Below are 286,963 nucleotides of genomic sequence, written 5' to 3' on the forward strand. Positions count from 1 at the left end.
AAACAATCAGCAGAATGATTTCAGAGAGGCCTAAAGAGACTTACATGAATTGATGCTGAGTGAAATGAGCAGAACCAAGAGCTCATCGTACACGACAAGATTATACAATGATCAATTCTGATGAACGTTGCTCTTTTCATTAGTGAGATGATTGAAGCCAGTTCCAATAGTCTTGTTGTGAAGAGAGCCATTCATCTACACCCAGAGAGGACTGTGGGAACTGAATGTGGACTACAAGATAGTATTGCCACTCTTTTTGTTGTTGTTTGCTTACATTTTGTTTTCTTATTTTTTTTTTCCTTTTTGATCTGATTTTTCTTGTGCAACATATTTGTAGAAATATATATTGAAGAATTGCACATGTTTAACATATATTGGATCACTTGCTGACTGTGGGTGAGGTGGGGGAAAGAATGGGAAAAAATTAGAACACAAAGTTTTGTAAGAGTGAATGTTGAAAATTATCTATGTATATATTTTGAAAATAAAAAGCTTTAATCAAAAAAAAAAAAGCAGAGCAGTAAAAGGGAGGAGAAATGGGATAAGATCTGGTTGCTATAGATGGGTCAAAAAATTTTTTTTCTTTGAAACCTCATTCAAAATCTATCTCCTCAAAAAAAATAAAAGTTTTTCTTGATTAATTCCATATGACAATTCTTTGCTGTACTTAGCATACTTTGTACTTATTTCTTTCTTCCTTTCTAATGCTTTACACTTCTATTTGATACTTCAAAGGATCTGTGATCTCACCCAATTGGCTCCTTCCTTCAAGGGACAGTTTCAAGTCTGCTCATCCTCTGACACTTGCCCTGACTTTCTATAAAGCCCTCCAAAGTGCTGAGGACTGCCTCTAGGTTTTTTGAGGTTACAAAGGTACTGAGGGAGTAAATATTGTCTCTTATCCCTTGCTCTTGCAACATGAACAGCTTTCTTTCCCATTCATGCTCTTTTCAATCACATTTCATACCATCTCTAATACACAATGGATGGTTCAACAATTATACTCGGCTCAGCACAATGTCACTCCCAAAGAGAACAGCTGAAAAATATCCCGATGTACAAGGAATGTTTCTTATTGCACTGGATATCTATCTTCACAATGGATGATCGTATCTTTATTTCATGTTTCTTTTGTTATTAAAAATCAGAATTAGCTTTCCTGGTGTCTTTTAAGCAATCTTATACAATTTTAAACAAACACTTATGACTCTGGAAGGATTGTCTTTATAGTAGCATGGTGTTTTAGTGAATCCAATGCTTTTGTGGTCACTAAACAATAAGCATGGTGGAATCTCAGTACCTCTCAGTTGGATGTGATACATCCATCATACAAATGACACAAAATGTGACTTTATAAAAGCCTGTCTGCTTTTGTCAGTTTTGTAATGTTTTCTAAACTTCTTATCCAGAAGAACTTCTTTCAGTCTAAGTGACCTGCATAATATCTTGAAGACAATATATTCTTTTTTTGTTCCTGCTTATTTTCACCCAGATGCCACAATTTCCTCTCTGGTTCCTGTCCTTCCAGTGAATTCCAATTACTCAGCAAAAATATATTAAACATCTACTAAGTAGACACTGTGATAGGTACTGGGGACATGAAGATAAGAGCCAAATAGCTGATGCCCTCAAGCCGCTTACATTCTCTTGAGAGAGGGAAAGCTACATAATACTGTGCAGGGGAAATGGAACTTTCTCTGACGTCAGAGGAGCTGGCTTTCAATCCTACTTCTGACCTTTATTACCTATGCCATTTTGGGCAAATCAAATAAGTTTCTGGGACTACAGTTTCATCTGTAAAATTAGAGAGTTGGGCTAGATGATAGCCTCTGTGCTCCCTTATTATACATAAATGTATAATCATATGGTCCTATGACCCTAATAAGCAAATATAAAATACATGTAAAGTCAATACAAGTTTGGAAGGGAGTGCTAAAAACTAGAGGCATCAGGAGGGTCTTCTGTAGGAAGTAGCCTTTGAGGAGATTCTTAAGAGAAACAGGAAATACAAAATGCCACTCCAAATGGCATCTTATCCCCTTCCTTCTGAGATTATCTCCAATTTATCCTGTTTTATGTTATTTTCACAGTTATTTGAATGTTGTCTCCACCATTAAGTTATAAGTTCTTTGCTGGCAGGGACTAATTTTGTCTTTTTTTGAATCCCTATCACTTCACATAGCTCCAGGTACACAGCAGGTACTTAATAAGTACATGTTTACTTAACTTGCTGCCTTTAAAACAGTCACTTTATTTAAGACTAATGAAGGACATATAATACTAATATCTCTCCCCAAAAGGGAACATGTTGTAGCATACAAAACCTTAACTAAAACTCAAGAAACTTTTAGTCCTACTTTGCTGTCATTTACTACTATGTGATTCTGGCCAAGTCATTTGTAGTGGGAAGGCTTGAACAGTTCCTTTCTATAAAAAGAAGCTGGACCATATAATTTCTTAGGTTCATTTCTAGCTCCAAATTCTGTGATTCTAAGAAATAAGTTTCTTTTAAAACTCAAAATTTTTATAATAGCTTTATATTTTTCAAAAATATGCAAAGATAGTTTAACATGCACCCTTGCAAAACCATGTGTTCCAATTTTTTCTCCTTCCCTCCTCCCTATGCTAGGCAGTAACCCAATATAGGTTAAACATGTGCAATTTTTCTAAACATATTTTCACATATATCATCCTACACAAGAAAAATCAGATCAAAAGGGAAAAAAAAAATAAGGAAAAAACAAGCAAGCAAGCAACAACAAAGGTGGAAAATACTGAGTTGTAATCCACATTCAGTCCCTATAGTTCTTTCTCTGGATGCTAAAACTGAAATTTTAAAAAACAAAACCACAGGTTTCTCCCTTCTGGTTTAAGATAGGTATCTTTGGATAATACTAAAATATCAAAAAGTGAGTGAAGTTCTCCCTCCAGTGGCAACAATCTGTAAGAGCAGCTAAATTAATTGCCAAAACCTACATTTAATTTACACATGGAGAAGTGATAGTTTAAAGAATACTTGTCTTTTTGGTCAGTAAGAGGCATTAAAACAGCATGTGAGAATTAGAACGGTACCTAGAGTTATTCAGATTTAGGGGGTTTTAATCTAGGGTCTTTGAATTTGTTTTTTCTTCAATAGTATTTTATTTTACTTTTTCAATTACATGTAGATAATTTTCAACATTCATTTTAGTAAGATTTTGTGTCCCAAATTTTCTACTTCTTCCTTCCTTACCTCTCCCTTCTCTAAAACAGCAAAAAAACTGATACAGGGTATACATATGCAGTCCTTTTAAATATATTTCTATATTTGTCATATTGTAAAAGAAAAATCAGACTTAAAAGGGAAAAAAACAGGAGCAAGAAAAAGCAAACAAACAAAAGGGTGAAAATACTACACTTCAATCGACATTCAATCTCCATAGCTCTCTCTCTGGATGTGGATGTCATTTTCTATTTCAAGTCTATTGAAATATTCTTGGATCACTGCATTGCTGAGAAGAGCTAAGTCTATCAGAGTTGATCTTATGGATTTTTTAAAAAATATTTTATTAAGTTACTTCAACATAATTAGTTTCCTTCACAATCTCATATATTTTGTGTTATCCATTTACAAACTTATTCTCCAGATTGCCAAAGGATATGGGCCTCAAAAAAGGTTAAGAATCTCTACTTTAGTTGAACCCCCTCATTTTACAAATGAAGAAGCAGAAGTCCTGAGGTGGTTTGCTCAAGGGAAAAAGAAAGCCATAGGGATTCCTTTCAATGCAACAAAGAAAAAATTTCAGACTTACATACAAATTTTAAAATGACTTGGCCTTTTTGTATTATTCAAAGTATTCAAAGAAAAATTAAATGCACCAATTTGAAAACACACAAAATTTCATGTCAGGAACTTTTATTTTTAACACCCCAAATCTCTCACATAATAGAAGACAAAAGCATTTATTTAATACACATTGATTTAAAGTGCTATGTGTTCTGAATGTCCCAAAAAGACAAAATGTGTTGTCAACAGTACTCAACTATTTATGCATATGGTAGAAAAAATATAAGAAAACAAACGCAGCAAAAATGTGTCAGAGACAACTTATTGTTGATGTGATAAACCTAAAAACATAAGTACCCATTGAGCCTTCAGTTGTCTTTTGGAGCATCCTCTGAATGCTGTTGATTAAAATACCATTGGCTTAGATTCTGTGTCCCTTGAGTCTCTTCCCAGACTTCTTGGTTAGTTAAGGCAGCTTCTTTACTGACTTCTGAGGATAAGTTAAGCACGTGGGCAAAGCTCCTGCAAACAAATCAGAAAAAAAATTGGCATTTTCTTTGTCCAATGACATGTGTTGGATGACCACAGCAAAGTCTATATTAGTAAAGAAATGGTATAAAAATAAAGGCCTGTTTGGTTAAAGAAACCAGGAACATTTAGCCAAGAGAAGATTTAAAGGGAATGTGTTCACTGACCAAAATGGAAGAGCCATCATGTGGCTTCAGAGAAAATGACAAGGACCAACTGTTTAATCATTTCTTACTTTCTGTGACCCCATTTGGGATTTTCTTGGCAAAGATACTGCAGTGGTTTGCCATTCTCTTTTCTAGCTCATTTTACAGATGAGGAAATTGAAGCAAACAGGGTGAAGTGACTTGTCCAATATCACATAACTAGTGTCTGAGGCCAGATCTGAACTCTTTCTGATTCCAGGTATCAAGTTCTATCCACTGAGTCACTTAGCTGCCCTGAGGACCAATTAAAGAAATTAAAAGATGGAAGACTTCAAATCAATATAAGGAAGAACTACCTAATACTCTGAACTATCCAACAGCAAAACAGGGTGTCTCACGAGACAGTGAGCTTTCTATTACTAGACATATTCAAAGACTGCATGACCAATTGTTGGGGATACTGAATGGAAAAATTCATGCATTTGATATAGAGTTGGCTTATTTATATACCATGAGGATCTTTCCAATTCTGAGATTTTATGTTTTGAAGGCTACAATTGCATCCTTAGGATGCATAGTTTATCTCCCCCCAATTAAGAGAGCTCATAACACATATCATAAGGAGGCCTTGAACAAGTGATTCCAAAATACACAATCCGTCTTTGCTGAATGTGTATTTTTTCTTTCATTCATTTTCATCTTTTTGTTCTTTCTCACCTAATGACTGCAACCTCACTATTTGTTTTATAATTTTATCAGTAGTACAAGAACTGACAGGTGACTGACTTAATAAACTCTTAATAAGCTACACAAAATGATACAGCCACCATCACACATCCAGAGAAGAATCTCAACTCAAGTCTTCTTGGCTCCAAGACCAGTACATACTCTATACCTACTAGAGATCATTTTTCACTTCATGACTAAATGGGTATTTCAGAGAGGAGACAAGAGGCAGAAACAGGGACAGAGAGAGAGGCAGACAAGCAAAGAAAGCCAGACAAAAGATACAAAGACAGACTGAGACTGGGCTGGAACTAACTTTTATGGCCAGTTCCTGGATTCCCTGGCCTCCTGCAAGTCTCAGTTAAAGTCCCATCTTCTGCAAGAAGCCATTGTCAGCCCTCCTTAATGTCAGTGCCTTCCCTCTGATATTAACTCCAGTTGATCTTGGAGACATCCTGTCTGTACAAGGTTATTTTTGCATGTAGTCTTCCTTTTCAGACATAAACTTCTAGAGAGCAAGATTTTTTGCTTTTCTTTATGTTCTCAGAGCTTAGTGTACTGCTTACCATAAAGGTTTACTGGCTGACTTTTTTAGGGGCACCTAGGTAATGCAATGGACAGGAAGCTGGACTGGGAGTCAAGAAGATTTCTCTTCCTGAGTTGAAACCTGGCCTGAGCCTTACTGTGTGACCGTGAGCAAGTCACTTTACCTTTTTTGCCTCAGTGTCCTCAGTTGTAAAATGAGCTAGAGAAAGAAATGGCAAATTGCTCCAGAATTTTATTAGTCAAGAAAACCCCAAAAAGGATCACGGAGAATCAGACACAATTGAAGTAACTGCACAAGAACACTGATTAATTTTCTTTCTAACTAAATTATCATTTGATTCTAATTAGCCTTTACCTTACTTTATTTTCATCACAAAAACAGAACCCAAAGGCAAAAGCCACTTTGAAGAGCTCTTTTTGCCACAATGCTAGCAAAACAATTTCAGTGGCTTCTTAAAAGAAATTTTCCAGAAGAATTAATTATTTCCTTTAATATCCAAACTACATTTGATGCATTTTACATAGAAATTCTTATTAAGAATACACAAAACAAAATTTCAACTTTTCCCAATGATTAAGGAACATCATTAGAAACTCTTATAACTTTTTAATAAACACAACTTCAAGTGGTGATTCAATGGTCTAAGGCTTTTTGCTACACGACCAAATGGCTTCAAACTACTTTTGCAATTCTGTTTTTTTTAAATAATTCTAATTCAGACAACTTGCACTTATTAAGACCCTACTATGTGGCAGGCATTTCTATGTTCTGGGGTCGGCAATCAGAGTGATGATGATGATGATAGCTAACATTTATATTCACTTCATTTGATCTCTGTACCTGGCTCCAGAAGACATCTTGAAAATACATTCTGCTATGGATTAAGAAACCAGATTATCAAGTCTTTTATGATTGCAAACAAAGCAATACAGGTCAATAGATTCAAAATATCTTAACATAAATTCAATGTACTTTTCAACACAGTTCAGCAAAAGGCTTTTCCCCCACTTACTTTGCTAGCAGAGTTGTGGTTCATATTTTTCTGGACAAATAAAATGTTACAACATTTTTTAAGCAAGTTTATGTAGTATTATACCTTTTGAGTTCTAGATCCTTTTTTTTCACTACTTCTTTAAATTCATCCAACACGTCAAATACTTTAGCATGCTGCCCTACTTGGTCAGTTGTAACTTCTGCCAACAAGTTTTGTGTGATAGATAGTTGGTGCTGTAAATCATCTATAAAGAAAAAATAAACATTTAGAAACGTGTTTTTAGCTATCAGATTCCCAGAATATCTTTAAGTCTTTAAAAAAAAAAAGTTTATTAATGAGATAAAGATTCAGTTTTAAAATAAAAATAACAACAACTCATATCTGTATAATATTTTATAGTATGCAAAGTGCTATCCTAGTATTATATTATATTGACAGTTCAAACAGGGTAGGGAAGGGACTAAGCATTTATTAAGTACCGACTACAGATACCATGCCACCTGTTTTACAAATATTATCTCATTTGATTTTCACAACATCCCTGTGATATAGGTGTCATTATTATCCTCATTTTACAGTTGAGGAAACTGAGGCAAACAGAGGCTATAAGACTTACCTAGAGTCATACATTATAGTGCCTGAGGCTGGATGTGAACTCAGAACACTGGCCTAAAATCAAGCATATCTATCTACTGCACTATCTAGCTCTTTGCTAAATAGTATTATCTCCATTTCAGATATGAGGAAAATGAAGTTCGAAGATGTGAACTGGCTTTCCCAGAGTCAAACGGATAGTCTCCACTAAGGGAAGTTATTTGCATAGTGAGTCTATAATATATTATGTAGAATGGCTATGACATCCATACCTAAAAATTTGTCCCTATCTCCTTCCATGTGAATGGATTTCACAGGTAATTCATGTCTAGTAGAGTCCAGTGCAGTTGCAAAAGTTTTATAATCCTTCTTAAAACTCTCAGACATTGCCACAAAGGGAGCAAGCAATTCACTCTGCAAGCAAAAAAGAAAAAGCATTACTATAAACTAAAAACTGTAACTGACAATCCAGTATCTCTTAGTCTGCCACTCTAAAATACCAATCATAACATTATATTTCTGTACTTGGAGTAACTTGCTATTACTGATATAGATCAATGGTTAGAAAATTCACTCTAAATAAGTTTTTTGGCACCAAAACAAGGGAGAAGTAGTGGGGTTTCATACTACTTCTTACATGTGTACTTTAACTAAACAGAGTTAGAAAGCAGAAGTATGCAAACAGATTTTTCTTTTATTATAAATGTCACCACTTGGTGAGAAACCTCACAGTTTCCTGTTAGTTATTTTCACCTACAAATGCACAATCTCTAATAAACGTTAATACAAATTAATTAGACTAACCTGAGTAGCAAGTGTGTCCACCATTTCCTGTTCTTTCTGATGGAACAGAAGTTTGCGTTTTAATTCCTGCACTTTTTTTTGCACTCTGTCCTTTTCTTCACATAGCATGATGAGATTTTTTTCTGCTTTTTCTTTTGTTACAGCAACACGTTTATTCATCTGTAAAATCCAAAAGTGTTCCAGCAACTTTATCATAACTCTTTACCAAAGCATTCTTTTACAAGGATTCTCTCTATTAAGGCAGAGGCAGCACAGCACTGTGGATAACACATCTCTGAACATGGAGGCAGAAGGTCTAAGTTCAAAATCTATTTTTAAAAATGTTAATCCATGTCACTTCAGGCAAGGCTGTCAGTCAAAAAAAATTTATTAACCTCCTACTATGTACTTGGTATGGTACTAATAGACTAGAGATATAAATACAAATAAAAACAAAGATAGTTCTTGCCCTTCCAGGAGCTCACAATCAAATGAGCAACTCATTTATACTCCACAGAATGAATAGTCTGGCCTAAGTCTAAATCTATGAGCCAATGAGATCTGAAAAATGTCTGAATTTAAACTTAAAATGTTGGCTGGGGCAAGATTCCGTACTTTGCTTGTAGTCACACAGCCAATATGTGTCAGAGGCAGGGCTGGTGGGCCACCTGGCACACCATACTCTCTCAAACTCTACTATAACAGGCAACATAATCAAGGGGAGTCCAGTTATCTCCATCACTTCAACACTCCCTTCCTTTAAACTCATGAAGAGACACCAAGAATCTGAGGAACATATTGTGATCCCCTCTAGACTACCAGCTCTGCTTCCAGCCTGACCTCTATAAGCTCAATCAAAGGGTGGAGAATAGACTTCAATTCTCACCATCACTACCACCATCAATGAACTGCCATAGTTAAGTAGGTATATACAAAAGCCTTGGGAATGCAAGTCTTCTGCACCCAGACTTGGTTTTCAAGTAGTCCCTAGAGCATTAAGCATCCATGAAGAAGAAGCCAGCTACCCCTAGCCCCATTGCTACCACAGAGCATGCAAGGTACCCTAAGAAAGATAGGAATTCTTCATGTGCCAGGTGAATTAAATCACCACCACCTTTTTTCCTCTGATAAACCATTTCTTCTTTCACAACATGACTAATATGGAAATATGTTTTACATGATCATAAACATATAACCTATATGAAATTATTTACCATCTTAGAAAGAGGAGAGAGAAGAAAGGGAAAAAAATTTGGGACTCATAAATTTATAAAAAATAAATGTTAAAAATTGTATTTATTTGTAATTGGAAAAAAAAAAAAACGTTATTTAGAAAAACCCCACCTCCACCTTGCCTATTTCCCTCAAACAAAGAAACAGATCTATACCGTTAGTCCAGGAGCCTCACAAATAGCATCACCACCCACCTAGAGACGTGCTTCTAATCCAGACCAGACAACCATCAATGAAGGAATCAACTCTGGAGATGACTTGGCTACTACTTCTGTAGGAAATGCAGCCTCTGCTCCCCCAATAACCACAATGAAGACCCTGAAAAGATATCTTTCACCTCAAACATCCCTAATACTGTCAAATGGTTTTAAAGAAGATGTGGGTATGGCTTTCCCAGTGGAAATAATATTCAAGAAAATGCATTATCTTCTGCTTTGTCATTGTACCTTTAGGACCAGGGAACTTTTCCATCTGACTAGCAAATGAAATATATTGTCTTTTCTATTATAATATAAGATCTTAGAGAACAGACATTGTTCTGCTTTTTTATTTTTAGTCCTAGTGAGCAGCAGTGTTTTGCACAGAGAAAGCAATTCATGTTTTTCATTCATTCATTGTTCTATAAATATATTTGACTGCCTTTAATTTTACCTTCACTGTCAGAAGGGTTAGAAGTAATGTCTGTGACTCCATCTTTCTGATATCTTCTGGGGAAACCTAAAAAGCAAGTATTAAAAAAAAACATTGGGAATGAGTTCAATAGGCAACACCCCCATATATACCATGAAGAATATAGCACCCTCCAAAATCTATAAAGAAATAAGGATGGAAAGATAGGTGGTTGGGGAAGCAAAGGGTGAGGGAAGAAGACAAGGGAGAGATCCCTGGGTGGAGGGAGGTTAAGTAATAGTAAGCCAAATTACAGAGTAGAATTTAATGAAAGAATAGCAGAGATAGGAAAGACAAGTGTGTATGTAAGAATATGTGTATGTGTGAGTCTGTTTATGTATATATCTACATAGCTATACATAAACATATCTTTTCTTAACTCTGGATTATTTGAGGATGGGTGAGCTGAAAAGGGGGAAAAAAGAATAAAATAAATAAGATATGCAGCAGAGAATAAAAGAACAATTTGGATACTCGTGAATATAACTTCTTCTACCAATATATATATTTTCTTAAATTGATATTTGTTGTTATATATTTTGAAATATATTCCCTGATGTTCTAATGAGCATATGATAATATTCTCTTTTGTTTTGTTTCATTTTGTTTTGTATTGCTTTTCAGTTTTTTTCTTTTTGCTTATTCTGTTTCTTCAAATAAATCTGGGGAAAAAAATTCATAATATATTTATGTTCCAAATTAGTTCACACATATCAGTATCCTCCCAGGACTAGAAATTCCTACTCAACATTCAAAAATATATTTGTAGGATTGCAAACTATCCTCATCTCCTTTAAAGTTCTGGGCCTCATCTGCAAAATAAAAAAGGTGGCCCAGATGATTTCTCAAGTCCCTTCTGGTTCTAAATCCGATAGTCCTCCGTCCTTGCCCTTTATGTTTGCTCTGGATCTTTGTTGCAGTTCCTGTTGAGAAAAACATTTAGACTTGATACATGCTGGGTACTCTTTGGGTCTAACTATTTCTAGTTTGCTCAAAGTCCCTGGAATAAAGAAGCAATAAATTCATCTTAGGGTACTGTCACTGTAGCAATTGGAAAAGTAGGAAAATAAATTTAAAAGGACTGTGAAAAATGAACTCAGCAAAGGCTGGAGTTATGGGGGCAATGTTTTCTTTGCACTATCTTTGTCCCTGTATGAAAGGTCTATATGCTGTAAACAGTGATGAGCAAATCTGACCCTCAGCCTGTTTACAGGCCTTATGTACAAAAAGCTATCAATGGTCTTTATGATTTTAAACACAACAAAATGGAATTCTGAAATGTAAAAGCCAGGTGGCAGTCAGATTTGGTCCATAGGCTATATTTTGATGATCCCTGCTATCAAGTAGGTAATTGATCATTTATCTACGGTAACTAAATTCTATTAAACATTAAAAACCTGGATGGAAGACAGTCCCCAAGAGATAAGTGGTCAAAGGAGAAGGACATAAAGAATTCCCAAGAGGATTGTAAATTATTAATCATATGAAAGTTGTTTCAAATAATTTTTAAGAGAATTGTAAATCAAAACAACCTTCACCTTTAGCAAACTGGCAATGATGACAAAAAATAGGAACAATCAATGTTGGAAAGGTTATGGAAAGGCAGGCACATTAATGCACTGTTGGTGGAAAAGTAAACTGATATAACCAATCTGGAAAGCAATTTGGAATTATGCAGAGAAAGTATATAATTTGGCCCAGATACTCTATGGGTAGGCATATTCCTTAAGGAAGTTAATGACAAAAACAAAGGTCCTATATACATCAAAATATTTATAAGCAACATTTTTTGTAGTAGTAAAAATTGTAAAGAAAGCAGATACTCACTAACTGGAAAATGGTTAAATAAACTGTGATACTTGAATGTAATGAAAAATCCTATGCTATTAGAAATGAGAAACATCGATACAAGTGAAAACACAGGAAAAGAATATCATGACTCAACATAAAAAGAATGAACTGAGGCACAAAGGTTTCAGCACAATCAATTTGTTAATAAAGCACAAATTTACCTGTAAATTGGATCTCAGTTTTCTTAGTAAAACAAAGACTCCAAATCAGGGGAATGATTTTGGAGAATATTATATAGAACAGAGCAGAGTAGCTGATACCATGTCTAAGGACAATATGATTGGTTATATAAATGAGGCAAGAAGAACAATGGTTCCTTCTCTTCCTTCCCTCCTATGACTAAGAAGTGTTCATTGTTTGAGTCCACCTGCAAAATAGTGGCAGAGGCTTCCCTGGGTAGCAAAGCAGACATCCTTGAAGAGTAGCTTAGTAATATAGATATTAGGTCCAACTCTGTTAAAGCAATCCACATCCTCCAAGGTTAGCAGAATTCTTTAAGCCAAGAATAGAATAGTGATTAGCAAAGAGAATAGAATTTCTTAACTCATTACAAGCCAGGTGAATTTCTACACTAAGTTCAGAAACTATGATTTAGGCAGATACAGGATAAAACCAGTTAACTGTAAAAAGGATCAATAAAAATGATATAGAACCAATCTCAATTATTTCAGTGCAAATGAAATGGAATGTTGTAAAATTATGAAGTTTTAAAGAGATATAATATATGCTCCTTTGCAGAGATAGGAGAAATTCACAAGGGTGGAACATTGCATATAACAGACTCTTTTAAGGGAATAAGTGGTTTTCCTGGAGTTGTTTTTCCTTTTCAAAAACTTATTTGTTATAAGGGAAGGCTCTCTGGGAGGAAGTATAAGGTCCCAGGGGAGAAACATAAGTGATGTAAAAACATCGTGTCAATAAGTCTATTTAAGAAAAAAAAAAGCTTATTGCAAAGAATTGCACTAGGGGTTTGGGAAACAAAATAAAAAGGAAAAAAATGTCTACCCTCAAGGAACTTTTACTAGTACAGTTCTTAATCAATATTAGAAAGGGAATTTTTAATTCCACACGGAATAACAATGTTCTCTACCAAAATAAAAATGCCACATGACGAACAATGAAGTACACAGTGGGTGAGGAGCCTGAAACACATCAACAACAAGGAATTCAGAAGTCATCAAAGAACTATAGGATAGAAGATGGGTTGGTAAGGATGCAAGAAAAAAGAAATTAATGGGGAGCCAGAGAGCTCTTTTGAGACCCTTTACTATTTCTAGAAAAAGGCTTCTAACACACTGGATAACCTTCCTTGAAGAACTTATAGGACAAGAACAACAGGTAAACAGAATAGGCAGGCACAGAGGCACTGCAGTCTATATTGTTGCAGATCAAGGAGATGATAGATTTGTCTTATAAATGACAGTTTAAGCAGGGTATTTGAGTGCTATACAAGTACTGGTGACTTTATGAAAAATTCTAGAAAATGATACTTCGGAGAACAAGAATTGAACACCCACAAAGAATAAGTTAATATAGCACTAGACTTAGTAGTATGACCCTTTTGTTCCATCACTGAGTAAGGAACAAAGTTTCCCTCTAGACACTGAGAAGTAAAGGGTTGGACAAGTCACCATATCATCTTGAATTGGTATCTGTCAATAGGTAGAGAACAGCGTTTCTCTGGTGAAAGAAAATAGGCCAGGGAAAGGATACAGCAATGAGGGCAGCAATGCTACAAGCCTCAGGCAGAAGGTTAGAATACCTGTATTAATACATTATGACATTTAAAAATGAAGAAGCTGGGATTTTAGAATTGAGCGGTTAGTAGGAGTGGCTCTGATGGCAAGTATTTATTACATTGAAGAGAAGACAAGTGCAAAAATGGAGAGAGAACTAGACTTGGAATCAAAAAGACTTGTCCTCTATAGGATTTAAATTCTATCTATGAGGTAGGGGGAAGGAAGGAATAAAAGTTTGGAACACAAGATTTTGTGGGGATGAAAGTTGAGGGCAGTCTCTGCATGTGTTTTGAAAATGGAAAGCTATTATTTAATTTTTTTTTTTTAATGTAATTCTATCTATGAAACAAGTGACTTTTGGCAAGTCAACTTACTTCTCAGAGCTAGCTTTAGTCTTTTATCTGTAAAGAGGGATTATAGTAGTATCTACTTCATAAGTTTGTAATAATTAAATGAGAAAAGGTATGTAAAGTGTTTTGTAAACCTTAATATAATATGTAACTATAAGTTATTAATACATCTTCTCATTTGATTTTCACACCACTTCTGTGTGAAGCTCAAAGTATAGGTATTATTATCCTCATTTTTAAAGATAGGGAAACAGAATCTCAAAAAAAAAAAAAAAGTTAAATAAAGGACATCTAGTAAGTGGTATAGGTGGAATTTGAACCCAGGTCTTTCCTGATTATAAGTCCAGAATTCTTTCCACTCCACCATGTTGCCTCTATATACTAATTAACTCTGGGATTCTCGAAAAAAATATCTGTCAGAATAATAGTTCCATGTCAAAAGCATTCTACTAACCCTGAAAGACCCAAGATTCCATTGCAGCCCACTAGTAACTAACACACTTTGAAAAATTGTGAAAATCTCCAAGCTATCCTGTAACAACAATTCAGTACAAAATGGTGATACATGTTGAATGAATTCCTTAGATATACATAGTCCGATTCCTGGAAGCCTGATTCATTGAGAAGGAATGACAACTATTACCCCACAGATTAAGAAAAAGCACCATAAGTCTGGAGCCCCAAGAGACTGAGATGTTATTTTAGTGGCTCAGCTACGTAAAACAGAAAATAAGAACTAGGTTCTACTTCTTCCTCCCTACCCCAACCCCTGGGTTATCCCTCCCCCTAATAACAACATTAATGTTGCCTTAAATAAAATTTGTCTTTAAGAGATAATTTGGAGTAAGAAATTCTGTCTAGAGGAAACAAGTTTCCTTATGTTTTACAAGATTTGAGGATTAAATTTACAAGTTTTGGGGGACAAGTATAAACATGGAAAACATTGGCTAAATGCATTACTCTAGAGTACCAAATATAATTGTATTTGTCTAAGAAACTAGTATTCAAATAAATAATTTGAAAATAATTTCTTAAAAAACCTCAGCAAAATGTATTTGCTTTAAGGAAGCTACTTCTATCTGTTTGACAGAATGAAAATTTATGCTTATGTACATTTAAATCCCAGGCATGAAGTAATTATAGATATGTAGATTTTACTTCTTAAATGTGTTACATACTTCCTTCATATAATTCCTAAATAATCCCTGATACAACACTTGTTGGTCCAGAAAAAGTAGATGTTTTCTTTTAACATTCAGCTGACAAAATTGGTAGATATCCTTCCATTTCATTTAGATTATCAAATTTATTGGCACATATTTAGGCAAAATAACACCTAATTATTGCTCTAATTTCCTTTTCATTGGTGCAAAGTTCTCTCTTTTCATTTTTGAGACTAAAAATTTGATTTTCTTCTTTCCTTTTGCTAATCAAATTAACTAAAGGTTTATCTATTTTGTTGGTTTTTTCATAAAATCAACTCTTAGTTTTATTTATTAATTCAATAGTTTTCTTATTTTCAATTTTATTAATTTCCCCTTCTATTTTCAAAATTTCAAATTTGGTATTTAATTGGGGGTTTTTAATTTGTTCTTTTTCTAGATTTTTTAGTTGTAAGACCAATTCATTGACCTTTTCTTCTCTATTTTATGCAAGTAAGCATCCAGAGAAATATAATTTCCCCTTATAACCACTTTGGCAGCATCCCACAAATTTTGGTTATGTTGTCTCATTATTGTCATTCTCTTAGATGAAATTATTGATTGTATCTATGATTTGCTGTTTCACCCATTCATTCTTTAGGATTAGATTATTTAATTTTTAGTTAACTTTTGGTTTATTTTGTCTTGCCTTATATTGCATGTGATTTTTATTGCATCATGATCTGAAAAAAATGCGTTTACTACTTCTGCGTTTTTGCATTTGATTTTGAGATTTTTATGCCCTAATACATGGTCAATGTTTGTATAATTTCCATGAACCGCTGAGGAAAAAACTCCTTTGTCTCCATTCAATTTTCTCCAAAGATCTATCATTCCTAACTTTTCTAACATTTTATTTACCTCCTTAACTTATTTAATTTGTGTTCGATTTATCTAGTTCTGAGAGTGCAAGGTTGAGATCCCCAACTAGTATAGTTTTGTTGTCTATTTCTTCTTGCATCTCTCTTAACTTCTTCTCTAGGAATTTGGATGCTATACCACCTGGTGCATATAAGTTTAATAGTGATATTACTTCATTATCTATGTTAGTACCCTTTCATAAAATATAGTTTCCTTCCTTATCTCTTTTAATTAGATCTATATTTGCTTTTACTTGATCTAAGATCAGGATTGCTACGCCTGTTTTTTTTTTTTTTTTTTTACTTTACCTGAAGCATAATAGATTCTGCTCCAGCACTTTACCTTCACTCTGTATGTATCACTATGCTTTAAATGTGTTTCTTGTAAACAACCTATGGTAGGATTCTGGCTTTTAATCCAGTCTGCTATCTGCTTCAGTTTTATGGGAGAGTTGATCTCATTCACATTCACAGTTAAAATAACTAATTCTGTATTTCCTGCCATCTTATTTACCCCTAAGTTAAGCTTTTCTCTTTCCTTTTCCCCTTCCTTCCTCTCTAGTATTTTGCTTTTGATAACCCAGCTGACAAAATTGGAGTCAGCTAAGTTTGTTTCAAGGCCATTTATGCCCCCTTACCCCTTGTCAACAAACTTTTGTTGCTGACACTCAGAAATAGAGAAAAAGAAAAAAATTAGGCAGACACTGACTATTAAAGTTTCCCTAGATTTTGTAATTAAAGCATTGGCTCATAAAAGGTCAAATCATTATTTTTATTTCTGACCAAAATAAAAACTGCTGGACTTGGCTTTGGCCTTCAGATTTTTTAGATACAATGAATATCTTCCACTTTGACAAAGGTAGCAATGATGCTGGCATATCCAAAGACATATTAGTAAAGGGCAAATTCTGCAAGGTCCAGCAAAGCTAGCAAAGCTCAAGTAGAGCCCTGATGGGGAACAGTTCATCTATCATAGGCAGGCTTAGAGACAACTTTTTCCAGAAGGCTAGTCACTAGATTATAAAATTCTTTTGGATACAGCAACACACAAAACAAACTAAAGTATGAAGGGTTTATGGCCTGCATTTGTAGGTATCCCATGGATGAAATCATGAATCCTTGAAGGAGTATATAAGGACATAAGAATTCAATAAATTTGTATATTACATAGGTCTAGGGACAAGTTTCTTAAAAGTTATCCCTATAAGAATATGGACATTTAAAGGGCAATTTGTTAATTTCTTTTGTTTTTCTGCTTAAGCATGATTGATCCGAATTTTTCTTACACAAATATTTGAATGCTTGGAAATAAATGGGACGGTATTAATTCTAATTGGAACTACCCTCTTTTTAAATTCCCAGTTCTTTCATTTTAGTGTTGCTTCCACTAGACCAGGCAGCAGTTTTCAATGGAAAAAACCCTAGAGGACTTATGAGCTATGACCTAAGGCACTGAATCTCTCAGCCTCAGCTTCTTCAATTATAAAACAGATGTCACTGAAGCTGCCACCGCTCAGGATTACTAAAAGGACCAAACATGTAAAGTCTTTGTAAGTCTTAGGTACAACATATATAATATGTATCATTATTACTTAAAGGTAAAATGAAAAACCTATCTTTGATCCCTATAAAAACCCCACTGATCCTTCTGTCCTTGCATCCTGTTTCTCCTTTCTCATCATTAGGTTATCTCTCCTTTCTGATCCATATACCACATGTCAATCAGCTGAAGAGAGTGAGTGTATATAATGACTGTTTCTGGTCTGGCTAGAAACTCTGACAATCTTCCCTTGTAGAATGATTCTGTTTTGAAGGTAAACTACGCCATCTTTTGCCTTCCTTCTTATCTAGTCTTTAATTATTGAATGTGTGTTATCTCAAATTGGGACCTAGGAAAGATTTTGGCTTGAAAAGGCCAAGTCTCCCACTGTATGAGAGGCCATTGTCAATTATCCTGGTTTATGTCTTGTCACCAGCCTCCAAAGCCTCTGGAGGAGAGAGTGAGACTGATGATTCTGCACAGCTCTGCCTCACTTAAATCCAATTCACTTGGAAGCCAAGCCATCCTTCTCCTGATATCACTGGTCTTCTTCAAGACTGAAGTTCAAACAACATTCATCTAATACTTAAACAGATCTGTTGCCTCACTGGTAAGGATCTGAAAAAGCCCTACTCCAGTGCCAAAGAATGAACCTTCTTTAGAGGCCTCAGCACCTATTGAGTCCTTCCCTTACCAGAACCCAGCTGACAGGTAGTATAATAGATCTCTTTGCCATGAACCAAATACAAGTTTATAGCTTCGGCCTTAACACAGTGCTCAACAAAAGGATTCCCATTGCAATAGTGGGTCCACTTAATTGGCTGAAGGGATTAACCAGGTTCTCTGAATATCTGAGGGGCAACAAAGTCAGATGCTTGTCCATTGTCCTTCTGGTCTAATATCTTTGCTCCAAAGCACAAGTTCTGGTTCCTTCTTTGCTATGATAAAGCTGCACCAGCCATTGTGCTCTCTTCAGAGTATTTCATGTTTTGTAGTCACACAGCTCATTGGGATAATACTGTATCTTGAATTAATTCTGTCCTATGTCTTCCCAATTCTTTGAGAATATGAATAATTTTCTTATGTTATTCAGTACCCGGCATAGTCCTAATCACTCATTGATCCTTAAATGTTTACTGAATCAGTGACAAAGACACTTTCTCTTCTCATAGGATGATAACAGGGGTTTGAAACCTTTTTTGTGTCTTGTATAATTTTTAGCAATCTGGTGAAATCTATACATCTTTCTCATAATAAAGTTTTTTAAATAATTGAAGAAAATATTATCTTTAAGGAAATACTAAAGTTCAATGAAAGAATATTGAAAATAAAGATTTTTTCCCCATTCAAATTCATGAACCCAAGGTTAAGACCCCCTCCTTTAGAGTATTTTTTTCCCCTTCAAAACACTTACTATGTTGCGATTTTTTGATGGTTGTGGTTTTTTGGTGTTGGAAATTTGTCCTGTATTAGCTTTACTGGCTAATTGTGGAGTCCTTCTCTTGATACTTTTATCTAAATCAAACAAAGAATAAATAGTATTTCAACATGATTCTACAAAATGTAGAGCATTCCAAATGAAGACACTAAAGTAACTCTGAAGCAAATTATGTACCATTAATAGCAGAAAGATCCAGATCAGGAGGTGCAGTTCTGTGTCCATCTAACAGAGTTGATTGCAAATCATTCTTTTCAATCTGATTATTATCTAATAATCAAGCAGAAATACCTGAAAGTTAGCTCATGAAATGTCAATGAGGAAAAATTTAATTTAGGAATGGATGTCTCATTAATGTAACTTTATTCAAAACAAACATGCAAAATTCCTCACAAACACAAAACCTGTTTTTCCTACATTTTTCAATTTTTTTAACCCTCATTCTATTTTCATCCTTTACTGTATTTAGTGCCTGCCTTCTTCCCATTTAGGCAAAATATTCTCTGAAAGTTGCCACTTATCAATCTGATTTTCATTTTCCTTTTCCCTACTGTCATTTTGACCGTATTAATTTTTACTCAATATTAAGATTAAAACAATCTGCACACAAGAAAGATATGTGGAAAGAGCCTGACTGTGTACTACTGAGTCAGATGAGTAATTCTTATGCAGTAAACTCAAGAGCAGTTTTCCTGTCTTACCTATACATCTACAAAAATATTCTCATCTCTGCACCTTTTCTCATAAGAACAATGATTTATAGTTTTAAATGACCTCCATGATTTGGTTTAATGCCTCCCCTCCCCCCACAACCCTTTTACATATGAAGAAATTGAATTACAAAGAAAAGTAACTTTCCCAATTATATAGCTATAACCTTTTAACCTAGTCTTCCTACCTCCAAGTCTTGCATTTCATCTACTACACTGAACTGTCTCAAACTTCTCATTTCACTTCCACTACTTGAAATGAGACTATCCACTAATGAGATAGTAGATTATCTCAGAAATTCACAGCTTAAAAGCTGAATGGACCTTAGAGATCATCTAATCCAATTTTACTCAACTTCAGATAAGACCAGGTCTAAAGAGGTAACATGCCCAAGATCACAAAGGACACCCAGCTCTTTTCATTATCTCACCTTCTCCCTGACACTGTTCATTGCCAAGCACTAGCATATCCAATACAATGGAAGTACTATACTGAATAAAATAATTCAAAGTACTTTAAGTACTTTGAAGGAGTACAAAAGAAATGAAAAATCATCAATTCTGCCCTTGATGAATTTATACACACGTGCGCTCACGCACACATACTTTCCCCAATAAGATTATATTGAATCAGCTCTGTACTTAAAAGTTAAGGAGAATAATTATAATAGGATGATCAGAAAAAGCTTCCTAGAGGACCATTCCCTTCAATTTTATCAGAGATTAGAATAAAATATTCATAAAAGTACAAATAAATACAACCTGTCTATACTATAAATTTGAACTAGACAACCATAATAATCATTAACCTTTTAAGAATTTTACTTGTTCTGAGAGAATGTAGAAGAGCTTTGGGAATTATGTTTCGTAAGAAAACTATATAAGATTAAATGAATTATAACTTCTGCTCTTGACATATTTCAATAAAACAAAAATTATTAACTATCCCTTTAGTGAGCAAATGCATTAAAAATCATCCCAGTGATTTTAGAACTAAAATTTAATTTAGGGATTTAAATTTGGGATCATACTTTTTAAAATCTGCCAAAATATATGAAGGTGCAACTAAAGTTCTTTGGTTTAGAAACCAGAAGTCACTTAAATATAGTTTTATCATTTTAATTCCTCTTCATACTTCACTGGGGTATCAGATACCTTGAAGGACAGGTGAAAGATATATACCTGGCAGGAGAGAACTAAGCCTTATGAACCCAAGCCTTGTTTTAATTGTTCTACATGCTGAGGGGCAACATGAACAAAAAAGATGTCACTATCTTTAAAGAAATTGGTAATGGCTTAAGAGTAGAGATATCAACCTAAAAAGAAAACAGTTGGGTGACTTCCCTGAATTAATCCTGACTGAGTATTACCCTGCTATACAAACTTTCAATGAAGAGGCAAAGGACCTGAGAGGTAACATGTAGCAGTAAACTGCAAAATCTGAAAAACTGAGAAAAGACACGCATAATCCCTACTTTTTAAGAGTTTACAATAATAATTGTAAAGAAAACTAGAATTCATAAAGAACAGAATGTGGTACTAAGTGCTTAAGAATTTAAAGAGACGGGGCAATTAGGTGGTGCAATGAATAGAGCACCAGTCCTGAAGTCAGGAGGACCTGAGTCGGGAGGACACTTCCTAGCTGTGTGATCCTGGGCAAGTCACTTAACCCCAACTGCCTCAGCCAAAAAAAAAAAAAAAAAAAAAAAAAAGAATTTAAAGAGACATGTTTATGGTGTGAGCTAAGGTAGTTGCAAAAGAAAAAAGAAAAAAAGTTTGATATATGAATTGAGTAATGTTACTTGGAACTACTGGATGACTTAAAATTTCCCACAAAGTTGTAAACTACCTTTGCTACCTTTTTGAGACACATTAGATTTTTTTCCACTTTCAATCTGTTTTCCACTGGAACTGTTGACTGAAGTATCTGCTGCAAGTACCTGCAGTAAGAAAAAAAATTTAAAAAGATTTAAAAGCCACTAAAATACATCATCCATAAAGTACAAAAATATATTACAAATAATCCAGTTATCTTTTTCTCTTCTTGCTGAATCAAAATTTCCTTTTTCATTTATTCAAACATCTACTGATTACCTAGTATAGGCAAAGCATTCTAAAATTTAATTTTGACACACTGAATCCTCTAAAACCAGTAACCAAACACATATGGACCTTTCTAGAGCTTCATGTGAAGCCCTAAAAGAAAGATGATGTAAAACATTGCTATTACAAAATAAATTAATCTAACCAAAAGTAATATCATGTTCTTTGAACAGTCTAACATAACGTAAATATTTTTATAGCAGCAAAGTCTTTTTAAAAATTTTAACTGTTACACTCGACTGATATCCCTGATAATCTAACTTATTCCCTTGGCCATTCCCATGTCAATACTTCAGTTAATTTCAATGTTCTGTTTTCAAAAATAAAAGGATAACTAAGAATATCTTCACACAAAGGTTTAATTCCAAAATTTCCTAAGTAGAATCCTATTCTATCAATAGAGGGTGGATCTACCTATAGCAATATGACATCAGTTAGGAAGTAACTAAGAGATTAAAAATAAAATATCTCTTTTAAGAAGACACAAAAGAGTCAACCACAACAATGGTCATTAAAAACATTTGAATATAAATAATGAAATTTGGCAAAAAAATGTAAGATTCTCTTATTTAGAATAACAGAACCTCAAAGTTAAATGGCATAGTCCAAATTCCTACTCAATAAATAACTGTCTTGTCTGAGTCTGTTTAAATACTTCAAATGATGGGGAGCATACTACCTCAGAAAGCAATTTAGTTCATTCTCAAATAGCTCTGTTATGAAGTTTTCTTTCATCAAAGACTGCCTTTCTTTAAATTCCCCTTTAGAGAATTTTGAAATTCACATTAATTAAAATGAATTCCATAGAATTTGCTACAAGGATATTTATAGTAACTTTTTAAACAATAATTAGAAAAATAAATAATATTATACCTTAACAACTTTTTTCTTTTCACATTGCAAATACCGAGACTCTACTATTCTTCCAGCTGTGGAAACAAAAGAATACTGTGTTGCTCAAAATACTTCCACTTATAGTACTTCATACTTTATAATTTTTTTTAGTTCTAGGAAAAAACATATCATACCAAAGCAGCAAAATTTCAATTTGCCCTACCCTCCCTCCTCCAACTCCAAGATACTCGACAACCTTTTGGAACACTCGGCTATTCTGCTAGTTGTCTCATTCTCCAAAATAATAGTTTCTTTCTGTCCATATCAGAAACTTACTTTATCATCATCAAAAATTTACAAAAAGGGAATGTGTGTGGCAGCATGGATACAATGCTGGATCTGGAACCTAGAGAACTCAGTTTCAAAACCCACCTCTATCACTTACTAGTTGCATGATGTAGATGTCATTTAAATCTGAATGTCATTTAAATTTCTCATAACCTCAGTGTCCTTGCCTGTAAAACAGGAAGAAAATTACTTACTTGCATTAAGTTGTTGTGAGGAAAAATCTTTTGCAAGCCTTAAAATACTATACAAATGTGATTTGCTCATCATTTTTTGAGTAAATGAAACTGAAGAAGCCACCCACATGTTTTTATCCCTGCAGCCAATAAAAAACAAGGGCTTCAAAAGAGAAAGGCATATTTGGGAAGTCAACTGCTTTCTTAAGAAGACAGTATCTGAAATGTCCATCAATTGAGGAATGGCTGAACAAGCTATTGTATACAACTGTGATGGAATACTATTGTGCTACAAGAAATGATAAGCAGGATGTAAATCCGAAAAGAGTTACATGAACTGATATCCAGAGAAATGATCAGTAGCAGGAGAACAATGTATATAGAAACAATAATATTGTATGATGATCAACTGTGAAAAAACTTAGCTATCCTTAGTAATACAACAATTCAAGACAATTCTAAAGGACTTATGATGAAAAATGCTATCCATCTCCAGAGAAAGAACTGATGCAGTCTGAATGAAAACTGAAGCATACTTTTCCTTTATTTAATTTTTTTTTATTATTTTGGTCAGTATTTTCTTTGACAATATGGTTCACATGGAAGTGTATTTTTCATGACTGATCATATATAACCTATGTCATATTGCTTGTCTTCTCAATGAGGGGAGAGAACAGAAGGAAGAGAATTCAGAACTCAAAATTTAGAAAAAGAATTGTAATGTTCTCTTCTCTAAAATATAATCATTCTCTGGGAGCAGATTTCTTTGGGGCTTCTGGAGGCAGCCTTCATTTCAGTTCAGAGTAATAATCACCTCAAATGCAGCCAGGAGCTAAAATCCAAATCTTTTATTTTTTCCTTCAAAATAGCCCAGTTAGCTTTCTTAGAGACCTATCTCTCTCCTTGGTTCCGAGAGTTCTTGCAATTAGGCCTTTGTCTCTTCCAGCTTCAGCCTCTAGCTCTCTCTGAATCCAAAGGCTCCAGATAGCACAAAGGTGGAAAATAGAATGAATCTGGTCTTGCCTCCGAGAGTGAACTCCTCCTCTAGTGGGCTCCTCTTCTAGTGGGCTTGTCCTTATGACTTGTCAATCTCGTGGAGCTTCCAGTGGACTTGTCCTTTTATATGCTCTTTTAAAGGTGTGAACTCAAAGGTGTGAAAGGTGTGAAGCAGAGTAAGCACTTTAGTGAACCAGAGAACTGCTAAACACCATGCTAAAATTAGACAACCGACTTAGCACCTTGTAATAATCCTAACAAGAATGTCAACATTGTTTTTCACATGTAATTGGGCAAAAAAAAAAAAAAAAATTAAAAGTGCTTCCCTTTAAAAAAAAAAAAAGATATCCGAGAGTTTTCAACTTCTGGAGCACAGAATAAAAAATAGAAATGATAGGTTTCTGGGCAAGGATGGATTGCAACTAACAAAGACTGGTAACAATGCATTTTCCTGGGCTTTACAAATCTAACATAAAGGGAATAAAACTAAAAAAGATGAAAGATAAAAGAAAAAAGTGTCTACTTTCCAAGCTGGACTCTACAGAGTTTCTAAAACATAGGAACAGCAAACAAACCAACTATATAATGAAATTCAGAGATGGAAAAAAAAATCCAAGAAAAGAACAAATAATAAAACCCATGGCTTCAGATGGCTATTTACAAATGCATAAAACATGGGTAAGAAACAGCATCAACTAAAGATGCTAATGCAAGGAGATAAATTTGATCCCTAAAGTATTAGTAGGATGAAATTCATGACTGTAGTATTGATCTGAGTCTTATTCAAATAGGCAAAGGGTTGATTAAAAAGGGAAAGGTAATAAAGTAACAACTATCTACTCTTGATGACTTCAAGTTATTAAGACTCCATGAATTAGTAATTCAAAGTACTGGCAAAAAATGATTACTAAGTTTATAACGGACCTATGAAAGATTGTGAATGTCTGTAACCTCTAAGTCAGTGAGCTTGACTTCAAAACCTGACAAAATTCTAGGATGTACTATTAAAGGGATGAGTAATGATCTACTAGAAAAAGTAGTTTTCACAATGCCCCCACATTCTATTAGGGACATGTTATGCTCAGCCAGCCACATTTCCTTTATTGACAGTTATCAGATACTAAATCAAGGGAATGCTACAGAAAAGCATTTGATAAAATCTCATATGCTACTAAATGATGCTAGTTAGATAGATTCAAAACTGGTTAACAATCAGACTCAAAGAGTAGTCATTATCAACATCAAGTTAGAAAGAGGTCTCTAGAGTGTCCTAGCTGTGCTTAGCTTTGAACTATTTTAATATTTTCTACAACAATCTGGATACAACAATAAGATATATGATTATCAAAAATGCATGACAAATGTGAAAGGCATAGCTAATATACTAAATGACAGGACTGACAATTCTTATAGACTAACATATTGAATCCAATTTAATAGAAATAAGTGTACACTTTTACACAAGTTTAATAAGTCAACTTAATAAATACAGGCCAGGTGAAGTGAAGCTAGACAATAGTTCAACTCAAGATGAATAATTCATCAAGGGATTTTAAATCAGCAGCCCAAATAAGAGTCAATAATGTGACATGTCAGTCAAGAAAACTAACACAATCTTAGGCCACATTAAGAGATATGTAGTGATAAGTAAGATTTCGGAAAAACCTCAGAAGACTTACATGAAATGATACAAAGTAAAGTGAGCAGAACCGTAAAAATGTTGTACACAGTAACAACAATAATGTACAATGAAGAACTATGAATGACTCAGCTATTCGCAGCAACAAAATGATCCAAGACAATCCTGAAGGACACTGAAACAAGCTTCCTCCAGGAAAAAAATTGATATTGTCTGAATACAAACTACAACATGCCTTTTTTCACTTTGTTTATTTCTTATTTTAGTCTTCTTGCACAAAATGACTAATATGGAAATGCTTTGCATGACTGTACATGCATAACCTATATTGGATTGCTTATTACCTTAGAGATGGGAGAGGGAAGGGAGAGGGATAGAATTTGGAATTCAAAACTCTTTTTTAAAATTTTTTAAATTGTTTTAACATGTAATTGTGGGAAAAATATTAAAAATATGTTTAGTGTTTAGGACTACAGAAATTATAGTACCCAGCATATTCTGTAGTCAAAATATTTGGAGTATTCTGTTAGGTTCTGGTTGCCATATTTTATGAAGAACACTAATAAGATAGTGTTCAAAGAATGGTCAATCGTTAACAATCATTTATGAAGCACTATGTAACAGGCACTGTGATAAGTGCTGAGGGCAAAAAGAAAAGTCAAAGCCTCTTTTCCTCCTCTCACCCTCTGTCAAAGAAGTCACATTCTAATTGAGAAGACATGTAAAAAAATAAATACATAGACAAACAGACACACATACATATATACAGAATAGTATCTGTACAGGAACATAATCTGAGGAAAGATGCTAGCAACTCAGGACTGACAGGAGAAGGAAGAGAGAGAAAATGGGAAAAGTCTCCTGCATAAAGTGAGATTTGAATTGTTTGAAAAAAATAAAAAAAATTAAGAACAGAGAGGGTTAGGGGAAGAACATTCCAGGTATGGAAGAATGGCTAATGCAAAAGCAAAGAGACAAAAAATGGGGCATCTTGTATATGCAACAGTGCACAAATGAGTGTAGCTGGATTAAACACAAAAAATAGTCAAGTTTAAGAAGACTGGAAAATTAGGAAGGGTGCCCCAAATGCCAGAGGATTTCATATATGATCCATAGAATAATGGGGAGCTACTCAAGCTTGGAAAGGTTGACATGATCAGACCTACATTTAAAAAAAAAAATCATCTTGGTAGCAAAGTGGAGGATGAATTGGGAGAGGTCTAAAGACAAGTTAGAATGCTAATGCAATAGATTAGTGAAGAGTTAAATGCCTTAGCTAGTGTTGTGACTGTGTCAAAGGAAAGAAAAGGATACACACAAGTGATGTTGTAAAAGCAGAAATTATAAGATTTCTTAAAAGTCTAGATATGGGGAAAAAAACTAAGAAATAAAAGATAACACTGAACTTGTGGGTTCAGCAAGAGCAATAGTTTGGGGAAAGAAAAGGTTTAGGGGAAAAAGCGATTGAATTCTGTTTTGGACATGTTGAGTTTGAGATGCCTTTAGAATATACATTTCAAAGGAGTCTGAGAGGCAGTTCATAATACATCACTGAAACTGAGGAGAAAGACCAGGGGAATCATCTGGGAATCATCTGCATAGAGATAAATGAACTAACAGTTAATGAGAATACCAGATAAGACAATGTAGAGCTAAGGTACTAAACCGAGGGTCTATGAGCATATTTTTAAACTATTTTGATAACTGCATTTTAATTGTAATTAATTTAATCATTTGTAATCCTATATATTTTATTTTATGCATTAAAAACCATTATACATAAAGGGACCTGTAGGCTTACTGTAAAAAGGTCCATGACACAAGAAAAGTTATTAACTCCTACTATAAGGAAAAGAGAAAACAGTACAAGACAGAATCTTGGAGGACACTGGTTAATGGGTGTGACATGAAGAAACAGCAAAACAGCCTGTGGGGAAAAAAAAGTCTGATAAAATCAACTAGATTTCAGCATCACAATTATGTCATATAAGGAACAGCTCAAAAAAAAAAAAAAAGTGAGATGTTTAGCCTATAGAAAAGAATTAGGAAATGGGACAATTATAACAAGTATTTGAAGACTTGCCTTGTGGAAGGGAAATTAGTTGTCCTGTTGGGCCCCAGAAAGCAGAACAGGTGAAAAGGGTGAAGCTGCAAAGTCCAATTTATGACTGACCTACAATAAAACTTACCCAAAGTGGAACAGAGTACCTTGACAAGTAATAAACTATTCCTTACTGGAAGTCTCCAAGCAAAGTGCTGAATAGCCTTCTTACTGTCATTGTAGAAGTGATTCTTCATGAGTTAAGAATTTGGCTAAAGATTCTGGGATTCTTTAAGACCTTAAGATTCTTTAAAGATTATGTGACTCTTAAGATTGTTTAAGATTTAGAATTGTCCACATAAATGAGGTTATCATTTGGAAGGGGTCTTAGAACACAGACTCCAATAATAGTTCACAATTATACAGAGTTTTGAAGTCATGAGATCAGGAGGCTTAAAGATGCAAAGGCTTTTATAAATCATCTAATTCCATTAAATACAGATTAGGAAACTGAGGCTCAGAGTGATTAAATGACTTGCTCAAAATGTCACTTTTTCAGCCTAAATGCTCTAGGCTTTTAATCCTGACTTTTCGGAGCTACAAGATTCCAATGGAACAGTAGGGACTTGCTCGAGTAGGATGAATTCCAAGGCCACAGTTCCACCCTCTCTGGCTTACCTGGCACTCTTCTCCCTTTACCCTTGGAGTTCACAGGGGCACCGGATCCGGCTTCGCTGAAGGACCTCCTGAAACAGCACAAAAAGAACCCTAGCTCGAGAGAAGGCCTTCAAAAGTGACCTTAGAGATTTAGCAGCTGTGCGACCCTGGGTGCCTCTCTGACCCTCTGTTTCCTCCTCTGTAAAATAAGGATAATAAGAGCACTCACTCCCAGAAATGTTGTGAAGTTAAAATAATATTTGGAAAGCTCTTCGTAAACTTTAAAGTGCTACATTAATAAAAACTATCACAATTCTTGGCGTATGTCGGCTGGGATCCGAACCCAGATCTTCTTCCGTTCTTTCAACCCCGCATTACACCAATTAAATTAGACGTGTCTCTCTCCCTTTACAGAAGTGTAAACTGAGGCCCGGAGAAAAGGAGGGCGTTGACTAGAGGAGCGAGCAGGATGCAAACCCAGCTTTCTTCTCTGCGACCCATGGCCTGCCCCAACCAACAAGGTGGGGGAAACGGGTTCCGAGGGGGTCAAGGGACACACAGTTGGGGTCCGAAGGACGTGGGAATCGGGGGTTTCCGAGAAAACTTGTAGGAGGCCTTCTCTAACCGTAACCTTACACGCTTTCACCCTCAGCCCTCGGAAAGTTGCCCCACAGCGCGAGCGCCATGTCTTCCTTTTCCTAAGTCAGTCAGTCAATCACTTAGTCAATCAGTCAATCATCGACTCACCCCGGAGGCCTAAAACGGGACTCCGCCATTTTCCCGCGTCTCCGTTGAATTGACGAGGAGTTAAGTGGAGCCGGGAAGCGCCTCAGCCCCGCCCCGAAGTGTGGGCGAGATCATTCCCAGAAGGGTAGGACCAGGAATTCCCCCAGAGTACGAGGCTGACTCTTTTGCGGAGATATCAGAACTATAGAGATGGATATATATATATATCTATTCAAAGGTTCTGAATGGGTCCAGAACAGAGACTCGGTTGGCCCTGGAAAGGCTCATTTTCCCCTTTGAGGTTGTTGTCCCCCTACTTTCACACTTGGTCTCGTCCTTAGGTGGGGCGCGGCGTCCTAGACCGCCAGGCCCCGCCCGCAGGGGCACTTCCTTCCCTTTCCTCGCCTCCGGCGCCCTCCCTCCTCTCCCCCCCCTCACTCCCAGCACGCCCCGCCTCTCCTCCTCCCCTCCTTTGCACTCACCCTTCTTCTTCTCTCCCGCCCCCCCACCCCCTCCGCCCCCAGGAACCCGGAAGCGAGTCGCTGAGTGGGGGCTACGAGCTTAGCGGCCGGGAGGAGCCCGAGCCTCTGGGGGGCGGGCGGGCGGACCAGGGGATGGCGGGGGGACAGGCTCCCGCTTCTGCTGCTGCCGCCGCCACTGCTGCTATCGTTCACATCCCGCTCCTGTTTGGCCGCCGCTGAGGTGAGTCTGCCCCTGACAACGCGCTTCTCCGAGACTGTGGAGAGGGGTCGGAGCCGCGGGGGCGGGGGCGGAGGCGACTGCGCGCGGGGTTGAGCTGGGGCTGAGAGCCCGGGGGGGAGCCGCGGGGGAAGCCTGAGGCCCGGGCCCAATGTGGAGGAGGGGAGGGGGGCGGCGGGGATGAGAAAGAAGGGAGACTGAGGAGGAACGGGCGGGACTCGGAGAGTGCTGGGGAGAGGGAGGCTGAAGAGGAGGGGTGGGCTGAGAAGGGGGGTGGCAGGGATGTGGAGCGCAAGGGGGAGAATGAAAAGGAATGAGGAGGAACGGGGGTGAGGGGAGTGCTGAGCAGGTGGGGGAGGGGAAAGGGAGTCCGAAAGGAAAGAATCTGGAGGGAGGGGGCCCTCAGAGAGGTAATGAGGTGGAGGGCGGTATGAGAAAGAGGGGGCTTTTCTTAGGAATTGGGTAAGGGGGTCCCCGAGAGGGAGCCGAGGAGGTGATGAAAAAGACCTAAAAAGAAAATGATCTGGGGGTGCCTATGAAGGAGGCTTCTTGAAAAGCAAGGGAGTCTTTTGAAAGGCTTGGGATGGGACATAAGGAGGGGATCAAATAGTTTTACCGCGAAATGTGGAAGGGAACTGAGGGAATCCTGAAAGAAAGATTACTTCTTACACTCCAAGGCACAGTTGGGGTGCTGTTATATGAGAGTCGAGGTTGAGAGTGAGGGAATAGTTAAGAAAATGACATTCAGAGTTTAGGGAGAACTGCCAGGGACTGTGGTTTTTGTCTTTGTATCCCCAAAGCAGCACCATTCCTGGCACACACGGTTGGAGATTAATAGCTGCTGAATCTATTGCCCCAGGACACAAATCAGAGTCTCTCTGATTTTTCTAGGGTTCCAGGGCTGGGGGGTGAGGACCTCAGTTTTGGCGGGATGTGTTCACCTAGCCTGGGAGGGCGGGGGTCAAAATACTGTCCAGTGTGTATAGGATCTTCTTGCTGGAAACTTGTTTTACTGGTGAAAGGGGATGGGAGGCTGTGAGAATGTTGTGGCTGTCTGAAAGCTTTGTCTTTAAATCAGTATAATTGAGCCAGTGGCCTGGAGTCACAGGAAATCTGTCATTCGGGCTACCTCCCAACCCTGGATGAGGTCAGTCATCTTCAACCTATACTGAAACACAATTGGCAGGCCCTTTCCATTCACTCTTTTTTCCTTAGCCTCTTATTAATCCAGACTGCTCTCAGTAAATATATCCTACTAAGTAAAGGACTGGTATTTTCTATCTCAGCTTTGTTTCTAAGTAGTGACCTAAATGTTGTGAGTACAGGTGCCTTAGAAATAGTACCCGAGTACCTTCAACATACTGTCATAGAGTTTGAGTAAAAAAGGAATTGACTCCGTGTAACTGCTAGATGTGCTTTCCGGTTATAGCTAGTCTGGTTTTTTTGCTCATGATAGTCATTCAATGAATTGCTTCTCTCCATGACTAAGATGATGTGTGCCCATAGCAATTTTAAAATAGATTCTTTGTATAGATTGTTCAAAATCTCTTTAAAAAAAAAAATCCAAAATCCTGGAACAATGCATCAAATTCAATAAAGGTAAATAAAATCCTACACTTTAAAAACTCAACTTCACAAGTCTAATATAAGGAAGTCATGCTTAGATGAAAGCTGTGAAAAAATATTTGGGAGTTTTAGTAGACTGCATACTAAGTTTGAGTCAACAGTGTGACATGGCAGCCAAAAAAGAATAATTTGGATTGCATAGTGTCATAGTTATAGTTCCAGGCCTGGGAATGTAGTAGGCCACATCTGGAGTATTTTATTAAATTCTTTGTGCCACATTGATACTGATAAAAAGGACAGCCAGGATGATGAGAGGACCAGAGACATAGGAAGATTTTTAACCTAGAGAAAAGATTTTCTGAGGATACAGGAGAGCATTCTTAAAAGTTTTTGATTTAGGTTTCATTTGGGGGGTAGGGGAGAGAATCTCTTTCAGTTAGAGCTATCCAAAAATGGAAGAGCATACCTTGGAAGGTGATGGATTGCCCCCTCACCAGAACACTTGATGGGTTAGGTGTAGGAGAGCTTCCTCTGCTGATGCAAGTTAGATTACATATCCTCTGAGGTTCTTTTTAACTCTTAAATTCATTGATTGAGTATTAATAATTCATTTCTTCTGTTTTCTCTTATGTTAATTTGACATGGTCATTTTGGGAGGTAGGGGTTCTTTTTAAACTTTTTCTAGTAGATTTTATTTAGTGAACTTTGTCCACTTGCTTCTACAGATTTTTTACCTTTGATTTTGGGAGAAAAGTTAAGGGATTCTAATTTTATAAATAAAACTGAGAGGAAAAAGTGAAAACTTTTATTTGGCTTTTATGATTATGCAGCAGTTCATATTGGCATCAGAAAATTTGGGTTTTGTTTTCTGTTCTTTTGATTTTGCTTTGGAATCTTGTTTCTATACTTATATTTATATAGTGCTTTAAAGTTTGCAAAGAATTGTCCTCACAACAAATGTATGAGATAGGTTTTTGTAAATATTATTATCCCCATTTTACACCTTAAAAAATGAGTCTAGGAGAGTTTTGGTATCTTTCTCATAGTTACACATTTAATAAGTTTTTAAGGTAAGAATCAAACCTAGATCTAGTACACTTCCCATCACTTCTGCTCTTACCTCTAAGTAGTCAACAAGCATTTATTTTGTGCCAGACATGGGGGTTCTGGATATAATGGATGTGCAAAGACAAAAAATCCTGGAATTCCTTACTTCCTCCTCAACCAAAATCCCACTTTCTGCAAGAAGCCTTTTCCAGTCCCCCTTAATGCTGTTGCCTTTCCTCTGAAAAATTTGTCTATCATATATTTGAGTTTTATCAAGCTTTTTGCCTTTTTTCTCCATCCATAAGGGAGATTTCAAGCTCCTTCAAGGCAATAGGGACTATTTTATACACATGTGTACTTTATACAAAATGAATAGGAGGCTGTTTTTAGAGAGAAATGGAATCTTGAAATAAAACAGATTCTGGGTAAAGATAATGAGGGAATACAGATCTGAGGATCACTTAATGCAAATGCATATAGAGTGGAAATAGAGGAGTAAAATAGTAGGTAGACTAGAATATGTGGATGAAAGAGTTGTGGCAGGGAGCAAAAAGATTGAAAGGGTAGGAAGGGATCATGATGTGAAATTGTATATGCCAAGAAGGAATTTATACTTGATTGTTCTTAGGGAGCTATCTTAAGTAATACTCATTTTTAAATGCAAATAACTCAGTGAGCAAATAGCTCAAACAATGGAGAAAAATTAATATAGCTAATTTGCAAAACAAGCACAACCTGCATTTTTTACTTTGATGAAATTTTAAGCAACAACATTTTAATTTTTTGTTTTAAAACCGATATAGCTATTTGATAAAACTACTTTGAAAGTATATTGAGTTCAGTTGTTTCCTTCCTTCTAAAATTAGGATTTCTCCAGGTTTTTTTTTTCTCTAAAAGACTTATTAAAATCATTATCACATTATATTGCAGTGTTTTGTTTTGTTTTTTGAAGGCAAAGATTAATTGTTACATTTTTTCTTTGGCTCCAGATATTCAAGAGTACTCCAGTTCTTGTGTTTAATTTTATTCTTATAACTTCTTGGCCCTGCTTCTCATTTCTTAACTCTGCTTTCAATAAGGAGCAATATTGTACTTGACCTTGATATTGAAAAACAGTACATTCAAGGTTTTCCTATTACAAAAGAGATCATTTTTGAGGTCCTTTTTACTTTTCTAGGTCTATCATCCTGTAATTAAAACATGTTTGGTCTGCCTTCCCTTTTATTTCTTTCCATCTTTATAAAGGCAGTAATAATCAATGTGCAAACAATTTTCAAATCTGTCTGTACCAGGCAGCCCTTTCTCACAGTGATGAACATTGATTGAGCTTCTACAGTCACCTTCTTAGCCATACCAAGAAAGGCCCTACTCTTCTGTCTGAGAATGCTGAATAGATTTAACAAAGAGCTTTGTCTGAGGCCTTACTTGGTTGTAATGTGTGTCACTCAAATTAGGCAGCCCACAGCTTTCCAGAAACAGCTTTGAACCATAATTGAAGGCATCTTATTTCCTTTCTTATTTTTATTTTGGCATGTAAATGACCTCAGTAATTTAGACAATTTTTTTTAAGTAACTGATGAATTTTGTTTTACTCATATCCTATTTGAGACTATTCAGACAGAATTTTATGATATACGGTGATTCAAGAACTAGACCTGTTGGTTTAGATGACGTGTTAAAAAAAATTAGTTTGTTATGACTCAGTTATATCCCAACTTTCTGCCCAGCTTTTTTTTGGGGGGGTGGGGGGAAGGGTTCATGGGATGATAGAATTTAAACTAGACAGTAATTGTTTTTATATTTTAAAGGAAGTTTGCAAGAATGGTTTGTTTACTTATAATTAGTCATTTAATTTATAACTTTTACATGGTATTATACAACAGTTTTATATTTTTGAGACTAATTTTGAATATTGATATATGATCTCTTTTTGTACTTAAAAATCTGCAGTAGACTTTTCATATTATAGCAAGAGCGATACACCTGGTTTATGAGTGTGGCAAATTAACATATATTTCATTAAATTTTTTTTTAACATAAAAATTATTTTACATGTGAAATCTTTTAGGTTACAAAATAATTTGGGGAGAAGAAATAACTAATATTAATCAAATTAAGCAAAAAGTTTCTGAAGATGCAAATCTCTGGTTCTTAGCACTTTTTATCATTACTTAAGTTTTTTAGTTTCCTCATCAGCAGTTTTAAAATGAAAATAAATCTAAGCCTCATTCTAAAAGAGGACATGGAAGGACTAACATATAAAAAGATTGGAAAAGTAGAAAAGGGCAGAATTTTAAAAGGTTTTAAAAGCCAAACAGAAGATTTTATACTTGATCCTGGAGGTGGTAGAGAACCACTGAAATTTATTCAATTGTTTAGGGGTAGGAAACTTTGACAGGTGAATGCATGAAGGCCTGAGATGCAGAGAGACTTGTTACAGGAAGATCAACTAGCAGACTGTTGAAGTAGTCCAAGTGTGATGACCATTTCCAAGGTGGTGGCAGTGTCAGAAAAGGGCAGATGCCCTCCTTCGAAGGTAAAATAGACAGGACTTAACCACTGGTTGAATAGGGGAAGACTGGGAAGTTGAGAGTAAGGAGTCAAGAATGCTAACTAGATTTCAAGCCTGTGCGTCAGGGAAGATGATGGGACCCAAAATTGAAAATGGAAGGGTTTGGTGGCCAAAGATAATGAGGTCAGTTTTGGACATGTTGATATCTTCAGAATATGCAGTTTGAGATGTCCAAAAAGCATTTGAAAATTTGAAGATGAAAAAGGTAGGGCTCATAGATGGATAGTTATCTGTATAGAAATAACTTAATCAATTGGAGGTGATGAAATGACCAAGAAAAATAATATAAAGAGTGAAAAGGGCACACACAGAACAGAGATTTTGAGGGCCATCCATATTTAAATGGCAGGACAAAATAAATACAAGCAAACATGGATGAGAGAGTTGTAATTACAGGTGTATCAACAAAGCCTTCAAATAAGTCATATCACTTGACCCCTGTTTTGAAAGGTGCTAGATATTCAGAGATGTGGAAGTGAAAAGGGATTGCATTTCTGAGCAGGGGACAGCCAGTAAAGGAATGTATGAGGAAGAAATTATTGCATGTGGATAGTAAGTAAACCAAGCTGACTGGGCCATAAAGTATATGAAGAAGAGTCAATTGTATTAAGTCTGGAAAGATAGGCTAAAGAGTAAAGGTATATTTTGAACAAATTTAATTATACAAAAGAGTTTATATTTGATTCTCAAGGCAATTGGGATCCATTTGAACTGATTAATTAGGATAATAACATAGTAAGAGCTGTGTTTAAGAACATTCCTTTGGCAATTATGGTGAGTGTAAATCGCAGAGAGGCAGAAAGACCAATTATAATACTGTAAGGAGAAGTGAGGGTGTGAATTCAGTAATGCTTGTGATTCGAGAAAAGGGAACCATTAGGAAAGGTAATTTATAGATTAGGGAATATAGATAGGGAATTTAGGAAGATCATAAAAACTGATACAGAAGGGAGTAAGCAGAACCAAGAGAAAACGTATACAATGACTAAAATAATGTAAAGATAAACAATGAAAGACTTCAGACTTCTGATCAGTGCGGTGACCCACAGTGAGTTATGATGATTCACAGTGAAACATGCCTCTTGCCTCACTGAGAAAGGTGGTGGACTGTAGGTATGGAATGAGGCATACATTTTCAGATATTACCAGTGTTACTATTTTGCTTTACTACATATTGTTAAAAGAGAGAGTTATAATGGGGGAAGGAGATGTGCAAAGACACAGGTCTTAAGGAATAGTAACATTTAGTGAGGGTGTTTGTTTTTGTTTGGGTTTTTTTTTTTTTTTTTAACAGTTTGGGTAGTAAAAAGGTATTTGGGATGGCATCAGTAGCTAGGGAAAATTAAAGCCAATCTAAGATTTTGATGTGGAGCAGTTTGGAGCCCCTGTAGGATATTTACCTTGCAGTGAGGATCATATGAGATAAATAATTGTACTAGATGCTATATCAATAGTAGTTATTTTTAAGATACTTGCAATAGTAGGCTTTTGAACTTATTAGAAAATCCCCTATTGTCCTTTATCTAAATCCTCTTTATCTAAAGTCCTCTTCTAAAGACTTATGTGTACCTACCAGTGTGCTCATTGTTTTTTGTGTTTTTTTTAAATAACTTTTTATTGACAGTACATATTCATGGGTAATTTTTAACATTATCCCTTGCACTTACTTCGGTTCCGACTTTTCCCTTCCCTCTCTCCACCCTCTCCCCTAGATGGCAGGCAGTCTTATACATGTTAAATATGTTATAGTATATCCTAGATACAATATATGTGTGCAGAACCGAATAGTTTTCTTGTTGCACAGGAAGAATTGGATTCAGAAGGTAAAAATAACCTGAGGGAAAAAAAAACAAAAATGCAGACAGTTCACACTCATTTCCCAGTGTTCCTTCTCTGGGTGTAGCTGATTCTGTCCATCATTGATCAATTGGAACTGAATTAGATCTTCTCTTTGTTGAAGATATCCACTTCCATTAGAATACATCCTCTTACAGTATTGTTGTTGAAGTGAATAATGATCTCCTGGTTCTGCTCATTTCACTCAACATCAGTTTATGTAAATCTCTCCAAGCCTCTCTGTATTCATCCTGCTGCTCATTTCTTACAGAACAATAATATTCCATAATATTCATATACCACAATTTACCCAACCATTCTCCAATTGATGGGCATCCATTCATTTTCCAGTTTCTAGCCACTACAAAAAGGGCTGCCACAAACATTTTGCAAGTGTGCTCATTGTTACAAATAAAAATTTAACAAATTAAAAAACAAATTTTGATTGTGTTTTCTCCCATTATTATTTTAAGATTAATTTTATCCCTTTACTAATAATCTAGCAAGTTTTGAAGCAACTGATTATTGCTATTATAAGAACAATTTATGTTCAACAATGCACTTCCATTGCTTTTTTATAGTAGCAACTTTCTTTGTAAACAGATTTGTAGAACAATAATAGTGCATGGTGCCAGAATATCAGAAATAATTATCAATGTAATAGTCAATTTTTGATGAAGTTTCCTGAAAACATCATCATGGTGGGCAACAAGTTTCCCTCCCCCACCCCAACTCCCACCTGCCCTCTTTGGACCGATTTACCATGATCATGCTCCCAGGAAACCTCTTCATAAAGAGATTTATCCTGTGAATTGGGCACCAGCTTTGGTACTCACACCTCGTCAGTATCCCTACTATTTTCTGTTCCCTCTGATTGGAGGACTTCAGGATAGAGTGAAGAACTCCTCTTAGAACCTCCCAGGCCATTTATTTCTTCATTTCCCAATGAATTAATTTCAACTTATACTTAAAAGTAGAGTAAAAAGCCAGTAAAATCCTTGCTACTGAATGTGATAGATAATAAGGTTCAAATCTTTATTTCCCTACTAACAATTATACAGGATAGCTTTCTTGTTTTTTCCTCAGTTCTTAAAGTAAGGAATATTTTATCAGCAAAATATTTTGAAGAAAAGGGGAATGGAATAAGTATTTTTAAAGTACCTGCTATGTGCCAGAAAAATTAAATATGTGATCCACAGGGATTCTTATGTATGGTTTAATGGCCCCGTTTTCTGTTTGAGTTTGCTAGAGATAGTTGTTACAGAAGGAATTGAGAGTACTTGCAGTTGGGGTGGTTGGGGTATTGTGAGCATGAGAAGGAGAAGGAGGAGGGAGTTGAACTGGGTCTTGAATGATGGGAGAAGATATAGTTAAGGCATTCTAGATGAGCATGACTTAGTCCATCAACATTTATTAAATGATTATGTGCAAGCACAGAGACTAGAAAATCTAAGCAGAGTTTAGTTGGCTGTGTTATAGTGAAGATTCCTTTCATGTGTCAGTTGTCTACTAAAGTCCCTTCCAAATATCAGAGTTTTATTTTGTGTAGTAAAATCTATGGACGTAGGAAAGTAAGATTTTTTTTCCCCCCGTGGAAAGTATGGATTAAGATTTGTATAAGGAACAAGTACAAACCAGGTTATATAGGTAAAATCTTCAATTTATACATAAAGAACCAGCCAGAAGTGAAGTGGGCTGCCTTAAAATTTGGATTATTCCCCATCTCTGAAGGTCTTCAGGCAGACTGACCACTTATTGGTTATGCTATTGTGGAAATTTGTTTTGCATATGGATTGGACTAGTTGGCCACAGAGGCTTATAAAAATCTTTTTCAGATGGTATGTAAATTATTAGATTAGCTAGAGACACCACTTTTGCCAGTCTCACTTATATTATGAAGAAGTCTTAAAAGTTTTAGTAGACTTCTCTTCCCACCATTTCTATTAGTGGGCAATATTTTCAAGTATATGAGGGGAAAACTTTTTTGTGGCAGACCACATATTTTCTGTTCCAATTGTGACTTTCTGATAATGGTATCGTTAATCATATAATTTTGAAACTGAAGATGTGTTAGAGATTATATAGTCCTAGCTTATTATTTTACAAAAGAAATAGGTAAATATTTAAGATGTCCTTTGTATTACCAAGTTTTTAAATTTTTGACCATGTAAATTAGAGGAAATTTGCATGAAAATAGGAATAAGCTTAAATATAAATTGTTCTTCCTGAAAGATTTTTGGTAAAGCTCTAGACTTCTCTTTTTAGATTTAGTATGATTTCATTGGACAAATATGTGGCTTCCAATTATGGTCTTATATAAACCAAATAGTTACTTTCCACTGATTGGAGCACTATTTGACTTATTTTCCAGTAAAACCCAATAGTACTCCCAACTAGCATACGTAGTGTTGATTCTCAGTTTTATAAGCTTTACTGTGCTTTGGGAACATATTAATTGAAGTTTTTATTCACAAAATTTTATCTCCTAAACTATTTTATCCTGCTTCCAATGTTTATGTTTATATGATCAACTGTTTATAAAATTCAGGTCAGTCATCCCCCCAAAATTTTTCCCTTTCTGTAGGAAGAGGGACTGATACTTTTACTCTGAATTATGAAATAAGTAGACTTTTCTCCAAGGATATTGTAATACAGGATAATTTTGCTTTTCCATAGACTCTTCTTTCTCAGTGGTCTGTAATTGATTAGTGAATTATATAATATTCGAAGTACTTATAACTTGCCTTCCACTTAGTGAAGCATGAACAACAGATTGTCTTTTGATAGTTCTCACTTGGCAGACTGATTCTATCGGTTTGGGTGACTTGCTTTGCTTCCTGTTGATTTGTTCAAATACATATTGTTAAGGAAAGGGAGAGAAGAATGAAAATGAGAAAAGGTTGGGATTTTGATATTGTTTTAGTAGTTTAGTGAAAAAAAAAATTTTAAGTTAATTATTTTATCAAAGTGCAATGTCTATTTTATTCCCAAATTTAGATTAACTTCCTGTCTGGCACTTAACTGCTATTGTTTTTTGGCATTTATATATCATATTATACAGTACTTTGTGTCTTAATTGTATTACTAATTAGATTTAATTAAATGGTACAGAAGCTAACTTGTCTTCCTTCTCCTCCACTCTACCTACCCCCTCCAAACTTGTCACTTGTTTTACCTTTTGATTACTATACCTTTATAGAATGCTTTCTTAAGAAATCAGATATAAATGTTGGGGTGTTGTTGCCTTAATTCTGAGCAGGTTTGGGGTTCTCATAGTACTTCTGTATTATAGTTTTATGTCCACATGTGACAGAGATTTGGGATCAGGCAAATGATCACATTTTGGTTGACTTCCAAGTCTCTGTCTTGGTAAGAAAGAGACCTAATGAAAAAGGCCTGTGGTTCCAAAGAATAAAAGAGAGGCCCCTACGAACTAAAATGATAAGAAATGGATTTTATTTTGTTATATCCAAGTCCCTATGGATTATCTTCAGCTCTAGTTTTAAATAAATATATTTCTTTAGAAAAATAAAAGCAATGATCTTTGTCTTTGAATTGAAAGAAAAAATTCAGAAAAACAATGTATAGTTGCCATGGTTGTAGTACATTTTATGGGTGTCACTCTTATGAGTACAAAGAATCATTGATGTAGAGCTAAACAGGACCAACATAGCCATCTAGTCCAGACTTTTCGTTTTACAGATGAGAAAACTGAGTCCTAGACAATAAATAAGTTGCCCACATTCACAGAGGAGTTAGGAGATCTAGGGAAAATGAGCTGGTCTTGGAGTCAGCAGAGACTTGGGATCAAGTCTTGTCTTTTGAGGCATTAGTTATGACAATAATTGAGCAATCCACTTAAATTCTCTTAATTTTACTTTTCTTATCAATAAATTGGGCATAATAATACCTGTAGTACTGACTGTACAATCTTTGTAAAGCTCAAATAAAATAACATAGACTGCCCAGAAATTTTAGTGCAAATTTAACCTTTAATGAATTCACCAGTTTTTTATGAAAAATGTTTTGTCAAGTCTTCAAGTGCTACATAAATATCAGCTGTATTTTATTCCTTAAACATAGAAGTTACTTAATTTATATTCATTGAATTTAATTTTGATCAAGAAAGCTGTACAAATTATTACTAAGATCAAATGATTTTTCACTGAACTTTCTTTGGATAATGTTGGGTTTTTATATTTCTTTCATATTTTATTTAATTGCTTTAAAGATCAAGTATAGATTGGAGTTAAAGTTTGTTTTGTGGACAAAAGCAAACTAGTTATTGAAGATTAATATAAATAAATTGAATTGGATTTGGCCATTCTATTAAATGGAATTACTCTTTTCTCTAAAAACAGATTTCTGTAAAAATAAAAACCTTTTTATTTGTTGAAAATGAGAAATTCATTGTTGGTGCTTTTTCCTCAGCAAACCAGAATCTTAGAATTATAGAGCTATAAAAAACCCTACAGGTCATCTAAATTTGTCATTTTGCAGGTGAAGAAACTGATGCCTAAAGAAATTGTCAGATTTAAAGAAGACTAAGTTAAGACTAGAACCCAAACCCAAATACAGAAGTAATTCTCAGATTAACAAAGAATTGTGCCATAACAAGTTTGTTCTAAAGAAGTCTTTACTTCCTGTTCTGTCATCTTTGTAGAACGTTAGATCAGAAACTGGAATCATCTTGGTCAGAGTTAGGCAGCTCTATTCTATATAGATATAACTAGGGAACCCTCCTAGGAAGGGTTCAAAAATCCTGGATTTTTCTAAATCCAGCTAGACAGTAAATAAATAAATCTGTTATCTATGCATGAATGAAACTAAGACTTGTCAGGCAATACTTTGTTTCCCCATCTCAGATGTGTAAAGACTCTGACTTTCAGGCAGTAAGTAATTCACTTTATTAGATTATCAAGTAATTTTAAGTAGTGTTTGGGTTTTTTTTAGAGCAATTTTGATTTCTTTTTTTCCCCTTTAATTTTAAACTTGACAGGTCTTAATAAACAGTGTCTAGAGAACAGAAAAAGTAGTTCATATTGACTACTCTATTAGTGAGTAAATCTCTATTAATATTGTTTAAGTATATAATAAATTCAAAACTTTAGTTTCAGAGCTTTTTTATTTGTTATCCTGCTAAACTTCCTTCTGTCCTCTTCTGTGTTTAAAAAACATATTTCAATGACTCTCCTTCTCTATCTTTTGGGGGTGAAGGGCATCATCACTAGGCACCTCCACTCCTCCTCTCCTTGCTCCAAACAATAAGCATGGGCAGTTAAGCTAATCCACTATTAGCCTGTTGAAAAGTTACCAATGGTTTCTTAATTGCAAGATCTAATGGCCTTTTGTCAGTCCTATCCTTCTTGACAGTCATCCTCTTTTCTTTCTAAGTCTCTTCTCTGTAGGCCTTTTTACACTGATCTCTCTTCTAGTTCTCTTTCTACCTTTCAGAGTACTTTAATTGTCTTTGCTGGGTCTTCATCCAGATCACATTAACTAATTATAGGTGTCCCCCATGTTCCTGTCCTGGGCCTTTTCTCTCATTGTTTTATACTATTTAATTTGGTGATCTCATCAGTTTCCATGGATTCTGTTACATGAATGCACTTGATTCTTAGATCTGTCTATCCAACCCTAACCACTTTCCTCATCTCTAGATTCTTATTTTTAATTGCTTTTTGGTCATTTTAAATTGTCTGTTCTATAGATATCAAACTCAGTATATCCAGTTTTCCTGCTACTGTCCAGGATACCACTATCCTCTCAATCATACAGGCTGGTTTACCCTCATAATATTTCTGGTATACACACTCTTTTCTTCTCTAAAAATGCTGCCATACTGATGAAGGACCTCATTACCTCATTCCCAAATTGTTTCAATAGACTTCTGATTGGTCTCTTAAGTTTCTATCCATGCTATTATGTCTTCCATTCATTTGTCAGCTTGATCTTCCTAAAGCTCAAGTTTGACAGTGTCATCCTCCTACCCCATTCCGTAAACTTTAGTGACTCCTTGTTACCTCTAAGATTAAATATAAATTTCTCTGTTTGGCATTCACTACCCTTCATAATCTGACAGTGGTCTTTGTTCCTCATACATGACAATGCTGTTTCTGAACTGAAGATTTTCATTATACTCCATGTCTACTTCCTCCTTCATCTCAACTTCCTTTCTTCTTTGACTTCCTTCAAGGACAATCTAACAACCTACAAGAAGTCTTTCTGAATTCCTCCAAATGGTAGTCTTCTGTCTGAAATTGAAATTATCTCCAATTTATTTTGTATATATTTTGTTTGTACATTTTTGTTTTTCCCATTATTAGACTGTAAAATTCTTGAGTGAAGAGATTTTTTTTTTTTTTTTTTTTTTTGTATCTCCCATTCTCATCACAATGTGTGGCACATGGTGGGTGCTTAATAAATGTTTCTTGACATTAACTTGTCGCATTCTGCTCCTCTCTGTCACAAAATGAATTATATTTGTTTTTCCTTTTCACAGTAATAATTCTATAAATTATTTGGTTTTGCTCATTCTATTCTGTATCTGTTGAATCTCTGAATCATTTTTGAATTGCTTTTTTTTTGTAAGTAGCAATAATATTCCATTACACTCCTGTATTCTGTTTGAGTCCCCAATTGATGGGCAACTTCTTAATCTTCCTTGACTCTTCATTCTCACTCACTCCATATATCCAATCTGCTGCCAAATCTTATCATTTTTAGTTTCATCATGTCTCTCATATGTGACCTTTTCCCTCCTCCTACAGCTACCACCCTAATTTAACCCTTTTTTCCCCTCTCATTGGGACTATTGAAATAATCTGCCTGTGGATCTCCTTGTTTCAAATATCTTCCTATTTCAGTTCATTCCCCATTCAGCTGTCAGAGTGATTTTCCTAATTGTAGATCTATGTCATTCTTCCTCTTCCCCATTCAGTTAATTCTAGTGGCTCCCTATTACTTCAGAATCAAATATAAGACTCCTGTTTGGCATTTAGAACTCTTCATAATCTGACTTATTCTTACCTTGCCAAGAATAAAGCCCATATGCTTTATTCCTCTCCATATTCTATAGGTGAGCTATCCTTGCCTACTTGATGTTCTTTGCAGGGAAAGGGAAAGAAACTTATTAAGCACCTAATATGTGCTAAATGCTTAACAAATATTATTATCTTGTTTGATCCTTACAAGAATCCTTGGAGATGGATGCTGTTATTATCCTTATTATACAGCTGAGGAAACTGAGGCAGAGAGAAGTTAAGTGATTTGCCATAAGTCACACAGTTTGAGACTGGATTTGAACCTTAGATCTCCCTGTCTCCAAACCCAGAATTTTCTATTTTGCCACCCAGCCACTTCTTGCCTTAGGCTTTGCTCCATGCTTATGATACTCCCTCCCTCTTCCTTAGTTTTCCTGGTTTCAGTCAAGTCTGGTCTCAAATAGGGTCTTCTATGAAAGGCCTTTCCCCTCCAGCTACTCTTGCTTTCCTCTGTGAAATTAATGTTATCTATCTCTTCTCCATATATATTGTAGTACCTAATTATTTTTATGTTGTTTTCCCCCATTAGGATGTTTGCTCTTTTAAGGGAGGGATTTTTTGTGTGTTTTTATCCTGAGCTCTTAGAACAATATAAGCACTTAATAAATACTTGTTGACTGATTTACTGGTGCAATTTTTCCTCTTAAGATTGCTTTGGGAATTAATGAAAAAAAAATCAAATGAAGGTGGCCTAGCTGTACCTGATCTAAAATTATATTATAAAGCAGCCGTCACCAAAACCATTTGGTATTAATTCTCCCTGTGCAGCGGGAGAACTGTTCGGTTCTGCAAATATGTATTGTATCTAGGATATACTACAACATATTTAACATATATAGGACTGCTTGCCATCTTGGGGGGGGGGGAGAAGAGGGAAAAAAACGAAACATAAGTGATTGCAAGGGATAATGTCGTGTAAAAATTATCCTGGCATGGATTCTGTCAATACAAAGTTATTATTAAATAAAATAAAATTTAAAAAAAAAAAACCATTTGGTATTGGCTTAGAAATAGATTAGTTGATCAGTGGAAAAGGTTAGGTTCACAAGACAGAATAGTCAACTATAGCAATCTAGTGTTTGACAAACCCAAAGATTCTAAATTTTGGGATAAGATTTCATTATTTGATAAAAACTGCTGGGATAACTGGAAATTAGGATGGCAGAAATTAGGCAAGGACCCACACTTAACACCACATACCAAGATAAGATCAAAATGGGTCCATGACCTAGGCATAAAGAACAAGATTATAAATAAATTAGAGGAACATAGGATAGTTTATCTCTCAGACTTGTGGAGGAGAAAGAAATTTGTGACCAAAGATGAACTAGAGACCATTACCGATCACAAAATAGAAAATTTTGATTATATCAAATTAAAAAGCCTTTGTACAAACAGAACGAATGCAAACAAGATTAGTAGGGAAGCAACAAACTGGGAAAACATCTTTACAATTAAAGGTTCTGATAAAGGCCTCATTTCCAAAATATATAGAGAACTGACTCAAATTTATAAAAAATCAAGCCATTCTCCAATTGATAAATGGTCAAAGGATATGAACAGACAATTTTCAGATGAAGAAATTGAAACTATTACCACTCACATGAAAGAGTGTTCCAAATCACTATTGATCAGAGAAATGCAAATTAAGACAACTCTGAGATATCACTACACACCTGTCAGATTGGCTAAGATGACAGGAAAAAATAATGATGAATGTTGGAGGGGATGCGGGAAAACGGGGACACTGATGCATTGTTGGTGGAGTTGTGAACGAATCCAGCCATTCTGGAGAGCAATCTGGAATTATGCCCAAAAAGTTATCAAACTGTGCATACCCTTTGATCCAGCAGTGTTTCTATTGGGCTTATACCCCAAAGAGATACTAAAAAAGGGAAAGGGACCTGTATGTGCCAAAATGTTTGTAGCAGCCCTGTTTGTAGTGGCTAGAAACTGGAAAATGAATGGATGCCCATCAATTGGAGAATGGCTGGGTAAATTGTGGTATATGAATGTTATGGAATATTATTGCTCTGTAAGGAATGACCAGCAGGATGAATACAGAGAGGCTTGGAGAGACCTACATGGACTGATGCTAAGTGAGATGAGCAGAACCAGGAGATCATTATACATTTCGACAACGATATTGTATGAGGATGTATTCTGATGGAAGTGGATTTCTCTGACAAAGAGACTTAACTGAATTTCATTGGATAAATGATGGACAGAAACAGCTACACCCAAAGAAGGAACACTGGGAAATGAATGTGAACTATTTGATTTTTGATTTTCTTCCTGAGTTATTTTTACCTTCTGAATCCAATTCTCCCTGTGCAGCGGGAGAACTGTTCGGTTCTGCAAATATGTATTGTATCTAGGATATACTGCAACATATTTAACATATATAGGACTGCTTGCCATCTTGGGGGGGGGGGGAGGGGAAAAAACGAAACATAAGTGATTGCAAGGGATAATGCTGTGTAAAAATTATCCTGGCATGGATTCTGTCAATATAAAGTTATTATTAAATAAAATTAAATTAAAAAAAAAAAAGATTGCTTTGGCTACAATATCATTGTTATTTTCTTTGGTGGATATATTCTTTGATTTGTTTTATTGACTCACCAGTTTTTTAACTATTAAATTGTTTATTCTCCATTTCTACCAATTTCTGCATTCTTGAGTTGGGGTAACTGGACTGATCACTGATTTTTTTTCTTACTCTGGTATGTCTGAACCCAATATTGGTTGGTTTTGGGAAGATTGGATTGTCCTGTGTTGGACATCTTTTATAGCTCTATACAATATCTAAGATCAGAGTGCTCCCAATTTTGGAATTTGAAAACTATTGACTGTCAGCCCTCCCATCATCTCTTCTTTTATTCACAGTTAGGGCTCTAGCAGACTCTCATAGAAGCACTCTCTTTTTCTTCCCCCTAGCATCAGTAGCCCTGGATAGTCTCTTGTGGGTCTTGGCAGGCCTTCAGTTTATTTGCCTAGGTTCACACTAGCTTTTGTGGTGAGATTTCTTTTCCCAGAACTTACAGGTATTTATCCTTTTTTAGTATTGTGCTGATTGAAGACACTGTTGATACTTCTCTTTGAATTTGAGAGGCAGTATGGTATTTGAAAAGGTACTAAACTTGGTGTCATTAACCTCTTGATTCACATCCTACCTCAGATATTTGTGTGACCCTAGCTAGCCATGCCATTTTGTACTTCAGTTTCTTCATCTAAATGAGGGAATTGCACGCGATGGCCTTTCTAGCTTGAAATCTATGATGTTAGGGTTTCTTAATCATTATTCAATCTATAGCTTTCTTTAAATCTTTTTTCTAGAGTTACATGTATCAGAAAAGGTCTTCTCTGCCATTTTCTCATCCTTGAAATCTTTTAAAATAGTATTTAAACAAACTTTTCAAAGCCTTTTCTATTTTGAAATCTTATCTCTTTTTTCCTTAATCCCAAAATTTAAATTAGTGAAAAAACAGATGGGAGTTGAAGTTACTGGGCTAAATAAAATGTGAGGCAAATGTGATATCATGGCAAGATCCCTAGAGAGAAGACAAAAGATGATAGTCCTGAGTCAGCCACTAAAAAAACTGAATACCCTTGAAGAAATCACCCATGAGTTTATTCATGCGCTTCAATAACTGGCCCATCTTAATTCACAGGGCAGTTTTGTGAGAACCCATCGACATTCTTATACAAAAAGCACTTTGTAACTATAAAGTATGATTGCTCAAGTATTCATTAAGTATTTGCTATATGCTAAGCACTGTTCAAGGTCCTGAGGGTTATGAACAGATAGAATCAATCCTTAACTTTCATAGGAGTAAAAATCCTAAAAAAAAAAAAAAAAAAAAAAAATCAAAATAAAACAAACAAACCTCAAATATTGACATAGTGATTTTATGGAAAATAGGTTATCTTCTGCAATCTCTAACAATTGTAATCTTTTGCTAGAGAATGCAGAAAACACAATTCTTTATAATTCTGATTATTAATTCTGATAATATGCACTTTTCCTAATCCAGTAACCATGAAATAACCCATAAATTTCAATACAGAAAATAAAATTGGTAACATGCAAAAATGCATTTTACCAATACTAGCAATTGTCTTGCTAGTAATTCACTAGAATTCTGTGATCTTTTGTGCTCATGTCTGAGTTTTGAAAAATTGATTTCAGACAGCAGTCATTTTTTATAATATAAAATCTGTAGTACTACAAATCTTCCCTTCTTTTTTGGAAGTAAAATGGTTCATAGATTTGTTAACAGCAAACTCTTAGCTGATGTGACTATAGATATTGTCATGCAAAGTTTCCCTAACATCTTATTTTCTCACTAAGCTGTTGATTTAGAACTGAAAGGACTTGCACTATACTTTGGGAGGAACAAAATTGCAACACAAAACTTGAGATTTAAAGGCAAGCAATGAAAATATGCAACAAACACAAAAGGAACTCTTTACATTGGTAGAGTGAATAAGACCAATGAGCTGCCCAATAGAATATCAACTCCTCCAAAACTTGCATATATCATACCTCTCTTTTTTTTTCTCTACTCTACATAGTTCATTTACCAGTGCAAAAGATTGCTAATAAGATTCCTAATAAGGTCACATGAATCCTTGAAGTGAAGAGTTAAATGCATGAATGTTAAGGATTGACTGTAAGGATAGCTAGAAGGTGCAATGGATAGAACACTAAGTCTGAAGTCAGAAAGACCTGAGTTCAAATGCAATCTCAGACACATAACACTTGCTGGCTGTGTGACTCTGGGCAAATCATTTAACCACAATTGCTTCAACAACAACAAAAAAAGAAGAAGAAGAAGAAGAAAGAGTGAGAAAGGACTGACTATAAATGAATTGATTTTGTGTTTAAAGATCTTAACGTTTCATAGAAGAAAGGCAGTATGTATCTGTGATTCCCTACTGCAGGGAAACTAAGACTGGTGGATAGCTTGAGTTCAGAAGTTCTGAGTTCCATTAAGGTTAAAATTCCTTTGAATGCCTGCATTAAGTCCAGCACCATTTTGGCATGCCCTGGGAAGCAAGATAACACTAAGCTGCCACAGGAAGGGCAAACTAAAGTGACCCAGGCTGGAAATGATCAAAGCTTCACTGCTGATCAGAAGTAGGATTGGGCCTATTAGTGTCTACTGTACTTCTAGCCAGGAAGAGATAGGGAAACCAAATTCTTCTGAATGGGAGGACATGGGAAAAGAGGGAAGGGAGTATGCATAAATGCAATGTTCTCTTCTCTCAAAATATAATCATTCTCTGGGAGCAGTTTCTTTGGGGGCTTCTGGAGGCAGCCTTAGTTTCAGTTCAGTGTAATAATCACCTCAAATGCCGCCAGCTGTTAAAGTCCAGTCCTTTATTGTCTCTTCCAAAATAGCCGGTTAATTTTCTTAGAGGCCTATCTCTCTCCTTGGTTCCAAGAGCTCTTGCAGCTTGTCCTTTGCCTCTCCAGCTTTAGCCTCTAGCTGTCTCTGAATCCAAAGCCTCCAGCAAGCACCAAGGTGATATATGGAATGAATCTGACTCTTCCTCCGAGAGTAGGATTGTGGGTTCTCTCTGGGCTTGTGGGAGCTTCTCTTAGACTTGTGAATCTTCTCCACTGAATCTTGACTTGTGAATCTCCCAAAGTCTCTAGTTGGCTTGTGGGCTTCTGACTTGTGAATCTCCTCCATTTGTGAATCTCCCGGAGTGCCTATCAATTCCAGTGACTAAGCACCTTGTAAGAATCATAACATCCCCCACTTTCTTTTGATTTTGAACATAGGTGGTCGACCTCCCTGACTTCTCAAGGAGGTGAGAACCCCAAAAAAGAAAGTGATCACGCCTTTCCTGACTGCTCAAAAAAAGGAGTGAAAACACCATAAAAAGGAGGTGATTGCACCCTCTCTGACGTCTCAGGAAGGGAGCTGAAAACACCAAAGGAAATGGGGAATCAAATCAGATTAGTGGGTTTCTGAAGGGGCTCGCTTGAAACAGTTATACATAAATCCATCAATATGGGAGGTATTACACATAATTACATAAATTACATAAGCACATAGTAACACAGGCTAGTAGTGATGTGACAAATAACATGTATCAACATGAGGAAATTATACATGTCCATAAGTCCTAGAAATAATCCAAAAGGAATCCATTATCCATTACTTCATGTGCCAGGAATCCAATAATTCCTGCAAGTTTTGAAGTCCTGCAATAGTCTCATCAATAATTTTTCATCTCAGGGAATCCAGTGATTCTTGCTGGTTTTAAAGTTCTGGAACAGTCTTATTTTGTGTTAGGGAATCAATGATTCCTGCAGATTTTGTTCTTAGGTCTTCTCCTTTGTTTCCAGATTTTTCTCTTTTTCTCTTTTTCTCTGATGGACAAGGCAGATACGGCTCGTTGACTCGCATCTGATTCCTTCTCCATCTGTAGAAATACAAGCAAACCCTCTTCCCCAAGCAGTTAACCTATCTGGTCCCTTCCATTCACCACTTTCTGGGTCTCTCCACATCACCTGACGATTATCTAAAGATAGTGGAGCTGCTTGCACTGGACACTGCCCTTCTGATGGGTTATAAAACCTGTCTGCGGGAGCCAGTGCATTTTTGTCAAAAATTTTAAAAATTAATGGTATAGAGAACTAGATTTAGAAGTTCTCTAGAGTTACCTGTGGCTCCCCCTTTCTTTTGTTTTTGGAGGAGCGTCTTAATGCCTGTTTCTTCTCTCTAAGATTGCCTGACCTTGAGGATTAAAGGGTATGTCAGTGGTGTGTAAAATCTTATACTGTGCACAAAAGTGTTCAAAATGTTTAGAGATATATGCAGGGGCAATATCTGTTTTTACGTCTTATGGCATAATTGCAAATGCTTGGATGAAGAATTCCGTGACCACTCGGGCTGTCTCTTTTGCTGTTGGTATTGCAAAAGTGAATCCTGAAATGGTGTCTACTACAACATGGATAAAAAACAGGCGACCAAAAAGATTTATAATGGATCACATTCATTTGCCAGATTTCATTGGGTCTCAAACCACGAGGGTTCTTTCCTGGAGGGAGCATAAGAGCGTGGAAAGGAAGGCAAGCTGTACAGCTTTTTACTATCCTCCTAGCTTCTTCTTTTGTTATCCCAAATTATAAACATAAAGCTTGAGCAGCCTGATGGTATTTAGAATGAGATTCCTGGGCTTCCTGAAATAAAGGAGTACTGGCTAACATAGTTAAAAGGCTATGTACCTTTGAGTTTCCATCAAAAATAGGACCTGGAAGTCCACTATGTGAGTGGATATGCAAGATATAAATCTTAGCTGGATGTTTTCTCACTTGCTCTTGAAGTTCCTTAAAGAGCTGATAAATATTAGAAGCTGCAAATTTTCTTTGAATCTCCCGGAGTGCCTATCAATTCCAGTGACTTAGCACCTTGTAAGAATCATAACACATACATACATATATATGTTTGTGTGTGTGTGTGTGTGTGTGTGTGTGTGTGTAAGTAAGTGTGTATGAACATGTAAGCTTATACATATACACATACAACGAATACCAGATAATTGAATTATTAATACCCAGGAGGGTCTAGAAAGGTCCTTACAATAGGACATAATGTTTACATTGAATTTCGAAAAAAACTTGGGCTTTTTCACAATTTATAAGTGCACATTATTGTTTCTAGAACTATCAATGGGTTTTAAATATCTGTGATACCAGTCCTCATTAACAGAGAATCTTAACATTTGTCTAATATGGCATAATTATTGAAATTAATATCACTTCCTTCATTTATTTAATTAGGTACTCTGCTACTATGTTTAAGAAACTTAGTGATTTGACTACAGGGATAGTAAATCAGTTATGCTTTCATAAAGCTTCAAGGAGGTAGAGAGCAGTATATGAAAGATAAGATGATTAAGTGAATAAATTATACTATAAGGCAATATGTTATATAATTATGATGTAAAATTTATGTGACAACTATCACTAGTAATCCATGTGATTAGAAAAGGTTTTCTGATTGATAGGACATGATGATAGTAAATTTTAATAGGTAGAAATCGTGAAAAGTATGTAGATTTATCCTCTATCTGTGTGGAAGCTCCACAGATCAGGGTAATTCTAGTAGTCAGTAATTAAATAGATAATCTTGAAGAGTTGATGAGACCCTCAAAAGTTAAGAGACTATCAAGGTCAGGATTTAAATCCAGAGCCTAATTCACAAATCTTGAATACTAATCCCTGTATCAAATTGCTTCTTAAATTGTGATGTAACTTGCTTAAGAAAGAAAAAGGTTTAGCAAGTTACATTTATTTAACTCTAATCTCCACCTCTTGCTTGACAGTGAAAAATAATGACACAACTCCAGGGCAGTTGGTTCTAGACTAAAACAAGAATGGTTTTGGATTTGCTTATTAGTTTTCCTCAAAACTCCTCCAAGATAATTTAGACAGATGATTTTAGAATAGAGCCAGTGCTTTGTTATTAAAGTCATTGATCAGTTTATATGGGGACTTAATCTATTACCTCAAAACTGGCTCACTTCCTTTTCAGTCACAGATGTCCTTGATAACATTTTTTTAAGCCACATATAACACATGGTCATTATTGGCAGTGTGCTTTCACTCACCAGGTAAATAGTTTTAAATATTTATTTATTTGAGCCATCTCTCTTTTTTCGCCCCACATTTCTGTGGCCACATTTGATTGTGGTACAGTGGAGAATGCACTGGATTTGGAGTTAGAGAGCCTGAATTCATACTCTTGCCTTCCAGTCAGTTAGTCAACATTAAGAAACTACTATATGCCAAGCACTGAGGATACAAAGAAAAAAAAAAAAAGTAAGACCTTGCCCCCTGGGAGTCTACAATCCAATGAGAGAAGAGAGCACATCCAAAAAGAAAGCTGAGAAGGGACAAGGAGCATGGTGGAGAGACCCAGAGGAGTGCAGCTGAGTGGCACCTTCTGGGAACCTCTGAGGTTCTGGGAAGAGCTCCTGGCCCTTTCCCCTCCAGTGGAGGATCCTGAGAAGGTGAGAGTGGTACCTAGGTGACCCATTGGATAGAGTGCCACACCTGGAGTCAGGAAAACCTGAGTTCAAATGTGATTTCAGATATTCACTAGCCATGTGACTTTGGGCAACATACATAATATGTATTTCCCAATCTTGTTGTAAAGATCAAATGGGAGAATAATTGTAAAATGCCTAGAACATAGTAAGCACCATATGAATGTTTGCTGTTATTATTGCTAAACTGAGGGCATTGGTCTAGGTAGCCTATAAAAGACTCTCAAACCCTACTTCTATAGTCCTATGATACTATTTATATATACATATAATTCTATTAGTCTATGCTATTTTTATATCCTCCTAGCTCTTTTTGCACACTGATACTAGAAGAATGTTCTTAAAGCATGAGTCTAATCATGTCATTGTTCAAATACCATTAGTGGTTCTCTCTTACCTGCAGAGTAAAGGCTAAATTTCTTAGCAGCTCAGAGAAAGTCTCTTATTACCATACGGCATTACTCTGTTGCTTCAATCTTCTTGTTATTTTCCCCAGCTGTCAAATAATTATTTTTTTAATAGCTTTCACAAAACCATTTCTATACTCTTGCTATATTGTTCTCTCCACCTTTAATTCCTTTTCTCTACTCAGTAAGATCTTCCAAGTTCCCCTAACCAAAAATCATCTCTTCCTTTCCTTATATCTTTTCCTACCTCTCCTCAGATACTTCCATTTGTGTCCATATCTTACTTTCCCTGTTAAAATGTAAAATCCCTAAGGTCAGGCAGGGCCTCATCTTTGTGTTTCCCTTTATTCTGTCCCCACACAAACAGCCTCACTTGGTGCCTTATTCATAGTAATCTAGCAAATTTTTGTTGACTGAATGACTTTTATTACTTACGTGGAGAGTTCTGACAGGAATTAAATTTTACTAAAGCAAGTACTTAGAACAGGAGAACAGACACAAGGATAAATAACCTCTGTAATTTCTTTTAATTTGTGTCACTAGATTTAGGTGATTTTTCTGGGAAATGACACTTAGTATTGGTAAACAATGTGCCGGTCTTTGGAATTAGAATATGGATAGTCTTCTAAAATTAAGTATAAGAAATAGAAGGAATTAGATTTCATCAAGCTTAGTTTGACCAAAGGCTACACGGAATCCCTGGACAGGTTCTGTATCCAACCTAATATTCACAGGAAATCTCTGTTAAATGAGGCTTTTAAGTTGTGCCAATGCAATGATAATTGAAGTTCTTCATGGTGACCCTGAGGCACTGCAGCATCCTAAAGTGCCTTCTGAGTCATCAGATTTAGATAGATTTAGTGTTGTTTTAAAGCATTTTATCATGTTCTTTGTAAAAGTTTTATCATCTGTCTTACATATTGTAATTGTATGAGCCAGTATATTTTATTACCAATTGTGTTTTTCCCACCGATGGCATTTTAATAGTGGATGTACTGAAGTGTGACTGTTAAAAGTGTTCTTAGGACATGAATTAGGAGGATGGTAAAAAGATACAAGGCTTGGAGACCTAAAGTTTAAATCTCATGTCATAATTTTGTTAGTTTTGGACTGTGAGCAAATCATATAACTTTTCCAACTCTCAATTTTGTCATCTGTAGAATGCAAATAATAATATTTGCCATACCTGTCTCATAAAATTCTTGTAAAATGCCTAGAACATAGTAAACACTATATGTAAGCACTTAATGTCTTGATGCTATAAGCAGTGTGAAGATTGGGGTGGTTTTTTTTTTTTTTTTTTTTTTTTTTTAATATCACAGTCTGAGTTTGTTTCATGAATGTACAGTGCAAGGAGCTCCAAACATATTAGTCCTAGAGAATTATCTGGAGCACTGAAAGATTGAGAGAGAAAGAAGGGAGGAAGAGAGAGAGAGAGAGAGAGAGAGAGAGAGAGAGAGAGAGAGAGAGAGAGAGAGAGAGTGTGTGTGTGTGTGTGTGTGTGTGTGTGTGTGTGTATGTGTGTGTGTATGTGTGTGTTTGTAAGCTTAGGCTGGTCCTCTATCCACTATTCCAAACCACCTCTCATTTATTAAGCTTTAGGGGGAAAGTTTTTGTGGGTTTTTAAGAAAACATTTTTAATTTTATCAATGTTACCTCTTTTTTGTGTGTATGTTATTATGGCTATTTTGATACTTTTCTGGATCAGTAGTCTCTTTGGGGTACACCTTCCTCTACCGTGACTCAACCCTTCCATTTCTTCACATCCTGAGTGATTCTCACCTGTGTCCTCATATTTATCCTTCATAGGATATCTCCTACCAGGCAGGCCAGAGGCCTTCATCAGAGACTTTTAAGACCTCTAGATTGCCAGTGTAACCCTTGGGCTATGTATATGTTGTGTTTCATTCTTATTGTATACTTGACCCAGCATCTTTTCCTACATGTTCTTAATTATATCTTTTCCCCTTCTTGAATGTACATCACTGTTGTCAGTACACACCCACATACATCTCCCATGCATCTTTACATTGTCCTTTGAATCATTCTGATTCCTTTGAGATCATATTGTTTAATGACATAACCATTACTGGAAGAATTACCCTGTAATATAAAAATAATAGCTTACATTTTTACAGTTCATTAGCACTATTTAGAAAGTAATTTTCTGCTTCTCAAGTTTGTCAACAAGCATTTAATTAATGATAACTACCATTTATATAGTTCTTAAAGGTTTGCAAAATGCCTTACAAATATTATTTTATTGTCATAACATTCTGGGAGATAGGTGCTGTTGTTATCCTCATTTTGTACATGAGAAAACTGAGGCTGAAAGGTTAAGTTTTTTGCCTGGGTCACAGTTCCTAAATGTCTGAAGCTGATTTGAACTTAGGTCTTTCTGACTCCAGGAACAATGCCCTTCCAAGCTCTCTCTGAGTTTAGGCACTGTGCTAAATGCTAAAGCTACAATTAAAAGCAAAAAAAAAAAAAAAAAAAAAAAAAGTCATTCCCCTCAGGGAACTTATAGTCCAGTTGGAGGAGATTATACCAATATCTATCTGTAAATAAGACATAGATAGATGGATATGGATAGGATAAATTAGAGATAATCTCAGAGGAAAAACCCCAAGACTAAGGAGGACCAGAAAATGTTTTTTGCAGAAGGTGGGATTTAGTTGAGAGCTGAAGAAGATAAGGAGATGGATATAGGGAGGAGAGTTCCACACATGGATGACAGTGCTCAAAGATAGAGTATCTTGTGAAGGAGAAGCAAGGAGGCCTATATCAATGGACTCTAGAGTACATAGAATAAGTAAAAGACTATAAAAACAAGGAGCCATTTTATGCAGGTTTAAAAGCCAAATAGAGAATTTTATATTTGATTCTAGAGGCTATAGGAATCCACCAGAGTTTATTGAATAGTAGGGAAAGTTGCATAGTCAGACTTGCATTTTGGAAATACTTTAGTAGCCAGAGACAAGAATGTAAGAAGAAATAGTAATGAGTGTGTGATATGAGAGAAGGAGGAGGGAGAGAAGAAGGATTCGTTGGTGAATGGCTTCAGATTTTTTCAGTGAAATGTCAGGCAAGATTCTCACTCAAAAGAATAAGGATAATCAAAAGGTTTAGAAAGGTTACTGTGGTTAGTAGGATAGTGAAGTTAGGAAGATGTAAAAAGATTGCCTTGCCACAGTGAGGACCCAGCTGAGATTATATAACAAATTTGTGGTGGATTTAGCATGTTTTCTTAATCACTTTAGCTGCATTCAATGAGAACCAAAAGTAAAAGGCAGCAAATAGGAGTTATCCAAGGATGAAGTTTTACAGGGCAAAATCAGCAATATGATAAGAGGAAAAGAAACAAGAGTAGAGTTGAACTGGTTTTTGAAGGAGTCAAGATGGAGAAGGGAGAAGAATATAGCCAGTGAATGGGGTGAATACCTGGGAAAACTGAGAGATGGAGGGATTGCAGGTTATGCTGAAGTCAAAAAAAAAAAAAAAACGGTTAGAGTCTTAAGGCAGAGGGAATTGTGGAATAATTAAACAAAAGTATTTCAAGATAATGATAAATGTTGGAAAGGATGTGGGAAAACTGGGATACTAATACATTGTTGGTGGATTTGTGAACTGATCCAGTCATTTTGGAGAGCAATTTGGAACTATGTCCAAAGAGCAATCAAACTGCATCCCCCTTGATCTAGCAGTATCTCTACTGGGCCTGTATCCCAAAGAAATTATAAAAAAGGGGAAAGGACCCATATGTGCAAACAATGTTTGTAACAGCCCTTTTTGTAGTGGCAAGGAAATGGAAACAGAGTAGATACCCGTTAGTTGGTGAATGGTTGAAAAAGTTGTGGTACAGGAATGCAATGGAATATTATTGTTCTATAAGAAACAATTAGCAGAATAGTTTCAGAACCGCCTAGAGAGGTTTACCTGAACTGATGCTAAGTGAAGTGAGTAGAACCAAGAGAACATTGTACATAGAAATAACAAGATTCTGTGATCATCAACTGTGATGGACTTGGCTCTTTTCAACAGTGAGGTGATTCAGGCCAATTCCATTAGATTTGTGGTGGAGAGAGCTATGTGCATTCAGATAGAGGACTGTGGGAACTGAATATGGATCACAACATAGTATTTTCACCTTTGTTGTTTGCTTGTTTTTTATTCTCATTTTTTTCCCCTTTTTGATCCGATTTTTTTTTGTGCGATATGATAAATGTGGAAATATGTATAGAAGAATTGCACATGTTGAACTTATATTGGTTTACTTGCTGTCTGGTAAAAGGGAGGAGGGGTGGGAGAAAAATTTGGAACACAAGGTTTTGCAAGGGTGAATGCTGAAAACTATCTTTGCATGTATTTTGAAAATAAAAAGCTATTAAAAAAAAAAAGATTTCAAGTTCCTGAACATGGAAGTAGTTGAGAATAATAGTAAAATGAAGAATTTGATCATATCTGAAGTAAAGTAGATGAATGTATCTTGGGAAATAACTAAATTGAGGAACTAGGAAGTGAGAGTATTTAAAAGAATTTGTCACAGTTCTCTGATATCATGGAGGGAGAGACAGACAAAGAAAGAGAGACAGACATCAGGCACTAAATTCTTAGAGTAAGGAAGGGGATGTCCTGGAAGGGATTGATATATATTGTCTGCCAGAATTTGGATGGGTTGATAAATATGGACTGAATAAATCTTAAAGAATTTGTTGCTGAATGATGATATAAGAGGGGAGTCTGGAAGTGGCAGTGGAGGGCAAGAAGTATGCCAGCACAGTGGGCTTGATGGGGTGGGAGGCTGACGATGTACGAGTCAAAGTGTAGCTGGTCCAGGAGAGAGTGGCTGGGGAAGCTGTGTCATGAAGAAGGCGGCAGGTTTCGCTGAGTGACAGAAGGTGAAGTGGGATTGAAAAACTTTTCAAATGAAAGCATTTGATTTGTGTAAGAACATTCCCTCCATTTCACAGATGAGGAAACCAAAGCACAGAGGCAGGACCAAGATTTGCATCCTAGACTTATGACTTAAGGCATAGTTTGCTTCCTCCATTTATGAACGAATGTTCTAAGTCTATGTGGTGAATCTGCTGTGTCATTAATTGAGGATGCTGTGGTGAATTTAGCCTTATAGAAACTGGACTGTTCTGTGAGAGATTTCTTGTCTTTGGTCTTATGCCCAGTGCCTTGGTTTTTAAAATAGACTTTGTAGTGAACTCAGGTTAATTTTAGTGATTTGGGAGTTTGAATAAGTTAAAACTTGCTGTATTCTACATGCATCCTGCTCTTTTTAAGTTATAACTTTTGAAATCTTTTTAGAAACACAATACTGCACACGGAGCCAGGGAGGCATGCCGGAGTCCGGCTTTGGGCAGAATGAGTTTAAAAGACGCTGGCGGTGCTGTTTGCCAGGAGAAAGCAGCCTACCATCTCCATATTTACCCTCAGCTGACTACAGAAAGTGCGGCTTTCTGCAGAGTAACAGCCACTAAAGATACCACCACTTCAGATGTCATCAAGGATGTGATAACAAACTTAAACTTAGATGTCACCAAGTGTTATGTTCTTGTGGAAGTAAAAGAAACAGGAGGTGAAGAATGGGTACTTGATGCAAATGATTCACCTGTGCACCGAGTATTGCTCTGGCCTCGGAGGGCCCAAGATGAGCATCCTCAAAAGGATGGATATTATTTTCTTTTGCAAGAGAGAAACACAGATGGGACCATAAAATATGTAAACATTCAGCTGATCTCTAAAGCAAAGGAAGAACGAAGTTTGGTTGAAAGGGGCTTTCTTCCCTGGCAACAGGAAGACTTTGATGATCTTTGTAATCTTCCTAATTTAACAGAAACAAATCTGTTGAAGAATTTGAAGAATCGTTTTTTACAACAGAAAATATATACTTATGCAGGGAGTATCCTTGTTGCAATTAACCCCTTTAAATTCCTACCCATTTACAACCCTAAATATGTCAAGATGTATGAGAATCAGCAACTTGGAAAATTGGAACCCCATATCTTTGCCATTGCGGATGTGGCTTATTATACCATGCTCAAGAAACATATCAACCAATGCATAGTTATTTCAGGTGAAAGTGGGTCTGGGAAAACACAAAGTACAAACTTTTTAATTCACTGTCTGACTGCATTGAGTCAGAAAGGGTACGCGAGTGGAGTAGAAAGGACGATTCTGGGTGCTGGCCCTGTATTAGAGGTACATTTTTTTTTCCTTTTAATCCTGTGATATTTCTGTACATCTTATATTATTTTGGATTTCAAACTTTCAGACCTTTGGGGTTACAATGTTATGAAACATTTGTAATTCTTGTTTTAAAAAAATAGCAGTTTCTGGAAATAACAGAAACAAGTATTTGAAGCACCTTTTGAAGCAGTAGGTTAATCCTTAGAGAGGGCAGTTAGGTGGCCTAGAATGAGGAAGACTTGAATTCAACTCCAGCCTCAGACACTTACTAACTGAGTGACCCTAGGCAAGTCACTTAATCATGTTCGCCTCAGTTTCTTATCTGTAAGAGGAACTGAAGAAGGAAATGGCAAACCACTTCAGTATCTTTGCCAGGAAAACCCCAAACAGGGTCACAAAGTCAGATACAGCTGAGTAACAACAATTCTTAGTGTTTTTCTTTCTATACAGTCAGTATAAGTGTTGATCTATGCCATTTTCTAATGAGATTTTCCTCTATACCACATATTTGAAAAACATAATTTAAATGAACTCTTTATGATAAGTTAATCATCTTTCTCAGATAAAGCAACCAATCTTCATTAAAAAATCTTTGGAGTATGGTATGCAGAGAAAATGAGATAGAATGTTGGGTCATTAGCTGTTGAATTTAAGTAGCATAGAGAGTTTATGATTATTTCAAGGACAGATTTTCACAGCCCACATAGGTAGAAGGGCCTAGCTGTCTGTGTATTGACTAATTTTTAGAAACTCTTCTGTAACATTACATCTGTGATATGAAATATAAAAGTTGCCACATTTTATGATTCTTTTTTAAAAATATGCTTATATGTCTAAATGATTATGTAACCATCAAAGTAGTCATCTTGAAAACTACAGGCTGTAGACAGTTTTGTTGCCATTGCTCAAAATCTTTTTTTTTTCCTCTTTTGGAATTGCTTATATTAACTGCAGTATGGTCTTTTCAGTGCCCTTGGAGGTAAAAAAACAAAATTTATCTTTGGGGACAGGTTTGATTTTTTTGGAAGCAGCTTTCCAAACAACTGATAAATAAATCAGATTATTTGAATTGTGCCACTTTAAGTCTCATATTAGGCATAATGATGACGTGGATTTTCTTATTTGCTTTGTAAACAGGCTTAGAAAGCAATTCCAAACATGTTTTGAGTTAGGACATCATTGTTAAATAAGTGAATAGCCTCACAAGATGATTGCTTTGAGGGACAGTGCTCCTCTGCATGTATTAGTTCTAGGCAGCTTGCTTAAAAAAAAAAAAAAAAAGTTTCATTATTTTTCAAACTCTGCGGTGCAATCCCACCAAAGTCAATAAGTATTTATTGCCTTTCAGTTGTAGACCAAGTTAATTTTTAACTTGGCAACAAAATAGTCATAAATTTGGAGCATTTGATGGTTTGTTTAAAGGATTCCCTTGAGGCCTGAAAAGATATGTAAGATAAGGAAAGTTTTTGGTTTGGTTTTGTTTTTAAATTTGTTTTCTATTCCTTGAAAGGAGAAGTTGACTTGTTTTGAGGTTTGCTTGAAGCTTGTTGCACTTTAACTGTGCAATTTTCAACAAAAAACAGGAAGGGGTCACTGTGGAAAGCTTGGTTCAATCAGCTGATCATGCCCAGGTTTGAATAAGTTAACTGTTTACTGTCTCTGGGTGCATGGCAGGGACACAAAAGGATGAAATTATTGACTCCATTTTGTACCATATGGGAAATATGAAACTAAAACAATTTATATTTCAACAATCTGCTCTTTAGACAGAATACAAACAAAAACAGTTTATTCAGAACATTGCTGTAATTAATATTTAAACTAGTTTCATGGTGAATATTTAGATAGCAGATATTAATTTATGATTTTATCTGTTGTATGTAATTTTAGGAATATTAACCTTCATAAACACAATTTAATAGATATTAGGTTGGAGGAGGAGGTCAACCATGAAATATTGCTATTAATCATAGTAAGTTGGTATGAAATTGTTTACAGTCTCTATAATAGGGCTTGTTGACCTTTTCTTGTGGATCCCTGTGACAGACAGTATGGTGAAGCCCCTGGATCCTTTCCCAGAGTCATATGTTTAAATGAATAAAATAAAATAAAGAATATAGGCTTACAAAGAACACCAATCATATTTAAAAAACAACTATCAAAATATTTTTTAAAAACCAAATTTATGGATCCTAGGTTAAAAACACTGTTCTACATTTAGTTTGCTTCTCTCCTACTTCTATCTCCCTCTTTAAAGTTAAAAATGTTAGCTGTGTTCAATTCAGCAAATATAGATCAAGCTTCTTTTATGCACAATGCCCTATACTTGGTGCTGGAGAAAAAGAGATAAACATTTCCCAGATGGGGTACAGAAATAAGTCAAAGGTAAATTGTAATAGGGATAAAGAATTCCACTGAGAGATACTCTTTAAGAAGATCTGATTGAGAAAATGCCACCTCCACTCCTTGATATTGCATATAAATTTGGGCTTTTTTCAAGGTGTTTTTTTTGTTTTGTTGTGTTTTGTTTTTGCTTACTTTCCTCCCCCCCCATCTTTTTCTTTAAAAAATACTATTTTTTTAGGTGGAACAGCTCTCTAAAGGGGCAGAAAATGAATATTGGGAGAAATTTAGGTAGTGTAAAAATTAAAAGATAATTTAAGAAAAGAAAAAATAATAATAAAATGTAGTGTGGTATTTTTTTTAAACAACACAGAAAATGAAAATTTGTGTGGAAAAATCTTATTTCAAATAGAGAAAACATAAGGACAGGTTATGGCCCTTATAAAGATGGTGACAACTGAGTTAAGTTTTTGAGGAAAAAAATTTCAACAAGTAAGAGATGTGAAGGGAATATGTGCAGCACGGGGTGGGGAGGGGATGGGGGGAGTTGTCTGTGTATATGTGTTTTGTGATGAAGGAACAACCAGTGGTCCAGTTTAGCCAGAATATGAAAGGAGAAGTACAGTGAAGAAGTAAGATTTGAAAAATTAAGTCAGGACTATCTTGGGGCTTTAAGTGCCAGGATAAGTCATTTGAAGGAACTATTGAAGATTTTTTTTGAGTAAGAAAGTGACATGGCCAGAATGATACATATTTTGGCATGTGTGTGTAGGATGGATTAGGGAGGGAAGAGATTGCTCTTAGGGAGTTAGAATAAAAGAGGTGATAGGAAATTGAAATAAATTAGTAGCAAAGGGACTAGAAATGGGGGAAGAGGGTGAAAATGAAAGATATTATGTAGGTAGCATTGATAGGACTTGCCAAGTGACTGGATATCAAGATTGAATAAGGGGAGAGAAGAGTTAAAGATGACCATGAGATTTTAAGATAAAGTGACTAGAAGGATAGTGATGGCATCAACAGAAACTAAGAAGTTTGGATGCAGGCCAGGTTAAGTTCAGCTTTAGCTATGTTGAGTTGGGCTGTTCATCAGATATCTTGGTGATATCTAGGCACCTGAAGATACAAATATGAACTCATGGTGGGCTGAGAGATATTGAGGAATTACCAAGGAGAAATATCCAAATCAAAGAAAAGGTGACAAGGAAAGAGAGGTGCTAAAAGTTAATGGTATTATCCAAACTCATTATCTTTTTCCCTGGGCAGTGCCAGTTCCCTATTAAATTGCTTGCTTCATCCTTGACTCCTCAATGTATTTCCCCCTCTGCATCTAATCTATTACTAGATCTTTTTTACTTTACCTTTTACTTCTATAACATCTCTCCATTCCACTGTCTTCTCTAATATTTCCACACCCCAGTGCACGTCTTTATCATTTCACCTTTGCACTTTTGCAGGAGCTTTCTATTGGGTCTGCCCATCTCCAATCTCTCCTCACTGTCATCCGTCCTCCATTTAGCTGCCAAAGTGATTTTCTTAAAATACAGGCCCAACCTACTCACCCCTTATTCAGTTAACTCCAATGTCTCCCTCTTGCCTCTACGATCAAATACAGAATCTTCTCTTTGACTCTTAGAATCTTTCATAATTTTTTTTTTCCTTTTTCAGTCTTTTTCAGTCTTCTTTTTGTTTGTCCTTGATTTTCAGAAAGGACCATGACATCAGGAAGGTGATGCTATGATATGACAACAACAAACTCCAGCCGTTCTAATCTTATAATTCCCCTCCACCCCACATTACCTTCAGTCCAGTGACACTGAATTTCCAGTTTTTCTTTAGACTCCTTTCTGTTCTCTGGCTTTCTTCAAGTTCTAACTAAAATTTCATCTTCTTTCCTATGCCCTCTTAATTAAGCCTCTTGATTTTTTCCTGTTTATCTTGAATATAGCTTGTTTTTACATATTTGTTTGCTTCTTCTCATCCTCCTCATTAGATTGTATGCTTCTTGAAAGCAAAGATTGTCTTTATTTTTAAGTTTCATTTTAGTTTCAGTTCCAAATTCTCTCCCTTCCTCTGTCCATTGAGAAAGCAAGAAATACAAAACCCATTACAAATATGAAATAATGCAAAACAAATTTCCTCATTAGTCATGTTCGGGGGGGAGGAGGGGAGTAGAAAAAAATTTTTTTGCATTTATCTTCAATTACTTTCCTTTGGTTTTATCTTCTGTATAAGTGTTTTTGTTTTTGTTTTTTAAAGTAAGTTGATCGATTTAATCTCTATGTATCAACATTGGTGTTTTGTGCCATTTTTTATTTTTTCTTTTTTTTCCTCCCTTCATTGGAATAATTTCTTTTCCTTTCCATAATTTAATTCACAAGGGTTCTTCCATACCTCTTGGGTTGACTTCTCTTAAAGAATCTTGTACCATAGAATCATGTCTGTTCTTTCTTTAAAATCTTGAACATCTGTTTTCTCTACACATATCAGCTGTATGTGTGTGTCCATCATTCCTTTTCTTAACTTTCATAAATTCTTGAGGTGGTATGGTCATTTTTTTCCTAAATTTTCTATCTTTTCCATTTAGGCTACCTATTCCTTTTTATTGATTAGAACAAGATGAAACTATCACTTTCCCTCATGTTTCCTCTGCTCTCTTCTAAAGAATGAAATTAATATTAATTAAATTAACATTAAATCAACACTAAATTCAACCAAGAGACATTCTCTGATCTCTTCTATAGTCTGTCAACTCTATCATTCACTTATGAACTCTGTTCTGTTCTTTCTTATGGCCATTCTTTCCATAATTTATTTCCACTATACTATTGCTTCGGTTTCTTTTCCCTTTAATTTCATTCAAATATCCTCTACTTTATTTCTGACTATTTCAGTGGTTTTTTACAAATAGGTATATCTTCTTGATATTCAGTGACATTCTAACATTTTTTTAAAAATCTATTCCTTTTAAATAAACATACTCATCCATTGTTTTACTTACGTCATGACATAAAATCTCACTAATGGCTTTAAGGTTGCATTTGCTCCCTTGCAATAAGAGCTTTAATTACAATACAGAAAATGTGTTAAATGCTTTCTATTTGGGGTACACTGCTAGGTGTGCTGAAGGAGATAAAAAGTTTACTTAAGACACATCTTTTCATAATGATATTAAAATTCTAACACATCAACAAAGTTAGCTATATTGCATAAGTATTTTAGAGAGTTATGAAATGTAGTGATATATGAGGGAAAATATATATATATGGGTCAGAGCAGCATTTGAGTGAGTTGAGCTTTCAGAAATGGTAAGAATAGATAAGAATTTCAGTAGGCAGAAGGAAAGCATTTAGTCATATGGAATAACTTGTATGAATGTAACTATATATAGAACGAATGAAAAAGAAGGGTAGGAAAATAAAATAGCATGGAAAAGAGGTTATTTGAACTTTACTAGCCAAACAATAATAGGAAGCCATTGAAAAAAATTTAATAGATGAGTCCCATGACCAAGTGTATGTGTAAGAACTTTTTTCTGGAGATGATCTAAAAGTGATAGCCATAAGGATAGAAGATGGAACAGATTTAGATGATGTTTGAGAATTAAATTGATGGGATTTTGTAATTATTTGGATGTGAAGTTATTAACATAAGAGATCATATGAAGCATAGTGTCAGAGTTAGAAATAGTGAAGTCAGAAGGAGGAACTGGTTTAGGAGGGAAAAAAAAGAACTTGATTTTGAATATATTGATATGCTGGATATGAATATTGATAGTGGGATTGATAATAGAAATGTGGGTCTAGAGCTCTAGAAAAAAAATTAGGATTGTAGATTTGGATTCCATATTTATTTATTATACTAATTAGCTTAGTAGTAGTAGATATGTTTTTCTCTCATCATTTTCGCTTCTTGATTTTAAAAGTCTTCCTGAAAAATACATTGTTTTCTATCCTTTATTTACACACATTCCATTCATGATCCAGAGTTCATTATTTTTATCTCTTAAATATTTGTCTAGAAATCAAGAGCATGGCCAGGTCCACTGTGTGTAGAATTATGAATCAAGGACAAAAAATGAAAGACTTTAGGGACAAACCTGTTTAGGAATTTGGAATCTGAAAATGGAATTTGGATTTCTGGACTGCACTTATAAAATATAAAAATGATTACACTAGATATCCCATGAACATCTTACACTTAACATATCCAAAATAGAATTTATAATCTTTCCTCAGAAATCCTCTTCTTTTGTTACTGTTAAGAGTAAATTATCCTCCTAATCACAGACTTAGTGCTGTCATCTTTAATTATTCATTCTTACTTCAAGTAGTCCAAACCAGTGGCCAGATTTTCTTTTCTACTTTCTCAATACTGTATGTCCACATAGCTTCATTCACAGAATCCAGTCATAATAAGACCCTCATCACCTCTCACCTGAATTATTGCAATAACCTTTTGATTGCTCTCTTTGCCTGTTGTCTCCTTCCACTATAATCTTGCCCCTCTGCTCAACTTGCCAAAATGATTTTCCTCAAGCACAAATGTTAACTGTCTCCCCTCTATTCAATAAACTCTTCTTTCTTCCCATTACCTCCAAAAGCAAACATGAAGTCCTCTTGACATTTAAAACTCTTCTGGTCCCTTCCTTCTTTTCTAGCCTTCTCATGATTTACTCCTTCTCATACACTGTAGTTCAGTGATATAGGTCTGCTTGCTGTTCCTTAGATAAGACAGTCTGAGCTTTTGTACTGGCTGTCTTCCATGATAGAACTGTTTTTCCTCCTCACCTGTACTACTTAACTTCCCTGACTTCCTTCATCACTCAGTTCAAATCTCACCTTTTCTGCAGGAAACCTTTCTTGGTTTATTCCTTATTCTCTTTTCCCTCAACCTCCCAGTTGTTTTCAGATGACCTTCCATCTTCTCTGTGTAAATACATGTATACACACATCCACACCCACACTCACACTTCTTATAAATATGTAATTACTTACATATTATCTTCTCCATCAGAAAGTTCTTTAAGGGCCCAGTGTTTTTTGGGGGGGTGCTTTTTGTATTTTCTGTCATTGTACCCTCAATCCTTAGCAAAGTAGTTGGCACGAAGATCTTATTAAATTAAAGTAAATAAAAATAAAGTAAATTGAATTTACTATGAAGATATATAGATAAACTGAAGGACGGGGTCATTGCTTTTGATGAACTTAAAATGATCGTCTTATTAGTTTGGTGGAAAATAAATATCTACCTCCCCTCCCCCCCCAAAAAAAAAACAGCTACAATACAGTTTTTAATCAGTGCCCTAAAATATATGTATTGTGAAGAAAATGGATGGTTGGATACTGAGAATGTTAGTTCTGTTGTCAGAAATAAGGTTAAGAAACTGTTGAAGAAAAGTTCATGCCAGCCTAGTCATTTGAAATATTTTTTCTCTTCAAAGAATTACAGTATCCTAAAATAGAGTAGTAAGTAACTCTCATGCTCAATATTGACAGTGCTTGGTGTGGAAAATTGTTTGAACAATTTCCCCGTCTTCTTCCTTTCAGCTAGCAGATAAATTAGAACTGAAATTTTAGGATGATCTTAGTCTCTCAAATAAGGAAGTATTTTTGGTCAGAAAACTCCTTGTTAGGTGGCAAGGATGAAAGTTAGCTGCTGTTTCTGGCTTATTTCAAATAAACATAGTCTTGTAGTTTGTGACAAATGATTTAGGACTTTTTTTAGTCAATGAAAAATAATCATATTTTGAGGAAATCACTTCCAAGAAAAGGATGGAATTGTAGTATTTTTTAAGGATTAAAAATATCTGTGCAGTTTTGAAGTAATTGGTTAAAAACTACAGACTTACAATGGTGGACTTTTACCGCTAGAAGATATTTCTGAAATAATTTAGTCCAGCCATACTACTTATTTTTCAGATGAATAGTAATATCCAGAAGTGAGAAGTCCTACACATAGTTCTCCATATAGAATACTGGTCTCCTAGCTCCCAATCTAATGTTTTTTCCCATTATATTCAAGCTATCAAACTCCTCATGAAGTTTTATATTAGAAAACTAAATGAATAACTACTGGCCTTTTTAGAACATGCTAAATTTCTGCATTGCAAAAAAGTCACTTTTCATGTCCATTTTTGCGGATAGAAGTAGCCTTAAAGAGAAAGGACACTAATGACATTAGAATCATAGAAACAGTTGTATAATTAAGACTTAAAGGACTTTTAAGAACATATAGGCTATTTTATTTTGTTTATTTCTTATATAGACGAGAAAACTACAAAGACTTTTTTTTCCTAGCAGAATTCAGTCTTGGTTAACTAGTTTACACAATCTTAGTTTAGAGGTTCTCTCTGGAATTTGTTTTTGGATGACTCAACTGTTAAACCAAAGCCAGCTTCCCTAAACCAGACCTCAACTATCTGAAATCTAAACTCACAAGATGAAATTTATAAGAAATAGCTGTAAAAGTTTATGCTTGGTTTCAAAAAGTCAGCTATACATTTATAAAATGGGGAACCCCTAACTTAATAGTATTTTATTTAAAGAAGACCCGGTAGTTTTAGTTGGCTTATAAAAGCCAATGGACACCAATAAAGTGAATCTTGGGCTGCATCTATAACTTTATAATGTCTAGAATGAGGGAAGTGATACTTCCATTGTCCTCTGATAAGACAATTTTGAAGTATCCAAGGAAAGTGTCATTGTATTTTTCTCTAAGGCCTTTAAACATGGCAGATAGCTTAGTAAATAGTTGATTGAATGAATGAATGAATATCTAAAATTTCAAAAAATGCTGTCGCAAGTAAAAACCTGACCTCACGAGTAAACTTTATTGTGATGAACTGTATTTTGTAGTGCTTTACTGTGGGTTATACCTAGTTATCTGTGGTAAACATTCTTACAATAAATTGTTGTAACTTTCTCTTAGTTTTTACTCATAGTCCAAGCAGTGTACTCCAAGAGGGGAGAGGAGAAGGAGAGAGACTTTTCATTGCCAACTTCCCCCCTTCTTTCTTATAGCCCAGCTGTGCTTGTGGTCTGAGTTGAAGCTCTTGGCATAGGTTTAATGATACCTCATCTCTGGTTTCCATTCACCATGTTACCAATCACACATAATATACTTAGATTATACTTAGTGGGCGTTAGCAGCAGTCTATTTCAAGGAGAAAGTTACTTTAGTAGGCTTTCCAAACAAGCCTGGAAAAGAAAATAATTTCCATGCCAAAAAGTGGAATTGGCATTCCAATTTTAGTTAACTTCTCAGAGGTGCCTAAATTATGAATGCTTATTAGTAACTTTTATCCTTCTTATGCTGTTTTCCATCTCCACCCCCTTTCACACAGCTGTATACCCTAGAGAATGTTGTTTCAAGTTTGAAAATATCTATTTAAGTGATATGTTACTTCAGAATTACAAAAAATACTTTTAAATATGACTAGCTCATGTTTTTATAGCACTCTTCTCATAACAGCCTTGTGAGGTTGGGAATACAAGTTCACTTCACAAATAAGCAGATTGAGGTTTAGAGGGTTTAAGTGACTCTGCTGCAATCATTGTGCCTTATCCAGGCATATGAAAGGATCCAAAGGCAGATCTTCCGGAAAAAAAGGTCCAAATCCTATTACACCATGTTTGCAGTGTTTCTCTGCTTATCTTCCTTCCTTTTCTCCCTCTTCTCCCCATAAAAATACTGTTTCTTTACCCCCTGAAATGTTTTTGGTAGTTGTTTCACTGATTTTTAAATAATTATAAGCAAAAGTAAATCAACACTGTAAAATTCTTAAAGCTACATTGATTATCACTGTGTCATTTTTATAATAAAAAGTACTACATATTCTGTCCAGTCATATAACAAAACTGTAAAAAAGTTTCATAAAAACAGTATTTGCATTAGTAAAGCTGAGAAATAATTCTAATGACAAGTCAATGAATTTCTATAAGGATATTTAAGGAGTAAAAAGAAATTTGTTCTGCACAGAAGGAAGAGGTAGCTGGGTTTTTTTTTTTTATTTTTTATTTTAGCAAGATCCGCCAAGCAGGGTCAGAGGAAAAGGAGTCAGATGGGAAGCATTGGCAAGTCCCTGCTGAGAGGGATTGAGCCATATGTTTTCTCCTTGATAATAATAGAAATGATCTATTGTCTTCCTGGAATATGTATCCAAGACATGATAATGACTCTCCTGAGACTTGCCAAACCAGATAACTTCTCTCCGATTCTGTGGTACACATGATGCTACAAGCAGGTATTACTCAAGACTATGGAGTCTTGGTTTTTAAAAAAAAAAAAAATTTTAGAGGAAATAGGTGATATTTTTATCATTTCATCATTTCAGGTTGTGTTTGAAAACTGAATTCAGAGTTCTAGTAAATTACAAATTCCTGGCCAGGTAAGAATATATTAGCCTATGTTCCAAATCCTTTAAACTAAAAAGGAAAGGGAAGGGTAAAAAATTGCTTACAAAGATGACTGACAGAGACAGGCAAAACTTTACAGGAGACAAAATCTGAAGGAATAAAACTCAGGATATCACATGCAAAAAACATAAGTAACAAAATGCACTAAATAACTTTTTGAGGCACATTTGACCAAATAGGTACTGCTGTAATATGGTATGTTAAATGTTAATTGCTGGACATACAAATACAAAAAGGAAGAAAATCTCTACCCATAAGGAACTTACATCTTAATAGGGGAAGAATGGAGGAGGGTAGCAGGAAAGAGAGGTTTTTGGTCTGGGAAGTCACAGGGATGGTGAATAAAGCCATAGGGTAGTGTTGATTTAATTACTGTTCATAAAGCAAGAGATAGAAAGTGTTGAGGGCAAGGGTATGGAAAGATGACCAGGTAGCAGTATTGTTAAGTCTGAAACAGTGTAGGTGTATTGATCTCTCACTAATCTGGAGAATTTAGGATCCCTCCATCCCCAAGTAGAAACTTTTGTAAGTCTGAGAAGCAGCATCAAGTGGCAGGGTGCCATGGCAGGAAGATGTCTGAGTAGAACCCAGTTCCTGAGTCTGGTCCAGTATGGAGGACTCTTAATTGTGAACCCCATGACAGAAAGATTGCTCTGGAAAGGGACAGTTTATTCAAAAGAGGTTGGGGGAGGGGAATCGTGCAGTTAACATGCACTTAATAAGTGCATACTGTGTCTGTCACTGGGCTAAATAATGAGGGTATAAAAAAATTTTTCTGATCTGAAAGAGTTCCCATTATAATGGGAGATACAATATGTAAAATAATTTATGTAAAGATTAATTGCACCTGATCTATTTAGTGGAAAGGCTCTAGCATTAAGGGGACCAAGGAAAAGCCCTTGCTTTAGTTGAGAATTGAAGCCAGGAAGCAGAAGTAAGGAAAGAGTACATTCCAAGCAGGAGAAAGAGCAAATGGAAATCCTGGAGTCAAGAGATGGAGGTTTTGTTCAAGGTGAAGCAAAGATTTTAAAGTTTTTTAAGTATATGAAGAGGAGTAGAATATAAGAAGATTGAAAAGAGGGGAAGGGGCCAGGTTTTAAGAAAATGTAAAAGATCATTTTGGTACCTGAGTAGAAGATGGACTTTAGAGTAAGGTGAGGGTAGGGGGTACTAATCACCAAACTTTTGCAGCAATCCAGAAGTAAGGTAATAGTACCACAAGAGAAGTAGTATCAGAAGAGAGAAGATGTGACAAAGAATTGACAGGACTTGACAACACATTCATGGGGGAGGAGACAGGAAGACAGAGTGAAGAGTTGCCAACCTGGCTGACTTGTGATATCTTCAACAACCATAGGGATATTTGGAAGAGCCGTAGGTTTGGGAGTTCATATATAGATGAGTTATATGTTTAAAAGTTATATTTGTGTAAAATTTTTATGAGAATACAGAGAGAGAAAGACCACAAGAGTCAGAAAGAGCTGGTTTTCATGTCCTGCCACTTGATCCTGACGAAGGTACTTTTAGTGACTCAGGCATCTAACTCTGTGACTATTAGATACTAGTTTACTTTGAATAGAATAAATTCCTTACATAAAAGAACTGTCCTGAAATCAAACGTCCATTTTGATCTACATACAAACTTCCTCATCGAAACCTTAATGGAAGCATGAGAAGGGATAGGTAGACTTTTACAAGCATTGTTTTATAGATGACCACATCTTTGCCATCATTCAAGTGACTGAAAGATACAAAGGCTGTACAAATTCTTTTAAGGCAAGAATTATTTTCAAGTTTCCTTTGTACCCAGAATATCTGGCACATAGTAAACAAAAAATGAATGAATTATTGAATCAATAAATAAAAAAGCTTTTTTTTTTTTTTTTTTGGATGAGGCTATTGAGGTTAAGTGACTTACCCAGGGTCACAGAGCTAGGAAGTGTTAAGTGTCTGAGATTAGATTTGAACTTCGGTCCTCCTGACTTTAGGGCTGATGCTCTATCTATTACACCACCTAGCTGCCTCTAAAAAAGCATTTATTAAAAACTTGCTACATGCATACAAATTCAAGGAGAGGAGAGGAAAGCTAAGACAGCCCATGCCTTCAAGATACATTCTAAGGAGAAGAATTTAAGAGAATGTTGATCAGAGAGGGACATTTATTTCCAAAGTTACAAGAATAATGATAAATGCCTTTTTTTTTTTAAGTACTTAATTCAGTAGAACACAATGCAGTTTTAAATGATCTTTTCCAACAGGGTGTTTCTTTTGTGTTTTTAAGTTACAAAAGATCCCTGCAGTCATTTAAGTGTTTATCAATATCCTATGTGTCAAGCATTTTTATGAAAATACAAAAACCTCCCCTTCCCTTAACAAGTTTACATTCTACTGACAAAATAACAGATACATTGATAAGTATACCAAGTAAATTCCAAGTAACTTCTGTTAGAGATTACTATAACAATTGGGATCAGGTTGGGAGATGGCATTTACTTTAGAGAAAGCCAGGAATTCCAGAAGGTTATGGTGAGAAGAGTACAGATTTCCATTTATTGGATCACAGCATGAAGGTAGAAAATGGAATGTCAGATATACCTAATAAGTAGGCCAGTGTAGTTGTAATATATGGTGTCAGAAGATTAATGTGTGATAGTCCTAGGAAAGTAGGCTAGAGCCAGATTACCAGTAACCAACAGGTGAGTTTGTATTTTTTATTAGAGGGGCAATGAAGTCCCTTAAGCCTTTTGAGCCCAGGGATATGGACCTGTACTTTAAAAGTATCTCTAGCTTTTGTATGAAGTGTGATCTAGAGAGGGGAGAGATTAGAGAAAAGGAAACCAACCAGGAAACTATTTCAATAGTGTAGAAAAGGTGATAAGGGCCTAAACTAGAGTAGTGGCCATGTGAGTGGGGAAGGGAAGACTCTGAAAGATGTGGAGATAGAGTTGATAGGACTTAGCAAGTGTTTTTGGATTTGATGAGGAAGAGGGGAAAAGTTGATTAGAGTTTTGGAACCTGAGTGACTGGAAAATTAATGGTGGTCACAATAGAAATAGGGAAGTTACAAAGGGGCAGAGTTTGAGAGCATAAGTTCTGTTTTCAACAGATATCTTAAACTTAAGATATCTGAAACATCCAGTTGGAAATGCCTGGTAGGCAATTGTTGAGTGCTATTTGGGTATTTAGAAGAGAGATCAAAACTGGATATTTAGATCCAAGAGTCATCTATGTAAAGATCCGTAGGGGCCAGTGAAATCATCAAGAGAGTGTAAAAAGAAAAAAAAAGAGAAAAGTCCCAATACAGAGCCTTGAACTCCACCCATATGTAGGGGCAGGACATGGAAAATGATAGCAGAAAAAAAGACTAAGAAGAACAAGTAGGAAAAGTGTCCCAAATAACTAGAAAGGAAAGAATGGCTAAACAACTTTTGATATATAAATTAATGAAATCTTATCACACCATTAAAAAATAGCAAATATGAGTGATTCAGAAAAGCATGGGAAGACTCACTTGTATTAATGGCCAGTAAAATAAACAGATCCAGGAAAGAACAGTAAAATGAAACTGAACACTGCAATTTTAATGACAGCTTGATTCTACAGAGAAGTTGAGAAAATGTGCTTCCTTTCTTTTCAGAGGTCGGGAGCTGTGAGTGTGGAATATTGAATATATGACTCAGTTCAATGTGCTGATTGATTTTGCTGAACTGCCCCCTTTTTTCTCTTTTAAAATCTTTGTTGTAAGGGATAGTTTGTTGAGGGAAAAGTTAAGTAAGAGGGCTTGTATTTGGAAGTGGATGTAATAGAAATGCAAAAGGCAAACACATTTTTAAACAATGTGTTTAAAAATCATTGGCCACCTTAGAATTTTACAGGTTCAGTTTAGTGATGAGGCTAGAAAACAGATTGCAAAGAAAATTTCTGGGAAATGAGAAAGCTGAGGCAACAAGTACAGACATTTTTTCCCTAGGAATTGATGAAAGGGAGCCATATAGAATGGTAATTTGATGGTGAAATCAAATGAATGGTTTTTTTTTTTTTAAGATTTACATACTTGAGCATGTTTCTAAGCATTCCTTTCTAAGAAAGGAAATAGAAAATTTATTCAATATACTCAATAACCCTTTGATCTATATATAATATGATTTTTATAGGTCCTGCCACACAGGACATTTAATACAGAGTTCAGTTCAAAGAAAAATTCCTTATACATGGCAAAGTCATCCAGATACTTCTGTTTGTGCATACTGTAAGGATCGTATCAAGTTCCAAAACATTACAGAGCATTTTTAATGAGCATTCAAGAATTCCACCTTCACTATCCATACAGGGAAAACTGAGTGGATAAAAAATATCAAATATTTAGATCATGATGTTCAATTAGATAGTCAGACAATTCAAATGAATGATAATCTGGGCCCAGAATTATAGAAAATGAACTTGCCATTGAAAATTGCAAAGTTCTTTTAATGATCCCAGACTCTCCTTGAATCAAACATAATTTTTACAACTCTTCTTCCTGTAATTTGTAATTATGAATCATGACATACTATAGTTTCCAAATTAAAGTTGGGAATTATTCAAAGGACAGAAGCATATGGTGAACTTGGCAGGTTGCAACATGTTAGAAAAAAAGAATTATGAATAAGATTTTGTGTAATGAATGTCATCAGAAAAGTATGTATTCAAAAATATGTAATCATAAATGAAGAGCTTGGCCTATGGCAAAACATGGCATATTCTATTTTGGTTCTGAACAACTTGCACATTCTATTGGTGTCCTTACAGTGTCAGTAGAACTCAAGAAAGGCACCCCACCACCATCCTTACGAACATTTGATGGTCCAACAGACATAACATTGACAGAAGTCACATGCTTTGTATAAACATCATAAATGGATTGTAGTCTTCATCATTGGGGGTAATATGAACATCAGTGAGAATGTAGATCCATTCACATATCTCATGACCAGCATGTAGTAAGTGTATAGTAAATATTTGTTGATTAATTAGTTCATTCAAGTAAGGAAATTGGAGTTGGGAAGACATTAAGGTAGAGTAGTGGGGAGAACAAGAGGCAAGACATAGAAAAATATTTGATTATAATACAGAACACCTACAGGAAAAGGGAACTAACTAGAAGAGGAGTTTCAGAAATAGAAAACAAGCCTGACATGGAGACACAGTGGTAACTGATAGACCTTTCAATTAACTGAATACCTTTTGTTGCTTTATGCCAAAAACAAAATAGTTAAAATTTTCTTGATTTGCCTTAATGGTAATTCCATCCTTTAAAAGGCAGAGGAAGAGGCAGAACTTCTTGGCATAATGGCAGAGAGATAGGAAGCAGTATGGCTACCTTTCACAAAACTCTTTTATTAGATATAGAAAGTGCCCCATCCCGAATCCTAATGGGGAAATCCAGAAAAAGTTACAGGAATTCATTTATTCAGGCCAGGTCAGCAGAGAAAGACAAGCAGAGAACTCTGTGGCCCCTGGGACAGGGTTAGATCAGGAACATATTATGTATTCCAGCACTCAGGGAGAGTCTATGGACCAAGGAAAGAGAAAGTTCCAGACCCTTACTCGGGCATTGCAAGAGAGGGAGGTGCCAACTGTCAGCTTTGTTTTTTTACCCAATTTTAAGTCACAGATCCAATATAGACTGAGAACGGGGTAGGGTGTTAATATTCCTAAGTAGGGAGGTCCTAGGCAGTGTACAAAAAAAAAGAACAAGTCTAGAAGCAGCCACATTTTGGCTCAGACCCCAAGTGCAAAGCAAAGTCAGGAAGTAGACTAGGAGAATGAGCAAACAAAAGAGTTTCCTTCATAAAGAGCTATTATATTGTCAGGGACACTCGAGACAAACCCAGAAGAAGAGAATGACTCCAAAATGTTTACAAGCAAAGAAAGCCTCAGAGAAGAACATTGCTTGGCAAAAATTCAACTGGAATTCTAGAAGAGATGAAGTAGGAATTTTTTTAATTTTTATAAATGAAATGAGAGTGCTAGAAGGAAAATTTCTAAAAGAAATGAGAACTGTGGAAGAAAGGAAATTAACAGCTTGGTAGAACAGTTACAATAAGTTCCTTGCAACATAATAATGCCTATGTAATAAATTCTTGAAAATTAGAATGAACCAAATAGAAGCTAGTGATTCTATGAGACAGAAAGGAATATTAAAGTCAAATGACAGAGAGAAGAAGAAAATGTAAAGCATCTCATAGCAAAAGGTAGAGCAACCAAAATAGAAAACTATATCCTATTCTGAATCCATTTCATACCAACAAGACGGAATTTGTTTTTGGATGGAAATAACAAAGAAATTTGGAGAGAAGTAAAAGGAAGTACCATCAAGCATCATCTGATATGCATCCCATATTGTTGAATACAGATTACAGAGGGTTCAGATAACAGGATGAGTAACATTTATTGTTCTAAAATTGAGTAGATTATGTCATTCATTTTCATGTTGAAATTTTGAAGATTGAAAGAATTCTGATCAGGGGAAGTGGATCAGATTTCAAGGTAGAAGGCCACAATGTGTCTCAGGACTAGGCATGGAATCAGAAAAGCCTGAGTATCAGATGCTCATTAGCTTTGTGACTTCAAGCAAGTCACATAACCATTGCCCGCCTCAGTTTTCTTACCTGTAAAAAATGGGGATAATAGTAGCATCTCCCAGGGTTGATGTGAGGATCAAATGAAATAATATTTATAAGTGTTATATATTAATATTACTATTAGAAGGAGCAGATAATTTTAAAGCTGATGGAACTTCATTAAAGATGATGGAAGCAAGGATATGGGATGAATATTTTAAAATTATAATACAATCCTATAAATAGTGTTGTCCTTCAAGCTTAGCATGAGCTGCAATTAGTGAAATAAACAAAAACAATGCCAAAGCTAATTTTTTAGCCACCTTCAGGAAGAAGGAATCAGAAAGAAATACATTCAGGGTAGATGACAGAATGAATAACCAGTGAGAAAGAGAAGGCAGCACTTATTTTGCTTATACTTACTCTATCAAAAAGAGTGATGTTTGAATTTAAAAAAAAAAAAAAAAATTGAAGCGAGAATAAGAAGTCACCTAGCTACCTTTGATAAGTTGTTAGCAGACCTTGGTGAACTCTATTCTGTCATAGAGGATAATTGTCAGATGTGACCCAACCACTGGGAAAGATGCTGGGAAACTGGAAAAACACCACACTGCTGGGGAAGAGCAAATGTCTCAATTTCAAAAATGAGAAAAGAATAAAGACTGAAAACTCTTATGCACATAATCTTGACGTTGTTACCTGATAAACTGGAAAACATTATTAAAAGGACCATTAATGACCATCTGGAAAAGTAACAGGTCATCAGAAATAGCCAGTATGACTCCATCAGGCTCAGGTCATAGTAGACTAAGCTTGAAACTTGGGGTCCTAGGCTAGTAGTTCAGAATGAGTTTCACACTCTTATTTTAGAGAAGATAGGCACTGATTCAGTGACAATACAAGTGGATGAATTCAAAAGTAATTGGGATAGGTACTTAACTCCTTGCTATTTAGCTATTTTATCAGTGATTTAGATGAAGGCATGACTTAAGCATGTTTGTTAAATTGGTAGATGACATAAAGTTTTCAAGAGTACACACTGGTATCAAAGTTTGGATCTAAAAAGGACTTGCTACATTGGGCCAAATACAATAAGATGAAACTTAATAGAGATAATTGTTTAAGTCTCATATTTAAGTTTTCAGAAAATCAACTTTATATAGGTATAATATTGGGAAGACTAGACAGCAACTCACCTAAAAAACATGTGGGGTTTTCAATTCATTGCCTGCTCAATATGAGTCAACAGTGTGATAAGGCAGTCAAGAACATTGATTCATATTTGAGCTATGTTGAAAGACCCAGTGTCCAGTATTATTAGGGAAATGATAGCCTTACTGTACCCAGTCAGACCACAAGTGAAGTCTAAGTCTTGGGTACTAAGATAGGATATTGATAAGCTGGTGAGTATTCCAGAAGTGGGGGACCAGGATGGTCAAAGGTTTTGAATTTATGTCATGAAAATTGAGAATGTTTGAGTATATGAAGAAAAAACTCAAAGGGAACATGACGATTATCTCCCATTATTTGTAAGATTCTGATAGAGAAACTCTCTTGTTTGACTTCACCCTGCAGGACAGAAATAGTTGAATTAAGGTCTTCTTGACTCCATTCCCGGTGCTCTATCCACTGTACCACCTAGCTGCCCAACACAGAGGTGGTCATTGTTGTTTGTCTTTCATTCTTGAAAAGGACCATCCCATAAGGGAGGTGATAATCGTGATAATCAAGTGAATTGGATTAAAGTGAGGGAGGGCTACACAAAGTCACCTGCCTCACTTTCCCCTCTAGAGCCATATGGGTCCAGTCACAAATTACAGATCAAAATCACTGGAGATGGCCCCAACAATACATAGCTCAGACTTTATTGGAAGACTTAGGATCAGAGTATTGGTAATTTAGAGTAGAATTTACTTCTTAGAAGCCTTTGAGAATTGTTTCAGTCTTTATATTGGAATCTCTGCCTGACTTACTGAATCCGTGCTAATTGAATTTCCATTTATATATGAGAGATCTATAGTATCTGGAAAGGTGATGGGTGTGCCTACAGTTACATAGCTGGATTAGCAAAATTTGAACCCAAGCCTGCTGACTCCAAAGGGTCCTCAGCCCGCTTTCTCCTGTACCATACTCCCTCCTGGGCATAATCAAAAAAGCATTTCAAATTCATACAAATATAAAAGCTATAAATTGTAGCAAAATTCAGCAGCAGATTCTAAATATCGGATGTGTAACAACAAAAGGAGGCAAGCACTCCCACTGCCTGAAATCACAAAAGAGCAAAAGAATATTAGATGTGACCACAGTCTTCCCTGTAAGTTGAGATGTCATTTCCCTTCCTGGAGGCCTAAGTTACCTCCTCATTAAAATGAGAGATTTAAACATGTGATGTTGAAGGTCCCTTCTTGGACAAAGATGTAATTTATGACATTTGCCATTAAAATGAAATTAACTTTTCAAGGATTAATGGTGAATATCAAACTAGAAATATAATTTTAATGTAACATTTTGTTGAATCCATATCAATTTTATAGGCTTTATGGAGGAAGTGCTATTAGTATTTTGCCTTTTTTCTAGTATGTTTGCCATATTACATAATTGCTTATATCCTAAGATCTCTTCCTTCTATCATTGCATTTCATAAAAGCCATGTTATTTAAATCATTTTCTTTTAACATTGTTATTTTATTTGTATTAATTTGTTATAAAATTTTATGTGGGTTAAAATTCCAGTGATGAGTATAAATGATAATAGTCCTACTTCATATGAGCACTAAACACAGTTCTCACAGCTTGGAATATAGAAATATAAGCCAGATATTTTTAGATTGGCTTTTGAAAAGTTGCTCTATGCTGAGACTACATACCAGACATGTGAGATCATTGGAGCTATGGAGCAGGTTTAAGCCATATACATCACTTATGAGAGTAATTGCAAAATAAAACATCTTGGTATTTAGAAGTCAGGCAAGACTAGGTGATCTTCTCAATAGTTGCATAACTGTAAATTTACCATTTTCTGGGTTGTTTAGATTTTTTGCATTAATCAACAAGTCAAGTCATCCAGTCTTATTTAAGTGCCTGCTATGTGTTGAGCATGTGCTAAGGACTAAAAAAAGAAATTCCTGTCCTCAGCAAGCTCACAGTTTAACGGAGGAGACAACAAGGAAATTATTATATCTAAGCAAGAGATATAGAGAATTAACTGGAGATTATCTGGAGGGGGGAAAAGGGGAGAAGGCCCTGAGATTGAGTAGGAATGGAAAAAAAACATTGCAGAAAGGAAGGATTTCAGCTGAGACTTTAAGGAATCCAGGAAAAAGAAGAGATGGAAATAGAAAGATAAGAATCTCAGGGGTGGGAAGTAACTAGTGAACATAATTGGATAGCCTGGAATCCAGTATCCTTGGAATGAAAATAATATAGAGATTAATAAGGTATAAGAAAGTTTAAAAAATAGAAGTGGGCCAGGTTAAGTGAAGCAGTAATCATGTCTTGAGCAGGTAGGTAGTGCAGTGGACAGAGCACATTTACTAGATGTTGACTGGGCAAATCATATAACTGTTTGCCTTAGTTTCCTCAAACGTAAAACAAGCTGGAGAAGGAAATGCAAACCACTCCAGTTGCCAAGAAAACCTCCCAAATGGAGTCGCCACAAAGAGTCAGATAAAACTGAATGACAACAAAAAGCATTTATTATTTCCTCTATGCCAGGCTCTATGCTAAACATTGAAGATACAGAGAAAGGCAAAAGACAATCCATGAGCTGGAAAAGTTCACAATTTAATGGGAGGGACAACATGCCAACAACTATCTATAAACCAGCTATAGACAAATAATTAAGAAATAATCAGCAAAGAAAAATAACTAGAATTAAGGGAAATCAGGAGAAGTTTCTTGTAGAAGGTGGGATTTTAAGTGGAAATTGGAGGAAACCAGGAAACCCAATAGATGGAAATGAGGCATGAGGAACTAGAGAAAATGCCTGGAGCCAAGAAATGGAGCAAAGAAGCTAGCCGCTGGATCTAAGAACCTATGGTAGGGAAGAAGGAGACAGCTGATTAGAAAGGTGAAAAGATAGGGAGTTTAGATCCTGAAGGGCTTTGAACACCAGAGAATTTTATATTTGATCCTAGAGATGATTAAAAAAAAAAAACTGCTAGAGTTTAGTGATATGAGAGTGACATGGTCTGATTGTATTTTAGGGAAATCACTTTGACAGTTGATGATGGAGAATTGTGATAAACAAATCAGCCAATAGGTTATTGTATCAGAAGAGAGAGGAAAGCATATTCTAAAGATGTTACAAAGGTAACAAAATAGAGGGATTGAATTCTGTTTTGGACATGTTGAACTTAAGATATTCACTGGACATCTTGTTGAAAATGTTTATTGAACGCAAGACAATATTGGAGATTAGCAGAAAGTGAAGAGGGGACCCCGAAATGCTTAAGAATCCTTAAAGGAGAAAATCTTCTTAAAGGATTTTTAGAGTTTCAGGGACCCCACTTCAAGAGAGGATAGATCTGGATTAATAGATTTGAGAATCAGCAATATAGAGATAATCATCAAATCCATAGGAGCTGATGAGATCAACCAAGAATCAACTTCAATTCATGAAGAGCAGGCTCCATAAGTAAGGTGACTCCATGAAGACTTGTTTCTTCTCTGCTATCTCTCATATGACCACTGCTACTATCTCAAAACCAAAGAAATATACCAAAGAAGTCAATGAAAACAGGAAGAGGAGAAGGGGATACAGTTCCCCACAAAGTAAATTAAACAATCAAGTCACATTGTAGGTTCACCACTCTGCATTCAGTGTTACTCATGTGCCTACCTCATGCTAGATAAGACAAATTAGGTTCAGATTATTACGACTCTGATCTAGCACGCTTCATCTTTTTGAGCCCCAGTTTCCTCATCTGTAAATGCGGGGTATCTTCCAAGGTACCTTCCAGCTTTGCATCTATAACTTTTTGGCTCAAAGGTAGGAAACCATTCTTACTTTCTATGAGTGGATGGAATTTATTTGCCTGAGATAACAGAACTAATACTGGAATAATATATTTTTTCCCCTTCAAAAAACAAAAAGCAAACCTTGATGCAACAATTTGATCTTGGAGTCTATAAATTTGATCTTGCTTTTTTTGTATACAAATAAATTTATTTTGATAAATTGATTTCCCTAGTAATCTTCTGTTTTATTTTATGTACTTAAAAACTTTATTCTGAGAAGGAGTCCATATATTTTGCAAGGCTCCCAGAAGTCTCTGTGATAGCTCCTGCCTTAGGGAGAGACTACAAAAGGAAGATTTAGTTTTGAATTGGTCTCTTTATTGTAAAAGAAAAATAAAAGTAATTTTTTCTTCACGTTTTTTACTTGGGCAAACTGCCTTTTGATAGAAAAGCTGAATCCTTTAGTGTCCTTTCACAAAATTTAAAAATAAAAAATTCTGGGCACATGAAATTTTGTTGGTGGCTTTTTTTTTGGGGGGGGGGGGCTGAGGCAGTTGGGATTAAGTGACTTGTCCAGGGTCGCACAGCTAGGAAGTATTAAGTGTCTAAGACTAGATTTGAACTTGGATCCTCCTGACTTTAGGGCTGGTGTTCTAACTACTGCACCATCTAGCTGCCCCCTTGTTGATGGCTTTTAAGAAAGATTCAGGAATCCGTACAATATGGAAAATATTCCAGCATAATTTTCCAAGATGTGAGATCATTTTTTATAGCACATCCTTTATTTTTACTTTTAGCTCTAACATGGTTAACTCTTAAAATTTCAGTTTTAAAAATCAGTTTCATAAGGTTCATTTTATTTCTGTCTACTTGGATACTGCTTAGACTGTGGTTTTAAGTGTTCTTGTACAGACATAGCACTATTTTTGGAACAGGAAGTTGGTCCGTCTTGTGACCCTGATAAAACAGTCACTTTATGATGACTGAAGAAGACTTCCTATTATGAAGATGCTTCCAGACAGTGATCTCCTCTCTGATGCTGCTTGCTTTTGCCTTCAGGGGAAACTTCCTTACACAATATATTCATTCTTGTTGACCTAGTTAGGTATTCTAGAACATTTGGAAATTGTCACATATTTTATCTTCTCAGCCTCTCACAGCTCCTCTGTTTTCTTTTTTTTTTTCATTGTAATGCAGAATTTTTGATGTTTAGCATTAGCTGATTTAGCAGAATAAATATTCTGCTCTTTTAAACATTAAATTATTTAATTAAAATATTTAATCCAAGTTTCCAAAAACTCCTTTAGAGTAGTTTGTCTTTTGACTATGAACAGACCAGCTCTGCTAAAAGCTGCGTCTTGAGCCTTTATTCCGTTCCTCTTTTTGACTTCTACTTCCAAAACATATATAGGAATAGCTCTTGAAATTACATCATCCATGTCATAGCCGTTAGCTATAAGTGCACCCCAAGTCTCTGTCCTGTTCCTTTTTATATTCTCTCCTTGATGACTGTATCAGCTCTCCTGCGTTTCATAGTTTATGCAAGTGACTCCTATCTCTATATACTTAGCCCAGATCCCTTTTTTAAGCTCCAGTCCCACATTGCCAACAGCCTTCTAAGGCATTTCAAACCAAATGCTGCATAAAAACAGAACCTTTCTCCTCCCATCCCCCACAGTTTTCCAGGTTCACAACCCCAACTTTATCCTCAACTCTTTACTCTGCCCTTGCTCCATAAAGCAAATCAGTTTCCAAATCCTGCCATTTCCACCTCCACAGCACCTCTTTTGTATGACTCCCTAGCATTACTCACCCAGACCACAGGCCTTAACTCAGTCTATCACCTATTGCCTGGAGTATTATAGTGATCTTCTAATTGACCTCCTTGCCTCAATTTCTTCCTACTCCACTCTTATCTTCCCTATGACTAGCAGAGAAATTTTCCTATAACATAGTTCTAAGCATGTCAGTCCCCTATTCAATAAACTCCAGCTGCTCCTATTGCCTGTAGGATCAAATGAACTCTCTTTTAGTTTTTAAAGTCTTTCATAACCAAACCTTATGTTACCCTTGCACAACTTTCCACAGTCTATGATGCTGTTCCTCTCTCTGTTCCTCAGAGCCCACCGTCTCCCAACTCCATGCCTTTCTACTGAATTGATTCCCACGCTTGGCATGCACTCCTTCTCCATGTCTGCCAGATTCAGTCACCCAGTTTCTTCACAAAGGCCCTGCTACACAAAGCCTTTCCTGAGTATTCACTCAGGCATTAGTGCCCCACCATACCTGTTTTGTACATATCCTGAATTTATATACATGTCTCCCTCAGGAGGTTGTAAGCACTTTAAGAAGAGGGATTGTTTAATTTCTTGTCTTTGAATCCTCTAGGATCTGACATCTAGCTAAAAAAAGTTGATTGATTCAGAATGGTATGATTATACTTCCAGTCATTAAGCCCACTGTAAATCTGAAAGAGACATTATAGAAATTACTAGTAGCTATTAGGATGCCATTTTCTGTTTTATACAATTCTTGCTCAGCATTGACCAAGGCCTTGAATTCCAGTTTCAGTTCTACCATTCGGCTTTAAACAGTGTGATTTCAGATGCTTTTGCAGGTCTGCATTTCCTTATGAGGAACAGTTGCAGAATTTTGATGTTTCGGAATAATAATCTTCCACAAGCTTCTAGTTTCATAATGTATTTCACAGCTTTTAAATGCCTAAATCTCAAGTTTTACATGATGAATAATATGCCTTTAGATGTGTGATATTTTGGATTTCATCATCTGAAAACTTCCTTTTATTTTCATTGTAGGCATTTGGAAATGCCAAAACAGCCCACAATAACAATTCAAGCCGTTTTGGGAAATTCATTCAAGTCAACTATTTGGAGAATGGCATTGTCCGAGGGTATGTACAGCAATTTTAACTTTATCTAATTTCAATTTAACATTTTTAAAATGTCTACTCTCTGCAAAGGACTATGTGTATATAGTAGGTGATGGATATATGGAGAGGGACACAAAAGCTGCTTATTATATTTTACTGGAGGGATAAATAGTAGACTTCAGAGGAAGAGAGAGTATTAAAAAGAAACCTTGAAAGAAATAAGGATTCTGGGGATAAAGATGATGAAGGGAAATGGATTCCCTGGATTGAAAATGTGTGTTGTATGATTATGTGAGGGAATGAGGCAGAAGATATTGGGGTGAGTCAGGTATTTGAGTTTTAGGTAGTCTAGTTTTGCTGGAAAGTATCATATGTGTGAGGAAGAGGAATATAAGTCCAGTAAGATGAGTTAGAACCAAATTATGTTTCTCAATAGACCTTTAAATGCATAGCTTAGGCAAAAGTGATAAGGACCTGAACTAGAAAATAAACAATATTATTGGGAAGAAAATAGAAAAGATTCTGTGGAAGTAGACTTAGTGGGAGTTGGAAACTGAGTGTATGTGGGAGGTAAGAGTAAAGTTAATGAAATTATAAAGTTGGGTATTTTAGGTTATGAAGATGTTCAGCAAAAATGAAAAAACTTGGAGGTGGGGGAGCATAGTCACAGGAAGCCAGCTACATGAAGGACTAAGGACGATAAAAGTTGAGTGGGGGGATTAATTAATGGGTAAAGGGAGATGGGGTGTGTGTGATAGAATTGTATTAAAGACAAGTCTTGTAAGAAGTGATAATGGTGGAATGCCACTCATCCCATCCTCCGATCAGTTACCATTTGGGTCTTGCCATGGGGGTGCCACTACCTGTAATGACCGCGTTAGCACCCTGAATACCTTAGAATCAGCCAGAGTCAGGATAAGCAAAAGTCCTTAGTCTTTGTTCTTGATCTTTAGAAGTAGGATTGAATTAGATGGAAACAGAATCTCTGTGACGGCCTTCTCCCTTGTCTACCGGCAATGTGACTCTGGCTAGTTCCACCCCCTAGTCCCTCCTACAATCCTCTGTATACACCAATTATTGAGCCAGCGGGAAGGGCCATTTTCCAAACATATGCCCATAGAGTATTGTCCAATCAGTAGTTAGCCTTAAGTGCTCAGCTGTCCTGACCTCAGTGCATCGACTCAAGAGTTTCAAGCCCATTACAACTACCTGCTTTGAAGTTTCAAAATGTTATAGCCGGTCAATTTATTTGGATCATTTTTGCTATCTTCTGTAAGCTCTCCTTGATGGTTTTGTGTAAATTGCAGATAATAAACTTATCTATGTCTTATCCAAGTCATTGGTGAAAATGTTAAGTAGCACAGATCCCTGGGGCAATCCACATCTGAGGATGAAATCTAATTGTTAATAATCAGGCCATTCAACCAGTTCCAAATCTATCTAATGTAGCCTGTATCTTGCTGCCTTTCACAAGAGTAGAATGAAAAGTGCTATTAAAATCTAGTTAAACGCTACAGTTTTTTAAGGTACTAGCTTAGTAATTTTGTCAAAAAAGCAAATAAGTTTGTTGGATAGACCTACTCTTTCGAAAAATAATGTATTAATTGATATCTTTTGTTTTACTATCACTGTCATTTCTATGTATCCTGCTCTCTGAACTGAACTGTCCTTTTTAACAAAGAAAAGATTAAGTCAGAATGATTAAAAGTTACTGTGCATGAGATAGCTAGGTGGCACAGTGATAGAACACTAGCCCTAAAATCAGGAGGATCTGAGTTCCAATCCAAATGTCAACCGATTATTATCATTATTACCTGTATCACAGAGTTGTTCAGATCCCCAAAATGAGATCTATTAAAATACATTAAAATCATATACTATACAAATACAAAGTAGTATTATGCTATTTCTAAAAGTAATAGGGTAGCTGTATAGAATTTGTCCAGAGTTATACTATTTGAATTGTCTTAGGAAGATTCTGAAGATTCCCTGGCAAGATAAGATACCAGACATTTAGGTCCTTTTTCAAACTTTATATTGCCAAATATTCCATCTCTGCTGCAGAGGGTACAATTCTGTTGGGCTGGCCACATTGCTCAAATGCCAAATGTATGCTTGCCAAAAAAATTATTTTTTGGAGAGCTCACAAGATAGTAAGAAAAAGTAATAAAAGGACACTCTCAAGGTCTCTCTTAAGAACTTTAGAATTAATTGTATTATGTGAGAGACACTGGCACAGGGCCACCCTGCATGGCGTGCCCTCATCAGAGAGGGTGCTGTGCTCTGTGGTCAAAGCAGAATTGAATTAGCTCAGAAGAGACTTCAGATGCACAGGGTTAGAGAGTCCACCCCAAATGTTCATAGAGACAGACTATTTGTGTCTGACTTGTGGCCAAGCATTCTGAGCTCATATCAGTTTGCTAGTCAGACACAATGTAATTCAACTCTAAAATGATGTCATTTTGATCACCTTTGAGAACAAAGGATAACAACAACATGAAAATGGAGGCAGCTGGGTGGTTCACTGGATAGATCCCTGGGCCTGAAGTCAGTCAGGAAAATATAAGATCAAATCTAGCTTCAGATATTTACTAGCTTTGTGACTCTGGAAAAGTTATTTAACTCTGTTTACCTTACCACTATAGAAAGTACCTGCTGTCAGCTAAATTAGTGATTATACAGGGCCCACTAAATCAGATAGGCTCCATATTGATTTCATTTTAAAATATAATATTATCTGTGTTTTATTGTATTTTTATTTATTTTGTTAAGTACTTCCCAGTTACATTTCAATCTGATTTGGAAGCACTTGGTGGAAAGTAGAAGAGACTGCATGCATGTTAACAAAACCTTTGGTCTTCACCAAACTCTGGAATGATTTAGATGGGAAATAGTGACTGATACAGAGTGGGTTTTATGGAAATGGGAAAGGAAGGGGTGAATCTTAAAAACATGTTGAAGAAAGAATAGCAGCACTTGCTATATAGGAGATAAAGGGAAGAGAGAAAGCAGATTCCAATTTCCCAGCTAGTGTGGTGGAGATCTGTTGACTGAATAGTAAAAGGGAAACTTTAGAAGGATTATTGATTTGTAAAGCAACAGTTTTAGAGGTTGATGATATGTTGTAGTAATGTGAGGGTCACGTAGGCAACCCGGGAGGGGGGAAATTCCATGAGGAAGAAAAGAGATTAAATGCCTGAGGAAGTGAACACAGAACAAGGATTCTTTGTGTCATCGAGTCCTTTGACAGTTTGGTGAAGCTTTATGTGAACTCTTTCTACAACAATATTTTTAAATTCATAAAATAAACTACATAGGATTACAAAGAAAACCTATTATACTGCAATACAATTATCAAAATATATTTTTTAAACAAGTCAAAAACCCCTGCTAGCTTTTGCAATGAGAAGTGGTTGAATATTAAGTAGAATGAGCAAGAGGGCGCAGCTATGGATGATGTTCCAACCCTTCCCAGGAAAACACCTAACAAATAATTTTAGGCAGGAGAGATAGAGTAAATAATCAGGATCTGACTAGTTGGTTATTTCATACCTTGGCTCCTCAGACCCAGACAAACCACAGCCTCCACCAAGGAATGTGGAATCCCACCTCCCAGTCTTTATAGTACTTAGATTCAACCTACTAGGGGGCCATTCCCTAGTTTTGACTTCTGGCCTGTCCATGTCCATGACTTCCTTAAAGATTTGAATCAAAATTCACGTCATAGAGTTATAAAATCCTACTGCTGGAAAAACCCAAATCATCTGAGAAAATTGAGGCTTACAGAGAGTGTGACTAAGCAAAGGTTACCAACTAATTAATTGATAATTTATACTGAACCCCTGTCTCTTGCTGTCTTGTCCAAGCAAACAGGCATTTCTCTCTCTTTTTTTAAAATAGATTTTATTTTTCCAATTACATGTGAAGACAATTTTTGACATTTTTTTTTAAATGAAAGTTTTGAGTTCCAGATTTTCTCTTTTCCTCCTCCCTGCCAAAGATAGTAAACAATTTGATGTAAGTTGTGTATGCAAACAAGCATTTCTGAAAGGTACCAGAAAACTGAAAACAAAAGTGAAGCAGCCTCTCCCTAACTTGGAGGAACCCACAATGGGAGAAATGTTCCTATAGAGGAATATGCAAAATAAATATGAGCTATTGGGAGTGGAAACTCACTAGCTTCAGGGATCAGAAGAGCTGAGCCTGGAGGGAGGAGGGGCAGGTTTCTAAAAGGCTACCTTTAAGAATTGGCCCCCATGTTACTGTAATAGACTCAAGGACCTACTCCTCCAGAAGAGAAGAAAATGTGATTCAGTAGAGGGAATCAGGAAACCTGGGTTCAAATCTCAACTACTTGTGTTTCCTTATAGGTTGTATTACTGCTTCCTCCTCATTTCCTTGTGAGAGTTGCTAGAGATGACTTATGGGTAGTTCCCTTCCATATTTTTGTGACAAAACAAAGACATAGAATATAAAGTTGTCTCATAACAAGCTAAGGAAAACAAAATAAAGACATCCAAGATAACTTGAGTATGTTTGCAGAGCAGCACATCAAGTACAGTGACATGTACTGCACACTAAATGAACATTGGAAGTGCTAAGAATAGGCTGACTAAGCTCCAGGTTAGATGGGTTGGCCACGGGAACCTTGTAGGGAAAAGTATGTTTTAATCTTAGTCCTGAAGATGGTGAATGCTCTCAATTGACAGAGAAGAGTAGTTCACGCAAAAGTATAGACAATGACTAAGTTGTATGCAGGGAACCACAAAGAGCCTGGCTTGAAGAGAGCAAAGGAACTATATTAGAGAATAAAAACAAGGGAAATTTCATAGAATAAGAAGGCACATGGACAGAGCCTTCAGTACTCAATTGAGAAATTTGGACTTAGCATCCCAACAAGAGAGTTGAATGCAAAGTCTGGAGCTGTGGAGACTCCGGGCCCAGCTTTTACCAGCTAGCAGTGATCCTAAATAAGTCAGCTTCGTATATAAAACGGTCATAATGATCATGGAAAGAAAATCAGATCTAGAGGTTGAGACCTGGGTTTGAATCCTATCTCTGATCCTTCATTGCTGTAAGTCACTTAACAGACTCTGAGTTTCTATTTCCACATCTATAAAAATGGAGATAATAAAACCTGCAGCAGGATCTAACTCACCAGATTGTGAAAATGTTTTTCCAGGCTATTAGTGCTTTGTAAATGTCAACCGATTATTATCATTATTACCTGTATCACAGAGTCTCTTCTTTGCCAAGAATCTTAGGATTTCTCACTCAAAGCAGTATTCCATCATAACTGAAGAGTGAGTGGTTGGTCTCTGCCCTTTTTGAACATGTAGTTCTGCTTTTAACTACCAGAGAATGTCTTTTTATATCTAGTAACTGTATAGGCTATATATATAGTATAGTATAGGCTATATATATAGTATAATAGTATAGGCTACGTTTGGAAAATAATTGAAATATTATCTCTAAGTTTTCTCAGTTGGCTCCACCAACATTTTCTTTAAACAGAAAAAGGAATTGCAATCTATGTATTTTATTTATGGCTTATGTGGATTTGATCTTGCAAAACGAAGGCCAATAATCACAGTGGGAAAGGTAGCATGGGTTGGTGGATCGGGGTCTTAGCTTTGGAGCCAGAAGTACTTGGATTCAAGATGGAAAAATCACTTTAACTCTTGGAGCTGCTGGCAACTCCCTAAAATGAAGTTGCAGAGCTGTCCCTTCAATGAAACTTCTATTCCACGTCACTCCCCCACCAAAATCACATTGTATAAAGAAGACAACATATTTGGACAATTAATTTAATATGTAGCTCTTTACAATAATTACAAGTCACCTTCTGCTAAGGAAAATGTTTATTTCTTTATTTTTGACAGGGCTGTTGTTGAAAAATATCTGCTTGAAAAGTCTCGCCTGGTCTCTCAAGAAAAGGATGAAAGGTAAGATTATTATCCTGAAGTGATACATGAACTAAATTTATATATGTGTGTGTGTGTGTGTGTGTGTGTGTGTGTGTGTACATACATATATACATATATACAAATATATATGTATATATATGGTTATTTTACTAATATCTGTAAGAAGGCTGATATTTGAGAATTCAATAGAATATGGCTTCATATATAGCCCTTTGCCAATTTTCTGTGTTCTGTTACAGATAAAGTGAGCTAAGACTATCTCTCTCCTTATTAGGAAAGTTTTCTGAAGTAATAAGGCACTTGTGGGAAAGGAAAAAAACTTCCAAACATGCCTGTTAAACAGTTCTGAAGGCATATTTTTAAAATTTTATATTTTCCATAACTGGCATTTTATAATTGGTTTATAAGAAAAGTCTAACAGAATATTAGAAAGTTTTTTTTAAACTATAAAAATAAATTTTCCTAATTTTGATCCATAGAAACTACCATGTGTTCTATTATTTGTTACTTGGAGTCAGTGAGGAAGAGCGTAAAGAATTTAAGCTCAAACAACCTGAAGACTACTTCTACCTCAACCAGGTAAACAACTTAAAACTAGAACAACCAAGGTAATTTCTGTCCTGTTCTATGCTGGCTATTTATGAGCTGTTGGAAGGTCAAAGGCTATGAGGCCTTTTTCCTCTTCTCTTCTGAAACAAGCTTCAAGGAGCACTGAGGGAAATGATATAAAGGAGCCCATTGATTCACAGTAGCTTGGAGAGTCACCCTGTTAGTGCTGGCAGAAATTATTCTCACAAGGCAGCCCTGCAGCTCCCAAAATGGTAAATAGTTTGATATCCTTCTTTTATAGCATAACTTGAAGATTGAAGATGGAGAAGATCTGAAACATGACTTTGAAAGATTGAAACAGGCCATGGAAATGGTTGGCTTTCTTCCAGCAACCAAGAAACAGTAAGTCAGATTGCTTTTATAAGCAGCTCAAGTAAATTGTTACAACCTCCCAGTTGTGTTTTATTATATTTATTATTTTTATCTGGGAGGTCTTAAGGTGTCACAGAGAAAGTTACAGCCTTGGATGAAGTCAGAACACTGAGCTACAAATTCCCACTGTGCCCCAAACTCTGTAGCAAGAGACAAAGAATATAACCTCTCTATCTGTAAATCGAAATGATCTTTATACTGCTTACTTTCCAAGGTTATTGATAGGATCAAGTAAGATCATGGATGTCAAGCATTGTGTAGTTGTAAGGTGCCATCTATACATGAAGGATCCTTCGTACTTTGTACTTTGCCAGACCTGTAATATCATTAGTGCCAGGAGCTCTCTGGTGAGGAAATAACTCTCCACCAATACAGATTGGTGCTGCTTTTTCTGCAGAGTTGACTGGGTAAAGAGAGGTGAATCTGACTCCTTATCTGGAGTCAGATAGCAGCTCATATGTATTGAAGCCTGCTTCTTCCTGACTCAGAGTTTGTCATTCTCTGCTGTACCACAGAGAAACCTATTATCATTTTATTGTATTTTGATGATTAACATTAAATGATCATAATAGCTATTGTTACCTTCTATTCAAACCTTAGATTTATTTCTGGTTACATTGTGGAAAAAAGCATTGAATGATATTTGTCTCATATCTAGTTAGAAGTCACTCATTAATGATTTCAATAAAAGTTACTGGGAATCTTTAATGTATAATTCTATTGGAAATCTTTTCTTAAAGCTCGAATTAAAAATTTGCAAAATAAGAATTTATCTTCTTTATACTTAAGGATTTTTTCAGTTCTATCAGCTATCTTATACCTGGGTAATGTCACCTATAAAAAGAGAGCTACAGGTCGTGATGAAGGCTTGGAAGTGGGGCCTCCAGAGGTACTAGACACACTCTCCCAACTTCTGAAGGTACTGTTTTCTTTTTTCCTTGCTTTTGTATTCAAATCTTACTTTGGAAGATGTTCATTTATTCTCTGCATATAGGTATTCAATAGTTGACTGTAGACCCTGCTAGAAAGTGCAAAATTCAATCTTTGTAATAAAAAATTCTGTTTTCTTGTGGACAATTATAATATACATTCATATAGCCCATACCTTTGCTCAGGATGATTTCTCAGCTTGTAATGCCTTACTCCCTACTCTTACTAAAATCCTGCCATTTGTTGAGGCCATCTTCTTTTATAATTCCTTCCCAACTAGTTGTCCTGTTGTTTCTCCAGACCTCCATAGCACTTGATTTCTGTCATTTTGGGTTCCCAGAACATTCTGCTTTGCATTGTAGTCATTTATATTTTTAGGCCACTAAATATGTGAGTTGAGCTGTAGCCTGAGACACTTACTAGCTATGTGACCCTAAGCAAGTTACATAACTTCTGTCTGTAAAATAGAAATAATTAAGTACCTACCTTCCAATATTGTTAAGAATAAAAAGAGATTTATAAAGCATTTTGTAAACCTATAAATGCTGTTAGTAGTAATATTATCATCATCTTTATCATCATCATTACTTTATATCTCTACTAGATAGTATGCTGCCTGAGGTCTGAGAATGAATTTTACTGAACTTTATATTTCTAAAAAGCCTTTCATGGGGTAGGTTTTCAATAAAGCCTTGAATTTAATTGCATAAGTTAATATATAAAATCATTTGGACGATTGTAAAGCAGCATGACACACTATACAACTATAGGTCATATGAAAGTTAAATTGATATAACTGTTTGGCAAAAGCAGGAGACAGCTTCCATGGTAGCCCATCACCAGCTTTCTTATACCTGGAGTTAATACATCCATTTCACAACAATTCGGGGTACCATCTTTTGGCCATTCCTTTCTCCTCAGAGTCAGTGGTTAAGAAGAGAGTAAAATATGAAAGACTTCATCTTTTTTTTTTCTTTTCTTTTTTCCCCTGTATAGGTAAAACGAGAAATTTTAGTGGAAGTTCTGACCAAGAGAAAAACTGTGACAGTCAATGACAAACTTATTCTTCCCTACAGTCTTAGTGAGGTAAGTTCTATGATGTCCTTTTTCTAAGAGGATCCTCGAAACATATTCTTCTATGATGAAAAGTTTGAACTCATTATTTGAGATTCCTTCCCATTTTAAATTTCTTATAATTCAGAATAAAATAATAAAAGCCTTATAGAAAAGCATTAATTGGTAGTCATTTTTATGCCTCTAATTTAATTAGTGGAGCTCTCTTATGAAAAATTGCCTTTTATTATATGTCTACAGATTGATCTTTAAGTCTTATTATATTGCCCAAAACATACCATAGTTGTTTGCCTCCCATAATGGCATATTACAAGTGTATTATAACTTAATATCTATAAAGTATGTTAGTTCGTATTGTTTTGTAATAAAGAATTTCTGCTACATTTATCTTTTTTCTCATGATAGTTTTAATTGTCTTAATGCTTATTTTGTTTTCCTTTTATATTTAAACCTCAGAAGACAACATTAATACCCATACCAATGTATGAAGGAGGGAACCATATTTCCTTTTCTTTTTTGACTTGTCACTAAGAGACTTGTACTTTTGTCAACAGGCAATAACAGCTCGTGATTCAATGGCAAAATCATTGTATAGTGCTCTCTTTGATTGGATTGTTCTCCGTATCAATCATGCTCTCCTTAATAAAAAGGACATGGAAGAATCAGTTGCAGTGAGTTCTTTCCTACTGACCATTTTTGCTCCTTTGTTCAAGTGATGAACTAATTTATACTGTTACTATTTATAATGCTCAACTCATTCTAGGAGTGCTGAAAGCACTTAAAATTATCTCCATTGCATCACAAATTTTGAAATATTCACTTGATGTATTGAATAAGAAGTTCATTACTTAGCTTATTCAGAAAAAAATTTGATTCTGGGGCTTGATAACCTAACAGAGGCTTAATTAGTTTTCTTGGACATTTTATAAATTACTCTTTAAAAAGAGATTTTTTTTGTCTCTGTCAGTGCTTATCCATTGGGGTGCTGGACATCTTTGGCTTTGAAGACTTTGAGACAAACAGTTTTGAACAGTTCTGCATAAATTATGCAAATGAACAACTTCAGTATTACTTCAATCAACACATTTTCAAACTAGAACAGGTAAGAAACTGATTTCTCTTGGCTATCTAGTTTCTGAGAAAAGAAGGAAAGAGTTAAAAATCTGGAATAAAAACTTATTTCCAAGCATTAAAATTGGAATTCTAATTCACCACAAAATTACCCTTGGGCTGTGACACGTTGTGACCTCAACCCAAAGGACTATTTGGTAAAATCCCATTCAGCTTTGTTGGGGAAAAACATCAGGTGCTTTTTTGGCACACAGCATTTTAGGAGGCTTTTGTTGGCTTCTTTTGCAAGTAACTGAATCCCCAATGGGGTGGTGACTTAGACTTTAGCTTTCAATACCTCAGAAAAAGCCTTTATAAGGATTTATTTTGGATGAAGATAAAAGTATCCTCTCAAATATTGGATTTCTTTTAGTCTTACATTCTCTCCACTGATGAAGCTGAGGATGCAAATATGTAAAAATCATTCTATTAGATTATATAAAAATTAACTGCCTCTTAATTTTATATGATCATAATAACCATTGTAATCCAGGCAACCCTTCAGGTTTTTTGCTAATAAAGAAATTTTTAATTCCATAGGAAGAATATCAGAGTGAAGGAATCACTTGGCACAATATTGACTATACAGATAATGTAGGGTGTATTCACTTGATCAGCAAGAAACCCACTGGCCTTTTCTATCTGCTGGATGAAGAAAGCAAGTAAGTCGTCATACTTTTTATTCAGTATAGACCATCAGTAGACAAGAAAAATAGAGAAGTTGATTGGATGATATATAACCAAGACTGGAAAAGTTTTATGTTAACTGTCTTCTAAAGCTAAAGTAACAATTCCTTTCTAAGAGAGCATTTGGGCACAAAGAATATTTATTACTCAAAAGCCTAGAAACTCTGTGTCTCTATTTAAGCTGCATTTTAAAGATTTTTATCATTTTCAATCTCATTCAGCTATAGTAGATTATAAACTTTAAACACTTTCACACAGTCTTCTTGAAAAATTCTTGTCCTAGTGATGCTTCCCTCATTCAGTTGATTTGGGGCCTTATTCAGAACCTTCCTCTCAAAGTTGGTCCTCTCATAAAGCTTTCAAGAAACTATTAACTTCCAGGCCAGCACTTTAGTAAAGGCTTCAGATCATATTGAAATTACTGACATTTTGTGCCTTACTGTGTATTACATGAAGAAGATTTGTAGTTCTGTCAGTGGCTATAACAGCTTATTAAGGAAACACTGAAATTTCTGTCTCTAGCAGTCTTGCCTTTCCATGCTACCTGATAGAGTTATGCTCCTTTTTGCCGTCATGTGTTAGTTTTCACTAATGTCCAAACAGGAAAAGTCCATGACACATGTACAGAAAAAGAGAATTTTAAAATTTTAATCAACAGTGTAACATGACAAAATGTTATATGCCAAGTTCAACATCCCAGGAAAAAAGCTAAAGCTATCCTAGGCTGCCTTGATAAAGGCACAGTGTTCACAATGAGGGAGAGCCTGCTCTGGTCAGGCCATATCTGCAGTGCTATCTTTAGTTTTGCATAACATAGAAGGATTGACTGAAAAGGTTGATCATGTTTACAATAGAGAAAAAAAGCCCAAGGGGTCCGGATAGCTTTCTCCAGGAACCGTCATACAAAATGTGCACCAGACTTGTTCTGCCTGTCCTGAGAAGGCAAAACTTGGAACAAGTAAAAGTGCTGGAAGCAGATTTTCAGCTTGATATTAAGGAAGATCTCTCTAACAATCTAGAAATAAAATGGAATGCCTCAGGAGATAGTGGGCTCTCTCTCATTGGATGGCTCCAAGCTAAGACTGGGGGACTCCTTGACAGGAAGCTTGGTCAAGTGCAAGTTGGCAAGACCACTCCACATTCTTAGCTGCAGGTACAATTTCAGCATTTTCAGAACTGCTTTCAGAACTTGTCTCTAAAAACATGCATCAGAAAGCTAAATCTACGTCTATTTGTAATTCCTATCCATACCAGAACTGGGAAGTCATTATTAGCTTTTTGAACCTAATAATAGTAATAAATTACCTTTACCTGTTGTTACTTTAAGTTTCTTTAGTGAAAGATCTTTGAAAGCCCCCCAAAATGGTATTCTGCCTACTGAATATTACGACTCTTTTGCTTTGGGTGTACTGTCTAGAAACTTGTTTTTATTTCCTATGATTGATTGATTGATTGATTAATTTAGTGACTTCTCATCTATCCTGTATATATCACACTTTTTTTCTTTCTAATCACCATGATTTAGATTTCTGGCTAACTTAGAAAGACCCAGAACATTCAATTATGGTCACATTTCTCTCATTGTGGTCACTCTTCTCTAACTTGACATTTCAATTTTCATTATAGTTTTCCACATGCTACCAGCCAGACCTTGCTGGCAAAATTCAAACAGCAACATGAAGAAAACAAATTCTTTGTTGGGACCCCAGTGATGGAGCCTGCATTTATCATCCAACATTTTGCAGGGAAAGTTAAATATCAGATAAAGGTATGCAATATGTATTTGTTTAGTACTTCATATATGATTTCATTGATCAAAAAATGCCCAGTAAAGACCTGTGAGAAACTCTCCAGCAGCCCAACTCAGCATTGTATATTATTAGTTGCCTGGACCACTGAGAGATCAAATGTTATTATAAGAGGCATTGTCATATTTGTCATAGGCAGGCCTTGAACCCAGATTGTACTTATTTTAATAACAGCTTTTTATCTGCTTTCAATGTATTTAATTTGAAGTTGTCAGTATTATCTTTGTCTGCCTTCCAATAATATAAATCTGGAGTCTCTGAGGAAGATACTTCAAGTTCTAGTTCTGCTATTTACTACCTGGGTTCAAGAAGGCTTTTCAATCTGAGTCTATGCTCATCATTACATTGGAGGAATTGAATTAGTTGGCTGACCCTTAAATTGCTTTGAATCTATGTCCCTGTGAACCATTTTTCATTCCAACTTAAGAACAAAAATGCATAAAGAAGATGATGACTTTCTGACCATATTTCCCCAGGATTTTCGAGAGAAGAACATGGATTACATGAGGCCCGATATCGTAGCTTTACTCAGAAGTAGTGAGAGTGACTACATTCGGGAATTAATTGGGATGGATCCTGTGGCTGTATTCCGCTGGGCCATTCTCCGAGCGGCCATTCGAGCCATGGCTGTTTTCCGAGAGGCAGGACGACTTCGTGCTGAGAGGGCTGAGAAAGTTTCAGGTACTCAACAGAACATAGATAAAATCCAGTGGCTTTGAAAATCCCAACATCTGCTCATGGCCATCTAGGAAAAGCTATTTTGTATCTACAAAACAAGCTGTAGCAACTATCTTCTTGTGAGGAAGATCCAAAACAAGTATTTGTTCCCTTGTAGTTAAGTAAACCCTCTTCCCCGACCTGGGTCCTAGGGGTGGCAGTACTTCCTCTGCCTTTACTAAAAGCCCTGCAAAACTTCTAAGATTGGAATCTCCCCTTTTTATGGTTTCAGCTTATTTTAAATATCATCAATGCTAAGAATTAGTTTAGAACAGGAAATGAAAGTGTGGTGACAAATTAAGACAATAAGGGGTTAGGATGAAGAGTGAAATATTTACTTTGCCTGAAATTTTCCTTCCCTGATATTATATTTCCCTCCTTTACAAACCTTACAAAGTCCAATGGCAAGAGTACTTGGCTTGAGTTTGAGTTCTGACTCTGATACTTAATATCTGTCATCCTTAAGCAAGTCATTTAAATGTTTCCCCATTTACAAAATAGAAATAATTCCATAATCTGCCTCCTGGAGTTAAGATGAAAATGTTTTGTCTCCTAAAGCATTATATTCTCATGAATTATTTTCTTCCCACTTCAAAAAAAAGGAAAAAAAACTATAAGCTCTCTGACTAAGCACTCAGATCTTAAAACATATGTAGGACAGTATAACAGAAATGGTCACCGTTCTGCTTTTGTTTCAATTTTTTTTTTTTAAGGGAGTATTCAATGCAGAGTCAGGAGTGGGGTTAAGGAGAAATTACAGTGATATAACCTAAAGGCATTAATAAAATTTAAAGTAAAAATAAAAGTCAAAGATAACATGCTCAATACTCTACTGGAGCAGTACCTTTTGCCTGTGTCAGAGTGCTACCCAGGTAACTCCTAAGTATCAATCCCTATGGAAGGCTGATGATTCTCCAGTGTTACCCAGATCAGTAACTCAGTTCTTCTAAATCAAGTCTGTCCAAACTGACCAAAGAGAAGGACCAAGTAATATCAAGAGGGAACAGAGTGGTAGAGTAAAAAGGATACTGAATTCAGGGCTTGGATGGGGAGCAGCCTGAAGGCAGTATTCCAGGCAGAGCTGAGGCAGGCTAGCAGGTTTGTGGCACAGAGAAATCTCCATTTCACTTAGCCAGTTTTATCAAGTTAGCCAGCATTTATTAAGTGCCTTCTTTGTTCTAGACACTGTGATAAGTGTTAGGGAGACAAAGAAAGATAAAAATAGGCCCTTGTCTACATCTAAATAAATTGGAAACATTCTGGGGGGAAAGACATTAATACTAAGGGGCTTGGGGAAAGTCCTCTTACAGACGGTGGGATATTAACTGAGATTTAGAAGGGATCCAAGAAGCAGAGGTCAAGAAGGAGAGAATGCCGGGACTGGGGGACAGCCAATGGAAATGTCGTGTCAGGAAGTAGGAATCTCCTGTAGCCAGTATCACATAGTACAGGAGGGGAATAAGGAAAGAGGAACAGGGGAAAGGGCCTGGATTATAAAGGCTTTAAAAACCATAGGAATTTTTTATTTGATCCCAGAGATGGGGGAGTCATTAGAGTTTGCTTAATTATGAAAGGTGTTACAAAGGTAGACTCAATAGGATTTGACAACTGATTGGATAAAGGGGGAGGGAAGGAGAGATAAGTGAGAATGAAGTCAAGGATGGCACCTAAGTATTCAACCTGTGTGACTGAAAGGATGGTGGTGCCTTCAGCAGTATGAGGGAAGTCAGGCACGGGGGAAGAGTGTAAAGATAATGAGTTTCGTATTGAACATCTTGAGTTTGGGGTGTATAAAGGACAGCTTGTTCAAGTTGTCTGATAGACAGCTGATAGACAGGAGATCAAGGAAGTTCTGGATAAATAGATCTGAGAGGCACAGAGGTCATTGAAAATTGTATAGAAGGGAGAAAAGGATCCAGAACAGAACCTTGTGAGATGCTTAGAATTATTGAAGTAGTGAAGATCTAGCAGAAATCTGGCCTGCTCAGACAAGTAGGAGAAAGAACAGGAGAGGGCAATATATGAAAACCTAGAGAAAGGAGACATCAAAAAGAATAGAGTGGTCAACAGTTTTGGCTGCTGAGAGGCAAGAATGATAAGGATTGAGAAATCATTAGTAATTTTCTCAGCTGTAATATGAAGATAAAAATACTTTCATTATCTGCCTCACTGAATTGTTAAGAAGATCAATCAAGATAATATAAGTAAAATATTTTGTAACTAGAAAGCACTTATAAAGGTCACCTCTTGCGACAATTTATTACAAAATTTATTTTCAAATTTTTTATGGTTTAGTAGTGTTTCATATTCCTGAATGAAGCTGACCAATATGTGTTTTCCATCAAGTTATATGTTAAGTCTTTGGGGCCTTTAAAATTTCCTTTATTGGAAAGATTGCTCTTTTTTTTTTCCTGCTTAATTGTTTCAGAGGCTTACATGAGTTCCTGAAGAACTAAATCCCTGACCCTTACCTGCATTCTCTAAAGGTTGAGAAATGATGAATTCACACAAAAACTTTACAGTATTTGTATCTTCTTAATAACTATTTAATAAGTCTTTTGAGATTTAAAACTTCCAATTATGTGCATTTAAACAATGAAACAAGTTCATCTTTCATGTGATTTTTTTTCTTTTTGAGAATGCAGTTTATTCAACTCAGGTTCATAGATTTATATCTATTTTGTTAATGTACACAATTGTGTGATTTTGTTTTGTTAATGAAGAAAATAATATGAAACTCTTGTGAGAAGTAAGAAATAATTCTTATTGATGATCCATTAAACATTGTACATTCAGTGTTACAATATCTCTTTTATTGCTTTGATTCTCAATTAATTCTTTCCTATTGTATCCATTCCTCCTATTTCCTAGCCGGTGTGGCATCCCCTTCAATCAGAACTCCCTCAGGAGAGCTACAGAAATCCAATACTCCATCAGAAAAAGTTTATCGGTGAGAGAAACCTTTAATGTCCCTAAGTCACAGACATTTGAATGTAGCCATATAAAAATATTACGTGAAGATTTATGTACTATGGGAGAATAAATAAAGTTCTCATTGAACAATAACAAAAATAGGGAAATGAATGAAATTGGGGTGCTTTTTAACTTGAGATGAAATAAGACTATTAACATGTCATCTGCTCTATTGAAATCCATTTAATCTCAGTTTACAATAGGCTCTTTTCAAAGTTTGTAGATATTTATGTTTGGCAAAATGACCTTTTGTTGATGCAAGGTAATGTGTTTTAAGAACATTTCTCATATTCTGTGAAAACAGAATTATCAAGAGCATCGAGCTCCTTGAATTAATTTATTTCTGCTAGTTCTCAATTAGTATCTTCAGATTTTTGTTTGAGATACACAAAATATTTTGAGGTCCTATGGCAGAACTGGGAAAGGCATTTGAGGCAGCCTAAGCAAGGTTGGAAAATTGTTCCCCCCACTCACTTCCCAGCGAAGGTATGAATGTAATTTTACCTCTGAAAAGAGTAACTTATGTTATTTTCATAGTGCAATGATGGTTATGGGGAGGGGGGAAAATCCTTGTTTATTTAAGTATGAGATACAATTATAGTATTTGTGGGATTCTGAAATTTTATAGAAATTTTCATATCTCTATATTTGTGTTAGCCAGTATTCAGTAGACAAAAAATTTTTGATAAAGTTTCTTTTCTTTTATAATTGTGCTGCAAATGTGTTGTTGTATTCTTTGAGGCTTTACGTCTTCTCCACAATGTTATGAAGTCTCATAAAATAAATGCTAACATGTCATGAAGATTTTCTGGGATTAAAAAGCATCTATATACTGAGAGTCATATTAAAAACTGTATCTTGTGTGTCACCCTTCTCTTTTCTCTTCACTTCAAGGCATTGCCTAGCTAGCTCTGACCCATCAGGCCTTCCTTCTTTAGTGGAATGAACAACATCAATGGTGCATGATATGTGTCTAGAGAAAATCAGACTAATCATTAAACTATATCACAAAAAAATTAACTATTAAATTGAAAATTAAATTTAAAAATAACCAAGCGATGTATCTGATAGTTTCACCCTGTGTTATAGAACTTCCTCTTTGTATATATTTCAATGAATCCATGTTGCTATTCCCACCAACAGTGCAAACCAAAATTCATTCATGCATTTTTAGTCTGTACTTCTTTTCCATGTTTTAAGTTCTGTTCACAAATGAAGGAGAGACATGTTGGTTTCCAGAGCTAACTGTTTTTATAAGAATGAAGGTGACCATTAACAGCAGTATGCTACGAAACAGAAGTAGGTTTCATTGAAGGACAGAACCCAGGTGATGCTCTCCAGTTCAGAATCACCTTTTTTAATGTATTTAGGTAATATAAATTTTCCCTTTGCAGCCGTTCAGTGCTTGATTTCTCATTTGATTGCTCTGAGGAATTCGATATTAACGCTTTTGAGGACATCATTGCTTTTTATGAAAGCAAGAAGTAAGTAGGATTTGTAAGCAGAGACCAGGGAGGCACATTCATAGGAAGCTAATCTTCCTGAACCAGCTCAGTGCAGAATTCAAGCCAGGAAAAAAAAAGTGATATCAATTGTTCGGAAGAAAATGGAATGGATTACAATTACAGATCTGTGAAATGCTAGAGTCTGAGGCGTGGTGACCTTGACAGATTTGGCACTGCAAGAGACAAAAAAAAAAAAAAAAGAAAGTTTTTTTAAGAGTTGGGGGAAAAGCAAATCTTGTTTTATTTTGAAAAGCGGCTGTTGCACTGAGAAGCTCGGGAGTATAATAGCATTTTATACTTAGAAGTGAAACTTACACTTCTGTTATCTTTGGTTTGTGCCTCTCTGGAGAATGAGTGAAAAAAGGTAGGTACTTACTTTTGAATCAGTTAGCATGGTGCATGGATCAAACTGAGTGGACCACTAATTAGGGCTTATCCCAGGCTAACTTAAGAGCATAAACATGTATTTAAAATAACCTAACCCAAAAGAAGTGAAATTTGACTATTGTACTTTCAAATACTTCATTTCCAAAAACATTGATCCCCTATTTGTGAGGGACCTTAGAGATCAAATCCAAAACTTTAATAAAAGTAACAAATTTAAAGTAATATTTTGAAGCATTTAATTTGAATTTCCTCAAGTTGTTTCAGAAAATGACCTATAAATACTATAATTTTTAAAATAAAAGATAACAAACAGCATTTTACTTACTTATTTATTAGTTCTACATAAAAGCTAACTCCCCATTCCTTACAAAGATTCTTCATGAGCACTCTGACTAACTTTCTTCTCATGAACCTATCCCTTTAACTAGCCTGTACCTTGAACACAAACAAACTTGTGATCCATTGCCAAATCTGCAATCTTCAGATTGAATAGGACCTGCCTGAGCTTGTGCTTTGCTGGCATAACTTTTGAGAAACCAGCATCACCTATTCACCACCAGGAGACGTCCTAGTAAGATATCAGGGGAAAAGATTGCATTTTGACAACTAAAAATCTCTAGATGAAAATTACTGAATAATTGAAATTAATAGAAAAATTCAATTATAATTTTTTGAAGGAAGATCCTATCAGATTATTTTGTATATACAGTTGCAAATATGTTAGCTTAACAGATTATTAAAATGGTATTATACTCAAATTTTTCTATAATTTTTAAGAAGTTGGTATATCAAAAAATAAAAAAAGGAAAATGAAGTTTTCATCTTCCCAAATCAAGCACCTTCTAATTTTGAATCCTATGACCCTGAGTAAAACAATAATCTTTGACATATTAAAAATGTGTATTTTGCCATTTTTTAAACAAGTTTGGTAAGGGTCAAAAACTTGCTGCTATGCAAAATTGTTCATGATTATTTATTTTCTGACTTCCATTGGTTAAGAAATGATGTTGTAAAGAGTTCATATGAAGAATAATTACTCAGTCCTTCAAAATTGCTTCCAAGAATCCTGGTTAAAAGGGATGTCAGACTAGTTCAACAGCTTCCTGACTCACAGATTCCTCCTCATTATATGCCTGAAAAGTCTTCCCCCAGATTCTGTTGGAAGATCCTAGAAGTTCATTTCACTTTTGAATTATTAGAAAATTCTTTCTTAGATTAAGTGAACATCTGCCTTTAACTTTTTTGATCATAATTTTGTCCCCTTGGGACAAACAATGTAAGTCTAAGGCCAGAAGCATGTTCTAACTATCCTCAACTTCAAATCTTCTCCTGTATAGACAGGATAAATAAAATTTTTCTTTGTCCCTATCCATACTTTAATGGAGAGTTCACCTCCCAAAGATGAATTGAACATTGTTGGGAGTACATGTTTATGATCACATAGTCTGAGAAAGCACCCTAATTTTAACTTTGAGGCACATTGGGTAATAGAACTTCCTGTTTCAACTCCTGCGGTGATGGGTCTTCCTATTTTAATGCCTTGTTTTCTCTATCTGGGACATCTTCCTCTCTCTGCCTTTCCTTCTGGACCTTGTAGGGATTTGCATGACCAAATCATCAAGACTATAAAAGAACTGCCCTGGCAGGGTGAAGACCCTCGTAGGCTTCTTCAATCTCTCACTCGGCTTCAGCAGCCCCGGGCCCACTTCCTGTGAGTTCCTGGTGCTAAGGGTAATACTTCTTTGCAAGTGCAACAATAACCTTGCTGTTCCTTCAGTGCAGAAGCAGATGTAACTGCAGAAGCGCATTGCCTCTGTTAGAAAATAACAGGTCCAACTATATTCCTTTCTAGTCAATGGGGGGGCTGCTGAAAATGTTTCACTATTTAGCACTAACCATTGCTAAGGTTTCTTTGAGCACAATGAATGTGCTGTAGAATGCTAACTGGCTTCCTAGATCATAAACCTCTTACACATTACAAAACCTTTTTGTTTCACCATAAGAACAGTCTCCTAATTTGTCTCTCTGCCTCTAGTTATTCTCCTCTCCAATTCATCCTTCACACTCCAACCACAGTACTCTTCCATCCCACTTTCTTAATCCTATTGCTCTGCTGACAAACTTCAGTGATGGTGAAAATACAGATGGTTCTTAAGGCCGGATAGCCTGGTTCCAAACAACCCATAATTCCTCCTATTCCCTTTTCTGACATCCATTATGTGCTTGTCTTCTACTGGCACAATGACCAGATCTTGACCTGCCTTCTCTCACTTCTCCTCCTTTGTGTAGATCCATTCAATAGCCTTTTACTACATATCAGCTATTTGATACTGCTGGAAATAAACAGACAAAAGCAGTCTCTGACCCTGGTAGAATTTACATTCTGTTATAACAGTATATACATAGAAAAATCAATATAAAATATGCATGAACTAGATAAAAGGTAATTTGGGGGCAGGAAGAAGGCTTCTAGCAACAGGGGAGATGAGGATAGGCTCCTTATAAATAGCACTTGGGCTAGTGATTTCATGAGATGGAAAAGAGAGAGTATATTGTGAACATGAGGAAGAGCCTTATCAAGGTGCCAAGAGAAGAAAGGGGATATTACATACAGCTCATGAAGTGCTTTAGAGACAGTTGGTGAAAGGAATCACAAGCCCAAAAAGGGAGGTTATCTTTTATCCTGGAAGCAAGAGGAAATGATTAGAGCTTCTTCAGCAGGGAAGTGACATGATCAGACCAATCTTTTGGGAATATTTTTTGACAGCTATGGAAAGAATGGTTTGGAAAGAAGAGTGACTGAAAACTGTTGTAATCAATAGTTCAGAAAAAGATGATAATTAGGCTGAACTATGTTAGTAGCCCTGGAAGTAAAGAAAAGCAGACAGATGGGAAAAGAGAGTGTAGAGGCAGAACTTTCAAGTCAGTAGTTAATTGGCTCCAGTTGAGAGAGAAGGAAAAGTAGAAGATGACTCTGAGGTTGCATAACGAAGGTTTGTGGTACCCTTAACAGATTGAACAAAGGTGGAAAATGAGAGTGAAAGATAATGAATTGAGATGCCTCCAGGATATCCGATTAGAAATGTCCAGTATATACTTGATGATATCAAGGGAGTTCAGAAGATGAACTAAGGCTGAATTTATAGAACTGGTAGTCAGTTGCATATTGAATTTGCAAGCCCTGATAAAATCACTCAGAATATAGGCAGATAAAACAACTTTCCTAGAACAAAGACTGGGAATCAAAAGAGAACAATGTTGAGAAAACAAGAGAAATTATCTAGTAGGATGGGATGATCAGGAACATTAAATGCAGCAAAGAGGTCAAAAAGAGATTTGGCAACTCAGTGACTGTGAAGAATTTTGGGGAAAGCTGGGTAAGTTGAATGATGGCAAGAGCCTAATTTCAAGGGATTGAGAAATAAGGGGTTACGGTGAGAAAGCAAAATTGTTGAATATAGTCATATTTTTAAGGAGATCAGGATCCCCTCAAATTTTCATTTGAGGATGAAGTAAAAGTTTATTTTTCAAGAGTTCTTTTTATCTTTTAAAAGTTTATTTTTAAAGGAGAAGGAATACCTGGGTGTCAGTAAATAAAGGAGAGAGAAAACATTAAGGGGAGAAAAGGAATTGAAAGGGTGACTTGCTAAAGAAGATGGGAGGGAATGAGGATCAAGGGCACAAGCAGAAGGTTGGAATAGCACCTCTTTCTTAGATTGGAGAAAATGGGGGAAGGGGTGATTTTTATGGTAATGTGATGTGTAGAACTGGAAAGAAGAGAGACTTGACAATAGATAGCCTCAGATTTTTCTGCTGAGTGTAAGGTGAGGTGTTCTGCTGAGTAAGAGGATAGAAGCATTGCAATATGTGATCTAAGAGAAAAGGTTTGGAACAAAGATGGTGGGGAGTGGGATAGACTGTTAATCAGGGAAGAATAATTAAAGGTTAGCTGACGCCAGTGAGAGGCTTATTGAGATTGCCCATCATAATTTGTAGTGTCCCTAGTCAGCATCTTGCTGTTCTTTGAGGCTCAGCTCAATTGAATTTTGTTCAATGATGTCTACCTTGATCCTTCTTCATGAGAAAAGAGCCCACCACTTTCCTTGAATCCTTCTAGCTGTTCTTGTTTGACCTCTCCTAATTTGTATGAGTTATTCATTCATATTTCATTATCTAAATAGATTGTAAACTCCTAGAAGGGAAAGCATTGTGTTGCTTTTGTCTTTATATTTCCAGTGCTAATCACCAGGCCTTTTGCTTTTTAATGAATATTTATGGCCATTATGACATGTATTTCAAGAGACTTTTATTGTCTTGCTCTGCATCTCAGTCCCACCTCAAATCCCCTCTCCCCAAAAAACCCCACAACAATCTTAAATGCTTATAGTGCTAAATCTTAATATGCAAAGGGACCTTCCTTTTGTTGTTCCCCAGTGCTGGCCCCAAAGAAACATTTCTAAATTACATGCAGAAATCCATGGATTCCAAGGACTTTGTAATGTTTACCCAATTTAATCTTAGCTGTGGCCCTCATCTTAATCTTAGTTCCTTAGAAGCTGATTTCTACTTATATTCATGTAATGAAAAAGAAAATTAGCTCCTGCCCTAGTAAAATGAAGGTTATTAGCCAATCATTTCAAAATTAACCCAGAGGTCAGCACTTCATTTTCTAGCTAACCCCATACTGTAGCTTAGAACTAGTTGACTTTTCCTCAGAAAGGTTACTGGAACATCTGGTACTATGAAAAATATAGTTAGTCTTAATTAGCTAATGCTGTGATCTAGTAGTATAATTACGTACTTGAAACAGTTTCTCTCCTTCCCCCAGCCTCTTCCTAGTGTCCTATATAGCATAGTGTTTGTCTCTCCCTTACCTTTATCACAGCATACCTTTTTTAATACTCCCCTGTGTCATATGTTCTTTCTGTGTCCTTTTCATCTATAAATTCCCAGTATCTAATCAATATACAGTAGGTATTTCACAAGTGTTTGTTGAATTCTTTTGTGATTCTTCAGCAAAATCTAAAATAGGTCACTTTTTATAGGTTAGAAAATTAAGCTAAGTTAGTCATTGGAACCTTCACTTGGAAAATATCAGTGGTCACAGACTAGATTCCCTTTCGCTTTGCTAGTAGTTCTGCTCTCAAAATAGAAATTTATATTTGGACCCCAGAGTTTGTACATTAAAACTTGATTAGCTAAATTAAATATTCACACATTCCACCCCTCTCCCCAGGATGATTTTTAAAGAATTTCTAAAGTGAGTTGTTGCACTTGTTCTTTTCCTCTCTGGCTTTTTAGCTTGCCCTAGCTAACCTGCAAGGCATGGCTTGCTGAACTAACCCAAATATGGAAATTATGTACATTCAATTTCATAAAAACAAATTTTTGATATTTTAACAGGAAAAGTAAAGGTATCAAACAAAAGCAGATCATTCCAAAGGTAAACATGTTCAACACATTTAAAGATGTCTTATTTTGCAAGTCATGAAAATGCATCTCAACAGGTGGACATGTCTAAAGTAATATTACATAATAAATTATTTCCTTGGTTTTCAACTTTTTGTGGGAATGACATATCTCACTTATTTAAGTTGTTTAGATATGCAAAATGATACGGAATTCCTGAAAATTGTACTGAGAGCCCAGGATTCTGAGTGAAAGAAGGGTAACATAATTATTGAGAAAGTACCCACATTGATGAAGTCTCTGATTCTTGAAATACTGAATTGAAATCTCTATAAACATGACCAGACTATGTCTTAGACAAGTCACTTAATTGTTGGATCTCAGTTTCCTCGTGTAAAATGAGAGCGATAATATGTTACAACATTACCAAATTGTTACAAAAGTATTTTCTAAACATTAAATTACTATATTTTTCTTTTTGTTATGTCATTAAGGTCAAATGACATAACTCTGTAGTCTTCAAGTGCTGTATGAATTATCAGGCAAGAAACAAGAATATTATTAATACTTCTGGTCAGCCAACTCAACAGAAATATTATCACTGATAAAACAAAATATGTGACCAGAGTAATTTAGTCTGCCACATAAGTAAGATATAATGAGATAAATCACTATAAAAAGAATAAATTTTGTTATTACTTGGAATGGATCACAGAATTCTAAAAACTATATAATTATCAATCTGTGAGTAGCAAAACATCTTGATATAGAAGAAACAACTGCTTGGGTTTTTTTTTTTTGTTTGTTTGTTTTTTTTAATCATCTAAAGCAGAAGCTCTTAAAGTTTTTTGGTCCTAGGCCCTGTTATGCATTAAAAATTAAAAGACCTTTTGTTAGGTTCTTTCTTAAAATGGTTTTTGAGTATGGGTTATATCTACTGATATTTTCAGTATTAGAGATTAAAATAACTTAATATTATTATGAAAATAGGTTGACCTCATGAACTCCTTTAAAAGATCTCAAGATCTTTTTTGTGGAATGCATTTGTGTGCCAGATTTTGAGTACTGCTGGTCTAAAGGACAAAGAAATTATTTCATCCTTTGGACTGAAGAAAGGGAATGAAATACAAATCCCAGAGGATTTTAAAAAGGTCTCCCAAAATCAAGATTTCATTCAGAATGAAATATTGTTTAAAATGCATTACAACAAATATACAGTTGCGAGTTTACAAGTTGTAGTGATACTTAACTTAAGGCCACACTTCAACTTTACCAAAGAACTCAGGCAGTCCTTAGTGTTCATTAAGGTCAGGCTTGTGTGTGAAATTCCTGTTTCATTTGTTATAGCTTTTTCAATTTTAGTGATGATACATTTATGTTCAAGTGTCCAGGAGGTGCTGAGTGCACATCAGTCTCCATATTTTTGTTTTAGAATTTGTTGGATTCCAAGTCTCTGAAGCTTATTGTCAGCATGACCCTCCATGACCGCACCACTAAGTCCCTTCTGCATTTGCATAAAAAGAAAAAGCCTCCTAGCATCAGTGCCCAGTTCCAGGTAAGTTGAAAAGGAGAGATAAATGTGTAATGGAAGGGAAGAGTCAAGCTGGGGGAAAGCAGGGATGCATTTTGGACACCTGGCTTTTCATTGTGCTATCGGCTATAAATTGGGAAATAACAGAGACAGCACACCCCCAAACAGGATAAAAGTGACTCGGCTGTTGGAAGATTTAGTTAGATCATAGAATTCTAGTACTAGGAAATTCCATAAGGGAACAGTTGAACTTCTTGACTGCTTTGCAGCAGAGGAATGATCCAACCATCCGGAATAAAGGTTTTTCAAGTTCTAAAACCTACGTACTCATTTTTCATTAATTACTACCCTAGTTCTGCTTTATCACCTTTCCCCTTTTTCATTGGACTCTCTGCCTTCAGTCTTCTCTCTTCCACTCATTCCCCACTTGACCAAAGTTTAAATCCAGCCCCAGACACATTATTGTCTGTTTGATCCTGAACAAGTTACCAAACCTCTGTTTGCCTTTGTTTTCTCAAATATAAAATGGAAATAAAAACAGCACGTAGCTCACAGAATTGTTTTGAGGATCAAATGAAATAATATTTATGAAGCACTTTCCATTGTACCTGGCACATAGTAGACACCATATAAATATTCCCTTCCCTTTTCCCTTTCATAAAGCATAGGTGTCTTTGATTCTGAAATGTGTAACACATAGTTAAGTGCTCAATAAATGCTTTTGATTAATCAATCTAAAGCCTCCAGTACCTTACTACACTCATATCTGTCTCCAAGCTACTTCTTCCAGGAAAAAAATGAAGTTACGAATTTGGCTTGGGGAAGTTTTATGTGCTCCATGACATTGGTGGGATCTTAAGTTGTAGTCTCGCACACTGCTGTCGTGTATCCCTTGGGACTAAGCAAAATGCAGGCTGTGGGTAAACTCTCCAACAAGGGCACCATTTCCTGGATTCTTAATCACATTCAAGAGAAATCAGATGGTATTTGTGGGCTGGTTACAGGATAAGCCCCACCAGCCATTCTCTGAAGAAACTCTGCAAATTCTTAATATATTAACAATATGATTAGAGATGAAAAGTTATCTCTGTATATCACTTTACAAGGCTGCCTCTGCCAGTACAAAACTCTTTGCTGCTGTTCTGGCTTTTATGAAAGCTACTGAAATTAAAATTATGCTCTAAAGAATTTTTAAAAAGAAATCCTTAATGGATTCAACAAAGAAGTTGTTCTTTTACAGATGAAACAAATAGCATGTAACATAGTAACTTCGGCTTGTTTTGAACTTGCTGAAGAAATGCTTTGCAGGGTAGTTGTTTCCAAAGCCTACAATTGACTGTTAAAGGAAGAACAGCTGTTCGCAGCATTTGTGGTGGACTTCATAGCTGGGACCTTTGTGTGATTGTCTCTCATTCTGCTGATTCAATGATACCTGTTAGGAAGGAAGAAAAGGATAGATTTGTTTCATAAATCCTGCTGCCTCCACGCCAGGCCATCTGTAATCCCAGTTTTCTCTACCTTGGCCTGGGCTATGATTGGCAACATTCTCTAGTCCTGGTCTTTGACCTGAATTGCCTCTTTGCAGCCATTCATCTCTATGATATACTACCTGCAGCTCTAGTCTCCATTGTAACTTTCGTCTCTGACTGCTGACTTTCCAGCTCTAGATAGCTCTATGGGGTAGCCTCCCTCAGCAGAATCTAAGTTTCTTAAGGCAGGAACTGTCTTTCTTAATTGTACCCTAATTTCATTAGGGTGATTAAACTGTGACTCTGAGACTTCTCCATCCTCTTCTACCTGAGATGCCAGCATCTCTAAAGAAATTTGGACTGTTCTAGATAAATCAAAATCTTGGAATGAATCTATGCTTATATTTCTTAGTGCTGAGCAAAATGTAAAAAAAAAAAAAAACACTTTTGACATATTTTTAACAGTATAGAAGGTTGTCTGTTTTTGATGTAGTTAATCATTTGGGTCCTTGCCTGATAAAAAGATTTCAAATTTTAACTGTTGCAGGAAATCATTTATTTATAAGGAGATTTTTAAAAGTTATATGAAAATATTATATTAAAAAAATTACAGTAAAAGAACTTTTTAAGTATTCTAAGTAAAAATGTTTTCTTATTTTTTATTATCATAATAGCTAATTGCATGCCAAACATTTCTAAGTGCTTTAGAATTATTTCATTCGGTTCTGACAACAGGGAGTTAGGTACTATTATTATACCCATTTTACAATTAAGGAAACTGAGACAAACAGAGGTTACTTGCTCAGGATCACACAACTCATCTGAGGCCTTTCTGAGTTCAGGCCCCATTGCTTTATCTACTACACCACCTAGCTGCTTATCACTTGTTTTTTTTTTTTTTTTTTTTTTTGGGGGGGGGGGGGGGGGGTTGGTTGTTTGTTTTTTTCATCATTTCTCTTCTTTCTGTTCCTACTAACACAGAATTATAGGTCACATTTAGGTTTTATACAACCAAATTTAGAGGGAAAAAACATGGCCTATATTCAGACTAGTGTGGGTATCTGGAGTCAGTAATCAAATCAAGAGACTGTATCTATGCTTACAGACTATTCCAAGAAGAGGGAGAGAAGTAGGAAGTACCCATCTGTTTCTCTTTCTCTCTCTTCCCTTCCCTCACTTGTCTTCTTTTTAGCTTTTTAAGGAAAAAATTAAAGATCTCTTGAATTATTGTCTAATTAGATTTCTTTTTTTTTTTTTAATTTCTACCTTTCTAAAAAAATTTCTGAATGACTTTTCCCCCTAGGCCTCCCTTAATAAGTTGTTGGAGACTTTGAGTAAAGCTGAGCCATTCTTCATTCGATGCATTCGTTCTAATGCTGAGAAGGTAGGTAAAGGCTTCCCAATCTTCCTAAGATAGGGATTTCTTTGATCAGAAATACTGAGTTGTCTGCCTGTCATTAAAAAGTAACATCATTGTTAAAAGTAGTTTTTATACACATATAGCAACTTGTGGGAAATTTTCCAGTTCCATAGCCTGGGTCCAGGTGTAGATTGAACTAAATCAACAAATATTTAATGGAAAACTACATATGGGATATGTGCTTATAAAATTACTTTTCCAGAAAGAAGGTTAACTGGTCAAGTCCTCTCCTTTCTGGACTAGTCAAAACCATTAATGAGTTGTTTTTTAAGAATCTCTGGTCATGAAGATCATATAACTTCCCTCAGTTACCTCTTCCAAGAGTCAATATCTTCAAATACTCCTTTGACTAAAGTGCCTGTTGTGCCCTTTTCTTCTTGTTTTTTTAACTGTTTTGGAATGGAGAATTGGTCAAAACTTTGCTTGAAGATGCTTGGTAAATTACCCATTAGTCACTTTTTTCCAAGTTAAAAGGATGTTTTTGAAATTTTATTCCTGTTTTATTGATCCAAAGCAATCCTAATAGATTGGACAGAAAATGCCATCTGCAACCCAGAAAAAGAACCTAGGAGATTGAATGTAAATCAATGTGCAAAGTAGCAAAAGTGCTATGTTCACTCTTTTTTCTGTTTGTTTTTTTTTCTCTCTCATGGCTTTTCCCTTTTGCTCTGATTTTTTTTCTCCCAACATGATTCATAAAGTAATGTGTATTAAGAATAAATAAATTTACTAGGGAAAAAAAGAAAATTTTTTCCTGGAATTTATTTGTTCTAGGCTTTTCTCCACACTTCCCTTGCTTTTTTCCATAAAATCCTTGACACTTAAAAAATAATCTTAAAAGTAAAATAATTTAATGAATAATGATAAATGACTAATCCTCTCAGTGATAACTGAAGGACAAGCAAAGTATTTTTTATAATTACCAGAATTATATGTGTTTACCTGGTACCCTTTTTTTTTCTATTAAATCTTTTTTTTTTATTAAAGCTTTTTATTTTTCAGAACATATGCATGGATAATTTTTCAACATTAACCATTGCAAAACCTTGTCTTCTAATTTCCCACACACACTCCTTCCCCTAGATGGCAAGTAGTCTAGTATATGTTAAATATGGTAGAAATGTATGTTAAATCCAATAGATACAAACATATTTATACAATTATCTTGCTGCACAAGAAAAATTAAATCTAAGAGGATTCAGGAATAAGAAGAAATTAATGTGGGAAGCCTATTGCTGACCAAATTGGTCAAGTAAAGTTTAGTAATCCTGAATTCTTTTGAGTTGTATTCTGTATTCTTTCCAGAAAGAGCTCTGCTTTGATGAAGAACTGGTATTGCAGCAGTTAAGGTACACTGGAATGTTAGAAACTGTACGAATCCGGAGATCAGGTTACAGCGCCAAGTATACCTTTCAGGTATTTAAATACGTCTGCCACACTGAGCATTTGCAAACTTTGTTTTGTTTACCAATTGAGGGACATTAACTGCACACAAATAAAATGGTGGGCATATTTTAAACTTAAGGAATATTACCTAATCTTTACATGTCTTAGCTTCCATACTGCACAAACCAAATTATTTCTACAGAACATTTTCATATAGGAAAATTTCAAAGACTTTGAGAGCTGCAGGAAAACTTTGAGGTCATTCAATCTAACTCTTTCATTTTACAGAGTAGGAATCTGAGGACCAGAGACCTGGTTTCAATTGCTTTGTATCCCACTCATTAGCAACAGAACTCAGAGCAGAACCCAGGACTTCTAATTGCTAGTCTTCTTGTGCACACAGTCATGATATTCTGCCGATTCCCTCTGTTTCACTTTGAGAAATGTTGGCTTTAAAAATGTTTCTTGACACTTTGTAATAATGTTTTTATTTCGTCATTTATTTACTTATACACATAAACAAAAACTGCTTATTTTAGCAGTTTCCCCACTAAATTATTCTTTTAAGGTTTCTGTCCTTGAACAGCATTAAAATTCTCAAGATTCAGTGCTGAAATATCATCTAGTCCAACCTCTTTACTTTAAAAAGGAGGAAACATATCCAAGAGAAAAAGAATTACTTGCCCAGTATCACACAGAAATGTGGGGTTTGAAACCAACCTTTCTGACTCCAGAGCTCACACTTTTACCTGTACTACACTGCCAGTTAAAAAAAAAAAAAATTGGATTTAAGTTTTTATATATTGGAACAATGATTTAAAGTGAGAGTTAACAACAGTTCAGGAACCAGCAGATATATTTTTCCTTTCAATAATTCAGTACATCTCATTGTAGCAGAACATGTGCATGATCTTAATTAAAGGAAAACTAGTCTTGAGGAATTAGTAGATGTGGATTCTGGATTGCCTCTGCACATAATTTGATCTGGGAATTCACTTCACCATTATGTGACTTAGCCTCCTTTTCTCTAAAAAGAAAGTAAGTGCTCCAAAGTTTCTCACACAATTGTGAAGATCAAATCAGTTCATAAATGGAAGAGGCTTTGAAAAATGCTTAAGAAGACTAATGCAAGAATAATATATTTTTAAAAAAAAAAAAAGGTACATCAGCTGAGCTATTCTAATAATACATAGTTGCATTGTGATCTTAAAACAGATTTTTTTATATGAGAAAATATTTAAATGATATGCCTAATGCCTAATCTTATAGAGTAAAATAATCGTTTCTACAAATTACCCTAAGTTGGATATAAAGATAAAGAAATTATTTACATGTGCACTTTTTCTATTGATGTAAAAACTCGAATAGTTTTTCTTTTTTTTTTTCTTGACCTAAATTACTTAGGATTTCACCGATCAGTTCCAAGTATTACTACCCAAAAATGCTAAACCTTCAAAGGACATGATATCTGCTCTGCTAGAGAAGATGGGCATGGACAAGAAAAACTACCAAATAGGAAAAACTAAGGTCTGTTCAGTATTTTCTGACTCTTTGGAAAACCCAGGGCCTTCTCTTTTTTACTTTGAATTTGTGAACTCCCTTTTTCTCAGTATAGGGCACTCTTATTCCCAGAAAAGTCAGAAATCAGATCAAAAGTATACATTTATTATAAAATTGAGTTTTTGGTAGAAATTTAGTCCTCTGGGATTTGAAAGCATTTTTACTTTTTCTTTCAAAAAGCTATCTTTAACTTGTGATTTTACATTTTCTTGTTTGGGGATTTATTTGAAAATTTACTCAGTACTTATCTCATTTATTGTTCTATTTTTAAAGTAAGCAAACTGATATCTTCAACTTCCCATTTGGCTTTATTTACCTAATGCCTTTTTAATCATTTTTTGCGTACTTGCTTTCTGTAAGGTATAGTTTATTGAAATTAAGGTGGAAATTTGGCTTTAAACTTCTCTCTGGTTGAACTTTCTAACCCTGGGGGTTTGCTTATATTGAAAAATGCCTCTGTAAACTTAAGGAAAGATAGAGTTTTCAATAGGAAAAGCTCAATTTAGGTATTCTCTTCTGGATTAGGTATTCATGAAGGAAACTGAGAGACAGATTTTACAGGAGACACTTCACAAAGAAGTAATTCGGAAAATCATTCTTCTTCAAAGCTGGACACGAATGGTCTTAGAAAGAAGACATTTCCTCCAAGTGAAGCAAGCAGTCATCACCATTCAGGTCCTTTCCTTTAAAGATAAGAAACTAGTATCTTGTTACAGATCTGATCCAGGCCACATCAATGGTTACCTCTCTCACTATTTGAATTTTGTAGGCATTTTGGCGTTCTTACCGAGTTAGGAGAACTCTAGCAAAAGCTGAGGCAGCCGTTTACATTCAGGCAATTTGGAGAGGATACCAGCTGCGGAAGACCTTCCAGAGATTAAGGCGGAGTACTCTTCTCCTTCAGACTGCAGGCAGAGGATACCTACAGAGACAGCGGTGAATGCAACTTGAAATTGTGTTTGTGTGTACAGTTTTAAAAGGTCTTGAAAACAGTAAACTTAATGAAGTTGTATTTTTATTCTTGCTATTAATGTCATCAGCCTTTTTATGAAGGAAAAGATTCCCTTATATATGGCTCTTCTGATCTGGACTTGGGGGCGTGAAGCTGGACAAGTCACAGTTCCTGAAAGCCAAGGTTAAGGAGGTGACAACATGCCAGTAGTTGTATAGTATAGACTTTGGTTTAAACAGCAGTGAGTCAAGTCTTTGGAGATCTCCATCTTCATATGTCTTTCTGAAGCTTTTTTTTTCCCCCTTTAACAGCTTTGGCCAGATGGTTTTAGAAAAGAAGAAGACTGAGGAAAAGAAAATGGAAATGCAGCAGGCAGTGGAGAAAGAAAAAGAAGAATCTGGATCTCCCAAGGCAGAGAACAGGGAGCCAGTACCCAAGGAGGAAACTGTCACATCAGAGACAGAGCTGACTTCAGTTTCTGTCCCAGAGCATCAGCTACATGAAACACACACAACAGAAGATGAAAAACATAATTTACAGAAAGAAAAAGGAAACCAGAATACTGAGAAGACTCTTCCTTCCCAGAAAAATCTCATAGAAAGTCATGAAAAGAGCACAAGTAGCCGAGAAAAGCGTGAATCACGACGGCAAAGGGGTCTCGAACATGTAAAACTACAGAATAAACACATACTGTCCTACAAGGAAGACAGCAGTATCAGAGAGCCTCCAGGAAAGACAGTGCAGGAACAAAATGAATATTGGCAAGAAGCTATTTTTCAGAGTAAAAAAGAAGAGAAAGTCCTTTCAGATGTAAATTCTCTTGATGAAATAATGGGCAAGGAAAATTTACTGAGGAAAGAATCAACAGAATTAAAGCAGGAATTTTCAAGTAATCAGGCTATCGAGTCTAAAAAAGTGGAAGAAAATCAGAAGCTGCAGCAAAAAGGAAGTCAGAGTTACAGTAATCTTGAAAGGCCATCTACTCTTCCCCTAAACAACAAGGTTACCAAAGGTGCCACTGAGCCACCCCAAGATAAACACAGGCCAACCACTGGCCAGAAAATAAATGAAGGGCCAGAGAGTCCTCCTGCTTCCCAGATCCAGAGATACCGAGAAGCCGATTGTGAGCGATTGTCTGTTATGGTAGAGTCTTGGAGAGGAAAGAAAATGATAACTGCCAGCAGCACTATGCTGAGCCAGTCCCTGGACCTGAGTGAGAAATACAGGACTGTCGGGTCACCCCTGACACCAGGAGAGTAAGTAAAGATGTGTATGTATTCAAAGCAAAAGCTCTGAAAGATCCAGTTCAATTCAGCACTTCTTCCTCATCTGCTAGTGTAAAGAGCACCCTCCCTGCCCTTGTAGAATTTACAGTCACCCTGAGACCCCTGCAGGGGTCTTGACATCTGTCCTGCTGCTAGCCCCGAGGATTTTCAAGGTCTGGCACTTTCTTATTCTTTGTAATCCTAGTGTTTAGCACATCCTCAGGGCTTTTTCAGGCTCTTGGATGAATGGCTGTAATGTACAAGAATGCATGAGAGGTTCAAACCCAGGACCAGGAAAGAAATCAGAAGGCCCCATGGAACATTTGGGCTGGACCTTTTATAGGCTAAAACTGTTTCAGCAGCAGAGGTGCAAGGAGAGAGCATCCAGGCCTGGGGATCTTGGGGGAGACCTTCAAAGTGGTCTAGGCTATCCTATCGTTATCCAGATAAGGAAGTGTAAGGCCCCAGGTAATGTCGTAACCCCTTCCCCGAGGCTGCAGAGCCAGGAAAGGGCAGAACTAGACCTTGGAGGCAAGCCTTTACCACTTACTTGGCTATTCCTTCCACTACAGAAGGAGTGAGATCAGGACCCTCGGGCAAGGCACAGGGAGCCCTGCCAGAGCATGGACCGTTGTGAGAAGTTGTGGAAGGCCTGCAGTACGAGGCAAAGAATTAAATGGGGGGATGGGGGGGGTGGAGAGCTAGGCTGAGCAGATGTCATAACCAGATAATGAAAAATTTAGTTTGGCTCATCCCATAAGAAGCCACAATCTATGTTAAGGAAAGGGGAAGGACTGAACAACATGTAGACTAAGGACAGTGAGAGTAAGCTAATTATTCATTCAGTAAAGACATTCATTCTCTACCATGTCTAAGGATCAGTGTAAAGTAAAAGAAGGATTCAGCATCTTTAGGTACAGTCTCTACTCTGCAAAAGTCATCGATCCAGTTTAACAAGCAAGCAAAGAGAACAGTGAGAAGACAGGGTGATATTACAAGAATAACGTGAGAAGCAGATCTATATTTGGGAAACTAAGAATTAGAAAATCAGCTCAGCAACCAGGAACTCAAAATCAGATTCTCAGAGCCTGCTCAGAATTCCAGTAGAGTGAAAGGCTGGGAGCAAAAAGGATGCACCTTTTAGGATTGAAAGCATGGAGCGGGCTAGCTACTTAGGAATGTGAACACCTCATGATGAACTCATGAATGTGGCTACTGAGGCACAGCAAGGTTGTAATCAGCCCTTGGTGGAAGGAGTGTCTGCACAGATGAAATCCTCGATTCTAGAGTATTTAAGTCAATGCTTAGACTAGTATTTATTAAATGCCCACTATATGACAAAACACAGGGCTAATCACTGGGGATACAAAGCAAAGCAAAAAATAGCCCCTCCTCTCAAGAAACTCACAGTATCATGAAGAGTTTATGTTAAGGTATAAGAGCTTTACAATTTTCAAAGCACTTTATATACATTGTATTTCACTGGATCCTCCCAGCATCTCTATAAGCTTGATAGTATAATTATTATTATCTCTACTTTATAGACAAAGAAAATTAATCTCAGAGAGATCACACAGCCAGTAAGTGGTGGTGCCAGGTCAAATTCAAATTCATTCTTCCTGATTCCATCTCCAGTATTTTTTCCCCTATACAGCTTTCTCATCTCTGGAAAGACCAAGACAACTTTCCTCTAGAGTAGATAGGTACAGCAAGTGACTAGTAGATAAAGCACCGGGCCTGGAATCAGAAAGGCTCATTTTTCCAAGTTTAAACCTAACTTCAAATACTTACTAAATGTGACCCTGGGCAAGTCACTTCACCCTATTTGCATCAATTTCCTTATCTATAAAATAGTCTGGAGAAGGAAATGGCAAACCACATCAGTCTTTTTGCCAAGAATACCCCAAACATCACAGAAAGTTGAACAGGACTGAAATGACTGATAAATGCTTGTAAATCTGTTTCATAACAGTTTTCCTTTTGTGTTCTTTCAGAGAACGAGGATTTTCTCTGTCATTGAGTGATGTTGATAAACTAGTTCCTTCCTCTACCAAGAATCAGGTAGGATCTCCATGAAAATCATTAAAAGCCTGCAATTCTGTCCTCCAGTGATTTCCTGATTACACTGCATTTATTTCACTAGTCATAAGTTGCCCACCTTTCCAAGGCTGGTGGAATGTTCCTTTGTCCCCACCGGGAAAAAAAAAAAAAAAGTTTAAAGTGTAAATGACATTGTCTTTCAAATGAGTGATGGTTCCTTATAATCTAGAGTGATCTAATGAAAATGAACATGAAGTCTATGTATTGTACACCTCCCTGACATTCCTGTTTATCTGCTGCAGGTATCTGCAGAAGTGGTGGATGGCAGCAAGTTCTCCAAGAAGCAGAACACCCTGAGGAAGAAGCCAGGGGAGCAGTCTGTCCACAGTGACGGCCTATCCCCAAGCCAGCCGGCCGATTCTAAGTACGTGCTCGTGTTCACCAAAGGAGAGGGTAGACTTTGGCAATGCGGGGGGAAAGGAGAGGGCAACATATCTGCTCCACTCAACGTGCTGCAGGGCCGATTGTTATCCTGATGAGAATCCCCTTAAAATGGGCATGTTAATAACCCTGTTCAAGTTGACAGATGTTCATTTATTATAGCTTATCCCCACGAAGCTCTGTAAGGTGTAGCAGACACTTCCCAAACTCAGGTTAACCTATAAAATAGGTTCTAGTTTAATCTAATGTTTACATAATGCACTTTTAAGTTTACAAAGCACTTTCCTCTTCATAACTGTATGGTACAGGTAATATGATAGTGTAGCCACATTTTGTAAAAAAGAAAACTGACTTACAGTCAGAATTTGAACCTGTGTCTCCTGGCTCCATGGTCACCACTTCTGGGTTGCCTTTCATTTATTAGCAGGTTGAAGCAGGCATACACATGATTATTCTGTGTTAAAAGGAGATGAGTGTGGTGATCCAGGAGAGATCTGAGAGGAGTGGAAGGAAGAAGACAAAGGACTAGCAGTAGTTAGAATGAAAGCAGGACTGTGCACAAAGACATGGGGGTGAGGGAGAGCAGGAGGAGATGGGGCCTGGGCACTCCCTTGGTGGCAGGGGGCCTCCGGGAAGAAGTATTTTTCTGCCCATGTTGGGCCACACTGGGTCAGTCTGTGCCTTCATGGGTGCAGAGGACCCCGAGGGAGAAGCTTCCTCTGCCAAGGCAGGGCAGCACCCACCCTGGGAGAGTGATCTGGAGCCCCAAAAACCTGGCTCACTTGCCAGGGTGAACTGGAAAAGGGAAATAGGACCCACATTCCAGAGCAAAATAACATTATGCTGCTATTTTGGTCCAGATGGAATGAATAGGCAGGCTCCATACAAGGAATATTACAGAGACAGAACAACCAAAGTTGACAACCAATTGGATACGGAGATGAGGCTGATGTTTGAGGCCTAGCTGATGAAGAAAATAATGGTACTTTCAACAGAAACAGGAATTCTGGGAGAAGGGGCAGGCTTCATAGCACAAAGATTGAATTTCTTTTTACACTTGTGCAGTTTGTGGTAGCAAGCCATCAAGGTGGGTATTTTAGCAGATCATTTGTTAAAAGGATGTGTTTGAAATTGTGGATCTGTGGAAAGCTTGGAGGAAGAGATAAAGAGTTGATAACCAATTATATAGAGGTGATAATTAAAATGTATAAGATCAATGAGGGAGAACTTGTCATTGAGGGATTCCCACCCTTACTGGGTAAAGAAAAAGAAAAACCAGCAAAAGAGATCCCTAGAGAAAGGATGTTCAGAAGGAGGAGATAAACAAGAAAAGAAGGGTAACACATTCTGAGGGAGATGGTTGGGATCACCAGTGTCAAATGATACAAAAAAATTGAGAAGAACTTGGAAAAGCCATTTGTTTGTGGACTACAGAAAAGTGACAGTTTGCAGAAGATTGCAGACATTTAAAAAAGTGAGTGGTAAAGTAGAATCAGCTGGTATGTTCCTCTCTAAAATTTTGGTAGTGAAAGGTTAATAACCACAGAGCAGAGTTTGGGGGTTAGGAGCATATCAAGGATAACTGCTGTTAGGAAAGGGATATAGAGGAGCCAGTGGGGAGAGAAAGAGAGAGAGAGAGAGGCTGAAGCTGAAAGAGTGAATGGCCGTATTTTCTTGGAAGGTATGGTGTACTTATCAGAGAGAAACAGAATAAGATTTTGAGCTACTCCAGGGGGAGATGAGTGAGCCTCAATCTCAGCAGTGAAGTTAAGAAGCTAGAGCTCCTTTTGCCATGTTAAAGCAGAGAATCTCCAGGGATCTAAACTGTTGGGAGATGAGATAGCACAGTTTTGATTAAGGGATTGAGAGGTTAGGAAAGGCCTCTAAAAGCAAGCACCAGACTGGGAGGACAGTCCAGTGAGAGCCCTCCAGCCAGGTGAAGGTAGCAAGAGGCTGTCATCTAACCAACCTTAACCTGAATGCTTCAGCTTTAAAAAGCCTATTCTCTCCCCTATGAGGTAGGAAGTACCAGAATTATTGTCACCATTTGACAGGAAGAAACAGATTCAACAGGGTTAATTGAATTATTCAAAGTCACATGTGTAGCAAGACATCAAATCAGGACCTCATCCATGTCCTCCCACATTCTCTCTTAGGCCAGCCATGATTTCATGCCATATTTTAAGATCCCCACTTTGTTTAGAGAAAATGATGAAATAAAGATCCTCTTGAATTAATTAATTAATCTTGAAAATTAGCATAAAGGAAAGTTATACAAAAACAATAGTTTATTCCTATTTTGTTTTTGAAGACTTTTTTACTAACACTACTTTTTTTAAACGTTCTCAAGAGATTCTTACATAGTCATAGGGAAGTTTTCAACGAGGTTCATTTCCTGTAGGATAGATTACTAGGGTCATGGGAAATCTGTTTTTATTGATTAAGATATTTATATGTTATTGGTAATAAAATAGCTAGATGTCTTCCTCTTTTCATTTTATGCCATCTAATCAGGGCCTAAAAAATCTAAACATGTTTATATTGCACACAGTTAAACAGATTTACTCATACTTCTTCCCTTAGATCCACATTTAAGTGGCTTTTCATGCCTAAAAATAAAGATAAGAAGTACAACTTAGAGGGAACAGAGGAAATGGAGACTGCCACACCTGTCCCTGCGATGTTGGAAGCCGTAGCTTCAAAAAGAAGTTCAGAAAGTGAGTTGTCTACATAATGATTGCTCTTAAGTATAGGAATGCAACTCAACTGTGAAACCATATAGCAATATCACCCTGTCTGGTGAATGACAAAATGAATATAAGAAAATATTAATGGGTAACAAGAAATGATGAGTATTAAAATCTTAAGAGAAAAGAACGAAAAGTTTATGTGAATTGATGTTAAGCAAGATCAGTCAAACTGAGAGTAGTGCTCAATCACTACTGGAAATGGAGTTCGAAGACATAGAGAAAAGTAGCAAAGGGTTCTCCTCTTCCCTCATGGTAGAGATCTAGAGGACCATGAGGACTGTTGGGAGGATTACATGAAATAATGGGTGTAAAATGTTTTTCAAATCAAAATACTATATAAATGTTGGCTTTTGTTAGACAGAGTTATTGTATCATGTGTGTTTGCTCAGGTATTTTTCTGTCACAAGGGAGGGTTCAGACAGGATCAAAGGTTGAAATGATGGAACTAAAAATAAAAGACATACAAAAACTCTCTTTTGTAAAATGTCACATTGATTTCAGGACCAGAGTCCTTGTGTGCATTATTAAATTATCTGAAGTGACATTTTAGAAACTTGAGGGATTAAAGTTTAGGCTTATGCTTCATAAATGGCTCTCTGTAATGCTTTCCTGTTTCATGCACTTAATGCGGTAGAATTGCTCCTTCCCCTAGCATCATCAGGACATCAAAACCGCCCCCACACAGCAGAGCGAGACCGTCCTGTGAAGGAGCCAGGCAGCAAAGCAAAGAAGAATCGAAACATTAAAATTGGTAAAATCACAACAGTGTCTGAGAAGTGGAGAGAGTCTGTATTCCGGAAAATAACAAATGCCAATGAACTGAAATACCTTGATGAGTTCCTTTTGAACAAGGTGAGGACTTTAGTAACTGCTATGTCCAATAGGGAACCAAAAAAAATGAACTTTTTCCTGTTCATGTGTGAAATATTGAAGTCTTTGAAAACTACTTGCAAAGCACAAGCCCTAACAGGTCCTACAGCTAGAAAGGCTTCTATCTTGGGATATTTTTGTCCTCCCTTAAGGACCACTTCAGCTCAGGTGACCCAGACAGTAACTAATTAAACTGTCCACTAAGATGTCAGGTTGTTTATAGATGCTTGTAGTATTCGTGAAGACATCTATTGGGGAACAAAGAGAAAACTTGATGAAAAGGCCTAGAAGGCTTCCCATACCAAAGACTTCTTAAGTTGATAATTGTTCATTGTCATCTCAAAGGCTAAGAAACTGGAAGAACTGTTCTTCCCAGCATTGCAAGTCTTAAGACCTGGAAGAGTGTAGAGGGTAAGGAGTGGACAGAAAAAAAAAAAAAAAATTCACCTACTACCAGGGAGAAAATGACTGAGCATAGTTGAAAACCATACTTAGTTAAGCGGATAAATCCTTATAATGGCAATTGAACTTGCTTTGTAGCCTGTAGTTCCCCAGTAAATTACAAATTCCCCATAAATCAATTATGTCATTGTCTTAAAAGAAAAAAATTAATTATTTTATATATTTTTGCCTGTTAGATAAATGACTTGCGCTCTCAGAAAACTCCCATCGAAAGTTTATTTATTGAAGCCACAGAAAAGTTTAGAAGCAATATCAAGACTATGTATTCTGCTCCAGTAAGTAACTTTTTTTTCTTATAAACTCCAGCTTTAACTTAATATAGGAGTGTGTGCTATGTGTAAGCGGGGTGGGAGACAAGAATATAGATGTGAAGAAGACCTAGCCCTACCTTCATATAGCTGTCAGTCTTGTAGAGTGGATATGAGATACACACAAATAATCATAACGGAGAATTTGATGTAGGAAAGGTGCAAAGTATGATAGAAAGTGAGACTATTTCCCTTGGGCTTGTATTGGCTCCCCCAGCAAATGATGTCCATAAAGGACGAATATAATTTCAGCAGGCAGAAGAAAGGCAGCAGCAGCATGATGTCTTAGAAAGAACACCAGGCTTGAGTTAAAGTACTTGGGTTTAGGGCCCAGCTCAACATGTAGGTCTAACACCTACTTTTCCTGAGCCTATCATTTGTAAAGTGAAGGAAGTGGTCCTCTCTGAGGTCCCTCTCCTCCCTAAATACTGTCCTTCTGGAGAAGGGAGGCTGTGAGAGTAAAGAAAGCATGACCCACTATAGGTACGGAGGTGGGAGAACCTTGTTCATTTATAGGGAAGTTCACAAGCATCCCCAGTGCTGGAGTACTTATATTTAACTGATTCTTTGTTGTGAAATAATAGAAAATATAGGACATTTTAATGTGCTTATACTTTAAATTTTACTTTTTAATACTAGAATGGAAAAATTCATGTTGGCTATAAGGATCTGATGGAGAACTACCAGATTGTAGTAAACAACCTGGCAATGGAAAAAGGAGAAAAGGACACAAATCTGGTCCTGAATTTATTCCAGTCCCTTCTTGATGAGTTCACTAGAGGATACACAAAAAATGATTTTGAACTACCAAAGGTAGGTCTTGTGATCCAATCCCTGAAATCGTTTGTCTCTTTCTTATTCGCATATAAATCTGAATACTTAAAAATTCTAACACACTTCTGCTAATTCTAATTTGTGTGTGTGTGTGTGTGTGTGTGTGTGTGTGTGTGTGTGTGTGTGTAATACAGTATTCAGCATGATTTGGGAAGAGAGAGAAAACAGTTCTGCAAATAGAAATGATAAAACCAAGGATTTCACTTCTAACAAGTAGACAGCAGGGTTCTGTCCTTAGCAGTGACATGCAGAGAGTACACAGTGTATTTCTGCTGTGCAAGTAACTGTTACCCACACTCAAGATGCATGCCGGTCTCCCTTAACAACAGGATAAATGGCCCTCTCCATGTTATCCAAGTTCTTTTTTAAAAGGAAGTGTTGGGGCAGCTAGGTGGCACAGTGGCTAGAGCACCGGCCCTGAAGTCAGAAGGACCTGAGTTCAAATTTGGCCTCAGATACTCAACACTTCCTGGCTGTGTTACCTGGGTGAGTCCACCCAATTGGTGTTCGTTTTTAAAAAAAGAAAAAAAAGAAGTAATGGCTTCGATGTGAAAACAAAAGACAATAGATCTGAATAAATAAATTAGAAACCTGACAAACTATAGAGAAAAGAAAGGACAACATCTGGAACTAAATAACAGTTCTTTTGGGGGTCCTCTCAAAGAGGAGAAAACAACTATTTATCCTCCCAGGAATAAATGTTGTAAACCCAGACATGCTGTGGGCCAGAGACATCATCCAGGTAAGCAGCCAAGTCTAGTGGTGGCAACTAAATGACTTCATAATAAAAATGGAGACATTTTCTGCCTTCCCAAGATAAATATCTATGGTGCCATAGAAAAATTCTGGAGATAAAGTGCTGCCACTCACACTAAAGTACAAATGTTACCATCAAAAGGAATCCAGAAAGTGTTTCTGAAAATAACAGTTTTAGAGAAGATACTGGAACTCTTACAGGCACATATGGCATTTTCATCAACACCACTAGTCAATAAAAAGAGACTCTTCAAAAGAGAAAACAGAGTTGGAAATTGAGCAGCTGATAAAGAAGCTGGTATCTAAGTACAAGGTTTAGATTTATAATCCATAACTTAAAATAGAAGAATTGACTGGTTCCTGGCTAGTCCTGAAGAGCACTGATTAGAATGTATTTGCCCAGAATCTTTTAAGTCTGATCTCAAAATCTTTCCCTCTAAATTAAGAAAGAAGGTTAAAGTGATTGCATGTATATAGCAAGATAAAGACCATAGGAGACTAGCAACATAGGAAGAACAGTAGAAGAGATGACTTCAAATGTCTAGAAGACAGAATCCAAAAAAGGGACTAGTGATAAAACCTGTTTTCTCATATCTTTATTCAAATATATAAAAGTGTGGCTCACAAGCAAAACAAACTTACACAAGGATGCGAATTTGACTTCAGACGTATCACTGAAACTTGTCACTGGAATGTGGCCCTGAAAGATGGTATATTCCTCTTCAGGTTTGGTTTTGTTTTTAAAAAGAAGACAGGGTCACGAAGAAAGAGGCATTATATATTAAGATAGGTCCACATGAAGAAATCCAGAAACTAGAGAGCATTTGTGTAAAATTATTCAGGAGCAATATTATCCGCAGGGTGTACTGCAGACCACCTGGGTAAAAGAAGCAATAGAGTAGGCATTTGAAGAGTAAATCATAAAAGCCTGATACAGGTCTGCTTGAGCTCATCCTTTGCCCAGAGCGACTAATAATTTCTTGACGTTCTAATGATAATTTCATCTTTCAAAAAAAGTGGAAAAATCAACAAGTAAGGATTTGTATTCTGAATTGGATTCTTGCCAGTAAGGAGCATTTGGTTGCTGGGATGGAAACTGGAGGGGGAAAGAAGGGAGAATTCCATTTCTATTCTAAAATTAGTGATAGAAAAAAGAAGAAATGATTTTAATCTGAGCAGATTTCAGAGTGTTCTGGAAAAGAATAGGTGGAATCCTGGAAACTAAGGTTCTCCAGGAGGAAGTCAACTCAGGAGGAAAGGTCTCAAGAATTTAAATAAGATATGAAGAAATAATTCCAATGATAAGGAAAAAGAGAATTGTCTAAAGACTGATTTCAATGCTCAAGAAATTAATCAGATTCATTAAAAATAAATAAATAAAAGCAACCATAGATTGTGAGGAATGGCAGGGCCTTAGGAAGAACAATGTCAGTGATGCTGAAGCTATGGAGAAAGAGAAGCAGGTGAGAATTGTTGATTTAAAAAAAAAACACACACACACACACACACAGAGTACAGAGTTTGAGCTGTTTTAGCCATATTCTGAAAAAAGGGAGAATCAGAAAACAGGACCAAAGATAAGGCAGTAATGATGAACAACTGGAGGAAAAACTGCTGAATTGATTTCTCTTTCAGTCTGAGAAAAAGACTGCAAAGGATAAAAGAAATGGCTAATCAGGAATTGATAAGTAAAGTAGCAGAAAAGAACATCCAGCAATCCTTGATCCAGATCGCCTACTTTCCAGGATATCGAAGGAATTGGCTAGTGTCAGTGATCTGGAGAAGAGCTTGGAAAACAGGAAAGATTCCACAGGATTGGCAAAGGAGCAAATATTGTTTCTGTTTTCAATAAAGGAAGATACTAGAATTATTTAGGTCTAGGATACTGAATTTCATATCTTGGTAAAATCCTAGAACACATCTTTGTTAAGGACATCAGAACTGTGTTCAGTATGCAATGGGCTTTCATATGGAGGAGTGACTAGGCTTGTTCTATTTGGCCCAAGAGGGCAGAACCCAAAGTAATTTGGTGGGAGTGGGGTAGCATGGAGAATGCTGCAAAGACATAAATTTTTGGCCAGATGTCAGGAAAAATTTCTTAGCCATTAGAATCATGACAAAGTGGAAGGGGCTCAAGAGACAGTGGGTTCCCTTTCCTTGAAGGTCTTCAAACAGAAGCTAGACTTTCGTGTGCTAGGGACAGTATTACCACTGAATGGTTAGTATACCTCTAGTTTAAAAAATAGTCATTTTTTTGTTGGATAGATTTATTGGGCTGGTAGATCAGAAAAATGCCGCAGATAGGGTTTACCTAGATTTTAGCAAAGTATTTGACAGTCTTTAATGCTATGATTTCAGATAGATAGATAGATAACCCATACTGAATTGATTACTGTCTTAGGAAATGGGGAGGTAAGAGAGGGAGGAAGAAAAAAAAAATTGTAACTCAGAATCTTACAAAAATAAATGTTGAAACTCTTTGCGTGTAATTGGAAAAATAAAATACTCTTGAAAGTTTTTCATGCTATTTTTATGGAAAAGATGGAGAGATAAGGTCAAGATACTAACATGATTAGGTAGATGCTCCACTGCTCAAATAGTCAAACCCAACATTTGCTTGAAAGAAACACCTCCAAGCATCTGTGCTTATCCTGGTGGTGTACTTTTGTCTTTGTCTAGAATGAGGGATGACATGTTTGTTGTGTTTACATACACCACAGCTGGGAGTCAGAAAGTGTTTGACAGACTTTAACATCAGTCTATATCTAAGAAGAAAAATAATATTGATGATGTTCTTACTTGAGTTTTTTAAAAAATCACAAATACAAAATAAGAAGAGAAGTCTCTAGATACCAGATGGTCTGAAAAATATTTGAAGATTTAGTGGAGCACAAACTTTAATCCACAGTATAATATGACTTGTCTGAAAAGCTAATGAAATATTAGGTTGCCCCAAACTAGAGAGGTATTTTAGCCCTGGTGTCATCTGCCCTTGTCAGACCACAGCTAGAATAACTTTAGGTGATATTAAGGATAGATGGCACAGTAACTCCACCTCTAGGATAGTTCCATATGGCACATCTTAAGCAGAATGTGTATAAGATAAAGAGTGTTCAGAGGAGGATAGCCATGCTAGGGAAGGGCTCCCAAGATCATCTAAAGAGCAATTAAAAGAACTGAGAATGTTTAGCTTGGAGAAGAGAGAATTTTAGAAAGAACATGATGGCCAAAGGACTCTTATCGAAAGGGAGGTTGGACCTATTCTCCTTAGTTTGGGACAGGGGAGCAGAGCCAGGAGCACTGAATAGAAACTAAAACGATTTAAGCCTATGTAGAATAGGTCCCCTTCACCGAGGGTCTTCAAGCAAATATGAAAAAAGACCATTTGTCAGATATATGGTGATAAGAGTTCTTATTCCAATATGGGTTGGACCAAATAGTTTCCAAGATCACTTCTAACTTTGAGATTCCAGGGACAGCTTCAAGTGGAGAATCAACTAGTGTAAATCAATAAAATTATTGGAAACTCAAAAATAGACATTTTTGTTTGTTTGTTTCTTTGTTTCTTCACAGCAAAGCAAATCTCAGAAGAAAAAGCGAAAGCAAGATCGTGCAGTGAGTATATTTTAAATTTTCAAATTAAATGATTATATGTGTTTTTATAAATGATCCAGTCTTTCCAAGATTTTTCAAAGGGTATATTTCTGTAATCTAGACAGCTCATAAATATTTTTTAAATTTATATATGTTTTAAGTTGGGTTTTGTTATTTTGAGAATGGCTTGGTGAGAATCATTTTGGTTTTTTGGGTTTTTGGGTTTTTTTAATGTTGACAGTGGCCAGAAGTAGTCATAAAGCTTGAATTCGGGAAATTTTACTTCTCTTAGGGAAACCAGTATAGAAGGAAGTCATGGGGTTGGAATGCCATTTTCTTCATTCACTTTTTTCCTTACATTGGGGGTTGGAGGGATGGGCAGAGTTGCCTTCTGATGTGACTTGCTTCTATTTCAGATTCAAGAGCACAATGGTCATGTGTTTGCAAGCTACCAAGTGAGCATCCCCCAGTCTTGTGAACACTGCCTGTCCTACATCTGGCCCATGGATAAAGCACTTCTTTGCAATGGTGAGTCACAGACAGTTCAGCCATAAAGCAACAATGTTGAAGCTGCTTTGTATTGAGGAGTCCCATGGTTCCACAGACCCCTGTAGGGATTCCACCAACAATATTTGTAATTATATAGATTTATTACTGTCCAGACTGCTGTGTATTTCCTTTTGGTATTTTTATCCTTGCTGGTTAAATCATTCTGATCTATTTATTCAACATATGCTTATTTGCTTATTCTCCTTGGTAAAGGCCTTGGGCATCCTAGTTAAAAATTCCTGTGCCAAACATAGGCACTGAGGGAGAAGTAAAGATAAACCACAGCCCCTGCCTTCAATGAGCTTGGTCTGGTAGGAGAGATAAAACAGACAGACAGACACACACACACACACACACACACACACACAACACACACACACACACACAAGTGTAGTGAGCTGTGACGTAAAAATCTATCACTATTGGCTGGAGGACTGAGCAAAGGTTTCATATAAGAAGACCTTGAAATTGGGCAGGATAACAAGGTAGAAAGAGGAGAGAACTTTCTCAGCAAATTTATGGAGCTGGGAAAATGCAAAATGTGTGTGAGAGACCATGAGTAATCTAGTTTGGCTAGAGCCCAGAATTCATGAAAGAGAGCAGCATGAGATTAGACTGGAAAGAGAGCTTGTCTTTGTAAAGTGTTTAATGCTTTCCAAAGCACTTTTTCTATATAGAAATTTGAGGGAAAAGAACAGTGAATGATTTACTCAGATCATACCTAATTAGTGATGATTGAAAGCTCAAGATTGTTGATTCCAGGATTTCTCTGCTATATCGTCCTGCTTTCCATATGAATATTTCATATGATTTCAGCAGTGTGGGGAATTAGCTTCACTAACCCAGACTTAGTAAATAGATGTCTTTAAAAATGTAATGATAATAAGATAAATTAAATCAAAACAATTCTTAAGTAATACATCACAGCAGTTTGGCAAAGATTACAAATGGTGGGGATATATTGAGGGGGTTGTAAAAAGACAAACACATTAATAAGAAATACAGTGTAAAATGGTCTGATTATTTTAGAAAAGCAATGTGAAAATATGATCAGAAAATGACTAAAATGTCTAAAGATCCCAGAGAGCTTTTGATGTACTTCAGGGAGGTCAAAGTTGGTCACATATATGCCAAAATAGTCATAGCCACTTTTTATGGTAATAAAAAACTGGAAAACCAAGTAGATGCTCGTTGATTAGGGAACGGCTTAACGAATGTGGTATGTGAACATGGTGGACTGTATTGCAGTGAAAGCAATATTGAATATGAAAAGTTGAATGAAGCATGAGAACATTTAGAATGTAGTAAAGTAGGCAATACCAAGAAAACAATATGCACAACAAATATGGTCATGACAGTGGAAAAGAAAGAAATAAAAACTGAACACTGATTCCAGTGAATGGACACAATCTCCAAGAGGGAAGAGAATATACCTGTTTCTATTCTCTGCAAAGGTGGGAGGAACATTATATATATGAAACATTACATGCATTAGACTCAATTCATGTATTGCTTGGTTTTGCTGAAATACATTTTTCTCTTTTTTTGTTATTTCTCAAAAGAGAGGACTGCCTCAGGGTTATGAATTTTTGGAATTGGAAATGAAGATAATGTAAAAATAAAAAAAAATCTGCTTGTTGAAAACCAACAGCCTCCCTTGTTGAGTGGCACAGTGCCAGTGCATTCTCCTGAGGTACCCCAAATCCCTGGGCTTGGAGCATGCTTTGGCATTCTTCCCCATAGAGATGGAGAGCTTTCATGTAATGCACATTGACTTCTGGCTAGGAAGAGAATTGATTTGTGATGCACTGGGACATTAATAATCCTGAAAACCAGTAAAGCATTCTTTCTTTTTCCTATGTACAGGGAAAGAAACTACCTTTTTGCTTATTTTATGAGGTTCATCAGAATCATCAACTATTTATTAGTTCTTGAAGATAGATAAATCATTGAGACTACATCATTGCTTTCTAGATGACAGGATAGGCACAGATATGAAGTCATGTGACCAAGATCACATATAATGAATGGTTCATCAGCAAAGAGCTGGGACTTGAATCTAACTGCTGAATTCTGAGGTTTAGGGATGCAATTCTATCCCTGAATCCTGTTGCCTTTCCATAAGCGCACACACACACATATACATACACTTGATTCTGACTATATAAATCATCTAGTTAAGACTTGTAATATTCTAAAGAATCCCCAGAAGAGCTACTTTTTCTTATAAACGCTTGACTTAAGTCTGAATGATTTTAACAACTCTTCACTCCTACTGTTTTTTCTAGTTTGCAAGATGACCTGCCACAAGAAATGTGTACACAAAATTCAGACTTGTTGTTCCTCTTTCGGAAGGAAGGTAAGTGTTATTATTAGTACAAGAGCAGTGGCCAGGAGAAGAGCGCTATCCCCCAGCAGCACTACATTCTAAACGATGATCGTGGCCTTAATCTCCATGGCCATCCATCCTATGAAAACTTTACAGTATTATTACTGTGTAATAATAATAACAGTAACATTTAACTAATGCTTTAGTGTTTGAAAAGTGCTTTAAAAATTTTATTTCATTGGATCCTCACACCAACCCTAGATTGAGAGACATTAATGCCTTGCCTGAGGTTACCCAGCTAGTGCTGGATTTGAACCCACATCTCAATCTGACCCAGGGCTGACCCTGGGCTGAGGAGGCTGACTCTGACTGATTTGTATAGAGCTTTTGATTTTAGGCCATGGATGGAGGCTGCTTTGGGCTGGTTGCTCCCTCACCAAGGGTCACAGTGTCTTCATTAAGCACCGAGTGTGATCTTCTTTAGAGCATAGCTTTAAGCCCTGAGATACAAAAGACAGACCCCATTTCTGGGGGAAGGAGGACTCTGCTGTCTAGGGCAGAAAGATAGTCTGGGGCAGAAGCACAAGTACCAGCTCCGTTCCTGTGGCACTAGAGGCTTTACAGACATCCTTCATTTCATAACTCTCTGGGCTGGGCACTGGAGGCCTTTGCTTCCTTTCACACAGGAGGACTGAGACTCAGAGGCAGAGTCCTGGGGTCCTGGCGTCACCCGGCTAGCAAGGGTCAGGACTGGGATGTGACCTAGGGCTCCGCAGATTCAAATTGGATGCTGTCCCAGCGGGGTTCGGGAGGTAGAGGATGATAGAGGTGACCGAGGTTACATTGGAGCCAGAATTGGAGGACAGAGTGGAAGGGCAGGAGAGGAAGATATCCAGGCGGGGAAGCAGGGAAAGAAGCACCCCATCCTTACAAATGAAGCAGGGCCCTCATCAAGATTGGAGAGAGCATTGAAAGGGGAAGAGAGGAGCACTCAGAAAAGGCTGTTGGCAAAATGACTCATGGCATTTTAACCATAAGGCCAAGGCTTAAGGAAGCACAATTCCCTTGAGGGAAGGTTGGCTGAACATAAGTTCTTTGGGCCAAGTAGGCCAGAAAGACCCACAGAGCCTACAAGGCCAGGCCTATTCCGTACCTGGGGCATGAAGTGACTGGCGATGAGGCAAGAAGCCCTCTGCCTTCAGTCGGGCTCTCCCTCTTTTGGGGTCTAGATCCTCTGGAAGCCCCCATAAGAGGACAAGTCCCTTGCGAAGAACCCCACCAAGCCTCAGAGACTCTGAGCAGGATCCAAAGGCCACACCCAGAAGGGTGTGGGGCCCTCTTCTAGGACATTCTATTGGAAGACGAGGCCAAAAAGGCACAGGATTTTCACTTGTTGGCATCTCCTCTCATAGGGAAAATTGGCAGTTTTCCCCATAGGCTCCATAGGCTATTAAACCAATTAACTTGAGCTTCAGCTGCACTATAGTAGCTATGGAATACTTGACAATTTAGAATTGCAGTAAAGCAGCCTACACTGCAGGGAGAGGCTTTGCACTCATAAGCTAAGCGAGCACACCGTGGCTGTCACGTAGCAGCTTTAGGGGAGCTTGACATGGTCAGATGTCTGCCTGGTGGTCACAGGAAAATGTAAGGGCTCTATCACCCAGGGTTAGGTTGGGCACTGAGGATTAAAATAACACACTAGGCCTGAATGAGTCTTCTCCTGGATGAGGGCCATGTTAGACTCAAAAACACTGGTGCCTGGAGTAGAAGAAGAAGGAACAAGGAGGGTTGTCAGGGCTTTGAGACAGAAGAGTGGAGGGACTTTCAGGGAACAGCTGGTCTCCTCAGTAGTGTGTGAGGTGGGGGATTCTGCTGGGGCTTGGGCCTTATTCTTTAAGCAGGGCAAAGTCATGAGAAGGCAAGAATAATGAAGTCAGGAAAATCTGTTGGACATAGTGATTTAAAAATTATTGGTGACCTTGAGGAAATGACTTAACCTTTGGAGGTCCCTGTTTTCTGATCTGCAAAATGAGGGGCCCAACTTCTGCTCTACATCCAAGAGTCTGTGAGGCTATGGTTCCAGTCCAAAGCAGGGACTAAAGAAATAAAATGAATGTAGTAAGTAGAGCTGTCTCTTTGAAAAGTTTGAATATAAATGGAAAAAGAAATAGTGTGGTAGTTGTAGACTGAGAAATTCAAGGGAAGGAGTTTTCTTTTTAGATTAGGAAAAACATTAGTGTATTTGTAAACCTAGGAGAAGTCCCCAGTGGGGAGGGAAAGATAACTGACACAAGTCCCCAAAGACTGGGAGACAATGATAGCAAGAGTGTCGAGGGAGAAGCGAGGAGTTAGAGCTGCCTCTTTCCTTTGAGATAGGTAAGGAAGGGGATACAGTGAACAGAGCAGATGGAAGAAGGCATCTTACCTATCAAGCACTTATTAAGAGTCTGGTATGTGCCAAGCACTCTATTAGCCACTGGGAGTCTCTAGAGACAAACTGAAATGGTTCCTACTCTCGGCAAGCTTCCGTTTTATAAGGAGAGACAACGGACATATATAATTTTACATAAAATAAATATCATGTAATTGGGAGGCTTGTAGGGAGAGGATCAAAGCAAGCGGAGGGATTAGTAAGGCTTCAGGTAGAAGAATGGTGCCTGAGTTGAGCTTTGGACAGTGATCCTTAGAGGAGAAAATGTCTTCCAGACATGCTGCTCAGCCTCTGCATGGACAGATCCAGGCTAGAAAGGAGCAGAGAGAAGGCCGGAATGACTGGGCTATATAGTATAGGAAGGGATGTCATGAATAAGAAGTCTGGAAATTTACAGTGGGGCAAAGGGGTTTTTATTTGATCCTTCAGGTAATAGAAGCCATTAGTAGTTACTAAGTTAGGGAAAGGCGTAGTCAGGTGTATGTTTTTGGAAAATCCCTTTGGCAATAGTGGAGGATGGGTTGGAGAAATTCAGACACTACCAATAGTTCAAGTGAGAGGGGACAAAGGCCTCAACCAGGCTGATGACTGAATGAGTGAAGAGGAGGCAAGAGAATAGATGCAAAAGATGCTTCAGAAGTTCAGATGACAGTATTTGCAACTGGCTAGATACATGAGGTGAAGAAAGTGAGAGATTGAAGCTAAAAAGCCAGGTTTCAGACCTGGGGCATGGAAAAGACGCTACTTAACAAGAATAGGAAAGTCTAGAATGCAAGTGGGTATTTAGGGAAAGATAATGAGTTCTGTTAGGGACTTGCTGAGCTTGAGAGCCTTTTATATAGGACATCCTGTTCAAAAAGTCTGATATGCAGGAGTGGAGCTCAGGAGAGAGACTAACACACTGGGGCTACAGGTACCTGTATTAAAAAGAAACTTTTATTTTAACTTTTGCCCTGATTAGTGAGACAGACTCAGAAAAGTTAAAAGAATTTTATTCTGCACACCAATGCAGTAAGCATTGGGTGGGCCCACCACAGTTGGAAATTGCTTTTTATAGAAGAATAAACCACTCCCACATAAAGGAAAGACAATCCTGAATCTTTCATATTTCAGTGAGATGGGGTTAGTGCCACTTCAGTTGCTCCTTATGTATTTTGATTATACTATAAGTTTCTTATGAAAATATGGGGCAAATGAGCACGTCCAAGAGAGCTATTCATTATGAGAAAATGGAATTAGAGCTAAGAAGATAGATTAACGTTCCTGCAGTAGGACCTCTCTCCTACAGGCTGTTTGCACAAAGCCATAGAAAAGCAAGTTAAAACATGGGATCACTTTAGAATGACTCTGATTTTACATCAGAACTGATGGGGTCACCTGCTGAGATTGTAAAGAGAGAAGATAGCCCAGGACAGAACTTTGGAGCATGTTCAGTTAGGGAATATGAAATGAATGATGGTTCAGCAAATTAGGCTGAAGAAGAGAAGTCAAGCAGCTAGAAGGACCAAAAGAAAGCATTGTCACAAAAACCCAGAGAAGAGAGGATGGTCAGCAGGGTCAAAGGCTGCAGTGAGGTCCGGATTGGTGAGGACTGGGAAAAAGCCTAGAGAAATCAGTGGGTATTTGGGAGAGAGAAGCTGGGCTGGGTGCCAAGCACTGAGAAGTGAGTGCAGGAAGCTTTTTCTAGTAGTTTGGGGTGAAAGATAGGAGAGAGAAAATTCAAGTGGGGTAAAAAAGTTAAGAGGAAAAGATTTGCCTGTTAGTGGTGAGGATCCAGATGGTTAATTGAATAAGGGCTTTTCTTCACTCCTTTCCTGTAAAGGAAATAACCTTGGGCTAGATGTGAGGTTTGTTAAGGATGATTCTGTGGAGGCTTGGCTAAGGAATAACATAAAGCCAGAAGACAGCTCTTTGATTAATAACAATAATATCTAACATTTATGTAGTGCTTTAAAATTTATAAAACCTCTAACATGTATGATCTCATCTGAGTCTCACAACTGCCACATAAGATAGGTGCTATTACAATCCCCATTTTGCAGATGAGAAAACTGAGGCTGAAGAAAGATTAAGCTACTTGCCCAGGGTCACCCAACTAGGAAGTGTTTGAGGCATTTTCAAATCCAAATCTTCCAGCATTCTGTCTAGAGTCAATTAAGTGAAGTGAAAGAAGAGGAAGTGTCCTTCACTATAAGCGCCAAAATTAAGCCTAGCAAGTAAGAAAGAGTGAAAGAATGGGTTCTAGGTGTCAAGGAAGGAGGTTCCTAAGTTCTGAGTGGTCCCAAGACCCAGGGACTAAGATGGCTTGGAGATGATGATGATATTGAAAGTTGAAAGCAGGGGCTGCTGTGTAAAAAGGGAATTTAAATAAGGTATCCAAGCCAGTGATGAGATGATGGCGTGGCTGGGAGTGAGAGGAGAGGCAGAGGGTGGTGTGGACGGAAGCCCGGGGAGCGCCTGCGGCAGGGCTGGACGGGAGACGCCACGCTTTTTAAGCTTCCAGCATCCAGTGCACGTGCTGCGCCTGAGATCTGGTCTGCCTGCTCTGACCACAGAGTGAGCCCGGAGCAGAGACACGGCACTTTGGGGTGTGCGTTAGCAACCTGACCAACGACAAGATTTCTGTGCCCGTGGTCCTGGAGAAGCTACTAGAACACGTGGAGATGCACGGCTTATACACCGAAGGAATTTATCGGAAATCAGGGGCAGCCAATCGAATGCGAGAACTCAAACAGTCCCTGCAAACAGGTACGAGGACTGCGGAGCCCAAACGGGACTGTCCGGCAGATATGGCTCCTGTTTCCTCTCCACTACTGAGGGGCAATCAGTGAGTCACCATTGAGTCATTCCTGGCCATCCCTTTCTCCTCTGATCCAAAAATAGGTGCATTTTCCCCCAGAACACCTTATTAAATGAGTCACTTTCGCTTCTGGAGATGAGGTGTTAGCGGAAGCTCTGCCTCCCTCTTCCACTGCAGACTGACTCCTTGTTCTCTCTCAAAGTTAAATGTTTGGCTTATAGAGTCATTTTTTCCCCTTCAGATCCTAATTCAGTGAAACTGGAGAATTACCCCATTCATGCCATCACTGGGGTTCTGAAGCTGTGGCTGAGAGAGCTGCCAGAACCTCTCATGACATTTGCTCAGTACAATGACTTTCTCCGAGCCGTGGGTGAGTGTCCTCAGGGCACGACATTCCTGACATGTTTGGGCCCGCGGCTTCTCTGGAGCCAGGGTCTGGCCAGAGAATGCGAAGACGGGGGGAGGACCAAGATGGACTCGTGCTGATGCTTTTCCTCCTCTGTCCCTGCAGAGCTACCGGAGAAGCAGGAGCAGCTCGCTGCCATCTACGCTGTCCTAGAGCATCTTCCCCAGGCCAATCACAACACCCTGGAGCGGCTTATCTTCCATCTTGTCAAGTAAGTTCCTCTCGCTGGACAGTGTGAGCTGGCTTGGCCTGCCACGGACCCCACCCCTCTCCGTGCAAAGTTAAACTGGGAGCAGTGTTAACGCTGCTAGAGGGCTGGGCCTCCCCTTCGAGAGTGCCCTGAGCAGGAAGTCGTCAGGAAGCACTGCTGCAAACAGAAAGGAGGTGGGCATCCAGACTGTCGCCACACACCGTGGCAGAGCCCAGGGCTGCAGCACAGGTGCTTGGGATGTACAGGGGGATGGAAGACAATCCAGAGGGCCCCTAGCCAGCAGAGAGAAGAGACCGAGGGAACAAAAATGAAAAGACCTGAACAGAGGAGAAACCAGGGGCATGTCCAGCTGAGCTTGGGACAATATGGCCCTTGTGTACACTTCCCATGCAGAACACTAAATGTTCCCCTGAAAGGTTTGAGCACCTGATGGAATCACATGTATGAATTCCTTAGGAACTTTTAATTTACAATATAAAATCTGTAGTTAACAGGCAGTTCTCTGAACTCAACTGGGCTAATCCTTAGATGGGAGATGTATGGTCAATCTGCTGGCCATTTTTTAAAGCCTTTGAAAAACCAGGGAGCTAGCACCTGCCAAGGCTCTTGCCCACGGCTTCATTTGCAGAGTCCCCCAACTCACCTTCAGAGTGGCCACTTCTTTCTAGTGACAGTGGGCCTGCGAGGCTTTAGTGAAACAAGCCCCCACACCAGCCCACCATGGAAATCCCCACTGATAAAGGGTGAGAATCTAAGTCTCTACTTGCAAAACTAAGTGCCTTAAGAGGATAGATCCTTTCAATAATCAGTTTGATATTTTACATGGCAGAGTGGCTCTAATTGAGGAAGTGAACAGGATGTCACCCAGTGCTCTGGCGATCGTCTTTGCCCCGTGCCTGCTGCGCTGTCCTGACCACTCAGATCCCCTCACCAGTATGAAGGATGTCTTGAAAACCACCACGTGAGTCTTAGGGGCTTATCATGAATCAGACACTTGTCACATAAATAATGTGATTGATATAGATAATTGATGCTCCAATCTGGGGGAGGGGATTCATTCTCACATTCCAATGGGAACTTTTCTTCCATGGCAGTGGCAGAAGGATTTCACCATTCATATCATCTGAATATTAAATTACTTTTCCATCAAGCTGGAATAAAAAATTCAAATATGAATGAAAACATCTGTTACTGTCTCTTTTGAAGAGCCATCATCATTTCCAAAGGGGAGAAGAAATGAAGCCTTTTGTTTAAGAAAGAGACCAGGAAGGGGGACCTTAATAGTACATCCTCATGTGGAACTGTATTATCTTCCCCTTCATCAGGACCTCCTAATTCTTTTCACACCACTTAAGAAACAATTGGAACTGGCTGCTTTCAATAGCTGCCAAAGTCCAAGCATAAAGAAGTGGAAGGAGAAGTTAGAAGAACTTAATAGATCTCAAGGGTGCTTAGAAAGGATTCTGGAGGGACTGCTGTGCCTAAATACACTGAGGGGGCACCATGAGATAGACAGCTGTCCCAAATGAGAGTTCACACAAGCCTATTTTTTTTCTCTTTTTCTGCTTTTGAATCCTACAATAATGGCCATATCTTGGCAACATTCTTCTGATAAGACCATAGAGCTCTCTCCCCTTTAAGTGAAGCATTGTCTCATAAAGCCAGATGTGGAGACTGCTGGGATCAGTCAACAACAGTTTCTAAATCCCTGGCATTGCCTTTAGAGACAGCACTACCAGCTGAGAAAGAGAGAAGCTGCTCATTTACCCCTGTGGTTTGAGAGTATCTCTTTAAAAAGAGCATGGCTGGTACCTTTGGACCACTACAGATTAGCCAGCATCCAGAGCAGCTGCAAAAATTCAACTCCACATTGTTTCCTCTTTTCCTTGTACCTAATCTCCCTCATCTTGTACTGACACTGGACCTACCCTCACATCTGTATCAAACTTCATTGACAAGATCACCTTACGTGCACCTGTTTCCCATTACTTGCTGATTCCTTGGAGTATTTGTACCTTCCCCAGCTTTCCCAGCATAATGTAATGGAAGTAGCAGATGATTATCAGAAGGCTTAGGTTCAAATCCTATATTTACTAGCTATGTGACATGTAAGTCTGAGCCTCAAATGTTTTTGTCGGTAAAAATGGAAGTACACATCTATCCCACAAACTTGTTAGGGGGATCAAATGAGATAATGCTTGTAAAGCATTTTTTTAACCTCAAAGTGCCCCATAAATGTTTATTATTACTAATAATAAACACTGGGTTTCTTTTTTGACAGTAGTTTGGATTGACTGGCATGTACCCACCTCAGTGGGTGAGTAAATGTTTCTGCCTACTCTGGATTTCTGTTAACTCTTGCAATCCCCTAGGTCACTGCCCACCACCTAAGCCCCTTTTCACCCACTCTTTAGAACCTGGATGTGACAAGATCTGTCTTTACCCACAGGTGTGTAGAGATGTTAATCAAGGAACAAATGAGAAAGTACAAGATAAAAATGGAAGAAATTAACCAGCTGGAAGCAGCAGAGACCATAGCTTTTCGAAGATTGTCACTTCTCCGGCAAAACACAGTAAGCTTTCATTGATTGACAGTGGCCAGTCTTGGGAGGGCCGATTTGGTCCTAGAGCATTTGAGAGTCCTCCTGAACCTTGAACAGGAGAAAGGATTCCACTGTGGCGATGCTGGGCATCAGAGGCTCCCCTTCTTCATCTCTAAGTGGCTCTGCCCCATAGCTCTTCTCTCCCTTTAGGCTGTAGTCTATTGCTGTTGACTTGAAAAGACCCAGAAGACAAATGAGAGCATGATTAAGGGAAATAGGTATGCAGGCCAGGGGAATTGATGACTGAGCCTGGCTAGTTGAGATGCAAGAAAAGGTAACTAACTTGAGGGTTAGGACTTGGTAAAATGCAGAAAATCCATTCAATCAGAGGATCATATAATAATCTCCCAGACCAGACTCCTGTTTCCAGTGAACTCTGTCACGGACTGGGTTTCCATTGGCAAATTAAAAGTTCAGGACAAGGAAATTCTACCCCCATAATTCTCTTATCACCTTGCCAGAGGGCATCTGTCCATGTCAGCAAAAGAAAGTGAATTACATTCATGTCCTGTACATGGCAGATTATGTCACCAAGCTAGGATAGGTATTATAGAAGAATATGCAAGGTGTGTTACACACAAGCATGAGTATTTATTTATTTATGAGTATTTATTTTCTGCATGTACCTAGTACCTTCTCTTAGTTCTCATCCATCCTGGTCATGAGACTGAATGTTCTTGGTCTCCTTACCTTTTCGCCTTCAGCCTTCCCGGTCACATTCTAATTTGTAGCTTCTGAGTCTTTTCTACCAACAGCAGTCTGACCCCTGAGGCCAGAGAAGGGATACTGTCCTATAATTACAAACCAGGAGACCCTCCTATCACAAAGTTTCTGCCTGCCCAGGAAATTCCTTGCCCTTGGTTGACTTTGATCTATTTAATCCAAGGAATATCCATTAGTTGTTTCTGCAGGCTCCTAGCAGCCTCAAGTGGCGGTGAAGAGCCAGACAGATCTGGCCCCTTTGCTTAATTCATTGTGTTGCTTTGGCTCCATGTTCATGTGTCCAAGGGCATAAACCCACAAATTTTTCCCCCTTCCTTTGTACGTAGCTTCAAAAAATGAAGAATTGGTTGGGAGGAACAGGGTGGTGGGTATGGGTAACTGAATGACGCAAGCCTGTTTCCTCTGACCCAATATGCTTCCTTCCCTACCCCATGGAGCAATTGTTGTCTGAGCTTCTTTAAGTGATAGTGTATGTTTGATATAGTCAACCTGGTCTTCGTGTCTCTCTCTAGCTGTGGCCTCTAAAACTGGGGTTTTCTTCTCCCTATGAGGGGGTGATGGTATGTACAGAACTTAGTGGTCTCCTTATGCATGACTTTTGGGCACAACAGCATGACCTGGGTTTTCATGGCTTCTTTGAAATTTTTTTAGCATGAACTCAACTATCTATTAAAGCTCCTCAAAATGCATGTAAACCCTGTTGTAGACATTTGCATTTGTTAACTTTGGGAGTCAGTAGACTGCAACAATCCCTAGAATTAATCAATTTACAGCTAAGAAGATATGCTATTAATGAGTTGAGCAAGTACATCCTAATAGATTTCCCATTATTCATCTAGAGAATCTGTCTTATAAATGTCCCCTCCATGTAGGAATTAACAACTTGTCAGCTTCTCCTGCTTGTCTGTCTACTATTATAGCTAGTACTAACTCTTAATTGAAGAGAGACTGCCACTTACACATCCTTCTTTGTTTTAGAGCAAAAATCCCAAGTCTAAGCTTAGTGATGGCAGTTTAGACGGACTAGGTGTCCTGCAAGAGGAGCAAGCCGAAGGAGATGATGACCGGGAGAAGGAAATTCTGATTGAACGTATCCAGTCAATAAAGGAAGAAAAGCAAGTTCTGAGTTTTGCTTTCTTTTTATTCAAATTGCTGTCTTCCTCCTCTTATTTCTTGCCTTTCTCTGTCACCTCTGAGCCCTAAATCAAGGAAAAACCACTATCCATCTCAGCTACCAAAGAAGAGGTATTGGGGTGGAGGAGGACCTGGCTCACCTACAGGAGACATGAGGTCTGGTCCCTGTTTTATCAAAATCTTGACCAAACCCCTTCCTCTCTCTGTCCATCAAAAAAATGGGGGAAGTTGGATTCCCCCATTGGTCAATAGTCAGTAAAGTCCCTGGTAGTTCCCAACAGGATATGATTTTTGTGGTTCTTAAATTTTTTTTTTAATTGATGGGCTATTTACATTAAATCCTTTCCTCACACAGGGAAGACATAACTTACCGGTTACCCGAATTAGATCAGCGAGGCTCAGATGAGGAAAACCTGGATTCAGAGACCTCAGTAAGCACCGAGAGCCTTTTGGAAGACAGAGCAGGGCGGGTGGACACGGAAGGTCAGTATTAAGGTAGTGTGTGCTTTTCTTACCTTCTATGATTTTTCAGAATTTGGGGTTACCTCTGCATTGATATTCAAGGGTCTCACTGCCTTCTCCAAACGATGCAATAATTTGCCTTATTTTCCTTTTAAAAGGAATGGTTACATTCGCATTTCCTTGCCACAGTGTGCCTACTTCTAGAACATCCAGCATTTCAGTTCCTTTGATGTCCTCAAACCCTTATCCAGTCTCTTCTCAGATGAGACAAAGACCATCTTCAATGACAGTTAGAATTAAAATTCCTCGGAGGACTCCAATAATGCCGACATCTAATATCAAGCTCCCATATGGCATGTCAACCCACCTCCAGAGGCGGACTTCATCTTTGAAGGAGACTGAAGTCCCAGTGAAACGCAGGGAGCAGCCAGCCCGGCGAACGGACCAGATTCAGTCTGTGTACATCACAGCAGGGGATGACCCAGACCAAGCTCAGGAACCTTTGAATGACTATGATCTGGCAACTGCAGCCAAGCGGAGACACTCTGACCCTCCGGTTTACCCTTTTGTTCCCCAGGCGAACAAATCTGATGGCTGAAGTTGGACCCAAAGTGGACTGGTCTAAGTCGTAACTTCCCTGCAGCTGATGATAAACCCTCTCAGATTGTTCTGGCCTATCATTTTCTTGGGGTGCATGTACTTACATATGTGTGCTCCTAAGTGAGGTGGGATCGATTGGGACACTGCCTTGGTCTTCCAGAAAGTGTCCTTGTGGGACTTAGGCAGTAGTGCTCCAGAATCAATTCTTTGCTCTTGAAGAACTTATTAAATTAAAATTTTTATAGGTATTAAATCATGAAATTACCTTTGCAGATGAGCCTGCTATTTGCAAGCTATACTTGGTGCTGTGTCAGCTCCTTTGCCTTTTGTATTTGCTCACTGTGGGTTATCCAGTAGGACCAAAAGGGAAAACAGGCCCCTTTGCCAATTTTTCCCAAATCTACTCTTTTGTATGTTTTTATGGTAATTATTTCTTGGTATGCAGTTTACAGAATTTTAAAAATACAACAGCCTTAATGGAAGACCAAATTATATATATTATATATATATATATATATAAACTTTTATATTAATGCTGTGCAGCTTTCCTTTAATATATGCTTAAGTTAATGAAGAGCTGGGGCCATTAATTTGACAATAGCATACATTACAAAATTCCTATTCAAGTTGGCGAAGAATACATCAAAAGTCTTTTCACTTGGAAATATGGAAAGAACCTTTATGTTGTGTCTTCACTGATCCCATAAAAGTACTTTGGGGGACATTGTGAGGAAATGTTTGACCATCTGAAGTAGATCATGGATAAGTTCTTTTAGGGAAGCAGGTGGATTCTCATCTCCCTGCATTCGTCTTACAGGTCCCACAGAGACTGGGATCGAGGATATGACATGGTCGCGCTTGTGATGTTCTCTTCACTGCCACAAAGTCTGTGCCATGGGAGTGAGGGAGTGAAGTTCTGTGTGCCAGGGACCCATTACCATAAAGAGAAGAGAGATTGTTCTTAAGTGACCTGTGGTTAACAGGTAGCCTTTGCTGCCTTGTTTGGTCTCCTTTGTATTTTCTTGGTGATTGACTGTTAATCAGATGAGACAGACCTGCAACAAGGACAAACTACAGGATGGAAAAAAATAGAAAACCGGGGATTTTGCTTTCAGCAAACAAAATGGGGAGGGGAAAGGTGAGGCAGTGAGCCTCAGGTCCTACTGAAGAAAGCAGCAGAGGACATCTTCGTTCTATCCCTTTTCTCCTCTTTCCCACAGTGGAAGAAAAACTTCAGTTCCATGCTGCCCAGCTCCAAAATGAAGTCAAAATGGCCACGGGCCAGGGCAGGGCCTCAGCTCTTTTTCTTTGTGTCCTTAATAATAAAGCTGCGACATTCCTGAACGTTCATTGGAGCAGAGGTATCTGGTGCCCTGCCTGTGCTTTGGTCTTTTTCCAAGCTGCCTGTTCTCTCCTGGTACCTCTGCAGCCAGTGTGCTGGGACCTGGTGATGCTGCCCTTATGTCAAATAGAAAAGTGCCTGCACAATTGACTTGCAATAAATGATGACTTACTTGTTTTTGCCTGTCTCCTCATGCCCCTCATTTATTACCTTCTTGAAACAAAGCTCCTCTGAGCAGTCCGTCAGAAAGGCTAGAGTCAGAAGGGAGAGGAACTGATATGTTCACCCAGGGAGAAATTGGAGTAGGGGAAGCAGCTGCCCCCTCCAGGTACTGATGGAAAGTCTACCAAGTAGGGTGAGACAGCTTTGCTCATAAGTTCATGTCCCCAGCCCACTTCCCCATCTCCTGACAGGAGTTTGACTCCTCATCCATAAAATGGAAACAATTCCTATAGAATCTCATAGTGTTGTGTGGATTGATTCTTAAAGTGTGTATTTTTTCTTCCCATCCAAGTTCATGAACCCCGAGTTAAGGAGTATGACAGTGTCCCAAAGGCAGTGTGAAATAGTGGATAATCATCAAATATTAAGCACCTACACTGGGCCAGGCACTACTGAGCTTTAGGAACACAAGTAAAAAAAATAAATTCACAATGAGCTTCCATTCTGAGGGAGATTAAAAGGTACATATGAAGAAAGCATGAAGGAATAATTTCATATATGTGTTTATCAACACACATACAGGGTAGCGTGGGGAAAGGGGCGGTAGGAGTTGGAGGACCAAGATGGAAAGGCCTCATGTAACCATGGTGCTTAAGCTGCATCTTGAAGAGAGATGAATGAAAGCACAGGCAATGGCCATAAGGACGAAAGAAAAAATGTTGCATTTAAAGAATGCAGGGGCCAGCTTGACTGAATGGCACAATTCAGAAAGGCCTGGTTTTAAGTCATCCAACCTCTGTATCCTAGCCAGTTCTCCCGGGTACCTGTCTGAATTGGCAAAGGGAGTTTTCTCATTAGCAAAGAAATCAAAGTTATATACATATAATATATATTGGATTGCTTGCCATGTAGGAGAAGGGGTGGGGAGAAGGAGGGGAAAATCTGAAACAAACCTATGCAAGGGTCAACATTGAAAAATTATTCATGCCTGTGTTTTGAAAGTAAAGAACTTAAGGGGGGGGGGCAGCTAGGTGGTGCAGTGGATAGAGCACCAGCCCTGAAGTCAGGAGGACCTGAGTTCAAATCAGCCCTTAGACAACACTTAACACTTCCTGGGCTATGTGACCCTGGGCAAGTCACTTAATCCCAAATGCCTCAGCAAAAAAAAAAAAGAGAGAGAGAGAGAAAGATGGGTTGAGAGAGAAAAAAATCTTTGCCACAAGTATTTCTGATCAAGGTCTGATATCCACTTTGCCTGAGATAGCATGATATGGATAGAAAGCTGGCCTAAAAGTCAGGAAGCTCTGGGTTCAACTCCTGCAGCTGATACCGACCTACTGGCTGTGAAGCTGGGCCAATCTTCACCTTTCAGTGTGCCCGGGGGCCTCTAAGAGTAAAAAGTACAGGGCAAGTGCTGATCTGCATTAGCAGAAGTTTCTCATCTAGAGCCACGAAATCAGAGGCCAGTCAAAAAGAAAACCCACAGCAGGGAAATGCTAACAAATATCAAAGGCCAAAAGCTATGTCCCCCAGAGGCAACCCAGCACCAGACACAGCTGTGCCCATATAAATGTGGCATAAGCATTTGTGAAGTTAAATTAGCAGCCCATCCGAGGCAACGTGGCAGAGGACCACAGAAGAGTCTGGGTTTGAATCCCACAGGCAGTGCTACCACACGCAAGTCACTTAACCTCTCTCCATTTCTTCATCCATAAACAGTAGCTGTGGGGGTCAAGTGATATAATTTATATAAAGAACTATATGTCATTTATTATTAGCAAAGTGTGGAGATGCCCTTATCCAGGTTCTGGCCACCAGATGACTTTTTTGTCCACATCCATTCGAACGTCATATGCTTTTGAGCATTGACTTGGAGAAAATACTAATACAGATATATAATATTTGTATGTAAAGGATATAGATCCATCCGACCTCTTACTGTTCTATAAAAGGCCATCAAGAAGGGAAAAGGTCAAACCAGCCAGTCACTGACCGTCTCTGCTCCTGGTTTTGCCAGACAGCCGGGAGGTGGTGACTTAGGAAAATATTCCCAACCAGACTAAGCAGGCCCAGCCGTGCTAGAGAGTAAGGAACGACAGGGAAAATACTGACCCTGTGACCAAGCCGGAAGGAGAGGAGAGGGCAGTCTGGGATTTGAGCTGAATGTTAGCTGATGGGGAGGCGTTATTCAGGCATAGTTAAGGCACTCTAGGCGTGGAATGGGATAAAGCCGTGGCTTCCCCAGCTTCCAGTGATGCACATGTGGGTGACAGCCCAAAGCACGCTGAAACTAGCAGTGCTTTAAGCTTATTGATACATTTAGTTTTGACACAGCGACCACTTTCCATCAAACATTCCCAAACGCAGCTTAGCAACTATTACTAAAAGGAGGATTGTGTTCCTCTAACTCTGACCACATGGCACCAGCATTGACTCTTGAATTTGACCCAAGTTTTGTTGACTTGTTACATATTATCTAGTCACTGAGCATTTATTGAGTGTCTACTCTAGCGCTGCCAGGCACTGTGCTAAATCTTAGAGACACAAAGAGACAAAAGGCAGTGCCCACTCATGATAAATATGGAAATATTGCATAGAAGAATTACATGTGTTTAACGTATTGGGTTATTTGCTGTCTCGGGGAAGGGAGTGGGGGGAAAGGAGGAAGAAAAATTTGGACCACAAGGCTTAGCAAGGGTGAATGTTGGAAACTATCTTTGATTGGATTTTAAAAATAAAAAGCTATTATCTTTTTTTTTAATGGACCAAAATACAAATGGAAAAAGTCACTTGCTCTTGAAGAGCTCACAATCTAATGTGGGAGACTAGAAGCAAATGTACACACAAGCTGTATACAGATTTCCTATAAATACGAAATCACAAAGGGAAGGCACTAGAATTAAGAGGTTAACATATATTATCATTTATATTTTGTTCTTTGGATTCTGCTTTCCCCACTGCATCACATTTAGTCTCCCCATGTTTTTGTGAATTTTTCATATTCATCATTCCTCATGAGGAAGTAATATTCCATTAAATAGGTTATCCAGCCATTTAAGCATTGGACAGATTTTTGTTACCACAGATGTTAATATGAACAAATTTGTACATTTGGATCTTTTCTTGCTATCAATAATGTCGTTAAGGAGGGAAAGGGACCCACATGTGCAAAAATGTTTGTGGCAGCCTTTTTCGTAATGGCAGGGAACTGGAAACTGAGTGCATGGTGGAGAATGGCTGAGTAAGTTATGGTATATGAATGTCACAGAATATTATTGTTCTACAAGAAACAACCAGCAGGAAGATTTCAGAAAGGCCTCAAGAGACCTACATGAATTGATGCTGAGTGAAATGAGCAGAACCAGTATAACATTATACATGGCAACAAGATTATACAATGATCAATTCTAATGGACATGGCTCTCTTCAGCAATGAGATGATTCAAACCAGTTCCACTTGTTCAGTGATGAAGAAAGCCATCTACAGCCAGAGAGAGAACCATGGGAACTGAATGTGGAACACAACATAGCATTTCCACTCCTATTATTGTCTGCTTGCATTTTTGTTTTCCTTCTCAGTTCTTTTTCTTTCTAAATCCGATTTTTCTTTTGCAGCAAGATAACTGTATAAACATGTATACATATATTGGATTTAATATATATTTTAACATATTTAACATATATTCTACTACCTGCCATCTAGGAGAGGGGGTGGGGAGGAGAAAATTTGGAACAGAAAGTTTGGCAAGTCAGTGTTGAAAGATTATCCATGCACATGTTTTGTAAATAAAAAAGCTATAATTTTAAAAATGTACTTAGGAAAATATAGTCCCATTTGTGGAATAAAGTAGGAAAAAAGGTTATGAACGATGCAATAACTTTCCTCTCACAATCCTAAGTTGTTTTTCCAGAAAAGTTGAATCAGTTCAGAGTTCTATTTGCCAGCACTAGCTGCCTTTCCATACCGCTTCCAACACTGTTTTCCCATCCTTTAGCATCTTTGATAGCTCTACAACCCAGGCTGTAAAGGAAATGTAAATGATTGAAGAAAGTAAATAAAAATAAGGGCTAACATTTATATACCACTTAATATATGCAAGGAATTATACCAAGAGCTTTTGCAAATGATCCCAGTTAAGCCTCAAACAACCCTAGGGGGTAGGCACTATTATTAATCCCCAATTTGAAGTTTTTTTTTAATTTTAATTTTATTTAATAATAACTTTATATTGACAGAATCCATGCCAGGGTAATTTTTTACAACATTATCCCTTGCACTCGCTTATGTTTCAATTTTTCCCCTCCCTCCCTCCACCCCCTCCCCAAGATGGCAAGCAGTCCTATATATGTTAGATATGTTGCAATATATCCTAGATACAATACATATTTGCAGAACCGAACAGTTCTCCTGTTGCACAGGGAGAATTGGATTCAGAAGGTAAAAATAACTCGGGAAGAAAATCAAAAATGCAAATAGTTCACATTCGTTTCCCAGTGTTCGTTCTTTGGGTGTAGCTGTTTCTGTCCATCATTTATCCATTGAAACTCAGTTAGGTCTCTTTGTCATAGAAATCAACTTCCATCAGAATACATCCTCATTCAATATCGTTGTCGAAGTGTATAATGATCTGGTTCTGCTCATCTCGCTTAGCATCAGTCCATGTAGGTCTCTCCAAGCCTCTCTGTATTCATCCTGCTGGTCATTCCTTACAGAGCAATAATATTCCATAACATTCATATACCACAATTTACCCAGCCATTCTCCAATTGATGGGCATCCATTCATTTTCCAGTTTCTAGCCACTACAAATAGGGCTGCTACAAACATTTTGGCACATACAGGTCCCTTTCCCTTCTTTAGTATCTCTTTGGGGTATAAGCCCAATAGAAACATTGCTGGATCAAAGGGTATGCACAGTTTGATAACTTTTTCCCCAATTTAAAGTTAAAGAAACTGAGATAGACAGAAAATGACTTGACTGAGGCCACACCACTAGTAAATATTAAGGCTAGATTTGAACTGGTCTTCCTAACACAAGGCCCTGTTCTATCCACTAGCTACCTCTAGAAAAAGACTGGTATGTCTTCTGGACTTGAGTCTCACTTCCTTTCTGTGGGCTTTGGGGTTTTTTCCTCTGCAAAATGAGGGACTTATATTGGATGATCTTTAGGTTCTTTCCAATTCTAACATCCTTGGAAAATATTCAGTAAAAGAGGAAAGTTTATGGCCTGAAGAAGATGACTGCTGGAATGTTTATTCACTGAGTTTAACTCAACAACCATTACTGAGCACCTATCTCATGCAATCCTGGACAGTGGCCAGAAAATGATGAATAAAGACCCATCTTTCCTCTCAACAAATTTAGTCTGTCAGTAAACATTAAGCACCTACTATGTGCTAGATATTTCTAAGCAAGGAGGATACCAAAAGATACCAAAAAAAAAAAAAAATACTCTCAAGGAGTTTACAACCTAATTTTATATTCTATATTTCAGGCTTATATTAGGGCTGAAGTTAGGAAGACCAGAGTTCAAATCCAGCCTCAGACACTAGACTGTGTGTGACACTGGACACTGGACTTAAACCCTACCTCAGTTTCTTTGACTGTAGGAGCACCTACATCACAAGGATTGTGTGAGAAGGATTTAATTTGATATTTGTAAAGCACTTAACCCTATGCCTGGCACATAGGAGGTGTTTAATAAATGCTTATTTTCATCCTGCCTGTGTGATCCTTGTCACTTAACTCTCTCGCTATGGACCAGATACTGATTGGGTCACTGATGGAATCAAATGTGAACAATAACAACAACAACAAAACTCTTTGTATTGACATATGTTTATATTATATTCTCTTTCCTCACACCCCCTTCAAGTAATAAAATTATAGTTAGTATTTAATATAGTGCTTTAAAAAAAGTGTACAAGGTGATTTACAAATATCTAATTTTATCCTTACAATAATCTTGTGAGATCTTATTCTCCTTTTGCGGATGAGAAAATTAGGGCAGATAAAGGTTAAATTACTTGCCCAGGTTTCTTTTTTTTTTAATAACTTTTTATTGATAGGACCCATACCAGGGTAATTTTTTACAGCATTATCCCTTGCATTCACTTCTGTTCTGATTTTTCCTCTCCCTCACCCCCTCCCCCAGATGGCAAGCAGTCCTTTACATATTGAATAGGTTACAGTATATCCTAGATGCAATATATGTGTGCAGAACTGAACAGTTTTCTTGTTGCACAGGGAGAATTGGATTCAGAAGGTATAAATAACCCGGGAAGAAAAACAAAAATGCAAGCAGTTTATATTCATTTTCCAGTGTTCTTTCTTTGGGTGTAGCTGCTTCTGTCCATCCTTGATCAATTGAAATTGGATTAGCTCTCTTTATCGAAGAGATCCACTTCCATCAGAATACATCCTCAAGCAGTATCGTTGTTGAGGTATATAATGATCTCCTAGTTCTGCTCATTTCACTTAGCATCAGTTCATGTAAGTCTCTCCAAGCCTCTCTGTATTCATCCTGCTGGTCATTCCTTACAGAACAATAATATTCCATAACATTCATATACCACAATTTACCCAACCATTCTCCAATTGATGGGCATCCATTCATTTTCCAGCTTCTAGCCACTACAAACAGGGCTGCCACAAAGATTTTTTTGCCCAGGTTTCACAGCTAAAAAGTATTCAAATAAATGTTTGAACTCATGTCTTCCTGACTCCAGGATGAGCGCTGTGTCTATTGTGCCCCTTAATGTGATGCCTAGAATGTAGGCATTGAGGTACATGTCTGTACCTAATACCAATAACTTGTACTGTGTAGATGTTGAGTCTATACTGTATTAAAAAGGCAAGACAACAATCTAGTCAGTTAACCAAAATGTATCAAGCACTGTGCTAAGTACTTGTTAATTGTCCTTCTGGGGACACAAAGAAAGACAAACTGTTCCCAATGGTCAAGGAATTTATATTCTAATGGGAAGAAGTATGTACAGTGTAGATAAAAGGTGATCTCAGAGGAGAAGGTACTAGCAGCCAGAAGTTCCCAAAAAGGCCTGAGAAGGTGAAACTCAAGGCAACTCCTAAAAGAAGGCAGGAAAACTGAAGTGGAGGTTTAAAAAAAAAAAAAAGAGAGAGTATTCCATGCTTGAACAGTCAGGGCAAAAGCCCAGAGAAAGGAAATGGAATACTATGTTGGAAGAATTGCAAGTAGGCCAGAGCAGCTGGACCTAAGGATGTGTAAATAGGAGTCAAGTGTAAGAAGACTGTAAAGTTAGGAAGGGGCCATATTATCAATCAGTTAACATTTATTAAGCATCTACTCTGGGCCAAGCACTGTGTTAAGTCATAGGACTGCAAAAAGAGGCAAAAGACAATCTTTGCCGTGAAGGAGCTTACAACATGCAAACAAATATACACAAAGCATGTTTTATATAGAATAAATAGGAGATAATTAACAGAAGAAAGGCAGTATAATTATGAGGAATTGGGAAAGACTTCCTGTAAAAGATGGGATTTTATTTGGCACTGGAAGGTCAGTAATAATATGATCAGAGGAGAGATAACTTTGCAGACATGGGAGACAGCCAGAAAAAATGCTTAGAACACGTAAAAATATTTGTAGCAGCTTTTTTGTGGTGGCAAGGAAATGGAAATGTTGTGGATGCCCAGCCCTGGGAAATGGCTGAATTAGTTATAGCATATGAATGGAATGGAATGATTGTTCTATAAAAAAATGATGACAGACTGATTTCAGGAAAGCCTGGAAAGACTTACATGAACTGATACTGAGTGAAGTGAGCAGACCAGGAAAACATGGTATGCAGTAATTAGCAACATTGTGTGATGATCAGTGAGATTTAAGGTTCCTCTTGGTAATACTGTAATCCAAGTCAATTCAAATAAACTTTGGATGGAAAATACCATCTACATCCAGAAAAAAAAAAAAAAAAAAGGAAAAAAACCAAAAAGAAAATGCCCAGAGTTGACAGTTGGAATGTTTTGTTCATAGAACAGCCAAGAGGCTGTTAAAAAGTATTCTTTTGGTGGAAAGGTGTGGGATAAGTAGGAAGGAGTTATATTTTGAAGGACTTTAAATGCCAAACAGAATATTTTGTATGTGCTTCTGGAAACAGTAGGGAAGCATTGCAGTTGAGAAAGAGAATGATACAGTCAGACCTGTGCTTTTGATATAAACTGAGATCTTTTGGGAAGAAGGGTTGGAGAGGCCCTGATGTGAATTATGTTCCCTTTAAACTGTGGGGGAAAGGTAATCGGGGTCTCAAATTCCGCCTAGAGGAGAGAAGGGTCATATCCTTCATAAAGGAAACTCCCAAGATAAGTAATCTCATTCAATTTTGAATTGAATTGAAAATCAGTTAACCAGACTCATCCAGTGATAGGCCCCTGTTTCGTGGCCAAAGATCAAAGCAGCCCCAATATATCTGGTGCTCTATGCCCAGACATCTTTGCAGAATGCCTAACAGGATTTTGCCCCCTGGCGAAGAGATTTTCTTCTCAATGCAAACCCATCTTTGCAATAGTCCTGACACGACCTTGTCCACTAAGAAAGTTCGTCTTCTTAACAAAACTATCCTGCCAGAATTCTTTGCCCACTAAGAAAGCTTTCTTCTTAGTGAAAATAAATCCCCTTTTTGCCACAGACTTCAGGTTTGCGAATGCTTCCGTTAGGGATCTGTGACATCGACCAGAGGGGATCTCATACTAAGTGAAATGAGCAGAACCAGGAGATCATTATATACCTCAACAATGATACTGTTTGAGGATGTATTCTGATGGAAGTGGATCTCTTCGATAAAGAGAGCCTTAATTGATCAAAGATGGACAGAAGCAGCTACACCCAGAGAAAGAACACTGGGAAATGAATATAAACTGCTTGCATTTCTGTTTTTCTTTCCGGGTTAGTTATACCTTCTGAATCCAATTCTCCCTGTGCAACAAGAAAACTGTTCGGTTCTGCACACATGTATTGTATCGAGGATATACTGCAACTTGCCAATCATGACCTAAGAGTGCCTTCTAGGCAAGTTCAGAGGAGGTGAGCCTTTGCGGATTAGTGTTCAGTTTTGGACACGTGGAGTTTGAAATGCCTGTGGGACAACGTGGTTCAAGCTGCCCAAAAGATAGTTGTGATTCAGGACTAGAAGTAGGAGATTAGGGGGAGGGGGGAGGGCGGAACAAACAGTAAGTACCTACTGTGTGCCTGACACTGTTCTAAATGATTTACAGTTAACAACCCCCCGGAGAAGTCAGTTCACATTTGAGGAAACTGAGGCTGACAGAAGTGGAGTTGCCCAGGCCCAGTCAATAAGCGCTAAAGTGTCTAGCGTGCCAGGCACCGTTCTAGGCACTGAGGAATACAAAGGCGGACAAAAGATGGTCCCCGTCCCTTAGAAACATCGCAGGGCTTGTAACTGTCTGAAGGATTTGAACTTAAATCTTCTCTGGCTCCGAGTGCAGCCTGATATGACAGTGCGCCTCCTAGCGGTCTCCTTTAAAACTAGAGCTCTAGAGAGAGGTCAGGGCTGAGGAGACCCGTTTGGTTCAGGCATTTCAGGCGTGGTCCCGCTCTTTGAGTTCTTTTGGGGGTTTTCTGGGCAGAGCTCCGAGAGTGGTTTGCCATTTCTTTCTCCAGCTCACTTTACAGATGAGAAAACCGAGACAAACAGGATTAAATGACTGGCCCACCAGGCTCGCACAACCAGGAAGTAAGTGTCGGAGGCCGAACTTGAACCCTTCTAACTACAAGGCCGGCCCTCCATACACCGCCACCTAGCGCCCAGCCACAGCATGGCTGAAACGGGCGAAGGCTGGGCAAAGAAAGCTGATTTTATTTAGGAATCTTACAAAGCCGAGCGTGATAAGAAAAATGAGAAAGCCGATTTCAGCTCTTAATCAACATGGCGAGAGGAACCCTTCCTCCTAACAGTCGTAAAGAAGGAGGCAGAACCCACCTCCGACTATAATGATGCTCCGCATCGTCTCCCGCCCATATAAGATGGCGCGGGCAAGGCGGCCAACCGGAAGCTCTGAATGACCTTTTTTTTTTTTTTTTTTTTTTTTTTTTTTGCCCTTACTAAGGAGGTCATGAAACCGCTTCTTCCGCCCGTGGCTAATATGCCGACAGTCATTTTCCGCTTGGAATCAAGGCATCTTCCGCTGTAACGGACGTGGCAGCGGAAGTTCCTCCTATCGCCCGTAGTTAATATGGCGGCAAGTGTGCCTTCTTCCGCCCGTAGTTGGTTAAACCGCGGCGGAATTGACGGCAGTGTGGGAGCGGTGATGGCGGTGTCACGGCTGGAGCTGAATCTGGTACGGCTGCTGTGCCGCTGCGAGACGCTGGCTGCCGAGAAGCGCGACCCAAGCGAGTGGCGCCTGGAGAAGGTGGGAGGCGCCGCCGAGACCCCCTGCGGCCGGGGTAGATGGGGCTGATGTGGTGGCCGCCGCTGCCCCGCCCCCACCTGAGGCGTGGCTCCGCCCCCATCTGAGGCGTGGCCCCGCCCTCTTGGCCTCTCATTGGCCTTGCCCCGCGCGGGCTCAGGTGCTTCCTCCAAGGTTTCTTGGGGGCTAGGGCGTTTGAATTGGCCTTTAAAGTATCGCTAGTCTTTTTCCTGAGTAGACAGGGATAGAACTATAGAAGGAAGAAGCGTGTCTGAGGCCTAGGGTCTTCCTAGACTTGCGAAAGTTAATAAAATTGGAAAGGAAGCGTGGTGGGCGTTTGTCAGGGTCCTCTAACACCTACCGAGGAGGATGAGCGCAGGATTTCAGTCCCTGGATGGAAAGTGAGAATAACCCATCTGGTTCACTCATTTCCCACTTTCCAGATAAGAATTCCGATTCCCTGCCAAGTTTAACGACTTGTCCAAGGTCACAAAGACTGGTAGAGCTAGAATTGGATCGAATTCCCATCTTTCTTCTTTTTAGTGTCACTGGTCTCAAGGTTTGTTCTTCGCACCTTGTTCCTCCTCCTTCCCTCTCTACGTTTGCACTCACGTCTGAAAAATTCCCTTACGTCGAACGCTCTCTCCTTACGTCACTCTCCTAGGTTCTTCAAATCCCAGGTCAAACTTTCAGGAGGCATTTCCCGATACTCCCCGTTGTTTTTTTTTTTCCTTTAAATAACTTTTTATTGATAAAACCCATGCCAGGGTAATTTTTTACAGCATTATCCCTTGCATTCATTTCTGTTCCGATTTCTCCCCTTCCTCCCTTCACCCCTTCCCCCAGATGGCAAGCAGTCCTATGTTAGATATGTTGCAGTATATCCTAGATACAATATATGTTTGCAGAACCGAACAGTTCTCTTGTTGCGTAGGGAGAATTGAATTCAGAAGGTATAAATAACCCGGGAGGAAAAACAAAAATGCAAGCAGTTCACATTCATTTCCCAGTGTTCTTTCTCTGGGTGTAGCTGCTTCTGTCCATCTTTGATCAATTAGGGCTCTCTTTATCAAAGAGGTCCACTTCCATCAGAAGACATCCTCAAACAGTATCGTTGTTGAGGTATATAATGATCTCCCGGTTCTGCTCATTTCACTCAGCATCAGTTCATGTCAGTTTCGCCAAGCCTCTCTGTATTCATCCTGCTGGTCATTCCTTACAGAACAATAATATTCCATAACATTCATATACCACAATTTACTCAACCATTCTCCAGTTGATGGGCATCCATTCATTTTCCAGCTTCTAGCCACTACAAACAGGGCTGCTACAAACATTTTGGCACATACAGGTCCCTTTCCCTTCTTTAGTATCTCTTTGGGGTATAAGCCCAATAGAAACACTGCTGGATCAAAGGGTATGCACAGTTTGATAACTTTTTGGGCATAATTCCAGATTGCTCTCCAGAATGGCTGGATTCGTTCACAACTCCACCAACAATGCTATTCCCATTGTTAATCCCTTCTCTCTGAGATTACTAACCCCTACACTGTCTATAGCTTGCATTTTGTCTGCTTGGTATTTGCAAAGTTAGCGCTACTTACGTGACATAGTCATTGTTGACTGGATGAAAGGTGGATTGACCTGAAACAAAATTCGTGAGGGAGACTGATGGTGATGGCTGTGTGAGCAGTGATGCACAAGGTGTCATGGGGAAGGAATGGCAAGATCCAGCAGCTATGTGTGTAAGAGAGAATGAAGACACTAAGGTTGCCAACCTGAGAAGGACGAGGATACCCTCAGCAGAAAAAGGGAAACTTGGAAGGGGAAGAGCTTTAGTGAGGAAGGATAAGTTCTTTTGATATGTTGAATATTAGGTATTTGCGGAATATAAAAGGCCATTGGAGGTGTGAGACCCACAAGAAGGAATCTCAGGTTGATCAAGGTGGTATCAGTAATAGCAATGATCATTAAACCCATGGAACTGATGAGATCATCAAGTGAGAGAGAGTAGAGAGAAAAGGAAAGAGGCTACAGGACAGAGTCTTTGGTACATTGATACTGAGAAGGCATGATTTAGATGAGAAATCAGCAAAGGAGACTTTTTTTAAAAAGGGATCAGACCAAAAAAAAAAAAAAAAAAGAGCAAGAAATGTGAAGTAGAGATTTGCAGTTTCATGCGGAGTCCTGTTTTTTGGTGTCCTGATGCATGTTTGGAAATGCTCTATGAGCCTGTGTGTGCGTGTATGTTTGTGCATGCGTGCACACCTGCATATGTGCATGCAACCACAAAATTCAGGATTTTTAAATACCCCAAACAAATTTTGTTTTTAAAATTTAAAGTGTCCAACAGAGAAGAGGAGTTAACAAAAAGGAATTAGTATAGTGAAATCACAGAAAGAGGGGTTATCCAGGACAGGGTAATGAACAGGATCATGTTCTGTAGAAATGTTATGAGGATTAAGAAAAGAGACCATTAGCTGCCAGAGTGTGACAGTCTACTGCTCTTCAGCTCCACTCAGGGGCCCTGTGATTGTAAGTCTTAGGCTGTCCAAACTCATGCTTCCTTCCTGAACATCGCTTCCTCCTCCTCCTCCGTCCTTCCTCCTCATCCTTCCTGGTCCCTATCTAACTCTCCTTTCCTTTTCCTTAAAAACCCTTATTCTGTATTCTTTGTTAGGCCTCTTCCTTTCATATTGTGGCTTCTTACTGTCAGAAATCCGGCTCTCTGAGAAAGCCCCAAGTTCTGTCCAGGCCTGCAGGCCTGAGATCTTCTCACTGCCCACCAACATCCTAGGGCAAGAGAAGGAATATGTGTCATCTAGACTGTGCCTTCAAATTGTAGAGCCTCGAAAGCACCGTGCTACGGCCTCTTTTTAGATCCCCGATCTAGACATACCTCATCAGCACCTCCAGTTGTCTTTTTTCAGGCCCTCTCTAGTTCCCTTCACTCCTTGAAGGATCACCTGTCCAGGTAGACTACTCTACCCAGGCTGTTCCCTACCAGCCCCCAAATCATTTTCTTTCCTTTCTCAAGGAGTTCAGGTCCTGGCTCACCATCTTTCTCTCCACTTCAATCATCCAAGCCTTTCCTCATATTTGGGGACTTCAGCTCACCTGTCAACATTCCCTCAAATAGCCTTAAATACTTCCAGGTTCATTTGCCTGTTCAAAATCTTCCCTCCAATATGATATACTTAGGGATAGTCATACCCTTGATCTCTTATCCACAAGCCTTCCATCTCTAACTCAAGTCAACAAGCATTTATTAAGAACCTACTGTGTGCCAGGTCCTGTGCTAAACACCAGAGATGCAAGGAGAGGCAGAAACAGTTCCTACTCTCAAGGAACTCAAGTCTAATAACTCCACAGTCGGTAACTCTGAGATTCCTCTCTCTGATCATAACTTCCTCAGCTGCCAGCCTTCCATTCTTCTTGCCTTCCTAGGCCATCACCTTAGCTCTGGATTCATTTTTGTCCTCTCCAAAACTAGACTCTTGCCATTTCAGATTTGCCCTGTCTATGTCTTTGGATGCCTTATCCCATTTTTATCTAGTACTCATCCCTTTCCAAAAAACACACCAGGATTACTTGCACCATGTACCTTTTCACTTCTGCCCACATGATGCTGGGGCGAAGTCGCATAACTTTGCTGGCTGGGCCTTCCCTGCAGCAGTCCAGTCCTTTCCCTCTTCTCTAGTCTCTCTCCCTCCCCACAGAGACCTCTTTTCTCCTCAACTTGCCCCTATCAACAAACACTTCTGCCCTTTCTCTCGACAAGAGAACTAGCTTATGCAAGCTTCCTTTCCTTCCTGTCCTATCCTGTTCTATCCAGTCTCTCTCTGTCTGCTAGTGGCTTTCCTACTGATAACAAATATGTTCATGTTGCCCTGAGCCTCAAAAAGAAAAAAAAAAACCACTTGATCTCTCTACCCCAAAACTTATTTGCTTCTATCTTTTTTCTCCCTTTTGTGACTGAACTTGAGAAGACCTTCCGTACTAAGAGCCTTCCTTCCTTTCCTTTAAATCTCTTCTTAACTCTCTACATTGTGGTTTCATGCCCCATCATTGACTGAAATTGCTCTTAAATTGCAGTTATGTAATTGCCAAATCTAATGGCCTTTTCTGGCCTTTTCTCATCTTTATCTTACTGGACCTTTCTGCAACTGAGGCAGTAGACAGAATCAGAAAGAACTGTATTGTTCTTTCCTTAAACAATTACTAGTTGTGGCACTTTGAACAAGTCACTTAATTTCTGCCTCAGTTTCCTCAATGTAAAATTACGATAAGAATAGCTACTATCTTACAGGGTTGTTGTGAGAAGGATCAAATTTGTTTAAAAAAAAAATTTAACAGTGCCTGACACATCATAGGCCCTCTATGAATGCTTATTCCCTTCCCCCTTCCTCTTCTTTTGACACTGTCCATCACCACCCAGGCTGCATGTGGGTTCTCTTCCTACCTGAGAGACTCAGTCTCCCTTGCTGGGTCTTTGTCCAGGACATTCCCAATAAATGGTAAGTGTCCTGAACCCCATCTCTTCTCCTTCTATATTCTCTTCAACTCCTGTGATTTAATTATTATCTCTATGCAGATAAACCTCAGGTATACTTATCCAGCCCTAACCTCTCTTTCATTCTAGTCTAAATCTATAGCTGCCCTCTGAAGATCCAAAACTGAATGTCCAGGAGATATCTTAAACTCAACATGTCCAAAATGGAATCAAATATCTTCCCCCCAGAAAATTTCTCTTTCTAGTAATTCCCAGTTAGTGACAAGGATGACCACATCCTCTCAAGTTCCTAGGCTCAAAATCTAGGAGTCACCCTCACCTCCTCATTCATTCTCTTCTGCCACCCCATGTGGCAGAAGCCTGTGGATTTCACTTTCTTAACAATTCTAGTCTCTATTCTCATCTCTCCTCGGAACAAGAGCCCCACTCTCCTTTGGGCCCTCATCACCTGAAACCTGGACAATTTCAGTGGTGTTTTGGGTGAACTCTCTGCTTCAGTTCTCTCCCTATTCCTACTTCACTCAGCTTCAAAGTGATCTTCCTAAAGTGAAAATCTGACTGTGTTTCTCCCTCGCCCCTGCTCATAAACCCTTCACATGTTCTGCAATCTCACCACACAGGCCTTTGCTGTTCCTCACACCAGACCCCCCATCTCTCCAAGCTATGAGTTTTCATTGGCTGTTTTTTTTTAATTTGTTTTGTTAAATATTTCTTAATTGCATTTTAATCTGATTGACACTTCTGCCCTAAACAAATCACAGTTCTGGCCAAAAACAAATATGTTGAAGTCAAGTCGACTAAAGATACACTTTTTAGCAACTACTGTATTGCAAGGCCAGGCAGCTAGATGGCTCAGTGGCTGGAGCACTGGGCCTGGGGTCAGGAAGATGCTGTTGAAACATTTCAATTCTGTCCAACTCTCCTTTTTGACCCCTTTTTGGGGGTTTTATTGGCAGAAATGCTAGAATTGTTTGCTATTTTCTTCTCTAGCTCATTTTACTGATGAGAAAACTGAGATGAAATGATTTGCCCAGGTCACATACCTAGTAAGAGTTTGAGGCCTGGTTTTTTAAAAAATAATAATAGTTTTTTATTTTCAAAATACATGCAAAAATAATTTTCAATGCTTACTCTTGCAAAATCTAGCGTTCCATACTTTTCTCCCTTTCTCCCCACCTCTCCCTTTTCCTAGACAGCAAGTAATCCAATGCAGGTTACACAGGTGCAATTCTTCTACACATATTTCCACATTTATCATACTGCACAAGAAAAATCAGATCAAAAAGGGGAAAAAAAAAAAAAAAAAAGCAAACAACAAAAAAGGTGAAAATTCTATGTTGTGATCCATACTCAGTCCCCACAGTCTTCTCTCTGGATGGCTCTCTCCATCATAAGACCATTGGGATTGATTGAGGTCAGATTTAAATCCAAGAAGAAGAGTCTCCTAGATCCCAAGCCCAGGGCTCTGTCGACCTCGCCACCTCGTTGTCAGGAAGCCTTCAGTTTCCATCCAGCCTCACACTTACTAGCTGTGTGATTTTGGGGTTGCCTACAAGGCAGCTGTGAGGCTTCACCTTAAACCACTGGAGAAGGGAATGTCAGTCCTTCCAAATCTCTACCCCCAAAAAACTCAGGAAGAGTAAGACCCAACAACAGTATGATGGGCAGCCAGCCATTTAAGTGGGAGCAAAGGGGAGGGAGGTGGTAAGAAATTCAAAATCAGCCCTGGGAAGGATAGGCTACAGACCACCAAGTGCAGCCAAACCAGACAGAAGCGGACTGGACTGGGCATAAGCAGCAGAGAGAAGGCACTATCATTCAGGGCTTGTTGAGGGTGGGATTTTAACTGGGGCGTGAGAGAAGGAAAGCTGGCACCAGTTTTATCCAGTCACTAACGGGTCGCCTTTGCTTTTAGTATGTAGCTGCCCTGGAAGAAATGCTCCAAGCCTTGAAGGAACAGTCAAGGTAAGAGGTGGTGAAAAGCTGTAGGGTACAGTGGGTGGGGAAGCGGGCTCAGGGGCAGGAGGAGGCGGGTTCAGCTCTTACCTTTGCCATGTACCAGCTCTGACTATCGGCTGATCTCTGGCTGCCTCTGCCTCTAAGGCAGGGGATGTCCTGGAGCCCTTTGGTGTGGGAGTCTGGGGAAGCCTGGGGACTGCTTTTCAGAGCGATGGAATAAAACAAAATGGATTGGATTACAAAGGAGACCGGTTCTAGTAAAATCCAGTCATCAAGCTATTTTTTTAAAAACAAGCTCACAAACTCACCAGATTCAGGTTATGATCCCCATTGTTAGAGGAAGTATTGCAGTTCCACGGCAGGTCCCTGTACCCATTCCTGTATAAGTCCCAACCCAACAATCAAACGAAACTCAGCGTGACTGGTCCGAATCATCTAATCAGGAAAGAAGTGTGCCATTTTAAGGAGCAAAGTCTGGGAAGAGCAGAAGGCCCTCAGGGACCACTGATGCCCTTTGCTTTCCATAGAAACTCGCCCAAGGTGATCTAAGTGGTTATTGGCATTGATTTATAGAATGCCAGAGCTGGGAGGGCCCTTAGAACCCAGGAGGTCAGAGCTGGGAGGGCCCTTAGAACCCAGGAGGTCAGAGCTGGGAGGGCCCTTAGAACCAGGAGGTCAGAGTCGGGAGGGCCCTTAGAACCCAGGAGGTCAGAGCTAGGAAGATCCCCCAGAGATCATTGAGTCAAGCCTTCTCTAAATTTTACAAATGAAGAATGTACCTTCAAAGAAGTGAAAAGCCTTGCCCGCACTCACCTGCCTGGTTCACAGAAGAGCAGCATCTCAAGCCCCATTCTCCTTGTCCTGGACTTTTCTTTCTCTAGGATCGGGGGGAGGAGGCGGGGGAAGGAGAGGGGGCACCACCCCCTCATCTGGTTCTGGAGCTAAGCCTGGGATAATTCAGAGAGCTCGGGCTAAATGGATAGAAGGCAGCAGGTTTCTTGGTGACATTTTTCCTTTTTTGTGCTTTTCAGTAAACCTGCCCCTGAAATGCTGAATGAGTATTCTAGAAAAGTGGACTTTTTAAAAGGAATGTTAGAAGCTGAAAAACTGGTAAGTCAATTGGCTGGCCTGTTACTAACATTTATACAATTATAGAACTTAAGAGTTCTCAGGAAATGGCCTCAGGGATCCCCTAGAACTGTGGGCCCTCGAGTCCCTGACAACTCTGGCAGATCTGTCGTTAGCCCCATTTTGCAGATGAGAAAACTGAGGCTAGTGGATGATATGACTTGTACCGGGTCACACAGCTGGCAAGCATCTGAGGCGCCTCCAAGCCCAGGCTTCCCTCCCCTGTGCCACCGGCCGCCCATTTTTTTAATTGAAAACCGTATTTGTGGGTGATGGTCCGGAGCCCCGAGTTTCCATGGGAGCCTTTCGGCTGCTCCAGCTCCAGCTGCTCTGTATTTTTCTGTTCCCACCCCCAGAGACCAGGCTTCTCAAGGGCTGGCACCCTGGATGGAAGGCTGCCTTTGGGCTGACCCTGCCTTGGACCCCGGCCCCCTGCAGCCACGGCCAGCTCCCATCACCCAGACGACTCCGGAGGAGGGAGCCCGGGGGCCTCGCCCAGCCCTCCCTTACTCAAGTCCAACTCGTATCAGCTCCCCGACGTCTTGGTCCTCATTGAGAACAAAGGATAAACAGCAGCACAGTGACCCTGTACAAGTCACTTCCCCTGGGTTTGCCTCAATCCCCTCATCCCAAAAATGGGAAGAGTTATAGAGCTACCACAGGCTTATTGTGAGGATCAGAGGAGCATATGGTCCTAACATCATTACCATTAAGAACAAAAATAGTGGTCATAGTAAAAGGGCGCTATAATTACAGCACGCATTATATCGCACTTTAAAATTTAAAATTTGCAAAGTACAGAGATTGCCTCATTTAATCAGCACAAAGCCTGTGAGGTAGGTACTGTGATTATCCCCATTTTATAGATGAAAAAACTGAAGCTTACAGAAAACTGAGGGTTAAGGGACTTAGCCAGGTTCAACCACAGCCACTGGGTCTCAGGCAGGATGTATTCTCATGATTTCCTGATTCTAAACCGGCCCTCCACCCGCTGTAGCTCCTGAAAGTGTTATATGTAGTTGTTATGACGATGATTATTTGTGTCCTCGGCCCCCTGCACAGTGCTTTGCAAGGAACAGCACAGAGGGAGGGCCTTGGGGGCCATCTGGTCCAGCCCCTGCCCAAAACGGGTCCCACAGTGGGCCCCAGAGGCACATGCTGCACGAATCATTAGGGTGCGTGCCCACAGAATTGTATTTGTTTTTTTAAAGATAAACACTCATTGAATATTTAATTTTCAAAGAATGTTATTTTTATTCATCAAGCTAAAGAAAGTAAATGTAGTTTTTAAAAATCAGCGACTCCATTTCACTTATAAAGGCTCCACTTCATGAGACCTTCCTCCTTCTCTAAAACCCAGAGCAAGCTCTGTCCTTACCCTCTCGGCCCCTTTGGGAGGGGACCCCACTTCCCCAGCCCCTGCTTGGCCACAGAGGGCTGATGGGGTGGGAGGGAGGGGGGAGGGTTTCACTCATGTGCTTTCCTGTGCCAACCTGAGCCTCAGGCCACATTCCATGGGCTGAGCCAAGGAAAACAAAAGTGGCCAAAAGAGTGAAAGGGGAAAGAAATCTTGTTGATTTTCCCCTGACTTGGCTACAGCCATGTGGAGGCCCAGGGCAGGATGGGAGAGGGCAGGGGAAGACCGGAGTGAGGGCCCTGGATTGGAGAGGGACCCAAGATTGCCAGGAAAGGGGACCCAAGACTAGAGAGAGGGCCCTGGACTGGAGAGGAGACCAGGGCCTGACAAGAAAGGGAACCCAGGATTAGAGAGGGGACCCTGGACTTAATGGAGAAGGGGCTGGCCTTCTGGGAGAAGGAAGGAGAAGGGCAGACAAGCCCTCCTGACCCAGACAGAGACTGGACACTGGACAAGTACAAGTCCCTGAATGTAGGAAAGTTTATGCTGCAGAGAGGCTAGAATAGGATCATTGAGGGGCCCCATATTGAGGGGTTTCTAAGTCACTTCCCACATCCCCTTCTCCTCTCCCCTCCGAGAGCCTCGTGAGAGTTGTGGAGGGGGAGTAAGAGGAGGCAGCAGTGGTGCTGGCAGCGGCTGCCAAGAGGCCGGGAGGGCCAGCCCGCCCCAGACCCCCGCCCCCCCAGCCAGCAGCCGCCCTGGAGAGAGGGTCGCGGTAGCCAATCAGGGTGTGCCGAGCCCGTCCGACATACTTCCTGTGGACAGTCATCAGCATTTGCTGAATTGAAATCTCAAAGGTTGGAGCTCTGCAAAAGGGAATAGGAAGGGAACGTTTTGGAAATGAGAGTGTAATGAAAGCAAAAGGGATCAGGAAACCTTTGTGAGGGAAAAAGTAACGTCTTGCCAAGGATCCCACAATGCATTGCTGTGCAGCACGGCAAACCAGTCACATTTCCTAGTTTTCAGGACTTGGTGGGGGTTTGCAGAGGAGACTGAGGCCCTGGAAGTCCCCGTTAGAGATGCTGCTTGTCCCTGGCAGCGCAGGGGGAGAATGGAACGCACGTGGAGCTGGGTTACCTCCTGCCCGGACCAGAGGGCCAGCACTGCCCCCACTTATCCAGCCCCTCTTGTCTCTCCCCAGTCGTCTTCCTCGGAGAAAGCCCTCGCCAATCAGTTCCTGGCGCCGGGACGCACCCCCACCACCACCAAGGAGCGGGTGCCGGCCACCAAGACGGTGCACCTGCAGACGCGGGCCCGGTACACGGGGGAGATGCGGAGTGAGCTGCTGGGGACGGTACGTAGGCCTTCTGGAAAGAAGGAAGGAGATAAGCTGCTTTCTCCTAGCTCTTCTTCAGGGCAGAGCCTGGTCGTTCTTGCTTCATCTGCTCACAAGTGTTAAATGTGGGGACAGACCCTAAATCCCAGGGCGACTTAGAAGGGGAGACACCTCCGTTTGACAGGTCTAGGAAGGCTTCATGAGGGAGGAGGCAACTTAGCTGGGCCTTGATGAAGGGGAGGATCTAGAGGGAAGCAATGGGGCCCAGCCTGGAGCTGGAAGGGATGGGAGAGAGGGGCCTGTGGGAGCCCCTGGGGAGCCCTGAGGGGAAATGTGGAGGAGGTAAGGCAGGGGCTGGAGGGCGCTGAATGGCAGAGCCCGAGAGGAAGGAAGGGAGGCTGCTCGCCTAGCCCAGGGCTGTGGCCATGGGGGAGTCTGACACATTCCAAAAGCAGCAACAGCAGGTCAGGGACCAACTGAAGGCCCATCCTGGCATTCAAGGCCTTCCCTCATCATACTCTCCTGCACACCGGCCCTTCGCACTCCCCGAGAGCCTGATGGAGCTCGGGTTTGACGGGGAGCCCAAAGCGGATGCCAGAACTGGCTAAGCTACGGCAGCTCCTACCCACCCACCACCGGAGAGAAGCCCCGAGACGGTGTGTATGTCACCTCGGGACCACCGGGGCTCCATTCAGAGGGTGCATTGTCGTGTTGAATCCTTGGTCTCTAGCAACCCTAGAAGACCACCCACTACTCTACAGAAGGGCTACAATCTGCACTGGTGAATGAAGTAGCCACACTGATGTAATTTCAGCTCCTTGTGGGATGGACATGGACCTCTCTCCATTTTCTTTTCAAAAAGACCTCATTTTAGAAATGTGGCTCATATTTGAGGGACCAAGCGGGTAACAGGATGGATTAGGGCCCACCTGGAGGGAAAGCAAAGTTTGGGTTTTCTGCACCCAGGATCAGAACCCACCCTCCCCAGAGCCCTCGGCTGAAACACCTCACACTGGTCCAGCCGGGGCCCCACTTCAGGGGAAGAAGGAGACTCAGTGTTCCCCTGTGGCCAGCTTCCCAGCCTGGGCCTGTCGGGGGCTGGAGTGCACGTTTTCATTGCAGTTTTTCTCCCCTTAGGAGTCCTCGCCAACCAGCGGTGAGTAAGCACGGCCCCTCCAAACGATTTTGAACCCTGGGAAGGAAGCCCCAGGCAGCTCAGCCCAGGCTGCCCGTCCTCTTTGCAGAGATGGAAGGTCTCCAATTTCCTGAAGTTGGCTCCACAGAGTAATGGAGTTCACTGGCAGGGGAGGCGGGTTCAGATCCTGCTAACCGTGTGACCTGGAACAAGACATTTCGTTCCGCCAGCCCCGGGTGTCCTGCCCAGCCCTGGATGCCCTCAGAGGCTCTCATGGCCAAGCACGGGGACCTTCAGTCTCTGTCTCCCCCATCCTCTCAGTCCTAGACAGCCCCGCTCCTAGAGGTTCCCGGGCAGCACCTGGAAAGTCAGTGTGGCCGGGGGGGCCCTCGTGGCTCTCAGAGCCAACAGCCGGGGGAGACGGGACTCACTCAGGATACCAGTTGAGCCTCCTTGGAGACCCAGGCCCACGTAAGGGAACGAGCAGTCTGTGAGGAGCCTTACTGTGTGACCCAGAATCAGGCAGCAGCCCAGGGCTGGACATAAGGCCTTCCTCTGGTGCTTCCCCCACGAAGCAGGAGGTACCCAGGACTTTAAAATCCATTCTGGCCAAGCAACCCTCACTCGATCAGCATTTACATTTACCGTGTGCCAGGTACTGAATTAGGCCAGAGAAGGAAGCCATCCGTGCCCGCGAGGAGCTTACGTTCTAACAGAGGAGATAAGGGGAAAACCTGGCTGTTCTAAGTTCTGGGCTGGGCCTGGTGTCCGAGGAGCCGCCTCACTTAGGGCCCGTAGGCCCAGCACCAGGTTGCCCTCGGCCTGATTTTTTTGGCCAAAGCATCTCTGATTATTAAGTCTCGGAGCAGTTGAGCTGAGCTTTGGTGGAGCAAGTACACGTCCTGATGAAGTCACAGACCCTAGATCTTTGGGCAGGGGGGAGGTTCAGTCCCTAGGAGATGACTTGGTTCCTGAGGCCCCTTTCAGTGCCTTGAGTCCAGGCCTGTGTGTAGGATTATTACAGGAAATGGGGGCTCACAGCAGTCTGGGTGAGTAGACAAGGCTAATACCAGAAAACTTATATTAGCACCTGGACAGTCCAGGCCAGAGGGAGTCATAGAGCCCAGAATGTCAGAGCCAGGAGGGCCTTTAGAACCCAAAATGTCATCACCAGAAGGTACCTTAGACATTATCTAGTCTACTCCCTCCTTCCCCACCCCCACCCCCATTTTGCAGCTGAGAAAATTGACCCAGGAAGGGATCGGATTACCTAATCAGCTAGTGAGGGGCAGAGCCAGGACAAAACCCGAGCCTGAGGTCCTCAGCTCAGGGTCCTTTCCACCACACCGAGGCAGGAAATGCCAAGGGCCATGAGGGAGGCAGAGAAATGTCATGAATTTGAAGAGAGATCCCTGGGAGCCCAGTGGGCTTCATGTCAAGGGGCCAGACAGAGAGGAGGTTGGGAGGGGGAAAGCCCCATCAGGATCTCGGGTAATGTCTCCCTAGCACTCAGCATTGCACAAAAGGTGTGAGCAAATGCTGTGAGAAAAAAGTATGGCAAGTAATGGGGGCAGGGAAGTCACAAATATGGCTGACATATACTTAAGTTGAACTTAAAAGTTAAGATTTAGAAATTCTGGGAATATTCAGGGCCCTTGGAATAGACTTCATCTGAAACCTTCACAAGAGAGAACCCCGTCAGTATAAGAGAATGGTAAAAAGCCTGCAACTGATAAATGACTATTTTCTGACTGATAAATGTCTCTATTTTGGTTCCAGGTTCTGGGGACCTAAGGAAGCGGACGTAAGTGACTCATCTTTAGTACTATCTCCTCATCTCATGTTGTAGGGGCCTAGGGTTCACATCCAAATGTGAAAAGCTATCCTGTCTAACTCCTACCTGAAACATGAACCCCATCCCTACAACAGATCCAGCAGAGGAACAGCCCACCCAGCTTTGGGACATTCAGTGATATCCCCATCCCCATACCCCAGACAATTTTCCTCTTATCCAACTAAAATCTACCTTCTCTGTAGCCTCTACCTGTTGGGCTGCCTTTTAGGGCCAGTTTAATCCCTCTTGCTGTAGACAGCCCTTCCCATATCTGAGGATACTTTTCACTTGGCCTCTTAAGCTTGGTCTGCCTGAAGTGCGGTGTCCCCATTAACTGCTGTCTGGCTGGCACTCCACCTTTGCAGGATCCAACTTTTCCCTCCAGAGAACTAGAAAAAGTGACTTAACTGCTGCAGGTCCCCTGTCCTGGACAGTTTTTGAAATTGTTGTTGCCATTTATTAAAAAAAAGGCCCATGGAAATTATGCAGGAACCTTTTTCTGCTCATGTATGGGAATCCAGACCGGGGAGTTTGCCCTGGAGCTCAGACACGTGTAGCCTAGAATAAATGGCAGGATCGTCTGTCCAGGGGCAGCGGAGACGGCCAGTTTTTCCTTTTCAGTGGTTTAGAGCTCCGCCGGTTCTGAACAAACCTTTCCCCTCCACCCCACACCCTCTGTACACACAGGGGCCTTGGGGCAGATGAGAAGCAGTCAGCCGCTGAGCTCGATGCCGTGCTACAGCATCACCACAGTGTCCAGGAGAAGCTGGCCGAGGAAATGTTGAGTTTGGCCCGAAGTCTGAAGAACAACACTCTGGCAGCACAGAATGTTATTAAACAAGATAATCAGGTAGAGCAACAAGAAACCCGAGATGCCCAGCTGGCGTCTCCAGCTGGGAGAGCCACAGAGCAGCAGCCGAGGGGGATGGGAGCACTTGGAACATGACAGCCAGGAGGGCCCTTAGATCCCGGGATGTCAGGGCTGGGAGGGCCCTTAGAACCCAGGAGGTCAGGGCTGGGAGGGCCCTTAGAACCCAGGAGGTCAGGGCTGAGAGGGCCCTTAGAGCCCAGGATGTCAGGGCTGGGAGGGCCCTTAGAACCCAGGAGGTCAGGGCTGGGAGGGCCCTTAGAACCCAGGAGGTCAGGGCTGGGAGGGCCCTTAGAACCCAGGAGGTCAGAGCTGGGAGTAACCTTAGAACCCAGGAGGTCAGGGCTGGGAGTGCCCTTAGAACCCAGGGTGTCAGAGCTGGGAGGCTCTTAGAACCCGGAATGTCAGAGCTGAGAGGGCCCTTAAAACCCAGGATGTCAGAGCTGAGAGGGCCCTTAGAACCCAGGATGTCAGAGCTGGGAGGGCCCTTAGAACCCAGGTTGTCAGAGCTGAGAGGGCCCTTAGAACCCAGGAGGTCAGAGCTGGGAGGGCCCTTAGAACCCAGGAGGTCAGAGCTGGCAGGGCCCTTAGAATCCAGGAGGTCAGGGCTGGGAGGGCCCTTAGAATAGGGAATGTCAGGGCTGGGAAGGTCCTTGGAGATCATCAATCCCCTTATTTGACAGATGGGAAAACGAGGGTCTCTGAGGGAAGATGGTTTGCTTGTACTAAAAATTCCCACTAAGAGGTGGGAATGGGGATGGTAGGGCCTCTGAGCTCCCCCAGGTGCTGGGGCAGAGCTGGCCCCTCACCCTATTTTGCCTGTCCTTTCCACAGATCCTCTCCCACTCCCTTAAGATGGCAGACCAGAACTTTGAGAAGCTGAAGACCGAGTCAGAGAGGCTGGAGCAGCACGCCAAGAAGTCCGTAAACTGGCTCCTGTGGATCGTGCTCATCTTTGTCTGCTTCATCTTCATCAGTATGATCCTCTTCATCAGGATCTTTCCCAAGTTAAAGTGAAACAAGGAGCTGGCCAGCTGGCTCATGGACAAGAGGAGGGGGGATGTGGGGGCAGGTCCAGACAAGAAACAATCATTTACCTCCCAGGGTTTCCTTCCAAATGCCGGGAACATTAAGCCAAAGGGTCTTCTCAAAAGGAGAATAAAGTGGCATTTCCATACTTTTGATGAGTGATTGTCAAGGCTGCTCCACTTTCTGCCCAGCACCTCAGTCCCGTCTCCTCATCGGCAAAGGGTGGAGGTTGGACTCCGGCCTTCTTGGGGCTTTTGCAGAATCTGGCTCGGCCAGCAGTGAGGAGGGCCTGTGTGGCAGCAAGGTTCCCGCCCTCAAGGAGCTTCTGCAGAAGGTGCCCAAGCACGATGCACCAAGTGGAGTGGAGAAGGACGAGGGGCTGGGAAGGCGGGGATTATCCTAGCCAGGGTGTCAGAACAGCTCTAAATCCCACAAAAAAGCACCAGTGGGAGGGTCTCTTTCTCCCCTTTCCCCACCCCCATGTCCAATCTGATCCCTCCCAGAATCCATTCACATAATCTCCACCCTAGACCTTCTCACTTCTTATCTAGATTTTTGTAATTGGTCTTTCTTGTTTGGTCTCTTTCCTCTTTAGTCCAGCTGATGTCAAGCTGATATTCCTAAAATCCAGGTCTCATTGTTACTCTATCATTCAAGAAACTTCACTGGTGCCGTGTTGTCTTTTTCTTAATTTAAAAAATCAATTTATTTCATCATAAGCACTTATACATAATCAAGGAGAGTAACAGTCTGCTGGTGACAAGTTACCCAAAAGGGCATAAATATAGAGCAAATACTCAAGGATTAATGTCTGTAGCATTTGTTTGGGAGGATGGAGTGGGGAGAAATTTTTAAAGAAAGAAAAAAGGAAGAAAAGGCATCCAGAATTAATTTTAAAGCACATGTCAGCTCTTGACTACTCTGGTTTGAGATTACTGGGCAGTCTATCAGTGGCACATCTGTCAAGTAAAAACATACACCTTCTTTACAACCTGAGGATCCATTTGGTTAAAAAAATTAACCAAAGGCTCTCCCAGCTCTGAACATTTTAAATTCTAAGGGCCCTTCCAGCCCTGACATTCTGGAGTCTGAGAGTCCTCCCAACTCTTAACATCTTAACATCTTACAAAATAATATCATAAACAAATATTTAGCATTAAAACCTTTCATGATCTAACTCCTGCTTACCTTCCCAACCAATTTCACATTAATCTTACAATCTACATTTCAGTGAAATTGTTCCATGTTAAAAAAAAAATTTTCCTTCTCCAAGTTTTAACCTCTCAACTTTGGGGGCAGAGCCAAGATGACAGAGAAAAGGCAGGAGCTCACCTGAGTTCTCCCCAAAATCTCTACAAACAACCTTAAATCCTTAAAACAAATTCTGGAGCAGCAGAATCCACAAAATAATGGGATGAAACAATTTTCCAGACCAAGACAAGTTAGATGGTCAGCAGGACAGGTTGGTTGTACTGCAGTGTGAGCAGAATTCAGTCCAGCACAGGCTGTGCCCCAACAAACCAGCAGTGAGACGGGAATCAGTGAATCAGTGAAGAGTTCCAGACCCCTCAGTCCACAGATGGTAAGGGTGTCAAACAACTGTTCAAAAGGAAATTGTATAAGGGATCCCTTTGCGGGCACCAGGGATGGGACTCTGTTGCATTGCTCATACATACTGCTCAGAATTTTATTATACATTGAAGATATCTGAGTCACAACCCTAGATCTCAATCCTGATGCAAGGAGGAATACCAGCACACCAGAGCTTGCAGCCCCAGGGGATTCGGGACCCTATCCCTGTTTCAGGACAGAAATGTGTGCTTGTAGTTATTCATGGACCAAAAAGTAGTAAATACATTCCTCCTTAGATCATACGACCTTGGAAGAACCAAAACTTTGCAGGTCCCCAGGATTATCTCTGAAAACAGCTACACAAAAAACCTGAAGCTTAAAACAGTGCCCCCTCTCCTCCAAAAGCAAAGTCCACTTTAGCATAAGTTGAAATTCAAGAAATAGGCTGGGAAAATGAGGATACAGTAGAAAAAAATCATAACTATAAAAAGCTACTATGGTGACAAGGAAGATTTAAACACATACTCAAAAAAAAAAGTCATAACTGCTAAGAATATGAATTGGTCTCAAGCCATGGAAAAGCTCAAAGGTAATTTTAAAAATCAAGTAAGAGAAAAGAAAAGTTAAGAAAAGAAATGAGAGTGAAGCTAGAAAATTATAATGAGTCAATCTCTATGTTAAGGAGGCATATACAGACACACATACCCCATACAAATATTGAAGAAAATAATACCTTAAAAAATAGAATAGGCCAAATGGTAAAAAGAGGCACAAAAATTCAATGAGGGAAAAATGCTTTGAAAAGCAGAATTGACCAAATGGAAAAAGTTATATGAAAATTCACTGAAGAAAACAACTCCTTTAAAAGAATTGGCAAAATGGAAGAGGAAATAAAAAAACTCAACTGAAGAAAATAATCCCTTAAAAATTAGATTGGAAAAAGTGGAATCTAAGGATTCCGTAAGACATCAAGAATCAATTAAGCAAAATCAAAAGGATGAAAAAGTAGAAAAAATGTGAAATACCTCACTGGAAAAACAACTGATCTGAAAAATAGATCCAGGAAGGATAATTTAAGAATTTTTGGACTACAAGACAGTTCCAATATATTTAGGATAGAAAACGCCATCTGTATCCAGAGAGAGAATTGTGGAGTTTGGATGTAAATGGAAGCATACTATTTTCACCTTTTTTTTTTTTTTTTTTGCTTGTTTGCTTTTTTTCCTCAAGCCTTTTCCCTTTTGTTCTGATTTTTCTTTCACAAAATGACTAATATGGAAATATTTTTTAATGATTGTAAATGTATAACCTATATCAGATCGCTTGCTGTCTTGGGGAGGGAAGAAATAAAGGAAGGAAGGAGAAAAAAATTGAACTGAACTAAATCCTTTTATTTGTTTATTTTTCTGACTCAATTTTTAAATAGCTTTTTATTTTTTCAAATACATGTAAATGTAGTTCTCAGCATTTAGTTTTTCAAAATCTTGTGTTCCAAATTTTTCTCCTTTCCTTCTCCCCATCCTCTTCTATAGACAGCAAGCAATCCAATATAAGTTAACCTTGCAATTCTTCTAAACATATTTCCATATTCATCATGCTGCACAAGAAAAATCAGATCAAAGGGGGGGGGGAACCACGAGAAAGAAAAAAAAAAAAAAAACAAGCAAACCATAACCTCCCCAAAAAGGTGAAAATATTATACTTTGATCCACATTGAGTCTCCATACTTTTCTCTCTGGATTTGGATGGCTCTTTCCATCACAAGTCTATTGGAATTGCTTTGAATCATCTCATTGTTGAAAAGAGCCATGGCCATTACAGTTGATCATCACGTAATCTTATTGTTGCTGTGTGCCATAGAATCTTGGTTCTACTCACTTTACTTAGCATCAGCTCATGTAAGTCTCTCCAAGCCTCTCTGAAATCATCCTGCTGGTCATTTCTTATAGAACAATAATATTCCATAACATTCATATACCATAGCTTATTCAGCCATTCTCCAACTGATGGGCATCCACTCAGTGGCCTGAAACTGAAAGTTACAAAAATGAATATTGAGAACTATCTTTGCATGTAATTGGGAAGATAAAAACTATTGAAGGTTTTTTTTAATTATCAACAACAACACCAAAGTATTGGGCTATCTCAAAGGCAGAATCAGAAAAAGAGCCTAGACATTATCTTTCAGGAAATGATGAAGAAAAACTATCCAAATATTCTAGAACCAGAGGATAAAATAGAAATGGAAAGATTCCATCAACCACCTACTGAAAGAGATCCCAAAATGAAAACTCTCAGGAATATTATAGCCAAATCCTAGTTTCAGGTTCTCAGGTCAAGAAAAAAATATTGCAAAAAACAGAAAAAAAAATTCATATATTATGGAACCACATGTTAGTGTATACAGTTAGTATACACACAAGATTTAGCAGTTTCTACATCAAAGGATGAGAAGGCTTGGAATATGATCTTTCAGAGGGCAAAAGAATTATGATTACAATCAAGAATCACCTACCCAGAAAAAATGAATACAGTTATTTGTTTTGCATTGTGGAGAATAGGGATGAGATATTTCCATGATCTGGAAAATCTATGTATAAATTTTTGACCCTCCTCTCATATCAGAGAAGGAATCTAACTTATTATGATATTAAAAAATAAAATATGTTGATATTATATAATTATGTATATGTTTTATGCATTTCTGAGTTTCTAAACTTTTTTTCTGTCATCTGCCGACCTTCACACGTTGTCTGAGCCTTCTGCAAAACTCTCCAGAATTCCCACTTAATTTCTTATGCAGACCTACAATAGATCAAAATTTGATGAGCAAAGGGATAATTATATAATCCTTCAGGGGGGAAATGGATATTTAGTGAAATAGAAAACTTTCAAGCATTCCTAAAAAAAAGACTGGAGTGAATAAAAAATTTAACTTTCAAATACAAGACTCATGAGCAATATAAAAAGGTAAACAAGAAAGAGAAATCACAAGGGATTCAAGAAGGTTAAGTTGTTTACATTTCTACATGAGAACTTCTAAGAACTTAGGGTCATTAAAAGGAATATACATAGACCAAGGATATGAGGGTGAATTGAATATGATGGGATAATTATCTTAAAAATAATAAAGAGATGAGGAGGAGGAATGCACTGGGAAAAGGGAAAGGGAAGAGTAAAATGGGATAAATTGTCTGAAAAAAGAGGTAAGAGAACTTTTACAGTAGAAGAGAAAATGGAAAAGGGAGAGTACATGAATCTTACTCATCAGAATTGGCTCAGAATGAAAGGATAGAGACTAGGATAAACATATGGAAAATATCATGGAGGGAAATACATAGTAATCATAATTGTAAAAAAATTTTAAAATAAGTTTCTTTTATATATAAACAGCTGAATCAAATTTATAAAAATAAAAGCTACTCCTCAATTGATAAATGGTCAAAGGGTGTGTACAGGCAGTTTTTAGACAAAACAATACAATCTATCTACAATTATGTGAAAAAATATTCTAAATCACTATTAAGTAAAGAAGTGAACATTAAAACAACTCTGAGCTACAGCACCACAGATATCAAATTGGCTAATATGACAGAAAAGGAAAATGACAAATGTTGAGGGGGATGTGGGAAAATTGAGACACAAATGTACCATTGGTGAAATTGTATTCTGATTTAGCCATTCTGTAGAACAATTTGGAACTATTCCCAAAGAGTTATAAAATAGTGCATACCTTTTTACCCAAAAATACCACTACTAAGTCTTTATCCCAAAGAGATTTTTAGAAAGGAAAAGAAAAAGAAAAGAAAAGGACTTATAGATATGAAAATATTTATACAGTTCTTTTTATGGTGACAAAGAACTGGAAATCAAAGAGATGTGCGTTAACTTAGGAAGGGCTGAACAAGTTGTTGTATATGATTGTGATGGAATACTATTGTGCTATAAAAAATGATGAACAGAATGTTCTCAGAAAAACCTGGAAACATTTACACGAAGTGATACAAAGTAAAATTAGCAGAACCAGGAAAATATTGTATACAGTAACATTAACAATTGTATGATGATCAACTGCGAATGACTCAGCTCTTCTCAGAATATGATGATCCAAGACAAGTCTGAAGGATCTGATGAAAAATGCTATCCAGAAAGAATTGATGGAACAGATTGAAGCACACTTTATCTTTACTTTCTTTATTTTTCTTGTTTTTTTTTTTTTTTGCTTATGTTTTCTTTTACAACATGACTAACATGGAATATGTTTTGCATGACTGTACAGGTATGACATATTAAACTGCTTGCCTTTTTAATAAGAGGAAGGGAAAGAAGAGAATTTGGAACTCAAAATTAAAAATAATAATAATGTTAAAAGTTGTTTTTACAATTTGGGAATTGGGCAAAGACTAAATATTTTTTTTTTAAAAACCCAACTTCCAAAGTACAAGATGGATGAAATATGACCACCCAGCAGTTGGCCTGAAAAAGATATAAGGGTCTCAGTGATCTGCAAGTTCAATAAAGTTAACATATGAAACAGCACTGAAAAACTAAATGAGATTTTGGGATGCTAAGAAGGAAGCCATGTCCATCACTAGAAGAGGATATTCCCATCATGCTTTGTGCTGATCAGCTCACACCTGAAGTCTGGATCTCCAATCCCGTTGCCACTTTTCAGGGCTTGATAAACCAAAAATAATCCAGAGGAGGGTGACCAGAGAGTAATGAAAGGATTCCAGGTGACTCTGTAGAAGGATCCATTGAAGGAAGTGATGTTTCTGGCTTGTAGGAAGAAAGCCTGGCAAAGCCGGCATGTCCGTACTCAAGTATATTGAAGAGTTCTCACCCGGTAGATGACAAGGAGACTTATTCTCTTTAGCCCCAGAGAGCAACACCAGAAGCATTGGGGAAGATGTTGCAGAGGGGAAGATTTAGGCTTGTAGGGGAACTGAGCACTTCTCTAGCTCAGGATGCACTGAGGAGTCCAGAGCACAGGAAGGACAGCCATAGAGCTGCTACATGTCCTAGCGCAAGATCCAGGATCATTCATCTCTGAATTCAATTTTAGAACTCAGATAAAGTTCAACAACAGATAGATTACAAAGAAAAATGAAAAGGACAAGGCATTAGATGATGGAATCATTTTTTCTTTAATATCTTTTCTTAAAATGATAAAGCAGAGCCAGAAATCTCTCAACTTTCTTGCACATTTTTTTCTCTTCATTCACACTATATTCCATTCAATTTAGCCTATTTGCTCTCAGACTTGACCATTTATCTCCCTCCTCCGGACCTTTGTCATAGATTGTTAAGCCTTGCCTGGAATAAATACCTTCTTTAAGGCTCCACACACAAGCCACCTCCTAGATCAAATCTTTGCTATATCTCTTGAGTTTTAGTTCTGATGAATTCTTTCTCAAATTACCTTCTTTTATATAAAATCTCTCAAGTGAAAAATAAAGTCTGAGAAATTGCTAACTTTTTTTTAATGAATTCCTGGGACTTGTCACCATGTCACATTATAGGACCTTGATAAATGCTGATAGGTATGTACTGAATTGGAACATAGGGCAGTGATCAAAACATCCACTGCCTCTTGTGCTAGCCTTGCCACCAATCAGCTGTGCAATCTTGGAGAAACACAATATGGCAGAAAACATCAGGGCCTGGGATGTTAGCACATTCTACCTCAAGTGCTGTGAAGTCATATGACTTTGAACAACTCTCCTTACTTCCCTGGACCTTGATATCCCCATTTTTAAAGTGTCCTGTGTTCTACAGTCCTTCTAAACTCTGACAATCTAGTTAAATGTTCTAGGACTCTCCTAGCTTCAACATTCTAGATTCTAAGGTTTCCCCTCACCCCCAGCTCTGACATTCTTTCTTCTAAGATCTCAGGGATCTGACATTTGAAAGTCTCTCACAGTTTTGACAATCTCTGGTCAAAGGATATGAACAGACAATTTTCAGATGAAGAAATTGAAAGTATTTGTAGTCACATGAAAAGTAGTTCCAGATCACTATTGGTCAAAGAAATGCAAACTAAGACAACTCTGAGATACCACTACACCCCTGTCAGATTGGCTAAGATGACAGGAAAAAAATAATGCGGAATGTTGGAGGGGATGTGGGAAAATTGGGACATTGATGCATTGTTGGTGGAGTTGTGAACAAATCCAACCATTCTGGAGAGCAATCTGGAACTATGTTCCACTTGTACACTGTTGAAGAGGGCCATCTACACCTAGAGAGAGGATTGTGGGAACTGAGTGTGGGACACAACATAACATTCTCTATTATTATTTGCTTGCATTTTGTTTTCTTTCTCAGTTTTTTTTTCTTCCTTCTTGATCTGATTTTTTTGTGCAACAATATATGTATAAATATGTATACATATATTGGATTTAATATGTATTTCAACATATTTAATGTGTATTGGACTACCTGCCAGCTAAGGGAGGGATGGGGGGAAGGAGGGGAAATTTTGGAACAAAAAGTCTTGCAAGGGAAAAAAATAAAATAAATTTTTATGAATTAAAAAAAAATTCAACTCCATTTCAACTTTAGAAAGTCTTGTTTAACTCTATGAATTCTCACTCGTTGACATGATGCTTTAAAGTTTTCTTAAGTCAAAAAAAAAAAAATTGACATTCTTTATTCTAAGGGCCCTCCCAGTCCTGACATACTGTGTTCTACGGGTCTTTATAGAACTCGGTTCTGATTCTCTTATGCTCTAAAGTCTCTTTTGGTTCTGATAGTGTATAAATGAGTCATTTCTCATGTTTGGGCCATGGACCCCCTACCCCTAATCACTTTACTGTCACTAACTGTTTTGCCCACTAGGGGGCATCTCTTCCTCTTCTGTGGAGCCCCTCTGTTTCCCATTTGCTCCCTGTCCCGGGGACCTTTAATTATTAGTGGAGGAAGATTTTTTCCTGCCTATAAAGAATTTTTTTTGCCATTCACAAAAGCTTCTGTATTTTAGCTCATTTAATTTACAATAAATCCTGGTGGGACTTCCCAACCTCATCAGCTCACAGTCTTTCACCATTCTGTCTGATTTAGAGACCCCAAATGCCCCTATGTGATTCTTACAGAAAATGAGGCCTCCCTGACTTTAGGAGATTAGTTGTCTGGGACAAAGGTCCATAAAGTCACTTCCTCAAGTAATATTTTTCCTGAGAAGCCAATAGCTGCTAAGGGGTTATCCCAGACACTCAAATACCATCAAAGGATTTCATTCTTTTCCTACAGTTTCCTCTGTCCAGGTTGTCTGAAATGTCTTCTCCAAGTCCAGTCCCAGACACGTATCCCTCTCATGCTCAACTACCTTCAATGACTCCCATAGTCAAAGGATAATATCCAAATTTCTCAGTCTGCCATTTAAGACCTCTGACAAAACCCTCTATCTTCTCTCTATCACTCTATGCCTACTTCTTTTATTTGTATTAAAACTTTTTTATTTTTTGAGCAGGACCAGGAGATCATTATATACTTCAATAACAATATTATATGATGATCAACTCTGATGGACGTGGCCGTGTTCAGCAATGAGATGAACCAAATCAGTTCCAATGGAGCAGGAATGAATTGAACCAGCTATACCCAGCGAAAGAACTTTGGGATATGACTATGAACCACTACATAGAATTCCCAATCCCTCTATTTTTGTCCGCCTGCATTTTTTATTTCCTTCACAGGCTAATTGTACAATATTCCAGAGTCTGATTCTTTTTGTACAGCAAAATAACGATTTGGACATGTATACATATATTATATTTAATTTATACTTTAACATATTTAACATGTATTGGTCATCCTGCCATCTAGGGGAAGGGGTGGGGGGAAGGAGGGGAAAAATTGGAACAAAAGGTTTGGCAATTGTCAGTGCTGTAAAATTACCCATGCATATAACTTGTAAGTAAAAAGCTATTAAAAAATTTTTTTTAAACTTTTTATTTTCAAAACATACACGTGGATAATATTCAACATTCCACCTTAAAAACTCTATATCTAATTTTTCTCTCCCTTTCCCCTGCCCCCTCTCCTAGAAATCAATTGATCTAAATACATTAAATATGCAATTCTTCTATATATATTTCCACAATTATCATGTTACACAAGAAAAATCAAATCAAAAGGAAAAAAATGAGGAAACAAAATGCAAGCAAACAACAAAAAGAGTGAAAATGCTATGTAGTGGTCCACATTCAGTTCCCACAGTTCTCTCTCTGAGTGTAGATGGCTCTATTGGACTGTCTGCCTACTTCTTAATCTTCAGATACCCTATACTCCAATTCCTGATTCCCCAAACAATCACCCTTCTTTACAATCTTCTCTATTCCTGGTTTGCTCTCTCTTCCCACTTTTTTATATTTAAATCCTATTTGATCCTGCTCAAATAATTCATCTTGATAAACTTTTTACTCTTTTTTGACTTGTCCAAGATCACACAGCTAGTAACTATCTGAATTTGATTCAGGTCTTCTTCACTATAAGCAGTACTCTATCCACTGTGCCAGCTGGCTGCTCCAAAGAAATTTGTGGGTTAGTAGTTTTTTTTTTTTTTTTCAGTTGTGTCCAACTGTTTGTGACCCTTCTTGGAGTACTCTTGGCAAAGATGCTGGAGTGATTTGCCATTTCCCTCTCCAGCTCATTTTACAGATGAAGAAACTGAGGCAGAGTAAAGTGACTTACCCAGTTCAGACCACTAAAGTGTCTAAGGTTGGGTGAATTTGGGATGAGGAGACTTTTTGATTCTAGACCCAGCACACTATCCACTGTACCATCTAGCTACTCCCTATAAACATTTCTAACATTTAATTTAAGTCCTCTTTCCTTTTTCTAATAAAATTAACTAAAAGTTTATCTATTTTGTTGGTTTTTTCATAAAATCAACTCAGTTTTATTTATTAATTCAATAGTTTTCTTACTTTCAGTTTTATTCATCTCCCCTTTTATTTTCAGAATCTCAAATTTGGTATTTAATTGAAGGGTTTTAATTTGTTCATTTTTTAGCTTTTTTAGTTGCATGACCAATTCATTGACCTTCTCTTTCTCTATTTTATGCAAGTAGGTCTCTGGAGATATAAAATTTCTCCTTATTACCACTTTGGCTGCATCCCACAAATTTTGTATGTTTTCTCATTATTGTCATTCTCTTGGATGAAATTGTTGATTGTGTCTATGATTTGTTGTTTCAGCCATAACTTAAATCTTCAAGACATAGTAAACAGAGGGCCAACCTTGGCTCCATGTCCTGGGTTCATATTCTGCTACTGATACATAGTAGCTGAACTGGTGCAGAGTTGGGATTGCAGATGTGCCCAGGAAAACCTTAGTGTTTCCACAAAAAAAAAAAAAAAAAACACCTAGTATTTTGTGTCTCATTTTAAAAGTAAAATTTCACTGTTAACTTTTTTAATTGCTTGTTTTGAAATTATTTAATAAATGAAAACAATATAAGAGTGTTCATTCAATAAATATTTGCTTTGCAAATAAATAAAGTTTCCTGGATGCACACCTAGTAAATGTCATAAGCTTGTGACTAACTCTTGTGATCATGGGCAAGTCCCTTAACCTCATAGTGTACCTGGCAAATCTGAGCACAAGTTAAAGATGCATTCACTATTCTTATCAGTCCACACTGGTTCCTCATTAGGAGAAATTATAGCTCTGAACCACAAAAGAGAACTACTTCAGGACTTCCAGTCTTTTTTGCATACATCAAAGAATAATGGATCCCTGCACATGTGCACACACACCTCCAGCAGATCTCTGCAAAATATGCATCTGACAATCCCATTACCCCTTTCCTGACACCCAAGTTTCCACTGGGCACTGGGTTCATTCCAGGGCTTCCTCCTTGCTATTATTTCCTTATTTTGCTGCATCCAGAGGTCTCCGATTTCAAGAACAGGAGCACCTTTCCTGGTAGCCAAGGTCAATCCTGCAATCTTTGGTGTTTTGTTTGTTTGTTTTTTATAAGTAACTGGCATTTATTTTCTCTCCTCTCCCCAAATTATTTCAAAGAAAAAGAAAACCCTTATTTAAAAATTTGTAGATTAGGGGCAGCTAGTTGGTGTGATGGATAGAGCACCAGCTCTGAAGTCAAGAGGACTTGAGTTCAAATCTAACCTCAGACACATAACACTTCCTGTGAACCTGGGCAAGTCACTTAACCCCAATTGCCTCAGTTTAAAAAAAAAATTGTAGAGCCAAGCAAAAAAAAATCCTCAAATGCAAAAAATATGTGTCTCAGTGAGCACTCGGAGTCCAGGAGGTAGGCCTAATGCTTCACCTTAGGTTCTCTGGAATCATGTTTAGTTTCCCCATCAATCAGAGTTCTCAAGTTTTTCAAAACCACTCAACTTTAAAATGCTCTTGAAACAACACTTAAGAATAACTAAGATAATTGAAAAATGCAATTTATTTTTTAAAAAAATAAATCGTTCTCTGTTTTTGCTCACTCCTCTCTGAATCAGTTCATCCAAGTCTCCTCAGGTTTCTTTGAAACCCAGCCCTTCATCATTTCTTATAGCACAATTGCATTTCTTTGCAATCACAATCTTTAGTAAGCTCATCCACTCTTCCCAGTGATGAGCACCTGCCTTCGTTGGCAGTTCTTTGCCACCCAAACAGAGCTACTATAAATATTTGTGTACATATTTTCTTCTTTATCTGATTTCTTTGGCAACCCTGCAAGAGACAGTTTTCTGATTTACTGCGCTCATGAAAATGAATTCTCTTGGAAGCCAATCTGACCATGAGTCTCTGTGCCCTTAACTGTACAGCTCCTCAGATGCTAGGCACATAGCCTTGGAACTTAATAAAGCCTGCCAAAATTTGTGTTTTGCTATGAAGGGAGGCCTTCGGGCTCCCAGGGTCACCTCCACATATGAGGAAACATCAGAGGACATGAAGGAAGGAGATTAAGTGACATCACTTAATCAAATATCATTAACTACCTGATGAAGGGGGGAAAGGGAGAGAGAGAGAGAAGAGTGAGGGGGAGGAGGAGGGGGAGGGAAAGGGAGAGATATGAAGGAAAGGAAAGGAGAGAGGGAGGAAGAAAGAAAGGAAAGGAGAAAGGAAGAAGGGAGGGAGGAAGGGAGGAAGGAAGGGAGGGAAGGAAGAAAAAGAAAGAAAGAAAGAGAGACAGAGAGAGAAAGAAAGAGAGAGAGAGAGAAAGAAAGAAAGAAAGAAAGAAAGAAAGAAAGAAAAAGAAAGAAAGAAAGAAAGAAAGAAAGAGAAAGAAAGAAGAAAGAAAGAAAGAAAGAAAGAAAGAAAGAAAGAAAGAAAGAAAGAAAGAAAGGAAGGAAGGAAGGGAAAGGAAAGGGGAGGGAGGGAGGAATGGAGAGAAAGAAAGAAAGGAAGGAAGGAAGGAAGAAAAAGAAAGGAAGGAAGAAAAAGAAAGAAAGGAAGGAAGGAAGGGAAAGGAAAGGGGAGGGAGGGAGGAATGGAGAGAAAGAAAGAAAGGAGGGAGAGTGGAAGGAAGGAAAGAAGGGAAGGAGGAAAGAAGAAAAGGAGGAAGAAAAAAATAAAGAAACAAGAAACAAAGGAATATGGGAAGGAAGAAAGAAGGAAAGAAGGAAGGATGACCATTAAGTAATCCCTAAATTCCAGGATGGGAAAGCTTCTGTATTTCCAACCCCTCCTGCTGGCTCTGGATGTGTAGCCTAATCCTGTGTCCCTTAAGTCTCTGTGCCCTTGTGTTAACCTGTTCACGTGAACTCCCTGTGCGTGTCTCTGTATCCCGGGGTTTCTGTGACCCGTCCCCATGTGGCTGCCCCCCATTTCCTCGCGCCTACGCATCCCCACACCCTAGGTCCGTTTATCCCCATCTCCCGCGTCCCTTTGTCCCTGTGCCCTCACGGGTCCTGCGTCCCGTGCCTTCTGTCGCCGTGGCGCTGTGCCCCAGGCCAGAGGACCTGCCCTTTGCGTGAGTCGTGACTCCTGCCTTGCCCTGCGATCCCTCGAGACTTTGGCTGAGGCTGGGCTCCCAGGAGCGCTTGCCTGCCAGCCCTCCCTCCCTCCCTCCCTCGCTCAGCCCGCCCCTCCCTCCCTGGCTGCCCGGGTCCTCTGCAGCTGCAGAAGGCTGGGGTGGGGGTGGGGGTGGGTAATGAGCCTGCCCAGGCTGGTTAATGTCTAACCCGGCCCCAGCTCTTGTCCAGGACAGAAGCAGAGCAGGCCGGGATCCCTAGGACTGAGCAGCCCAGCTAGGCTCAGGGACCGCCAGGTAACGGCCCCAGACCCCCGCCCCCAGTCTGTGGAGAAAGGGGCAAGAGTCTGTGCCCGTGGGCCACCCTCCTGCCTTGCCCTCTGGGGCCTAGAGGAGGAGCAGAAGCCCCAGGTGCCCCCCTAGCTCTCAGCTCTCCAGGGTAGAACCAGTGTAGGGTAGTTCCTTCCCCCTGCACTGGGCTGGAGAGGTGGGGGAGGGAGGGGGGAAGGAAGCCACGAGGCAGGGGGTGCCTCCAGGCCTGAGCCTCTGAAGGGGCCTCTTCCAAGCAGCCATAAGGAGGAAGCCCAGGAGAAGGCGGACTCTTGGACTTCCTGCCCAGCGGAAGGAGGGCAGTGTGTGCTGGGGGGGAGAGCATGGGCAATGACGGCTCTTCCTCCCCCCAAAGCCCTCTCTGTGGGGTAGAGGCTCCCAGCCCGGGCCTGGCACTGGAGGGGGACACCACGAGAACAGGGGCTCGTTGCAGCTAGACACCCCAGCTCAGGGCCCACAGTCTCTGCTTCCAAGCCAGCAGTGGGCCATGCAAACGAGAGTCAGCTATACAAACATACACAAAGCCCCTGCTCGGCCTCTAGAGCCTCGGCCTGGGGAATGGTGGGAGGGGCAGAGCCACCCACGTGGAGTCTGCTCCCGGGCCCACCGAGCTGTCTCCCAAGGGGCAGGTCCGGCCCACATTGCCCGTGCCCCTCGGAGGGATGAAGGCAAGCCCCCAGGGGCCAGGAGGGTCAGATGTTCTGTGACAGAGAAGTTGAGGGCATTCCCACCTGCCCAATCAAGCCAGGGCATCCAGAGCTCAGGCCAGGGACCGCGAGGACGGGGCTACTCCCCCAGGAGAGTCCCCAGGAGTCTCCAAAGGCCAGCTCAGACCGTCCCTCCTAGCCACCACTTTGTCTCACACACTGGGAAGAAGTTTCTCCTGCAAGGCAAGAGAGGGGCCCCCAAAAGCTCAAGCGGCCCACCTGTCACCTACCGCTTGCCTTCCAGACCCACGAATCCTGAGGTAAGGCTCTTAGAGAGGGATAGGACCCCAGAGACAAGAATAAGAGGAAGAGCCAGAGAATGTGGGCACAGGGATGAGACTGGAGGCTGTGGGCATGGGTGAGATAGATATGGGCATAAGGGAGTAGGTGGGCAAAAGAGATAGTGAGTTACAGGGGCGTAAGGACATCTTATGGGGCAGAAGGAGTCGTACAAACATAAATAAAGCAGACGTGAAGGTTGTAGACAAAGGCAGGAACTGAAGGTGTGGGAGGTACAGAATAGCTCTGAGGGATGGAGCAATAGGCTGGGCAAGCACAGGGGAGCTCTCTGGGCCAAGGAGAAATGAAGTTTGGGTACAGGGATTCGGGGTTGGTGGGGCAATACAGGCTCTGGGCAAAAGAGGGGTTGGGGTTTCTGGGCACTGAGGAAATGAGGTTTATGGGCACAGGATGTGTTCTTTGTGGGCACTGGTAGAGTATGTATGAGCATAGGATCTGGAAATCAGGGGAACGGGTTATGAAGGCACAGCAAGAGATGTGTCTCTGAGCAAAGAAATGGTATGTGGCACAAAAGGGGAAAAATCTTTAGGCAAGGGGGGGGGGAGGATGTGGGAGGTGAAAGGGCTCAGGGAAGGATGGGAACCTGTGGGCAGCAAAGGGATGATAGATGTGACCTTAGATGAAGGGAGTCTGGGCACGGGGATGAAAAATTATATGGGGGAGGGCAGCTAGGTAGTTCAATGGAGAGACCACCAGCCCTGAGGTCAGGAGGACCTGAGTTCAAATCTGGCCTCAGACACTTCCTAGCTGTGTGACCCTAAGCAAGTCACTTAATCCCAATTGCCTCAGGAAAAAAAAATTATATGGGAGACTAGTTCTGTAGACACAATGATATGTCACCTGTGAACCTATGAGGGAATGGGATCTTTGGGCATGGAAGGCTTGTATGGGGACACAGGAGATAGAAGATGTGGATGCAGGAAGGCTGGGACAGAAGGGTACCAGTCTGCTCTCTTCCCATCTCTTTCCTTCAGAGAGCTTCCTCCCTTCACCTTCAATCTCTCCTTCCTAGATTAGCTTTTTCCCTATTGCCTACAAAGATGCCCAAGTCTCCTCCATCTTTTTAAACCTTCATGTGGTGATGGACGTGACTCTTTGCAATAACGAGGTGATTCAGGCCAGTTCCAATAAACTTGTGATGAAGAGAGCCATCCACATCCAGAAAGAAAACCATGGGGACTGAGTGTGGATCACAACATAGTTTTTCACTTTTTTATTGCTATTGAGTTTTGCTTGCTTGTTTGTTTTCTCATTTTTTTTTTGATGTGATTTTTTTTTTTTTGGTGCAACATGATCAATGTGGACATATACTGGATTACTTGTTGTCTAGGGAAGGGAGAGAGGGAGAAAAATTTGGAACACAAGATTTTGCAAGGGTAAATGTTGAAAATTAACTTTGCATGTATTTTGAAAAATACAAAGCTATGCATTTATGTTTTCCTTATCAGGTTTTTTTTTCTTTCTACCTAGATCCAATTTTTCTTGCACAGCAAGATAACTGTATGGATATGTATACATGTTGTGTATTTAACATATACTTTAACATATTTAACATGTATGGGACTACCTGCCATCTAGGGGAGGGGATGTGGGGAAGGAGGGGAAAAGTTGGAACAGAAGGTTTTTCAAGGGTCATTGTTGAAAAATTACCCATGCATGTGTTTCCTAAATAAAAAGTATAAAAAAAAAATACAAAGCTATTATTAAAAAACAAAAACCTTTACTTGGTCCTAAAATGCCTTCAAGCTATCCTCCCTTTCCCATTAATAGAATCATCCATCTTCCATGCCTCCACAAATCCAACAGCCTTCTCTCCATCCTCATCCTCTAGCTTCTCTATAGCATTTGCTACGGGCCATCATACCTTCCCTCCTGGACACCCTCCAGGATTTTCATGACACTGCCTCTTCCTAGTTCTTCTCCTATCTTTCAGGATGATTCTCCACCATTAAGGGTGTCCTGGACCCACTTCTCTCTCTACACCGTCTCCCTTTGTGATGGGTACAGTGATCATTTCCAGAGCTATTTCTCCAGTGGCAAGGTCCACCCTGCCTCCATCTGCCTGCCACATGTCTCACGAGCTTCTCCAACTCAACATGTTCAAAACTGAACTCATTATTACCACCCCACCCCCACCCTTTCACTCAGGGCAACTAGGTGGAAAGACCCCAGGTCTGGAGTCAGGAAGACTCGGATTCCTCATGTTAATCTGGCCTCAGACACCTGGTAGCTGTGTGATCGTGGGCAAGTCACTTTACCCTGTTTACTTCAGTTTCCTCATATGTAGAACAAGCCGAGGAGGGAAATGGCAAACTATTCCAGTATCTTAGTCACGAAAATCCCAAATGGGGTCACAAAGATTTGGACACAACTTGAAAATCTCTAAACAACAACAGAAACTTTTTTACCCAAATCCAATCCTTCTCCAGCCTTCCATGTCATCATGTTGGAATGAAATGAGCACTGGTTCTAGAGTCAGACCCTTGCTACGTGTGACCTTGGACAAGTCCCTGGACCTCAATTTCCTCATACATTGTTGTTCACAAGGCAGTTAGGGTCAAGTGACTTGCCTAAAGTCAAACATTCTCAATTCTGTCTCCACTAAGCCTTGAGACATTCCCTTCTTTACAGTTCCACAATCACCATCCTCCATCACCTCTCACCTGTACTCTTGTTAATTATCTCTTGATTGATCTCCCTGAAACCAGTCTCTCCCTTCCACTGTCTTTCTTCCACAGGTACAGGTTTCCCTGTTTCATTCCCTTCCCTTCAAACCTTCAATGGCTCCCTATTACTTCTAGGATAAAAAATATCAACACTCCAGACCCTCCACACTATTTTTAGACTATCTGCCCAGATTTATTTCTCATTAGCCCTTTCATAAGTAATATGTCACACATGGGACCATTCACTGTTTCCGGAAATCCTTCCGCCACCTCATACAGGTGGAATGCCCCCCCCCGCCCCCATGCCTAGAATTAAACTCCTCCTTCTCTGAGCAGCCCTTCTTCTTCTTTCAGGTCTGAGCTCAGGTGCCATCTTCCCCATGCAGCCTTCCCTGGATCCCACCGATTGAAAACATCTTCCTAGAACACTTGGCTCTCTCCTTTGCTTCCATACTTTGTATTTGACTCTCTGTACTTTGCAGCATATTTATCTGTGTGCATGCTCTATCGCTCCTCCAGGAGAATATACGTGTCAGGAGGCAGTGTCACAGATAAATTAGCACAAAGACCAGGCTGTGAACAGACTAACTATTGAAGAAATATGTGTTGCGTGAATGAATGAATGACTCACTGAATGAATGAATGGGGTCTTCAGCCTCAGAAAAGAATTTGAAGAGGATGGGGAGAGGATATAATCTCTAAGTGGGGAGTGGGGGGGACAGGGTCTCCTGGCATAGGAGGAGATGGGTTGTATGAGCACGGGAGAGATGTGTTATATAGGCACTAGTAGGTCAGACAGATGTGTCCAGAGTCTGTGGCAATTACAAGGAGCATCCATTGGGTTGGCATGGTAGACTTGTCCGTGCACACGAAAAGGGGGCAGGATCTGTGGGCACTGGGCAGGAGGGCATGTGTTTCATGGGCCCAGCGGAGAGCAGCGAATGTGAATATGAGAGATGGGGTCTGTGGGTACAAGAGAGGTGGTTTCTGGGTCATGGGAGCACATGGGGCATAGAGACACAGTTAGCAGGCAAGGGAGACTGTGTAATGTGTAGGAGGCAAAGGGTGGGTTCCTAGAAGGACAAATGTGTGGGCAGAAGAGGAAACTGGACATGTGGATACAGAGATACACAGTCTATGGGTGCAGGAAGGACGAGGTTTGTGGGCACACCAGAAGGGATGGATTTTATGCGCATTAAGGGCAGTTTTCTGTAGGCGTGCAGATGGGCAGAATCAGCAAGCACAGGGTAAGGCTGAGGTTTTGGGATAGTGGGAATACGATGTGTGGGGCAAAAGTTGGGCACAGAGGGGAGAAGTCTATAGGAATAAAGGGAAATGGAATCTAAGGACAAGCAACAGAATGGATTCTGTGGGCACAGGAAAAGCCAGAGTTTGTGGGGTTTGTGGGTGCACGGACAATGAAGGCTTTGGGCACAGAAGAATGAAGCACAGAAAAACATCCAGCAACAGTCTCTTGGCGTGGGAAGGGATGGGAATGAGGGAAAGGGGAAATCCGAGGGAGATCTTAGGCTTAGAGGCTCATGGGGTTAGAGTTGGGAGTGTAGAATCATTGAGATAATGATGTGGGCACAGGAAGGAGGAGGCTGGGTACCCAGGGGACATGGGCACTTGGAAAAAGAGGGATGGGGTCTCTGAGCAAAGCTGAGGGTGGTGTTTGTGGGCACAGCATGGGTACCTGGGATGTGGGGAGTGGGGTATACAGATACCCCAGGATAGGGGGGAATGAAGTTCCTGGGCAAAGGCGAGGATGGTGTTTGTGGGTTCAGATATTCCCAGCCCTCAAGAAGCTTACTATCTAACAGGAAGACAACCCACAAAAAGGCTGAGGGAGATACTAGATGTGGGGCCATGAAGTGATATATGAATATTTATCATTGTTGTTATTTTGAGGTGCAAAAGATCTCTATTCCACTTACTCCCCCAAAGTCCGAGCAGTGACTAATGCCAGATCTGGAGTTGGGGAAAGGGCAGTGAGGGGCTCTGAGTCCCTGGGGATACCCACTGCTGTGGTGTCTGGGACTGGCCCTGCTTTGCTCTCCAAGACCCTCCACCCCTCACTCCTTCTCCTTCTGCCTCAATAATACCCAGACTCAGGGGCACTGCCAACCACGACCCAGGAAGATTGTGTTTGAAGATGAGCTTCCTGTCAAGACCCCTAAGGTGATTCCTGGCCTGGGTCCTCAGCCAGGAAAGGGCCCCACAGGGTCTGGTCCGACACTTCACTCTGAGCACACCCCCCAGCCTCAGCTGGTCCCTGACTACATTCTGTGAGTCTATCTTTTGGGGGACACCAGGGATGAATGGGGGGAAACAGTGGGAGAGAGGGGAGGGAAGGGTTTCTAGTCCCTGGGGTGAAGGTAGTGGGAGGGGCTAAAGGACAACAAAGATCTCCAGGAGGAGATCCTAAGACTTTGGGGAGGGGGGGGCATTGGAAAGTCCTTGGGCTGGAGTTATTGGAGCATCGGGGGTGAAGGGGATTTCAGGGGTCCCTGGAGAAGGGTTATTTGGGAAAACATTCAAAGGATCGGGAAGTCCCCAAGCAAAGGGTTGTAAGGTAACTGGGTGTGGGATAAGGGGTACTCCCTCATGTACCCTGTTTGTTTTACATATTTAAATGTTTTCCTTGGCTCCTGTTTTGGGGTTCGTAGTTTTCTGTCTGGGAACAACTTCCACTTTTGTAAGATGGATGGGTGAGCCTTCCCCCTCCAGCCCTCAACCCCAACTATTCCATCTCCTCCCAAGGGCGGAGGCTGAGGACTTAGTTCCTTGTGGGACAGCATCTTTCCATCTCTGTGTCTGTGTGTATATGAAGGGGAAGGAACCCAGGGTAAAGGTGCCAGAGGCTCACTGAGCCCGAGCTGGCTCGTGGCCGACTGTGTGACCTTGGACAAGTCATCGCCCAGCTGTTCTGGCTCAGCACAGGCTTCGGCCCCAGCCTGAGCCCCCGTGGGTTCCTCCCCTGGCAGGAGATACCCGGCGATCTCCAGCGCAGTGGAGAGGAGCCGCTACAAGGCTGTGTTTCAGGACCAGCACCCCGAGTACCTGGAGCTCCACCAGGATGTGGCCACAGCCATGGCCAAGTTCCAGGAGCTGGAGGCTCTGCTGGCTACTTTGCCCCGGCTGGGGCCCAAGGTCAGTGCCCACGCTTTCCAGCTCCCCCTAACTCCCTCTTCGCTCCCAAAGACCCGGGGCTCCGAGCCCCGCCGTTCCCCACCCTCCTGGCTCCAGTCTGCCCCCTCCAAGGAGCCCTCTTGGATTCACCCCATGACTCACTCTTCAAGTAGAGGACAAAAAACAGGCATGTGACCCCTCCCGTGGAAAACCCTGTTCAGAGAAGGCCCAGCCCCTCCCCTCGAGAGCCCCTGATCTGGGGCAGAGGGGTACTTCCTGCCTCAGGGAGCGCCCGGCCTAAAGGGAAAAGAGGGGGACACTCAGACAAGGCCTCTGGTCCAGACAGGGCCTACCTGTAGGCTGGGCTTGGGCAGCAACGGGCAGGGAGGAAGGGTACGGCTTGGGGGAGGAGGAGGGGCTGGGCTAAAGAACTTGGGCCTCCCCTTGGTGGGGGAGGTCAAAGTGGGGATCTGGCCTGACCAGGAATCCTGTCTGAGAGGCTTGTGGGGAAGGGACAGGGCTGGGCCTTCCTGTGCAGTGGGAGGGAAGAGGGCAGGGGAGCAGGTGGGAGATCAAAACAAATCCTACTTCCTTCCCAGAGGAGACATCGCCCAGAACTGAGGAGGAGGAGAGTTCAGGAGAGTGGGGAGAGAAATCTGGGGGGCCAGGACTTGGGCTCGGGCCTGAGGGGGTCCTGGGCACTCGGGGGCCTGGGACAGAGCTTGAGTCCTTGGGGACCCCAGTTCTTGGTCTGGGCCTTTGGGGCCAGCCCTTCAGTGAGGATCCTGGGCACTCTGGGGCCTATGGCAGAGCTTGAATCCTTGGGACCCCAGTTTTTGGTCTGGGCCTTTGGGGCCAGCCCCTCAGTGGGGGTCCTGAGCGCTCTGGGGCCTATGGCAGAGCTTGAGTCCTTGGGGCCCCAGGTTTTGGTCTGAGCCTTTGGGGCCAGCCCCTCAGTGGGGGTCCTGGCATTCCCAATGTGTGCTGGGCAGCAGAAGCTTTCATGTAGCGGGGAGGAAGGGTGGGAATGGGGAGGTAGGCAGGGGGCCATCCTCTCAGCCCGCCCTGGAAGGGAGGAGGGAGCTGGTGCAGACGTGAGCCAGAAGCACATGTGCTTGCCCAGTCACAGCAGGCCCTTCCCCTCCTCTCTCCTCTCCTGTCCCCCAAAACAGCAGAGAAAGCAACCTCAGGCTGCTTGATGTCCAGGCTCAGGGCCTTTGCCCTGGCTGTGCCTCATGCCTGGAATGAACACCCCCGCCCCCCATTCTACCTTTCCCATTTCCTCTGGACATATCTTGTTAGTGCTTAGCAGTTTGTGTATTGCCTCCCACAGTAGAAAGAGAGCCCCTTGAGGGCAGGACTTTTCCCTCTCTGTGACTCTCCAGAGCTTAGCATAGAGCCCAAAGCAGGTGCTTAATAAAAAGTACTTGCTGACTGCCGGGAGGGTTAGGCCCCCACCCAGGACATCCCAGCGGCCGGGAAGTCTTGCTTTGTCTGCAGAGAAAGGCCCAGGGACATGGAGGCCCCATCAATGGGAGCTAGCCTCTGGGACGCAGTAAGGGAGAAAGTGCTGCCGTAAGCAGAAAATATTTGATGACTTGAAAGTCAAAGGCAGACAAGTGGGTGAGGATGTCCACTCCACTCAGACTCAGCTCTCCATCTCCCTTCTTCCCCTGCACCAGCAAGAAGCCCGGCTTGCCTGGGTCCGGAGGGAATTTGAGAGGAAGAAAAGGGTGAGTGAATGATTCCTAGAACCTTTACCAACACTACAGAACTCTCTACTCTTGCTTCTAGCCCTCCCTCAACATCCCTTCCCAAAGGCCCTACTAGAAGTCATTCTTCTTTCCCCTTGCCATCCTAAGGTCCAGGGACCGAAGAAATTAAATAGAACTTCACACTCTCCCATTTTACAGATGATAAAACTAAATCAGGCTTAGGGCAAGGAAACTTGAGAGAGAATGTGATATTTTCTCAGGCAGGAGTCTCTCTCCTGTTGCCCTGGAAACATAAGAATTAAGTCTTAGTGGTAACGGATGCCCCTGGGAGTCTCTGGACACCCCAAATAAGGGAAGGAAGGATAAGGCTCAGCCTATGGAGAGGAAAAGTTTGGAGACAGAAGTAAAACCTCCCCACCTCCAGTTCTGGAGCCAACCCTGAAGACCCTGAACAATGAGAGCATAGGATTTTAGATCATTTTATTTTGTGACCTCACTTTATAAATACTGGGGTCCCCAGTTATGGGGAGGCAGGGTAACTGTTCAGACTCCTCTTGGGCCAATCTAGACAGGCTCCCTGAAGGAGACAAGGTTGGGGGACTGTTTTGATCAAGAAGTTAAGAAAAGAGTTTAGTGAATTGGAAAAAAAGATTTTTAATTTAATTAAAAAAAATTTTTAAATAGAAATAAATTGAATTGCTATGGCAGTAATAAGGATCAAGGCTAGACTAAAAGCAGCACTTTCCCAGGCTGAGCCGTTGGCCACAAGGTTTTCTTCTCTCTCTCCTATGGCAGGACCCAGTTTTCCTGGAGAAGCAGGCCCGCTGTGACTACTTGAAGAGAAAACTGAGGCACCTCAAAGCACAGATCCAGAAATATGACGAGAAAGATTCCCAGGATGGCTCTGTTTATTTCTGAACGGATATTGCCCACGCCCAGGCAGAGACAGCTCCAGTAGATGGGACAGGATGCTGCTTTGAGATGCAAGGGACTCTATAGTCCTTCTTCCCTGATGAAGAAGGGAGCTGCCTTAGCTAGGGCTGACAATAGTATTTGTCACTGAGAACGGGCCTATCTCTGCCTCCAACCCCACCTTAGGGGATTATCAGTATTTGGAAAATGAATTTTGGTTATAAATGTCACTAAGTAGCCTATCCATTGGTGGTGCACCCATGGGCTGGGGGATAAATGCCTAGAGAGAAGAAGCTTCTGAGAAGAGGCAGCAAGGGGACAGTTAGGCTGGGAGTCAGGAAACCTGGCTTCAAGGCCCTGGAGGGCCATTGATTTAGCCCAGTCCTGGACAAATCTTTTCTCCTTCACTTTTTTCTTCTCTCATTCATCTCATTCATTCTGTTCAAAAGGAAGTATAAGGAGAAATACACGGACTATATGGTCTCTGAGGTCCCAAGTCCAGCCCAAATATCTTCTATATTCTAAGGATTTTCCCTCTAGTCTCCAAAATTCTGTGTTCTATGGAACTTCCTAATCCAGGCATTCTCTTACTCTAAGATCTCTCCCAGTTCCAATGTTCTAAGGTCTCTCTCAGCCCTGAAATTCTGCATTCAAAGGTTCCTCCCAGCTCTGGCATTCTGTGTTCTAAGGGCCTTCCCTGCTCTGTAATTCTGTTTTAAAGTGTCTCTCAACTCTACCCATTCTCTATTCTAAGTGTTCTCTTAGCCCTGGTATTTTCTGTTCTCTTAACTCTTACGTTCCATGTTCTAAGGGGTCTCCCAGATCTGACTCTTTGCATTCCATATTCCCAGGAAGGCATTAAGTTACAATGGATACAGTTCTGAACTAGATATCAGGAAGACTTGGGTCCAAATTGCTTCTCTGACTTTTCCCAGTTGTTTGACCAGAATACATTGAGGAGATCATAAGCCTCAGTTTCCTCATCCATAAAATGGGGATAATCATAATATATGTGCTACCTACCTCATTGGGCCACTTGAGATTCAAATGAGTTAATGTTTTCAAAGTAATTTTTGTGTCTTAAAGTTCTCCAAGAATAAATGTCCATTATTATTATAATTATTAACATCATTATCATTACTATATTTATTACTGCCACAAAAGCCATATTGCTTCCAAATATAATATGAAAACCTGATCACTTTGACCCAATGCTGCTCAGAACCCCGACTAAACTCCAGCAATCCACCAGACTCAGACTGCCGTAATAGCGATTGCAAGCATCCATCACAACTTCTGAACGATATCACTGAATGCATAAATCATGTACGTGGGATTCTAAAGAAAATACATTATTGAAGTACAATTGTCAAAATATTAAAAACACATATTCACACAAACAACTTCATAGACCTTGAGTTCAGAATGCCTGCCTAGGAAACACCAGATGAAAGATATAGCTAACTGTAAAGACAGCTCCCCAGTGCTCCTTGGAGAGACAAAGAAAGAAACTGGCAGAATTGGGTTTTATCACATATTCAAAGACAACAAGAGACATCATTTCATAGGAACAGGTGGCTGTCTCCTATTTCAGTGCCTATGATAAATGTGTGCAAAAAGATTGCCATTAAAATCATGACAGTTTATGTGCCAGCATCGGTTGCATAGGATAAGAGGAAGAGAAATTCTACAAAAAAAATTAATTAAGACAGTCTAAATTAAATCAGCATATGATTTGGTGTTCAATGACTTGAAAACAAAAGTAGGAACAGGTGAGATGGTGAGAAATAGATTGAAAAGCATAGGTGAGGAATAAGAAATTAGAGACCCCAAAGATATGGAGGCTTCACAAACACCTCAAACCTTCACATCATGTATCCTTTTTCCCCCCTGAGGCAATTGAGATTGAGTGACTTGCTCAGGGTCACACAGCCAGGAAGTGTTGTGTCTGAGGTCAGATTTGAACTCAGGGCCTCCTAACTTCAGGGCTGGTACTCTATCCACTACACCAACTAGCTATCCCTCTATATCCTTTTTTTCAGAAAAGAACTGATAGATTCTGGTTAATACCACAATGAATATCATGCAAAAAAAAAAAAAAAAGAAATGAACATTATTTTATTTATTTATTTTTATTATAACTTTTTGTTGACAGAACATATGCCTGGGTAATTTTTACAGCATTATCCCTTGCATTCACTTCTGTTCTGACTTTTCCCCTCCCTCCCTTCGCCCCCTCCCCTAGATGGCAAGCAGTCCTATACATGTTGAATATGTCACCGTATATCCTAGCTACAATATATGTGTGCAGAACCGAAGTTCTCTTGTTGCACAGAAAGAATTGGATTTAGAAGGTAAAAAATAACCTGGGAAAAAAACAAAAATGCAAACAATTTACATTCATTTCCCAGTGATGAACATTATTTTAACAGAGAAGAAATAAACTTGTTGATATGGGAATCATTCCTAAATTAGCCAGCAATCTGATTTATTAAAGATCAAAATTAAAAAGAATAACAAAGAGAAGAGATTGTAAACAATGGAAACAACTCAATCCTGATCTGTTCAAACATTTTATACAAGAAATTATACTAGAATAAATCAATTTCTAGAACAAGGATACCAAAAGAGCCAAAAAAGTAGCTTGATCAGCAAACCTGCATCTATTGAAAAGAGATGACAACCAAACTCTACAATGTATTTAGACAATAAGCTCATTTGTAAAATCTTTGGAAGAACAGAGATGGATGACTTGAAGCAATAGTACCTCATAAAGCAGTAAGTTTTGTTGTGATTCAACATTTAGTTGTTTTCAATAATATCCAATTCTTCATTTGGAATGAATAAACATTTATTAAGCACCTAGTATGTGCTAAGCACTATGTTAAGCTTGAAGCAACTAAATGACATACTGAATAAAGTGCCAAGCCTGGAGTCAGGAAGACCTGAATTCAAATCTGACCTCAGATACTTTCTAGCTATGAGACCCTGAGAAAGTCATTTAACCCTATTTGCCTTAGTTTCCTCATCTGTAAAATGAGATGAAGAAGGAAATGGCAGATCACTCCAGTATCTTTGCCGGGAAAATCCCAAAGGGTCATGAGGAATCAGATGTAACCGAATGGCTGAACAATAACAATGTTCTAGGCACTGTACTAGGATACAGCAAAGGGCAGAGGCAGTCTCTGCCCTCAAGGAGCTCACAGTCTAATGGAGGAGATAACAAGCAAGCATATATGTATAAATAAGCTATATACTGTATAAACAGGAAATAATAAACAGAGGAAAACTATTAGGATTAAGAGGAATTGGAAAATGATATCCTTCTGACTATATCAAGACCTGCAACATTTCAGAACCTCCTGAAAGAAGTTCATATACCCTTTGATCCAGCAATATCTTTACTGGGCCTATATTCCAAAGAGATCATAAGAAAGGGAAAAGGACCCACATGTGCAAAAAATGTTTGTAGCAATCAGGAACTGGAAACTGAGTGGATGCCCATCAGTTAGGGGATGGCTAAATAAGTATGGTACACGAATGGGATGGACTATTATTGTTCTATAAGAAATGATGAGCAGGATAATTTCAGAGAGGCCTGGAGAGACTTACATGAACTGATGCTGAGTGAAGTGAGTAGAACCAAGAGAACATTGTACACAGCAATAACAACATTATGGTGATGATCAACTGTGATGGACATGGCTCTTTTCAACAATGAGATGATTCAGACCAGTTCCAATAAATTTGTGATGGAGAGAGCCATTTGCACCCAGAGAGAGAGTCCTGTGGGGACTAAATGTGGATCACAATATAGCATTTTCACCTTTTTTATTGTTTGCTTGCATTTTGTTTTCTTTCTCATTTTCTCCCTTTTTGAACTGATTTTTCTTACGCAGAATGATAATTGTAGAAATATGTATAGAAGAATTGCATGTTTTTATTGAACTACTTGCTATCTAGGGGAGGGAGTGGGGGAGAAAAAAATTGGAACACAAGGTTTCACAAGGGTGAGTGTTGAAAACTATCTTTTGCATATATTTTGAAAATAAAAAGCTTTTTTTTTTAAGGTCATAATCACTGAAAAAAATTTAGCCTAGCCATCTACACAGGAAAAGCCAAATGGATAAAAAGTGTCTATTGCCAAGATGATGACATACAATCGGATGGACAATTTGTGGAGCTTATATATCAGTATACATAATATTATATATGTGTATGTGTATATAACACAGAGAATACACATCTAGAAATATGGATAAATACAGACAGACATATATAGTTATAGATGTACATTGTAATATGGGATATGCATGTGTACCTATGGATATATACATATAGATGTTCATGTCAAACACATGCATACAATCATTTATGTATGTATGTATACATACATACAGATAGATTAGTTGGGTCCAGAATTAAACAAGAGCAGGCTAATGAATTGGATTCCCTTCAGGAAATTGTGAAGCTCTTTTAATGATCCCAAACATCTCCAGGAAACAAAGGTTTGTCTTTTTAATGCCAATTTTCTAGTGGCTTAGCTATATGGCTGTGAGACATGAAACATGGTGTCCAAAGAAATGAAAATGGATATTAGTTACATAGAAAGCTATGGAAAAGAACATAGTGCCAAAAGAACAGGCTACAGTATCTAATCAATGAGGAACTTTGAAGAACGAAAGTAAAGATTGCCATTCAAGGAAATGTATGATAGGGGAAAAAAAAAATAAAGAACATGGACTGGTCACGTAATGAGGGTGAGAGATGATAGGCAGGAAGCCAGCAACTTGATTGGAACACGAGACAAACTCATGGTAGCACATAGACAAGAGTCCCATAAGGTGGACAGATGTGGACAGGTGGTGGTCTGTATCACTAGAGAAAACACCCAAATTGATGGATGAGATCACAGGTCTACTTGAGTAATTAGGCATAATAACTACTAAAGTATCTTCCAACTTTGACATACTATCTCCTATGTTCCCAAGACACTTAAAGACCCAAATGTTCAACTGGTAAATACTGTACATCAAGTGAGTGGAGGAGGTCAATGTGGGTCATGGGAGTCATGGGAAGGTTCCTTGGAGTAATTATTTTTTTAAAAAATTTAAAGCTCCCTAAAGAAGACAGGATTATAATTGAGCCCTGAGGGAGGGGCCAAAAGGGGAAGGCCAGGATGGAAGTCATTCTAGGACTGAGGAAGGAGTGCAACAGCTTGGAGATCATTTGGTGTAGGTGGAAGTGAATGAGGACACCACCAGTGCTGTGTGATCTTTGGAGAGTTGTCTGACTCCTCTGATCCCCTATCAAATGGAGAAAAAAGGGAAGTGATGGGATGGGAGAAATTTGAATAATTCAAACTGATACAATGTATTTTTATCTATGTGCCACATTGTAGGCAAGTTCTATGTTTTTCAAATTTTCTAGCCCAGAGAAGCTGACCCGTCTGTGGGGGCTTAACATTTTGCCTTTCCTCTCCTTTCTTCACTTGAGGTGGCTCCTCTGTCAACTGAGGTGAGAGAACATCTTTGTATAAAATATCTCCAAAAGGGTAACCATCCAGGCCACAGTGTATGTGGTTTTGACCTTGGGGAGTTGTAATTAAGAGGGGTGATCTAGTTCCTCCATTCAGGGAGCCTCCTAAGGTCTGGAACTTGAGGGGCAGACAGAGGCCGAATGACAGCTCCCAGTCTGAGCTATTTTCTCTGTGATCAGAATCTGGGGAAAAATATAACTCTCGCTCTCAAAGAGCCCTGGTTTGAGGGGGCAATGTGGTCCTTTATAGCACAAAGGACTATAAAACTGTGCATATCCTTTATCCCATCTACACCACTACTAGATCTATATCATGATGACATCAAAGAAAAAGGGAAAATTTTCATATGTGCAAAAATATTTATAGCAGCTCTTTTTGAGGTGGTGAAGAATTAGAAACTGAGAGGATGCCCATCAGTTGAGAAAAGGCTGAATAAACTCTGGCACATAATTGGTGTGGATTATTATTATGCTATAAGAAGTGACAATCAGAATGGTTCCAGAAAACCCTGGGAAAGCTTGACAGGAACTGATGCAAAGTCAAGGGAGCAGAAACAAGAGAACATTGTATACAATAGTAGCAACATTATATAATGATCCTCTGTGAATTGTTACTCTCAGCAATGCAAAGATCTAAGACAGTTCTGAAGAACTCATGATGAAAAACAGTATCTACTTTATTCAGATGGAGTCTGAATGCAGATCAAAGTATCCACTTTAAAAACATTTCATTTTTCTTGTGTTTTTTTTTTTTTTTCGTTTGGGTCTGTATTCTCTTCTAAAGTATGGCTAATAATGAAAATATGTTTTGCATGGTTATACATGTATAATCTATATCAAAGTGTTTGCCTTATCAATGAGGGGGGCAGAGGAGGAAAGGGAATTTGGAAACTCAACTATAGTTTTTTAAATGAACATCTACATCAGCCCTGAAGTCAAGAGGACTTGAGTTCAAATCTAGTCTCAGACTCTTAACACTTTCTAGCTGTGTGACCCTGGGCAAGTCACTTAACCCCAATTGCTTCCAAAAAAATTGTTTTTACATGTAATTCATAAAAGGTAAAATAAAATCATTCTTTGAAAATAAAATATATAATAAAAAAGAGGAAAGCCTGAATAAAAGGGGGAGATATTGTGTCTCTTTCGGAGAGTCCCTAGTTTGAAGGAAATAAGGGCCCTGCCATAGGGCCCTAGGCCTAAACTAGAGGAAACCAATTTTGCCGGGTCCCTTTGTGTTGAGAAGACTTGGGGTAGCTGTTGCGAGGGTGGGGGATGGGGAGGGCAACGCTAAAGGCTTCCTGAAGGAGGAAGGTTTTAATCCATGAAACACTATTTGGTGAGGAGGTTTCCTGTTCCATGAGCCAGGAAGTCTTGAGGAAGCTCTTACTTGCGATCATATTCCAGTCGGAACCCCTCGGAGACCCGGAAGGGGCTCCAGAGGCTGGCCCAGCCATCCCTCCAGCCCTCTCCTATGCCAGAATGAGGGTCCCCTAAGAGATGGGAAGTTGTGCGGGAATTCTAACCACAGGCCCTCCCCCTGCAACCTTTGTGCAGGGAGCTGCCTGGCTCTGTTCTGTGCCCCTGAAAACCCTCGGATCAAGTTGCCGTCCCTCCCGAGGAACGCTCCGGAAGAGAAGGGGTTAAGTTGCTCGGGGCTGGCCCAGTCCCACAGAGGAACCTGTGGGTCCCCACCAAGAGCTGCCTGTGTGCCTCTCCCAGCCAGCCTGTGCTCCCGCCCTGGCTAAAGTTGGGTTAACTCCAGCGAGGGCCAAGCTTGTGGTTTTTCTCCTTTCCTGAGCCTTTGTATATCTACTAATGATTAATCCCTGCAGCCATTTTTCCAGGGACAAAGAGGGAGGGCAGGCTAAAGCTGCCCAGGGGAGCCCGGGGACCCCACCCCTCAGGTTTCGGCATCCCCTCCCTCCTCCAAGAGTCCCCACGGTTAACTTTCCAGTGGGCAACCAGTAAAGGGGAAGGCAGGGGCTCGACACATTAGGACAACTCTCAGAGCTGACTGTGGGAGCCTGGAAGTGGATCCCTGGAGAGAGGAGGCAGCCAGGCGGAGCCTGGGCAGGAGGGCACCAAGCTCAGGTAAACGGCTCTGGCCCCACAGGAGACCTCAGGGCAATCCCTGGGGATTAGCAAGGGTTAGGAAGGAGTTGGTCCAAACTGGGCAACAGGGAAAGGCAGAGAGTGACTTAGAGACCAGGGCAATGCCCTGATTTAGGGGTAAAGGAGGGCGGCAGAAGCTCATAGAAAGGAGGGAGGTGGCTTATGGGATAAAAAGAACTTCGGAGCTTGGGGCGCCTCGGAATGGCATTTCTCCTGTCCCCAGCCACCCATCAGAGAAGGAGATGAAAGGTAGCATTTTCCAGTGCCTGAGGCACTTGAACTCAGTCCCTTCAGAAATTCCCAGTAGCTGGAAAGAGCCCTTGATCTCCAGATTCTCTCTCTTAGCCCTCCATCTCTTACTCCGATGTTTAGGGGTACGGAGGTGGAGGAGACAGTGATGGAGCTGTTCTCCTAACAGGTATCAGATCATAAAAATCACCACATATAGAGAGAGTATCAGTATGTGGGGGGATTTGACAATGTCTGAACTTGGAATTTCCTTAGAACATAAAGCATAGATTGTTGGAGCTGGGAAAAAAACAAACAAACAAACAAACAAAAACCAGAAGAATATCAGAGCCGCAGAGGTTCTGAGAACAGACAGAGCTGGGATACAACCTAGAACATGGAATGTCAGAGATAGAAGAGACCTCAGAACATACAATGTCAGAACTGAAAGGGATCTTAGAACAGGGAGTGTCGGAGCTGGAAGAGATGCCGGAATGGAAAGGGGAGAATGGGATCTGTCTGCTCTGTTCCAGGTAGCCCCCTGCCCATGATGTATGAGAAGAGGTCTTACACGGGCTATGGCCATCCCAGTTCCCGCTATGACTACCCACCTCCCTCGGGCCCTCCTGGCTCCTTCTACCTTGCAGATGTCCCTCCCCAGCATTTCTACCAGTGGCGGTCTCCGCCAGGTATTGTCCGTATCCTTCAGGGATTTGTGGTCTTCCTGTGTTTGGCTATTTTTGCCTGTGTAGCCTCCACATTATCCTGGGACTACTACGGTAGTAGCAGCGGTCTCCTCGGTTATGGGGGTGGTCTGGGAAGCTACTACAATGGCTACTATGGTGGCTACTATGGTGGTTATTACGGTGGCCTGACCAACCCACGGGCAGCCAATGGTTTTATGATTGCCATGGCTGTGCTCTGCTTCCTGGTGACTCTGGGGCTGGTCATAGCCGGTCTGTCCAAAGCATCAGGCGCCCGCTCTCGCCGCTTCTACCTGCTGGTCACCGTGCTCAGTGGCCTGCTGGCCTTCGTGATGCTCATCGCCTCCATCGTCTACGTCGTCGGGGTGAACCCCCGAGCGGGGCTGGGGTCCAGCTCTGGGAGTCTCTACTACAACCAGATGTTGATGCTCTGCAATCAGATGATGTCGCCAGTGGCAGGGGGGATTGTGAACCAGTACCTCTACCACTACTGCATAGTGGACCCTCAAGAGGTAAGAGTCACGGGAAGATCACACAATACTCAGTGGGGTGGTGGGCAGTGAATAGAGTTCAGAGCTGGGAGTCAGGAAAATCTGAGACACTCACAAACCAGTGTGACGCTGGGCAATTCCCTTAAGGAAGGGATGAAAAAAGTATAAAGTGTATCATGAGCTAGCCACTATACTACATACTTTACAAATATTTTCTCTTGTAATCTTTACAATTTGGGAAATTAAGTAATATTATTATTCTCATTTAATAAAGGAAATTAAGGCAGATGGAGACTAAGTATCTTGTCCAAAGTCATATAGCTAGTATGTATCTGGGTTGAATTTGAACTCAGATCACCCTGATTCTAGGTCCAAATAGTCTATCCAGTGGTCAGCTGGCTGCCTCTACAGCACTTAACTTTTCTGTGCTGCTATTATTAGGTCATCTATCAATAATCCCTTATCCATATGACAGCTTGTCGGTTTCCACCCTCCTTCCCTCAAAACTTTCTGTTCAGTCTCATCAGTTGGTCCTCCTGTGGTATGGGGAAGAACCTACAAAGTTGGTACCCCATAACTTCTAGGATGTGACAATCTGATTTCTGATTTTTGAAGGTAATTGGAGTGCCCAAAGTCACACAGCTAGTAAATATCTGAGACTGGATTTGAACTCAGTTCCTCTCGGCTTCAAAACTGGTGCTCTTTCCACCATGAAAATTGTGATATTATTTCAATCCTCTTTGAGAACAGAGACCGGACTATTTGACTTCTGGTCATTTGTAGACTCTCTGTATATCTTTATTGTCCTATCCATAAGAGACCTATCGTTCCCACTTTTTAAAATTGCAAACCCAAGTGACTGTCTGTGATATTTCTTTGGCAAGAGAGATGATGTAGTCTGGAAGGGACTTGGATTTTGGGTCAAATCATCACTCTGATACTGGGTGGCTAGGTGACCAGGCAAATCATCTAATTTTAAACTGTCATTGAAATGTGAGTTATTATTATGTAACTTATTATATTAATATTGGCAATTATTAGTAGTACTATTATAATGCCACATTAATAATATATAATGATATATTAATAATATAATAAAATTAATAATAATAACAATTAATGATAACATTATTCTATTAGTAGGGTTGGTACTGTAATGACAGTTCTTCGGAGAATTTCCTATCTCACTCAATCTGAACTCAACATGCTAAAACACAGACATTAGCCACCGCCATCCTAATTACCCACAAGTGAGATAGGAATCTCCTGATTATATGACAGGTGTACAAAACCAGTCATCACTCTTATTATGCTCTTATTCTGTGTGCATGGTTGAATCTGATTGCAGCATATTAGAAGAACGTTGTCCCTATCATCCAAGTACATTATAATGATCTGTTGTTGGTACAGAAATGTCTGTCAGCACGACAGCTCTCTTCTGAATTGGGAAAATAAGGATAAATCTCATCTGTGAAACAAAAGGGTGGGTCTAGATGATTGCTGGAAAACCTCTGAATCCATGATCTGGAAACCACAATTAGGAAAAAAATAGTACGAATGATATGGCAAGAATGGTGCTGTTGGCGGTAAAAGTGGCAGAGATAGAATGGTGATGGTGATTGTAATGGTGACCGTAGAAATGGCAACATTGGGATGATGGTGGTAGACAGTGATGGAGGAGGAAGAAGATGATAGTGATGAGGAGGATGAAGAAGAGGAAGATGGTGGTGGGAGTGGTCATGATAGTCTGGACAATGGTGATGGGGAGAGCAATAATAACAAGGGTGATGGCAGTGGTCGTGTGGCAGCATGGCAGATGGAGAAATACTTGGTTCAAAGGATTATAGATTTATTTTATTTTATTTTAAGAATTATAGATTTAGAGTTAGAAACTTAGAAGCCACTGAATGAGGAAACCGAGGCACAAAGAGATTCGTCAATGACTTGCTTAAGACCACATGGTATCTGAAGAGAGATTTGAGCTCAAGGAAGCCATTGAGTCATTTACAGATGAGGAAACTGAGGCACAAAGAGATTTTTTTTTTTGTTAGTGGCTTGTTCAAGACCACATGCATGGTATCTGAAGAAAGTTATCCTGGTTTTAAGTCCAGTGTCTAACCTACTATGCTCAGGATTTTTATCTCTGATACTTAACTATGTGACCAGAAGCAAATCATTTTAACCTCTCTGAACCTCAGTTTCCTCATTTATAAAGTGGGGGTAATAATAGCTACATACTTACCTCCCACAGCTATCAGAAGTGTCCAATGATCAAAAGTTCATAAGATTCTTTGAAAACCTTGAGATCACTAGATAAGTATCGGCTTTTTTTTTTAATATTCCATTTTATTTTGGGATGTATGATGCATGACTGAAAGATGACTCACAAACTTCTTAACATATTTCATGCATAATGAAAGCTAAGGCCATTATGGGAGTTTTCATATCTTGGTGATTTCTTTTATACAATCCTCTTATAAGATCAAGCTGTTAAAAACAAGAATCCCTTCCGAAAACAAAATTTTAAATAATGGCAATAGTCATTGACAAATTTGTTTATGCATCTTCTCTCCCTGATACAAATCAAAAAATGTCTTGGATTTTAGCTATTACCCAAACATTGTCATAAAATGATGTTTACCAACAACAGTAACAAGTATTTAAAGGCCACAGTTGGCTATTATTGTTATTGTTATTATAACCATGATGTTTATGTTGAAGGTATAGTCTCTTCCCTTCAGAACTTTGGGATCCAGCATACAAATCTCCAATCCTATTTGCCTTTCCCATAACTAGGGGCTGTGGGTGGAGCAGACCAACCCAACTGCCTTTTTGTCTTTTTTTTTTTTTTTAACTAAGGCAATTGGGTTAAGTGATTTGCCCAGGGTCACACAGTGCTCTATGCACTAACTACCTGCCCCCCATTTTTGTCTTTAGAATACACAATCAGTACTCTAGCCTCTCCCTGCTTCCCCAATCTCCAAAACCAAAGTCCCTTATTGAATAGCCCTCCTTGGCCACCCCTCCTACCACACCTCCTTGAAATTCTCCCATTCTAAGATATTTCTCCATGAAATTCTCCCAGTTCCTAAGATATTCCCTCATGAAATTCTCCCTTTCCTAAAATATTCCCTCATGAAATTCTCCCATTTCTAAAATATTCCCTCATGAAATTTTCCCATTCCTAAGATGTCCCCTCATGAAATTCTCCCATTCCTAAAATATTCCCTCATGAAATTTTCCCATTCCTAAGATATTCCTCCATAAAATTCTCCCATTCCTAAGATATTCCTCTATGAAATTCACCCAATTCCAAGATATATTTGGACCCTTCAGGGTGACAGACCAGCTCATCTGATCTGCCTCTCTGTATGGGAACCTACATATTCTCCAGGAGCCCCAGCCCTTTCTTTGTGGGAGAAAGTTCAGGCCAGAGAGAAAAGCCAGAGTTCTACAGCAAGCCTGAATCAGTCAATGAACATGTATTAAATACCTACTATGTGCCAGGCACTGTGCTAAACACTGGGGACACAAAGAAAAGCTCCTGCCCTCAAATTGCTTACCATGGAACAGGAGGGGGGAGGAGGAGGGAAGGGGAGAGAGCATATAAGAAGCTGGGGGTCAGGAGGGGTCCCCTGGCAGGTCAGGAAGAAGCGATGCCTGGTGAACCCAGTCAGTTACGGTGGGAAGTGCTCTGAGAGCCGAGTTTCCCAGAATGCACAAGATCAAGGCCAGGAAAATAGCCGGGCAGGAGATGCTGAGAATTCCCTGGGTGCTGTCAGGTTAACGGCAAGAACTTGAAGATGGGGACTTTGGAGGGTGCTTGCCTGTGCCAGCCCCAGAGAGGGCTGCTTGTCCTATGGCTGCTGTCTCTGACCTAGTCCTTCAAGGTCCAGAGAACGGCCCCCATGCTGAGCCCACGTGCCCCCTTCCTCCTCTCCCAGGCCGTGGCCATCGTCTGCGGCTTCCTCGTTGTGGTCCTCCTCTGTGTCATCTGCTACTTCGCCCAGAAGACCCGTCACAAGATCTGGAAGTACGGGAAGCCCAACATCTTCTGGGACAAGCCCCTGGCTACAGTGGAGGGTCCTAATGTGGAGGAGTGGGTAAGCAGGAGGGGGGCAGTATGGAGGAGTGGGTAAAGGGACAATGTGGAGGAATGGGTAAGGGAGGGCACTGTGGAGAAGTGGGTAGGGGGGCAGGGTGGAGAAGTGGGTAGGAGGGCAGCGTGGAGAGGTGGATGGGGGGCAGCGTGGAGAAGTGGGTAGGGGGGCAGCATGGAGAAGTGGGTAGGGGGGCAGCATGGAGAAGTGTGTAGGGGGGCAGGGTGGAGAAGTGGGTAGGGGACAGGGTGGAGAAGTGGGTAAAGGGACAATGTGGAGGAATGGCAGTGTGGAGAAGTGAGTAGGAGGGCAAGGTGGAGGAGTGGGGGGGTGGGGGAGTGAGGGGGGCAGTGTGGAGGAGTGGGTAGAAGGGCAATGTAAAGGAGTGGGTAGGGGGGTAGTGTGGAGTGAATAAGCTTGAAGTCAAGTGATTTGCCCAGTCATACAGATGTTTGAGCCATGAATTGAACCCAGATCTACTAGTACTGAGCCCAATGTTCTTTTCTTTATTCCAATTAAGTTGAGTCCATGTCTCTCTCCACTTATTAGCTGTATGAGCTTGAGCATATACTTTTTTCCTATGCCTCAGTTTCCTCATCTGCAAAAATAACCAGAAGACTAGTACTTATCAGCTTGGGAGGGTTAGGGGAGAGATTATGGTGCTAAGAAAGTGAACTGGGTTCTGGAAGATTTGAGTTCAAATCTACAAGTCACATAAGTTCTGTCTGCCTCAGTTTCCTCATTTGTAAAATGGGGGAGATAATAGCACTCCCCACTCCCCACCCCAGGGGGAGGGAGAATCAGATGAAATAATGTTTGTCATGTGCTTTGATTTATAAATGCTATTGAGATCCTAAGACTAGGGACAGGGAATTCCCACATGGGGAGAGTCCTTATACCAACATAGGTTTTAAATTCGAATCTCAGGGAGTTGCCTTGGGTACTGAGAAATAAATGATTTACCCAGGGTCCCAAAGCCAGTAGATGTCAGAATTGGAATCCAGGTCTTTTGATGGATCCGAGACCGGCTCTGTTTCGGTTCTTGCCACGCTGCTTCCGTAGAGAACAGGTACTTCAGCTTTCATCCCCTGGGGTCACTTTGCTGCCCCTCAGCCTCAGTGGAGAGCTCAGTGCCAGGGTCCCAGGCCCGTCCACATGGGTCCCGCCCCTCCATTCCCTATTTGCTCAAGATAGTCTGAGTTTCTGTATGGAAAATGATTAACCTAGAGCTTGGTCAGCTGGCGGGGGGCGGAACCTTAGTGGAACAGGCAAAGGTGGGGCATGTTGCAGTAAGGCTGCCCACCCCCCCCTTCTCACCGTGGGAATGGGAGTGAGTCGGGGAGGGGACGTGTGCTTGGGGAGCCCCGACGTCTGAGCAAACAGCCTCTCAGCGCCAAACTGTTGCCCCAAGATGCTCTGGGCAACGCCACTGGCGAGTGGCCATTCCAACCTCTTCCGGGTGTCCTTTCAGGGAGGGGGAGAACACCCCCCCAAAGTAGCCCACTCCAGCTGGGGAAACTCATTGTTCAGAAGGTTCTTCTACTATCTATCAATCTTAGTGATGCTCCCAAGGGGCGGGGAAAAGGACAAGAACAGAGTCTGCTCCTGCTTTCAAAAACCTGAAGACCCACCCAGTCTCCTTGGGGGACCAAAGCAACCCACCAGAGTTGGGGAGGGGGGGATGGGAGGGGACAATGGGACTCCCAAACACCACTGGGGTCAGGGGGCATCCAAAGCTGTGAGCTGCAAATTCAAAGTTGTAGAAATTCAGAGGTGGAGCCTAGAGGTCGGGTCTCCAGGCTTCTTGGAGAAGGCTGGCCTTGGAAAAATCTGGACAAGTCCAGAGATCTCGGGATCATAAATTATAGAGCTGGGAGGGGCAGCAGTAGAGCAGCTAGTCTCTCAGTTTACAATTGAAGTGACTGAGGAAATTGAAGCAATTGCTTAAAATCCCATAGCTAGCCAATAACAAGAACCAAGATTCTAACCTCATTTCTCTCACTTCAAATACATTATTTAAAGAGTTTTCACCACAAAAACAAATATATGAACAAACAAACAAATAAATAAAGAGATCTGTAGAGTCAGAAGACTTCACTTTGAGTCCCAGCTCCAATACTTCCTCCCTATTCAACTTTGGGCAAGCTCTTTGGCTCATTGAGCCTCAGTTTCCTCAGCTGTAAAATGGGAATAACAACAGCTCCGGTCCCTACAGCATAAGATCTTTAGATGGGACAAACAAATAAAGCACTTGGCCAACCTCAAAGGACTCCGGAACCAAAGCTGCCTTTGTTATTCTAAGGAGAAAGGAGGAAATAAATCTGGTGATTCGGGAGCAGGGAAGCCATGTGGCTCAGTGGGCAGAGCAGTCTGAATTCTGCCCCTGAATCGCTGTCACTGGGGACGAGCTAACTCATTTAACCTCTCCAAGCAAAGGTAGGGGCGCTTGCTCTTCCGTTTTGTGAAGATTGAAAGCAGAGATTGGGGAGCAGGAAACTGGAAGCAGCGCTCCTGAAGGGAGATTGCCTCAATTATAAAGGCACAGGCTCCCCTCCATCCGGGTCTTTTCCGACAGATTCTTTGTGCTTTGTGTAACCAAAGGGCTTACCCATGCCCGGAAGCGATGTTTCCTCCTGGGAGAATTTTAAAAGTACACACAGGGAGGGGAGTGGAGACAGTCATGTCCTTGATGTGTCTCTGAATTCAAGTCAAGTCTGGTGGTGTTTTTAAAAAGGTGGGGGAGGGGTGATTGAAATCTTAGCTTAAGGTTTGGAGCAGGGGGTGGGGAGTGGATGCAGAGGAAGGAAGCAAGAGGAAGATTTGAAGGAGACAGGACCTAAGGAGGAATCACTGATACAATCTCCCCTTCCCCCATTTATAGGACAGTTCATAAATTGCTTCACCCACAATTCCCTTGGTGGATGGAAGCTATATTGTTCTTAGCCCCATTTCACAAATGAAGAAACTGAGACCAAGAGATGACTTCCTCAGGCTTGAATAGGCAGCAACTGTTAGAACTGAGATGTCAGTCTCCAAATCCCTCTTTGCTGAACCATCCCGCCTTTCATTCCTCCTTTTCTCCAAGAAGGGGCAGCCATTAACCATCCTTCAGGAGGACCGAGGGTCTTAAACCCTTTGGAGAGTCAGGGATAGGGAGGTAAAAGCCAGGAGAGGAGGGTCAGTGCCCCAAAATGGTCTTTTACCAGCTCCTCTCCATCTCCCTAACTCCCATGTACATATACGGCCAGGCCCAAGGCCTGAAAATTGTCCCCCTCTTACTAGCCACAGCTCTCAGACTCTTAGGGCCGGAAGGGACCCCAGAGAGATGATACAGTGCAGTCTTCTGCCCCCGAGCATCCAGACCTGCTCTTATCAGCCTGACTCAGTGATGGCTCATCTCCCAGGGGCCATTTTGCCCACCCAGACAGGAAGCTGCGTCTCACCCCAAAGTACTTGCCTGGCTGCCCAAGGGGCGACACTGGATCTGGAGGCAGAAGGTCCAGGTTCTACCCACAAGGTCCAGTAGATTTGAGCACATTACTTTTTCCTATCAGCAAAAAGAGGGAAAACAGTCTCTCAGCCCTAACACTCTCCACCCTATGGAGAATCCTATATAACATCCCAGATCACACCCGGGACCCAGATCACAGTCTAGACCCTATGTTCTCTGTTTGTGGTAGTGGGTTCGAAGACCCTTTCTAATCATGACATTCTATGATTCTATGGCTTAACTCCTTTGGGTCTCAATGTCCCCTCCGGCGAAAGAGTGACAACAATGGGAGCTCTTGCTGTTTGTCATATTTCTAGGTGAAGAACGTATCCGGGGATGCCGGTACTCAGGATGAAACGGCCACACTGGCGTACTCTGAGAAGCCCACCAGCCCGCTGACCAGTGCTTTCCCGCCAGCCCAGGAGAACGGCTACGGCCAGCCACCCCCTTCCAGCCCCAGGTGGGCACGGGCCCCCGGGGGGTGAACACGGGCTCCAGGGGGGTGGGCACGGGCTCTGGGGAGTGGCACGGGCTCCAGGGGGGTGGGCACGGGCTCCAGGGGGTGGGCACGGGCTCCAGGGGGATGGGCATGGGCTCCAGGGGGGTGAGCACGGGCTCCAGGGGGGTGAGCACGGGCTCCAGGAGGGTGGGCTCGGGCTCCAGGGGGGTGGGCACAGGCTCTGGGGAGTGACACGGGCTCCAGGGGGGTGGGCACGGGCCCCCGGGGGGTGAACATGGGCTCCCGGGGAGTGGGCACGGGATCCAGGGGGGTGAGCACGGGCTCCAGGAGGGTGGGCTCGGGCTCCAGGGGGGTGGGCACAGGCTCCTGGGGAGTGGGCACAGGATCCAGGGGGGTGGGCACGGGCTCCAGGGGGGTGAGCACGGGCTCCAGGAGGGTGGGCTCGGGCTCCAGGGGGGTGGGCACTTTACAGGCCAGAACCTCCACCCCTCCCACAATCCACAACTTAGGCCCAAGAACTCAGCATTCTCCCACCCTTCTCCCAGTCCCCCACCCCCTGCAGGGACCAGCTCTCCAGAAGAAAAAGACAAAGGGCCCGTGAGTCGGCCCCCCGCCAGGCGGGGCCCGCGCCAAAGACTGCGTCCAACAGGCCTGGAGGAAGCACAATACGAGACAGATTACACCACGGCGGCGGAATCCAGCGAGGAGCGGGACCGGGACGACTGGGCCAGGTGAGGCGAGGTGTTTCCGCTGGCTGCCGGCCCTCAGGAGCCCAGCCACAGTCCCCCAGCCCAAGGTGCTTCCCTTGAGAGAGGGCACAGAGTAGGGGGGTTGAGGAAGGGAGAACCTCCCCCAGGTTCCATGCCATTGATGGAGAAGCCTGCCCCGAGCACCCCTCAGAGCCTGGAGCTAATGCTCTCTCTCGGTGGCATGTGGGCACCTAGGCCTGCCAGGGCAGCTACCAGTGTACAACCCCTGGGATCCAGGGAGACCGGGCTCTAAGCTCCCTTCCCAGCCATACCCACACTCCCTGCCCTGCCCGCAGCCTCTACCCACCCATCACCTCGGACGCCGTCCGCCAGACCTACAAGGCAGAGTTCAACAGTGACCTTCAGCGATACAAAGCCCTGTGCTCTGAGATGGACGACATTGGGGCTCAACTCAGGCAGCTCAGTCATGAGCTGGACTGCCTCCCAGAAGGCAGCTTACGCTACCAGGTGAAGACCCCGGGGAATAGGGAATGGAAAGGGCAGGGGCTGCAGGTCACCGGCCGGCATTTCATTCCCTCTGCGGCAGAATATAGGTCCTACACAGCCCAGGCTAGAGCTGGCCATGGAAGGTGGAGCTAGAGATTCTCAAGGAAATTTTGAATTAAAAAACTCAAAAATAGAGAGTGTCAGGGTTGGGAGGGCCCTTACAACCCAGGAGGTCAGGGCTGGGAGGGCCCTTAGAACCCAGGATGTCAGGGCTGGGAGGGCCCTTAGAACCCAGGAGGTCATCTCCTGATCCTAATGGAATCCAGGACACTTTCCACAGAACATAGAGCATGAAATGTCAAAGTCAGGAAGGACCTCAGAAACCATCCAAGGATCAAATGAGCTATTTGCAAAATGCTTACCACAGAGGCTGGCACATAGTTGCCTGTCCCTTCCCCTCATTCCCTTCCCAAATAGTCCAACTCAAGCCCAGAGAGTCCAGGCCACACCGGTGAGAGCAGCAGGCCTGGGACTGGAACCCCAGTGGGTTCTCACCGGCCCCCCAGGTCCCTGCACTCTCCGGGCAGCACGCTGCCAGCCCAGCCCCTCCCCCAGCTGTCCAGAGAACTGGTTTGCCCAGCTCTAGCACCACCTCACAAGCTGCCTTTGTTCTCCCACCTAAGCCCCTTTTCTCTCCCTGGGCAGCCCGAGTTGCCCCTCACACCCGGGGTTCTCAAAAAACCAGGGATGATACCCCCACCCACTCTACAAATCCCCCTCGGCTTCCTTTTCCAGGCAGGCCTGACACGGACTGTCCCATGGGGAAGAAACAAGGTGGGGGGTGACAATTACAGCAGCAGACAGCCCAGGACTACTCCCCCTGCAGCTGTGCTTGAGTCCCTTCCTCTCTGAGCCTCAGTCTCCCCATTGTTCAAAATTTTAAAAAAAAAAGGATCTCTTAAAAGCTCATTACTACGGGTTGGGGGCCTTCTCTGCAAAGGAGGCGGGGCTGCTCCGTGCCCACATGGCCCACCTCCCAGCTAGGAGAGACCCAGGATTATGGGCCCGGGGCCAAGTAAGAGGGGAAAGCTTATCAGAACCCGGGGTCCCTGGGGTGCAGGTCAGCGGTCCACACAGTGGTTAGAAATAGCCAGCAAGTAGCTGACGGGGCCCACAGGCGACCCGCATCAATAACGGGGACAATACACGACCTACCTCTTGGATTGCCCCAGACGAGGTGGGAAAGGGGTGAAGGGGGTCCCGGCAGAGTCTGAAGGACCCCTTGTTTCTTCCTCCCAGGGTGTTGCGGAAGAATACAACCGGCTGAAGGACTTGAAGAGGGTAAGATGGCATCCCTGGCAGCCCCTCGCCTCTATTTACCCCAAGAAGAGGACCTGTCCCTTGCCTTAAGTACCAGGGCATCAAGCCTGGGCTGCTTGGGCTCCTCTTCCCCAGCGGAAGCTTTCTGGGATTTGGGGAAGGGAGCGAGATGAGCAGGACGCCAGGCAGCCCCACCAAGGGTTAACCCTTTTGCCCATTTCCTTCTGTCCTCCCTCCAGAGTCCAGAATACCAAAGCAAGAAACTGGAGACCCAGAGCCTTCGAGACAAGCTTTGCCACATCAAACGCATGGTTGGGGCCTACGACCAGGTCCGAAGCTGAGGGTCGGACCCTCTGGGAGCTGGGTTCCCAGGCTTTTGGTCTAGGAACCGTCTCTTTACGTGCCCAGGGAAAGATTGGATACCATGGATCCTGCACTAGCCGGTAGTGGGGAGCTAGCCTCCCCAGGTTTTCCCATGAACTGCTCTGCCAGGCGAGAAGCCAGGGCCCCTCAGGGCCCAGGAGAGAGGCAATGGCAACCAGAAAGGGTGGTCCCGGTCCCAAGGAGGGTTAAAGAGGGCGGGGGGGCTCCGCAGCCTGAAGCTGATGTATACATCAATAAAGTCTGCTCTGCTCTGAGTCAGGGCCCTCCCTGCTGGGGGAAAGAGGAGGGGGCAGGTGGCCTTAGTCCCCAAGGTCTGGCTGCCCCGGTTATTGGGGACTGGAGAAGGCGGGCCTCTGAGAAATCAGGCAGCGGATGCCCCAGATGGCAGGTGTTAGGCCAAAAAGAAATCAGACAGCAAGCCTGAAAATGTCAGGAGGAAAGTCAGGAAATCCCCAAGAATTGGGAAGAAATCAAAGAGGAGACATGGACCGGCTGAAGTACACTGGCTTTTCCTTTGGAGAGGAGAGAGAAACATCGGTGACCAGCCTTTCTCTTATCCTGAATCCTGTAGCCCCTGCTACATCTCAGCTCCCAGTACCTGGCTCTCCCCCTGAAGAAGCAGTAAGGTCATCCCCTTCCTCTTCTGGGGGGGTCAAAAGACACAAGGGACACTCCCTACTTCCAGCTCATTCCTGCAGGATGGGGTGAGAGGAGGAGGCAGGGACACTTGCCCACCCACGGGCCTAAAGATCTGAGCAGTGTCCACCACCAAAAGCACTTTTCACAACTGTACCCCCTCTCTTGGGCCTTCCCCTCCAGGGATCACATAGCCCCCCCCCAATTTAGGGAGAGGGGAAGGGCCTTCACCATAAGAGGTGTCAGATGGGACTGGTGAAGTCTGGGAAGTTTAGAGTCTGGTATGTAGAACAGTAGTTGGGAAAGTAACAAAAGAGAGTGGAGGAAAGGAGAGACTGAGACAGAAAAACAGGGGGAAAGAGAAAGAGGGAGAGAGAAATGGGGGAGGGGGAGAAACAGGCAGAAAGGAGGGGAGAGAAATAGGGAGATGGAGAAAGAAACAGGAGGGGAGAGATGGGAGAGAGATGGAAAGAAAGAGAAAGGAACAGAGAAAAAAGTAAAGAGAGGGGGAAAGAGGGGAAAGAAAAAGCAAAACAGAGAGGGGAAGAAAGAGATGGGGAGGGGAGAGACAAATAGAGGGAAAGAGAAACAGAGGAGTGGGAGAGAGACAGAAAGAGAGAAAGGGAAAGAGAAAAAGAAATGGGGGGGAGAGAGGGGAGAGAGAGACAGAAAGAGAAAGGAGAAGAGAAAGAGAGAAACACAGATGGAGGAAAGATAAACAGCAACAGAAAGGGAAGAGGGGGGGAGAGACAGAAACAGAGGGAAAGAGAAATAGAGGAGGAAGGAGGAGAGAGAAATAAAGAGAGAGGGTAAGAAAAAGACAGAGAAACAGAGAGGGAGGGGAAGAGAAAAAGAGACAGAAACAAAAGGGGGAGAGAAAAAGACAAAACGAGAGGGGAGAGACAGAAAGAAGAAACAGAGATGGAAAAAAGAACTTGGGGGTGTGGGGACAGAGCGGGAGAGAGAGATCCCGGGGCTGAGGGGGGAAGGGACCCTCTCACTTCACAGACCCAGCCCGGGGAGCTCAGGAAGCTCAGTGACAAATGCCATAGGGCTGATCCTGCCCCGCCACCACTGCCTTCACGAGAAGAGGGAGAGATGGCGCTGGAGGGGGGTGATAGGAGATGGAGGGGAGCGGGCTGAGTCAGCCCCGCCCGCAGCTGTCCCCGGATCTCCTGCCCTGGCCCGGGAGCAGCAGGTGGCCTGGCCTGTGCTTGGGGCTCTCTGCAAGGGCAGGGACAACCACCCATACTTGGCAGGGACGTGGCCCAGCCTTGCCCAAGGTCACAGGGAGGCCTCTGCCCCCCTCCCCACAATGACGGAGTCACCCCTGTGGTAAGAAACATCTTTATTGGCTTTAGGTCATTCATTTTGTAGTGTCCAGCGAGGATTATATTTTTAGAGAATCAATCTAAATTATACATACTCGTGCCTCCCTGGCCGGGGCCGCCCCCCAGCCTGGGAGCAGAAGGGAGGAGGCGGGGCAAGCCCTGCCCCCGCTGCCCCCCTCGCCTCAGCCCCCGGGGTCTGCCAGGAGAAGCCGGCCTCCCTGTGCCGCCTCGGTAGCTCTGGGATATGGCCCAGGACATGCATCTGGGGAGACAAGGAAGGGGTGAGAGCAGGCGGGCCCCCGCCCGGCGGGCTTCCCCACCCCGGGAGCTTCACAGGCGCGCTGGCTCCTGGGCGCAGACGGACGGAGGGCACCGACGGGCAGGGAGAGCGTCTCTGGAGTCCCAGGCCGGGGAGGGAGGGTCTTTTTGGTTTTATGTTGTCATTAAAAAAAAAAAAAAAAACGAACAAACAAAAAGGGCAAAGTGATTTCATTTGCCTTCTAAAAAATAACCGAGTCCTAAAGGTCCATCCGGCCCCCGGGTCGAGGAGGGAGCCCGGCCCTCTGCGCTGGTCCCAACATGCGAAGGGCAGAGGCCGCGTCCCCCGACAGACAGGGGCCTGGGTTCGGCCTGGCCGGCCCCCTACTGCCCAGCGGCGTAGGGCCAGTTGAAAGTGCTGCCAGACAGCAGCATGTCCCGGATGAGCGTCTCGATGGGCGTCTTGCCCACGAGGCGCATGAAGAAGAGCTGGGAGATGAGGGCGGCGGGCACGGCCCTCAGGGCGGGCAGCCGGAGGAGCAGGCGGCCGAAGCGCTGCGGCTGCGAGGGGTACTGGGCGCGCACGTACTCCGTCAGGGCCACCTGGGCTTTCTCCTGCAGGCTCTCCACGTGCGCCGGGTCCGAGAGGCCGCAGGCATCTGCCAGGGACAGGGGGCCGTCAGCTGCCGGCCTGGAGCCCCCCGCCCCCGCCCAGGCAGACATCCCCTCACCCCAAGGGGGATCCCGCCAGCCCCCGACCACAGAGTGCTGCCCGCCCCCATCCCCAAGAAAGAGGGAGAAGGTATAGGAGGGTCTGGAATCCCCAGGGCACGGAGGGCTCTTGGATGCAGGCTACAAGGGACCCCCCGGGTGGGGAGGGGCCCGAGCCGGGGAGAGGGCGGCCCACCCACCTGGCGTGAAGAGGGCGATGGCCTTGAGACAGCTGTACTCTGCAGAGTCCACCTGCAGCCGGTTGAGCTTGTCCACCTGCTCCTGAAAGACCCGGATCTGGTCCATGAAGGAGACCACGCGGTCAGCGGCCATGGGCGCCGCGTGGAAGCCGGCGGCGGCCAGCAGGGGGGCCATGTGCAGGGGAAGGGCGGACTGGGCGGCGTTGAGGACGAAGAGCTCGCTCCAGCTGAGCCTCAGCAGGGCCACCTGGTCGGCCACGGGCAGCTCGGGGAAGAAGGGGATGTTCCGGGCCCACTCCACGGTGCTGAAGAGGAGGCGGGCGGCCAGCTCGCAGATGTTGTCGATGCCCATGACGCTGCCCTGCTGCTGGGCGTACTGGGAGCCGTAGCGGGCTGCGGGGTACGGCTCCGCCCGGAGCAGCTGCGAGATCAGCTCCGACACCGGCTGCCCATTGAAGTACTCCCCACCCCCTCCTCCGGCCAGGGTTGTGGGGCTGCCCCCCGAGTGCGTGTGGGGGATCCGGCCCCGCTGTACCGCTGGGGGGAGAGAGGAGAAAACGGGAGGGAGGGGAACGGCATCAGGAGGAAAAGGGGGAGGGAGGGAGGTGAGAATAGGTGGGGAGAGACAGAGAGGAAGAGAATGGAGAGGGAAAGACACAGAGATAGGGAGAGACAAAAAGGGAGAGAAAGAGAGAGAAAGGACAGGGAGGAGAGGGAGAGAGACAAAAAGATAGAGAGAGGGAGAGAGACAGAAAGAGAGACAAAAAGAGAGAGAGAGAAGGAGGGAGAGAGAGAGAAAGGAGAGGGAAAGACACAGAGATAGGGAGAGACAAAAAGGGAGAGAAAGAGAGAAAGGACAGGGAGGACAGGGAGAGAGACAAAAAGGAGAGAAAGAGAGAAAGGACAGGGAGGACAGGAGAGAGACAAAAAGGGAAAGAGAGAAAGGACAGGGAGGAGAGGGAGAGAGACAAAAAGATAGAGAGAGACAGAGACAAAAAGAGAGAGAGAAAGAAGGAGGGAGAGAGAGGGAAAGGAGAGGGAAAGAGACAAAGAGATAGAGAGAAAAAGGGGGAGAGAGAGAGAGAGAAAGGAGAAAGAAGGAGAGAAAGGAGAGGAAAAAAGAGACAGAGAGTCAAAGAGAGAGAGGAGAGGGAGAGAAAGGAGAGAGGGAGAGGAAAAGGGGGGAGAGGGAGAGAGAGAGACAGACAGACAGACAGGGAGAGGAAGAGACAGAAAGATAACCAGAAAGAAAAGAGGAGAAAGAAAAAGTAGAAAAGATAAAATTGAAAAATTAAGAAGATGGGGGGATAAAGATGAGTGGATGGGGATGAAGGGAGCAGGAGAGAAAGAGAGAAACCAGATAGGGGCAGACGGGGAGAAGGAAAAACAACGGCATTAGAACAAGTGATGTGAATTTCCATTCAGTGCCCCCCATCCCCACCCACATGTAAGACCCCCGGGACTGCACCAGTACTGGGAGAGCAGGCTGGCTCACCCGCCAGGGGCCCGGGAGGAAGGAAGGGTCTGGGGAGGAGTCAGAAGGCAGGGCCCCCGGCAGCCACCCAGCCGCCCGTTGGCACAGCAGCCCCAGCCCTCCCCACACACATGGAAGCCGGGGGGACCTGCCCCCGTACCTCCTCCAGCCAGCCAGATAAACACTCGCACATGCGTTAGCTGAACAAAAGAGAAACAGGCCGGGCCAGCCCACACAGCTGCAGCCCAGAGACACCGGGCGGCTCGCTCCTCCCCCTCGGAGCCCTGGGGGGGACCAGGGCAATTATCTGTCCCTGGCCTGGGACCGGGAAGGGCTCCGGAGGACAGAGAAGCACAGAAAGAATCCCAGGCAGTCCCCGGGAACAGAGCCGGCGGCTGGAGGGCAGGGAAGGCCGGGCCTGGACTGGGGACAACCCCAAGCAGGGGGCGAGGGAGGGGAGGAGCACTCGTCCCCATTTTCCTCCCGGGTCCTGGGGGGCCCAAGAACGATTTATCGCCGGCTGGGTCTGGAGCGATAGCGATCGCCTCATCCCAATCCCCTTCATCTCAGGGAAGGAAACTGGCCCAGCCGGAGATAAAGGGGGATCACGGCGACTTGGAGGCGGGCCGGGACCAGAATGAGAACCTCGGCCTCCGGACTGGGTCTCTTTCCCCTCTCCGGGGCTCCCAACCCCACAATGGCAGGTCCACGTGCTTGCCCCCTCTTCCCCCATCCCGGCGGAGACAGCCCAGCCCACACCCAGGGGCCAGAACGGCAGCTGGGGAGGGGGAGGGGGAGAGAAAGCGCGGGCCGGCCCACCCCCCCCAGAGGGCCCGAGGGACAGAAGCTTCCAGGCTTCGGCAGGAAGGCCCTGGAGAGCCGAGCAGGAACCAGGCGAGACACACCCGCCGGGCCCTGCCGTGGGGACTCGGGGACCCACAGGAAGCAGAAATAGGGAGCCGTTCTCTCCTGGCAGGGAGGGGGCCGGGGGAGCCGCAGCACCTAGTGCTCCATGGGATTTCTGGGGTTGGACTCGGAGGAGGACGCCTGGAGATCTAGAGAGCTTACATCCCCAGTTAGGGCCATGGTCTCACTTTAGAGAGCGGTTAACAGGAGAAGGGGGAGGAAATGACCTAGCCCAGTGTCACAGACCCTGCCTCAGCTGGCCCGGCCAGGGGCCAGGGTCAAGGCCAACCTTCCCCAGCCCAGAGGTCTGCAGGCCCGCCCCCCCCAGGCCTTGGGGCCACAGCTGGCCACTGAAGGGAAAGGACAAGCCCAGTCTGGGTCTGCTCAGAGGGAAGGGTGGGAATTCCGTGGGTCAGTGGGGCCCAGCGGGCCAGAAGGAGGGCCACTGCTAGTCCGGCCTTTCCCTCCAGTCCGGGGGGCTGGGAGAGCCCGAGACCAAAGCCCCGGGCTCAGGGGCGGCGGGAGGGGAGGGACACACTGCTCCCTCAGCCTCTGAAGTCTGGCCCAGAACAGGGCCACAGAGCTTCAACAAGGGAAGGAGGCCTAGATACTCTGGGAGCTGAGCACTCAGACTCCCAGCACCAGCACTGCCCAAATGAGGAAACCGAGGCCGGGGAAGGGCGGAGGCAGAACCGAACCCGGGTTTTCCGGGCCGGGTCTGGCGCTTTCTCTGGCTCCCAAACCCCGGCTGCAGGAGCGGGCCCGGCCCCAGGGTGCTCCCCAGGCTCCGAGCTGCCCTTCTAGACCCCTCTGCGGAGCCCGAGTCAGTATGTCCTGACCAGGAGCAGCCAGGTAGCCAGCTGGGAGGGCACCGTGCCCTCCTGCCCTGGGCAAACACTGGGGTGGAAGAAGAGGGAGGGAATAAAGGGCCCTTGTAAGAAAAAAACAAACAGCAAAGGAACCGCCCCGTCTAGAGGTGGGAAGGTCAGAGCGACCTGGGCAGGGTGACCAGGGGAGGAGGGAGGGAGCCCCAAGGCCCCGGGCGGCCCTGGCCCTCCTGCTCTAGATGGAGGGGGGAACTGGAGAGCCTGGGGATGGGGAGGACCCTCAGCCAGGAAGGACCAGACTCCTGCTGGGGAGGGGCCGGGATCACCCCGGAAGTCAGACTCCTGGTCTGCAGGCCCAGGCTAAGGCCCCAGGGAGGGCCAGGAAAGCCCCCTCGTGCTCCCCCCCAGCCCCAAACTAACCCCCCACCCTCAGGATGACACAGTGGGCAGGAGCTGATCCCAGGGCCCGGCTGAGAACTCAGGCCGCGGGCGATTCTGGGCCGAGCCCCTCCAACCTCCCCTGGACTCCAGACGGGTGGTGAAGCCCAGGCTTCCGAAGGCGGTCCAGGCCACTCCCTGGGGAAGGGCTGAGAGCGGGCTCCTGCTCTGTCTTACCTTCCTTTCTCATGCCGACCCGGAAGCACTTTTTTAAACGGCAGTACTGGCACTGGTTCCGGTGGTGCTGGTCGATCTGGCAGTCTCGGTTGGACCTGGAGGGGTGGAGTACGTGCCAAGGTCAACATCCAGACCAAAGACTGGAAATATGGGAAGAACCCCAGACTCCCTGGCTTCCTTTCTGAGCCTCAGTGGCTGCTGTCCCCATCTGTAAAATGGGGATAATACTATTACCCAGGCCCCTGCCAAACTATTATGAGTGAACACCAGGCGAGTCAAATGAACTCCTTTATTGGTTCTGCTGAATGGTGGGGAGGGGGACACAGCCTGGACCCTCATCTGATCTCTGAGATTAACTCACTGTCTGCCTGTGGCCAGGTCCCTCCTCTCTAGAGCAGGGGGAGATCCGACTGGGGCTGAGACCCGGGTACAAATCCCAGCTTTGTCACTCCCCTTCTCCCCCCGGGTCTCATTTCCCTTACCCACCATTCTAAAAAGTCCTCCTCCCCTGCTTTCTGGCCTCCAGTTTTCCTATCTGTCACGTGTATGTGGGAGGGGGTGGGGGGCAGAGGCAGCCGGAGCCCCTGCCCTCCGAAGCCCCTTGCAGCTCAGAGGGTGACCCCGGCTAGCCCCGGGCAGCCCGGCGGCCATCGCAGGCCTCCTACGTTCCGCGCTGTCGTCCCGCGGGAGCCACAAGTAAGCCCAGCTCTGGAGGCCAGAAGCGGCCCCGGAGAAAGGCATCGAGGACATAATTTTTGTGGACGGGCTTTTCGGAGCCGCCCCTGTCCCGGAGTGCCCTGGCTGCGGCTGCGAAGTCTGCCTCCCCGTCGGCTGGGCCGGGCAAGGACAGAGCGGCTGCCTCAGGGCAGGGTCAGCCCTCCGGCCCCAACAAGTCCCAGGTCTCAGAGGGGACGGATCCAAAGGCCTAGAGGCTTCCCCTCTGCTTGGAACAGCCTCCGTCCTTGTATCCTGCACCCTGGGCCCAAGGGACCTGCTGGGAGAACAATCCCTGTGGGGGGAGGAAAATCTCCTCTGGGGAGTCAAGGAGCCCCTTCGCACGGGCCTAGGGCCCAAAGCGTTTGCAGGCCTGAGCCACCCAGGGACCACTCTGCTCAGGCAGAGACATCAGCTCAAAGCGGGGTGGGGGAGAGGAGCAGGGAAGAGCACTGCTCTTCCAACTCGGAAAAGCCAAGTTCAAGGCCTTCTCCAAGCCTTCCTAGTAACCCGACCTCGGCCACTTAACCTCTGGACCTGTTCCCTCACCTGGGAGAGAAGGGCACCTGGCCCGCTCCGTCCCTTAGGCTCCTCCCGTGGCGGGTGGGCCAGGGACAGAGCCAGGGACTGCGGCTCGAGGGCAGCCCGCGGTTCTGGCACCCGGGGAGCGGCCCCCACACTCTACCCAGCGTAGGGAGAGCAGAAAGGGCCGCCCCCACCTGCCCTCAAAGCGCCCGCACTCTCAGTAGGACAACCTGGGGGTTCCTTCCTGGCATCCTGGGCGGCACACAGTAGGTGTTTCACGGTGTTTGTGGCTGGGTGACCGACCTGAACCTCAGGTGTGGGAGCATGGCCGGAGAGGGCGGAGCTCGGGGGAGGTCTCGGGCAGAAGGGGCAGGGTGAGGGAGGGTCTCGGCTATTTTTATCTTACCTCTTCCTCTCTGCTTTGCCCGCAGCTGAAAAGGCAGAGGAAGAAAGAAGAGAGGGCTGGGTCCCACTCTCCAGGATAAAAGAGGGAGTTTTAGGACAAACAGAAGCCTGTCCTACTTCCCACAGAGGGAAAAAAGAAATGGAGCTCATTCCCCTGAGCAGTGACCCAGGATGGAGATATAAATAGGGTGGATGGAGAATTCAGTGGCTGACAGATCCCCCACAGGGTGCAGAGGAAAGTGGAGGGGCACTGGAGGACATCTCCTCCTTCCTCATCCGGGCCTCTGGAACACGGCCTCTGCCCCTGCTCTCCCCAAGGTCACAGACGTGCTCCATTCTCTGGACTCGCCTTCCTCGGCCCCCTACGCTGCTCGTGGCTGGTGGCAACCCCTCCCACCGCAAAGCCTCCCCTCCAACCTCAGAGCCCCCTTCTCCTCGTCCCATCCCGGCTGAACCCGCTTCCTCATCTTCCTAACGCCCCAAGGCTCTGCCCGGGACCCCTTCTCCCTTGGGGAGCATCCTCTTCCGTGCTTTCAGCTTCCCCCTCCAGGCGGATGACACTCCCATACCTATACCTTTTATTCTGCCCAGGTGACACACTTGGTATCACATCAGACTTGGGTTAATTTAATTTAATTTAATTTATTTTTGGCTGGAGCAATTGGGGGTAAGTGACTTGCCCAGGGTCATTCAGCCAGGAAGTGTTAAGTGTCCGAGGCCAGATTTGAACTCGGGTCCTCCTGCCTTCAGGGCTGGTGCTCTCCCCACTGCCCCACCTAGCTGCCCCCAGACTTGGGATTCATGAGTTCAAATCTGATGCAGACCCTCACTGTCACCCTGGACCCTTCGCCTGTCTGCCTCAGTTTCCTCATCTGTAATATGGGGAGGATAATTTCGATTATCCAAAGGCTGTGGTGAGGATCAAATGAGAGAATAGCTGTGAGCCGCCTAGCAGAGGTCGACCTGCCAGAGAAACGCCCCTTGTCCCGGTAAGCTTCGGCCTGGAATTCCTTCTCGCCCATGGGCGATCTCACCCCTCGGCCTACAGCTCCCTCGAGTCCCCCAAGTCCCAGAGCAGACTCCGACTTGGGAGAAGCAGCACAGCGGGCCCGGCTCCAGGAGAGCAGGACCCGGGGCTCGCCATGTCACATTCTAGTTGCATTACTACAACTCCTGGCCCGCGACTCCAAGAGCCACTTTCTTTCTCTGTAAAATGAGAAGATTGGCCCAGTTTCTCAGATCTTTCTAGGTCTGATATTCTAGGTTCTAAGCATGAGGTATTGCCAGCTACCGCAGAACCTTCAGGGACTTGGGCCCCTGCTGGGTCCCCGGCCAGTGCCCTGCCTTCCCTTCCTTCCAGCTGCTCCAAATTTGCCAGCAGAGATCCGGGATTCAAATCCTACTTCAGCTTCTTCCGTGTGACCCTCACGGTCCAAACCGGTTCGCCGGCCTGGGCCTCAGTGTGTGCCTCTGTAAAATGTGCGGGTTGGATTCACTCAAGGGCTGGATTTTTTGTGCCCTGGATCCCCGTGGCTCCATGGTGAAGGTGATGGGAATCCTTCTCAGAATACTGTGTTTAAAGGCACAAATTAAAATACACAGCATTACCAAGGAAACCAATTACACTGAAATAGTTATCATTTTTTTTTCAGTTTTAGGACCTGAAGCTGAGAACCATTAGATACGCTAGTTTCTAAGGAACCTATCAGTTCTCTCCCCACAGTTCTAGAACCTAGACCTCCAACCCTCTCTGCCCCTCCCGTCCACTTCCAGATCCCGACGTACCCAAGGCAAGTCAGAAGTGGGGGGGACTATGGCTAGAATGCGGGGAACCCCCTTAACTCGCCCCGTAGGTGACCCCAGACTCTAATCAAGCTAGAGTCAGAAAGGTAGGAGGCCGGGCTGAGAAGTTACCATTCCTCACGGACTCTGTTCCGACCCTACCGTTCGTCTGTTAACTCCTTACTCCCTCTCCTCGATCCCCCCAAAATAAAAATAAAAATGCAGTTTCCTGGGGCCTGGAAAAGGCCAAGAAACACGGCTCCCCCCACCACCAAAGCCAAGGGCCACCGGCTGGGGCAGGATCTGAGGAGCTTTACCTCGGGCCTATCGCTCCCTAATCTCTGGAGTCAGGGATCTGCCACTAAGAGGGTTGTTTGCAGTGGCCTCCGGCCAACGCTGGGGGCCTGGGGGGAAGGGGCGAAAATCAAAGAACCCCTTGTCAAGGAGAAAGGGCTCGGGGACAGGCATGGCACAGCGGGAGCCAGACCTGGCTCTCCAAGCCTCAGTAGCCCCATCTGGAAAATAGGTTTTTTTTTTGTTTTTTGTTTTTTTTTTACTGCCCTACATCTCATGGGATGACTGAAGAAAGAACCTTGAAAGCCTCCCAGTGTGACAGAAATGGGAATGACCCGTGGAGAATGCCAAGGACCCTACAAGAATAAAGGGCACATCAATAAACTTGGGAGAGGCCTGGCAGAGCTGGGCTCTGGCCCTCAAAGTTCAAGGTCAGAGAGAGAGTCAGTGGGCCAAGACAAAGGGAGCAGTGACGGGGGAGGAGGCTTGGCAAAGGAGCCCAGCTGGTCCTCAGCTCGGGGAAGGAAGCCAGGGCAGCCTACGAGACTCCAGACTGGGAGACCCCACAGGCACAAGCCGGAGGGGCGGGACCGCGGCCGGTCCCAAGGATCTGAAAGGGACTGAGGAGCCCAAACTAGTCCAGACTTACAGGATCTCCAGGACCGGAAGGCCTGCAAGGGTCCTGGCAGGGGGAGACCCCCCCCCTCATTCTCCCTCTCCTGAAGGGAGAGAAATATTGCTCTCAGAAAGATCTTTCACTGATGGTGATCCCTTGTCTAGGTTCCTGGGGTTGGGAACCATTAGTCTAAGTCCCACACTAACAAAAAATAGTAACAATAATTCAATCATTGATAACTTCAATCCCAGAAATAAATTACTATGATTTTTGGCCCAGAAGGACTTTGGTGCTAAGAAAACCAGAACCCAGGATGTCAGAGATGGGAGGGCTCTTAGTACAAGGAATGTCACAGCTGGGAGGGGTCTTAGAACAGGGAGTGTCAGGGCTGGGAGAGCTCCCAGAACATGGAATATCAGAGATAGGAGGTTCCCAGAGTATGAAATATCAGGGCTGGGAGGGCCCCTAGAACCCAGGAGGTCAGGACTGGGAGGGTCCTTAGAACCCAGGAGGTCAGGGCTGGGAGCGCCCTTAGAACACAGGAGATCAGAGCTGGGAGGGCCCTTAGAACATGGAATGTCAGGGCTGGGAGGGGACTTAGAACCCAGGTCAGGGCTGGGAAGGCCCTTAGAACCCAGGAGGTCAGGGCTGGGAGGGGACTTAGAACCCAGGAGATCAGAGCTGGGAGGGCCCACCAGAAATCCTCTATCTGAAGACTCATCTTGGGGAAACTGAGACCTAGAAGAGATGAGTTGTCCCAGTCCCATAATGACAAGGTCAGGAACCGAGTGGGAAGGAACAAGATGGCCACTGTCTTAGAGTCCAGGCGAGTGGCCCCTGCCCACAGGTCCCTTCCCCCATCTTAAGCCCACCCTGGGCCCCCGACTTGTCCAAGGTCACCAGCAGCGGCCGCTTCCTCCCAGGATGAGGTCAGCAGCATGGAAAGGTTCCAGCTGAGAAGATGCCTCGGTCCGGCCCGAACCGGGCAGGGAAAATCCCAGCCTTTTGTCTGCAAGGAAGGGGCCAAGGGCACTCTCGGGGACAAGGGCTGCCAGGGCCCCCAGCTGGGCGGGCTGGGGGAGGGGGAGGGGAGGATCATTAATGTCCCTGGAACACCTGGGCTCCTGACCAATGGTTAGAGCTTCCGGATAATGAGGCCAAGGTCACTGCTTCCAGGCCTGCGCGGCCCAATTACCCGCGGCTGCAGAAACTAGCCGTCCTCTCCCGGCTCAGAAGCTGCCCGGGCCCTGCCAGGGCCGGGGCCGGGCCGGCTCGGAACCCCCACCCCCGGCGCAGCGCCTTGGTCTCAGGAAAGCCTCGAGCTTGCGGGGGCCCAGGAAAGCCAGAGGCCGGTGTGGGGGGCCCTGCTCACCTCCCAATTAGCAGGCCTGCAGCGAGCTGAGCCTGCCCGCCCCTCCTTGCCAACAACTGTGGGCTGGTTGGAGGCGGCTGCCAAAAAACAGGTGGTAAGGACAATTAAGTGCAGCGAGAAATGGTTTATTTCCCCTTTTGGGGAGGGGAGGGCAGGGCAGGCACTGGAGGAGACTTCTCCCCGCCTCCCCCCACAACGTGCCCCTGCAGGGGCAGAGGAAGCCTGGCCCACCTGAGGCTGGGCCCCACTAAGTGCCGGCGTAGGCCCTCGGGCCTTGGGGAGAGAGGTGGGCTGGCTGGGGGTGGGGCCGGAGTCGGCCCTTCTTCAGGTGCCTCTGGAGCATCGTCTGCTTTGCTCTTTCTCTCCCTTTCTACCAGCCCCCCAACCCCTTGGCCAGAAACCACAGAAAAGCACCTCCAGCTTCTCTCCGTGGGGGCGGAGAACTTAAAACACTTTAAACCACCAAAACAACAACAACAAAGCAAAACAAAACATCACCGGGACTCCTCTCAAAAAACAACAAGGACAATCCGACACCTCCAAGCAGGAACAGCCGCCTTCGCAGGCTGAGCTCTGACCCTGAGCCCACAGAAGAAGGGGTTTCCTGTGATTTCCTGCCCCTAGGCCAGGGCAGGTATACCAGCTCGTGGGCAGCAGCCTAGCGGGATGGGGGAGGGGGGAAGGGGAAGGGAGGCTCTCTGGAGAGCAGGAATCTGGCACACACACACCCCCCTCCCCTGCTCAGACACCTCGAGGGCCCCCTGTGGATCCTAGGATCTCTTAAGGGCAGAAAATATGTCTTATTTCACCTCTCCAGCAGGGAATTTGCAGAACTGGCCTAGAATTCAAGAAGGCCTGCTGGCAGGGCCCTGGGAATATCCCCAAAGCTCTCCAAGCCCCCAGACCCTTCAAAGCCAAAAGCAACAGCTCCCCAACAGTAAAAGGCATTTCTTCACCTCGAGTTTCATAAAATAGTTCTGGATTCCCCTCCCCCCCCCAAAAGGGACAATCTCCCCTACTAAAGAAGCACTAGTTACTGGTTGTATTAATACCTTTGATTAGAGATGGTCATTGTGGTTCAATACTTTTGGGATTGAATTAAGACCCAGTTCAAGTTGGTATTTTTTTTTGTGGGAGGGGCTGGGGGGAAGGGAAGGAAAACCTCAGGCTGGAAAACCCAAAGAAGGGCAGGACCCAAACTCTACTCCCCAGTTAGCCCGGCTCTCCCACTTCCAGGCCCCCAACCAGCTCAGGGCACCCTGCTCCCCGTGAAGAGGCTGCAGCTTTGGGGGGAAAAGGCGATTTACTCTGGAAACCAGCCCAAGGGAAGACAATGGCCAGAAGGTTCTGTGTTCTAAGGGAGTCTAAGTTCTAAATGCCACGTGGGGCCCTCTAAATACTTGGCTTTATAAAAATAAGAAAAAGGGTTGGGGGAGGAAGGGGGAAGAGATGAGAAAGAGGAGGCCAGAGGTCCCTAACTCGGTGTCTGGAGAGGGAGGCAAGAGGGCTTGTGGTCTCTCTGGCCAGTCAGTTTTCAATCACTGCCTCCAGCCACCGCCTCCCCCAGATGGCTCCTCCAGCCCACTGGCCCTAGGAAGGGAAGGCCTGCTTCCCCAGCCCAGGCCAGAGGTCACAGCCTCAAAGACTCCATTCCCCCCTCCCCCCCACCATGCCAGGTTTCAGAGGCCCTGGAGGGCAGAAGAAGAAGGTTAAACGAGGGCAGAGAAAACAGCGATAGAAGGAGAGGGCAAGAGGGTCAAAGATGAAAGGTCAGGGGGAAGAAAGGGGTTAAAGGGGAAGCAAATGTAGAGCTGGTGATAATGCCCTACATTTAGACAGCATTTTATACTTTACGAAAATGCTCTCGTGTCTATGGATCTTTTCTATCATTTCTATCACGACAGCAAGTTTATGAGACAGGCGAGGGACTATCTCCAAATTAAGGAAGGGGGAAACTGAGGCTCAAGGAGAAGTGACTTGTCCAAAAACAGCCAGCCAGCTCCTAAGGCCAAACGCAGGCCACCCAACTGCCAGTCCCGTGGTCTTCCCAAGGTGAGACTGCAGCCTCGGGGTCAGCCGGGCCTGGGCGAGCCCAGAGGAGGAGGAAGCCTCGGAGCTTTCGAGGTTTCATGTGACAAGAGCTAGAGATCTAATCCAAGTATTTCATTTTACTGATGGGGAAACGATAGGCCCCGAGAGGGGAAGCGACTTGCTCAAGATCGCCCAGAGACCGTGGGGCGCGTGAGCTGGAATTTGAACCCAGGGCTCTGGGCACCTTCCACATGCCGCCCCCTGCCTCAGCTCCGGGGCTGCGGCTGCGCCTCCGGCTTCGCCTCGCTCCTCTCCCCACCCTCCCATACCTGCAGGTGTAGCTGAGGTTCCGCCGGATGCTCCGCTTGAAAAAACTCTTACAGCCCTCGCAGGTGAAGACGCCGTAATGTTTGCCGCTGGACTTGTCCCCGCAGACCACGCAGTCCACCTGGAGCCCGGGCTTGTCTTCGTCGCCCGGCTCCGGGTCGCTGCCGCCGCCCTGGGGCGAGGCCGAGTCCTCTTCCGACGTGCGGGGGTAGCCGCCCTTCTCCACTCCGTTCGTGTCCCCGTTGGGGCCGCCCCAGCCGCCGGTCACCATAGCCATTCTCCCCTCCAGGGAGGGGAGAGGAGGGTCCCGGGCTCGGGGGTGCGGGAGAAGGGGAGGCGGGGAACTAGCAGGCGGCGCGAGCCCGGCGCTGGGGGGCGCCCCCGAAGAGCATCAGGCTGCGCCCCCGAAACAGCCGCCGCTCCCGGGGCGCGGAGCGGGGCGGGGCCGGCCGGGGCGCTGGGGGCCCTGCGGCGGGCCCGGAGACAGGCAAAGTTTGGCAACAACTTTCCGCGGGTCCCGGCCGAAGGCAGAACTGGTCGGGCCGGTTCCCCAGCCGGCAAGGGCTCCCGGAGAAAAAAAAAAAGGGGGGGGGGGGGCGAGCAGCGGCTGCGGCGGCACTACCTTCCCAAGCAGCGGGGTCGGAGCTGGGGCCGGCGCTAGCAGTGCGTGCGACCCGTCCCCCGGGCCAGCGGCCCCGCTACGGCGGCCAGAGCAGGCCGGCCCCAGGACATCACGCCAGCGGCAGAAGCAGCAGGGGCATATACAGAGGCACCTCCCCGGCCGGTAGTCCCAAGCGCCTGCACCTTCCTCTCAGCTCCTCCTCCTCCTCCTCCTTTCAGCGCCGGGAAACTTCGGGGCTCAGCCCCCACTCGTGCCACTCCGGAGACTCGGGCTGCTCGCTTCTGGCCCACGCAGGCCTCTCCGCCTTCCTCCGAGCTCCTCCTCCTCCTCCTCCTCCCCCCAGCGCAGGGGAAACTTCGGGGCCTGGCCTCCGGGCGGGCAGTCCGTCTCCTCCCTCCTCTTCCTCCACCTCCTCCACCTCCTCCTCCCTTCTCCTGCTCCTGCTGCTGCTGCTGCTGCTCCTGCTCCTGCAGCCGCCGCCGCTCCGGCCCTCTGAAAGCTTCGGCCCCGGGCGCTCTCCTCTTCTCTCCGAGCCGGGGGCAAACTTAGCGGGGCTGGGCCTCCGCGGTGCCTCCGCCTCCTCCGGGTGCCCGAGCTCGGCGACAAGGAAAGTTTGGCTGCAACTTGAGGCGCTGCAAGTTCCCGAGCCCCGGCAGGCGAGCGCCCCTCCCTCCACCTCCTCCTCTTCCTCCGCCTCCTCCTCCTGCCTCCGCCTCCGCCTCCGCCGGGCTCCGGCTCCGCTAAGGGAGGGGCAGTCGAGAGTGGCGCTCAGCGGCCTGGGTCCGGCCTCGGCCCCCGCCCTCGGCAGGGCCGGCCCTCACCGCGGCAGCTAGAGCTGCCCCAGCCGCAGTCCTCGGCCCCGAGGGTCTGCCCCGGGATGCAGCCGGCGCGGCTCAGCTCCTGTAGCGGCCACCGCCGCCCGGGCTGTTAAGGCTGCTGCCGCCGTCGCTGTCGCCGCTGCTGCTGCTGCTGCTGCTCCTCGGAGCTCTCGCGCTGCGGCCGGTTTGACACACAACGTTCCATTCGGAAGAGGAGGGGGACGAGGGGGGGAGAAAGAGAGAGAGAAACAGAGAGAGAAAGAGAGAGAGAGAAGGACGGTTGCCCGGGCGACGGCCGCCCTTATAAGGACATGGGTGTCAGAGAGCGCGCGCCCGGCCCGGGCACGAGAAGGGGGGGAGAGAAGGAGGAAGAAGAGAGGAGGAGGAGGAGGAGGAGGGAGGGAGGGAGGAGGAATGTGCCTGCTCAGGCCTGACCCTCCCCCCAGGGCGCGAGAGGCTGCAAAACCTTAACCCCTTCGCCACTGCACTGCAGCCCCTGCTCTTACCCCCCCCCTCCCCCGCTCCCATCACCGCCCTCAGTCTCTAGATCCCCAGATCGTCCCTCTCTCCAGTGCCCGGTGCTGCAGCCGCCACTTAGCCTCTTTCTTGACCCCAGGGATGGAGGAGGGGGAGATAAGGGATGCTGCTGTATTAACTGGGGGCTACATGGCACAAATGGGGGCTCGGGGTATCGATCCCCCCCCTTCGTTCGCTGGCTTCCGGTCGTCGGGGGAAAACGCACGTCCAGAAGCTGCGCCCATAGCCCCGGTATTTCTCTCGCTACGTTCCACAGCACCTCCCTCACCCCACCTCCTCCCCGCCTAGGGGTGGGGGAGTTGAGAAGGGGAGAGGACCTGGCCGGAGCACGCAGGCGCTGCACAGAGCTGCAAAACGTCCGCTCCCCCTCCGGGGCCCCCCGCACAGCCAAGGGACTCAGCCCCACTTACGGCCTACGGAGCACGCCCACACCTCCACCTCCCCACCATGTGCAGTGACCCGAGTGCCCCCTTCCCCTCATGGCCCCGCAGAACCCTGGGTTTTGTAGGGCAAGAGGCCAGACCAAAGAGCAAACGGTTCCCTCCCATCCGTCCTACTCTGGCCTCCTCGGTGCCTGCCCCGAGAAGCAAGGGGGCCAAAGTTGAGATCTGCCTTTTACCCCCCTTCCCGTTCCCCACCTCTTTATTTTCTTTGCTGAAGCAGGGGAGGAAGGCAGGCTGGCCTTGGTCAATAGAAAAAGGGAATTACAAATACCCTGGGCCCACCTTGGAAGTCTGTTTTCCATTTGTCTGAATTACTTGAGAATCATCCCTAATTCTCCTAGGAATCAAATGCACGTCCTAAATTGTAGTGCAAGAGGAGAGGAAAGAAGGGGACAGAGATGTGTATTAATTAAATGGGGATTCGAAGGGATGTCACCCTTCATCTTTCCCTCTGATCCCAAGTCAAGAATACCAGTCCAGAACTCTGGAAGGTCTGCATCAGGTTTGTCCTGCCTTTCTTCACCTTAACCCTATTCTTACTGATCATCTGCCATCCCTTTTCTCTCTAATATCATCCTTATAATACCTATTCAAAAGCAACAGGAGCAATTGAATTCATGACATGTGAAACTTGCTTGCAAGTTATAATCTAGAAATCTGTTTTTTTTCCCTAGTCCTGTGTCTTTTACCAATGACTGATTACCTTTATCATTTTGGGCATCTCATTTCCCAACCATGGATTTCAAGTTTTCTCATCAGTAAAATGAGGGGGATCAGACTAGATTAAGTATTTTTAATCTGAGGTCCATAGATTTTGTTTTTCCAAATATTTTGGTAATTGTATCTCAATGTAGGAGAGAATTTTGTCATTGTATATATTTTATTTTACACATTTAAAAACATTATTCTGAGAAGGGTTCATAGGCTTCACCAGATTGCCAAATGATACAAAAAAATTTTTTTATCATAGTGCTCCCTCCCTGCCCTGAACATCTTTGGTTCTAAGGTTCCTTTCAGCTCTTATATTCTGATCCAAGAGCACTCCCATATTATCATTGCTAAGGACCTTCTCTGCACTGACATTCTGTGTTCCAATATCTCTCCATCCCAAAGCTCTGATATTCTATATTGCAACATTGCAGTATTGACATTTTGTAACCCTCCCAGCTCTGACATTTTATATCCCTCCCAGCCTCATTATTCTATATTCTAAGGTCTATCCCAGCTCTATCCTAAGATCCCTTCAAAATTAGACATTCTGCTTTGACCCCAAGCTATGATATCTCCCAGAGAAAACCATTTAAGACCATCTATAAAATGGGAGTTGAAATGGATGCATTGAACCCAAGAGCAGTGGGACTGGGCCAAAGAGGAAAGAGAAGGAGCCAGGGGAGGAGCTGCTTCAATCAGAGGGAGGCCTGGATGAAAGGTTTCCTTGGGTTAATAAGTATTGAAACTCCTTTTGGGATTCAGATGGGTGAGCCTGGCCATTAGGCCTGCCAGCCTACCGGTCTCTGTCTGTCTGGCAGTCCTGCCCTGCTGGCCTGGGCTAGAGTACTGACATTAAAGATTAACTAGGGAATCAAACTTCAAATGGACCAGAGCTGGAGATGGGGAAAGGAGAAAGGAGGGCCTCTTCAGTATTAATAAATTGATCTTTCCCATACATCCCCATTTACCACAAGTCTGCCTGGAAATGCCTTTGCCTTTATCAGAGATAGAGGAAAGAGAGTAGGATCATAAAAATCTTTAGAACAAGAAGGAAGTTGAGAGGCTTTCTAATTCAGCCTCTACCCCACCCAGTTTGCAAATGGAGAAACTGAGGCCCAAGGTTCACACAGGCAATTGGAGAGAGGGAGGATTCAAATCCAGTCCTCTGGCTCTAAATCCTATGTGTATGTGTGCCCTTTCCCCTGTACCAGGACACCTCTCGTTGGTCACTGACAGGAAGAGGTTCTTAGCAAAATGATTAATTTCACAGACCTGCCTCCCTCCACTTCCAGCCTTTTGTGTCCTCCTGGATTTCCTCTCCCTTCAAATCACATTAGCAAAGCACTTCTTTTCCAAGTTTGCTGCCAGAGAAATTTCTTTCAACTGGCAACATTTCTTTCTTTTTTTCTTTGTGTGTGTGTGAGGCAGTTGGGGTAAGTGACTTGCCTAGGGTCACACAGCTAGTAAGTATTAAGTATCTGAGGTGGGATTTGAACTCAGCTCCTCTGGACTTCATGGCTGGTACTCTCCACTGTGCCATCTAGCTGCCCCCTGATGTTTCTTAATAGTGATGTTTATTTCTATAGCTCCAAAAGGTTTGCAAAGTGCTTTCATACAGCCCTATGGCTAATCAGAGAGTAAGAAGCTTTACTCCTTAGCCTCCTGATACACAACTTCCTTGGATTAGCCAGGGGATGGTTCTGACCCGTCATTTCTGGCCTATCCAGGAATTAGGATTTTACTACCCACAAGTCATTGAGCCTGAGCAAAAGGGACTTAGGTGAGCTGCTAAGCAAGGACTTTCTCTCCAAAAGGTGCTTCTCAGCAGGGGGAAAGGTATTTGAAGAATAGTCCAACATGGCATCATATCTTGTGATGTTCAGGAAATTTCTAGGCTGCCAAGTGAGAGACAGGCAAAAAATCCCCCTTTCCAATTCCTTAACTATCCTTTCCCATCAGCCTGGGTTGGGGTTGGAGGAAGTGGGGGGTAAGGGAGGTATATGAAGTCAAGATTCTGGCTGTAGCTCCCAGGAAAGGATCCCAGGCCCTGCTTGGCCAAATTGGGGGCAGGAAGAGAATTAAGAGAGAACAGGATTCACCAAACAGTAAACATTTGTTATTACCAGGCACTGTGTTAAGCAAAGTGAATGCAAAAAAAAAAAGGAAAAGGAAAAGGAAACAATCACTCTCCAGAGGAAAAAGGGATAATGAACCAGAAGGAGATTTGGGTGCTGATCCCAGGGCTGCATTACTATGGACCCATTGGGCAAGTTGCCTCTCTGAACCTGTTTCCCCATCTGTAAAATGGGGATAGCAACATTTTGAACTCAGGATTATGGTGAAGAAATTCTTCTGCCATCCTTGAAGCACACAATAAGTTTTCAGGGAATCTGGGGAGTGAATAGAACCACATCTGGTTAAAGCTAGGTGCAGCTGTAGCAAGTGCTTGCTGAAAGAAATGCAGGGTGGGAGGAGGACCCAGGGAGAGCGGACTTTCTGGAGAATATAAGCTCTCTGAAGGCAGGATTGTTTTTCCTTTGCAGTCCCAGGGTTGGGTCCAGGGCCATTTCTTGGACTGGGCTCTTAATGTGTGTTTGTTGAATTGAAAAAGCTGAGACTTGGAGCCAGGTGGGCCCCCAGGGGAGAGGGGGAGAAATAGGAGGATCTAAATAAAGCCTTGGGCCCCCTTGAAGGGACACTCTGTACATCATTAGGTGATTCTGGGAGTTCTGGTAGACTGCCCACTGCTTTAAATGTGCCCCACTTCATATAGCCTAAGGCACTTAGGGTCAGTGCCTCTCTAATTCTCCCTCATTGTCCTCCCCACCCCCCAAACACATTCAACACATCCTGTCCCTCTCTTCCTCCCAAAGACTGCCCAGGGATGGGAGAATTCAATTTCAGCCTGAGCAGCGCTGAAGAATGGGAAATGTCTCTGATCTGTGTACCCATTCTCCAACAGCATTTGGGGGAAGGCCGGGAGGAGCCCCCCATCTCCTCTCTTCATCCTAGGCCTGCTTCTGGCTCACCTGTTCAGATAAAGGTGGAAATAGGATGGCCTCTAAGGTTCCTGCCAAGTCAGTGAATGTTGAATCATCCCTCATCCCCAAATGCCTGCTAAGAATTCCCTCAGAATCACCCCCACCCCCACCAAATCCTTTTAGAATACCCCCCCCAAATTACACTCCTCCATTCTCTCCCCCAGAGCCCCCTTCCAACACACACCTCCCCAAGTCCTTCAAAGGAAGCAGGAGCTTGAGGGGATGGGACAGGGCCATCTGGGGTTGTTCGGCACTTTTTGCTTAGGCCAGATCTCACATCTCCACAAAAGGCCTTCCCACTCAACCACCTTCAATATTCTCCTGTTAAGTAACCTCCCCCTCCCCAGCCCACCCCTGCCGGCACTGCTCTGTTCTCTGCTCCTTGATTCTCCACCTCCTGGGACAAACCCAACTCCTAAAGACAGGAGGGAAAGGAGGGAGGTGAGGGGTGATGGGAAATGCGGCTCCCGAGGGAGTTGGAACTTGGAATGGGGGCTCAGGAAGGAGCTGGGGACTTGTGAGGAGCTGGGGGCTCTGGAGAGTTGAGGAACTGGGAATAGGATAAGATGGTATGGGGACTTCAGTGAAGGATGGGGGCTAATCCTCAATCACAGGCTACCCTTACCCTGACCTAGGATAAGGAAAGGCCCTAAGGAAGAAATGGAGTAGTGGGGGGGAGGGGGAGGGAAGGAGAGAATCCCAGGTCTCAGAAGGGGCCTGTTTAACCAGAATCTGTGGCTGAGGGCCAGATTCTGGTCATTCTTCAAGCGGGAGGGGACTTCACCCCCCCTTATCCCCCACCTCACCACATTCCTGCTGCTCTGGGGGAGGGGAAGAGGGCAAGGAGTGTCTCAGGGCCTCCCTCCCCATCCTGGGCCTCTTCCCAGCCTGACCAATGGCCCTGCCAGACCAATGGCCCCGCCCGCCCTTCAGGCTCCCCACTAAGCACCGGCAACTTTTGGGCCCCAGGAAGAAGAAGGGGGGGGACTTGAGTTAACATTTGACCTTGTGGGCTAGTCAGTGCGGCCTGGGGGCTGGGGGCGGGGAGAAGGCTGGGACAAAGGCGCCTGCCAGGCCCATCTGGCTGTTTTTAGGGCCCAGGCCTGTGAGAACTGCCAGCCAGATCTTTCTCATTCCCCCAGTCCATGCGGGGGAAGTGACCCACACTCTAGCCCCGCCCCCAAGGGACTCCTGAGACCACAGACTCAGTATTAAAGCTGAGCAATCCCTTTGAAATTTGTCAGGGCTGGGAGAGATCTCAGAACACAGGCTATCAGAACCGAGAGTGACTTGTGAAAATAGTGTCAGGACTAGTAGGGCCCTTAGAACCTAGGTTGTCAGAGCTGGGAGGGCCCTTAGAACTCAGGAGGTCAGAGCTGGGAGGGCCCTTAGAGCCCAGGAGGTTAGAGCTGGGAGGGCCCTTAGAACCTGGGAGGTCAGAGCTGGGAGGACCCTTAGAACCCAGGAGGTCAGAGCTGGGAGGGCCCTTAGAGCCCAGGAGGTCAGAGCTGGGAGGGCCCTTAGAACCTGGGAGGTCAGAGCTGGGAGGGCCCTTAGAACTCAGGAGGTCAGAGCTGGGAGGGCCCTTAGAACCCAGGATGTCAGAGCTGGGAGGGCCCTTAGAACCCAGGAGGTCAGAGCTGGGAGGACCCTTAGAACCCAGGAGGTCAGAGCTGGGAGGGCCCTTAGAGCCCAGGAGGTTAGAGCTGGGAGGGCCCTTAGAACCTGGGAGGTCAGAGCTGGGAGGACCCTTAGAACCCAGGAGGTCAGAGCTGGGAGGACCCTTAGAACCCAGGAGGTCAGGGTTGGGAGGACCCTTAGAACCCAGGAGGTCAGAGCTGGGAGGACCCTTAGAACCCAGGAGGTCAGGGTTGGGAGGACCCTTAGAACCTAGGAGGTCAGAGCTGGGAGGACCCTTAGAACCCAGGAGGTCAGAGCTCAATGGGCTCTTAGAACCCAGGAGGTCAGAGCTGGGAAGGCCCTTAGAGCCCAGGAGGTTAGAGCTGGGAGGGCCCTTAGAACACAAGATGTTAGGGCTAGGAAGGCCCTTAGAACATAGAATACCAGAGCTACAAAGAGACCATTTAATTGTTGGCCAAATGAAGACTCAGAGGAAGAAAATGACTTACCTAACATCATATAACTAGCTAGTCAGTGTTAAGAGCTGGAATTAGAATGTCCGCTCAGATGTCCAACCCAAGACTCCCTTTTCAAAGACCCATGCAGTCCTTATAAACCCCCCTCCCCCAGTTACTCATCCACACCCAGAACCAGTGCAGGACCAGGGATTCCACTAGGTGACAGGATGAAGAGCCCAACTATAACCAGAACCCCCAGGCCCTGAAAACTCAAGTCACACAGCTGACTAGACACCTGGGGAGTTGTGGGTGGGACAGAAGTTAAGAGAAATTTCAGACATCACCCTTCTCTCCCTCTTTTCTACTTCCATTCCCAAAACTGAGAAAGGCTCAAATCACTAATACAATGGCTTGTATGAAAAAGGAAGATCTAAGTGGGAAAATGGCCCCCTCTCCCATGGGCTCTATAGAGAGAAGGCAGTTCCCTTCCTGGGCGTTCTTGTTTCCCTACTGTTCTTGACCTTGTTACAAATACCCTACCTGGACTTCTGCCTTAGCACTATGCTAGGACCTAAGCTCTTTTTCAGGTCCCAGAGCCCTCCAATCCACATCTTTCTCTCCCCTCCAGGGGACAGCTTAACAGAGTATTGACCTCTCCAACCCCTGGAGACCTTAGGCTGAGGTTAGATGTCCACTTGACAGAAATGTTTGTAAATTCTTACTCAGATACAAGGCGAGACTAGATCCGATTCTCCAGTGATTCAACAATCACTATAACTCTGTACAAGGTAATGTACCCAGGGGATAAAAAGACAAAAAAAGGAAAAAAATAGTCCCTCCCCTCAAGGAGTTTACATTTTACAGAGGAACAAGGTGAGTAAGCACATAAGTTAATAAAAGATAATTTAAATAGGTTAGAAGCACCGGAAATATTTCCCCTTAACTAGTACCTAAGCCTTAAAGGAAGTTAGAGAATCTAAGAAGTTGGAAAGGGTGTGCTCTCCAGGTGAGAGGCACAGAGGTAGATAGATGAGAGGTGAAAGGTCAGGTTTGAGGAACTGCAAGAAGACCAGTTTTTCAAGGTATACGAAAGAATTACCGTGAAATAAATCAAAAGGAACTATATGGTTAAAAAAAAAACTTTTTTCTCCTTTTTTTTTCAGAGGCAATTAGGGTTAAGTGACTTGCTCAGGGTCACAGTTAGTAAATGTCCGAGGCTAGATTTGAATGCAAGTCTTTACTCCAAGACCTGTGCTCCGTCCATTGAACCATCTAGCTGGCCCCCAAAGGACTTTACTCAATGGACTTTGTCTTTTATTCTAATAGAGAACCATAGAAGATTTTTGAGGAAAATTACATAGGATATAGATTTAGAGTTTTAAGGGACCTTATAGATCCTCAAAGGATTCCAAGGGATTCCAAGAGAGGAAATAGCATTCCAGAAATCAGGAACTACCTAAACAACACGTCCAATTTTGCAAATGATGAAACTAAGGCCCTGGGAGGATAAATAGCTTTCCACAGTCATTGTGCTTGTTTATTCATTTCTGACTCTGTGACCCTGTTGGGTGTTTTCTTGGCAAAGACACTGGAGTGATTTGCCATTTCCTTGTCCAGTAGGTTACTGAGAAAACTGAGGCAAATAAGATAAAGTGACTGCCCAGGGTCACACAACTAGTGGTTTGCCATGCCCTTCTCTAGCTCACTTGACCGATGGGGAAACTGAGGCAAATAGGATTAAGTGACTTGCCCAGGTCATACAACTAATAAGTATTTGGGGCCAAATAATGAGACTTTCTGATTTCAAATACAATATTCTATCTACTTCACCACAGTGTGATAAGGGATAGAAGAGAGGTTGGTAACCCTATAAAAGGAGAAAAAGAAGTGAAAAGATGTAGAGGAAGAATCTGCAAGATTGTGGAGGGTAAGAAGGAGAGAAGAGTTGGAATAATTCAGTCTGTGAACTTCCATAAATAGAAGGATGAAGGACAGTGTAGATTTTGGGGAAAAAGGGAAATTTGGAGGAAGGATAGGCTTGCTGGCTGGAGTCTTCTGGGGGAGAGGAAGAGAGGGAGAATATAATGACTTCCATTTTGGATCTGCTGAGTAGGCAATGCCTATATTGGAAATATTCACAGACAGTTGGTAATGAAGGACCGTTGGAGTTGGTTATTAATTTGGGGAAGGGGAAGGGGGGTGGGGAAGTCATCTGGGTAGAGATGCTTGTGGAATTCAATTACAAGAGAGATTAGAGAAATGAGAAAAGGAAGCAAATGACAAAGCTTGGAACATGGGGAAAAAATACTTAATGGGAGGGAGAAGAGATGCTAATGCAGTAAAGAAGCCTGAGAAGGAGCAGTCCCAAAGCAGAGAAAGGAGAGGCTCTGGGAGGAGGGAAGAGAGGAGTGGTCTCCAGTGTCAAAAGCTGCCTGGAGGTCAAGAAGGAGGAGGACTGAGAAAAGGGCATCGGGTTTAGCTGCTAAGTGATCCCTGGTAACCTTGGAGAGGGCAGGGTCAGTAGCATGGTGTGGAACGGAAGCCTGATGGCTGCTGTGTGCTTGAGCATCACTGAGCTGACTCTGGAAGGCATGTTAATGATCACCAGAGCAGGGGCTCTTCACCTTGTTTATGTCCAGGACCCCTTTTATAATCAGTCTGAGAAGACTTCCTGCTCAGAGTCTGTTTAGGAGTGCATAAAGTAAAATACATTGAATTATAAAGGAAGCCTATTATATTAAATTGAGTCCCAGAAAATACTGTGGCTCAGATAGCTTAACTGACTTCAGTTTCATTAAATAAACATTCTCTGAGTATCTACTATGTGCAAGGAATAATAGATAGGGGCATAAAAGACAAATACAAAATGTTCTTGACTTAAAGCTTTCTTGACACTGGAGGCAGGTAGATAAATGATTCAAGTAATTTCAAGAGCAAATGGCAGTGTGCTCTAATGGTTAGAGAAGAGGGCTCTGAGTCTGGAAGACTTGGATTGAGTCTGGAAGACCTAGATTGAATCTGGAAGACCCAAGTCTCCATCCTGCCTGAAAAATACTGTGACTATATTTTCCCTATTTTCTAAATTATATACCCATGTTAAATATATTTATCATAATCACATTGTAAAGAAAATCTTTGTTAAAAAAAAAAAAACAACAAGGAATAATGCAAATTAAAACAACTCTGAGGTACCACCTCACACTTCTCAAATTGGTTAAGATGACAGAAAAAGACAATGATAAATGTTGGAGGGTATGTGGGAAAACTGGAACACTAATGCATTATTGGTGGAGTTGTGAAATGATCCAACCATTCTGGAGAGCAATCTGGAACTATGCCGAAAGGACTATAAAACTATGCATACCCTTTGACCCAGCAGTGCTATTATTGGGTCTGTATCCCAAGGAAATCATAAAGGAGGGGAAAGAACTCACATGTGCAAAGATGTTTGTAGCAGCTCTTTTTGTGGTAGCAAAGAATTGGAAAAGGAGTGGATGCCTAACAGTTGGGGAATGGCTGAACAATGAACATGAAGGTAATGAAATATTATTGTTATATTAAAAAATAAAAAATGATCAACAAGCTGATTATAGAAAGATCTAGAAATATTTACATGAACTGATGCTGAGCGAAACAAACAGAACCATGAATACATTATATATAATAATAGCAAGAATATGTGATGATCAACTTTGAAAGGCTTGGTTCTTCTCAGTGGTTCAGTGATCCAAAGGAATCTCAATAGACTTTGGACAGAAAATGCCGTCTGCAACGAGAGAAAGAACTAAGGAGACAGAATGTAAATCAACACATACTATGTTCACTCCTTTTTTCTGCTTTTTTTGTTTTATCTCTCCCATGGTTTTTCCCTTTTACTCTGATTTTTCTCTCCCAACATGATTCATAAAGCTATGTGTATTAGAAATAAATAAACTAATTACAATTTTAAAAAAAAGAAAAGAAAAACTTAAGAAGCCTGAGTAATGCAGTGATCCAAAAATGATTCCAGGTGACTCTCTCCTGACAGAGAGCTGATGGACCCACAGAATGAGAAATACAGTTTTAGACAGGCTGATGAAGGGGTTTGCTTTAATTGATGATACATCTCTCTTCAAAAGCTCAGGTTTTCTTTTTTTCAATTGTGGAGCAGGGAAATGGGAAGAAAAGTTATACTGGTTAATTGAAAAACTAAAAAAAAAAAAAATAGATATTTTAAAATCATGTGCATGAGATGGAATATCCATTCTCCCCTCCCCAAATTTGGGGAGGGAGAGTGTGGGCTTGAGAGGGGAGAAGGATCCCAGCATGAATGTGCCACCCCTAGCAGGCCCTTCTTCTGGCCATCCACACCTGTACAGGTGAAGCGCACCTGGGCTCTCCCCATCAGGGAAACAAAGACTGGAGCTTGGATTACTGAGCTGGGGCTTAAGGGCCTCTCTTTGCTCCCCCCCAACCCCATTATAAGGACACCTGTGGTCACTAATCCCTACTCCCTGCTGGGCCTGGTGGGCCTCCACCCTCCTCTAGGGACCCCTTTTCTTCGTGGGAAAGTGGCCCGTTGCTAGGTCAGATCCCTGGTTGAATAGATCAAGAGAAGGGAAGGCCTCCTCATGGAGCTCCAAGGGCCCTCTCAAGGTTGGGGAGGCGGGGCGTCGTCCAGGGGAGTGGAGGCCTTGGACAGGGCAGCTGTGAGATGTGAACATTGACTCCAGAGTTTAGAAATCTGGGCAGTAGTCTTACTTTCGCCCCTTGACTCCCGCTGTGACCAAAGGTTCTTTCCCTTCTCACTCACGGCTTCTGTCAAAAGTTGAATAAGGATCTGAGTTTCCCCTCAAGGTTTGCTTTTCTAAGATTCCGGGAATTCAGTGAGGAGAGTTGTGGTAACTGGCACATGGTCCAGGAATGGGCTGGCAACTCAAACAGTCCAAGGGAAGGAGAGATACAGCCCTAGCAAGCAGCACTGCTAGTTTCTGGGCCTCAGTTTTGCTTCTGTAGAATAGGAGCAACGAGATACCTTCTTACTCATGTTGGATGCTCCAATTCTGCCCAATCCTCCCTTCTAAGGAAATGGGGGAAGATTGTTTTTAGCATCAGGGGATCTGAGTTTGTATCTTCGCTTTCCTGCCTCAGATATTAGCAAAGTCATTTAATCTCTCTGGGCCTTAGTTTCCTCATCTATAAAATGACAGGTTTGGACTAGGTCAAAGGTTTCCTACCCACAGCATCCAACACCAGGACAAATGTGATTGGGAAACATTTAACAAAAGAAATAAAAATACCATAAACCACATAGTTAATGTTAAAATGTGATTTTCTAAGTCAACGTGAGATCGACAGGGATCCTCACATACAGTCCAGTGAGCCTGTTTTCTATTTGAGGGGGACACTCCGGGACTAAGAGACCTCAGATCTCTGAAGCCCATACTCCTCTCCTGGGCTCGAATGGCAGAGTCTGTCTTGCTCTGTGGACTGGCCTGGGTTTCCCAATCTCTCCGTGTTCCTATATCTTTCTCTACCTCCAGTAGTCACTGGGTCTGCATCTCAGATGTTGATCTCTCCCCAGTCTCGGTCTCAGTCCCCATCTCTATCTCTTTCCTATCTCCCAGTTGTCCCCCAGCTCAGCAGTCAGTCTCTCCCCGGCTGTGCCGTCCTGGCTCTAGCCCACAGCCTCCCCTGGGAGGGACCTGATTTGAATGAGAAAAGGGCAGGGAGATGACCTTCAACCTGGGCCGCCCCAGGGCTGTGGAGGCCAGAGCCTCTCCTGGAGAAGGCTGGGCTCTGGGAGGGGGAGGGGGAGAGAGGGGCGATTGTTCTCTGGCAACCAACTGGGAGGGGGAGGGGCAGGGGGATTGGGAAAGCGTGGCCCAGGAAGACGGATCTCTGTCGCCTCTTCCCAACCCCACTTCCTTCTCCTCCTCAGGGACCAGGGGAGAGCAGCTGGGGCCGGGAGCCATAGAGCGTGACTCTGGGCCCTTTCTGCAGGCCCACGCTACAGGCTGGTAGAGACCCAACACCAGGAGACAAACAGAGATAAGCAGAACAATAATAATATCTAATGTTTGCGAGATACTTTAGGGTTTGCAAAGTACTATCTCATTTAATCTTCACCACAACCCTGGAAGGTCGGTGATAATATCCCCATTTTACAGATGAAGGAACTGAGGCAGAAAGAAGTTAATACAGATCAGAGATATGGGAGGTGGAATTTGAGCCTGTATTTTTCCGACTCCATGTCCAGGAGTCTATCATGAGGGAGTTTGTCTCAAAGGGGGATGAGGAGCAGGGAATGATGGGGGAGAGTACGTCATCAACCAGTTGGACAGTGGAAAGAAGTGTTAACTCTCACCCCAGTGAGAATCAACTCTCTCCCCCTCCCAACAACAAAAAAAAAAAACGGTCTTACTCTGGATAAAAATCAGTCCCTCCACATCTCATGTATTAGGAACCAATCCTTTCCTGTTCCAATTTGAGAGAGAGAGAGAGAGAGAGAGAGAGAGAGAGAGAGAGAGAGAGGAAGGAAAGGAGGGAAAGGGGAGGGAGGAAGGGGGGAAGGGAAGGAGGAAGGAGAGAGAGGGAGACAGGGAGACAGAAAGAGAGGGAGGGAGAAAAGGGGGAAGGGAAGGAGGAAGGAGAGAGGGAGACAAAGAGAAAGAGAGGGAGGGAAGGAGGGAAGAAAAGAAAAGAAGGGGGGAGGGAGTGAGGAAGACAGAAAAAGGAGGGAGGGAGGGAAGGAGAGAAAGAGAATGAGAAGGAGGGAGATAGTTGGTTCACAGTTTATGTATTATCTTCTCCATTAGACTGTAAGCTCCATGAAAGCAGGAACTCCTTTTCTTTTCTCTTTGAGTCCCCAGCAATAGTAAGCACTTAATATATCTGATTTAATGACTGTTCCCAACTTCCTTCCCATCCCGGTCCTCTATAAGCCCCTGAGGATAGTTATAAGCTAACCCCTTCAATCAAAGCCATAGCAGCAACAGGAGTACCTGGGCCACTGGGAAAATCCCCACCCCTTTCCCCAGATCCCGTCAGGCCTGCAGCAAGCACCCACTTGAAGGGCAGGTTTTGCTTTCCCTAGCAGTAACTGGTGACTAAGAGCCGCCCTGCCTCCCTCCTTTTCTTTTGAGGTGGGACAGATTGTTTCCAAGGAGCAGAGCGAGCCGGTGCAAGGGTTTGGATAACTGGAAGATTTCACGGCATTCCACTTCCCAGAATGCTCAGTCCTCTTCCAAATCTCCCTGTTGCTGTCCTGGGGCACCCAGTCACCCATGCCTGCAACTTTGTCATCCTTGGCTTCTCATCCTCTCCTATCCCACATTCCCAGGCAGTTGCCAAATATTGTCATTTCTCTCTCCCTAACGACTCTCTCATTTAGTCTCATCTGCCTCCTTACATAAATCACCACCCTTATCACCTCTCACCTAGACTATTGCAGCAACCCACTAAAACCAGGGATTCTTAACCTGCTGTTGTTGAACTAGTTTTTTAAAATATTTTGACAATTTCATTTGGGGGAGAGTCGATGAGGGTCACAAAGCTAGCAAGTATCAGGGGCTACATTTGAACTCAGACCTATCCTGATTGTATTCTACCCACTGTACCATCTAGCTGCCCCAACAATTTCATTTCAATGCAATTGCTTTCCTTGGCATTTCTCTGTATTTTATTTAAGGTATTTAAAAACAAGACCCAAAGGAATCCATGACACACACAAAAAGAATCCTTATGTTAAATGCTCTTCCTGGCCTTTTTATCCCCGCAACTCAGTGAGGTGCCTGGCACAAAATAAATGCTACATAAATCTTTCTTGATGCAAGTCTTGTATCAAATCAATCCTCAATTGAGCTACCAAGTTGATTTTTTTGATAGGCAATTGAGGTTAATTGATTTGTCCAGGATCACAGCGCTAGTATGTGTCTGAAACTAGACTTGAACTTCTTGATTTAAAGGTCTATCTCCTGCCCCTCCTGGCTGCCTCCAAGATGATTTTCTAAAGCATTTGCTTGACCATTTTATTATCTTCCATTGGTTCCCTATGTATTTTAGGATCAAGTATTATTTTTAAGCCATCCTTTTGAAATTTCTATTTTTGTGCAAATTCTATATCATATATTATGAGAATAGTGACATGATATATAACATGAAGAAGGCAAAATCTAGACATATCAGGGATGCATGCTCAAAACCTTTTTACTGATAGGGATGCGATCCAAAAAGTTTGGAAACTGCTAGACTAATTACTTTCTCTCTAGATCCTAGAAGTTGGAGGGAAGGAAGAAAAGGAAACAAGCATTTATCAAGCTATGACTATATACCAGGTACTTTGTCAAGTGCTTTATAAAGATTATTTCATTTGGTCTTCGGAAAAAACCTTGGGAGGCAGAGTCTATAATTAGCCTCATTTTACAGTTGAGGAACCTGAGGCAGGCAGAGGTCAAGTGACTTAGATACAATCTATTTAGTGAGTTTGACCCCAGGTGGTACAGTAGGTGGTATAAGGGCCCTGAGTCAGAAAAACCTGAGTTCAAATCTAGCTTTGGATGTTTCTTAATTGTGTGACCCTCACTCAAAAACAACAAAACCCCCTCTATTTCCTTGCTTGTAAAATGGGGATAACACTCAACTCTCAGAGCTGTTAAGATCAAATTAAATTATTTTTATAGTGCAAACCTTAAAATACTATATAAATGCTATTGTCATTGCTTAAGCAAGAATAACTCATAGACCAAACTCTGAGACTGAAAAGCACTTCAGGGGGCATTTGCTCCAAATTCTACCCCCCAGATACCTAACAAGTCATCATGTAATCTCTCTTTGCTTGAAGACTTCACAAAGGGAGAACCAGCTACCTCCCCAGGTAAATAGTCTTAGTTTATCAGGCAGATTTTTCCTAAATCTGCCTGTCTGAGATCATAGCTGCTACCTCTGCTTTCTGGGCCCAAATAGAACAAATCTTATATTTCTTCTCCATGCCAATCCTTCAAAAACTGAAAGCTCACTGTCACATACCTATCCCCTAACTTCTAAGTCTTTTCTCCCTCTGAATAAACATCCTCAGTTTCTTTGCCTTTTCCCTTTATTCTGATTGCCTTCCACTGGGACCTTTCTACCTCCTTCCATGTTCTTATAAAATAGAGGATCCAGACTGGATCCAATAATCCAGGTGTACAACGATCAGTAGCTATACCAGTGTCTGATACATATTTAAGTAATAAATGTTCTATCCATATCTTTTTCATTCCCGAATGGCCACCATTTCCTCCTTAATGCAGTTGAAAATTATATTAGTTTCTTGCTATGATATCATACTGTTGATTCCTATTGAGCCTCCAGTTCTTTAAAGCCTCCAGGGAGCTAGTAGTGGTTGTTTGTCCTTTGTTCTCAGAAAGAACTATGACATTAAAGAGGTGATACCATGACATGCAGGTGAATTGGATTTAAGTGAGGGAGAGCTGTGCAGTCACCTGCCTCACTTTCTCCTCCAGAGTCACCTGGATCCAGTGGTCAGATAGAGATCAGGACAATAGGAGATGGCCCTGGATGCAATAGGAGACCTTGGCCTTTTTAAGCTGAGGTCTTTAACAGGTTTCAGCTAGACTGAGGCTATATTCATTCAGTGAGTAAGGTTAGGTAAGATAGAGTGGATATTTGAGGTTGATATTTTGAACCCAAATGTAAGATTACTTTTGTCTCAATTTACCTATCTCCTTCAATTCAGCTCAACATTTCAACTAGTTGAAATCTTTCTGAATCCTCCTCCCTCCAAAAAATTTTTATTAGTTTTATTTTTATTTTTATTAGTTTAAGCCTTCTGTTGTTCAAAGTGTTAACTCTCCCTCCTAGATTTGTGTCATCTACAAATAGTATGAACAGGCTATTTGTGCCTTTATTCAAGTCACCAGTGGAAATGTTAAACAGTGCAGGGAAAAGCACAAATCCCTGGGACATTCCACTAGAGACCTCCTTTCAGGTTGAAACAGAAACAATAATTGTTTTGAGGGTCTGGCTCTTTGAAGGAGTTTGGAATCCTTTGTCTTATCATCTAGCTCACATCTCCATTTTGTTCAGCAAGAAAGACTTTGTCAAGTGCTTTCCTAAAATCTAAGTAAATCACATCCTTGCTATTTTGGCTGTATCTATATCTGTATGCATGTATATATGTAGAAAGGCAGGTAGATGGATAGATGGATGGATAGATAGATAGATGTAAAGGGCTGATACTGTCAGAAGAGGACTGTCATGACCTATTCTTTATGAAACCCTGCTGGTTTTTTGTGATTGCTATTTCTTTTCCTAGAATTTACTAACCCATTTCTTTAATAATACATTCTAGTATTTCACCAGGAATCAAAGACACACCCACAAGCCTCCAGTTTACAGACTCTATTCTCTTCCATTTTTGGAAAACTGGGACATTTGCCCTTCTTTATTTTAATTCTTCAGTACTTTTTCCCACAATGCCCCCCAAAATCCTGACAATAGTGTAGCTATCACATTCACCAGTTGTTCCTATCAGTCAATTAATAAGCACCAACTATATATTAAGGCTTCAGAAAGACCTGTGTTCAAATTTGGCCTCAGACAAGAGCTATGTGTTGGGCAAATTATTTAACTGCTTTTTTTGGTCTTAATTCACTGGACAAAGAAATGGCAAACCTCTCCAGTGTCTTTGCCAAAAAAGATCCATGGAAAGCATTATTGTACGGTGGTGCACAGGTAATGAAGAGATGAATAAGACTGAACGTCTGAAATCGCCCAGTTGATAAATGGTCAAAGGATATGAATAGGAAGTTTTCAGATTAAGAAGTTAAAGCTACTATGTCATAAAAAATTGCTCTAAATCACCGTTGATTAGAGAAATGTAAATTAAAATATCTCTGAGGTATTCACCCACACCTGTCAGATTGGCTAAGATGACAGAAAAGGTAATGATGAATGTTGGAGGGGATGTGGGAAAACTGCAACATTAATGCAATTGTCAGTGGAGTTGTGAACTGATTTAACCATTCTGGAGAACAGTTTGGAACTATGCCTAAATGACTGTAAAACTGGCGATAACCTTTGATTCAGCATTGTGTCTCCTGGGTCTATATCCCAAAGAAATCATAAAAGAGGGGAAAGGATCCACAGGTGCAAAAATGTAGGAGTCTTTGTTGGTGGCAAAGAATTGAAAATGGAGTGGGTACCCATCAGTGAGGAATAGCTGAACAACTTGTGATATATGAATGTAATGGAATCCTATTGTTCTATAAGAAATGATGAGCAGCTGATTTCAGAAAAAATGTAGAAAAACTCACATGAACATGATGCTGAGTGAAGTAAGCAGAACCAGAACATGGTATGCAATAACAACAACATGGTGTGGATGATCAGCTTTAATAAACTTTGCTCTTCTCAGCAACACAATGATCAAAGTCATTCCAAAAAGACACATGCTAAGGGCAGCTAGGTGGCACAGTGAATATAGCACTGGGCCCAGAGAGTTCAAATCTAACCTCAGACATATGACACACTTACTATATATAGGCCTTTCACAAGTCATTTGACCCCAATTATCTCACACATATCCCCCAAAATAAATGAAACAAACCTGAAAAAGACTCATGATGGAAAATGTTATCTATAGCCAGAGAAATTTACTATAAAGTCTGAATGCAGATTGAAGTGTATATTATCAGTTTTGTTGTTTTTTCTCTCATGGTTTTTCCCCTTTGTTTTGATTTTTCCTTTACAATATGACTAATGTAGAAATATGTTTGATATGATTGTACATGTATAGCTTATATCAGATTACTTGCTGACCTGGGGAGGGAAAAATGGAAATCAAAATTTTATAAATGCTAAAAAGTTATATTTAATTGTATTACTTGCCATATATGGAGAGGGCATGGGGGGAAAGGGGGAAAATTGGAATACAGGGGTTTTCTTTCTTTTCTTTTCTTTTTCTTTTTCTTTTCTTTCTTTTTTCTTTTTTTTTTCTTTTTTTTCTTTTTTTTTTTCTTTTTTTTTTTTGGTGCTGAGGGAATTAGGGTTAACTGACCTGCCCAGGGTAACACAGTTAGGAAGTGTTTAAGTTTCTGAAGCTGGATTCTAACTCAGGTCCTCCTGATTGCAGGGGTGGTGCTCTATCCACTGCAACACCTAGCTGTCTGAAAACAAGGTTTTTCAAGGGTCAATGTGGAAAAAGTTATTCTTGCATATGTTTTGAAAATAAAAAAACTTCAATAAAAAAGAAAGAGAGAGAGAAAGAAGAGAGAGAAAGAAAGAGAGAGGAGGGAGGAAGGAAGGAAGGGAGGGAGGGAAGGAGGGAGGAAGGAAAGAAGGAAAGGAGGAAAGGAGGGAGGGAAGGAAGAAGGAAAGAAGAAAGGAAAGAAGAAAGAAAGAAAAGAAAAAAGTCATATTTACATGTAACTGGAAAAAATAAAATACTGTTAAGTGGGGGTCAGGGAGATGGGATGACTGAACAAATATGTTAGGCACTGTGCTAAACTATGGGAATAAAAAGTAAGATCAAAAACTACCTGTTTTCAAAGAGTTTATAGTCTATTCTGGTGACAGTGGAAGATCTAGGATTTTGTGATATTAGAATTATAGAAGTCAGAGTTGGGAAAGGACTTTAAGATCATTCAGCCCAATCTCCCTATTTTGGTAAGTGACTTGCCTGAGGTCTTATATCTAGACTCTTTAGTGAAATTCAATTCATCAAGTACTTATCTCTTATTATGTGCAAGGCCATTCTGACTATGTAAGTAAACCACTATACCACAGCCACCATTCATAATGAATATGGAAAAGAAGAAAAGAAGAGCTGTAAGCTGAATGTGAGTCAGCAGTGTGATGTAGAAGCCAAAAATATTAATGCAGTATTGTGCTGCATTAAGAGAGGCAGAAATTCCAAGAATAGGGAGGTGATAGCTTTCCTGTCCTTTGTCCTGGTCAGCCCACATCTGAATGATGTGTTCAGTTCTAGGCAGCTTAGTTTGAGAGGGATATTGATAAGCTAAGTGTCTCAGGGACAAGGCCAGTGGTAAATGGCTTTAGATCCATGTCATGTAAGAAGTGAGTTAAGGAACTCGGGATGTTCATCCTGGAAAAGAAAGCCTGAGGGAGGACCTGATGGTGCTCTAATACCTGAAGATCTATTACCAGGAGGAAGGTTACACTTAATCTGCTTGGCTCCAGTGGACAGAACTGGAAAGTGGGTGAAAGATATAAGGCTGGTTTAGACTCGATTTCAGAGGAAAAAAATGTCTTAAGTAAATGTCCAAAGATAGGTGTAGATGAAATAGAAAGGTAGATAGAAAGCTTGACCTTTGAGTTAGGAAGACCTAGTTTAAAGTGCCCCTACTGAAATATTCTAGTTGAGTAAACCATGGCAAACCATTTAACCTTTTAAAGCAACTCTCTAAGATTATAAATTGGAGAGCAAATGTCAACTTGACTTGTATCAGTAGAGAGTATTTCTCTGATTCCTAAATTGATGAAATCATAGGTTTTATTTTTTTAAAAAAGAAAAGGAACAAACTATTTTGGGAGGTGGTACCTGCCCCCTCTTTGAGGTCTTGGAAGCTGGAAAACCTCTTGTCAGATATTGGGGAGGAGGGGGAATCCTTTCATGTATTAATTGGACAAAAAAAGCAACTGATGTGCCTTTCAACTCTCAAATTCTATAATTCTGTGAAGCAGCAGAGACAGCTTTAGCTGGGTCCAGTCTGCTTTTTAGCAGATGCTAATGGCTATCTTTTGGTCTGGACCTGCTTCTGAACACAGGCTCAGCTGGCGGCCTTCCTGACCCACCCCCTAACCCTTGTCTGCTCCCCCTCCCCACTATGTCTCTTAGCATTACCATGTGAAAAGGGTGGTGACCTTGGGTGCTTCTCCCAGTCTCTGGCTTCTGACCCTTGACCCCTACACCATCACCTTCAGTCGGGCCCCTCCAGAGGGGATGGATGGATGGATAGGCAGTGCTTATGGGTCACTGACCTGGGGGAACAGGGCCACTGAGGACAAAGGGGGTGGGAGGGACTGGGGGACACAGCCTCGTCCCCCACCCTTGTGGAGGCCAGGTTCCCTTCCCCTTTTTGCTCCCCTCAACAGGGCATTCATTGGGAGGAGGGGATGAAGAGGGAGGGGACAGGCTCTGATCCCCATTCCTGGACACATTGCCTCTGCTGGTTGTAAGTACTGCCCCCTCAAACCCTACTTGATAAAACAGATCCTGAGCTTTCTCCTAATACACTTAACCCGTAAATCCCTATTTCATTCTTTTGGATGGATGGCTTCTACCCCTCTGGGTGGGTCATTATAAGATTTCTTGAGTGGGGTTGTTTGGGATGAGGATGATCCCGGGTATTGTGATTGGACTCTGGCACCCCCTACGGGTGGCTTCATTCTGACATGATGCAATTCTAAAATGGCAGAAATCTTAGAATATGGCCTTGGGGAATCTAGGAATTCTCAGAAGTCAGGCTATCCTTGCTGTGCTCCACTGGCCATTCAGGACTTCCATTCAACAGTCTTTCTTTGTCTCTCTTATAGCTTCAACCTCTTCTTCTCCATTGACTTTCTTCTCCATTTTCTTTCAACATGATTCCTACTTCTGAAAAACTTTTGCCTTCCCTTCATTCAGATAGTTAACTTCCCAGCTCTCTCCTTTCCTTTACTGCTAAACTTCTTTTATATGTATATGTACACTGAAGATTAATGAGTTTGGGAAAACCTATTAAAAATAAAATAAAATTTTAAAACCTGGGGAAAGAATTCATTATTTAATTATGTACTTGGTGAAGATTGATTAGCAATTTGGTAGGAAATGAGCTTAAATTCTTATTTCCCACAATATATTTCAACAAATTTCAGTTTGAGCAATTTTTTAAAATACAAAAAGGCAGAAGAAAATGGAATGATGTATTTTTTTTATTGTGGAGGGGAGATTACTTATTCTATTAAACTATTAGAAGGAATGATTAAGGTTAAGATATATGCTCTTGACTACATTACACTTTTTAATATTCTGAACAAAAAACAATATAATAGCTAGGAGAGCTATGATTCCTACTACCAAGAGGCTGGGGCTGATAGATCATTGAAATTAGGAAATTCTGAGCCGCTGTAAGGCTATGGCAAATCATGTGTCTGCACAAAGTCCAGCATCAATATAGCTGCCGCCACCTCCCAGCCCCCAACAGAAATCCACCAGACTTCCTAAGGAGAGGCAACCTGGTCCAGGACAGAAAAAGAGCAGATTAAAGCTTATGTTCCATGCCAACTAATATTGGCAATTCTGTCTTAGTCAGACGAGGGACACCTCATCTTTAAAAAGTCTATCTATATCTACATGCCTTGAAATTATTTTAATTTGTGTGGGGTTTTTGTGAGCATTTTTTCAAGTGATTATTAAAAATTTATGTAAAAAATGGTTTATAATCCTCTGATCACTTATCCATTGTGGAGTGGGAGTTACTTTTTAAAAATTTTGAACAATTTCTCATTTGTTTCAGAGGTTATTTTTTTTGTGATCAGGTTTGCCCTAAATTGTTTCTCCAATTTGTTATTTTTATTTGTACAAAATATTATGTATACAAAGTATTTATATATATATATATAAAGTAAATAAATATGGCATACTTTGTATATATCTAAAAGCATATACAAAGTATATCTATCTCTACAGATATAGAAATAAAGCTACATATATCTCCAGACATGTAATTTGTAGATATGTATTTATATTTATACTTTCTGTATGCAGACACAAAGTAAAAATAACTAATTGGGAAATTTTGTTGCAAACTATCTAAATAGATGTATGTACATATATAAAATAAGAATAATAATTTGGGGGAATTACTTATGGCAAACAGCAAAAAATGTGACATCTAAAATAAACAAACTGTTTTAAGTTTTTTTTTTTTTAAAACAAATCCCTCTTTATAAGTGATAATCAAAAGATTATGAACAATTTTCAAAAGCAGAAACATAAATTGTTAATAATCATTTTTTAAAATGTTCAATCTCACTAAGAATCAAAGGCATGCAAATAAGAACAATTTTGAGTGATCACCTTACAATCATAATTTGATGATTATCAGTATTATTATTATTAATATTAATAATGGGCAGGACAAATGACAAAATAAAGAAAAATATAAACCTGCCCACTGACCCAATGATTCCATTGTTGGGGTTCTATTTTTAGTATATAGCTGTTGGGATTATACCCTGAGAGTGTTTATTTTGAAAGAAGGAAAGAAGAACTAGCTGTTCAGGGATTTTTATAGCAGCCTAATTGCCCAATAGGGAAACGGTTAAATAAATTGTGGCACATTCATGTTATGACATACTCTATTGCAATTAAGAAGGACAGATATGAAAAAGGTGAAGAGATAGGAAAAGGCCTTTCAAAATTAATGTAAAGCAAAATCAGAACAGGATAAAGAGAAAAGTTATGAACATTTTGTTAGAGGTCATTAAATTAGGCATGTCCTTTGACCTAGTAGATTGTAAGCTTCTCAAGAGCAGGGACTGGACTGTCTTTTGCCTTTTTAGTATCCCTCCTGATTAGCACAGTGTCTGGAACATAGTAGGTGTTTATTAACTGACTAAATGATTTAACTAGGCATGTATTAGATGTCCTACAAGGAGGTCACAAACAGAGAGAAAGGACAGTGTGTGTGTGTGTGTGTGTGTGTGTGTGTGTGTGTGTGTGTGATGTATGCTTATAGTAATGATTTTTATAGTAATAAAGAACTAGAAGTAAAGTGGATGCCAATTTTGGGGGAATGGCTGAATAAATTCATTTGGATTGTCTTGTGCAGTTCTGGGTATCCCAGGGTAAGGACATTTTATTTTTGCTGCATCTATATGTTCCCCTATACATTTCCTCTGATACTGCTATTAGTGCAGTCCCTCATCACCCCATACCTGGATTATGATATAGGTGAATCTGCCTTAAGTCTCTCTACACTACATTTCATTTTTTCACTAAAGTGATTTCCCTAAAATTCAGTCCAATTTTGTCACACTCTCCCTCTCTTCAGTCAATAAACTCCAATGATTCCCTACTGTTTCCAGGATCATTTTTGAAAAAATGCTGTTTCTTACATCTTACTTTCTGGCAGGTACTCTTCGATCCAGTGATACTGACCTCCTGGCTGTCCCACTAACAAGACATTCATTCTCTTGTTATTTGCTCTGGCTGTCCTCCATGCCTGTGATGCTCTCCCTCCTCATCTCTGCCTACTGCCTTCCCTGGCTTCCTTTAAATATCAACTCAAATCTCATCTTCTATGGGAAATCTTTCTCACACCCCTACTTCAGTGGGGGTTACTTTTTTGTTTGTCTGAATGTAATTTGTTTGCATGTATTTGTTTGCCTGGTGTGTCTCCCATGAGACTGTAAGCTTCTTGGAGGCAAAAACTGTCTTTTGCTCCTTTTTGTATCTCCAATAATTAATTTAACACTGTGCTTGGCATATGGGAGCTGCTTGATAAATGTACATTGATACTGATTGATATCAACACTGAGAGATTGGAAGAGCGTTCAGAGACCAGTAACTAAAGGATACAGAAACACCTCTAGTCTGTGTCACGTGAAGATCAGCTGAAGAAACTATAGATGTTTTGCTTGGAGAAGAGAAGACTCTGTATATGTTTATGTTGTGTGTAGTAGGGTGTGGTATGTATGGGTTGTGTTGTGTGTGTTGTGTTGGGGGAGGGATATGATCAAAATCTTTAAATATTTGAATAGCTATGACTCAGAGATTGGATGAGACTTGTTCAGTTTGGCCCCAGAGGGCAGAACCAGGGACCTGTAACAGATACATGTTGCAAAAAGACAAAATTTTGCTAGATATTAGGGGAAAACTTCCCCTAAAATAAGCTTTCTCTAAACAAAGTGGACTGCCTTAGGAAGGGGGCCAAGGGATCCTTCTTCGTCAGAGGTTTTCCGGCAGAGATTATTAGAATAGTATAATATTAAGTAGCATTTATATAAATAGCACTTCAAGGTCCCCAAAAGTCTTTACAAATATTTTTGTCTTTAATCTTCAAAACAACCTTCGCAGTTAGTTGCTATAATTATTCCCACTTTACAAATGAGGAAACAGATAGAGAGGTTAAATGATTTGCCCAGCTAGCAGAGGCAGAATTTGAACCCAAGGCTTCCTGAACAGACATGTATTTATAGGATTCCTTTTATGTATGAGTTATACTTAATGGCCATGAGATTTCTTCCTACTCTCAAATTCTTAATATACCACAAGAAATGACTGTATTGGTCATTTGATGGAAAACTAAGGAGTGATTGAAAAATTATGGTATTTTATACACCATTCATTTACTGAAATGCAAATCATTGCAAAGTAAATCTAACTGAATTTATTGATTATAGAATCATAAACCTAGAATTGACAGAGATCTCAGACTCTAATCCAACTCTCTTATTTTTCTAGATGAGGAAACTGAGGCTCAAGATAAATGACTTTACCCAGCTCACACAGAAAAGAATTGTCAACATTGGTATTTGAATCTGACTCTTGTCCTCTCTATTGTACTATGCTTGGTTAAATCAAGCTTACTACAATTTTTTTTTTAAAGAAAAAGTTAGCTATGTTATCGAAGGATCAGAGATTGAGTGAGATAATATTTGTTAAGTGCTTGGCATAGAGTCTAGCACACTAATAAATGCTATTTCCTTCTTGCTTCCCTTCTGTCCCCAATAGCTTCATTTCTACCCTCCTCTCAGTGTCTAGTCTCTCCTCCATCCTAGTTAGTTTTCTACTCCCACTGCCCATGACTTGCTAATCATCAAATCCAATGATCTTTTCTTCATCTTCATCCTTCTTAAGAACCCCTAATCCCCCAAAACCTTTGACATTACCTTCTATTCTCAGTGACTACTCATTTCTCCTTTTCTGGTTTTTTGAACTCTAAGACCCCCAGCTTTGAATCCTATCATCCCATGAACCTCTTCCCAATTCCTTAATGTGGGTGTCCATCCTGTGCCCTAAGTCCTTCTCTTCTGGGTCAATTTCATTTCAATTACCACCTCTTTGCAGGGACTCCTACAGTCACATCTTTGGACCAGACAGACTTTGGTTCTAAGCTCAAGCTTTCATAATACTACCCTGAACTCTATCTTTAGCTACCTTAAGGATATCTTTCTATGCCCATATAGATTTAAAAATCAGTATAGCATGGCAAGAGTTTTCAGTGGCTCCCTATTTTCTCTAAGAAAAAACTATATTATTGGATTATATACCATCTAGGAGAGGGAATGGGGGAAGGGGGGAAAATTGGAACAAATTGGAACAAGTAGGAGTGGGAGCACAGGGAGAACACAAGCCATTATGTCAGGACTTGAGTTCCAATCCAGGCTCACATGCCTACTAACTGTATGATCTTGGAGAAATCAATTAAACTCAATCAGTCCCCCACTCCAAACGCAACCTCTTCCATTTAGAATTTAAAGTCATTCACAGTGACTATTCTTTTAGCCTGCTTTCACCTTACTCTCTCTGTCTCTCCATTCCAGACAAACCGGTCTATTTGCTATTCCCTGTACACAATGTACAGCTGTCTCCTCATGCTTGGAATGCTCCTTCACCTGACCTTTGCCTCTTGCAATCCCTAACTGCCTTTGATTCCATCTCCCTGTGACAATCTGTGAGATTGTCTTTTCCATTTCCCTAATTTTTATCGCTTTCTCTCCCATGTCCCAGAAATGACTTTTGTAATCCAAGATTCAAGCCTAGTGCATTTCTATAAGACTTTCCGCCTTGGTGGAAAGGATTGCTGGGAAGTCGGGTCCTCTCTCTGGAAGTAGGAAGCTCAATTTCTACTTTCCCGGTTACAACCTTTATTCCCTGGAGTAGTGCTCTTCCCCAACGAGGAGAGTGTTATACACTCACAACTGGTTACACTTTGTATTGACTTCCCTATTTCTGCCAGAGGCTCCACCATTTTTCCAGGCTCCAGGTTTCATAATAATGACAATATCCTGGAATCCTCATTCTCCCTCACCAGCACATTCTATGAGTTGTTGGATCTTGTCATTTCTACCTCTACAAGAGGGCGGCTAGATTGCACCATATTGGATAGAATGCCTGAAGGTCAGGAGTATATCTTCAAATTTGACCTCAGATACTTATTAGGTGAGTGAGCCTGGGCAAGTCACTTCACCTGTTTGCCTTAGTTTCCTCATCCGTAAAATGAACAGGAGAAGGAACGGGCAAACCACTCCAGGACCTTCACCAAGAAAAGCCCAAAAGAATGGCAACAAGTCTCATACGTGGTCTCCCTCTCTTTTCCCGCCCATCCTACGCACCTCTGCCAGAGAGATATTCCTGAAGCTCATAGCTGACCATGTGACTCTCCTACTCAATCAACTCCAGTGAATTTCTTTTGCTTTTAGGATCAATGATAAACTCCTTCATTAAGGCTTAAAAGCCCTACACAATCTACCTTTTCGATCTCTCTCCCCTCATACTGCCAATTCAACTAAATTGACTTTCTCTCTGATCTATCTTTATTACCATGGAGGAGACCAGCCTTCTCCCAGTCACCCGGACTTAAAACCTCCCCATCCTTCTCAACTCCTCTCTTACAATCGCTCTGTTTATCCAACTTTGTTGTCTTGTCTCAGATTTCTGCTTCACATCCTTCAAATACCTCCCCTTTTTTCCACTCACAGCCACTGTACTGGTCTCTCTCATTACCCTACACCTAATCTATTGCAAAGAGGCTTCTGTTTGGCCTCCCTGCCTCCAATCCCTTCCATCTCTGAAATAAACCCCACTCAGCTGTCAAAGTGACCCTCATAAAATGCAGATCTGATGGTCACTCTCCTCCTCAACAATCTTCAGTGGCTCCTTAATACCTCCAGGATCCAAGATAAAACACATTATGTAGTGTCAAAGCCCTTCACAATCTTTCTCCTTCCTGTCTGCCCAGTCTTTCTACACTTTCTATGCACTTCAGGATCCAGCAGCACCAGGTCTCTAGGACTCCTTCCTGTGTTTTTCCACTTGTTATGCCCACACCTGCCATATTCTCCCTTCTGCTTTTTTTTATGACTCAATTCAAATCCCTATTTTGTTAAAGCCTTTCATAGTTGCTCATCACCCAGTCCCTTCCACCCTCACCCCTGCCAGTGTCTGCTCTCTGAGATGCCTTTCCACTTCCACGTATCTTGTCCGTACACAGTTGTTTACTGCTTTCCCCGTTAAAATGTGAGCTTCTTAAGAACAGAGACTATGTATTTAATTTTTCTTTGTGTCCCCAGCATAGTGCCTGGAACAGAGTAAGCACTAAATAGATGCTTGTTGACTGATTTCTTCCTCAACATTTCTTGAATCTATTCACACAAAAACCTGGTTAGGCTCTCACTGTTTCTTTCCTGGACAGTTGCAATACATTGCCATTTGGTTTCCCTGCACTCAATCCAGCCTCCAAACAATTGCCAAATTGATATTCCTGAAATGCAAATATGACCATGTCACTTCCTGGCTCAAGAAGTTTCCATGGCTGCCCATTGCCTTTAGGATAAAATATGAATTACCCTATTTGCCATTTAAAGCCTTAGTTTTTGTTTCTTAAAGGTTATAATCCATCCCCCACCCTTATGCCTTTGCACAGAAACCTAGATCTCAATCTATTGATGTGAATCATCTGGACCATAGGATTGCTTGACTTGCTAACATCCTTGAGCTATTTCCACTTGAAGATGGAGATAGTTTAGTAGTATTAATCTGGACTAAGTGCCTGAATCTAAATTTGAACTCAGATCCTCTTGACTCCTGACTGAGCCCTGGTCAGGATTCTCTCCACTGTATCACCTAGCTGCCCATGCCATCTCTTATAAGGACTCCCCCTTGGATCTCACTCTAATATACTTTTTAAAATTAAAAAAATTTTTTACTATAGCTTTTTATTTACAAGTCATATGCATGGGTAATTTTTCAGCATTGACAATTGCAAAACCTTTTGTTCCAACTTTTCTCCTCCTTCCCCCCACTCTCTCCCCAGATGGCAGGTTGACCCATACATGTTAAATTTGTTAAAGTATATGTTAAATACAATATATGTATACATGTCCATACAGTTATTTTGCTGCACAAGAAGAATTGGACTTTGAAATAGTGTACTATTAGTCTGTGAAGGAAATCAAAAATGCAGGCGGACAAAAATTCACTCTAATATACTTTAAAAAAAATTTTTTTTGAGGCAATTGAAGTTAAGTGACTTGTCCAGTGTCACACAGCTAGTGAGATTCCTCTTGGATCTCACACTAATTGCTAGAGGCTCCCACTGTCACATCTTTGGTCCAGACAGACCTTGGTTCTAAGCACAAGCTCTCATAACACTACCCTGATCCTTATCTTCAGTTACTTTAAGGATATCTTCCTATGATTGTCCCATGTAGATCTCAAAATTAGTACAGCAAGGCAAGTTTTCAGTTTTCTTCAAGATTGTAGAGAACAGGGGTAGAGAGATGGCACAGTGAATAGAGCACCAGCCCTGAAATCAGGAGGATCTGACTTCAAATCTGGCCTCACTTAACACTTCCTGGCTGTGTGACCCTGGGCAAGTCGTTTAACCCCAATTATCTCAAGAAAAAAAGGTTATAGAGAATATATCTGTGTTTATCTTTTTTTTTTTTTCTGACAGAAACTTCCTCATCTATATTTTGTCTCTCTCCCAGTGCCTAGGCACAGTATTCTGCGTATTCCAGTCACTCCTGTTTGTGGGAGAAATGACAGACATCCTACAGAAGCCTACTGCCTGCCTGAAATGACCTGGAGATCCAGTACGGAGATACTAAATAACATAGTCTCATCAGAGCTGTCCCACCCATCAGGGACTCGAGATCCAGTACAGCTTCCTGCTTTGGAACCCCCTCAGTCTTCTCTGAGGACTGGTCCAAGCTGAGGCTGATTAGAGAGAGATGATTTATTCAAAGACATAAATAACAGCTTCACTGGAGCTGTCCCACCCATCAGGGACTCTGGGAAGATAACCCATAGCTTAGCCAGACAGAGCCTGTGAATTTAGGAGGCAAATGAGGGAGTCTGGGGGGCCCTCAAGGGAAAAACAGGATCAATAGCTCTAAAGAAGAGTCAAGGAATAGAAGGATGGCTAGCAGGAGAAGACTGGGCCTGAAGCAATTGAAGAAGCAGGAGACAGTCTTTTGTAGAGAAAGTTCTCAAGGAGAGCTGGGTTGATGGTTTCTTTTGGTGGTTAGGAGGAGGGAATGAAAAGGGCCCATACTTTTTCTTGTTCCAGAAGACAGTGGGTTCTGTCTTCCTTCTCTTCCTAAGTTTTCTTTGGCCCTTTAAGATGCTCTGTCCTTTCTGGGTCTGCTCAATGAGCTCACGACCCTCCTCCTCTCCCATCTGCTCCAAGGGCCTGAGTGGTGCCCTCATTTGATGGAACACCAGCTGGTGGGCAGGGAGGGGGCAGAACTGAGTCTGCGCAAACCCTCTCCAAAACAGTGGAGAGCTCCAGGTGACCAGGGAATAGAAGGCCAGTTCTCTCTAGTTGGATATTAGTATATGTCAGTCCAATACCAGATTTTGGCAGAGGGGTTCTAGGCCCAAGTCCAGAGAAGGGGAGCTTGAGAAAGGAGGAAAGAGTCCGAAAGGAGGCCAGGTGGGCAGGGAGGGGGCAGAGCGGAGTCTGAGCAAACCCTCTCCAAAACAGTGGAAAGCCCCAGGTGACCAGAGAATAGAAGGCCATTCCTCTCCAGGTGGACATTGGTGTATGCTAGTCCAATACCAGATTCTGGCAGAGGGGGGCCTAGGCCCAAGTCCAGAGAAGGAGCTTGAGGAAGGAGGAAAGAGTCCGAAAGGAGGCCAGGTGGGCAGGTGCGGCCTTGACAGAGATGGATAGGGCAGGCCCTGGCTGGCTCTGCCATCCTGCGGCTCCACAGATGATCCACAGACCTGTCCTGGAGCGGCAGCAGACACAGGGAGTGTCATGTTTAGATGGACCCTAGTCCAAAAAGACAGGGCCTGTAAGAAAAAGGCTCACGGGTCCTTTCTAGTTCTCAATTATAGGACCTTGTGGGGCCCATCCCCTCAACATCCCCCAACCTCTTCTCCCCAAAGGGGTTTCAGGCTTGGGTGGAGAGAGCCCTGGCTAGGATAGTGGGTGGGGGCGGGCACAGCTAGGTGTGCTGGTGATTAGAACAGGGGGTTCAGGATGGGGGTGTGGGGGGAGAAAGGAACTGGAATCTCTACAGAGAAGTCTCTCCCCAGGGCAGGAGGATTCCAGAGTCCTCCAGAGCCTGGGCGGCTTGGGTCAGGGATTCCAGCTCTTCCTCCTGCTGGGCTGCCATCTGTGCTATCTGCTGCTCCAGGGTCTGCTGCTGCTGCTCCTGCTTCCGCTGGGCTCCCCGGAAGGCCAGCACCAGGGCACTGTGGGCAAGGAGGCCAGAGGCACTGGAGGAGCCCTCCTAGTGCCCTTTCAGTGCCACATGGGCCTTTCCCCCCAAGGGAAGGCTTAGTTATACACTTCTATGTTCTCTGACCCTCCCAGCTCTGACTTTTTATGTTGTAAGGTCCCTCCCAAGTGGGACATTCTGGGTTCTAAGGGCCCTCCCAGTTCTGATGTTCTATGTTCTATTAAATTGATCAGAAGTCCCAGAGGTCAGAGTCAGGGTCTGCTGACTTCCATGTGTAGCATTTGATTCCCGCAGTGAGCGAGGGCTTGGAAAGGAGACAGGGTTGGAAGGAGGGGTTTGGGGAAGTCCACTTGTTGGCTAGACTAACCTATGGGCCTTGCAGAAGTCATTGGTAAGCTCCAAACACTGGGCTCTCTGGGTCCGCTCGTCCTGAGCCATCTGTTCCAGTGACGCTTGTAGCTTCCCCAGCTGTCCTTGTAGCTCTTGGGCCCTGGTTCCCCAGACGTGGGGTGGAGGAAGATGGACATATGGGGCCTTCCTTCCTGCCCTCTGCAGGCACATGGCTGTGGGGCAGAACATCCTCAGAGCATTCTCAGTTGCTCATGATCACCCCTTGGAGGGAGGTACCCACCGAGTCAGGGAATTGGTAAGTTCCTGCAGCATGTCCTCTGAGTCCCGTGGTCCCCCTAGCCAGGTTGTCTGGTCCCCCTCTCCAGGAGCCTGGAGTAATGATACCAATAGGTCAGCTTTCAAAGCACTTTTCCCTGTGACAACTCCAGGAAGTACATTGAACAACTAAAATCACCCTCATTTTATTTTTTAACAGTATTTTATTTTTCCAAATACATGCAAAGATAGTTTTCTCTTTTTCTCTTTTATTTTTTAAAGATTGTTTTTAACATTCACTTCTGCAAAATTTTGTGTTCTAAATTCTTCTCCCTCCCTTTCTTCTCTCCCCTCCCCAAGATGGCAAGCAATCCGATATAAATTAAACATGTGCACCCTCATTTTAGAAATGAAGAAACTAATGTCCTGATTGGAGATGTAATTTTACCAAAGTCACATAGAAAGTCAGTGACAGCCGGTCGGTCATCAGACATTTTAAGTGCCAACCATGTGCTAGTCCTGAGAATACAAAGAAAGGTTAAAAAAAAATCCCTGATCTCAAGGAGCTCAAAAGTCTGGACTCTGCAAATGGGGTGTTTCATGCAAGGAACAGGAAGGTCAGTGTCACTCAATCCAAAAATATATGGAGAGTAGTAAGCTTAAATAAGCAGAAGGGTCAGGTTAATAAAGAGCTAGGAATATCAAATGTTGTTATTCAGTCATTTTAGCCACATCCAATTCTTCGTGACCCCATTTGGGGTTTTCCTGGCAAAGATAATGGACTGCTTTGCCATTTCCTTGCATATCAAAGAGAGAACTTTATATGTGATCTCTGAGATGATAATTTCATGGGAGAAGAGGGTCTAGGACAGAGCCTTAGGGATTACTGACAATTAGATTCAGGAGAACTATGGGGACTGGATGTGGATCACAACATAGTATTTCACCTTTTTTGTTGTTTTCTTGCATTTTGTTTTTTTTTTTTTTCTCTCAATTTTTTACCTTTTTGATCTGATTTTTCTTGTGTGTATAGAAGAAATGTCCGTGTTTAACCTATATTGAATTACTTGCCTTCTAGGGGAGAGGTGGGGAGAAGGAAGGGAGAAAAATTTGGAACACAAGGTTTTGCAAGGGTGAACATTGAGAACTATCTTTCTTGTATTCTGAAAATAAAAAGTGGCTCTAGTCACCAACCTCACAGTCCGGGCTCTTTCTACCATGTTGTTCTGCCCCAAACTCACGGGCGTCTCCACAGAACCTAAGGACTTCCTCCTCCTCTCCTCCCTCCCCCCAAAGGCGCTCACCCACGCTCCAGAGCTGCTGTCACTGTCACTGTCACTGCTCTCTGAGCGGTGGGCATCGGGAGGTCTGCCTTGGCCCAGCTGCCACCGAAGCTGCTCCAGGAGCAGGAGGTAGAGAGTGCCCTGTGCCCGGTGGGCCGCATCTCTTAGCTCCAGTGCCCGCTTCTCCTTCTTCACCAGCTGCAGCTTCAGTGTCAGGTCTGCCAGGGCCTCCTGTGGGCAGGAACATGGGCAGAGCTGAGTTCCTCCCTCCTGCTTGTTCCATGCTTTTCTCCAGGGCTGGGCACCGAGCCCCCCCCCCTGAAGAGATACTGAGACCTGAAGAGGGCCATTTGGGGCACAACGAGTGAAGGATCAAACTGGGTGTTCAGGCTCCGAGGGACAGTTTCTTGGGCATCTGCCTGAGTTCTCACCCGGCCTTTGCACGGCAATGAATGGAGGTTTGACAATAAGATGGGAGTATTCCAATCCCATAACTGGCCTAAGGTTCTCCCAGTCCACACATTAAGTGGATAAAGAGCCCTCCCAGCTCCCTAATGTCCTTTTTATTTCTGACATTCTACGTTCCACGCCTTTCCCAGCTCTGGTCCTCTGTGTTCTAAGTGCCCCCTGACCCTCACCCTTTGTGAAAATCTCCCTTCTAAGATTGCTCTTCCAATATTCTGTGTTCTGAAGTCATTTCTGCAGCTAAGAGTTGGCGGTTGAGGAGGACAGGAGAGGGCAGTGGAGGGTTGCTGGGGGCACCTACCCTCATGGCGGCCAGCTCTTGCTGGATCTCCGTCTTTTCCAGCCGCGGCAGCTCCAGGTTAGGCTGAGTCCCCAGCATCGCCTGGAAGACGGCTTCCTCCCGAAGCATACTGGGCCCGTGGCCTGGTCTGGGGGCTGGCTCGGGGGGCACCTTCACCAGGGCCTGGTGGGCCCGGAGCCTCCCAATATAACCCTGCAGGAGTGCTGCTACCTCCAGTTCTGTGGGTGCATCTACACTGCTGCCCTCAGGGCTGCAAGACACAGAAGCCATGGCACTCCGGCGAAGCTCAGGCGGCCGTGCCAGCCCAAACACCCCTGTGGCCGTTCCTGCCCTGCTTCCCACCTCTTGGGGCTGGCAGGCTCAATGCCCCCTGGGTCCACGTACCTTGCGTAGACACGAGCCAGGATGCCAGCCTCCGCAGGATCCTCCTCAGACAAAAGCCGCTGCGCCTCTGCCATGGCTGACTCTGTCCTGCCTTCTCTGGTCCGTGGGCCTGGCCCAGGCCTCGTGTCCACTGTCCGCAGGTCCAGCAGCACCCCATAGGCCTCCACGCACTGATCACTGCCAGACACAAGCCTGCTCAGAGCCCCCGCCTATACCTCTCCCCCCGTCCTCCGTATCCTCCCTCTCTCCGTCCTGAGTCTCTCCAGCATCCTGTGTAAGGTCACCTGCCTCGCTTTCCCCTCCAGAGCCATGTGGGTCCAGTAGCCAGATATAGACCCGATCTAGACCAATTCCTCCATTTTACAGGTGAGGAAACTGAGTCCCAGAGAGAGGAAGGGGCTCATCCAAAGTCAGAGAGCTAAGTAGAGACGGGAGATGGCCCTGGGTGGAGTGAGAGGCTTGGCTTTTTTAAGCTCTCACTTTGACTGAGGCAACAGTGATTAAGTCTAGATTAAAAAACATGGAAATCTAGTTTTTCTCCTGAACTCAAGTTTCTTGGTAAATCTCCAAGATCTTCTGCTTTTCTCACATTCCCTGACCCACAGAGCAAGGAAGAGGAACTGATATACTATTTGAATCCCACCCACTACCAAGTTCAGACCCTCCCTCAGCCACCATCACACCACGGAGCGAATAGAACACTGAGTCTGGAGTCAGGAAGATATAAAATTCAAATCCCAACTCAGATTCTTTACCGGCTGCATGACCCTAGATAAGTCACATAATTGCTCTTTGCCTAAAGGTCCTGATCTGCAGGATGATCAGGTCAGAATTAGATCTCTTCTTCAGGCTCTAAATCGATGACCCCGGAAGGTCTTGTAGCCATCTCTTGATAGCCAGGTCATTATCTTTCCTTCCCAATTATTTCAGCACCTAGCTCACAATCCTTTCCATCCCCACCTCTTTCAACCTCCCTGACTTCCATGATCTCTGGCTCCAGTCTACCTCTGCAGAACCCAATAAAGGTCATTATCTTACATAGCTCATCTAGATGTTGCTCCACCAAAAACTCAAGCTTTTATCTTGGGCGCCAGGTAGGCTTCCCTGTTAAATCTATGTAGCGATGGCCCCCTTGGGGCAGCCGCTGGCTCTTACCCATCGGCTCACCTGTACTGCAGGGCTAGGCGCAGGGCAGTAGCCTCGGCCTCCCTCTGTCCCAGCTGCATGCTCAGCCCCTCCGAGTGGCCCTTGCAGGACTGCAGGGCCCCCAGCATCGTCTGGTTGAAGCATTTGAGCCTCTGGATAGTCCTGGGCGGGGAGAGGAAACAGGAGAGAAGGGGCCAAGGCTCGGAGCAGGTGGAACGACCCCCTAGCCCAGAGCGTCACAGGTTTTTACCTCCGGAGCTGCTCCATTTGGGCATCCAGGTCCTGCAGCTCTGGTGTGAGGGGTGCTGGGGTCCCAGGACTGGCGATATTTTGCAGCTGCTGTGGCAAGGGGTGAGATGCCCTAAGAGAGGACCTGAAGCTGTGTCCCCACCATCATGGGGATTCTGGTCACCCTAAAAAAGCCTGGATTTCAGCTGTAATGGGAATTTTGATTTACCATGGAGGCGTCAGACTAGGGGCAAAGGTTGGCAGGGGCCCTCTCCTAGCCCACAATAAGGTAGACAGGAATAGGGCAGGCATTTTTAACCTGGTGTCCATGGGCTCCAAGAGAACCCTGTACTTTGATAGGAAGCTATATATTATATAGCAATATAGTATATAAATAAAACTATATATATGTTTGTGTGTATATATATGTATGTATATATATTCACTACTCTTGCAGTTTCCTTGGTAATGCTATTTAGTTCATTTTATCCATTTAAACACATTCTGCCACAAGTGGATCCCTTCCAGGGCCTCCTTTTTGGGAAGGGTCCAAGTTTGCCATCTTCATTCCTCCCTCCTAGCTCCACTTCTGACTTTTCAGGCTTCTACACCAAGCTCTCTCCCACGGGGATCTTCCCCCGCTCCCCCTGGGCCCTTTCAGTGTCCTTTGGTACACCGTGTCTCCCGTTAGACTGAAAGCTCTGGAAGCCGAGGACCGGCTTTTTGGCCTGTACTTGTATCCCCGAGACTTCGGGACAGTGTCCAACACACAGTATTTAAGACGTGCTCTTTCCCCTGCATTACTCCGAGAAGTGGCTTCCTCGTTCTGCCAAATTGGCCCAAGATATAAAAACACTAAAAAGTCCTGATATGGGCGGCACACGGGACAGAGCATCAGGAGCCCCTGGGTTCAAATCCAGCCTCATACATTTATTAGCAGTGTGACCCTGGGCATTTCATCCTGATTGTCTCCAAAAAAACAAAACAAAAAAACTCCTGATGTAGGAGAAAGAACCTGGAGACCTGGATTTGAGCCATTAAACTGTGGTCAAGTTACTCCTTTTTGCTTAGCCTCAGTTACTTCATCTGTAAAATGGGGATAATCTTTACACTACCTTCATCCCAGGACAGTTGTGAAGAAAGGGTCCCGTAGAGCTTTCAGTACCACAGAACCTTTCGATACCACAGAAATGCCAGCCACGATGCTGGTACCCACCTGGGCCCTCCAGAGCTCCCCATCTGGCCCTGGGCTGCTGGACCTGCTCATGGAGCTGTCCTGGCTGAGGGGGGGCGGAGGAGACAAGTCCAGCTTCAGGAGAGATTCGTGAAGCTCCCAGACCTGGAGGGGGAGGTGGGCCAGGGCAGTCATGAGTGATGGAAAGCTCCACAACCAGCCTATCTCCGATACTGGTTCAATTTCCTGCCCCATCCTGGATCCTCCTCCACCCAAGACCTCTTTTCTTCAATAATTATCCTCTCTCCTTTCATACCTCATCTCCCTTCTCCCTTCCCCCCCAAGGCTTCCCAACTGAAAACCCCTCCCTCGAGCTTCCCATTAAGAAGTTGCCTCCACTGGCCCTAGAATCAGCAGGACCTGAGTTCAAATCTGACCTCAGACACTTAACACTTCCTAACCGTGTGACCCTGGGCAAGTCACTTAACCCCAATTGCCTCAGCAAAAAAGAAAAAAGTTTCCTCATCACTTGAGAACTATGTAGTGTTAATTGGAGAATAGGAGGCTGATTCTCCCTTTTCATAGAAGAGGTTCCCAGAGAATAGGGAGCGGGAAAGGAGGAGAAAGAGGAAAAATTTGGAACACAAGGTTTTGCAAAGATGAATGTTGAAAACTATCTTTGCATGTATTTGGAAAAACTAAATAATATAAAAATAAAATTTAAAGAGAGAGAGAATAGGAACCTGACTGTTTCTTCTCTCTTAGAATATAGCCTTCTTGAGGACAGGGGATGCTCTTCCTTCCAGACCAAGGGCCTCCTTCCCCACCCAATGCTTCCCTCCAAACCCACCTCTCTCTGGAGCTTCTCCTTTTCATCCTGGAGGGCCTGTAAGGAGGCCTGATCCTGGGCCAACTCCTCTTCCTTGCTTTTCAGAGAGCCCCGGAGGCCGGCGTTCTGCTCAGCCAGGCTCAGGGCCTCCTGTTTGTAGCCGACCCTCTCCTGCTCAGGGATCCCCTCCTCTTGGCTGACAGGGCCCCAGCTCCTGACCAGCTCCTCCAGCCTTTGCAGCGGCCATGATTTCTCCTGAGAGCCCATACAGAGAGGATCGGACTCCAGACACGGAGCCTGTGTCCTTCCACCTGGGGCTTCCCTAATTGATTGGGAGATGCTCACCTCATCAGCCTTGCCAGGCTCTTCTGGGCCTAGCGGGGTTGAGGCAGGGAGGCTGGAGGCTTGTTGGCGACAAGAGGCTGCCGCCTTCTCCAAGGACTCAACCGCCTGCTGCAGGGCCAGGTACAGGTTGGGGCCTGGGGAGTAGGGACCAAGGAATCCTGAACTCCAGGGGTTGGGGGGAAGGGGAGGGGAGACATGCTGCGATGATCCTAGGAGGGAGAGAGGCTGAAACTTGGATGAGGTGGGAACCTCCAAGGAGAGGCACAAAGGTGAATTCTGTGAGTTACACTGGTCGAAAGTTATAGGGAGGGGGAACATTAAATAATAGTTTAAGGCAGCCAGGGAATTTTAACAGCCTTCTAAGACAACAGCCCTCTGGAGTGTGAAGGAGGCTCACCTTCCTGAGCATCCTTTCCTGAAGGCTGGTGGAACTGAGAAGGGGGTGAGCGGGGCAGCTTTCCAGAAGTCAGATGGCTGCTGGGCTCTGAGGAAATCTGCCCATCCCTAAAGAAACCAAGGGATACGGGGACCATCAGAGCATAGGTTCACAGGTTCCTCCTACTGTGGCCCCTGCTGATCTTTATCCTCTCTCTTTCCATCTCTCTCTCTTTCTCTCCATCTCTCTCTCTTCCCCTCCTCCCTCTCTCTCTTCCATCTCTCCTTCCCTCTCTCCATCTCTCTCTCTTCCCCTCCTCCCTTTCTCTCTCTTCCTCTCTCTCTCTTCTCTTCTTCCCTTTTCTCTCTCTTCTATCTCTCCTTCTCTCTCTCCATCTCTCTCTCTTTCCCTGCTCCCTTTCTCTCTCTCTCTCCATCTCTTTCCCTCCCTTTCTCTCTCTCTCCATCTCTTTCTCTCTTCTCTCTTTCCCTCCCTTTCTCTCTCTCTCTCCATCTTTTTCTCTCTTCTATCTTTCCCTCCCTCTCTCTCTCTCCATCTTTTTCTCTCTTCTATCTTTCCCTCCCTTTCTCTCTCTCCATCTCTTTTTCTCTCTTCTATCTCTCCTTCCCTCTCTCCATCTCTCTCTCTTTCCCTGCTCTGTTTCTCTCTCTCTCTCCATCTCTTTCTCTTTCCCTCCCTTTCTCTTTCTCTCCATCTCTTTCTCTCTTCTCTCTTTCCCTCCCTTTCTCTCTCTCTATCTTTTTCTCTCTTCTATCTTTCCCTCCCTTTCTCTCTCTCCATCTCTTTTTCTCTCTTCTATCTCTCCTTCCCTCTCTCCATCTCTCTCTTCTCCTCCTCCCTTTCTCTCTCTATCTCTTTCTCTCTCCCTTTCTCTCCATCTTTCTCTCTCCATCTCTTTTTCTCTTCTTCTGTCTCTCCCTCCATCTCTCTCTCTTTTTCTCTTTCCCTTCCACCCTCTTTCTTTCTCCTCCCCCTCCCCACACGTACACATACACTCATCCCTCCAACTACCAGGGCACTTTCTCCTGATGGTCCTGGGAGAGAAGGCAGCCTTGGGGTCTAGGGTACTTGTTCCAAGGGCAAAAGAGTCTGTACCCAGGGAAGGAGGGAACCCTAGGGGCAATAAAGAGGAATGAAGAGGGAGGGAAGCCAGAAGGAGGATATGAGCACATAAATATGCATGCATGCATCCACACGCGTCCATGGGGACCTGCATGCTCATAAATGTGTGAGGCATGGAATGTTGTGAAAGGAAATGATTTTGTGGCTATGGAGAAGCAGGGCAAAGTTCACAAGCCCAGAAATTCTTCATCCAGCTCGGACCCTGTGACTTCCATGGAACTCCAGGGACAGGATGGGAACTTCCCCTATCTTATCTGGAACTGAGCTAAATGTAGCCTCTGGGCTGACTTGCTGAGCCTAGGGGATGGTAACCTTAGGAATCTGTATATCCTTTTACAGACAATTCTGGGGGTGAAGGTGGGGGTGGGGGGTAGGGGGAATAGGGGAAACTAGACTAGAAGGTCACACAAGAGACATAATGTTTTTGAAATAACAAATTTTAAAATGCCTAAGAACAGTCTCAATGAGTGGAGGGGGAACTAATTTAGAATGCAATTTTTAAAAAAGAATGTTAATGTGAGGTGATTCAGATCAGTTTTAAGGGTCTTGTGATGGGGAGAGCCATCTGCACTCAGGTGGGGACTGAGTGTGGATCACAAAATAGTATTTTCACCTTTTTAAAAAAATTGGTTTTTGTTTGCTTTTTGTTTTCTTTCTCATTTTTTTCCCTTTTTGATCTGCTTTTTCTTGTGCAGTAATTGGGGAAATGTATAGAAGAATTGCATGTGTTTAGCATATATTGGATTATTTGCCACCTAGGGGGTGGAGGGCAAAAGGAGGGAAAAATTTTGGAACACAAGGTTTTGCAAGGGTGAATGTTGAAAATTATCTGGGGATATGTTTTGAAAATAAAAAAAGCTTTAATAAAAATATTTAAAATTAAAATAAAATGTCATTGGGAAATATTTAACAAAATAAATAAATAACATCGTTGATTTTAGTAAGTCTAAATGGCAGACTGGCTAGTAGGATGGGTACAGTAGAACAGAAATAGCAAAATATAGCACAAAAACAGCTAACCAATCAGTCCCAGGGATGAACAGCTGATAGGGATGTCGACCTCAAAGCCTCATTGCAGTTGAAGGCCAGCAGGTAGCAGCAGAGAGCAGCATGGCACAGGGATGCCCGTTGCTGGGGGTAATCAAGCAGGATGGGACCCTCAGCTCAGATGGCTTGATGACCTTGTTGGAGATCATCTCCACTAGCTGTCCCTCCTGTGCATTTGTTCCAGTACTTAGCACAGAACCTGGTCCATAGTAGGTACAAGCTTTTTTTTAATTTTTAATTTTTTTTTTTTTACAAAATTTTACAAATTAAAAAAAAATTGTAATAATAGCTTATTTTCAAAATTTGTAATTAAAAAATTGTAATAATAGCTTTTTATTTTCAAAATACATGCAAAGATAGTTTTCAACATCCATCCTTGCCAAACCTTGTGTTCTAAGTTTTTCTCCCATTCTTCTCCCCAGCCCCCTCTCCCAGAAAGTAAGCAATCCAATAGAGGTTAAAAATGTACAATTCTTCTATATATATTTCCACATTTGTCACTCTGCACAAGAAAAATCAGATCAAAATAGAAAAAAATAAGAAAGAAAAAAAAGGTAATCAAATAACAATTTAAAAAGTGAAAATACTATGTTGTGATCCCGGGTACAAGCTTAATAGCTATTGATTGATCAGCCACAAGTGCTCCTTACTTCTGCTCCTCCCTGAAATGATCAACTTCCTCCCCACTGGCAGTATGGCAGCCAGTGAAAACAATCTGCCTCTGTGTCTCTCTTATTTTGTTATGCATTTGATTAAATATCTTTTATTTTGAACTAGTGAATAAATGCTGACTTACAAACCTGGGGTAACTTTCCAGGGGCTTACAACTAACTTGTACAAATCCTTCTATTAAAATCCTTTATTCAATAAAAGTATCATCTTAAAAGTTAGGAAGGTCTGGCTTTAAATTTTAATTCTGAAGATCTTAGTAAGTCAAATAATCTCTTTGATTCTCAAAGAGTAAAATTTGAGTAAAATGGGAGTCCTGATAAATGAATAAAATCAATAAATAAGTGAAAAATATATAATTTACATATAAGAAAAAATGTATGTGAAATTCTTTGTAACCTTTTAAGCATTATGTGAATGTCATATATACAGGCAGCAGCATTGCATGGTAGATTCAATTGAATTGAATAAACATTTATTATGTGACATGCCTCATGCTAAGTCTGCCTCATGATGACTGTGTGATCCCAGGAAATTCATTTAACTTCTTAGTGGCTTCTTAAACTTTTTCCACTTGTGACAATTTTTCACATGAAACATTTTTATATGATCTCAGCTATATTGGTACATAAAATAGATATATAAATCAAACATTTACTGATAATAAATTATAATTTTGGTATCCTCCACACTCAATTATGAGACCTTCTATGAGATCACAACCCAGTTTAAGATGCTGGGCTCTAGTGATGTTAAACTCAAAGAGGGACAGCTAACCTGTAGATCAAATATCGCCTTAGAAAATCATATTTTAACATCATAGATTTTGTTAAATATTTCCCAATTATGTCTTAATCTAATAAAGTCTACACTTGAGAGTATTGTGGGATGCTCCTGGGCTGTGGGGCCCATAATTCGGCTCTAGAAGCCAGTCCATTTCAAAACTGTTAGTTTCATGATCCAACCATTCTGGAGAACAATTTAGAACTATGCCCAAAAGACTATAAAATTGTGCATACCTTTTGATCCACCAGTGCCACTAGTGGGTCTGTATCCCTAAAAAATCATAAAGGAGGGAAAAGGACCCACATGTGCAAAAATGTTTGTAGTGGTCCTATTTGTGGTAGAAAAGAACTGGAAAATGGGTAGATGTCCATCAATTGGGGAATGGAATATTATTGTTCTATTAAAAAAGAAAGAAAGACCAAGAAAACATTGTATACAGCAACAACAAGATTATGAGACAATCAACTCTGATGAACTTGGCTCTTTTCAACAATGAGGTGATTCAAGCCAATTCCAATAGACTAAGATGCGCTCACATCCAGAGAGAGAACTGGCAGACTCAGTGTGGATTAAAGCATAGTGTTTTCACTTTTTTTGGAGGTGGTCTTATTTGCTTGGTTTGTTTTTTCTTTCTCATGTTTTTCCCCCTTTTGATCTGATTTTTCTTATACAGCATGATGAGTATGGAAATATGTTTAGAAGAATTGTACATGTTTAACCTATATTGGATTGCTTGTTATCTGGAGGGAGTGGGGAGAGAAGGGAGAAAAAGTTGGAACACAAGGTTTTGCAAAGGTAAATACTGAAAACTCTTTACATATATTTGGAAAAATAAAAAGCTATTATTAAAAAAAAAAGAAAAGAAATTAGGGGCTGGCTGTGAATCCTAGCTCTGCTATTTACTCTCTAGATATCTGTCACTGAAAGTTTGTGAACCTCAGTTTCCTCATCTATAAAATCAGTAACTAGACTTACCTTTTAGTTCCTGGAAGGTCCCTTCTAGTTCCAGTCTATGATCCTATGGTACTTTCTTTCTAGATCTTCCTTTATAACCTCAATCACTCCCATGTTGCCAACTCTAGTATATACAGCTGCTTCCCAAAGCTGGCATCAGAAGCAGCTGGATGGTACCATGGTACACAGAGCACTAGACCTGAAATCAAGATCTGAATTCAAATCTGGCCACAGACACTTAATAGTTGGGTGATCCTAAGCAAGTGACTTAACCTCTGTCCCAATATCCTGAACTCTAATGTAGGGAATAGTACCTAGGTAGCAAATCAAATATCCAAAGTTTCAACTGAGATAATATTTAATGGTTTTTTTTAAGTGCTTAATACAGTGCCTGGCACATAGTAGGAGCTCTATAAATGCTCAATATCTTCCCTTTCCCTCCTCTGTATCTATACCAGTCTTGACTTTTCATCTAAGTTCCAGACTTGATATTCCATCAGCATCTCCAACTCAACATATTCAAAATCAGCTCCAACTTTCCCCTTTCTTCTGACTTAATTGTTCTTGTCTAACCATTCAGTTGGCTTCCCCATCTCCAGAAACTTTAAGCCATTTTTGACTCTTCCATTTCTCACCTGAATTCCAAATCAATTGGTAATCATATCCAATTAATAATTACAATGAACAATGACAATACAACAATTGCAAGTAATAATTATAATACTCAATTATCAGTTATGACTCTCGAATCCGTGTCCTCTATTTCTATGATTACCCTCATATTATAGGTTCTCGTTGACACTCAGCTGTAACTATCTTCCTTACTGGTCTCCTGTTCTCCGCTCTTTCCTCCTTCAAATCCATCCTTCATACAACTACAAGCATAATCTTCCTTGTCTATAGATCTGCTTGTGTCCTTCCACTTCTCAAAAATCTTCATTGGCTCCCTATTACTTCCTAAGTAAATCAGTTATCAAGCATTTATGAAGTGCATACTATGTGCTAGACGCTGTGCCGGGACCTAAGTATACGAAGACAAATAAAAGTCCTTGATCTCAAGGAGATTATAATCTATTAGAGGAATAATAGTGTGAATGTGTAAAAAATAAGTAGAAAATGGCCAGGGGGGTAGGAGACAGCTGAGTGGTGCAGTAGATAGATTCCCATTATATAGGAAAATAGGTAGACCTGAATTCAAATCCAACCTTGATCATTTACCTCAGTTTCCTTGTCTGTAAAATGGGGACAAAAAATGGCACCTACCTCTCTATGTTGTTATAAAAATAAAATGAGATGTTTGTAAAATGTTTCACAAACCTTAATGTAATATATAAATTCTAATTATTATTATCAGGAAAGGCCCCACATAGAAAGCACGTATGAAATGAATGGTGAAAAAAAAAAAAAAAAAGAAAGAAAGAAATGAATGGTGAAGGCAAGGAGGGACCCTGAGAGGATGATTCAGGTAAGCTTCAAGCAGCTCCTGTCGTTCAGAACCTCTTTTTCCAGTCTTACTTTCTATTTCCCTATGACACATATATGCTCTAACATGCTCTAACTGAACTGGGCAATTCCCTACCCCTGGACGAGAGCAGTAAGATGGCAGGTCCTTGTTGCTGTTTGCCCTCCGTTCTCAAAGAGGCCCATAATTGGATTTAGGTGAGGGAGGCCGGGCCCGGTCACCTGGCTCCCTTCCCTTCCAGAGCCCTCTGGGTCCGAGGCCAGATGGAGATCAGGGCCTGAGATGGCTCTGGATGCAGGGGGAGGCCTGGGCCTTTTTAAGCAGAGGGTCTCAGACTGAGGCTTCACCCATTCAGTGATTACAGCTGGGTAGCTACTGAGACAAAGAATGGTAGCTGAGAGGTCCCCCCAGCCCCGTCCTACCTGTGTCCCTCCAGCTGTGGACGGGCTCCTTGGTCGCTCGGCTCTGCAGGGGTGACCGGGTGCTCTGCGCGTGACTCCTCCGGGGGCAGCCTGGGGACCTCTGGCCCAGCACTGCTTCCCGCCGCTTCTGCCTCCTCCGTGCTCTCCACCACAGGGTCCAGCTCCCCCTGCAAGCATCCTTAGCCTTGGGCACCCGAGGACTCTGACATCCTGGGTCATTCTGGGGGGTTTCCTCTGGCTAAGGGATTCTGGGGATACCTCCGTGGGGCAGAACCTGTGACCCTGAATTTTCTGGAGGGATGAGGGCTTCAGATGGGCAAACAAGCCCCAAGGTTAAGGCACTGGAGGTGGGGAGAACACTGGGCCAGCCCCGGGACCTCCGTATTGTTCCCAACCCACCCTGCCGGACAAAGTGTTCTCACTGTTCTCACACCACCTCTTCCTGTTTTCAGGAAGAACAAAGGGGAGACTTTGGTCTGCCCAGGGATCACTCACTGGGGGCGGCGCTCTCCCCCTCCGACTGCGGGGCCTAGTAGCTCGGCTGCTCATCTCGGGTTTGGGCCTGGTCTGTGGGGAGAGAGAAGGTGGGCCCAGCTGACATCCCCTCAGCCACTCATCCCAAAGGCTTTGGGCCTGTACCTTTCCCCTTTGTCATATTAGACCTCAGTTCTTGGCGTCCCATCCCCACCCAAACATGCTCATCTTCCTGATTCCTCTGTCACTAGCATCTCCATATTCTCAGTCTCCCTGGTCTGAACAACTACAAGCAAAATCTTCCTTGTCTATAGATCGGCTCGTGTCCTTCCACTTCTCAAAAATCTTCCGTGGCTCCCTATTACTTCCCAAGTAAATCAGTTATCAAACACTTGTGAAGTGCATACTATATGCTATATGGTCTGAACTCTTAAAGCCCCCTTATTGTCATTTTTTTTCTTTACCCAGATTCACCCATTGAGTCAACTCTTTGAGTCCAGTCTTCCAACCAGACAATGGCGACAGAATCCCACCAGAGCTCTCCTTCTCTTCCTTACCTGTATGGCCCCTCCCTTGACCTGTTAGCTCAGGTGGAGCTTAGGCCATGAGATATCAGTCACTGACCCAGCAAGAAATATAGACGAAATCCTCAGAAGGGGCAGGAAGAAACTCTTTTTAGAAGGAGGTTTGTACACGACATTCCGATGGATGATACTCTAACCCAAGGCTTCTTAACATTTTTTATGTCCTGGACCTCTTTGGAAGTCAGTTTGTTAAAACCTATGAACTCCTTCTCAGAATAAAATTTTTCAATGCATAAAATAAAAGTGCAAGGGCAGCTAGATGGCAAATGGAGAGAGTACCAGCCCTGGAGTCAGGAGGACCTGAGTTTGAATGCAGCCTCAGATATATCACTTACTAGTTGTGTGACCCTGGGCAAGTCACTTAAGCCCAAAAGCCTGGTCAAAATAATAAAGTCAAGGGCATCCAGTTGGTGCAGTGGACAGAGCACCAGCCCTGAAGTCAGGAGGACCAGAGTTCAAATTGCACTCAAATACTTAGCACTTCTGGCTGTGACCCTGGGCAAGTCACTTAACTCCCATTGCCTCAGCAAAAAATAAAGTAAAAATGTAAAGGATCACAAAAGAAACTAGTTATATTAAAATGCAACTCTCTCTCTCTCTCTCTCACACACACACACACAAACACACACACACACATACATACATACACAGACATATACACATCTGCATCCAGAGAGAGAACTATGGAGACTAAATGTAGATTGAAGCATACTATTTTTACTTTTTTTGTTGTTTGCTTTTTCTTTCATGTGCTTTTCCCTTTTGTTCTGATTTTTCTTTCACAAAATGACTAATATGGAAATATTTTTAAAATGATTGTTCATGTATAACCTACATTGGATTGCTTGCTGTCTTGGGGAAGGAGGGAGGGGAAAAAAACAATTTGCAAATCAAAATCTTTTGGGAATGAAAGTTGAAACCTATCTTTGTTTGTAATTGGAAAAATAAAATATATTTTTTATTTTTAATATATATTTTTAATAAAATACATATTATTACACATAAATTATTTATTTATATTTACATATAATATATAAATAATATTTTTTATAAAAAATATGAATTTTTTTTAAAAGCCAGGAAAAAAAATCCCTGTTCTAACAGCCTCCCTTTCTACCCAAGTTGGAGATCTTTTGCTCACCCTAACTTTTGATAGCTTCCTGCTCCATGAAGCCTCATGCATCACCTACCTGGATTTCTGACTTCTGATAAGGATGTATCCCTCATCACTGTCTCCTTCCCACTCCCAGAATTCAGCAGATGGCCCTTCTCTTCCCAAAGTCCTCATAAGCAATGGGTGTCCTAAACTAGTTTCTCTGCTTGCTTCTAATCTCTCCCCTTTCAGTCTCTTAACACTTAGCACAGTGCCTGGTACACAGTAAACATACATAATATTCATATTAATAATTAATAAAGACTTAATAAAGTCTTTTCATTTCATTTCCTCCTAATGCCAGCCATCTTCTTCCAAAAAACTTTCCCTAGTCAAACCATTTGCTAATACTCTCTTCCTCCTCAAATGACCTTTTATTAAATTTGTCATCCCGTACCTCATAAAAAAGCAAACTGTGAGACTTTTTGTCTTTATATCGTTAATACCTACCCCGCTGTACCTCCTAGATGCCTTTTAAACATTTATTGAATTTAATTGTTGCTTTTAAGTCATGTCCTTCCTCTCATTTTCTGTGGTTTCTTTTGGAGCCTTATGGGAGAAAAGAGTAACTCCTTAGCCAAGAATTCCAAGTTCTCTCCCTGTCTCCTCTTCTACCAAAAACTTAGCAGCCCTTCATCTCCCCACCTTCCCACAAGCACTTCCTGGGTGCTGTGGGAATGACAAAACTAAGAACTCACTGTCAGGCTGGGAAAATCGCTTTGTTCTTCCATCCCTAGAATTACAACACAAGGCTACAGGAGAAGGGGTAGAGGATTGAGATTCGTCTGATAGGGATGGGGTGGATCAGGGAAGACTTCTTGGAGAAGATCCCATTGGAGCAGAGACAAGAAGGAAAGGCAATTGGCAGGCAGATGGAGAAAGAGACATAGTCAGACTCTCTGAACATCCCAGGGGTATTTTATCTGACTACCAGGATCTCCTATCTTCCCTCACAGGCTGCCTGGCACTGGGGTGGGCATACAATGGGCATCAATAAATGCTAGACTTTTGATAACTAAGATGGGCCTTTGGGGGGACCATTATCCTGAGACAGAAATAGCTAAAGTCAAGTTGACCAGTGACTGTCTCTGTGACCTGAGGAGAGTAACCCTCCTTAGTTGGGCTTCAAGTATTCTTATGTATAAAATAGTGTGAACTGCAGGATCTCTTTTTAGGTCCCTTCTAGTTCAGCAGCCTAACAGATTCTGGAGATATTATCAATGTCACAGGATCCAGTGGTTCTTGATCTGTGGGTTGCAGACTCTTGTCAATATTAAAGTTATTACAAAAGCTCCATCTCATGCAATGACTCAGAATAACAAATGAGCAAACAATTTATGTTCTGTAAACTAAACAAAGTCATTTGCCCAAGATCACAAAGGTAGTAAATATCAAAATTTTAAAAATATTCTATTAGTGGAAGTTAGGGGGCTGAGCCCAAAGTACATAGGAAAAGAAAGGCTTTGGAAGCTGAGAAGAGATTCCAAACACAGACCCAGCCAGCATGGGCCCCAGTATCCATCTGACTAGAAGATATTTTTGCTTTTGGGAAGGGTGAGCTGGGGCTCCCCTTCTATTTACCTTGGGAGTTACCAGAGTTGGACAAGTAAATACTGAATTCCAGCTCACAGATTACCTTCCTGGCTGCATTTACCAGACTCCTACTAAGGACCCAACACAGTTCCCCCATCATCCTTCTCTTTACCCAGCCACAAAGGGTCCAAAGCCAAGAGTAAAGATAGGACAGAGAGGTCACAACCCCCAGTGCTGGGCACTAAAGCAGGGCTCCCCAGACCCTCCCATGGGTAATGGGTACCTCCGGCTCACAGTGGAGTCATCAGGCGAAGGAAGGCTTCAAGGGGTCAGGACTCTCCCAGGGCTCCCTGGTACTGATAGAGTGAAAGTCCAGGCCATCAGATAGATTAGTAGGACAATCACTGTCAATAGCCGGTCAGTCCAGTGCCGGAAAGACCAGGGGCTGGACTCAAGGAAATAGGATACAACCTCCCCCGTGTCACGTGGGTCCCTATTGTGTAGCTTCCTCCCCAAGGGCATCTGTTCCCTACACACCCCAGGACCAAAGGCAAGGAAGGAAATGAGGGAGGATAATTGGGGAGTAGTGGGGATGGAGAGAGACCAGGGAGGGTGAGAAACAGGGAGAGAAACAAGGATGCAGGAACTAAAGAGCAATTTTGAGGCAGAACTAAGGGAGTGAAAAGTGAGGATGAAGAAGTGAAAATCAGGGGAAAAAATTTGGGAGAATAAAAATGGGAGAAAAATTTGGGAAGTGAGACTTGGGAAGATGGAAATGGGGAGACCAGGAAAGAGAGAGCAAAAATGTAAATGGAGAATTAAAATTCTAGATAACTAAGGGAAAACAAGACTTTTGAGATACCAGATCTGGATGGACTCTATCCAGTCTGTAATGATGACATCTTAGGATATTAAAAGAAGAGGGTTGGCAGATATGATTGATGAGCCACTGATGGGATTGTGTGGGACAGCATTGTCCACAAAAACAGAGACTCTCAGACTAAGAAAAAGCAAAAGAGGATTTACTGCAATCTCCTGAAAAAGGGCATCTCCCATCTGACAAGGGGTTTGTCAGTACAAGGAAAAGGTAAAGCATAAACTGCAAAACATCAGATTAAATAGCCTGAATGCAGAAGCCCCAGAAGCCCTCACCTTTTTAGGATGGCCTTTTTTCCCTTTGTTTGGGGGAGTCTAGGCTTATATTCTAATCATGGAAATCTAACCCCAAAACAAAAGAATACAAATCAATAATAATAAACTCAATTTAAGTTTCCTTAGAGAACTGCAGTATAAGCAGTTATCTTCAGATAAGAGAATTCAAAGCCATCATTACCTTTAAAAGAAGTACTTACATGCTAATTAAGAGATGGTGGGAAAACGGGAGGGCACAAACACCTGCAATTTTTATCTATAGCTCTATTTGTTATTATAGAGTCTTAAATTACAATTAAAGTATAGTTTAATGTATTGGACTACTTGCCATCTAGGGGAGGAGGTGGGGGGAAGGAGAGGGAAATTTGGAACAGAAGATTTTGCAAGGATCAATGTTGAAAAATTGAAAAATTACCCATGCATATGTTTTATAAATAAAAAGCTTTAATTTAAAAAAAAAGTATAGTTTAAGGTGATATTGCCATGAGGGTGTCTTCATTCCACAAAGGGTGAATAAGACCCCAATAAAAAGTCCCTATATTTTTGGTAGCTTCATGGGCCATAGGGAGGTGCAATAACTGGAGAGGGCCTGAATTTTATTGTCCAAACTACTCCCTGAGGCAAGCAGGGAGAATGAAAAACAGGATTGTCTTGTTTTTAAAAGGTCTTTAAGTCTTTTGTTCTTAAGTAGGCCTTTTGTTGTTTTAAGTGAACCTTTATTGCAATAGGCCCCAGTTGAATTCTTTGTCCAATTTCTTGCATTGGCTTGACACCACAGTATCCAGTCTTAGGGCCAAGTGATATCAACCCCTAAAGTTATTTTTCTCTTATAAAAGTACCTACTAATCCCCTACATTTTTGCATGTTTATTAGGAACGGCCTCCTTATGGCAGCAAGTTTTTAGGGACTTTTCCTGCCTTATGGAGTCTTTCTTCTTATTATAGCTAACTCCTTTTAGTGTTTAGTTTAGTTTAGTTAGTTACTAAATGTCACAATATCTAACTTCTTTAGGACTTGGTCTGCTTTAATGGCACCTTCCCCTTTATTAATAGCAAATTCTACTAGGGAATTTAGTCATCATCTTTCCCCTCATTAATTTGCTAAAACTCACTTTTGGAAATTAGCCTGCTGCCAGTAGTATAACAAAATCTCTGCCTCAATTTGGAGATGTCAAAGTCTACAAATTCTTTTGAGACACCTTGAAACACTGGCCAGAAATCCCAATATATTTTTGAGGTTCAGCATTTCTGAACCCATCACTATCAGTGATCACTAAAAGTTCTGGGAGGACAGAAGGGGTCCCATAGTGTTGAGGTTGGGAAGGGAACCCAAAAAGTTGGGGGTCACAGACTGGTGTCTTGAGGTGTCTCAAAAAAATTTGCAGGCTTGAACCCAAATCCAAGTCAAGGGCAAAGTTTATTGTAATTGTAACACTAATTGAAGTGGGCTAAGTTCCAAAAGAATTTAGCAAAGGACTAAGAAAAAGGAGACACATTTATCCAGTTTTTCATGTCATTGATATTCTAATTTTATGGACTAGAGGTAGAACTGAGGAGTTTGGTTATCATTCACCTGCAGACCTGTCCTAAGGCCAGAAGACTTTAGAATCATTTTTGACAGGCAAGATTGACAGAACAATAGCATTCCAAGATTAGAGAGTCTCAGGATCACTAATATATCTTCCCTAAAGTCGAAGGGAAGAAATATTATTTTATTCCTAGGCCAGAGGACTTCTACAATCATTGACAGACAGATGGTGAGAACAATACTACTCCAAAGTTGAGGTGGGGGGACCTCGGGATCACAGATTCCAAAGCCAGAAGACTGACTGATTATTAGAACAGAAGCACCCCAAGGTCAAGGGGATCTCCCTAGTGTTGTCTCCCCTAGAAACTATATTCCATCAATAGGACTGGAGAAAGACAAATTCCTGATTTCCAATGGGTCATTGTTTGACATCAATTTCTGGCAAAATTCTGGAATATATTGTAGCACCTTTTCCAAGACTATTTCTGCAATTTCTACTTGCATTGATCTCCAGAGGACAGTTGCCATTACCAGTTTTAGGGATCTAAGGATAAATCTGAGGGGCTAATTAATAGTACTAATACTCACAAGCCCACATCAGTGTTCTTCCTATTGTGAGTCAGTCAGAGTTAATTTACTTTTTAGCAAAGGTATTTGCCAAAGTCGTACAATAAGAAGAATGAGGACAAAATATATTTCCAAAGGTCTGAGGTACAGTCTCTCACAAAAACAGACAGCATCCATAAAAAAGAATACGCTCTAATTTAAAATAAAATAGTAGTGATACATCTCTGTAGAGAACACATATGGACAAGGGATAAATTTACAATTTTTGGTTACTATGAGTTCTTTCTTAAGCCTATAGTTATCATTTTTCTCTAATAAAAGGGATCATAGATTAAGCCCATAGTTATCATTTTTCTCTAATGAAAGGGGTCATGGTCCTTAAAGTTATTTCCCTCTCATGACTACTCTTCTGTGTCTTTCTATGTTGAAAGTGTCCTTCTCTCTCTTTGCTATTCACTGGATAACTTGTCTCTTTCCAGTGACATGATCAATAGAAGGAAAGAGAGGAAAAGAAGTACAAGTATGTCAAGGGAATGGGTCAAAGATAGAAAAGGAAAAGGTAGAAAGAGGAGAAAAGGGAAGGGGGAAGGAGAAAGATACAACTGTTGATATTTCTCCTGTCATTTAAGGACTTCCTATCTATTATCTCTCTCCCAGGATGCTTCATTGAAGTATTAATTGCACCATCTAGCCACCCCCCCTAGCAGATTTCTTAAACTCAACTCATTATCTTTCCCCCTCTGATTTTCCTATTACGGTTGAAGGTTCTTCCAATTACTCATTCTCTTTTTTCTCACCATATCCAATCTATTGTCAACTTCGACAATTTAACATTTATCTCATCTTTCAAATGTTTCTTCTCTCCTTTGACACTATCTATCATCTCAAGGACCTGGCAAGCTTATTTATTTAGCCAATTAAGCTGTTTGATTCTTGAGTCAATTAAAAAGGTCTTAGAACTTTATAAAGGAATCACAGCATTTTAATAACAATCATATCTGTTGCTTGATTGAGGTGAGGTTGTTGAACTTCCTCTCTTCTACCTACTCCAAAGTATTTAGAAAGAGAATGATGAATAGGAAAAATAGTTTCAGGTCATTCCAGACTAATCGGATTTCCTTTTTTGACAATTACTGGATCAATATATCAGGGGATTACTGAAAATAAAGTGTACCTAGAGTTGAGCAAGATATTATCCTCCCAGCCAAGGTGAAGACATGTGGGTTGGGCATAGAAACAATTTATTAAATGATAATAACTAGAGGGTAATTGTCCCATTTAGGGCAGCTAGGTAGCAAGGTGGATAGAGTGCCAGGCCTGGAGTCAGGAAGATTCATCTTCCTGAGTTCAAATCTGGCCTCAGATACTTGCTTGCTGTTTCACTCTAAGCAAGTTTACTCCCCCCATGTGCCTCAATTTTCTCACTTGTAAAATGATCTGGAGAAGGAAATAGCAAACCACTCCAATATCTCTGCCAAGAAATCTATAAATAGTATCATGAAGAATTGGACATGACTGAACAGCAACAATCATTCCCTTTTAAAAATGTTCCCATTTCTGTCACCATTCTTTGTTTCCCAGAATTATTACCATAGCAGTATTCTCCATGCCCTGCTCTCCTCACCCCCACATGCAATCAATTGCCAAATTGTTCTGTTTCTGATTCACAATACCTCTTCCCTTCACCCTTTTTCACTGCTCATTAGAGTCACTATCAACATTCTCTTTGTATTATTACAGTTCTACTCTGGTTTTCACTCCTTGAAAACTAGGTGTTTTAGATTTTACCTCTCTCTCAGGATGCTTCATTTATTCATTGTATCACATGGTTTTATAAGGGTGAATGTTGAAAATTATCCATGATATAATTTGAAAATAAAAAGCTTTAATTAAAAAAATGCTAGTGCCTTCCCTTATTCACTTCTCAATGTTTGCACACATTTTTGCTTATTGTTTTCCCATTTGCTTATGAGTTCTTTGAGGGCAAAAACTGTTGTTTGTGTCTTTTAGTATTCCCAGTGTTGAGGTTCAAAAGGGACCCTGAAAGATTGGAAGATAAGGGTTTTTTTGGCTACAGTCAGAGAAACCTCTCGAGTTGAGCTGCAAATTAAGATATCATTTACATACTTGTATTGTGATTATGGCTTCTACTGACCACTTGCTCTAATTATAGAAATTTGCTATAAAAGGAAAAAGCAGGGAAGTGATTATAATAGCGTCAAAACAGGTCCTTCAGCCTGAGAAGTCATAACAGGAGAAAGCAACCAGTCATGCAGGAACAATCCACTTCATACAGACTTCAGAATAATTAGGTGGGAAATAAACCTAACTGGAAAGTGAATCAGAAGGATCAGACCTTGAGCATTTTCCTCCTTTTTCCTCTAACTTTTGCCCAGATAAGATGTCCACCTGTGACAGTGGGAAGGCATCCCTCTGAGTAATTTGTGTCATTTCTCTCTAATGGTGGGTTATTGACTTAATGATCCATCAGGCATCATACCCAAATTCAAAGCTCAAAAGAATATCAGTTACAGTCCCAAAAGATTTTATCTCTAATAGCAAATTCTACTAATCACAGCTTAAGGCTAGATATATTATTTTTAAAAGTTTACAAGGATTCACATGCATAGAAAATTTTGTTTAGCATCTTTTTTTTTTTTTAAATTTAAATTCACCCTGGTGTGAGGACCAATCATTAAACAAGCTTATAGATTCTTAGTAAATATATTTCTCATTTAGAAACTATCTATCCTAAATATAATTTCTTAGAGCTGATGACCTTGCTTGCTTACCTTGATGGTTTCAAAAAAATTGGCAAGTTTACAAATTAAGGAGAGTTGACTGAGATCCCAGGGAAGGGGCTGAGCTTGCTGTTGCCCACCTCAACTATCAGCTTCCATGGATTGTGCTGTTTGATATCCACCCCCACTCTGTGAAGGAGGAAAAGGGGGCTGCACACCTTCACATTTGAAGGTGAACTTGAAGGTGAGGCTTTCATCTCATCCCTCTTGTTCCACCCACAGTAATTACCAAGTTTAGGTTTTACCTGATGACAATAACTCCAAATAATTTAGTTAAAAATTTTAGAATTTTTCTAAGTAACAGCCAAAGAGTCTTAACTATAATGTTCTCTTAATTTTCTAGCAAAGATGAAAATATCTAATTCCCTCAATTACATTTACAAAACATTATAAAATGGGATTAGCAAGGCTTAGTTTCTTTTATTTTAGTGGTTCAGTTTATTCTGTCCCCAAATTGTTGCAATTTTGGAAAGTCTGGGACAGAAGCAAACACAAAAATAATCAGAGACTCTCAGAGTAAGAAAATGAAAAAGGGATTTATTATTATCTCTTGAGAAAGGGCAACTCCTAACCAACAAGGTGTCAAAGGAGTGCAAAGCACAAACTGCAAAACACAAGATTAAATAGAACAGAAACTCTCCCATTGTCTGGAGAAGTCCAGGCTAACACTTTAAACATGAAAATCTATCCTAGAAACAAAAGAACAAATTGCCTTTAAAATAAGTATTTAAATGCTAATTAAGAGGTGGTAGGAAACAGGAGGGGAATGTTCATTCAAAACAATCAAATACCGGCAGCTTTTTTAGCTATAGTTTAACTTGTTATTACAAAGTCTTAAGTCATAATTAGGGCATAGGTTGAATCCACATTGTTATGAGAAAGTCTTCATTCAGTTTATCCTATACTGGAAGTTCTCAGGGAGGGTTTCAGTTTTCCCCTTCCTTTAAATTAGGTTTCCTTTTGTTTTAGGAAGAAAGCAAGAGAATTCTTAAAATTGAGATAGAGCAAATTTTAAAATCGACTTAACTTTAGTTCATGAGATTCCCTAAATTGTAATTAAATGTTACAGAAAACTGAATTCCCATTTGATTATTTTCCAATTCATACAACCCATTTCTCTTTTGTGAGCCAGGAAAGAGGTAAGTGCCCGTTTTTACTGTCCAGGCCCTCAGAAGTCTGGCTCCAGGTAACATAAAAGCGGGCTATTTGTTGCCAGAGTTTTATTTTATTTTTAAATTTTTTTTAGCTTTTTATTTACAAGTTATATGCATGGGTAA

General features: G+C 41.5%; 7 protein-coding genes and 1 long non-coding RNA gene across 17 annotated transcripts; 5 read left to right on the plus strand and 3 right to left on the minus strand.

Annotated features, from left to right (window-relative positions):
- Window positions 1–3,878: 3,878 nt before the first annotated feature.
- HAUS8 (HAUS augmin like complex subunit 8) lies at window positions 3,879–29,396 on the minus strand. Of its 3 annotated transcripts, none has more exons than XM_051972096.1 (11): window positions 29,215–29,396; window positions 28,489–28,556; window positions 22,653–22,708; window positions 21,526–21,616; window positions 19,144–19,236; window positions 18,943–19,043; window positions 9,969–10,034; window positions 8,106–8,264; window positions 7,574–7,715; window positions 6,810–6,951; window positions 3,879–4,288 (listed from the first exon to the last, which is right to left on the minus strand). In XM_051972096.1, the coding sequence occupies exons 1-11, from the start codon at window positions 29,241–29,243 to the stop codon at window positions 4,135–4,137; spliced, it is 1,101 nt and encodes a 366-aa protein (XP_051828056.1). In that variant the 5' UTR covers window positions 29,244–29,396; the 3' UTR covers window positions 3,879–4,134. The 3 variants fall into 3 exon arrangements, with proteins under 3 accessions (XP_051828056.1, XP_051828057.1, XP_051828058.1); XM_051972097.1 differs by having other exon boundaries at window positions 21,535–21,616; window positions 29,215–29,395; XM_051972098.1 differs by lacking the exons at window positions 28,489–28,556; window positions 29,215–29,396 and adding an exon at window positions 23,046–23,118.
- A 371-nt stretch (window positions 29,397–29,767) lies between these two features.
- Window positions 29,768–145,757, plus strand: MYO9B (myosin IXB). 4 transcript variants are annotated; one of them, XM_051972099.1, is made up of 41 exons: window positions 29,816–29,895; window positions 58,749–59,642; window positions 84,768–84,862; window positions 90,724–90,786; window positions 91,248–91,347; window positions 91,619–91,719; window positions 92,539–92,668; window positions 93,676–93,765; window positions 94,308–94,424; window positions 94,721–94,855; window positions 95,404–95,525; window positions 97,177–97,318; window positions 97,835–98,039; window positions 100,947–101,025; window positions 104,538–104,651; window positions 108,344–108,383; window positions 109,782–109,904; window positions 112,653–112,733; window positions 114,075–114,185; window positions 115,560–115,682; window positions 116,241–116,390; window positions 116,485–116,651; window positions 116,979–117,923; window positions 119,927–119,993; window positions 120,275–120,396; window positions 122,997–123,130; window positions 123,816–124,015; window positions 124,672–124,770; window positions 125,443–125,616; window positions 129,967–130,008; window positions 130,404–130,515; window positions 132,825–132,895; window positions 137,855–138,047; window positions 138,341–138,469; window positions 138,611–138,716; window positions 139,546–139,677; window positions 141,166–141,289; window positions 142,555–142,602; window positions 143,021–143,157; window positions 143,532–143,659; window positions 143,797–145,757. In XM_051972099.1, the coding sequence occupies exons 2-41, from the start codon at window positions 58,806–58,808 to the stop codon at window positions 144,234–144,236; spliced, it is 6,528 nt and encodes a 2,175-aa protein (XP_051828059.1). In that variant the 5' UTR covers window positions 29,816–29,895; window positions 58,749–58,805; the 3' UTR covers window positions 144,237–145,757. The 4 variants fall into 4 exon arrangements, 1 of the variants encoding a protein (XP_051828059.1); XR_007949589.1 differs by having other exon boundaries at window positions 29,768–29,895; window positions 143,021–143,671; window positions 143,797–143,889; XR_007949587.1 differs by lacking the exon at window positions 104,538–104,651 and adding an exon at window positions 102,443–102,532 and having other exon boundaries at window positions 143,021–143,671; window positions 143,797–143,889.
- Window positions 145,758–155,867: 10,110 nt separating this feature from the next.
- Window positions 155,868–171,455, plus strand: USE1 (unconventional SNARE in the ER 1). Its single transcript, XM_051972100.1, has 8 exons — window positions 155,868–156,151; window positions 162,577–162,626; window positions 163,652–163,730; window positions 166,307–166,459; window positions 167,579–167,597; window positions 169,356–169,380; window positions 170,098–170,260; window positions 171,113–171,455. Exons 1-8 carry the CDS (start codon window positions 155,975–155,977, stop codon window positions 171,293–171,295), a joined length of 849 nt encoding a protein of 282 aa, XP_051828060.1. The 5' UTR covers window positions 155,868–155,974; the 3' UTR covers window positions 171,296–171,455.
- A 13,533-nt stretch (window positions 171,456–184,988) lies between these two features.
- Window positions 184,989–195,698, plus strand: OCEL1 (occludin/ELL domain containing 1). Of its 2 annotated transcripts, XM_051972101.1 has the most exons (5): window positions 184,989–186,114; window positions 190,930–191,108; window positions 191,808–191,973; window positions 193,635–193,685; window positions 194,463–195,698. In XM_051972101.1, exons 1-5 carry the CDS (start codon window positions 185,635–185,637, stop codon window positions 194,583–194,585), a joined length of 999 nt encoding a protein of 332 aa, XP_051828061.1. In that variant the 5' UTR covers window positions 184,989–185,634; the 3' UTR covers window positions 194,586–195,698. The 2 variants fall into 2 exon arrangements, with proteins under 2 accessions (XP_051828061.1, XP_051828062.1); XM_051972102.1 differs by lacking the exon at window positions 193,635–193,685.
- A 6,253-nt stretch (window positions 195,699–201,951) lies between these two features.
- LOC127545069 (occludin) lies at window positions 201,952–214,856 on the plus strand. Of its 3 annotated transcripts, none has more exons than XM_051972104.1 (9): window positions 201,952–202,208; window positions 202,995–203,673; window positions 207,597–207,755; window positions 208,720–208,821; window positions 211,560–211,702; window positions 212,248–212,433; window positions 212,748–212,919; window positions 214,198–214,239; window positions 214,458–214,856. In XM_051972104.1, exons 2-9 carry the CDS (start codon window positions 203,005–203,007, stop codon window positions 214,557–214,559), a joined length of 1,575 nt encoding a protein of 524 aa, XP_051828064.1. In that variant the 5' UTR covers window positions 201,952–202,208; window positions 202,995–203,004; the 3' UTR covers window positions 214,560–214,856. The 3 variants fall into 3 exon arrangements, with proteins under 3 accessions (XP_051828064.1, XP_051828063.1, XP_051828065.1); XM_051972103.1 differs by having other exon boundaries at window positions 201,953–202,208; window positions 202,991–203,673; XM_051972105.1 differs by lacking the exon at window positions 208,720–208,821 and having other exon boundaries at window positions 201,954–202,208; window positions 202,991–203,673.
- A 1,713-nt stretch (window positions 214,857–216,569) lies between these two features.
- On the minus strand, window positions 216,570–229,983 carry NR2F6 (nuclear receptor subfamily 2 group F member 6). Its single transcript, XM_051972106.1, has 4 exons — window positions 229,629–229,983; window positions 221,561–221,655; window positions 217,739–218,275; window positions 216,570–217,486 (listed from the first exon to the last, which is right to left on the minus strand). Exons 1-4 carry the CDS (start codon window positions 229,901–229,903, stop codon window positions 217,212–217,214), a joined length of 1,182 nt encoding a protein of 393 aa, XP_051828066.1. The 5' UTR covers window positions 229,904–229,983; the 3' UTR covers window positions 216,570–217,211.
- A 25,907-nt stretch (window positions 229,984–255,890) lies between these two features.
- Window positions 255,891–280,061, minus strand: USHBP1 (USH1 protein network component harmonin binding protein 1). 2 transcript variants are annotated; one of them, XM_051972108.1, is made up of 15 exons: window positions 279,923–280,061; window positions 276,391–276,462; window positions 275,896–276,062; window positions 269,434–269,540; window positions 269,037–269,170; window positions 268,713–268,946; window positions 267,905–268,027; window positions 266,711–266,796; window positions 266,482–266,622; window positions 265,315–265,491; window positions 264,931–265,180; window positions 264,186–264,395; window positions 262,907–262,995; window positions 262,643–262,765; window positions 255,891–262,288 (listed from the first exon to the last, which is right to left on the minus strand). In XM_051972108.1, the coding sequence occupies exons 2-15, from the start codon at window positions 276,442–276,444 to the stop codon at window positions 262,108–262,110; spliced, it is 2,076 nt and encodes a 691-aa protein (XP_051828068.1). In that variant the 5' UTR covers window positions 276,445–276,462; window positions 279,923–280,061; the 3' UTR covers window positions 255,891–262,107. The 2 variants fall into 2 exon arrangements, with proteins under 2 accessions (XP_051828068.1, XP_051828067.1); XM_051972107.1 differs by having other exon boundaries at window positions 266,711–266,799.
- Window positions 269,574–277,933, plus strand: LOC127545073 (uncharacterized). Its single transcript, XR_007949590.1, has 4 exons — window positions 269,574–270,862; window positions 273,731–273,852; window positions 275,366–275,476; window positions 276,838–277,933. It is a non-coding gene; the product is annotated as an uncharacterized LOC127545073 (long non-coding RNA).
- Window positions 280,062–286,963: the final 6,902 nt, after the last annotated feature.

The sequence above is a fragment of the Antechinus flavipes genome, chromosome 1 (genome assembly GCF_016432865.1).
Source record: "Antechinus flavipes isolate AdamAnt ecotype Samford, QLD, Australia chromosome 1, AdamAnt_v2, whole genome shotgun sequence".
Lineage (NCBI taxonomy): Eukaryota > Metazoa > Chordata > Mammalia > Dasyuromorphia > Dasyuridae > Antechinus > Antechinus flavipes.

Bases quoted from the DNA above. Each gene is read 5' to 3' on its own strand.
- MYO9B (XM_051972099.1), top strand. From the start codon at position 58,806: ATGAGTTTAAAAGACGCTGGCGGTGCTGTTTGCCAGGAGAAAGCAGCC. The intron at 91,720-92,538 runs GTAAGTCAGATT...TTTATACTTAAG, and splicing joins CTTCCAGCAACCAAGAAACA to GATTTTTTCAGTTCTATCAG. The intron at 130,516-132,824 runs GTGAGTCACAGA...TGTTTTTTCTAG, and splicing joins TAAAGCACTTCTTTGCAATG to TTTGCAAGATGACCTGCCAC.
- OCEL1 (XM_051972101.1), top strand. From the start codon at position 185,635: ATGCAAACGAGAGTCAGCTATACAAACATACACAAAGCCCCTGCTCGG. The intron at 186,115-190,929 runs GTAAGGCTCTTA...AATAATACCCAG, and splicing joins CCAGACCCACGAATCCTGAG to ACTCAGGGGCACTGCCAACC. The intron at 193,686-194,462 runs GTGAGTGAATGA...CTCCTATGGCAG, and splicing joins AATTTGAGAGGAAGAAAAGG to GACCCAGTTTTCCTGGAGAA.
- LOC127545069 (XM_051972104.1), top strand. From the start codon at position 203,005: ATGATGTATGAGAAGAGGTCTTACACGGGCTATGGCCATCCCAGTTCC. The intron at 203,674-207,596 runs GTAAGAGTCACG...CTCCTCTCCCAG, and splicing joins GCATAGTGGACCCTCAAGAG to GCCGTGGCCATCGTCTGCGG. The intron at 214,240-214,457 runs GTAAGATGGCAT...TCCTCCCTCCAG, and splicing joins GGCTGAAGGACTTGAAGAGG to AGTCCAGAATACCAAAGCAA.
- HAUS8 (XM_051972096.1), bottom strand. From the start codon at position 29,243: ATGGCGGAGTCCCGTTTTAGGCCTCCGGG. The intron at 19,237-21,525 runs GTAGTTTACAAC...CTTGATTATTAG, and splicing joins GTCTCAAAAAGGTAGCAAAG to ATAATAATCAGATTGAAAAG. The intron at 4,289-6,809 runs GTATAATACTAC...ATTTGTTTGCAG, and splicing joins AAGGATCTAGAACTCAAAAG to GAGCTTTGCCCACGTGCTTA.
- USE1 (XM_051972100.1), top strand. From the start codon at position 155,975: ATGGCGGCAAGTGTGCCTTCTTCCGCCCGTAGTTGGTTAAACCGCGGC. The intron at 162,627-163,651 runs GTAAGAGGTGGT...TGTGCTTTTCAG, and splicing joins GCCTTGAAGGAACAGTCAAG to TAAACCTGCCCCTGAAATGC. The intron at 169,381-170,097 runs GTAAGTGACTCA...CTGTACACACAG, and splicing joins GGGGACCTAAGGAAGCGGAC to GGGCCTTGGGGCAGATGAGA.
- USHBP1 (XM_051972107.1), bottom strand. From the start codon at position 276,444: ATGAGCAGCCGAGCTACTAGGCCCCGCAGTCGGAGGGGGAGAGCGCCG. The intron at 265,181-265,314 runs GTACGTGGACCC...TGTGTCTTGCAG, and splicing joins CTGGCTCGTGTCTACGCAAG to CCCTGAGGGCAGCAGTGTAG. The intron at 262,766-262,906 runs GTGGGTACCTCC...CTGGGGAACCAG, and splicing joins CTTACCAATTCCCTGACTCG to GGCCCAAGAGCTACAAGGAC.
- NR2F6 (XM_051972106.1), bottom strand. From the start codon at position 229,903: ATGGCTATGGTGACCGGCGGCTGGGGCGGCCCCAACGGGGACACGAAC. The intron at 221,656-229,628 runs GTATGGGAGGGT...CCACCCCTCCAG, and splicing joins AACCTCAGCTACACCTGCAG to GTCCAACCGAGACTGCCAGA. The intron at 218,276-221,560 runs GTAAGACAGAGC...CTCTCCCCCCAG, and splicing joins GGTCGGCATGAGAAAGGAAG to CGGTACAGCGGGGCCGGATC.